The sequence below is a fragment of the Dunckerocampus dactyliophorus genome, chromosome 2 (assembly GCF_027744805.1).
Source record: "Dunckerocampus dactyliophorus isolate RoL2022-P2 chromosome 2, RoL_Ddac_1.1, whole genome shotgun sequence".
Classification (NCBI taxonomy): Eukaryota; Metazoa; Chordata; class Actinopteri; order Syngnathiformes; family Syngnathidae; genus Dunckerocampus; species Dunckerocampus dactyliophorus.
The window spans coordinates 11,990,567-12,225,153 of NC_072820.1; the positions used below are offsets into that span (position 1 = coordinate 11,990,567).

At 40.6% G+C, this 234,587-nt stretch overlaps 13 protein-coding genes and 1 long non-coding RNA gene across 20 annotated transcripts; 5 read left to right on the forward strand and 9 right to left on the reverse strand.

Annotated features, from left to right (window-relative positions):
• Positions 1-873: 873 nt before the first annotated feature.
• dnah9l (dynein, axonemal, heavy polypeptide 9 like) lies at positions 874-44,905 on the forward strand. Its single transcript, XM_054758986.1, is given in 91 exon segments — positions 874-928; positions 999-1,189; positions 1,316-1,511; positions 2,039-2,138; positions 2,213-2,424; positions 2,495-2,728; positions 3,452-3,619; positions 3,944-4,060; positions 4,133-4,289; positions 7,385-7,499; positions 7,595-7,790; positions 7,978-8,082; positions 8,161-8,352; positions 9,845-10,045; positions 10,118-10,453; positions 10,539-10,616; positions 10,686-10,741; positions 10,810-10,930; positions 10,997-11,166; positions 11,743-11,965; positions 13,121-13,249; positions 13,348-13,434; positions 15,165-15,323; positions 15,409-15,492; positions 15,560-15,718; positions 15,854-15,976; positions 16,529-16,651; positions 16,718-16,942; positions 17,029-17,247; positions 18,035-18,205; positions 18,311-18,436; positions 18,517-18,624; positions 18,695-18,826; positions 18,889-19,049; positions 19,347-19,503; positions 19,600-19,745; positions 19,826-19,942; positions 20,013-20,151; positions 20,230-20,322; positions 20,422-20,616; positions 20,913-20,990; positions 21,093-21,225; positions 22,152-22,279; positions 22,408-22,556; positions 22,638-22,788; positions 22,886-23,017; positions 23,666-23,839; positions 23,920-24,124; positions 24,427-24,592; positions 24,658-24,760; positions 25,052-25,189; positions 25,288-25,389; positions 25,464-25,625; positions 25,700-25,783; positions 26,107-26,216; positions 26,292-26,454; positions 27,804-27,927; positions 28,147-28,289; positions 28,356-28,517; positions 29,005-29,064; positions 29,137-29,310; positions 29,382-29,528; positions 29,621-29,734; positions 29,823-29,966; positions 30,088-30,270; positions 31,192-31,197; positions 31,283-31,384; positions 31,461-31,595; positions 31,679-31,852; positions 32,954-33,086; positions 33,550-33,652; positions 34,088-34,210; positions 34,281-34,485; positions 34,562-34,726; positions 35,704-35,844; positions 35,913-36,083; positions 36,161-36,283; positions 36,349-36,542; positions 36,616-36,764; positions 36,850-36,977; positions 38,189-38,326; positions 38,447-38,536; positions 38,608-38,799; positions 38,876-38,995; positions 39,073-39,132; positions 39,277-39,459; positions 39,575-39,757; positions 39,825-39,940; positions 40,402-40,514; positions 40,594-40,734; positions 40,807-44,905. Coding segments are annotated over 91 exon segments (13,116 nt in total). The 5' UTR covers positions 874-898; the 3' UTR covers positions 41,055-44,905.
• LOC129170900 (uncharacterized) lies at positions 27,777-30,632 on the reverse strand. Its single transcript, XR_008566701.1, has 3 exons — positions 30,573-30,632; positions 28,161-28,580; positions 27,777-28,068 (listed from the first exon to the last, which is right to left on the reverse strand). It is a non-coding gene; the product is annotated as an uncharacterized LOC129170900 (long non-coding RNA).
• Positions 43,081-59,891, reverse strand: LOC129170887 (mitogen-activated protein kinase kinase kinase 20-like). 2 transcript variants are annotated; one of them, XM_054758999.1, is made up of 11 exons: positions 58,256-59,891; positions 55,012-55,099; positions 53,173-53,274; positions 52,258-52,323; positions 52,170-52,198; positions 51,957-52,094; positions 48,484-48,570; positions 46,529-46,603; positions 46,334-46,440; positions 44,473-44,653; positions 43,081-44,400 (listed from the first exon to the last, which is right to left on the reverse strand). In XM_054758999.1, the coding sequence occupies exons 1-11, from the start codon at positions 58,412-58,414 to the stop codon at positions 43,510-43,512; spliced, it is 1,923 nt and encodes a 640-aa protein (XP_054614974.1). In that variant the 5' UTR covers positions 58,415-59,891; the 3' UTR covers positions 43,081-43,509. The 2 variants fall into 2 exon arrangements, with proteins under 2 accessions (XP_054614974.1, XP_054614981.1); XM_054759006.1 differs by having other exon boundaries at positions 43,084-44,397; positions 58,256-59,856.
• A 432-nt stretch (positions 59,892-60,323) lies between these two features.
• Positions 60,324-92,042, reverse strand: LOC129170895 (rap guanine nucleotide exchange factor 4-like). Its single transcript, XM_054759019.1, has 30 exons — positions 91,848-92,042; positions 88,052-88,194; positions 84,767-84,855; positions 83,451-83,597; positions 80,868-80,940; positions 79,333-79,388; positions 75,904-76,010; positions 75,703-75,824; positions 75,236-75,419; positions 74,895-74,979; positions 71,634-71,694; positions 71,477-71,553; positions 71,006-71,152; positions 70,362-70,456; positions 70,204-70,289; positions 69,983-70,061; positions 66,999-67,149; positions 66,374-66,462; positions 66,254-66,281; positions 66,099-66,174; positions 65,631-65,777; positions 65,461-65,558; positions 64,717-64,842; positions 64,417-64,595; positions 64,228-64,318; positions 64,106-64,156; positions 63,937-64,024; positions 63,694-63,758; positions 62,583-62,637; positions 60,324-62,484 (listed from the first exon to the last, which is right to left on the reverse strand). Exons 1-30 carry the CDS (start codon positions 91,910-91,912, stop codon positions 62,357-62,359), a joined length of 2,988 nt encoding a protein of 995 aa, XP_054614994.1. The 5' UTR covers positions 91,913-92,042; the 3' UTR covers positions 60,324-62,356.
• A 6,018-nt stretch (positions 92,043-98,060) lies between these two features.
• LOC129176623 (piggyBac transposable element-derived protein 4-like) lies at positions 98,061-102,067 on the reverse strand. The gene is made up of 2 exons (XM_054766856.1): positions 98,856-102,067; positions 98,061-98,768 (listed from the first exon to the last, which is right to left on the reverse strand). The coding sequence occupies exons 1-2, from the start codon at positions 100,191-100,193 to the stop codon at positions 98,385-98,387; spliced, it is 1,722 nt and encodes a 573-aa protein (XP_054622831.1). The 5' UTR covers positions 100,194-102,067; the 3' UTR covers positions 98,061-98,384.
• LOC129176621 (neurabin-2-like) lies at positions 101,488-112,599 on the forward strand. Of its 2 annotated transcripts, none has more exons than XM_054766852.1 (20): positions 101,488-101,735; positions 102,286-102,358; positions 102,483-104,083; positions 104,444-104,576; positions 104,673-104,793; positions 104,984-105,088; positions 105,653-105,749; positions 105,834-106,067; positions 107,166-107,219; positions 107,642-107,742; positions 108,935-109,063; positions 109,162-109,258; positions 109,335-109,380; positions 109,458-109,594; positions 109,680-109,900; positions 110,031-110,096; positions 110,179-110,383; positions 110,864-110,962; positions 111,122-111,310; positions 112,172-112,599. In XM_054766852.1, the coding sequence occupies exons 3-20, from the start codon at positions 102,650-102,652 to the stop codon at positions 112,310-112,312; spliced, it is 3,609 nt and encodes a 1,202-aa protein (XP_054622827.1). In that variant the 5' UTR covers positions 101,488-101,735; positions 102,286-102,358; positions 102,483-102,649; the 3' UTR covers positions 112,313-112,599. The 2 variants fall into 2 exon arrangements, with proteins under 2 accessions (XP_054622827.1, XP_054622828.1); XM_054766853.1 differs by having other exon boundaries at positions 101,490-101,735; positions 105,834-105,980.
• Positions 112,600-112,648: 49 nt separating this feature from the next.
• Positions 112,649-143,789, reverse strand: LOC129176622 (integrin alpha-6-like). 2 transcript variants are annotated; one of them, XM_054766855.1, is made up of 28 exons: positions 143,761-143,789; positions 143,599-143,689; positions 136,131-136,360; positions 126,963-127,090; positions 126,803-126,882; positions 126,468-126,729; positions 125,548-125,679; positions 125,262-125,475; positions 124,989-125,182; positions 123,228-123,325; positions 123,023-123,150; positions 122,856-122,945; positions 121,035-121,096; positions 120,780-120,949; positions 120,567-120,710; positions 119,165-119,280; positions 118,919-119,075; positions 118,753-118,830; positions 118,593-118,672; positions 117,210-117,287; positions 116,267-116,369; positions 116,027-116,197; positions 115,473-115,574; positions 115,024-115,134; positions 113,965-114,063; positions 113,752-113,877; positions 113,562-113,663; positions 113,083-113,231 (listed from the first exon to the last, which is right to left on the reverse strand). In XM_054766855.1, exons 1-27 carry the CDS (start codon positions 143,787-143,789, stop codon positions 113,595-113,597), a joined length of 3,342 nt encoding a protein of 1,113 aa, XP_054622830.1. In that variant the 3' UTR covers positions 113,083-113,231; positions 113,562-113,594. The 2 variants fall into 2 exon arrangements, with proteins under 2 accessions (XP_054622829.1, XP_054622830.1); XM_054766854.1 differs by lacking the exon at positions 113,562-113,663 and having other exon boundaries at positions 112,649-113,231.
• Positions 143,790-149,674: 5,885 nt separating this feature from the next.
• metap1d (methionyl aminopeptidase type 1D (mitochondrial)) lies at positions 149,675-154,139 on the reverse strand. The gene is made up of 10 exons (XM_054767585.1): positions 154,078-154,139; positions 152,823-152,989; positions 152,262-152,411; positions 152,032-152,180; positions 151,792-151,834; positions 151,537-151,700; positions 150,808-150,905; positions 150,693-150,740; positions 150,535-150,613; positions 149,675-150,444 (listed from the first exon to the last, which is right to left on the reverse strand). Exons 1-10 carry the CDS (start codon positions 154,115-154,117, stop codon positions 150,360-150,362), a joined length of 1,023 nt encoding a protein of 340 aa, XP_054623560.1. The 5' UTR covers positions 154,118-154,139; the 3' UTR covers positions 149,675-150,359.
• Positions 154,140-154,416: 277 nt separating this feature from the next.
• LOC129176972 (electrogenic aspartate/glutamate antiporter SLC25A12, mitochondrial-like) lies at positions 154,417-166,376 on the forward strand. Its single transcript, XM_054767597.1, has 18 exons — positions 154,417-154,522; positions 155,175-155,228; positions 156,915-157,060; positions 157,378-157,493; positions 157,828-157,967; positions 159,104-159,250; positions 159,462-159,600; positions 159,696-159,789; positions 160,061-160,145; positions 161,066-161,147; positions 161,254-161,412; positions 161,557-161,609; positions 161,700-161,780; positions 162,661-162,801; positions 162,869-163,007; positions 164,975-165,133; positions 165,211-165,301; positions 165,403-166,376. Exons 1-18 carry the CDS (start codon positions 154,511-154,513, stop codon positions 165,608-165,610), a joined length of 2,046 nt encoding a protein of 681 aa, XP_054623572.1. The 5' UTR covers positions 154,417-154,510; the 3' UTR covers positions 165,611-166,376.
• Positions 166,377-166,942: 566 nt separating this feature from the next.
• LOC129176973 (dynein, cytoplasmic 1, intermediate chain 2a-like) lies at positions 166,943-176,049 on the reverse strand. 4 transcript variants are annotated; one of them, XM_054767599.1, is made up of 17 exons: positions 175,906-176,049; positions 174,719-174,827; positions 174,521-174,647; positions 174,027-174,111; positions 173,659-173,721; positions 173,352-173,473; positions 173,192-173,281; positions 170,934-171,096; positions 170,755-170,854; positions 170,551-170,676; positions 170,173-170,319; positions 169,974-170,087; positions 169,744-169,877; positions 168,380-168,524; positions 168,175-168,315; positions 167,982-168,107; positions 166,943-167,874 (listed from the first exon to the last, which is right to left on the reverse strand). In XM_054767599.1, the coding sequence occupies exons 2-17, from the start codon at positions 174,824-174,826 to the stop codon at positions 167,773-167,775; spliced, it is 1,893 nt and encodes a 630-aa protein (XP_054623574.1). In that variant the 5' UTR covers position 174,827; positions 175,906-176,049; the 3' UTR covers positions 166,943-167,772. The 4 variants fall into 4 exon arrangements, with proteins under 4 accessions (XP_054623574.1, XP_054623573.1, XP_054623576.1 ...); XM_054767598.1 differs by having other exon boundaries at positions 174,027-174,162; XM_054767601.1 differs by lacking the exon at positions 173,659-173,721.
• Positions 176,050-177,543: 1,494 nt separating this feature from the next.
• LOC129177515 (uncharacterized) lies at positions 177,544-179,509 on the reverse strand. The gene is made up of 5 exons (XM_054768733.1): positions 179,485-179,509; positions 179,326-179,389; positions 179,190-179,234; positions 178,434-178,573; positions 177,544-178,358 (listed from the first exon to the last, which is right to left on the reverse strand). The coding sequence occupies exons 1-5, from the start codon at positions 179,494-179,496 to the stop codon at positions 177,693-177,695; spliced, it is 927 nt and encodes a 308-aa protein (XP_054624708.1). The 5' UTR covers positions 179,497-179,509; the 3' UTR covers positions 177,544-177,692.
• A 2,741-nt stretch (positions 179,510-182,250) lies between these two features.
• Positions 182,251-192,743, forward strand: pcyt1aa (phosphate cytidylyltransferase 1A, choline a). Its single transcript, XM_054767094.1, has 9 exons — positions 182,251-182,602; positions 187,258-187,368; positions 187,987-188,086; positions 188,182-188,298; positions 188,418-188,569; positions 188,642-188,720; positions 190,350-190,492; positions 190,575-190,763; positions 191,064-192,743. Exons 2-9 carry the CDS (start codon positions 187,258-187,260, stop codon positions 191,280-191,282), a joined length of 1,110 nt encoding a protein of 369 aa, XP_054623069.1. The 5' UTR covers positions 182,251-182,602; the 3' UTR covers positions 191,283-192,743.
• A 593-nt stretch (positions 192,744-193,336) lies between these two features.
• On the reverse strand, positions 193,337-208,029 carry LOC129176744 (AP-2 complex subunit mu-A). The gene is made up of 12 exons (XM_054767095.1): positions 207,880-208,029; positions 206,370-206,491; positions 200,584-200,849; positions 200,382-200,464; positions 199,802-199,807; positions 199,512-199,647; positions 197,770-197,914; positions 197,019-197,138; positions 196,805-196,940; positions 194,806-194,903; positions 194,577-194,688; positions 193,337-194,238 (listed from the first exon to the last, which is right to left on the reverse strand). The coding sequence occupies exons 2-12, from the start codon at positions 206,441-206,443 to the stop codon at positions 194,104-194,106; spliced, it is 1,311 nt and encodes a 436-aa protein (XP_054623070.1). The 5' UTR covers positions 206,444-206,491; positions 207,880-208,029; the 3' UTR covers positions 193,337-194,103.
• A 6,214-nt stretch (positions 208,030-214,243) lies between these two features.
• LOC129177737 (ras-related protein Rap-2b-like) lies at positions 214,244-217,320 on the forward strand. The gene has a single exon (XM_054769155.1). It carries the CDS (start codon positions 214,569-214,571, stop codon positions 215,115-215,117), a length of 549 nt encoding a protein of 182 aa, XP_054625130.1. The 5' UTR covers positions 214,244-214,568; the 3' UTR covers positions 215,118-217,320.
• Positions 217,321-234,587: the final 17,267 nt, after the last annotated feature.

Below are 234,587 nucleotides of genomic sequence, written 5' to 3' on the forward strand. Positions count from 1 at the left end.
TTATTGTTATTATTATTATTATTATTATTATTATTATTATTATCATTATTATTATGTCATGTGTGACCGCAGTTTCAAATTTACTATTCTTAATTTTTTACGAGTGAAACAAGTAGCCTACAGTGGTACCTCGGTTTTCGCTATTTATTCATTCCAAAAGGTCAAAACCCGAGACAATTTTTCCCATAGGAAGTAATGTAAATCCATTTAATCTGTTTCACACACCCAACAATATTAACAAAAATATAGAGAATAATTATAGTTTTACACAAAGTCAACAATGCAAAATAATTCTAAATGATAAGTGGATGGAACTTGTTGATGCGAACGTCCTGGTGAAATTGAATTCAATAGTGTTTAGCACCTTTCTTTGGGCCCATGGCGTGTTATTTAGCAGTTAGGGTGTTTTGTTTGGGAACACAATGACTATACTATACAGTACAAGGCAAACAGACGCAAACAGAGACAGTGTACAAAAAACCAAGGTAAAATTTTGCGGAAAATTTTCAACCATAACAGAATCACACAAAAACTGGTGTGACATTATGAAATCCCAAGTTTGACTTCATTTGACTGCCTTCACTAGATGTTTTCTTCAGAGGCCTAAGAATGATATCCAAATGCTGTGGCCTGCTCTCGCTTTCTAAACAACAATATAAATACAATAATGGCTTGCTGCACTCTACACAGTATCTAACCTATCCATTTTTGAAATAAGTCACTACTTATTTCTGGTGCTTTCAATGCTGTTGAAAGCATTCCTACTGTTTTTGCATCTGTGAAGATGTCGCCACCATGGAAGACCAAAATCCTGTGCGTGCTGAAGAAGGGCGTAAAGAGAATCGCTCGCCAAGGATTCCGACAGCAACTCCGGCTAGGGGAAGTGCCCAGTTACCCGATGGAGCACTTACCTATTGTCATCTCTGAGGTATCCAACTCTGGAAGCTGTTTATTGGCCACGTTCATTTTCAAACTGTGCCTGTCCACTGTGTGTGTAGGTGTTGGTGCATGTGTTGACCAACAGTTTGAATCATGAGGAGTGGCCTCAGGTGGTGTCAGATGACATTCACCGACACCTGGAGAAGCAGAGAAGCATTGTGGTCACTCTGAGAGGGCGTGCTGAGGGGCGCACCCTGCTGCCCCTCCCACTGTGTGTGGAAAGGGCACGAGCTCAAGGCATTGGGCTCAGGTCAGAATGTCATAGGTCCTTCATGGAAATGCATTATTTGACTTTATATAACTGTATTATTTGACTTGATATAACTATTCATTTAGTATATATTTTCCTGCATTGTTGTCCTTGTGTTGCCATCAGCCCCACTGGGTGGCCGCTAGATGGAGGCTTGCTATACTCCATAGAAACTCTGATTGTTCAGTGGTCGGGGCAGATATGGAACGTCCTGAAGAAAGACTCTGGAGCCTTGCTGCTCCAGGGAGACCACCCAGGCCCCATTTTGGAACTACAGTTCTGGACCTCTCAAAGGGAGAATCTTGTTGGGATTCAGTCGCAGGTATGGTCAAAGTATCAAGGGAGTAAAATGCCATAGGATCACATTAGAGTGTAACCTATTGAGATACAAGTACTGGTATACGTACTTGACCAAGGTGAATGAGATATGTCAAAAGGATATGAAGTTGTATGACATCCCCATCAGCAGTGGACTATATCAACATTGACTTACACCCCATTTGGTCCTGCAAGTCCAGTTGTGTTTAGTTGCTGGGGTCATTTAAGTAAAGAGTTTGGCTTCTCAAAACAATATGCGTTCAAAGGATCATTCATAAAAATGCCTCCTCAAAAAAATCAGACCTCACAAATTGCTCGGCGTTGTATTTGTCCGTCGCCTCTCCATTTGTGTGTATGTGATGAAGATGGTCGCATCTTCATCCGCGTCGGAGCGCCGCGGACATTTCATTTACGCGTTCCACAGCAGAATCCAACAATCCGTCTTTTTCAGACTTGTTTTCTTGTTCACTTGGTTATTTTGACAGAAATCCTTTTTTAGAGCCTAATTAAAATAGACAATGTTGTTTTCAGATCCAAAGTCCCAGAGTGAAAGAGATTATGGAGATCCTGAGGAGAGTCAAAAGCAGTTATTACTCCTCCTTCCAGGACATCTCTGTCAAAGTCAATGAGGGTAAATATGCACATTAGATGTTTGAGTAATTAAAGGGGCTTATGGAATTGCTGCTTATGTGTCTATGTCCTCAGCGGTACTGGAAGCTGAGGACATAGATCTGCATCTGCGTCCTTTGAGGAGGCTTATCAGCAACCTGGAGGAGAGAAGTTTCCCTCAGGTGGACGTTTTGCTGCCTCCTCTCTTCCACACTCTTTGTCTCATCTGGAGTCACTCCCAGTTCTACTGCACTCCTCAGCGCATGGTAGTCCTCCTGCAGGAGTTCTGCAACCTGATCCTGGAAAAGGTACTGTAAATGAGTGGAATCTATGGAGTGCAGGAGCTTAGTTCAGTGTGAATGTGTCTCTGCTTCACAGGCCTTTGCCTACTTGATCCCTGAGGAACTCTTTAAGATGGAGCTTGAGGAGGGCCAGGAGAGAGTCCAAATAACCATCTCAGTCCTGCGCACCTTCAAGCAGCTGTTTCACACTCACCGCAAGAATATTCTCAAATACTTCCAACAGAGCCAGACCATCAAGTTTTGGGACTTTCCGGCCTCGCTTGTGTTCCGGCGTTCAGACCGCATCATGGAGAGGCTGCTCATGATTGAGGTGGGATGACTTATTAACATTTTAAGAACATTAATAACATTATTTTACCTCACTGTTATTTGTCAACAATCTACTCTCTTCAATTACCATTGTTCACTTGCAACACAATCCGGGTTTAAGCCCTAAATATGCCTCACACATTTATTAAACAGATTTAAGGTATAAAATGTATATGGTACTAATCACCACTAATGAATGATAATGTACGATGATTGATAGAACGGATGTAATTGCATCTTACAACAACCATGGTGCGTTCAGGGAAGGCTGAACAAAGTGCGAAATCTTAATGCCTAATGAAAATTGGTGAAGCATAAAAACATAAACATGTAAAAAATTGTGGGCTTTTTTAACAATGGTAAATGTGTGCTATACATTATACATTGTATTATCACATATTTATAAATTATTACAGAATTAAGGGAAATGAGATGTTAAGATGTTAAGATGTTAAGATGAAATGAGCCTATTTTCTGAGAAAAATAAATAAATACAATATTTTTTTGGAACAAAAATCTGCAAATCGTTGGGGATCTGAGAATTATGCAGGGATCCATTGTATTTATTTGACAATATGTGTATTATTAACTGCATGCGTTTTACATATCACTCATGTATTTCAACTTGTTGTGGCCAATGAATATAAGTATTTGAAAACAATTCACAGAGTGGCTTTAGCTAAAAGTACAATGCCTTTATGCTTTTCTGCTTTTACATCAATAGGAGTTATTTTCTGCAGCTCTGGACTTTCTGAAGCTGGAGAAAATTGAACTTGGCGGATCCAGAGGCAAGATTCTCAGTGAAATGGTCTGCACCATGAGCGAGGAGTTCCATGACCGCTGGCGAGCGCTCAGAGAGAGCAAATATGACCCCTTGGACTCCACTAATGATGTGAGGCCTAGTGGGCTTTATTATTTTGTTATGTTTTCACAGGTATCCATCGAAATGTAATAAAAAACACACACTACACTCTCCAGAGTACTAAAAGTTGATTAGTTGCTCACCACACATTAGATCAGCAGCCGTATGTATCAATAGTCTGCATATCCGTATTCAGCTATAATACAAAAGTTGCCATGTGACTCAGACTAAGTACTGATTGAAGTGAAGTGCTCAAAAACCCAAACCAGTGACTTTGCACCAAAGCAAGCTTTTTAACCTGGTGGTAGAATGAAGATAATCATTATTTTGCATATGTCGTTGTCTTGCATGCAGGATTTTGTGCATCATCACAATCGTTTTATGGACCAGAACAGGGACTTTGACCAAAGGCTGGGAACTGTCCTCAATCTGGCCTTTCAGCACTCTAAAAACCTCAAATCTACATTCAAGGTGTGTTTGCAAGACTTTTTTACTGTCAAAAATGTGCACAATCAAGAAACGACCACATTGTGTCCCATCCAGCTATTGAAGATTTTTGGCAACTTGCTTGAGAGGCCGAGGATTCATCAGCTCTTCTCTCCTAATTATACTGTGCTACTGGACATGTTCAACCAGGAAGTAAACCACTGGCAGTTTCTACTTAATCAACACAGAGATGAGGTGAGGAGAAACATAAGTGGTTGTTTTGACCATGAACCGGACATCCATCCATTTTCTATGCTGCTTATCCCCATTAGGATCGCGGGGGTGTGTTGGAGCCTATCCCAGCTGCCAGGGTACACCCTGGACTGGTCGCCAGCCAATCACAGGGAACCAGTCACACTCACATTCATACCCATGGACAATTTAGAGTCACCAATTAATCTAACATGCATGTTTTTGGAATGTGGGAGGAAACCGGAGTACCCGGAGTAAACCCACGCACGCACGGGGAGAACATGCAAACTCCACACAGAGATGCCCAACAGAGATTTGAACCAAGGTCTTCATGTGGCCAACATGCTAACCACTCATGGCCCATGAAGCGGACAGTTTTCCATTAAATTGAACCTAAATGGAAAACTATATACCACAGGTGTTTATTAAAGGTCCCATATTATGCTAAATTGACTTTTTAATGAGCTTATAACATTAATATGCGTTCCTGAAACTTGAGAAATATGTAACCTCCTCACTTTGGCCCACTTTTGAGAGAGAGGCGCTCAAATGTTTGCTATTGAAGTTCCAAGTATTTAAGATGTCATGAAGGGAAAATTCCTTCTTCATGGACACGATACTGCCTCTGAGTTGCCCCGAGCTAGATGAGCCTGCCTTGGAGGAAAACTTTGTAAAGAATCTGGCATTTTGAAGAAAGGCATGGAAAAAACACAGCTCATTAGCATTAAAACTACGGACACACACAACAAAATGTTCCCAGAAGGGCTTCCTAAAAGCATTTTTAAACCTTCTAAATTCCAGAATCAATACTAGATTGTGGCCATTACACTCTTGTCGGACTTCTGAATTTAAAAATGTTGAAAAATCGAATGATATGGGACCATTAAAGGAAAACGGCACTTTTTAAAAATGTTGCCTATCATCCGCAAATCCTTATGTGAGACATGAACACACATCTTTCTTTTTTCTGTGCATTCTGAAGATATAAAAGAAGCTAAAAAGAGGCAGTTAATGAATGCATGTAATGGGACAACACCCATTCCACCGACAAAGCTACCTATTAAAACACCTGCAAAATCCTCCCACAAGGTTTTATGATTTTAAATACATGTAGTAACAGGTACATTCATGATAACATGTAATACTTACAGTATTTTGCCGTATTTCAGTCATTTTAAGCATTACCGGAACTTTCTTCCTGGGTGCATTTATTTCACGCAGCAACATAGAAACGAAAGCTAACTTTTCCAAACTCAAAAACTAAGACGCAGCAGCAGTAGCGGCACCTCCAATATGTAGCGTTACTTTTCGGCAGCGGCCTGAGGCATTGTGAGCGAGGCACTGTAAGTGAGTGTGTGATGAAGCTATTCACTAGCCGGCTAGTAGCTAGCCGGTGTGGTGTGGCGACATGTCATGTCACTACTCAGGAAAGTAGTTCTTTGGCATAACAACGTTAATAACAATAATAATAACAATGTAGCTGTAGTTTGGTTAATACGCAGGTCACACGATGTAAATGGAGCGTTGTTGGCGGTTTTTGGAGGTTTTTTCAGAAGGCTTGATTGGCGGAGTAGCTGTTTCCCATTACATACATTCTTAGCTGTGTCTTTTTATCTGTTTTTATACCTTTGGAATGCAGAGAAAAGAGAAAGACGTGTGTTCATGTCTCACATAGGGATTGTAGATGATGGACAAAATTCCAAAAAAAGTCCAGTTTTCCTTTAAGGCCGTGGGTTCCGACAGGTTAAATTGCGTGTCCCACCAATAACAAGCGGTGACCCAAATTACGAAAATGTGTAAACTCAAACTTCTCAAATATCTTACATTGAAAGCAGTGGTTGTCAACTGGTCTGGCTGCGGGACCCATCATCACCCTTTAATGACAAGGGTTAGGGTTATTTTTGGTTGGGGAAATTTTTGAATGTAAACTTCTCAAATATCTTATTTACTTAATAAAATATTTATCAAAATATTATTTATTTATTTACTGTACATTTTAAATGTAATTATATCCCATCCTCTTCCTGCTCCGAGGATGTAAGCTGCGCCTCAGGTAACACACACATTTGTAGAACCCTTTGCTAAGCGCTCGCGTTGTAAATTTGAGCCAGCTGCAAAAAGTCCCTTTCATGAAAAGGCATTAAAGTGCAGTTTGAATTAGAATTACGGCAAAATAACATGGAATGCCAGCACAAAACAAGGTTCATGATCGGTTCAGCAATTTTTTTTTTTTTTTTAAAAGGTGTGAGTAAAATACATGTACATGTAATATCTGGGGAGTTGAATCAGAGAATTTTCACACTGGCCTGGATGAGAAGTGAAACAAGACGTTTAAAAAAAATCAAGTGAGTCTATTTGCTGTGCTTCAACACTCAGTAGGTAAGTTTAATAATAATAACAGGACAATTTTTTCTGTTGACTACCCCTCTGCCAGGGCCAATATATCGAATTAGGCATTAAAAAGTAACATCATACAGTAATGAGCTTTCACTTTATGCCCTAGTCTCTCCAGTAGATATGTTACTACCTAACTATGTTTCGGACAGACAGCTCCTTAAGTCCACCCTCCATGTCCGTCCCGTCTCGCTCAAGCTTGACCCAGTTGCCCATAAACATGGCACACAGCTGGTGGGGGCATAGCAAGAGAATAGCACAGACTCGAGGTGTGTTCACGGACATCATCTGTGCATACATGCTTTTTTTTGGCTTTTTTTTTCGTGACCCACCAGTTGAGAATTACTGATTTAAAGGGACTGTTTGCAGCACAACATGAGCTGCAGCGGTGAGACGCTGTCTGTCTCTTTATGTCTCACTCTTCTCCAGCAGATTTCTGCAGCTGTGTGTCAGACGGATGCCATGTTAAGGCTCAAAGTTGCCTATAAACATGGTATGCACCTTGTGGCAGCGTAGCAAGAGAATGGCACAGACAAGAACGTAAGGGGCAGTCATGGACGTGGCGGTTTTTTGTTTTTCTTATTCAGGCAAAGACGCAGGACTCACCTTTGGAAAGTTGAGAATCACTACTTTAAGGCCAAACAGAATCACTTATACGTGTTGATATGACATTTTAATGATGAATGATGCAAGTGTAGTCATGTGTGTTTCTGCTCCAGTCAGGAAGTGTGAATTTGGGGAAAAATATGCCGCCGGTGGCTGGGAGGCTCAAATGGTCACAGGAACTTCAGAGTCGCATCCTGACCAACAGGAGCAACCTGTGTCAGCTAGCTCAAATGTAATGACTCGCCCACACACCTTTAGCTCGTAACAACACTGAAGGAAAAATAGTTCCACTTCTAATGTAAATGTTCATTCTCTTTCTCCTTTCAGGCCTCTGGGTGGCACTGAGGCCGACGCCGCATTCCAGAAGTGTGAGAGTCTTCTCGAAACCTTGGAGCGGCAGGACCAGGAGCTTTTCTCAGAGTGGACTGAAGGGTTGGAGGAAATCTGTCAAAAACACCTAAAGGACCCCCTGTTGACCCTTGACACCAACACAGGCCTGTTCCACATCAACTTCAGTCCAGCTGTAAGCACATATCGTATAATAACAAACATACGTCTCAATCACAGATGTACAGTAATACCCTTCCGACTAATTTTGCTATTTAGATTCTGTGGATGGAATATATTTTTAGATGGATAAGAAAATGAAAGCGTTCTAAACTTGTATTAGATAATATCAGTAAACATTAACCACATCTTGACACCCCCAGTTGACATCAGTACTCAGGGAGGTGAAGTATCTGGGAATGTTGAAAAGCCCAAATATTCCCAAAGCAGCTCTTCATCTCTACTCCAAACGGGAGAGACTCCATGTGGTGAGCTGAATACATACAGTCTATTGAATGCGATGTATTAAACGTGAAGTACTGAGAGTCTGGCATTGCTTCCTGAAGCAAACTCAGACACTGACCTTGGTGACCCAGTGGTACAACCAGCTGCAGAGCACCATCCTGGATGTGGAGCTCGGACTGGTTCAAGATGAGATGGACAAGACGAGGCGACAGCTGGAGCCGGCCCTGCAAAACCTGACCTGGGCCCAGGACAACCTGTGGGACTACATCAAGAGCACAAGAGATCTTGTCCAGGTTTTTGATGCATTACTTTTACTGTATTTTACAGATCATTTCTACTTTAACAGAACCATTTCCCATTGTCAATGTTGGCAAAGTCAGCTTTATTGTTAAAAGCAAAATGAAACCATATGAACAACAGACAGAGGTGACTTCTTCCACAGTTTGCTACACGGTGGAACCTCCAAAGTTGAACACAATTAATTCCATGACACTGGTTGACTTCCAAAAATGTTCTATTTAAAACTTAATAGGTAAAATCTCACATAGATGAATGAATTATGGCTGTCAAATGATTACAAATTTAAATCAAATTAATCACAGTTTTCAAATTAATTAGTCATTATCATTAATCACAATTTTTTGTGTATTTTATGTAAAGAAAGTAAAGACAAGACACAATTATATATATTTGTATGTAAAAGGTTTGCCCAATAACATCGGACAGCAATAATTATCGGACTGATAGTGGCAATCACATAATAATGTGATATCGGCCAACATTGGTATCACTTTTTTTCCTAAATTGAAAAAACTGATATACAGCTTTTAGCGTCAACGCTGCAAAATTGCTGAATCATGTAGTTAATACTGTGCCACTCACAAGCCTGTAAGGAAGAAGTAACTTTTTATTTAGCAAGCAGAGTAACACCACAGCTCAGAATTAACTTACCAGCTCCATGGAAATCGCGTGGGGGCTATCATTCCACAAAAAAAAGCTAATATCGGGCATCCCAGTATGTATTAAGAGCTCCAAATGACCTGGAAATTTAATTCAAGTTAAAAGATAGCACATATGTCTGAAAATGTATTTGCCTAATACTAGTCTCTTTAATAGTGGCAGAACATTTGAATCCCACTTATAATTATGGTGTTATTATGGTGTTATTATGAGTCATAATGGTTGCATTCAAAGAAACAACCACGTAACTGAAATTGAATTCAAATATTTTGAGTGTAGATGTATTTTCTGGGATTGCCGACCATACCTAGATGCCGCAAATTGTACTTCCGCAGTAAGAGTTACATTAGTGAGCGGTAAGAATATACATTTACTGTTTTTCTTTGTCTTTGTTTATTTAGCCCACACATACATGCTTAACAAAGACGTTGTTGTGACTTTGATATTGACATTTTAATATTCTTAACTGTCATACATGTATATATAATAAATGTAAAATAGAGTAATACTAATCACTATTTGAAGTCGCTTGACAGACAGTAATGGACAGGAAACAGGAAAATAATAGGAAGGAAGAGGCATACTGTCACGTAGGGGCATTTCATAGCTACTCCTGGAAGTAAAAGTTACCCGGCTGCCTAGAGGACACTCGCATTTGCAGTTACTACAAACATTACAGTTTTCCTGTTTTCAGTACGTGAGGTACGCCTGAAGTAACACACACGTGCACAATTATGAAAAACACAACAACTCAAATAAGCAACTGTGTGCTTCAGTGCAATGTAATGGCTAACTGTAATGCAGCCTCGCCTTTGCTCCTTCTAGAGCATTTGGAGTCGTGTCTGCAAGAGCAAAGCTAATGTGGAGGCCATCCAAAGCCTCATGGGGAAACTCAGCCAGCGTGCATGTATTACCAGAAAGAGTCGTGATTCTACTCTTCTGGTTTTCTCTGATATTGATGAAAGTCTTGCCAAACAGCACGCTCTCATCAGCAGCACCGGAGCGCAGATACACATGCTTCTGCAGGTACTAAAGTGCTGTTTATTGGACAAGAAGCAGACATTCCTGTAAGTGTGTCTAATTTCTTTTGTTTTCCAGGAGAACCAGTCTCTACTGGCCGTGTCCGACCTAAACAGTAGCAAGTGGCAGGCCTACTCGGATTACGTAGACGGCATGATCTTGTCAGGCTTCTTTAGTACTATCCGCCGCTCTCTGCAGTACCTGCTGGAGAACACAGATGCAGCCCAGCCTATCACTCCACTGTTTGAGGTCCAGTTGATGCTGAACGGCAGTGACATGTGTTTTGATCCCCCGCTTGACTTCAGCCACAAGGGCAACTTCTTTGACATTGTGGATAAGATGGTTGCTAACATTCTAAACATGGCGTCGTTCATCCCCAGAGTTGCAAAGCACACACATCTGGACAACTATCAGGTCGATACATACACAATGTGCATGTCTCTACACATAAAGCAGCTGTTGTAATGCTTTAACACAATCTATCTCTGTTTTCATGCAGAGCGACATAAACAAAATGAAAGATTTGTCAGAAATGTGCTGTACTTTACGCTCCAGAGCACGTGCAGCTATCAACAAGGTGAGTATTTTGTTATCTGTCCACACATGACATACTGTAAGTGACATTAACAGCTCGATGGTTTTTCAGGTCAGAGAATATCAAGGATCGTTGAACAGCTACCGCTACCTCTGGACTGATGACAGGTCAGAATGTGGCACAATTTGCTCAAGTAGATGATTTGCAAACTGTCTTTTATTGTCAACATTAACAGGTCTGAATTTATGAGGCAGTTTCTCCTATACGGCCATGTTTTAAGTACAGAGGAAGCTGAGCTGTATGCAGACTATGAACTGAAAAAGAACCCACCCACCCTGGAAAACTTTAAAGAGCAGGTGATTTCAGTGCTACAGGTCGAGTATACCCCCTTAGGCTGTCCGTAAAATAGTTCTTCCCGGCAGATCAATCTGTTTGAGTGTCTGCATGAGCAAGTGAGCAAGATGGAGGACTGGAAGGTGTTTTGTGGCTGGCTGCAGTTGGATGTCAGACCCTTCAAGCACACGCTGATGAACTTCATTAAGAGATGGAGCTGGATGTTCAAGGAGCACCTGCTCAACCATGTCAACCAGAGGTTAGACGCATGCATGCACACTAAAGCCAAAAGTTAGCATCACCATTTTTACACATTTCTTGTGTAGCAGTATAGATTTAATGTCCACTGACAATAACTGAAGACATACAGTAGTCATTTTTGTCTAAATACCTGGGAACGCATGTGAGTACCAAGATAATTTGTTCCCTAATTCCCTACAGTCAGCCAGTCACAGTCATGGACTGGCGCTGCATGAGTGGATATGTTTAAGTAAACTTAAAATCTTGTCTCGTCTTATTCTCGCACCCCCAATCATCTTGTCTGGTGAACTGAGGGTCTCGGGACACCCTTGTTTGAGGGTTCTGGTTTTTGGTAATGAGAATATGGTCACCCCAGTGTACTGACTTGTGTCAGGCAACAATGTGTGTGTGTCGACTTATTATTAAAGGATAGTAAATGTGTAATGATTTCCAAGCTGTACACTGACTACTCTAAGTTATATCTTAGTTGCATTGATATGCGAGGGATGTACTCACTTTAGTCAGATGCCATATTCTTAACATTAACATTCAACTGTATTTATCATCTCCACCCACATCCTTCTCTGTTCTGCAGTGTGAGGGAACTCTCTTCTTTTGTCCACGACACGGCTGAAGGTCTTTCTAACAAGGTGTCAGATGGTGACTACGCCGGCCTGGTGGACATTATGGGACACCTCATGGCCATGAGAGACAGACAGATCAGCAATGAACAACACTTTAAGCCTCTCAAATCTACAGCAGAGCTCCTAAAGACCTATGGGCAACAAATCCCAGAGAGTGTCAATACACAGTTAGAAGTGGGTGCACAAATACACACACTACACACACAATACTATGTACAATGGTGTGAAAAACTGCTTGCCGCCTTCCTGATTTCTTATTTTTTTGCATGTTTGTCACGCTTAAATGTTTCAGATCATCAAACAAATGTAAATATTAGTCAATGAAAGCACAAGTGAACACAAAATGATGTTTTTAAATTAAACTTTATGTTATGAAGGGAGAAAAAAAATCTGAACCTACATGGCCCTGTGTGATAAAGTGATTGCCCCCTAAACCTAATAACTGGTTGGGCCACCCAATGCAGCAACAACTGCAATCAAGCGTTTGCAAAAACTTGCAATGAGTCTCTGACAGCACTGTGGAGGAATTTTCATCTTTGCAGAATTGTTGTAATTCAGCCACATTGGAGGGTTTAAAAGTCATGCCACAGCATCTCAATAGGATTCAGGTCAGGACTTTGACTAGGCCCCTCCAAAGTCTTCATTTTGTTTGCTGCAGAACCCAAGTTGGTTACAGTTTGAGGTCATGAACAGATGGCCGGACATTGTCCAGCTCCAGACCATCACACTACCACCACCATATTTTACTGTCAGTATGATGTTCTTTTTCCGAAATACGGCATTACTTGTTCAGCAGTGGTTTTCGTCTTGGAACTCTGCCATGCAGGCCATTTTTGCCCAGTGTCTTTCTTATTTTGGAGTCATGACCACTGACCTTAACTGAGGCAAGTGAGGCCTGCAGTTCTTTAGACGTTGTTGTGGGATCTTTTGTGACCTCTTGGGTGAGTCTTCGTTGCGCTCTTGGGGTAATTTTGGTTGGCCAGCCAGTACTGGGAAGATTCACCACTGTTCCATGTTTTTGCCATTTTGGATAATGGCTCTCACTGTGGTTTGCTAGAGTCCCAAAGCTTTAGAAATGGCTTTATAACCTTTTCCAGACTGATAGATCTCAATTAATGTCTGTTAAGTTATGTTTTAACAGAGGGACAATCCATTTTTCACACAGGGCAATTTTTTTCTCTCTAAATAATACAAAAACTGCATTTTGTGTTCAGCTGTGTTGTCATTGATTAATATTGAAATTTATTTGATGATCTGAAACATAAGAAAACACATTTTCACACAGCTGTATATTTGTGCATCAGTATGTTTGCTGTTTACTGTTTACAGGAGCTGCCGGAGAAGTGGAAAAGTTTGAGGAAAATTGCTTTCACAGTCAAACATGAAGTGGCGCCGCTGCAGTCTAATGAAGTATCAGTTATCCGAAGGAAATGTGTTCGTTTTGAGGGGAGTTAGTTAGTGTTAAGTTCTCACTTTCATTTCACATTACTGACACTACTGCGTGCATAGTTTGTATTTGAGCTGCTGTCATGTCCTTTTTTTTATTGTACAAGTAGGTGAAGCAGTATGAGTTCAGAGAGCGGTTTCGGGTTGAAGTCATTTTTAGGATCAGTGTGGAGGAGCCATATAAAGAACTTGATAAGGTGAGCTGCAAAATACAAGGAATTATATAATATATACTGAATTATCACTGACTGGCCAAATCTATAAACCACAAATGTAGCACTTGCCTAGGGCTCAGTACTTTGAGAGAAATGCTTGCTCGCTTGTTTTGCAGATATCCTCAAAGGGTTTAGTAACTGGTATGCTTTGCAGCAGTTAGATGTTGTTCACTGCTACCATAATTAATAATAATTAGTATGAGTACATATTATCCCTTTATGATTTAATGCAGATTTACACCACTGAAAACATCCATACATCCATTTTCTGTACCGCTTGTCCTCACTAGGGTCTCAGATATGCTGGAGACTATCCCAGCTGTCTTTTCGGGCAAGAGGCAGGGCACACCCTGGACTGGTCGCCAGCCAATTGCAGGGCAACTGAAACAACCCACTAGAATAAACATATTGTTAAATTAATACTTTTCGAAACCAAAAATAAAACCTTATCTTTATAAAGACCGACAACCCTTGTATTGGATCAGATTATATTGCAGAAGTTGCTATAAAGTGTCTGACCGGTGAAAAAAACTATATCGTATTTTATATACTATAATTCAAAATATGTGTCAAAAAAAGGCACTGATGAAATGGCTATACTACAAAGATGGTTTGATAAAAATAGATTATCCTCGAACCTAAGTAAAACTAAAATAATGGTATTTGGTAATACCAGAAAGGACACGCATGCGTAAATTCAAATTGACGGTGTGGACATTGAAAGACTGAGCGAAAATACATTTTTGGGGATCACAATAGATGAAAAAATGAGCTGGAAATCTCACATTAAAAATACAGTATACAACATAAGGTGGCCGGAAATACCTCAATAGTGAATAAAGCTAACAAAAATCACTCCATACCCTATTCTGCTCCCTGGTATTACCATAGCTAACTTATTGTGTGGAAATAAGGGGTAAAAACTATAAAAGCAATCTTCACTCGCTAAATGTACTGCAAAAAAGATCAGTTAGGATAATACATAATGCCGCGTATAGAGAACATACAAATCTTCCATCCACCCATCTTCTATGCCGCTTATCCTCTCTAGGGTCGCGGGTATGCTGGAGCCTATCCCAGCAAGAGGCGGGGTACACCCTGGACTGGAACACACAAATCACAAATATTAAAATTTGCTGATTTAGTCCATTTTCAAACAGCTAAAATTATGCATAAATCAAACAAGAACTTGTTACTTTTCTACAAGAAAGGAGAAACATGATCTCAGCGAAAAACTAAACTTAAAACACAAAAAACCCAATGCTAAAAACCCACAACATTTCAATATGTGGAATCAAATTCTGCAATAGATTGAGTAAGGAACTCAAACAAAGCACCAAGATGAGCGAATTCAAGAAACAATACAAGCAGTTGATGCTTGCAAAATGTAAGGAAGAAGAGTTCTGTTCTTGTTCTGTTATGTTTATTTGTATTGATTATTATGTATTTATTATTATACTGATTATTATATACGAGTATTATTTATTATGATTGTCAAAAACATTGTTGCACTACCTCATCACTTTTCTATGTATTAAAGAGACCACATATGAGGTGAATAAATGTACTGCAATTGATGTGAAACGGATTGCTACTCCTTTTGGACATGTGGAACTTCGAATTGTACTATGTGATGTATTCCATTGTAACTTGTATGCATGTTCGAATAAAATGAAACCATTACCATTACCATTACCTTTACGTGTCTCCAGGCAAATGGAGTAGTAGCAGCAATGGAAGCAGAAATGAAAGCACTGCAGGATACAGCCGACCTGTTCGAGGTCAGCTTCCCAGACTACAAGCAGCTACGCCAGTGTCGTACTGACATCATACTAGTCAAAGCAGTGTGGGATATGGTCATTTTTGTCAAGGTATGATGACATACATGGACGTCATCCAAACTCAAGGCAGAGATGTGGATTTAATGTAATACTTCCATTCTGATCTTTCAAACAGAGCAGCATAGAGGACTGGACCAAGACTCCATGGAAAGAGATCAACGTTGAGCAGATGGACATGGAGCTCAGACGTTTTGCAAAGGTAGAACAATACTTTTGTACGCAAACATGATATGCTCTCATATTCTCTTCTTTGTTGTACCGTCAAGGAGATGAAGATGCTGGATAAGGACGTGCGCGTGTGGGATGTCTACACAGGACTGGAGTCAACGGTGAAGAATCTGTTGACCTCTCTGAGAGCAGTCAATGAGCTGCAAAACTCTGCTGTCAGGGAGAGACACTGGCAGCAGCTAATGAGCACCACCAAGGTATCTCTATGCATTTGCAATGTCTCATTCCACTGGATCAATTGCAGTAATGACATGTTTTAGGTTGAGCCACTATTGTGACTAAGAGAAGGCAATCAACCCCATCTCATGGTTGTCTTGGATTCCCTTTACAAGGTAACGTTTGTGATGGGAGAGGACACCACCCTCGGGAACCTTTTGGAATTACAGCTCCACCGTGTTGAGGATGAGGTCAAAAACATAGTAGACAAGGCTGTGAAAGAAATTGCCATAGAGAAGGTCGGTGATGCTGCATATCACAAATACACAGTTAAAAGTCACACAAGTGACACATCCCTCACACTTCAGCAACCATTTTATTATATATGCTCAAGAGAGACTACTATTTCATTGATACATAGAAAGTAGTGTAGAGTGTGTGTATAGCAGTTTAGATTTATTGTCCTCTAAAAATCATTCAACACACAGTCATTACTGTAAAACAGCTAACAACACGAGTGAGTAAACCTCACAGTAAACCTGTCCAAATTGTGGTCGAAGTGTCCATGTGGCCTAGTTCCCATGTTGGAATTCATGTATGCCCCAATGAACCGCAGCTCTCGTGTGCTGGCAGTACTCATACAGCCCCAGTCCATTAGGCTATCACCACCATGCTTGACTGGAAGCAAGACACACTTATCTCGCTATACTCACTTGTCTTGCCGTTAGACGATAATGGTTGCTTTATAGTATTGTCCCTAGATACTGAAGATATACTGTGATAAAAATGTTTTGTTTTTTTTTATCTTAGATTTAGCAGAAAAGAAATACAAATGTGTATTTTCTTCTCAGGTTTTGGCAGAGATAAAACAGACATGGCGTGTTCTGTCATTGTCATATGAGACTCACACCAGTACTGGAATCCCTCTACTCAAAGCAGATGAGAACCTGATAGAAACACTGGAGGACAACCAGGTAGGTCTAGATTGGTCTGGGTATTTTGATCCAATAGCCCGGCTGATAAGTTTGATTTTTCTTCAGGTGCAGTTGCAAAACATCCTCATGAGCAAGTATGTGGAATATTTCCAGCCAGAAGTGAGTGGATGGCAGAGGAAGCTGATGGTGGCTGACTTGGTCATCTCCTCATGGATGTCTGTGCAGACGACATGGGCCCACCTCAACAGCATCTTCACCAACAGCCATGACATCCGCTGCCAGCTGGCCAGTGATGCTGAGCGCTTCCAGGGAATACAGAATGACTTTCAGGTAGTTGATGCACAATTTATCACTGTCCTACATTATGCATTCATTGGTCTATTACATTCTCCTTAATTTGAATCCCGTATGCTCAGACTTTGATGAGCGAGTTGGTGCAGAACAGTAACGTCCTAGAAGTGACCAACCAGCCAGGCTTCTTAGAGAACCTGGAGACACTGCAGCAGAGGCTGTCTGTGTGTGAGAAGGCCCTGGCAGAGTACCTGGAGACAAAGAGGGTCACATTCCCCAGATTTTACTTTGTGTCTGCAACTGACCTGCTGGAGATTGTCTCCAAGGGAACACAACCTAAACAGGTAAGAGAATAGTAAATACGTGTGGCATTTGGCTTTGCAAGCATCTTTTTCCCTCCTAATTTCTACTACGTCACCTTGCATTGCTCCTGACAAGGCTCCACTCTTTTGCTATGCGTACGCTAGATACAAAGCAACTGTATGACTGACAGGAGGTCTAACTCTGTTCACCGTTGTTGTATGAAGCGAGTAGGTGCTAGAGTACCAATGCATCTGAACCCTCTTCCTGCTTGTTTGGAGGCGAAAGACGAGTAAAACAGACACGCACATGGCAATATATGGAGGCCGGCAAAATGATCCACTTCATTTTCATTTATCATGTGCTTCATTTATTTATTTATTATTGTAAGACAATTTTTTTCTGAATGACAAATCTCATCACGTTTTAATCTCGCGAGGTCTCGTTACACAAGATCTTGTGACACCATTAGGATAATTTAATATTGTGGAAAATATTCACTGCTTCATACTGATATATTAAGAGGCGTTTCTAATATTCTGGTTACATTATTTAGCCACAAAAATGTGGGGCAGCTATGGAGGAGTGGTTAGAAAATTATGCCTTTAAGAAAAGTTAGCTCCTCCCATCTGATACACTAAACCAATGTGTCACTAAAAGTGTTTGCATAATTTTCCGTGTTTTGCACTGCAGCTCCACCCACAATAATAAGCCAGTTCTCTGACAGGATGAGTGAGCATTATTATCTTGAATAAGCTGTACCTAATGTTGTGTCCAGTAAGTGTGTGTACTAAAGAAATTAACCTAAAGACCACATGTGATGTTTTTCAGGTGACCAGACACTTGCTAAAGCTGTTCGACAACATAGCAGATCTTTCCTTCAAGGAGTCATACAGAGGTGAAGAAGGGATGGAAGAGGAGGGAGAGGTAGTTGCCATAGGGATGTACAGCCGGGAGGGAGAATATGTTCCATTCTCTGAAGCGTGTGTCTGTAAAGGACAGGTATTTCATGGAATTTGTATTATTAAATCCACTTTGGATTATCTTTACAGTTTACTCCTGCCCATCCATTTCTCCTCTTAATTCCTTTTATGCCATCTCTCCCAGGCGGAGTGCTGGTTGGGTGCCTTGGAGAGCACCATGCGCTGCACCATTCAGAAGGAGATCCAGGAGGCGGTAGCTGCCTATGAGGACAAAGCACGTGACCAGTGGCTCTTTGACTACCCTGCACAGGTATTGCATAGTCAAATGTGTACAACCACTTCTTTTTACTAACACAAAAGCTAATGTTTTTTTTTTTTTCTGTCTTATAGGTTGGGTTGACCGGTAGTCAGGTGTGGTGGGCCACAGATGTGGGAATTGCATTTGCACGAGTGGAGGAAGGATTTGATACAGCTTTAAAAGAATATAACAAAAAACAGGTTGGTTGAAGATGATTAGGAAAACATACAATGCAACTCAAATATATGCATCAATTTGTTGTTTTGCCAGATCACACAGCTCAACTCACTGATCCACATGCTCCTTGGTGATTTGACACCCGGAGACAGACAGAAAATTATGACCGTCTGCACCATTGATGTCCACGCCCGAGACGTAGTGGCCAATCTCATAGCCCAAAAGGTTCAAAACCCATAAAAAACAAAATTGCTGAATGGTTTGCAAATGATCTCTTTTAAATACAGGTGACAACAGGGCAAGCTTTTGCGTGGCTCTCCCAGTTGCGCCACCGTTGGGACGATGAAACACGACACTGTTACGTTGACATTTGTGACGCCCGGTTTCGGTTTAGTTATGAATACCTGGGGAACACCAACAGGCTTGTCATCACCCCTCTCACTGACAGGTACTATGCACAGCTGTGGTCAGAAGTGTACATACACTCATCATGGGCATAAATGTCATATTGATGTTGGGCCCTTAACAATTTCATGATTCTTTTTATTGATTTCATCTTCAATGAAAACAAGAATTAGGTGCACAAGATGAATGCATTTTGAATTCTACATTAAAATTACACAAACAGCTTCAAATATATGCTCACTAAAATGTGTACCCAACATTGTGGTCAGAGCATGTGCTGATAAACGTCCCTGTAAATGAACAGGTATGTACTTTATATCTCAACCATCACTTCTATCAGGTGTTACATAACTCTGACCCAGTCCCTCCATCTGACTATGAGTGGCGCCCCCTCAGGCCCAGCCGGTACCGGTAAGACAGAGACTACCAAGGACCTGGGTCGCTCCCTGGGCATTATGGTTTATGTATTCAACTGCTCAGAACAGATGGACTACAAGGTGACTTCACATCATCAACCCAGTGTACTGTATGTAGAGTATGTTCAATTTCTGTTTATAAATAACATTGTAATTTGCCATGTTGGGCTTCTCTAGTCTATTGGGAACATTTATAAGGGTCTGGCTCAGACTGGAGTGTGGGGCTGCTTTGACGAGTTCAACAGGATCTCTGTGGAAGTGCTCTCTGTAGTCGCCGTGCAGGTGAAGACAATACAGGATGCTGTACGCAACAAAAAACACAGGTAAATATCAACATAACAATATAGTCTAGTTTACTATAAACATGATCTGTCATTTTTGCAATGTACTTTTTCATATGTAGGTTCAATTTCCTGGGAGAAGAGATAGAACTAAAGCAAACAGTGGGAATCTTCATCACGTTGAACCCAGGTTATGCCGGTAGGGCCGAGCTGCCAGAGAACCTCAAGGCTCTCTTCAGGTATGACAGTTGGGCAATAGTCTTAAGCAGGTTAAGTTGTGACAAATTTTGCAATTTTCTAACCGTTCAGGCCCTGTGCCATGGTAATCCCAGACTTTGAGCTCATCTGTGAGATCATGTTGGTAGCAGAGGGCTTCATTGATGCTCGTCTGTTGGCACGCAAGTTCATTAGCCTTTACACACTCTGTAAAGAACTGCTCTCCAAACAGGTGCATAAATGTAACCTAAGTCATGCGTAAAAAATATCCTGCCTCTAGCAATAATTCCCATGGCATTTTGTTTATCAGGATCATTATGATTGGGGTTTAAGGGCCATCAAATCAGTTCTGGTGGTGGCTGGCTCACTGAAAAGAGAGGAGCATAGCAGACCTGAAGAACAGGTATGTTCCGCCCAGGGAGTCAATCAAGCCAGAACCGCCACTGCCCCTATATTAAGTTAAACAATTAAGGTGACATCCAAACTGTCAATTTCTTCTCAGGTGCTGATGCGGGCATTAAGGGACTTCAACCTGCCTAAGATTGTGACTAGTGATATTCCCATATTTCTGGGACTTATTAGTGACCTCTTCCCTCAATTGGACGTTCCTCGGAAGAGAGACTCTCAACTGGAAAATGCTGTCCGCCAGTCAGTTAGTGAGCTGTGCCTCCAGGCGGAAGAAAACTTCATACTCAAGGTACGACTTGATGTTATTCAATTGTATACATTTATTTCATTGTATTGTATTTTTTCATTGTAATTTTTTATTTCTAATTTGTACTTTTAACTTTTTAGTTTACTTTTATTTTAATTAAATTATTTAATTGTATTGACTTATTTAATTGTAATTTTTAATTTTATAAAATTATTGAATTGTACTGATTTATTGAATTATTACTTTTTATTTGTAATGTTAACTTTTACTTAATTTTTTATTTTATTAAAAACAATTATATTACATTTTTTATTTTTTTTTTACGTGTGCATTTCTAGGTGACTCAGCTTGAGGAGCTTCTGGCTGTCAGACACTCTGTATTTGTAGTAGGTGGACCAGGAACTGGAAAGAGCCAGGTTAACTTGTCTATTTCTTTGTTTTCAAATCTACAAAATAAAGGTTACTGTTTGCATTAGCATTTTTCCACCGACTTTCATTTTTTTGTATTTTCTCATCAGATCCTGAAGACCCTCCATAGAACCTATGCAAACATGAAGATGAAGCCAGTGTGGCATGACATCAACCCAAAAGCTGTGACCACTGATGAGTTGTTTGGATATCTGCACACTGTCACCAGAGAGTGGAAGGATGGTGAGGAACATTAATAATGTTAATAATAAGTGTTAACTTAGAGAACTACCATATTGACCTGAATATAAGGCAATGCTTGTTCTCTAGAAAATAGTCTGAAAAACACTTCTGTCTAGAGACCCCATGCTTGTCAGACCTTTTCTTCCTGTCACCCACTCATACCAGTGAACCTGGAGTGATACAGTCAGACTCAGAGACGAACGCGTTTCAAAGGTTGAGCAAGTTAGCAAAGCCGAAGGTGGTGTTATGATGTTAATAATGAGATAACAGTGATCAATGAAGCAGCTCATCATCATAGTTCTCAGTCGAAAAAGGGTGGATTGCACCCTCCAGGTTGGGAATGAAGTCCTGCCCCAGGTGGAGGAGCTCAGGTATCTCAGGGTCGACAGGCAGATCGGCGCAGCATCTGCAGTAATGTGGTCGCTTTACCGGATTATCGTGGTGAAGAGCCGGAAGGCAAAGCTCTCAATAGCGGTCGATCTATGTTCCCACCCTCACCTATGGTCATGCGCTTTGGTCATTACCGAAGGAACGAGACCACGGATACAAGCGGTTGAAGTGAGTTTGCTCTGTGGGGTGGCTGGACTCACCCAATGAGAGCTCGGTCATCCGGGAGGGTCTCAGAGTAGAGCCGCTGCTCCTTCACATCGAGAGGAGCCAGTTGAGGTGGCTCAGGCATCTTTGTAATGTACCCTTACTAAAGTAAAAAAACAAAATTCTATTGGCGATTAATTGTGATTAGTCATGGGTTAACTATGGACAAAAAGCGATTAATCACGATTAAACATTGTAATCAATTGACAGTGCTAAATAATAATGATTTTAAATTTTTAAATGATTTAATAATTTGATAATTGATTGTATTGTACTTATATTTCTTGCTTTCTCAAAATAAGATGCGTAATTTTACTCTTTTTCTGCTTCAGGCGTATTTTCCACCACTATGAGAGAACTAACTTCAGTTAACCATGAGGGCCCCAAATGGATCGTTTTAGATGGGGACATTGACCCCATGTGGATTGAGTCTCTCAACACGGTTATGGACGACAATAAGGTTAGTGTCTCACGGTGAGAAGAACAATGATCTCATAACATCTAATAGTCTCCTTTTCCGAGATTATTCCTTTCACCCAGGGCGGTAAAATGAAATTTACTTTTTAAATGCCCCTTTTCTTTGTCAAGGTTTTGACTTTGGCCAGTAATGAGAGGATCAGTTTGTCCTCCTCCATGCGTCTCCTCTTTGAGATATCCCACCTAAAAGCTGCCACCCCGGCGACTGTGTCCAGAGCAGGAATACTCTACGTCAACCCCCAGGACCTTGGCTGGAGCTCGTAGGACACACACACACACACACACACACACACAAAGGAACTTAACTTTGCTCCACAGTTCAGTCTTTACTGTGTCCTCAGTTATGTGGCAAGCTGGATAGAGACCAGACAGGCTCAATCTGAACGAGCCAACCTCACCATTCTGTTTGACAAGTATGTGCCCTACTGTCTGGAACAAGTCCGCTGCAACTTGAAAACCATCACTCCGATTCCGGAAAACAGCATGGTGCAAGTAAGGAGAGCTCATTTAGTGATGTGTCTTTTAGACAGTTGGAAGCTTAAGAAACGCATTTGAGATTTGTTGTATTCTTATTGTGTTGTCCAATCAGACGCTGTGTTACTTGTTGGACTGCCTGCTGACAGATGACAATGCTCCTCCTGATTCTCCTAGAGAACTTTACGAGGTTTACTTTGTCTTTGCCTGTGTCTGGGCCTTTGGAGGAGCGCTCTTCCAGGATCATGTGCGTTCTGACTCTTGGACTATTTTGCTGCAATAATGTATACCGTAAATGTTCCCTTAACACTTCTATTCAGTTAGCCTCTACAAAACTTAACTTCTACAAAAGCAAATAAACATTGGGGTCTCTAATTAGTGCCGGGTTGAAAAATGTTGTTGTTAATGGGTGTGGCTCTAAGAAACCTCCTGATGTAGTTTTTTTTATCAACTCCACAAGATGGCAGGAGCTACAGTGGTCGGCATCAAGCAGCTTTATCTACCTCTGTGTATGCTTTAAAATGTTGGTGGTGCTACTCAGTTTTAGTTGTATGTTACACTTGCTGTACTTTTGCCTACAATGAAGTCATCAGTGGTATTGATGCTGACTGAGCAGTTTGCTCCTTACCTCTATTACAACATCGGTTCTGTTGCTGGTGTGTTGTGCAATATACTGAATTTGTTAATAAATGACCATGTGATCCCAGAGAGATACATTTTTAATTCCGCTTTCTTTAATCATTGTTAAAGTAAAAAAAATCCATTTGAGTTTTGAAATTTCAGAACCCCATCCTCTTTATGGTTTACGTAAATAAACACCCCAATAAAGAGAGCATTTACACTAGTGTCAATATTCATAACGGTGCTAATCTATTTCCCTCATTTCATGGTACAGTTACATGACTATCGTGCTGAATTCAGCCGCTGGTGGTCCAAAGAAATGAGAGCTGTGAAGTTCCCCTCCCAAGGAACCGTCTTTGACTACTTTGTAGATCCCGAGACCAGAAAATTTACCCCCTGGAGCGAGAAGATGGTTCCTTTTGAATTGGAGCCTGAGATGCCTTTGCAGGTGGGTACCAATGATAACCGTATTTCTGCACACATAATGCAATTCCTATAATACTGTAAAGTCGTACTGTATGTCGTCAGACAGTGCTGGTCCACACCCCAGAAACCATCTGCCTGACGTATTTCATGGATTTGCTGCTACACAGAGGCAAACCTATCATGTTGGTAGGCAACGCGGGAGTGGGAAAGACCATCCTGGTATCTGATAAAGTCACCAAGCTCAAAGAGGAGTACATGGTGGCCAAAGTCCCGTTCAACTACTACACCACCTCAGCAATGCTGCAGCGTAAGATTCACAGAGAATGTGTTTAGTCCGAAAATATCACATGGTTTGAGTAAAAATATGATAGCTGAGAAAATATACTTTCATAAGTGCACAACAAAAAAAAACAGTGCAATCCAAAAGCTCTGTCAGAAAACCTGCCTAAATAAAAGTAAAGATCAGTATAGTTAAAGTATTCATTAACATAATTTGCAATGTAGAATTGCGAAGAATCATCAAATTAATAACTCCTTCAAGTGTCAATCAAATCTAAACATTATTACAACTCACATACTTACAAATCTAGTGCTGTACACAACACCTAGGTGTCCTGGAGAAACCACTGGAGAAGAAAGCTGGTCGTAAATTTGGTCCTCCTACCACAAAGAAACTCATCTACTTCATCGATGACCTTAACATGCCCGAGGTGGATGTGTATGGGACGGTCCAGCCGCACACTCTCATACGGCAGCACCTGGACTACAACCACTGGTCAGGCAAACACTTTCCAAAACCCTCACCTTCTCCACTTGATCACTTAAGTGTATTCTTTGCAGGTATGACAGACAAAAGCTGACAGTAAAGGAGATCAATAACTGTCAGTACATTACCTGTATGAACCCAACAGCTGGCAGCTTCTCCATAAATCCTCGACTACAGGTATGAAGAGAATAAATAAACACTTAAAGAACTTCGGTATTTGAAGTGCAGTTGCCTCAGAAGTCCTAAGATAACATGCAAATATGTCGCTAAGGGGATCAAAGCAGTATAGAGAAGCAATCTAATTAGTAAGTGCTGTGATCTTTTGGTGATCGCATTGCAGTGTGTTTTATTTGAATTAAAAATGTATTCGCATTAGTGTGATTGCTTGCATAGTATTCACACAATCACACATGTGGACCATATGAAATCAGTTACATTTGTATGATTTTAATTCCTTTGTCTATCCAGAGACATTTCTCAGTGTTTGCAGTCCATTTCCCCAGTGCTGATGCATTAGCCACCATCTTCTCCAGCATCTTGTCAGCTCACTTCCTGCAGGGGGGATTCAGCTACGGTGTCTCTCGCTCAGTCGGAACTCTCATTCAGGTGCATTCTCACCATCAGTGACGTATCAATGTGAATGTGAATGTGAATGAACGTGTCACGCTTTGTCACAATGCAAACGTACCTATCTTCTTCTCTAGGCTGCCATTTCTTTGCACCAGAAAATCAGTCAGAACTTCCTGCCCACAGCCATACGCTTCCATTACATCTTCAACCTGCGAGATCTTGCGAACATCTTCCAGGTAATCACATAAGTGAGGCAAATCAACTGTATTTAAGGTATTAAATGTTGCACCCTATGTGACTTGGTGTACAGGGCATCTTGTTTGCCCAGCCTGAGTGTATTCGATACCCCATGGACCTTGTTCACCTGTGGCTCCATGAGAGCTCCAGGGTGTACTCTGACAAATTGATGGACGAGAAAGACGTGGAGCTCTTCAACAAAATCCTGCTGGACACTGGCAAGAGATATTTTGAGGTAACCTAACATTTTGCGGTAGTTTCCTGCTGTGCTTTGCTTAAATAATGTCTGTTTGTGCTGCATCTCTCCAGGGAATAGATGAATCCATTTTCATCCACCAGCCTCTGGTGTACTGTCACTTCGCTCAGGGTGTGGGAGAGCCTCGCTATCACCTGGTAAGTTGTATTCAGGTCAGGAGCCCATGTTGATCTGTTGCGTGCATCCATTAATTCTCTGTCAAGTACGGTACGTTTAATTGATTTGGACTTCAATTAATTTACTTTGGGGGTAATTTCAAGCTCTGTATTCCAAGGCCTTGATGGACCAAGGCGGCCGTCATATCTAATCTGGCTGAATAAGCGAGGAAGAATGCACATTCATTTAGCAAACTAATTACCTTTCTGCATGGTTTTGATAGAAATTTAATGGACTCTTCATAAGAAATTAAGATTCTTAGAGTGTCTGGAAGTTCATTACAGACAGCTTGTTCATTGGTCAGGCTTCAGACTGGGAGAAACTCCAAAAGGTGCTTGTTGATGCTCTGGAGCATTATAATGAGCTGCACGCTGTCATGGACCTGGTGCTGTTTGAAGAAGCCATCCAGCATGTGTAAGACAATCACACATACGAACCTTATATGAGCCACACAGCATTCACATTGTTGTATGTGACGCTCGTGCACAGGTGTCGAATCAGCCGCATCCTGGAAGCTCCCTATGGTAACGCCCTGCTAGTGGGGGTGGGTGGCAGTGGGAGGCAGAGTCTGTGTCGGCTGGCTGCCTTCCTCAGCATGCTGGAAGTTTTCCAGATCACATTGCGTAAAGGATACAGCTTCAATGACCTCAAAGTAAAGCACACACACCCCCTCACACACACACAGGTCCTGGGACAAAACTTTTAATGACTTAATGACTCGACTGGGGATTGAACTAAGCATCTTAGTTCACCCTTTATGTTAACATAATTATGTTAAAGTTCCCTACCTGAAAGCAGTTTGGGGAAGGCCATTCAGTTTTTCCGCATGACTGTGTGCCAGTGCACAATAACAGGCCACAGAGGCATGCTTGGATGAGTTGATGGAATCAAACCCCATCAAACACATTTGGGATTAACTAGAAGAGAGTTAATGAACCAGCAGGCCCTCCCTCATGTTCAACATCAGTGACCTCTGACCTCACACATGTTCTTCAGAGTGAATGGCCAGTAATAGACACTTTCTTGAAGAGTGGAAGCTGTTATATTTTTTTCCTGTTTGCACTTTCTGTAGACACAGGGTTACTTAAATGTGGCTTTCCATGTCAATTCACGAAAATTAACACACTTAATAACGAAAATTGTTTTGTCATAGTGAGGCATGCAAACTTAAAAAAAGTCATCAAGTTCTTTAATTAAGCAACAAGAGCATGAATGCTGCATAAAATAAACACGTTACCCACTGTATATAAGCATAGTGAAATATAGTAGGGTAGCCTCAGTACTCTAAATTGTTTGTGTATGGATGGTAAATGTACAGTGGGACCTTGGTCAGCGTCATTAATCCGTTCAAGAAGGTCTGACTCCGAATCGATCAATTCCATAATAATATAAATCCGATTAATCCATTCCAGAAAGCAACATATGTGAACACAAAGCACATTTTTATAGTTAATTATAGTTTTACATGCATAAAACAATTTGAAATGCATATAAATACCTATCAGTGATGAATGAATGGGATAAATGAGCATTTTAGGTTACTTTTACTTCTTATTGAAGACGTGATTCTTGACGTGACTGTTCCCAGCGGCACGATGTGGCAGTGAGATCAACACGGACACCACCTTTGTGTTTTGCCTTGAGTCATTTCTTGAATTCAATAGTGTTTCTCACCTCAGCAACCCAAAATGGAGCCAAAAAAGAGTCGCAAGTACCAGCAGTTTGATAAAGGTGTATTAAGTACTCACCCCTCACATAACCAGCACTTTACAGTCATTGAAAATTGAAAAAATCATATTTACAAGCCGACGGTGAAAATTTGTAACTAATTCCAGACCGCGGACATACTGAGCTAGCAAGCTTGTTGCTCCATGGAGCACGGTGCAGTTTGATGAGGTCAGGAGTCACGTGGCAATAATACCATGATGATTTTATGCCAATATTGTCCCTAATTTGATGCTTGTGTACGTCCAAACAGCATTCTTTTCTCCTTTTGTCCAGAGTGATATAGCAGCCTTGTATATAAAAGTAGGAGTTAAGAACATTGGCACAGTCTTCCTTCATACGGATGCCCAGATTCCTGATGAATGCTTCCTGGTGCTCATAAATGACATGCTTGCTTCAGGTGAGTCATTCTCATATAAATGTAGACTGCTTTGACAGTGTCAATTCAAACTTTAATATTTGATTGTGATCAACCTCTTGGAGTGGACCTCATTAGATTGCGCAGGTGTCCCTAATGGTGTGTCCAGTTAGCGTAGTAAGCCTAAGCAGCATCACAAGAAGAAATACCACAACTTTAGTGTACATTTACAAAAAACATAGGATCTTTGGTCATTTTCAGGAGATATCCCAGACCTCTTTAGTGATGAAGAAGTGGACACAATCTTGTCGTCAGTGCGTATGGAACTCCGAGGTTTAGGACTTATAGATTCCAGAGAGAACTGCTGGAGCTTCTTTATTGAGAGGATACGAAGACAGCTGAAGGTCTGAAACATTTCGTAGTAGTTATTTTGCTGCTCTGCATCTACATTTTCCACCTCTACCCTCCAGGTGGTGTTGTGTTTTTCCCCAGTGGGGTTCACACTACGGACACGTGCACGGAAGTTTCCAGCTCTGGTGAACTGCACAGCCATTGATTGGTTCCACCCGTGGCCTCAGCTCGCCTTGCAGTCTGTCAGCTCCACTTTCATAGAGAAGATACCTGGACTGGAGGTCTTCACGTTCTCACTTTTCTCGTGTTCTCCTTATGTTACGTATTTTAACAATGTCTGTTTCCTTTAGGAAATAATAGAAAATGAATGAATTCAGTCATCATAACCCATTATTACATTTACAGAGAATCTTTTTAAAACATTTCTAATATTCTTGACTGCCATACTGTTAGTATTTAGATGTAAATGTAAGGTAACGCAAATTATATAATACCTAAACATCAAAGAAGGCAGCACTTTAATTGGAAGCAGCCGATAATACTGTAGGAGAGAGGCTGTCAGTTCCGAAATTTGAAATATATAATTAATATATAAATAATTCTATAAATATATAATAATATATATAGCTATTTAACATTTTAATAATGATTTGGAGTGCATGAGAAAGTGTACAGGAAAGTCTAACTCTCTTTGACTACATGGTCATTTGTTAACAAGCACAACACAGCAGCAACAGAACCAATGTTGTTTGCATTTATCCACTGCAGCCGAATGTGAGATCGTCCATCAGTGAGTTTATCTCCTACGCGCACACCAGCGTCAATGAGGTAAGCAGTGCACCATGCGAGATCCTGACACCTTCTTTGTCATCACCGCTTGTCTTCCTTACTTCATCACAGGTGAGTGTCAAGTACCAGCAGAACGAGAAGCATTTTAACTACACCACCCCAAAGAGTTTCCTGGAGTTCATGAAGCTTTACGGCAACCTGCTGGGGAAGAAACGAACAGAGCTTAGCCAGAAGACAGAAAGGCTCGAGAACGGCCTGCAGAAGCTGCTGAGCACAGCCTCCCAGGTCAGCGGCAATGTTTTGTCATCTGTCAGCTCCTTTACATTCAATATTGCGTTCCTTCATTTTCTACCCAGGTGGAGGACCTGAAAGCCAAGCTAGCAGTGCAAGAGGTTGAGCTTCGGCAGAGGAACACGGACATCGAGGCCCTCATTGCTAAAATAGGACAGCAGACAGACAAGCTCAACCAAGAGAGAGCTGTAGCTGACACTGAGGAGCAAAAGGTAAGAGAAGTGTGCGCTATGTGGATTACTGACCACCAGTAGGTATTTGGCTGTGTGACTGGATAGGCAGGAAATCCAACATCTTTCTTCAGGTGGAGGCAATTCAAGCTGAGGTAAGCAAACAGCAGCGAGAGACAGAGAACGACCTGGCCAAGGCAGAACCAGCCCTACAGGCAGCCACTGCAGCCCTCAATACACTCAACAGGGTAACAAGCAGCACAAACCTTTATGTTTTTACTGTTGTCATTTATCTCCATTGTGCCAATAATGACAGAGTTCATGCGCCCCATGCAGTTGAATCTGACCGAGCTTAGGACCTTCCCAAACCCTCCGGTGATCGTCATCAACGTCACTGCAGCTGTTTTGGTGCTGCTCGCTCCTCAGAGCAAAATTCCCAAGGATCGCAGCTGGAAGGCTTCCAAGGTGGTCATGAGCAAGGTGACCATTTCACACTGACATCTTCACATCTATATTAAATATAAAATACATGAATAACTAAGAAGAGAATTGTATCAGATACTGTATACAGTGTACTCATGCTGGTACTCGTCACATCCAGGTGGATGACTTCCTGCAGGCCCTGGTCAACTTTGACAAGGAGCACATCCCAGAGGCCACTGTGAAGGTTGTGAGGGACGACTACCTTAGTGACCCCGAGTTCAATCCTGAGTTTGTGCGGCACAAATCCTCCGCAGCAGCTGGACTCTGTTCCTGGGTGATCAATATGATCCGATTCCATGAGGTGCACACATGCAAAATTGTGTTTACAGTAGTCCCTCGTTTATTAGTTTATTAGTTATTTATTAGTCCCTTGGTTAATTGGTTCCAGACGCGACGACGATAAGTGGATTTAGGATTACATTTTAATAAATGGAATATTTTTGTAGGTTTGGCACAGAAAACCTGTTTATGATTTTCTAAATACGGTTTTGAACATTGTTAGAGCCCTTTAGACATGAAATAACACCCATATAGTGCATTTTTTTAGTCGATATAATCAAAGAAAATACAGCAAATTAGACATAAATAAGATAACAGACTCACACGTTAGCAGTTCCTTGTTTTTTTTCTGGCCAGCGTACTTCTCGCAGTAGTTATTGTCTCATTGATGTATTGTAATGGTGGCGGGTGTAGAGAACAGGAAGTGACGTCGGCGATTCAGAGTTAAGCTTTAGCTCGTCATGGGTTAAGCCCCCAACCGTAGACCGTGTCATTATTATGATTATTATGTTATTATTATTGTGCCCGTTGTGACATAATTTAAACTTACAATAAACGATCACGACTGGCACTTGTCTCACCGACACCGACACCTAGTGGTCTATGTAGAATACTACATAAGAAATATATACTACAACCACAATTAGAATGCTTCTTCTGCCTTGTATTTGTATTTTAGTTCATTTAGTCAGGTCAGTTAGCCATTTTTATGCTTGAAAATGCTTTTTTTATGCCAAGAATAAGTACAATTTGTTTAAACAAGCTATTTTTTTTTAGGGGGCGATGTTCGAACTGTGATGTAGAAATGAGATTGTTACACATTGTTTTACATAGCCTGCGTATTCGCTTCCATTTTTCACTTTTTTGTGACAGTATGCAGCCGTGTGTATTTGTATTTGAAGTTTATTTGTCCTCTCCCCAATGTTTGCGCCACCATGGATAGATTTTTGTGAGTACAGCTCTCTTCTTTATTCAGTGTAACAGTAAACAGTGTACGTACATGCCAGAAAGCAATGAAGAGCATTTGTCCGCAGGTATTTTGTGACGTGGAGATGAAGAGAATGTGTCTGTCACAAGCCAACGCTGACTTAGCCGAGGCAGCCGAGAAGCTCCAGGCCATCAGGAATAAACTAGCTGTGAGTCTCTCTCTGAGCTTTTTCATCACGGAAACATTTTCATACTTTCAACTTTTAATTTCAAAATCATTTTTAGGAGTTGGACAGCAGCCTGGAAGCACTGACAAGCGAATACGAGAAAGCCACTTCAGAGAAACTGCATTTTCAAGACGATGTTAACCGCACCAACAAGACAATCGAACTAGCCAATCGCCTGGTCAAAGGGCTGCAGGTGGCTGCAATAACACCAGTTTGGTTAATTTTTTTTTTAAGTACAACTCCGACCGAATTTGTATTTTTCCATTTACAATTTAGAGTGAAAATGTGCGTTGGGCCCACTCAGTGGCTCAGTACCACAAACAGGAGGCCACTCTTTGTGGAGACGTCCTCCTAACTGCAGCCTTCATCTCTTATGCTGGGTCCTTTTCCAAAAAGTACCGCAAGGAGCTGCTGGACAACCTATGGATGCCCTTTCTCCTCAGCCAGAAGGTCTCAATGTTAAAAACTCCCATAATGACGACACGTCTTATTATTTTTCTTAAAGTAGTCAGAATAAGCAATCTTGCCTTCTGGGCTTCCCTTACAGTTGTAAAATATAACCTGCATTTACAGTTTATCGCACTGTAGTGAATAGAAAAGTAAAACAAAGTAGTGTTGTTCATGAGTTGGTTCAAAGTACTGGGGACACACTGAAAAGAAAAACAAATAATATAAAAAAATATAATGTAAAAAAAATAATTTTACAAGAATAAACTTATATAGTTAGGTGGAATAAATGACATAATTTTAGTGTCATATTTTTATCTAACAGTATTACAACTTTTTTCCTTGTAATCGTCTTTTTTTCATGTTTTATTTTAAAAAGTAGCCGGATTCTCTTTGTTACATCCGTCTCACTTGACGTATGTCCATTGTGCGTGTGCTAACTTTCTCTCTGTACTTTCTACTGTATTTTTACCATTTTTCTTTTACCTCATATTTGGTCTCAAATGCTGATACTATGTGGGAATGCATAAAGGTAAGTTTTGATGACTTACTGAGTGCTAATGTGCACATTTGTCTCAAGTTAATTCATGCTAGCGCACTGCCTGTTACCGTACACGTCAAACAGCGATGTAATCATCTCTCAGGAAAAACTTGGCTTGAACTTGAATTGGTGGATGGTGGGTCGGCATTCATTTTGTGTTTTTACTTTGATGTTATTCATGTCTTAGTTTTACACAATACATAATAAATACGATAAATTAGATCACTATAATGCCTATCTATCTATCCCCCCCTCTAAGTTTATTCTCATAATATTACATTTGTTTCATAAAAATACATCCTCATTCACGTAATATTACATTTTGGCCCATTTCATTCTCGTAATATTATATTTGTTTAAAAAAATACTATCTGGTTCTCGTAATATATTAGAGTTTTTTACTTGTATTATTACAACTTGGAGCCCTATGCTGTTGTTTTGTGCTTTTTGTACGTATTATTGCCTTGAATTGTGTTATGGTCCAACCTAACGTAGTTGGCAACACAAATAATCTTCCCACGACCAAACTTTTTGATTAACTTTATCGATTTCTCCTCCCACAGATATCCATTCCCATGACACCACACTTGGATCCAGTGTCCATGCTGACGGATGATGCAATGGTAGCCCTGTGGAATAATGAAGGCCTACCAGGGGACAAAATGTCCACTCAGAATGCCACCATCCTCACGAACTGTGAGTTGATCCACTGTACCTCATCACCATCGTCAATACTTAACTCATTTGGTTACCTTTGTCAAATATCGCTGCTGATGTTTTTTTTTTTTTAGTATGTACATTTGTTTATGTGTATTCAATAATAAGAAAATACTTATTGTGGAATTTTCCATACTAACATCTCACATGTGTTTTCTGTTGTGTATTGCATCTGCAAGTGTCAATCACTGTCAGCATCAAATCGATGTAAATTGCTTGTAGCCTATTCAATTATTTTGGGGACGGACTTAGGGCCATAAGACATAAGAGCAACATATCTGACGTGTTCGAGGTCTAATGGATGGGAAATTCCACAATCAGACAAAAAAACAGATATGATGTGTTTAGAATAGTAGTTCAGCAATAGTAGATGAAAAAATAAGCAATATTATTGGTAATTAAGGCTTTAGCCAGTAAATGGGTGCATTGTGTGTTGCTTCAGGTGAACGCTGGCCTCTCCTCATTGACCCTCAGCTGCAGGGCATCAAGTGGATCAAGAGTCGCTATGGTGGCAGCCTCAAGGTTGTCAGTCTTGGTCAGAGAGGGTAAGAAATCTACAATCAGCCATACCTTCATATTACAGCTCAGTAGACTGGATTCTACCACAGCAACTGACAAAATGCACCCATTTTTTTTTTTTTGATTGTTCCGGAAGTACGTGATTTGTGAAGATTTGTGCATGTACAAAAGCTTTAGTGTCACTGCAGTCAAGATATACAACAAAATTAGTGCAGATAAGAGTATAAAATATATGGAAACAGAAAAATCTGATAAAAATGTGCAAAAATTGAAAAAAAAACATGTCAACAAGCACGCCGTAGATTCAAAAATCCTTTAGTAAATGTGCAAGCAATGGCTAGTTTTTCCATTCCGGTTATGTCGACATGAGTCAACCTGTTCGAGGCGCATCGCCTTAAACGTGTTCCACTGTATTACACATTTTGTGTTTTAATTATGCCAAATCTTCCAATCCTCCTTAGCTATGTTGATGTGATCGAGCAAGCTGTAGTAGCAGGAGACACCGTCCTCATCGAAAACCTTGAGGAGACTATTGACCCGGTTATTGACCCCCTCCTCGGAAGACACACCATCAAGAAGGGAAGGTAACAAAGCACATGATTGTGACTTTGCGTCTCGTCTGCCCAAGCTGAATCTTCTCAACTTGTATTGCAGCTGTATCAAAGTGGGAGACAAGGAGTGTTTCTTCCATCCCGGCTTCAGACTCATCCTTCACACTAAACTGGCCAACCCTCACTATAAGCCGGAGATTCAAGCCCAGACCACCCTTATTAATTTTACTGTGACCAGGGACGGCTTGGAGGACCAGCTGTTGGCTCAGGTTGTCAACCAGGAGAGGCCCGACCTTGAGCACCTCAAGGTACAATAGTTCATAGATTGTAGTTCAGTTCAGATGTGTGTTAATACGGAGCATATGTATGCACATTTCTCTGCAGAGTGAACTGACTAAACAGCAGAACATGTTTAAGATTGAGCTAAAAGTTCTAGAAGACGAGCTGCTGACCAGGTTGTCTGCAGCAGAGAGTAACTTCCTGGGGGACGACGTGCTGGTGGAGAAGCTGGAGAGCACAAAGCATACTGCTGCTGAGATTGAGATGAAGGTGAGGGTGCAGACGTCATTGTAAAATCATTATTTTCTTGCTGCAGACAAAAACAAATAGCAATTACTGTATTGTCGTTGGATATACTGTATATGCAACAGACTGAAAATGAAATTAGAATCAGTATAAAATAAATACTGATAAATAATCAATTTTTTAAAATGATAAACTGATTTATATAATTTGTATAATTTATTTAATTAAGTTACATTTTTAAGAGTAATTAATGCATACACATCATGGCAAGCCGCACCCCTCTGTCATGACAACAGATGGCAGCACAGTGCAGCTCCCCACAGAGTCACACATAGTCTGACGATCTTTTATAACTTTATTCTGACTTGAATACATCGACATCAGTTTAATTCCGACACCATAGATGTATCTCCAACTCATAAACACGTCCTCATTGTCGCCATATGCAACAGGGACACTCCGAACATCATCAACGTCTTTATTACGCCCGTATGTGTGGTCTAAATCAGTGATCCCCGGTCATTTGGTACCGGACAGAAAGAAAAAATAATTGCCATTATTTATTTATTTATTTTGATGTTTTGTTTTGAAAAGTGGTGCGATTCTCTTTGTTACATCCGTCTCACTTGACGCATGTCCATTGTGCGTGTGCTGACTTTCTCTCTGTACTTTCTACTGTATTTTTACCATTTTTCTTTCACCTGATATTTGGTCTCAAATGCTGATACTATGTGGGAATGCATAAAGGTAAGTTTTGATAACTTATTGAGTGCTAATGTGCACATTTGTCTCAAGTTAATTCATGCTAGCACACTGCATTTTACCACACACGTCATGTAATAAATGTTATAATCTCCAGGCTTGAACTGGTGGATGGTGGGTCAGCATTCATTTTGTGCTTTTAATTTGATGTTATTCATGTCTTAGTTTTACACAATACATAATAAATAAGATAAATTAGATCGCTATAATGCCTATCTCTCTACCCGCGCCCTCTCCAGGTTCTGGAAGCTAAAGTCAATGAGGTGAAGATAAACGAAGCCAGAGAGCATTACCGTCCAGTCGCTGTCAGAGCTTCCCTGCTCTACTTCATCATGAACGACCTGAACAAGATCAACCCCATGTACCAGTTCAGCCTCAAGGTAGCCACACAGAAGATCTCACCAACTCCAAAGTGTACATACTAGTCCCTCCTCCTTTCCCCCCTCAGGCATTCAATGTCGTTTTCCACAAAGCAGTGGACATGGCTGAGGCCTGTGAGGACGTGAGCAGTAGAGTGAACACGCTAATAGACGCCGTTACCTACTCCACCTTCAACTGCATCAGCAGGGGGCTCTTTGAGCGAGACAAGCTCACCTTCAGTGCACAACTGGTCTTCCAGGTGTGTAGGTGTGTGTGTGTAAATGTGTTTTAGAGTGTGTGTCTGCATCAGTGACAACAAAATCTCTCTCCTTCCAGTTGTTCGTGATGAGTAAGGAGATAGATGTACGTGAGCTTGACTTCCTATTACGCTTCAACATCGACCACGCTTACGTCAGTCCTCTCGACTTTCTTTCCAACGCTGCGTGGAGCGCCATCAAGGTACATCCAAGATGCGCATCCAGTACGCTACTTACTGACATGCTAATTTCTGTCACTTTGCTTAGGTGATGAGTTTCACTGATGAGTTTCGGAGTTTGGACCGAGACATTGAAGGCTCTCCAAAGCGCTGGAAGAAGATGGTGGAGTCCGAGTGTCCAGAGAAAGAGAAGTTTCCACAGGAGTGGAAAAGCAAAAGCTCCCTGCAAAAACTCATCATGATGAGAGCGCTGAGACCCGACCGTATGACTTATGCTGTCAGGTGAGAAGCACCTCTATGGATCACGATATCAGCTGGTTTGCAGTTCAGTTCTCTTATTATTGTTGGCTTGTAGGAACTTTGTGGAGGAGAAGCTCGGAGTGAAATATACAGAAGGCCGTAAGACAGAATTTGCAAAGTCCTTCAGGGAAAGTGGTCCGGCCTCTCCCATGTTCTTCATTCTCTCACCTGGAGTGGACCCTCTTAAAGATGTGGAGAGTCTTGGTACAAGACATGTACTATGTAGTAAACTGCATATATACACATATGCTGGTGTGAAACTTGTTTATGTGATATTATTTCTTGTCAGGGAGAAAGCTGGGCTTCACCATCGACCTTGGCAAGCTTCACAACGTGTCCTTGGGTCAGGGCCAGGAGGCTGTGGCTGAGGCTGCCATGGAAACCGCTGCAAAGGAGGGTCACTGGGTTATATTGCAGGTCTACTTCTTCATTACATCACTTTGCTTGTTATAACATAAACAATCTTAGCTAAACTCATCATAACTTCACTTAACATGGCTTAATTTGGCTGAATTTTCTTAACATAATGTATTGTATCATAAATTAGCTTAATTTACTTTAGCCTAGCCTATAGCATATCTGGGTTTAGCTTCGCTTGGCTTCTTGGGGCATTCAATCGATCATAACTGCACTGTTCAGGTTGTCTTAGAAGGCATCCGAGCAGGTTTCATCAGTTTATGCTCAAAGACTAGGTGGGACACACACCAGTCAGACTAGAAAAGACATCTCTAGTAGAACTGACTGGATGAATGAGAACATTCACAGGCGTATTTGCTTGGCTTATTTCTCCTGAAGTCCACTGTCATCACCACATTCTTGAGCGGGTTCAGCTCAAGAATCAGTTCTGACCACACCAGATGATTACTTGGTCCACCTCCTGTCTGTATGCGGACTCCTCGCTGTCCCGGATGAGACCGATGACTTGAGGAGTTTCATAGAAGGATCCCCTTAGGTCCAGTCATTAGTGTAGAGGGAGAAAAGCAGTGGAGAGAGAACACACCCTTGGGGGCCTCACCTGCTGCCTCCTGTTAGTCAGGAAGCTGGTGATCCACTGACAGGTGGAGGCTGGCACAGTGATCTATCTATCTATCTATCTATCTACCTACTTACCTACCTACCTACCTACCTACCTACCTACCTATCGTAGTGTAGCACCATAATGTGATGTATCTTAGCCTAGCCTGACCGAATCTAATGAAATAGCAAAGATAAGAGTTTGTACAGGCAAACAAAATATGTTAAAATCAAACTGATAGTAGTGATTGGTGCAATTAATTCAAGTAATTAATTTGATCATATAAATGTGATAATAATAACATGTTTGTTATGGTTTCCTTCTCTTCACTTATAATGGGAGCAAAAATGAACCGTGTTGTTTTATTTTTAGAGCCGACCCTGAACCTCTGACCAATCGCAACATAGTAGGCGTGGTCGGGGGAGGAGGCAGCTGCTGAATCAGAGTTTCGGCCAATAAACTCTCTGTACTCTGTAGCAACATGACATTTATGCAGTATTTTATTGAAACCTACTAAACTTATATCCCATTGGGATACAAAGTCATTTTAAAAGCATCTGAAAATTAGCAGCATATTGAAATATCATCCATGAGTTCATCTGTATTATTGCAGAACATCCATCTGGTTGCTCGCTGGCTGGGTTCACTGGAGAAGCTTCTGGAACGCTACGGTGAGGACAGTCATCCTGACTACAGAGTGTTTATGAGTGCGGAGCCTGCGCCAACCACTCAGGAACACATTATTCCTCAGGTACCTGCAGCAAGTTTCATACTGCTAAGTAAGGCCAAGCATTACTGTCTAATACAATCTGCCTGGCACTGTCAGAGAGCTAGTCATTTAAATACAATCATTCTGTTCTTGTTCTGTCAGGGCATTCTGGAAAATGCCATCAAGATCACCAACGAGCCTCCCACAGGCATGCATGCTAACTTGCATGCAGCTCTGGATAACTTTGACCAGGTTAGTAGTATCCAATCTACTACAAATATGTGCCTGATGATGTTAGTTAGCTGTTTTTGTCTCTTGTGTAGGGTATCCTGGACCAGAGTAGCCGCGAGCAGGAGTTCAAGACCATCCTCTTCTCTCTGTGTTACTTTCACGCCTGCGTGGCCGAGAGGCGGAAGTTTGGACCCCAGGGATGGAACAGGAAGTACCCCTTCAACACAGGAGATCTGACCATATCTGTTAATGTCCTGTATAACTACCTGGAGGCTAATGCACAGGTGGGCTGAGACAATAGTAAGGGGTTGTGCGTTGCATCCTGCAATGTTTAAGTGTGATGAGTGTGTATTGATGAAGGTGCCGTGGGAAGACTTGCGATATCTGTTTGGCGAGATCATGTATGGAGGACACATCACTGATGACTGGGACAGAAGACTCTGCAGAACCTACTTGGAAGAATACATGCAGCCTAACCAGGCACTTAGCCAGTAGTCATTATTTAAATGTTTTAAAGTGTTTGATATCCAAACTTAGACGTTTATTTCTATCCACAGTTTGACCGGAAGCTTGCGTTGGCTCCGGGATTTTTTGTTCCATCCAACCTGGACTACCAGGTCAGCTGTTCAAAAAAATGTGTCCACTTTGTCAAAATGTACATCTTCCTTATAAAAATGCGTATAAATACCAGGCGTTTATTGGAAGTGGGGTGTTTATTAGAGTACAGATCACTAGATCTGGTACTTTCCTCGCCTTTCCAGGGGTACCATGACTTCATCGATGAGATGCTGCCCCATGAGAGTCCTGCGCATTATGGACTGCACCCCAACGCAGAAATCGACTTCCTGACCGTGACGTCAGATAATCTTTTCCACACTCTGCTGGAGCTGCAGTCTCCTGATGCTGTGATGGGGGAGGGCGTTTCAGGCACCCTGGAGGAGAAGGTAACACATACAGTCGATTTTTCATAGAAAACCATAGATGGTAGAGAGATGCTTTGCCACTTTCATTCATTATCAACCTTTCTGTCGGAATCCATACTACTGACCCCATCGTCAGGTGAAAACAGTGTTGGATGAGGTGCTGGAGAAGCTTCCAGAGCAGTACAACATGACGGACATCACCTCCAAGACAGCTGAACGGTCGCCTTACATCCTGGTGTGCTTCCAGGAGTGTGAGCGCATGAACATGCTGATCTCAGAGATACGTCGCTCGCTCAAGGAGCTGGACCTGGGACTCAAAGTATGCTTAAACTTTGACGGGTTATTGGATTACATTATTTGTACCATGTTGAACTTCTCCTTTCAAGGGCGAGCTTGCCATCTCCCCTGAGATGGAGAAGCTGCAGGCAGCTTTGTTTCTTGACAATGTTCCTGACTCATGGACCAAGCTGGCCTACCCGTCCACCTACAGCCTGGCTATATGGTATTTATGTATGACCACCGTGCATATGTGTATCGTGATGGGGGATTGTTTCGAAGGAATGCCATTTCTGCACTCTTCCTGTGGGTATTGCTACATGTGAACATGTGGTCATGCTACCATGCAAGAGTAATGCCACTAACAAATAAAACTAAAATAAAGTAAAACTGGAACAGGGAAGTGTTTGCTGAGGTATACTGCCATCCAGTGGCGTTTTATAGGTATTACTGGAATAAATAGGTGTCGTATGTGTCTGTCGACAGGCAGCATAAGGACACATTGTGAGCTTTGTGGTTATTTCTTGTTATCACAAATGTTATAGATTAAATTGCTCATTTTATTGGTATATAAAAACACATTTGTGGAGTTAAAACGTTAATTGGTCATTGAGCTCAAGCAGGCGTGCGAATGCATATACAGTATTTGTGTGTGTGTGTGTGTGTGTGTGTGTGTTGTGCGCATAGGTATAATGATGTGCTACAGCGTTGTAAAGAACTAGACAGCTGGACTCAAGACCTGTCGCTGCCTACCGTTGTGTGGCTGGGTGGACTCTTTAACCCGCAGTCCTTCCTCACAGGTGACATACATACTGTATGATCTCATCCCAAAAGGAACACTGGCATAAAATATTTACTTAAATATTATTCCATGTTTAGCCGTGATGCAGAGCCTGGCCCGTAAGAACGAGTGGCCCCTGGATAAAGTGAACTTGACTGTGGATGTGACCAAGAAGTTTAAGGAGGAGTTCAACCAGCCTGCTAGGGAGGGGGCTTATGTATATGGACTTTACATGGAAGGTAGTTACCAACAGACTGCTTCCTTGCATCATTTTGTGTCATATTTGGGTCATTTTCTCATCATCTTCACAGGAGCCAGATGGGATACTCAGGCCGGAGTGATCACTGAAGCTCGTTTGAAGGAGCTGACACCTGCCATGCCTGTCATCTCTGTCCGAGCGGTGCCCAACGACCGCCAGGAGACCAGGAACATCTATGAGTGTCCTCTCTACAAGACCAAGATCAGAGGGCCCACGTATGTTTGGACTCTGAGCTTGAAGACAAGAGAGCGACCCGCCAAGTGGGTCCTGGCTGGAGTGGCTCTGCTTCTCAGCGTGTGACGTGACGCAACTATTGGTATTGCATTCTTCCCCTATTAAGAAGTTAGCATTCAGTTCAATTAGACACGACCTTAGAATAGGAACCTAATTGTTTGACTTTTATGCTACATATACAATGAAACCTCTAAGTAATAATGAAAATTCTGTCCAAATCTCCAAAACTGTCACTATCATAAACCTTTTTTTAACTTTACATGCAATTTATGGCATTCTCAGATAACACGATAACATTCTTAATTTTCATACAAGTGTAAAAATAAGTTAACCTTAACATTAAAGGGCGCTGTATGCAATGGGTGCCTCTCGCTCCCTATAGGGCGCCAACATTTGAACATACTACAAGCACAGATACAGGCCCCACGTAACACACTCATGCACACTAGTTATGTTTGTTGTCACCTAATGATGTCAATCTGACAGCGTTTAGCTACTAATGTTAGCTACCATTGAATGTATAGCCTATCATAACCACATAATGACTTCTCTTGAGAATGTTGTTGTGTTATGTGTAGCGCTACAGACATGTACGTGAATACATGACAGCGATGAGTGACAACCATGAACGGCAGGTATTTTATTCAGGCTGAATGACAATTTATAACGATTTTTATGCCGTTTAATTGGGTGTAATTGTGACATTTTTGTGTACAATCTGTTCTTTTAAACCACGATTGGTGGTTATATTTACCCCAGGGGTCAATACTGGGACCAAAACTGTTCAACTTGTATATCAGTGACATCTGTAAAGTGACGAAAGACTTGAAGTTGGTATTATTTTCGGATGATACTACTGCCTTTTGTTCTGGGGAAAGTACACAAGAGCTAATTAAAAAGTCACGGATGAAATGGCCATATTAAAAAGATGGTTTAATAAAAGCAGATTATCCTTGAACTTAAGTAAAACTAAAATAATGCTATTTGGTAATAGCAGAAAGGACACATACGACCAAATACAAACAGACAGAGTGGACGTTGAAAGGGTGAACAAAAATACATTTCTGGGGATCATAATAGATGAAAATATGAGCTGGAAATCTCACATAAAAAATATACAACATAAGGTGGCAAGAAAAACTTCAATATTGAAAAAAGCAAAATTTGTTCTTGATCAAAAATCACTCCACACTTTTTACTGTTCTTTGGTATTACCATATCTAACTTATTGTGTGGAGATATGGGGTAATAACTACTGTATAAAAGTAAACTTCACTCGCTAAATGTACTGCAAAAAAGATCAGTGAGGATAATTCATAATGCCGCACATAGAGAACATACAAATCCCTTATTTTTAAAGTCACAAATATTAAAATTTGGTGGTTTAGTACATTTTCAAACCGCTAAAATAATGCATAACGCTAACAATAACCTGTTACCCAAAAATGTCATACAATACTTTTCAACAAGAGAGGAGAAATATGATCTTAAGGAAAAACTAAACTTGAAACACTTATACGTGAAAACAACGCTAAAAACCCACAGCATTTCAGTATGTGGAATTAAATTATGGAAGGGATTGAGTAAGGAACTCAAACAAAGCACCAAGATGAGCGAATTCAAAACACAATACAAGCAGCTGATATTTGCAAAATACAAGGAAGAAGAGTCTTGAGCTGGTTTGTCTCTATTCATTATTATTCATTTCTTATTACACTAATTATTATATATGATTTCTATTTGTTATGAAAAAAATCTTTACGATTACACCATCACATTGTTACATTACCTCATCACTCTTCTATGAATTAACAAATCACATGTGGAATACAGGAAGTGAATAAATGTACTGCAATAGATGTGGAACGGATGGGGGGTAGGATTAAAAAAGCTTTGCTTCATCCACTGTAACTTTTATGTATGTTCAAATGAATTGAATCCATAACCATTACCATAATATATATATTTATATATTTTGGTTGAAATGTTCCCATTTGCAATTTGAAGAAAAGAAAAAGAAAAGAAAAACCGTTGCGGCAGCTTTGCTTCCCAGATCGAGTTGACTTCCAAATTGTACAACCTCAAGAGCATTTGACTTGACATGTTCGGCTGTACAGCAGGCATAGAATCAGTTGGAGGATGCCCGGTGGGGTACGTCGTGGGCGTCTACAGCTATGCACTTAATTTGACCGCGTTCTTACCAATAAGAGCCTCCTGAGCTGCATGGTTGTTTTGTATCAGTCTTTTTATTGAAAAATGAAAATGCCAAAAATTCCCACACAACATCACAGTTTGTCTAAAATCTACGTACTAAGCCAAGAAAAACAATGTCAGTCACTTGTTACAGTGTGTTATGTAGTAGTAAATTACACAGGTGAAGTGTTTCTTCCCACTTGGCAGCACATACAGTACGCAACGGTTTAGTCTACACTGCTTTGATACAAAAAGAACATTTGAACAAAAGTGTTTTTTTGCACGTCAAGACCAACAGTGGTGCGGCCTTGGTGTCGTCACGTCTCTCCTAATCGCTGTCAGACCAGTCCAGCTCCATCATGTCCATGGCGGCGGTGGCCATGTTGATTTTGGAACCATGTCGCACGCTGCAGCTTTTCACAGAGTTCTGATTGGATGAGGCCCGCATGCTCACCTGCACCCCCGAGTGACCCACCACCCCCATCTCGCCTCTGATCTTTTGGCTGATGGCCTCGCTCAGGTCGCCTCGGACTCCCTGGACCACCATGTCGCTCCTATGACCCCTCACCCCCAGCTCGCTTCTGACCTTCATGACCCCCAGGTCCCCTATGTCGTCCATCTCCCCCATGTCATCCATGTCTAAGGACAGCATGTTCCCCAAGCCCCCTAAGCTACCATGGAGACCCTTAAACATGGCTGGAAGCCTCCCTCCTTCTAGTCCTCCCTCATCCACTTTTTCTGCCTCTTTCTCGCCTTCTGCCTCTCCAAACCCCCCCGAGTAGCCTCTGACGATGGTGGTCACCCTGCTTCTCTGCATCCCCCCTCTCTCCATGTCCTTTTCCTCCCACGTCCTCTCCTCCCTCTCCAGCCTCCCCCCTGGGAAGCTCCGGAGTGTCACCTGCACTCGTCCTCCCTCCATGCTCCCTCCTTCATCTCTCTGACCCCAACCTTTCTCCTCCAGGGTGCCCTCGTCTTCCTTGTCCTCCTCTCCGAACCTCCCCTGCAAACCTCGGAGCATGACGTGCAGCCGCCCGCTGTCCAGAGAGCCCACCCCCCTCTCCAGAACAGCACTACTCCCCCTCTCGCTGTCGCCGTTGCTGAGAGTGCGAAGTAGGCAGCTGACCCCCGCACTGCTGACCCCAGCACTGTTGGAGTCTTGAGAGTGTGAACGGAAGAAAGAAGAACCAGTGGAACTGATGGACAGCGGTGTGAAGAACTGCTGAGACAGAAAGGTGGGGGTGAACATGACAGTACGTCTTCCTAAAAAGTGATGATGACCATCGTGACTCACTGGCGACATGCTGGAGCCATCCATCAGTAAGGAGGTGGGACTGGGAGACATGCTGGACCGCTCCATCAGCCTCTCCTCCCACAGCCGTAGCCTCCTCTCACGCTCCTCCAGCTCCTTCTCCTTGGAGTAGAGCTCCCTCTCCAGCTTACGAAGGCGCTCCAGGGTGGACTCAATTTCACACCTGGAGTATTTGTACAGACCACGCAACGCCAGATGGTGAGCGGGTCATCAACAGCTCACTTACAGTAGAGCTAAAATGTTATTAATGTTATTTAGTCCAGCCTGTCTACTGTGTTTATTTCCTTGCTTTTGTCCTGCCTTATTATTAGATTTCATTGAATTTATTTATTCACTTACTTCTTCTTATTATTACATGCCTTATTATTTCAATCGACTAGATGGCGCACTGCAACTACAGCTGCTCTTTTCTTATAGTTACTAACAAGTCTATACTTCTTCTCCTTCGTGTCTAGCATGACTTAACTAAATGAGCAAGCACGCATTTAAAAATTCCAAAAGTGAAAATTTAATAGAGACAGAATGAAAGCATATTTTATGCTTTGTAAGCTCATTTAAAAAATAATAATAATAAAAGATAAGATAGTATTTTTCTTTCCAAATGTGTAGTCAGTTTAGCAATAGAGGCTTTTAACTGGACAGAAACAATAGAAGTCAATTTGACTGGTCATCGGAATCTATTGTGCAATAAAACAAAAAACTGTCATACATGTCTTACATCCATGAATGCTACCTCAACCTTACAGCAATGCTATGTATTATTATTATTATTATTAAGTAGTATTATGGACAATATTGGGACACAGAGGTAAACGGGACGGAGATATGGGGTGGATCCTCCCCATTAGCCGCAAGCACTTTGCTGGTCAGACTTTATACACAAACTTTGTGAGTTAATGTCAAAGTTTATCCCCACCAAACACATCCAAGCCTTCCTTTATGGACCTTGCTTTGTGCACAGGGAACAGAAAAAGGGCACAAATTTTTCCCACAATGTTGGAAGCCAACATGGCTTTCAAAGGTGAAGCGTTAAAATGAATGGGGAAATAAGGGGTCACAGTAGTGTATGCGTTCTCTTTTTGGCTGCAATACTATCTAACACCACAAGAGGTCACTAGAAGCGTTGGTGATAAAATCTTCATCCTCTGTTCTTCCCAGTAGCTGTCCTTCCTTTACGCCTCCTTTCCTGTCGCTCTTCGTCATCCCTTATCTGTCCACAATTACTTCTCACAGTTTTCCTCCTGCTCTCAACATTTTCTTGTTAGCACTGCTTCCCTTCCTGCTGCTTCTTCCTCCCTCTAGTGGAGCCAGAACAACAGGGGGAGCAGAGGAATCTCAAGCGTGGACACTTAGCAGAAGGCTTATTATAGACTGAAGCAGAGTTGAGGGTCAGTCCTCCTGAGCTTTTCAGCCTTTACAACCCCACAGGCTTCTACTTGTATATGAGGGTGTGTGTGTGTGTGTGGGACGATGAGCGTTGCAAGATGTAAACAGCTAGTCGTGTTTTCTTAATTCCAATAGGAAGCAGTGGCAATAATCCATACCAAGGTAAACCTGTTCTCGTCATAAAACCTTTATTAACTTTACAACATTTTATTGATGTCATTCACATCAAGATGCCATGTACAATAAAAAAACTCAATTTTAACCTTAAGGCCAACTCAGACATGAGTTGTGCTGCAGGTGCACCTCATGCATTTTAGTGCAAAGTGTAAAAAGAAGTAAACCACTGTAAAGGTGGTCATTTAAAGGCATCATTTTCCCCAAATTTTGTTCAAATTCCAAATTGTACGACTGCAGAGGTTCTGTCGTACTCCCTGCATTAGTGTGCGTGTGCATGTACCTCCACTGGTCCTTGTTATGTAGAAAGGAGTTGCACTGGTCAGGTAGCCGACTGTCGTTAGCCATGGTCTCCAAGGTTACCAGCACCTGTTTAAACTGTGGACGCTCCTGAGAACATGTGCGTTCAAAATAAATATCTCTTTTTATTAGCAATCGGATATGTTTCAATAAGTCACTGTATTGTACATGAGTTTACCTTTGGTTCAGCTTGCCAACACTTCCTCATCAGCTCTGCAAAACTTGCTGGACAGCTGGTGGGAATGGTAAGCCTCTAAACACAAACACACAACAGCAACTGATAAGCTGATCAATCAGTTGTTTTATTCAATCCGGGGCCTTTTTATGATAGCTTCTCAAGAGATAATACTACAGAAATGAAACGTGGATATAATTTAGAGTAGTCAGTGTACAGCTTGTATAGGAGTGCTGATTTATCATCCACTGAAAATGAGTGAACACGCAGCCATTACTGTCTAAAGAGCCGGCAACACAAGTGAGCACACCTCACAATAAATGTCTCACAGGAAGTGTCAATATTTAGTGTGAGCAGTCAGGGTGTCACGAGACACCCAACTCGCGAGATAAGACGAGACACGAGATTGCGTCCACGAGAACGAGACAAAACAAGATTTTGACATTAATTTGAAGAAAAGTATAATAAAAAAATATGAGTGGACAAACTAACTTTTATTAGCAAGTCACATATCCATGCAGGGGGGGGGTTTGAAATGCTTGTTGGCCCACAAATTGGCGCTAACAACATCATTCTCTACATTTTTTGAGACCAAATAAACCCTAGTATAATATATAATAATAAATTACAATATATCATAATGCAATATTTCCTTTAAGATGTCATCTTTCACTCTGTAAAGAGGCGGAACTGGCGTTTGTAACATGTATTTCCTCAAAGGCAATTTAGCCTGTCTGTTATTATTATCTTATATTATTTCTGCAATGAGCCACGTTCCACAGATGGCCCCCGGGCCACACTTTAAACACCCATGTGTGTTTCACCAGGAAGGCACGTGCAAAGGAGAAGTGTGTCTGCTTCACAATCAGAGGTGGAGATCCTGCGCGGTGGACCCTTCACCTTTGTGGACCGCTTGTATCTAATTACCCAATAAATGCACAATGCAAGAAACACTTCCTGCCTTTCACTTTTAATGCCCCCAGGGGCTTATTTAGTCATTTGGGGGCCCATGGCAAACCTAGTCAGTGGGGCCCTCCGCATCCTTTTTAGACAACAATGGCTGTGTGTTGACTCAATTTCAGTGGATAGTATATTTACAGTATTAATACTATATAAGCTGGACACTGACTATTGTAAAGTATATCCAAGTTGAACTCCTATAGTATTGTCCCTTCACAAGATATACAATAATAAAAAAATGATTGCTGGCTTTTGTGAGATACTACTCACATATTTAACATGACATGTCAACACATATAAAAGTGAGCATCCATTAAAATTAACGTCCTCTGTAACAAAAAAAAAAAAAAGAAGAAGAAGCTCTGAATGAGCCCAGACAGTTCCATAGTAGCTTGCAGTAAATGGAAACTCTTTTCTCTGGAGATTAATCTTAAAATATCGGCCACTCTGCGTGGAGAGCGAGATCAAGTGAGAGGGTCAGGAGGGGAGAGTGGTGGGGGAGCGATGGACGGACAGAGACACTGGGAAAAAGGGTGGTGGTGGGGGGGAGTTATTTAGGGAGAGAATTTGGAGATTAGCCAACAGCTACACTGGAATCATGTTCTGTGAGTTGTTTGTTGCCCTCCATCGTGTGTGTGTGTGCGTGTGTGTGCGCATGTGTTTCTAAGAGTGTCTTTACTGGTTGTAGGGACAATTCGAGTAAAACACGTCAGCAGCGTAAGCATCAACCTGCTTATCACCGGCATATGTCTTTTTTTCGCCCCGTGTTGTCAAAGTTGTGGACTCCGTGTGAGTGCCACTACTTGTGTATCCAGCAGGCCTCGACTGACATCACCACTAAAAATACACAGCCGGCTTCACGAGCTCACAGTGGAAATCATGAGAGCACTGCATTGTTGCTGCAGCCTCCTCAAACTCAGGTGGCTCTATTACACATGCTCACCGTGTATATGTGTGTGTGTGTGTGTGTGTGTGTGTGTGTGTGTGTGTGTGTGCACCTCTTGTTTCTCCACCACCAGCCATGCAACCTGCAGCCCTTCAAAGCCTTTGAAAGGTACTTCACGAGTCAGCATCTCCCAGAGCACCTGGTCACAAAGCAGACTGGGTTGGTCCTTTCACAGCAACGTCAATGCATCGTTTGCAACTGGAATGGCACTACAGATAATTACAGGCGGACACCCTCCCAAAGGAGGTACGTTTTCATCACCCATTGTCTAACAAGGTTACCCAAATCTGCTTCCTCAAAAAGAAGTGTTTGGAAGGAAGAATACAAACAATTTTGATGCAGATCAAGATAAATGTGCAAGATCCAAGATTTAGGCGCAGTTTTGGAAACACTGCAGGAACCTTTCTCATTTACCCGGGATCAAAATTTAAAAAAAAAAACAAAAAACCTTTGCCCAGGGCCTCATTTTTCCCTCAAAATGTACAATGACTCTCAGGAGTCTTTTAGTAAAAAGTAAATACAAGCTAAAAATCTGACCTCATACTGTGTGTTTATTTATATAGCATCAATGTAAAAATATACCACTCCTCAAACATCATCAGCCTGTTTTGAATAAAATGCTCTGAACTTTGAGTTGTGGTGTGTACCAGGGGGGCAGTCTAAACTTTCAAGCGCAATGATAAAAATAAAAAAAATAAAAACACTTACAAAATGAATTTGTAGATGACTACATCAAATTATTGTATTTAAATGTACAACAATTTTGGAATATGGGTCATTATTTCTATGAAAAATAATATCCAGTTAGAAATCCCACTGTTTTTGCATGTATATGTTGTTTGTTGCAAGTGGCGACCCGTCCCACTTTTTTCCACGGTCTTTGAACGCACCAAATCCATTAGTTTTGTAAGTAAAAGTTTCAAAATGTAAATAATTGTGTTATCGTTCCCATCAAAACACTGAAAAACAATTGTCTACAGCAGTTATTCTCAACTGGTGGGTCAACATTTGAGCCTTTCCTAGGTACATGATCTATTTTTCCACTTTTCCTAGGTTTCTGTTTATGTCTGCAATGAGCCGTGTTCCACAAATGGCCCCTGCGCCACACAACAGTGCGTGTTTTGCCAGAAAGGCACGGTGCAGCAAGGCGAAGGAAGATTGTGTCCAAACTCTACTTTCTTGGCTGTGTTGGGTTGCAATGGGTTGCATTGTAGAGGGTTTTTTTTTTTTTACAGCTTTCAGATGTGCATTGCACGTGGAGATCGAGCTCGCTCCCGCTTGCCTGTTCAGCGGATTCTTCACCTTTGTTGATGGCTTGTATTTAATTACCAAATAAATGCATGACGCAAGAAACACTTATATGCACGCCCTTAATGGCTAAATATAGCAACCATGTCTCTAAATTATTGACATGGATCTCTTCCTGAATTCTGGATGTTGAGGGACTGTCTGGGCTGACACGTCTCTTCGACATTGCATGGAAGTCGGGAACAGTACCTCTGGATTGGCAGACCAGGGTGGTGGTCCCCCTTTTCTAGAAGGGTGACTGGAGGGTGTGTTCCAACTACAGGGGGATCACACTCCTCAGCCTCCCTGGGAAAGTCTATTCCAGGGTGCTGGAGAGAAGGGTATGACAGTTAGTCAAACCTCAGCTGCAGCAGGTGCAATTTGGTTTTCATCCTGGTCGCGGAACACTGGACCAGCTTTACACCCTTGCAAGGGTACTGGAGGGTACATCGAAGTTTGCCCAATGGATTTGGAAAAGGCATTCAACCGTGTCCCTTGCGGTGTCCTGTGTGGGGTGCTCCAGGAGTACGGGATTGGTGTGCTACTACATGCCATTTGGTCCTTGTACAACCGGAGCAGGAGCCTGGTCGGCGCAGTGTCTGCATTAATGCGGTCGCTGTACCGGACCGTCGTGGTGAAGAGAGAGCTGAGCCGGAAGGCAAAGCTCTCAATTTACCGGTCAATCTATGTTCCCACCCTCACCTATGGTCATGAGCTTTGGGTCATGACCGAAAGAACAAGAACGCAAATACAAGCGGCTGAAATGCATTTCCTCTGTAGGGTGGCTGGACTCACCCTAAGAGACAGGGTGAGGAGCTCAGTCATCCTGGAGGGGCTCAGGGTAGAGCCGCTGCTCCTTCACAGCAAGAGGAGCCAGTCGAGGTGGCTCGGGCATCTAGTCTAGATGCCTCCCGGACGCCTCCGTGGTGAGGTGTTCTGGGCATGCGCAGCCGGGAGAAGGCCCCGGGGCAGACATAGGGCACCCTGGTGGGATTATGTCTCACAGCTGGCCGGGAACGCCTTGGTGTCCTCTCGGTGGAACTGGAAGAGGTGCCCGGAGACCGGGATGTCTGGACTTCGACCCCCTTGCGACCCGCACCCGGATAAGCGGAAGAAGATGGATGGATCTTGTATGACGTGTGTTATGAAACGGAACTGGTGATTGCCAAGGCAAGGCAAGGCAAGTTTATTTATAAAGCACAATTCATCCACAAGGTAATTCAAAGTGCTTTACAGAGAGGAAGGGTAAAATCACTTCATGTGCACATGCGTACTTGAAAGTTGCCAGTACTTGAAAGTTGGCACAGAGCCAAATGCAATGAGCGTCAATTGAAGCGCTCTGTGATTAAGGGTGCAGACAAGTCTGAACATCTACATGGCTGATTTGACAAATCTTAAGTAAAATTGATCAAATGTAGAATTACTACAGCTTCTACTTGGACACCAACAAGTAGCAAGCAGCTGCTTTAACTCAGATGTCACTCGCTGACGCTGAGGTAGGTTGGATTGCAAGGTGTGCCTAAAGCACTTAATGTGCGCTTCCAATAATGCCTTCCACACGGCCATATTCCATCTTACTGTATTATCATTCATAGTAGCGATGCCATAGTTCACAGTCTGATTGGCTTCTGGCTGCCCTGTTCTCACGATACAGCTTTTCAAGTTTACACGAGATCTCGCGACACCCCTACAAAATACTCTATAACCAAACAAACAAATGCAGATAGGCTCCTCAGAGGTCACTCAACATGTTTTATTGTGCCTAAAATAATATCTCTTTGATAAGTTTCAATGGTGCAAAAATAGCTGCATTTCCTGGGATGAAATAATGATCGAAATAATGTTTCTTAATAATCAAATAACATTAGCTAGATTAGCAAATTCAGTCAATTTAATGGCTCAATGAAAAACAATGAAAACCAGGACATTTTCATCACTTAAAAAAAAACAGGACGGCCGGAGCAGGACATGAAAACAGAACACGTCTTGGGAAAACAGGATGTTTGGTCACTCTGAAAAATACACTTTTGTAAAAAGGATTGCGTACGGGCACTAGGAGGCCATACACACTGATTTTTCTTTCTTTTTTCCTTTTAAGCAAGTAACCATTTGTTGTCTCCTTAAATTGACACTAAGTCATTAGCAAAAATGAGTGTATCCCAATTAACACCTACTTGATAAACCCTTTGTCTAAATACAAGCACTAAAAGCACCGGCAAAGGCACATGCTGGTCTCACCACGCCATAGGAGTAAGTATCACAGGTCTCAGAAACAGGCAGGCTCTGAATAACCTCCGGAGCCATCCAGGGAAAGGTGCCCACCACCGTCATGTGGGTAGTATGGGACAAGAACTTTGATGCTCCGAAGTCACAAATCTGCAATGGTGGGTAAAAAAAAACCCCATCAATGACGTGGTTCAGTAACAAAATCAGTGTGACTTTTGAACTCACCTTGAGCACTCTGTCTGCCGTCATGACCACTGTAAGAAACAACAGGTTACATGTCTGCAAGTGTAAAAGCAAATAAAAGCTGCACTACCATTGCGTGACTTGAGGTCTCTGTGGATGACTTTGATGGGAGCTTCTGCATGGAGGTAGTGCATCCCTAATGGAGGAGAATAAGCATTAATAACAGCATAAGACTTTACACACAATGGTCAATTATCTGTATATCCTGTCATTTTTTCTCTTTATTGGATAACTTTCATCCTTCTTTCATTTCATTTTTATTTTTGTCCTGTTTATATGTACATTTTATACTGCATCAGTGGAATGTCCCCAATGTGATCTTATCTTGAAGCCGGTGCTCTCATGCTATATGTTGACATCATATCTGACAATGGCTAAAACGTACAGGCACATTCTTTAACCAAAATTGTGTCAAAATTCCTAAAATGTATAACCTCAGGGGCATTCAGACTTTAGAGATTTGTAGTTTAACTATTGATTTATTGTAAATAAAAGAAAATATCTGATACATGTGAGCTTTAAATACTTAATAGTCCCACGTTAGACTGTTTAACAATTTTAAATAAGTCTGAGAGGTCCCATAATAAGGTATTAGATGTGCATTACCAAAAATATAGCTTTCATGCTGGAATTTAGGCATTTTTAAAAGTACTTTTCCTAAGAACACATGTGTCTGTGGCTTTAATGCTCATGAGCAGTATTTGTCCACCCCAGTCTGGAACAGTGTGTGTTGCTCCGTGAAGCGCGGTTGTGCACCTCCTCTCCAAAAAGTGGAGCAAACAAGTGAGGGAGATGATAGATTTTTCTCAGCTCAGTTTGGTGCTCATAAACAGGCTCAAGGGACACATATTACTCTTATAGCATCATTAAAAAGTCAATTTTTCATAATAGGGGACCTTTAATATCATGTGCTTTCTTGTTGTAAGATTACAGTATAATGAAGAATGCATGAATATTAGTCATTTTTGAAAGAATCATGTCATACCTTTAGCTATCTGTATGGCCCACGTCATGATCTGCTCCATGTCCATCTCCTCACTCTGCTCACTGGACAGGTACTCATACAGAGACCCGCCACTGGCATATTCTGCACGCACACATGCACACACACACACACACACACACAGCCCACTTACATTACTTACATAGACACAAAACCCAGCATTAACCTCCCAGCCCACCAAGATGACATAACACTTGATGCTATTTAATAGTCTTTTCTTATTACAATATGCTGCTATCAGTTTCCAAATGTCCTGCCAGGAAATGCAGCAACAAGTCAAAGAGTTACTTGTGAACACGCACAACTGCAGTGCATGTGAACATGTCTTTTCACAAAACAAAAAAAACCCCACACTTCTTTCTTTATTGTCATGTGTCAACTTAAATGTTCTCATAATTTGTAGAGCACATTAGATATGTCATTGTACAACAGGTGTCAATCTATCTATCTACATCTTCAAAATGACATCCTCGCACAACATACTACGTAAATATTCAGCGGACGCTACATCTTGTAAAGAAAATCATTGCATTTGGCATCATTTCAAAACAGTTTGGGATGAAAGACAATTTACTATCATAAAATGATCTTCAAAAAAAGATAAGCAGGTTGCTAAGCTAATCATTGTAAGCATTGTAGTACTGCCAAACAGTGTATTGGATCCATTGATTCTGCATTCGTTAAGGATCACATCTAAAGAAAAAAAAAACATCTAAAAATGAACTTATTTTTAAACTTTTCTCCATTTCATAGGTCTGAATACTGAAAATTGTATAATGAAATAAAAATGTATCATGTCGCCCATTTGGGGGTACGAAACATGAACAAAAATTTGCAGATGCGTCAGGACCAGCGAAAAATTTGGTATAACCTGGTGGAAAATGTTTGTACGGTATGGGACGGTATGAACAAAAAAGTCAGCGTAGTCCATGTTCTAAAACGCAGAGGAAGGCTGCTATTTGGCTTAGAACGGGGTGCAGATCAGGGCTCATATTCTGACAAACCCGCCGTACAAACTTTAACCAAATTAGCCCAAATTGGAATCATGGATACCATCGTGAGGCCGGAGTGTAGCGTAGCGTAGGCCAAAGGCCTCTAGTATTAGTTATAATTGTACATATTATATGAATAAATAAGTATTTTATGGCGTTTTAAAAAATGTTATTGCAGCATTCATCGTAGAAAAAGGAAAATGAAAACCAAGTGTGAGCTGACTATGAAACAATATTATAATCAAGTATATATTTTCATTCATCAAAAGGCCCATATTTGTATATTCTTTATTCATTTATTTGTCATATTTGTATTTTTTTTTTTAATTTGGCATGTTTTAATATTATTTTGTATTTAATCTTACAGTGAAACCTTGGTTAGCGTCATTAATCCTTTCCAGGAGGTCCAACTAACTGAAATGTACTCTAACCCAAAACAATTTCCTAAGCAACAATGCAAATACAATTAATCCGCTTCAGAAAGCGGAAATGCACGTGAACATGTAACGTCACTTTGCAAAACGTCACAACGAAATGTGCGCCATATTGTACGCTAACCGAAATGTACACAAACCGAGGCAAAATTTTGTGAACCAAAAAACATGCTAACAGAGGTCCCACTGTGCTCGGAGATGTATAGACGGTGATGCTTGTGCAATCCTAATGAACCACAAATATAACCTCCCACTGTATATGGTGCATTATATTTGTACAAATTCCAACTACTTTGTCGTAAAAACAGGCTCTTGGGTTTCTTACGAGGATGCTTAGCTCACTCACTCACACACACACACACACACACACACACACACGCACACACTAGTCTGACCTGTGACGATGCCATAGTTGGGAGATTCCAGCACAGCTCCATAAAACTGAATGATGTTCTTATGACTCAGGACACTGAGAATCTCAGCCTGGATGAGAAGACGAGCCAAGAGAGGAGGCGAGAGAGAGAGAGAGAGAGAGACGTTTCAACCTCTTATCCTGTGACTGCAGTGAAGAAAGCTGATCTTTGAGATAATAAAGTGTAAATCATTGTGAGCGTCCACAAGTTAGTCAAGTTACAAGTTTAATCATTAACTTGTGACATGTCTGAACTTCCTCCTTTACAACACAGTTACGTCCCGGCACCACAGTGACACACAGGATGTTAATCCAAACAGTCTCACTCCAAAGTAAAATACGGGACTGTTGCCGGGCAACATAACCATTCTGCTAAATAGCACCAAAAAAATGCAGTTAACGCCTGCACATTTGTTATTCATGTCATTTTGCAGGAGTTGCAGGGTTTTCAGCCCATCGTGTTCCACTTATTAATGTGCAATGCAGCCCATATAAACCACCACAGGATTAGCAGGATTATGCAAAAATGACTCCACTGATGAGTGTAACAGATGCAAGCTAGTGTAGCTGAGTGATAGTTGGTTAGTAAAGTTCACTCCTCGAGGCCTTAAGAGTCGCCGCGCTGGTGAGTGGTTTGATAACCTGGGCTTCTATTTTAGCCCACCAGCTAGAACGCTACACACTCAATCGGTGGGGATGTGTGGTTGCGAGGTTGAGCCCGAGCAGTGTGCAGGGCTGGATCGTGCAGGATGACCATATTTACATTTACATGAAACTGTGTATAGGTGGTACATGTGCACAGCAAGAACCCTTTATATTTTAGTGATTTCTTTTTTTGACAGTGTGAGATTTTAAAAAAACAAAAACCTCAGACTCAAAGTGTACGCTTCACAAAAACATCTGTAATACTACTACATTTTAATGGTAATATTTTTTTCAACAGTTTTAATGAGTCTTTTTGAAACTACTATCAAATACTAATTATATTTTGGGAATTTAAATCCTTTAAAGCAGTGATTCCCAACTGGTGGGTCGCAACCGGACCTGTTTTCAGGGGGTCTTTTGCAGCAGGACGTCGTCTATTAATACTCGCATAGCTGGTGACGACACTTAATTGGTTTCGTGGCATAGAAAACCTGTTTACAACCTTCTAAATATTTTTTTATATTTTTTAAATACGGTGGCCTAGTGGTTAGCATGTTGGCCACACAGTCAGGAGATCGGGAAGATCTGGGTTAAAATCTCCGTTTGTGTGGAGCTTGCATGTTCTCCCCGTGTGTGTGTGGGTTTTCTCCGGGTACTCCAGCACTCTACATTCCGACAATATGCATGTTAGGTTAATTGGAGACTCTAAATTTCCCATAGATATGAATGTGAGTGTGAATGGTTGCCCTGCAACTGGCTGGCGACCAGTCCAGAATGTACACATCTTGCCCAAAGTCAGCTGGGATAGGCTCCAGCATACTCCCCCAACCCTAGTGAGGACAAGCGGCATAGAAAATGGATGAATACATACCGTTTTGAACGTGATTAGAGCCTGCTAGAGATTAAATAACAAGACATAATAAGAGTAAATGAGCCATTTAAGACATAAATAAGACTCATGCTTGTGTGTGTTGCTATAAATGTGTTCCCCTGGGGAGGGGGTGGCAGGCAAACAGGAAGTGATGTTGAGGTTCCTGTTTTTATTAGGGATTGTTGTGCCTGTTGTGAGATCATTCAAACCTGCACTAAAAGCCTGTTGTTCCGGCAATCAAGTGTGGTGCGTCTCACCGAACATTACAGTAACATTTCTGACAACTAGTGACCAGTGTAAATACTACATATCATTCACAGCATCGTTGAATGTGTATTCTCAATGCCTTATATTTGTATTTTAGTCAATTTTGCCATTTTTCTGCTTGAAAATGCTTAATTTAGGCAATATATATACAATTTGCTTCAATATGCATAGTTTTTGCCTAATCGGCCGTATTCAACTATGACTCAGCATGATTTATTAATTCATATATTTTTGAAAAACCGTGATGGAGTGAAGCCGCAAAATTCGAACCACGAATTGCCGAGGGACAACTGTACATTCTTTTTGTTTTTTTTAATTAGATGTAATAAAAATAGATGTAATAAGTACTTTTACTTCATTTATCTTGCTTAGATTTCAGTTTTTTGCCGCACGGTGGTCTAGTGGTTAGCACGTTGGCCAGCGCAGTAACAGCTTGGAGATCGGGAAGACCCGGGTTCGATTCTCCCCTGGGCATTTCTGTGTGGAGTTTGCATGTTCTTCCCGTGTGCGCGTGGGTTTTCTCCGGGTACTCCGGCTTCCTCCCACATTCCAAAAACATGCAGGTGAGGTTAATTGGAGACTCTAAATTGTCCATAGGTATGAATGTGAGTGTGAATGGTTGTTTGTCTATATGTGCCCTGCGATTGGCTGGCGACCAGTCCAGGGTGTACCCCGCCTGTCGCCCGAAGTCAGCTGGGATAGGCTCCAGCATGCCCCCGCGACCCTAACGAGGAAGAAGCGGTATAGAAAATGGATGGATGGATGGAGATTTCAGTTTTTTGCAGTGTGCTTTTCTAATTTGCAGACATAGAGCGCAGATTTCGAACCTAAGCTGGGATATTGCACACAAAAACAAACACCAATCAACTTTAAGGCTTGCAGGAATGTGATTCAGGGATTCCTTCCATTAGTCCGCACTGATGCATGACCTGCATGCACACTCTTTTCCACATCGGCCCACCCGCCCTGCTTGTGTTTTAACACGGGTGAGAAATAAGAAAGAAGCAAGTATTGACGATAAATCACACTGTTTCCTTATGATGCCACAACAATGCCAACACCATGCCCCTTTCACCCACAGGTCAGCCAACTTCCTGACAGGGGAGGTTAACGACCTCGCTACTATTCTGATATTAATAGCATGACTGGAAATTGTGAGTGGATTACCATGCTGGGGCAACACAAATATGAAGTTGGCGTGACCCAAATGAACACACTAATGCACAATAGGAGGAACCTGAAAAGACTGCTGGGAATTTATAATGTCTTCATCCACAAAGAGTTGAGATGGGGGGGGGGGGTACAGAGAGGTATGTATAAGATAAACACAACAGGGGAGGAGGAGGTTTTTTGGAAGTTGGATTCTGGCTCAGTTTTGGACTTTTGATGATTTTACGCTTTGTAGCTGCCGCTAAATGTCTCCTTAGGAGTGAGTGTGTCCTACCTCTTTATCAATCTTCAGAAGCTTCTTCACTGCCACCTCCTTGTCCTGAGATATCCATTGGGCCCTGTAGACGCTCCCAAAGCTGCCTCCTCCGCAGTTCTCATAGAAGAGCAGGTCCTCGTGCTTTATCTGCACAAACGACGAGCCAGGGGACGACATGGCATACTGGCTCACACACACACACACACACACGCACACACACACTCCAGCGTACACACTCTCCCCCCAAAAGTGTGCACGCTCGACCCGTGCCGTGACCTTTGGACGCAGAAGATGAGGAGTAAAGATGAGAGCGTGTGTCCAGTCAGTGGGTAAGTCAGCTGGGTAGTTGTCACTGAGAAGAAACCAGAAAGTGCTGGAAAAAGAGGGGGGGGGGGGTTACTGTGTGTCGGAGGCATGGCCTAGCTGTGTAGCGCAAAGTGTTACATTGCCTACTAGTGGAGAAGCAGTACAACTACAACACACGCACACAAACTGCTGGGAGGTGAGTGAGTGTGTCTCAGTTTCGCTTTGCTGCGTGCACTCTGCAGCAGACTCAGTGTTCAAATATGGTCAGTGGCATCCAGGGCATTCCTCCTTCCTGGATAAGCGTGGCTATATAAAGCTCTCCACACTGCCTACACATACACACGTGCACACACACACACACACACACACACACTCCAAGCCCATAATGTGACAGACCTAGTAAATCAGATAGCAACAAGGGTGGATGCCACAAATAATACTCTGCCTCACAAATTGCGTATCCACACAACACAGCAAAGTGTGTGACTCACCGACGCAGGAACGGCCCACTGACATCAGCAGGCAGGAAAGCCGTTTGACATCACTGAGCAGGGACAGGTGAGATCAGCTGTGAAGACTTTTCTGTAGGATAACAGTAATCGTCGAGCACAAGCAAGAGGAGACTTAGCCGTCAATAAAGCAGACTTAAGAATATTCCGATATATTGCCGAATATTCAATAACAATAACAATAACATACAAATAATCCCCAAACTATTCATACCCTGTCAACATTTTGAGTGTAAGCTGGTGCTTTTAGTTGCTAAATGGGTATCATTTCAAGTGTCAAAAGACTTATTCATACAGTACATGATTGGTTCATTATCATTTTGCATTTTGGACAAAAGGTTCTAAATTATTCATAAACTTTAGCAGTGTTTCCCAAACTTTTCACAGTCCCGTACCTCTTCAGACGTCTGACCTGATGTACCCCCTACTCTTGCAGTTCACATGATGAGGCATTCAAGTGCACTGCGTAACTCTGGCTTTCAGCCACCAAGTCACGCTGTTTTTCATTTTTCTTCTCATACCCCTCATGACTATTTGCGTATTCTACTTTGGGAAGTTGGGAACATAGGGTCTATCTAGGGCCGGGGCCCGCAGCTGTATTTTTATTGGCCCCACATTTTAAAAACATAATTTAAAAAGAAAACTAAAATCAATTTAAAAAACACCAGCAAAAATGGAAAATTCAGCAATCATTTTAGGAAAATAAAGTCAAACTATTAGACAAAAAAAGTTGTTATCTAATGCAAAATAGTTGTAATTTTAGGAGAATAAGGTTATATATAAAAAAATCAATACAATATTTTAAAAATGAAAAAAATATTTTTAAAAAGTTATTTTTAATAAGAAGTAATATTATGAGAAACAAACAAAGCAACAATTTTTTTCTCAAATTTGGTTGCAAAAAAGTTATGTCACGACAATAAAATCTTAATATTATGGGAATAAAGTTATAATCACAAGAAAAAAATTTACAAGAAGAAAGTTGAAATAGTTGGAAAATTAAAACGCAAGAACAGTAATGATGGCAAAAAACAGCTGTAATTTTACAAGCATATAGTCAAAATAATAAAAGAAAAAAGTCCTATTTTAACGGGAAAAAAGTAGCAATGTTACAGAAATAAATTCATATTATGAGGAAAAATAATGTCATTTTAGTAGCATGCAGTTGAAATGCTAACAAAAAGTAAATGTTATTTTTTAGATGTTGTAATATGAGAAGTAAACAAAACAAAATAAATTGTAATTTTTTGCTAAATTTGGTTTGGGAAAAAGTTATAATGTGAATAAAGTCTTAATATTACTAGAAGACAATTTACAAGGATTATTTAAGAACAAAGTTGAAAGAGCAAAAGAGCGAATGTCATATTAATAATGGGCTTTTTCACTTATATCACAAAGCTGAGATGCAGTTTTTTTTCTTGAAATATATGTAACTTCTTAACAAATCTGCATGTGTTGGCAATAGGGACAACTGTATAATTATTACCTTTATTATTACTATTATTACTTTTTTTTTTTTTTTTTTACACGGCCTAGTTTTTTTTGTCAGTTTAGTGTTTACTTTTTAGTCTTGTCTATTTAACTGGCTCCAAGGTAGTGGGCGAGAGAGAAACAGGACCATGACTCTTCTGTATGTCTTGCATACATGGAAAAATTGACAATAAATTATCTTTGAATCTTATCTTGGCAAAGTCAGGATTTGCAAAGGTAGAATGCTCAAGGTGTTATAAAAACTCAAAAGAAATGAACAGGTAAAAAAAAATACCCATCTCTGGATCAAACAGACCACCTTCACATCGACCTCAGTCTCCAACACTTTCCGGGTAAGAACAGTCATTACATGATTGTGACTGTTAAATAAGCTATTTCTTTTTATTATCAACATGTACAGCACATATAGCGTCTGCTTGTGACAGAAGCAAGCCTTATGGTTCTGGATACACACCACCACATTGAAAATTCCTGAGATCAAATCAAAAATGACTGACAGTTGTCACTATCACACCCAAAATCTATCCACCCACAGTAAAAAAAACAAACAAAAAAACCCACAGACGGACAACTGCAAATTCTAAGCGTCTTTTTCAACTTGACAGAGCCAAACAAAGAACTAACCTCAGAACAAGCAACATCACCACCGAGAATCAGGGGTTAAATGAAATGTGACAAGTCCAATCACTATTGAACACCCTTAGGGCTCCAGCTAATACTTGGTTGTGGAGTTTTGAAGCATCTCACCAGACACTAATACTCACCTAATTCATATGCAAATACGCTAATTGTGTTTCATATACAGTCGTCCCTCGTCACATCGCGCTTCGAACTTCGCGGCTTCGCTTTATCACGGTTTTTCAAAATATACTGATTAATGGATCATGCTGTTTTGTGGTTGAATACGGCATATTAAAAATACACTTCGCAGTTCAAACATCGCGCCCATCATAGTTTTCCATCCATCTTCTACGCTGCTTATCCTTATCCTTCTCCTCACGAGGGTCGTGGGTATGCTGGAGCGGACTTCGGGCGAGAGGAGGGGTCGCCAGCCAATTGCAGGGCACATATAGACAAACAACCATTCACACTCACATCCATACCGTTTTTTTTTGAGTCGCCAATTAACCTAACATGCATGTTTTTGGAATTTGGGAGGAAACTGGAGTACCCGAAGAAAACCCAGGCACACACGGAGTGAACATGCAAACTCCACACAGAAATGCCCAACGGAGATTTGAACCCAGATCTTCCCAATCTCCTGACTGTGTAGCCAACAGGCAGACCACGAGGCCACCATTGCGGCCTCCATTGTGGTTTTTCAAAACATAATAATTAATAAATGACCGTTGTTTTGTGGTTAACTACGGTCTATTATTAGTGAATTTATTAGTGAATATACATCGGAATCCTATGTCGCGGAAATTTACTTATCACGGTCGGGTCTAGACCTAATTAACCGCGATAAACGAGGGATGACTGTACGATATTTTTAGCATTAATACTGAGCATGGGGGTTAAATAGTATAAAGAGCAACTCTAAAAGAGCTCATGTTGTTTAGCGAACACTTCAGGACACTCTGCTAGAAAGCCACAGTATAGAACACCAAGTCTACGAAGTTGAGTCATGCAGGATATTGATTCAAGTTCTATACATGACAATCTGAGGGCTAAGACACAGCGATAGGAAGAAGCCTTTAATGGCACAGTCCTTAGTATAGTTTTCATTGTGTGTTGCTACTTAGCGTCCATCAGCTGGTGACGCCGCGTCTGCTTTGTGTGTAGTCACAGAGAAGGCGACAGTGGTGAAATCTCATGTTCGCCGGGGCTCCAGCCTGTAGGAGAGCTGCGTCAGCGCCCTCTGGTTGTCTATCACGCAGAGCTTCCTGACGTAACCTCTGACCTCGGCCTGATTCTTGTTGGGTTGACAGATGTCAGGGTCTAGCACAGTGACACAGAATGACACATTAGCAATCAATTGCTGCACCTGCACATACTGTACAGTATCAAATAATTTTAAAAAAGATCACAAGACTTACTGAAAGGCTGGCTTCTACAGTGCCTCACTTGTCGAATTGTGTTCGCTATAATACGCTGATGAAGAAAACATAAGAAATTACTCCATTACCATTAGAGACCAGAATATAGGCTATATAGTTATAATTTTATATACAGTTGTCCATTGCCACAATGTGATTCCAAATTTGCGACTTCACTCTATCATGGTTTTTCATACATATATTAATTAATTAAACATGCTGTGTCATGGGTGAATAGAGTCTATTAGTTAAAGAAAAATGCATATTTAAGCCTAAATTAAGCATTTGCAACCATAAAGATGCATAAATGAAATAAAATACAAATGCAAGAAATTAAGAAGACACATGCAAGTTGTGAATGTAGTATTCCACATTGGTCACTAGATGTTGATAATTGTTGGTGAGACTTGATCCCCAGACTTGATCGCCGGAACAACAGGCTTTTATTGGAGGTTTAAACAACAGGCACAACAATAATAAAACAACTAAACAACTACTGTTGTGTCCGTAATTCAGTTAAACTCAACACTGAACCCCCAAAGTGTCCCAAACACTTATTGCAACACACACAAGAACAAGTTTTATTTAGCTATTAAATGACTTATTTTCTGTGATTATATCAACTATATTGGGTAATACAAATGTAAAGGTGACTGTGGGTCTTATTTCATGTCTAGAGGCTCTAACAGCGTTAAAAAAATGCATTTAGAAGATTGTAAACAGGTTTTCTATGTCGTAAGTATGACAATGTCCAATTATAAATAATTTTTGCAGAAATTAACTTATCGGTCTGCAACCAATTAATTGCGAAAAACATGGGATTACTGTATTCTTTCCCAAGAAAAAAGTATGAAAAGGTTCGGTTGTCCTGTATTTGGGTTCTGGAGAGCAAGTCTGAGAGCTTTTTTTACCGTCCCTCACACACACCAGTCAACAAAAGATGTAGCCCGGAAAAGTGCCTCAAAGGTTGGATGACTTATCAAACAACAAAAGGATTCATGATGTTAATTTTAAGATAACGGTGAACAATGAAGCAGAGTCATCAAAGAACTGCCGAGCAGCTAAGAAATACAGTACATCCTTTTTTTTATTGCATTAAATTATAACTTACCATTTTCTCAAAATTGATCATGCTATCAATGAATGTCTTGTTGCCTTCATGTGTAAAAGTCATATCTGTAATAGAATTGAAAAGTGTCAGTGCTATAAAACATACTGTACTGTATAGTGACTGATATGCTCTCAAAATCCAACTTCCAGCAAGCGGTACGTTTTGGTTCGGTAGCATTTTGTTACGTTTCCATTGTAAAATCTGTATCAACTGAACAGTGGCGTGCCACTTAAAGAGTGTTACCTTTGAGGAGGAGGGGCATAAATGGTATGATTGGTGGTTCTAGCTTGGTAACAGTAAGTCGGTAGGATCTATGATTCCTGGATGGGTCCTGGAAATAAAGATATACCATCACCATCAATGTTTAGCTGTTCATTTTAATGTGAACATTACATTCCCGTCTGCAACTCACCATCATGCTCTCAAACTCAGCGTAGAACTTCTTAAACTTGGTAGGTAGTTTCTAGCAGGAGAATATAACATTTATTATGAAATGATTATGAAAGTTCTGTCAAAGTAAGAAGTGGTGTTTACCTCCCATGTCTGACTCAGTCTGCTCACAGCAGGGTTGCTCATGCCCATGATGATGGCAAAGAATGAATTCAGGTTCTTAAACTCACGACAGCTATGAACAAACAGGTTTTTACCACTCTTATTTCTTGCACACAGGTCACAAAGTCAGACTAGTTGCAAACTAATATGGATGTGGCAGATTCTACTCACTGTGCAGCAATCTTGATGAACTTCTTGAGGAGCTGGACCCTCTTACTGAGCTGTCCACAGAGGCACACCTCGGTGACCACCCACAGCTGGACCTGGTTGAACCTTCGCAGGAACAGGTCCAAGTTGGCTGTGGTTCTTCTAAAGCTATGGCGGCCAAACGTGTGATAGAGGAGCTCGTGCTGTGTGAACAGAGTAGGGTTGTATTGTAGTACTAATAAGCAATTGTTAAATGAAGTTAGCCCCTTTAACCCCAGCCACTACAATTAAATATGACAATGTGTGTATGTGTGTGTGTGGTACCTCGTGCACACAGCTGAAGAGCTCCCAGTCAAACATAGTCATTTGATAAGCGAGGTCCTTTGAACTCATCAACTCAAAGGTAGACATAGAACCTGCAGTGGGTCCTTCCTGGTCTGGAAGAGGAGTCTGATACGTAGACCACGGAATCATCAAAAAGGTTTTTAAATAACGCAGTAATAAAAGTAATACATATTTTAATATAATAACAGTATTCCTATAATAATTATAATAATATAATAAAACTCATTATTTTTTATTTTCTTATGAATTTCTTTAAAATTTTGAAAAAATATAATTATAACTTTTTTATTGTAATTATTGATATTTGTAAGTGTAATAAGTTAATGAATCATTTCTAAAACTATATAAAAATATAATCTAAAATAATTTCTGGAAAGATTTATTGTGGACTTTCCATATCGGTAAGGCCACAAAAAGAATATACTGTATGCTACTTCCAGTATTTATATTTTCCACTCACTAGCCTCTCCAATAGTACATATGCACTGAATAAATATAACCTTTTTTTACAAACTACAACATAATAACAATTAATAATAAATGGAATATACTGTATATGAAAATACCAAGACATGTCATTATATATATGCATTTTTGAATCAATACTTTCCTCACAATGTTAATCAAAACTTTTAAAAATATTGTTCTTTATTGTTGAATATGTGTAGATGTACCTAATGTTGTGGCCGGCATAATTCACCAGCAATAACATCTGAGTCTTACCAGACTGCTGAGTTGTTCGCGTGCACAGGCAAATAATCGTCCGTTGATGCTCAGGGTAGAAAACACTGACACATCATTCGGCTTCAGGATTAGTTTTTCTGTAAAACACGTGCAGTTTTTAAGATGCAATCAAAAAACTGCTGAGACAAGTGACCAGTCTTTGCCCTTACCACCAGCAGAACTGAGGTGGACCAGCACCAGCTCATCAGTGGAGCCTAGTTTGTCGGCCACGGCGTTGACCACTTCTCTGCCTGTTGCTGCCACAGTGACTCGAATGGTGGTGTATGTGTGGTCACTGCAGTAAACCTTCAATAGGACTACGAAAAACAACACAAACATTGGCCACAACATTAAATACACATACAAATATTGTCAGTCTTAGAGGTATTAATTCAGCTAAAGAGTATTATTGTTCTTATAATTTGCAGTGGTGTAGAACTCTACTACAGAGAGCTGTTTTCCATAGTTATGCTACAGGAAAGGACATTTGTGTCAGCTCTTGTATTAGACCTGATTGTGCAGCTATAGCATTACAAAATACATTAGTATTCATTTCTTCAGAGCAACATCAACACTACGTTTTCCTGACATCTTCCAAATAGTTGCATTGTTTTGAGGCAAGCCCCACAGTGACTTACTGTCATCTTGATTCCTTATGGCTTGTTTCTTCTGCAGCCTCTCCTCCCCATTGCTGAACTGCCGTATTAAAGTCTTCTGTTGAATTTAAAAAACACAGTCAGCATTCACACACAAATATGCCACCTGTCATATAACATGTAGTGTAATGGCTCGCCTTTTTTGTAGACTTGGCTTCCTCTGAACTGCACAAAGCAACAAAACAGTTAGTTCTGAGTTGAGAAGTAAAGTATTTTGTCAGTATTTTGCATTTGGTATCAGTTTAAAATGAACATACTGCAGTTTGACAACTTTCTCCAGGTCAGGAACAAGATCTTTCAATGCTCTGAGCATCCGAGAATCATTTGATACACTTCCAAACAACTCCTGCAGAACAAAAGGACCAGAATAATCTCTACATGAATAAATAAACACATCATCTCAATGGGTTTGATTTACTGTTAATTCCGGACTATAAACCGCTACTTTTTTCACACGCTTTGAACCCTGTGGCTCAAACAATGATGCAGCTAATTTATGGCTAAAAGAACAAATGTTCCCATGATGCAGATTCAGGAAGGAGTGAATTGTACTGGTGAAGTGGACACCAATGTCACATTTTGAAGTGTTTTGAGCTGACCAGTCTTGGGAAAGTTTGGTCAAGTGTAGAATTACTTAGCTTTTGATTGGACTGCAGCTGTTGGAAAAAAAGCATCTCACTCATCTGAGCTAACGAGTGACGCTGGGAACACAGTGTTGTAGGATTGCAAGGTTTATAGTGTGTCTTTCTGTGTAAATATCCCAAGTTACAACGACAAGTGCGGCCTATATATCAAAATTTTTTCGCTTTAAAATTGGTGGGTAAGGCTTATATTCAGGTGCGCTCAGTCCGGAATTTATGATAGTAGGCTAGCTGTTGCTACCTCAAGGAAAGAAATGGCAGCAGGCTCCTCCTGTAGGAGGAAGGTGTGTGTGTTAGCCCAGCGCAGTGCCAGAATGAGAGCCCTCCTCTTACAGTTGAGTGTGTGCTCCAATCTTTCCTGTTCAGAGCCAGGCGGGGAGGCCGCATGGTAGGTGCACAAAAGGTTAAAGATAAATACAAAGGTCTTTGCACATTGGAAGTAGCAAACAAATTATGAACGCCAGAAGTGAGTAATAGCAACACTATCCCATGTACTGCAGAGAGAAGGCTTGTTACTACAGAGGGAGCACACACACAGTGAGTTTTTAATTAGCGCAGGACAGTACAAGTTGCATAATTAAAGAGACAGTCAGTCGGCCACTGTTAATTTGGCATCCAACAACGTTAATGTCTACTGACATCACACAGGATGATTAAAGGACTTGTGGAGGAAAAGGCTTCTTGAGACGTCATCTGTACTTCTGTGTAGAAGGTGTCGGACGTTTCGCTCCTCATCCGAAGAGCTTCGTCAGCGAACTAACAAGTGCTGGTAGCCTAGGCCTTAAATACAGTAAGAGTGGGCAGAATTGGTGTGCCAACACCCTCCTCCTATTGGTTCCTTACACTAAGCCTGGGAGGAGTGGGGTCTAATCCTCTGCTGCCATTAGCACCTCCGATCAAAGGGAAGTGTAGCTCCCTGAGTTGGGTATGAACGACTCTGATACTGGCTCGTTAGCATCTATTGTTCTGGCTCGGCCCTGGCTCCACCTCATTTGCAAGACTAAGAGCTGTGGGTTTTGGTCTCAGTGACCTGCTGAACACAGGGTCCAAATTAAACCTCAAACCACCATTCCGATTCAATGCGTCTGTGTAGGCTCTCAGTCGTACAGGAGTTGTCCATCGAGGAAAAGGCTTCTTGAGACGTCATCTGTACTTCTGTGTAGAAGGTGTCGGACGTTTCGCTCCTCATCCGAAGAGCTTCGTCAGCAAACTAATAAGTGCTGGTAGCTTAGGCCTTAAATACAGTAAGAGTGGGCGGAATTGGTGTGCCAACACCCTCCTCCTATTGGTTCGTTACACTAAGCCTGCATTCCTCATCTTTACAGTGGTATAATCCTATCCTGTTATTCACACCTACGATAAAAGGGAAGTGTCGCTCCCTGAATTGGGTATGAACGACTCTGATACTGGCTTGTTAGCATCTATTGTTCTGGCTCGGCCCTGCCTTCACCTCATTTGCAAGACTAAGAGCTGTGGGTTTTGGTCTCAGTAACCTGCTGAACACAGGGTCCAAATTGAACCTCAAACCACCATTCCGATTCAATGATGGGTTCTGTTGTTTGACAAAAATAGCTTCCTTTACTCCTCTTTCAAACCATCTGTTTTCTTTGGCCAAAATCTTTACCTCGCTGTCCTGAAAAGAGTGATTGGTAGCTTTCAGGTGTAGATGTACTGCTGATTGAGGACCACTAGCATTGTCCCTGCGATGTTGATAAAGCCTTTTTTGGAGCATTTGCTTAGTTTCCCCAATGTAGTGCTCTTTGCATTCCTCATCTTTACAGTGGATGGAATAGACCACATTGCTCTGTTTCTGGTTTGGAGCCTTGTCTTTAGGATGCACTAATTTTTGTCTCAGGGTATTTACTGGTATTTACAGGGTATTTTACCAGTAAATGGTATTTACTGGTATTTACAGGGTATTTTACCAGTAAATACCCTGAGACAAAAATTAGTGCATCCTAAAGACAAGGCTCCAAACCAGAAACAGAGCAATGTGGTCTATTCCATCCACTGTAAAGATGAGGAATGCAAAGAGCACTACATTGGGGAAACTAAGCAAATGCTCCAAAAAAGGCTTTATCAACATCGCAGGGACAATGCTAGTGGTCCTCAATCAGCAGTACATCTACACCTGAAAGCTACCAATCACTCTTTTCAGGACAGCGAGGTAAAGATTTTGGCCAAAGAAAACAGATGGTTTGAAAGAGGAGTAAAGGAAGCTATTTTTGTCAAACAACAGAACCCATCATTGAATCGGAATGGTGGTTTGAGGTTCAATTTGGACCCTGTGTTCAGCAGGTTACTGAGACCAAAACCCACAGCTCTTAGTCTTGCAAATGAGGTGAAGGCAGGGCCGAGCCAGAACAATAGATGCTAACAAGCCAGTATCAGAGTCGTTCATACCCAATTCAGGGAGCGACACTTCCCTTTTATCGTAGGTGTGAATAACAGGATAGGATTATACCACTGTAAAGATGAGGAATGCAGGCTTAGTGTAACGAACCAATAGGAGGAGGGTGTTGGCACACCAATTCCGCCCACTCTTACTGTATTTAAGGCCTAAGCTACCAGCACTTATTAGTTTGCTGACGAAGCTCTTCGGATGAGGAGCGAAACGTCCGACACCTTCTACACAGAAGTACAGATGACGTCTCAAGAAGCCTTTTCCTCGATGGACAACTCCTGTACGACTGAGAGCCTACACAGACGCATTGAATCGGAATGGTGGTTTGAGGTTTAATTTGGACCCTGTGTTCAGCAGGTCACTGAGACCAAAACCCACAGCTCTTAGTCTTGCAAATGAGGTGGAGCCAGGGCCGAGCCAGAACAATAGATGCTAACGAGCCAGTATCAGAGTCGTTCATACCCAACTCAGGGAGCTACACTTCCCTTTGATCGGAGGTGCTAATGGCAGCAGAGGATTAGACCCCACTCCTCCCAGGCTTAGTGTAAGGAACCAATAGGAGGAGGGTGTTGGCACACCAATTCTGCCCACTCTTACTGTATTTAAGGCCTAGGCTACCAGCACTTGTTAGTTCGCTGACGAAGCTCTTCGGATGAGGAGCGAAACGTCCGACACCTTCTACACAGAAGTACAGATGACGTCTCAAGAAGCCTTTTCCTCGATGGACAACTCCTGTACGACTGAGAGCCTACACAGACGTAAAGGACTTGTGTGTATACAGAGGTAGACAAAGGTAAGAGAGAGGAAGGCAGAAAGGATATTGTGCCATTAGTAGGGGGCACAGCTGGCTGTTGGGCATGAAGACACAGTGCATAAGGACAAAGTCGTCCACTGCTGGGTCTAAGAGAAGAAAAGCAGAATGAAAAGGGAGCCAATCAGGGAAGTGGACAGGAAAGAGATTCAGTAGGTTTATAGTTTATCTGTTTGTTTATCTGTTGATTGACTGACACATATGTCATACGGTACTTTTTTGTTTGGCAACCTGGTTCACTGTGATGTATGTCCATTCTCATGGTCTCCAAAAAGTGCTCAAGAATCTTCTCTGGAGCCCCTGAGATCACAGTGTACCTGCAAAACATGGCAGAGGAATTTTATTAGATTAAAAAAATTGTGGGAGAGAGATAAGAAGGTGATACATACTTGATGCTACCCAATGTGGAGGCTCGAGGACTCTTTTCTAAGACCAGCACAGCTTGTTCGTGCTCTTTCAAACGCACTGTGTTGGCCTCCACATCCTGTAAAGAAGAGGGTGCATGTCCAAACAAGGCATCTAAAATGTAGGACAAGCTTTCTGCCAGAAGAGGGTGACAATCATCACTTGGTAGTATCAGTGTAGCATGACACTTCCATTTATGTCAGGGTGAGGAGCTTTGCACATGAGCAGTCTAGTGCCTTACTGAAGTAACCTTGAGCAAGGAACACATCCACTAACTGCATGGTGTGCTCTTTTGTGTGTCCAGAGAATCATGCTTGTGTGTGTGTATTCCCTGGGGTGTCTTGAGCTCTCTAAATCAAAGGTCCCCTATTATGCAAAAGTGACTTTTAATAATGACGTAACAGTAATATGTGTCCCTGGAGCCTGTCTGTGACCACCAAACATGAGAAGATCATCTCCTGCACTTCATTGCTCCACTTTTGACAGAAGAGGCCCTCAGATGGTCTCTTTTGAAGTTCAACCATTTCATTTGCCTTCAGGGGGACCAATAAATGATTCCTTTGCTGTTTTATGTTGCAAGTTGTATATTTCTGTATCACATCATTCATCCACAACATAATGCACGTACCCTGAGTATCCTGTTGAAATCCTCCTTGTCTACACGAAGAAAGTGACAGTTGTCCTCTCTTAGGACAATGGAGGCAGCACGAGGTGAATCTGTAACCAGGGCCAACTTTCCAAAGTCATCACCCTCATGGAGCGTACACACCACCCCCTAACACACACACACACACACACACACATATATATAGTACATATAGACATACAGTTTTCAAATCATTTTAAAGCCTGAAAAAAAGCTGCTGGAGCACTCATAAGTGGAATGGCCTTTGCCTGTCTGTTGTGAACACGTGTATGCATATGAGCATCTCCCTGCAAGTATTTTATTATGTGTACATGTATGCAAGAATAATCGCCTTAAGCCATATAATCACATTGAGAATTCGCCCAACTCTGCTGCCGTTCTTTGAGTCACTACATGGCTACATGAATCTGTATATTGATGCAATACCAAAGCAGGTGGATGCATCCGACTCACCTTGCCATAGATAACCACATTGACTGAGCCTTTCTGGATAATGTACCATGATGTGCCCTCTTCTCCTTGGTTGAACACTGAAAAATGTGCAATACAAACACATCAGTGATGAACACAAACAGCATAAATCTAATCGTTCAACAAAGTTTAGACGTACACACAGTTCCAGCTTTAGCGTGTGATTCAAAGATGACAACGCTCGCCAGTTCCCTCTTCACCTGAAAGCAAGAATACAGTTTTTGAATGACGAGCACCCTCTAGTAATTTTTACTCTACTCTTTTCTAGCGCACTCATTCAAACTAAACATTTCAAACCAAAACTACTGCAGTCTGTTAAAGGTATTTTTTACTCTTACAGTGGAACCTCGGCTATTATACGTCCCGGTTAGTTTTTTGGTTAAGGTAAAACATTTATGCCAAAATTGCCTCAGTTTGCATAAACTATTGCGCGCGTCTTGTCGCGTTATGAATACATTGCGTGAGTCCAACTGTGTTCTTAATGTATTTTTTAATGACAAAACATCCTTGTTAGCGGCCAGTTAGCTTGCCACTACAGTCGTCACTCGCTGCATCGCAGTTCAATCATGGCTCTCTGACTCTATGGCTGTTTTTCAAAAATGAATTAATTGATAAATGAATGAATGCTGCTTCATGGTTGACTATGGCCTATTATCCAAGTTATATGGCCTATTATCCAAGTTATATAAGTATTCTGGTCACTAGGTGTCAGTAATGTTATATTGATGAGACTTCATGTCCGAAATCATATGAGTTCTCCTCCCATTTTGTGTGGAAGCTTCTTTCTTTCTCTCCGCTCCGTTTGAAAAACTTTCTTGAGTTTAGAATAAGTAAATTGGAGGGGATACCAAGTTAGCTCAATATCTTGCTATGCTTACGGTGACAGTCTCTTTTGTCCCTGCAGTGAACCCGTAGCCTGCACAATGTGACAACAAAGAATAGGAGTGTAAAGGTGACTATTTGGTGTTATTTCATGTCTGCAGAGTTCTAATAACGTTTAGAAAGTCATAAACAGGTTTTCTATGCTCTAACTACGAAATTATTCCATTTATAAATAAGGAATCCGACTTTGCAGAAGTTCACTTATCGCGGAACCAATTAACCACACTAAATGAGGGACGACTGTACATGGAAACGGGAATTGGAAGTCTGCTGCGTCAACGATGTGTGATGTTATCAGCGGTTGACTCTCAAAAATGTTAACTCAAAACACGTTTTTATTGTTTTAGAATTATAGTTTTACATGTGTAAAATTATTTTAAATGCATATAAAAGACAAATGAACGGGATAAATGAACATTGAAGGTTACTTTTACCTTCACTGAGACGTGACTGTTCCCAAAGACAATGCGGCAGCAAGATCACAGACACCACCTTCCTGTTTTGTCATACGTTATCCCATATGGAAAAGATATATCTATAAATCTTATAAGTTTGTATCTCTTTTGTTTGAAACTTTCATGTAATGCATCAGATAGTGAAACCAGGTATAAGATTCTTACTAAATTTGTACAAAATGAAACATGTATGATTTGGGTACCTATCAGAACAATATATGATAAATGATTATCTTGTATGAAAAAAATGTAAAAGTGGCCACTTTCAAGAGTAAGTCATATAGCCTTATATGATGCACAATATATGAAACACAAACTGAAGGTGACAAAGTTAAATTTTTTTTCAATTTCTTTTTCATATGGGATTTCTTGAATTCAATAGTGTCTCACCTTCTTTATCACAATGCTGGCACTTTGGCTCCACTTTGGGGTATTTAGGTGAGAAACTATTGAATTCAAGAAATAACTCATGGCAAAACAGAAAGATGGTGTCCGTGTTAATCTCGCTGTCACATTGTGTCTCTGGGAGCAGTCATGTCCTCAGTGAAGGTAAAAGTAACCTTAAATGTTCATTTATCCCTTTCATTCGTCATTTACATGCATTTGGAATTGTTTTATCCATATAAAATCCGAGGTCGGGTCACGAGGGCAGCAGCCTAGCAGGAATGCCCAGACGTCCCTCTCCACGGCTACTTCGTCCAGCTCCTCCCGGTGGATCCCAATGTGTTCCCAGGCCAGTTCAGAGAGATGGTCTCACGAACTTGTCTTGGGTCTTCACCGAGGCTTCCTACCGGTCGGGTGTGCCCCGAACACTCCCGCAGGGAGGCATCTGGAGAGTATCCTGACCAGATGCCCGAGCCACCTCATCTGGCTCCTCTTAATGTGGAGGAGCAGCGATTTCGCTCTGGTCGGTGAGGGTAGGAACGTAGATCGACTGCTAAATGGAGAGCTTTGCCTTTTGGTTCAGCTCTCTCTTCACCACAACGTACCGATGCAGAGTCCGCACCACTGCAGATGCCGCACCAATGTGCCTGTCGATCTCGTGTTCCATCCTCCCCTCACTCATGAAAAAGACCCCGAGGTACTTAAACTCCTCCACTTGGGGCAGGATCTCATCCGCGACCCGGAGATGACATTACACCCTTTTCCGGGCGAGAACCATGGACTTGGACTTGGAAATGCTGATTCTCATCCCAGCCTCTTCGCACTCAGCTGCGAACCGATCCAGTGAGAGTTGAAGATCACGGCCCACTGAAGTCAGTAGGACCACATAATCTGCAAAAAGCAGAGACCCAATCCTGCAGCCACCAAACCAGATCCCCTCAACGCCATGGCTGAGCCTAGAAATTCTGTCCAAAAAAATAATGAATTGGGTGGCAGCTACCCGATTCATTATTATCGCCTCTTGAATCTTCCCACGCCATCCGCTTCCTTCTTCGTCCTCTGTGTGGGTGACATAAGCGCGTTGGTGACCCAAGCGATTCCTCGAGGCAGAAAAAAATCCTCAATAATCTTTTGTAAACGAGGTACGCGAATTATTCGAGGAATCGTTACCCCTAATCATGATTATAATTGTAAAACTATCAAAACATGATTTTGGTTTTCTGGAACTGATTAATTTAGATTTACATTATTTCTTATGGGAAAAATGTATTCAGTTAGCGTTTTTTTCTGTTAGAGTCAGACCTTCTAGAACGGATTAATGACGCTAACTAAGGTTCCACTGTATATATTTAATAAAAATTAGGTATTATTATAATAGAATTGTATCTAACATGTGTCATACTATTGAAGATACTTCATTATGGTTCTTTGCCCCAATTTAGGCTAAATGAGCACGCATGTATTGTTCATAGCATATATTTTTACGCAGATTTCATCCATTAAATATAACGTATTTTAGCCGGTTGCTATAGACCCTGTGGTGAATAATTCCAAACACAAGCCAGAAAGAGTCTTTTACTCCAGCATGTTCCGTTTCATTTGTGAAAGCAATTCTAGCCTCTCTACAAATGTTTGTCTCTTTAAAAAACAAACTGAATAAAACAAAGGAATCGACTCACAGTGTTGGAGAGGTGAGATAAGGCCTTGATGTGAAGCAGCTCGTCATAGATGATCTCGAGGTCGTCTCCAGTCCTCTGACCAGGCCTGCACACACAGAGGTTAGTCACAATGAACTCACCATGAAGATGTCATGCCTGCTGTCACCTTGCATAATGTGGTAAAATGAGCAAATCTCCAGTGTCAGAGGCAGTTCTAAGTATTGCACAGTAACAAAGAACATGCAAAATCCCCTATTTGGAGGTTTTTAATATGTTGAGCAACATGAGAGGGCCAGAATATTAAAGGGTAAGGTAAGGTATTAACAGTCTAGTGTCATATTCATTAATTGATGGTTACTGACGATTTCCTCAGGATCATGCGCAGCAGTGCGTCGGGGCCTATCTGAGCAAGGAAAAGAATGGTCTCCGGCAGCTCCTCCTCACTCTCCCGCTTCTCCTCCTCACTAGGGAACGGCGTGTCCTCCTCTTCGTCATCGAGAAAGCGGTAGAACAGGTACTTGTCCTGGAAACCCAGCTCCTGGTCGACTGTGGAGCGGAAAAGCACACAAAAGCACTATTTTAATCACAAAAGCATGTCTTGCAACATTTACTTCAAATGCACAGGTTATTATTATACTATTTTCAACAAATTGAAATAAAACTCAGAGGCCACTTTAGTGTGTGTGATGTATGTTACCCAAAATTCCAAGTCCAATTGAGAACATGCCGTTTTGTGTCTGTAGCTTTAATGCTAATGAGCTGTTTGTCTATGGTTAATAAAGCTGTGAAGTGGTAAGCAAAATTTAAAAAGGAGAAAAATGTTGGATACCGTGATTCAGCACCTGATCTTCTAGCAATGCCTGCCACATGCCAACAGCGTGGGAGCGAGTGAGAACACATGCACTCTGCAGCACAAGCCAGTCCACTAGCTCTGTGCCTACACAGCATTGTCTGGAATACACACAAACACACAAACTCTATGAGTATAAAGAAGAAAGAGCATAACTTTTGTATTTCGTAACTCCATCACCTGTATGTCTTGAGGTGGTACTTCCGGTCTCGGATCATGTGAGGGGCTCTGGACAGGATGGCGTTGCGGAGAACCTTCCCGGCTCTCTGTAGCTTCTCTGAGGGAATCTATATACAGTATCAGAGAGGCACAGTGAATGAATGAACAACTGAAATCAAATTTGAGCAAACGACTATTCAGGAATCCCTGAATTCACTGTGATAAGAGATTTTCGTGAAGTAGGATTTGTTATTTATAAATGGAATATTTTTGTAGTTAGAGCATATAAAACGTGTTAATGACTTTCTAAATACGGTTTTTGACATTAGAGCCCTATATACATGCAATAAAAACACCCCTGCAGGGCTTCCCCTAGGATTTTTTGAAGCTGTGGTGGTGGGCTGCATGGGAGGACGGACTGTGTCTGTGTCTGCATTGTTTTTAAATGACAAGTAGCAGTTTTTTTATGACGTATTTATTTATTATTATTATTTTTTTTTTTTTTACTTTTTCAACAACCAGCAGAACACAAACAAAGAATGTTGCAAAACTGTTAATTTAATGGCCAAGATGCTGAGAGAACTTAAAGTGAGAGTCTAAAATATCGAGCCTCCTTTTGTTACCTGACCTATTTAGTCCAACAGTACTATGTGACTAGTACAAAAGTACAGCATTTTGTACTATTTGACACAAACCTAAATTGTATTTGATGTCTGTTTTAGAGTAATAAATGAACTGTTCAATAATATATTTATTTGAAAATAACATAATTAGCAAAATAACAACTTAAATATTGTGATTATAGAAATCTATCCTGTATGGATTATACATTCAGAATCCAGGGTGATAGCACAGGTGTATTCAACTTAAAACTACTTTTAAATTGCACTTTATTTACAAAACACATCTCCACTCAGTGTGCTCATGTGTCATTGAATACAGGGCTCATGTTTGAATAGAACACTTATAAAAATACTAAGAGGTGAAGCAAATATTCTTTCAACTACTCAATATCAGCTGGTGGGCTACCTGTCGGAGACCCCTGTGATAGCGTCAGTCTAAAGATGTACACACTTTGTGTTTCTGTTGAACAACTTTGACACACAACTAGTGTTTTCAAGACACGCTATAAGTATTATAATGATAACAAGAGATTGTTAAGTGACACTTTAAAAAAGTAAGTTGTGATGACGATCAATGAATCCCATGAACGTAATAGCCACTTGTAGCTAGCTAGATGCCGCCAGCCAGGCAATATGTGTAAACAAAAATGCCAGAAAGTGGAATGAGATTGAAACGTGAGGGATCAAACATGCTGGAGTAGACAGGCTTAGCATGTGACAAGTTGTCATCAATTGACTCCACATTTTACGGGCTATTGTTCATTCTCCCGATAATGAGAAACAAAGTGAAAGTCAGCACAAGACGTGTCACGTATCTGGTCATACATGTGCAAGTGCCAGCAAGGCAGACAGGCAATTCCAGTACATGCTTATCAAAATAAAGAGCAGTGAAACATTTTTATGATATTTTAAATATTTTTCAGACTAATTGTGGTCAATATGTGCACAAATAGTAAGCTATATATGTATCTATATAGCATATATATCCATTCATACCATATATTACTTAAAATTGTTTTTCAAGTGTAAAAAAAAAACGAACCTAATTTTCAAAGTGTGGCGACGTTTATTTTGTAGTGGCGCCCTGCCACGACCAATTACATGTAGCGGAAACCCTGCCACTGTAATACCCAATATAGTAGACTAAATAAGGGTAAATAAGCCATTTAAGACAAATAAGACATTACTGTCACCGAGTGACTAGTGTAGAATACTACATTTCATCAATGTCTTTGAAGGCGTCTTTTAAATGCCTTATATTTGTCTCTCAGTTCATTTAGCCATTTTTATGCTTGAAAATGCTTCATTTAGGCAAAAAATAAGTAATATGCATTATTTCACTAATAATAGGCCGTATTCAACCACATGAAACAGCATGATTTATTAATATATTCTTGAAAAACCGTCATCGAGTGAAGCTGCGAAATTCGAACCGTGATGTGGCAAGGGACGACTGTAAGTTATAATCATGCTAATTATAAATCACAAACTTAGCTGAATAAAAGTCATCCCTTCTAAATAAGGCTTTTAACATTATTAGAGCCCTGTAGACATGAAATAGCACCCCTATAGTCACCTTTACACTTGTATTACCCAATAGAAAATAAGCCATCTTGGACATAAATAAGATAAGCCAGACTCACACGTGACAGCGTAATTCCTGGTGGTAATTGTCTCATCAATGTAACTTTATACCAGTGTAGAATACGACTCTATTGCCGCTGTTTGTGGTTAAGGAGAGACTCACGATGCACTTCATTCGCTTTACTAACAAGCAGAGAACACATGCAGTGAACATTCATACAGAGGCTGCTGTCAGTCATTCTCTACAGTGCTAACCAGCTGCTGGCACTCATCTTGTCAACTCTAGCTGATGTCACACAGGTCACTTCCCAGGCCCTGCTTCTTACAGGCGCACACTACAAGTCACAGATAGTGTTTTACACTTCATATCATGTCTTTCAAATGCCTTATATTTGTATTTTTGTTCATTCAGCCATTTTTAGGCATGAAAATGCTTACATTAGGCCACTAATACATACAATTTGCCTAAATATACATTTTTTCACTAATAATAGACCATATTCAACCACAAAACAGCATTAATTAATTAATTAATTAATTAATTTTTGAAAAACGTGATAGTGAGGGCGCAGTGTTCGAACTGTGATGTAGCGAGGGGCAACTGTGCAGTATATACAGTTGTATGTACAGTTAATACAGTTTGAGTATTTCTTCAATATTGCTAAGAAGCCACACTTTTAAAATGTTCAATCACTTAAATATTGTTTTGAATTCAGAATAAACTATGGGTGTAGATGGAACTTCATCTCCTTGAAAATATTAAAAATCCTAGCTGTTCATTCATTAATGCATGGTCGGCGCAAGAAAAAAGGTGTACAGTTCACACTTGCATCTGTGACAGAGTAAGAGGGCAGACAACACGTGTACGCTCACTCTGCTGCGCTTCCAAGCAACAAAGCAGGGCATACTAATTGGGCCGATAGGATCTTTCTTTCATGCGCATGCATTATCTAGTATTAGCATAACTACAGAGGATCACAGCGGTGAGTCATTGCTTGTCTCTGCTCAGTGAACACACAGTACTGTATACACACACACAAACACACACACACACAGCTACTCTGGCATTCTCGTTCATTCACAGACATGAAAGTATGCAGCCGTGTGCAATTTGTCTATATTTTTTTCCAATATGCCACAAACAACTCTGTAACACAAGATGATTCCCCTTGAAGCAAACAATTCACTGACAGTTTATTTATGAATCAACACAGGCCTACATGGTGATATATTGGGTAGTTACCTTGTTGTGAGTTTTGCTTGCAGAGTCTGAGTTCATGTTGTCTTTGTCTGCAAGTCCTAAGGAGGAAACATAACCAGATTCGGTCGATTTGACAATTTTTTTATTTATTTTTTTTTTTACAGGAGGCAGATATTTTTCATGCTTACACATCTGATAACAATCAAGAGGAAAAAGTATGTTTAAAGCAGCGGTGTCCAAACTATGGCCCGGGGGACCTTTTGTGGCCTGCAGCTGGTTTTTTTATTGGCCCACGACACAGTTTGAAATTAAATTAAACAAAAAAAAAAAACAGCAACAATGGAAAAAAGAGCAAAAGGGTGTAATAAAAGGTGTTAATAATTGCCTTTGTCACCAAAACACAAAGTTTTGTCTTTAAATCTTTTGTCTTTTTTTAGCCTTTTTCCAAAATAAAAAAGTATCAAAATGGCCCTAACATCCTTTGTCTTTTCCATAGGCGGCTCTGGGTGGAAAAAGTTTGGACACCTCTGGTTTAAAGTAAGTACATACAAATTAACTACCGTATTGACCCAAATATAAGACCCTGACCATAAGATAGCCACTGTTTTTCATAAATAGGACAAAAAAGACAAATAAATAACTTCTAAAATCCTGTTTTCAATATCAGTGAATAAAAGGATATCATATTTCGTAGTTGCTCAACAGGTGTTTGATGACTCTGCTTCATTGATGATCATATTAAAAATACTACCGTAGCTCGTCCTTTGTTGTTTGCCAACTTGTGAGCAGGTCTCTGTGTCGTGGATGCATCTCTCAAGGAGACTGACAAGACAAAACGCTTAGACTCACTTGGGGAGTTGTTTGACGCCACCTGTCAGTTTGCATGTACAGTAATCCCTCGTTTATCGCTGTTAAATGGTTCCAGACCCGACCGTGATAAGTGAATCTCCACAACGTAGGATTCCTTCTTTACAAATGGAATATTTTGAGAGGATATAAACCTGTTAACAACCTTCTAATTACGGTTCTAACATTGGAGCCCTCTAGAAATGAAATAACATTTATACTCGTATTGCCCAATATAGTAGACATAATAACAGAAAATAAGACATATTATGTCTAATATGTCTTATGTCTACTCACACATTAGCATTGGGAGAGTTCTGGATAGCGTACTTCCTGCTGTGGCTTTGTCTCAACAATGTAATATTACTGACACAGAGAGATCAGTTTAGAATACGACATATCCTGTGTTTGAATGCTCTTCTGAATGCCTTATATTTGTATTTCATTTCATTCAGCCATTTTTATGCTTGAAAATGCTTAATTTAGGCCAAGAATACGTAAAATATGATTCAATATGCATATGAGTGAAGCCGCAAAATTCGAACCGCGAATTGGCAAGGGACGACTGTATTAATCTATCGACCCTGAATATAAAGACATACTGTATATACTGCTTGATATTACTACATTACACACATCTACTGGCAAAGTGGAACTAAAGTTGGGTCAAGTAAGGAAGTATATCTGCAACATCTACAGTGTTTCTTTTATTCCAGTTCTTGTTTACTCACTGTCATTGTTGGATCCACTCTCCATCGCTCCATAAGGGGGGGCCAACAGTCCAGCCAGGCTTTGCCGATGCTTCTACACAACCAAACACACACAAGCACGTGTCACAGTCCAATCATTTGAATGAAGGGTTTTCTCCCACGGAATTAAACTTACAAAATCACATAATCAACATTGACATCATATGTCACTTAATAATAAAGAATACAACACACATCCATTTATTACATTGGCTACCCAATAAAAAGTGGCCTGCTTTGGAAAAAGCTGTTTGCTCTGTTATACATCATTCTGTATTCAACACTGTCACACCGTTTTACTGTCAGAGAGACACACACAGACACCGCTATGTCAAAACAATGCCCTTTGTACAGCCGAGGTCATTTAGATGCACAACTACTAGTGTACAGACTGAATGCATAGATGCTTTTGCAAATTGTGTAAGTGAGCCTGGATGTGCCACTGCTCTATTCGCAAGGTCATTACCAAGCAACCCATGTATTCTGAGCACACACACTGAAAAACAAATAGAGGCAGCATCTTTCAGCTAATGTGCACACAAATAAAAACAGCCTCGAAGACATGAAACAATCCACAAGTGGTCCATGATGTATAACAATTATTTTGACATAACATAATAACAACACATCTGCAGGCGAGGATCCAAACTCACCTGAGGAAACACCCTAATTTTGCCTAATAGTAGAAGAAGTGGTACCCCTGAGAGCTGCCCTCTGCTCCTTTACGATACTCACACACGCCGCCTGATTGCATCGTGCACTACACAAGCCACTGGCCTCCTTTCTCTCTCTCTCTCTCTCGCTCTCTCTCTCTCTCTTTCTCTCTCTCCCACATCAACCCAACCAAGAAGCAAACCACTTTTCTCTCCCAGGTTACCACAGTGATCGAGTCGCTCTATTACTGAGCTACTCTAGAGGGGAAGGGGAAAGAAAAGGGGTAATGAGAGTGAGGATCGAGTGGGAGGAAGAAAGACAAAAGGCACAACATGGCCAACACAAGAGAGAGGAAGTGGCCAAAATAAATGTATAGTAATAGAAAGGGACAAAGGATTAAACTGGCTTTGCATAGCTTAATGCATTTGAGCATGCTGACGGATACTAAAAACAACACACTGTTCTCCATTTAATTCCTGTTTATTCGTCATTTTGACTTGGTGAGAATGGTGCATCAGCGCTGGTTTCTTTTATCCTGTCTTCAAACACATGACTGCCTTCATCCTCCAGCTTTCTAGTCTTGCCGCACAAACACAAAGACAAATCACAAAAGACCCTTTTGCTATGGAGTGAATAAGACTGAAACGAGCACAACCTTAGGCTCCGTTTCCTGTTTCATGTCCTAAAATAGGCAGCCGAGGAGGAGACGTAAGTGTGTGCACTTAGCTGACAAACACTATGCTCAATATGTACTGTATATACAGTATGCTCAATAACAACATAACACACGCTGCGTTAAGCAACTTTTGTCTCATCTCACAAAATGGTGACATCACGTATCGAAAGGCCCACTATAGCGATGATAAGGAAGTATGAAGATGTTTCATAACAAGAACAATATAACTACGTCATGGAAACATGGCATATAATCCAAGACTAATTCTTCAAAATTGTATTTTAGCAATTTATATTTATAAAGTCCTCAGAAAACACCAATTGTTCCAAATGTCTCTGTCCAATGAAAACATGTAGCTGCAGATTTTTGGGTTTATTTTCTTTGTACATATCTGACAAACAACAAAAACTAATTAGATTCGTGTTTCAGAGAAAAAAAAGCTTGAAAAAACAGTAATACATGTTTTTCAATGAACAGCAACAAAATATTGCCTGATGGATATGCTCACTGGTGCTCAATGGAACACTGAAAATACCGCATATTTCACCCTTGAAAAACTTGCCACATTAGAAACAGAGGATTTCACTAGTGGCAGTAACACATACTGTATCTATATGTGCATTTGTTAAGAAAATGGCATCAATGTAATTAGATGCTGCAAAATAAGAGACTAAACAGCAGAATGGCCACTCGCAGCCTCTTGAATCGTGACAGTGAATTTTGTGAGAGAGCAGTTTCTCTGCCAAGGACAAGCGACCTTGTGAATGGAGAAGCCTATGGAGGCCAAACCTCAACAAGGAAGCCCGCAGAGAGTCTTAAATAGGACTGGAAACAAGAGAGACACCAGTGATGCAGGGATAAGGCCACAGATCAATATCTTTTGATTGTTTTTTGTCATTGTCATGGTTGTTTATGTCATTTAAATGCTCGGAAAATGCATGCATTTTAATGACAAAATTCTGTCATATTATGCAAAAAGTAGGTATTTATGAAAGTGTGCAATTTGGTGCAGATCAAAATTCCGATTGTTTGGACTCGAAGTAGGTCAGCGCGCAACTGAGTACCATTCCAGAGGAGAGCTGTCACAAAGTGCACTAGGGGGCAATAAAGTCTACTGGTGGACAGGCCTCTTGTTGTTACAAAGGCAACAGCAATAAAGGCTTGTCTGAATATCTCATGTCAAGCATTTCCAAAGCATCTTAGCTTGCATCACACACTCTCTTCACTCGCCCCACCTCCCAGAGGCTCTTGAACTCCCTCTGTTCAATGCGAAGCAGTTCGCTGGTCTCTCTGCTGACGATGGTGGCGTGACGCGGTGTGTTGTCCAGGATGGACTCCCCAAAGGCTGTCCCGATCCCCAGTGTACAGATGGTGACTGCATCCTACGTACATGACAACACAGCATAGATGTATTTTAAGATTAGCACATTAAGGAATAAAAGTAGAAGATCTGTTCTGAAGTTTGTACTTTATGTGAACACTAGGCCTGTCACGATAATCAAGAAATCGAACGATTAAAAAAAAAAAGGTTGATAATTATGACGTCCTTGATAAATTGACATGTGCATGTATGCGTGTCAGCTCGTCTATCTGTGACACGCAGGCTGGACGACAAGAAAACACTGAGGCAGGTGCTCGGGCAGCAGAGCCTTCGTCCTGACAGTCAACGCTTACTGAAGCGTTGGGTCATCAAATATAAACAAAACAGTCCTAAATGGTGCGCGCCCACAAAGCAGACAATGTTGCTGGCTACATTGCAAAAACATACAAACAGGCAATCTCTGTGTCAAGCTAATGTGGCTCACACAGTAACACCGGCGTACACTATACTTGAGTACCATCTAGTGGTTCAAATGTGAATGACACCTCTCATGACCACAGTGAATGGAAAAAATAAGTCTAAAAAATGTTGAGATAATCTTGAATATTCACGATAATTTGCACAATTATCAACCAGCTAAATTTTTTATCTGTCTATTTTTTATCGAATGAACACATTTACTCAGCTGTGTTTTAAATCATTGAAGTGCCCACGGGACTTAAATTAATAAATGGTAATTGATGTAAATGCATTCACACATAAAGGACAGAAAATCAAATTTTCCTGTAAATATCTCTAATTGGAAAGTCTGAAGGTGTGCAGTCATCACTTTTATTCTGAATTCTATAGAAAGCTGTCCAAAGTGACATTTCAAATATAGACGCAGAAACTAGGCCACCAAGTGGGCTGCATTCACGCTAAATGACAATTCAAAATGACTGGGATCTTAGCCTTTTTACTGGAACAAATCCTCTTACTCTTTTCTCATATGTCACTCCTCTCCCCATACTCTCTGTACAGTACACACTTTGCCATGCTTTGCTCCTGCACGCTAAAGCATAGAAACATGAGCTCAAGCAGAAGACCAGCGTCAGCGGGCACCAAAATAATAGGTGATGGTTATAAAATTTTGCAACATTGAGCACAATCGAACACACTTGAGCTGAACAAGTAAAATGAATGGATCTATTGGTGTGTGTGGTTCAACATGGGTTGGACTAAGAGATTTACCTGGTGGTTGGCGGTTTCAGACACTTTGACATCAAGGGAGCCAGACAGAACAGCATACCAGCTCGTGCCGATGTCTCCCTGTCGAAACACTGTAACCACATTTATTTGAAAATACATTCAACCGAACCGAAAAACCACACTGATGTTATATTCTCAAATGACTGTTGTGGTTGACCTCTCCATTTTATAGGCCAAAGTAACTGACTGTTGCCTCTTGAGGAAAAAAGTCGTATTTGAAAAAATGCTTTTTCAGAGTAAAACAAGAAATGGTTTTAGAGGCTGACAATGTATCACACTGGGCATTCATATCATGAGATGCAGTTGTACCGCAAAATTCAACAAATAATGCATTAATTTTCTATGCCGCGCGTCCTCATTATAGTCACGGGGTGTGCTGGAATCTGTCCTAGCTAACTTCGGCGAGTGACAGGGTACACCCTGGAATGGTCACCGACCAATCGCAGGACAAAATACCACAATTCAGCTCAAATGAAAGGGTCCCTTGAGATGATATAATAAAATGGTTGCTCAAATGTGTGGGGTGTATAGTAATACCTCGTTTATCGCAGTTAATTGGTTCCAGACCCAACCTTGATGAGTGAATTTTCACAAAGTAGGATTCCTTATTTATAAATGGAATTTTTCATAGTTAGGGCATAGAAAACCTGTTTATAAACACTTCTATAAATGTTTTTTAGACATGAAACAGCACCCCATAGACACCTTTACACTCGCATTACCCAATCTAGTAGACATAATAAGAGAAAATAAGCCATTTAAGACATACATACGACTTGTGCTGGTGTGTGTTGCTATAAATATGTAATAATGTGTAATAATATGTAAACCTGTAATAAAAGCCTGTTGCTGTGCCGATCATGTCTGGCGCTTGGATGTCTCACCGAACATAATAGTAACATTACTGACACCTAGTGACCGGTGTAGAATACTACATATCATTCACAGTGTCTGGATGCATCTTCTAAATGCCTTATATATGCGGTTAATAGGGCTGGGCGATATATCCATCAATCCATTTTCTATGCCGCTTCTCGTCATTAGGGTCGTGGGGGCATGCTGGAGCCTACACCAGCTGACTTCGGGCTACAGGCGGGGTACACCCTGGACTGGTTGGGCGATATATCGATATCTATAAAATATCAATATTTACTTTACACGAACGATATCAAAACCAACCATATTGTTGATATCGATATAGACTGTATGTGCGCTGCCCAATTGTTGCATGCAGGAGGAGGGAGGAGGGGCGGAGCAGAAGTCCGGCAGCTGCAGCAGTGTTTGTCGCTACATCTGGTGACATTCCAACCCGCCTTGACGACATATTTTCTCAAAAGCGACTAGCGACAAATTTAGCGACTTTTTCTAGCATCGTTGGGGAGTTTTCTGGTATTTGGGGACTCAAAAGTGGAAGCACATATTGTTCTGCATTTTGCTTTCTCACTAAGTAATAGCGGGTGGTGTTGACCGGTCCGCCCCGCCCAAAGGCAGTCACAAGCTGGCAGTATACAGTCAGCTTAAAAGCCGCGATGCCACGGGGGTGGAGCTCTCCCTGTTTTACACAGCGAGATCTAAAACGCAAATGTTTCTTAATCTTCAGTAAGCCTGGATAAAAGTGGAGGGTGTTTATATTTTATTGTTCGTCAATTGCTACACTTTATTTGTAAAATGAAGTGGAATAGCTTACAATTCTTTGGGTGGATGTAAGTAATTGATAAACCAGTTACTATTACATATATTCACCAGACGAGTGTGCTACTCATGAACCACACTGAGTCATGTTAATGTGAGCCATAGAATAAACACAGCATAATCTGTTATTCGCTGTTCAATTGTGCTACTTTTAAAAGGTTCTCAATAGCCATGGTGTGATGGGAGAACTTTGAGAGGGGCTGGCTGAGATATATATTTTTTGTTTTGATGAAATTGTGAACAATTTTAAATTACTAAACCAAGAATCAAGTTTATTTGTAGTTATAAATGTAAAGGTGTCCCTTTTTTTTGTCTCTCCTACGAGGCTGTGCTTTTTTCCTACAACTTTTTGCAACACCAGATGCAAATTCGATGATGATGTGATCTAGCGACTTGTAGTGACTTCTAGGACAGCCAATGGCTACTTTTCTTACTGAAAAGTTGGCAACAACGGGCTCCAGTTGAAGCGACAGCGTCTGCGGTGGAAGAATTAGTCAGCAAGGAAAAAGCGGTAGCTCAGTAATTTGGAGGTACTTCAAATTCAAATTCAGAGCATAAAAAAAAATTTCACCACCTTAAAACTTGGCACAAACTCCAATGAGGAATGTGTGAAGTTGCACGCTGTCTGCCACGCTCCTGTTGTGTTCCTCATGAAAAGAAAAGCAAAGTGGTGTGCTATTATAAAGAGGTGCCCTGTCACATTGCTAAGATATGGTCCCCATTGCAACAGTGGAAAACAGTGGCTTTAAAAACCTACCGAAAACTATGGACTCGCGTTGTCTAGCGAGCTTCGCAGTGACAATTATTTAGCATGACAAGATCTACCACAAGTATACAAGGAAGTTAGACAGACAGTTGCTAAGCCTGATGCAGTTGACAGGTTGGTGTTCCTGGCACAAAATAAGGACATGCTTGTGTCTTCTAAAAATGTTCACCTACAAAAATACTCCTATTTTGAGTTGCTGACATTTTAAACTTTCCTCTTAAACCGGGCACTGCTTCATATTTTGCTCTTTCGTTATTAGCTGAGGATTTGAACACATTGTTATAAAAAAAAGATTATAGTTGACTTTTCTATATTTACTTCAGAATGAGAATGGCCTACATTATTTTAGAGGCTATTTTTAGTTTAAAAAATGTTTATGTGCATCTTGCATGAAGCTTTAAACTTTCTCATGTTAAGTATTTATTACAATAAAACAACTTGACACGCATATATTGATATTCAACCTACATATATCAGGATATGAGTTTTGGTCCATATCACCCAGCCCTAGTAGTTAACTTCATTTAGTCATTTTTACACTTGAAAATTGTTAATTTAGGTAACAAATTGCAAATTGGCTTCAATATACATATTTTTTACTAATATTAGGCCATATTTAACCACAAAACAGCATTTTTTATTAATTCGTGTATTTTTGAAAAACCATGATGGGGTGAAGCCACAAAATTTGACGCGCGATGTGGCGAGGCACGACTGTATTCACATTTGTGAGATACTGCATAGGTGCTGTAGTTTATCAACATGTATTGTATGGTTGCATTTACAGTATGTGTGTGTGTCATACATACACGTGATGCCTTTCTCCAGACATTCATAAAAGGCACAGGTGCAGATCTGCAGCAAGAGTGGAGGTGGAAACTTGTGGAAGGCTTTAACTTGTTTCAATCTGGTCAGAATAATATCCACATCCTCTCCTGAGCGCTCCGACGGCCTAAGCAGAAAAGACCGGTGATTAAGCATTAAAACCCGCATCAAAGGATCTGCATGCAGCCTCTAAACTTAAAGACTTACAACGCACATGCTTAGTTGCATGTCATGATGCAACCGGTTAATTGTGCAGAGTATACATTACAAACAGACGGATGCGCAACAATGCTGGCTATTTGCAGCTAAAATATGAAGCACTGGTGGCCTAGCTTTGGAAGTTTTTGCAATTGTATTCTTTTAATGTGACTTTAATGTCTTAATGCTAACAGTAGGGCGCTGCGGGCATTTCTTCTTGTCTCAGACCTCCTACAGAGTGTTGATGCAAGAGCTCATTTAGTCCTGCTTCTATTTCTAATGCTATTAAGTCTGAACACGCACACAACACACACACATCTTGAGAGAACACTGAAGTTTGGTGTGAGAGCGTCAACATTATGTTCAACAATGTGGTGCTGAAACAGCACAGAGCCAAAGCCACTGAGAGTAACACAAACACACACTGCGTCATTCATTCACTTATTTTTTTCTTACTAGTGACTCATCCATGCATCTGTGCACTGATACAGAATGCGCTGAAGGTTTCCTATCTCCTCTCCTTCCTTCCTCTTTTCATTCCCAACTCATCAAATCTCCACTCCTCTTTTACTCCAAGACAAGAAAGATGAAAACATTTTTTTCCTCAAGCTGTGCATTTTTGTCCCTCTATTAATGTCATATTCACTTTTTCCGCCATCCATTAAGTCCCACCATTAAACCCAAACTCACATGCTCTCCTCCCATCCTCCCATTATGGTGTGCTTTGTAAGCTCTCAGGCACAAACGATTCCCCAAATCCACATATGCACATGCTTTGTCTCAAAGTGGATGTTTGTTGTGCGTCCTCAAGGGAGGTACTCACAAATAAACGCAAATGCCGCCAACACGTCCTCCAGTCCCGCAACATCTGCCATGAGCTCAGGGCCATTACAGCCGGGTCTTTTTTTTTTAATGTGACTCACATTCGCATCATCGTCGTGATGCCTGAGGATTGGCCCTCAGTGCACAGAGAGCAATGCATCCTTGTAGACTGGGTTAATGCTTTAGACAGGTGGACACAAACCGCTTGACTGCTCAGGGTCAAAGGGCCCCTACCAGCATCACCCCTCACCTATCCATCAGGAGCCAAAATGTCTCATCAATAAATTATATAATTTGTCAGTTGGTATTGTCTAGTTAAAAATCCTTTTCGTCTTCGATCTCTGTGTCTGTCCATTGCGGCCGCCCCTTTTAGTGTGGGACAAACGTGACCTGAGAACTCACTGCTTCATCTCCGGCCATCTCTTCAACACCACAACCCCCTGCTAGTCATGACAGCAGAGAATGCCTGTTTAAACCACACAAATGCACACCGCATACACTTTGCCAGCGGATCTTGAATCTATTTAACATCCAAAAGTCTGAAAAAGATGAAAAAGAAGATCAGGGTCAAGTGAGAGCTTTTCTTCTCGTAACTCACACGCACCAGTGACCTGGAGAGATGTAGCTGTCAAGTGAATTGCTTTCTGTCATGTTTCGTTACAGCAAAATATATGCTACAGCACTGTACTACTTCTTTGCACATTTGTTGTGCAAGCTGGTCGGTTGGCAAAAAACTTTTGACTGTGCACTGGCTTCTCAGACACTCATAACGGTATAACCTGAGCACTGTACATTTGATTGTTATAATAATAAATGTTTAAACGATACGATAACAGTGAGATTTTTTTACGCTTTATCATACAACTGTGTATTGTTTCGTCCTTCTTTGAGCCAAGCAGGATGTCAAAGACTTGTAACACAACCATAGACTAATACACAACAGGAGTAGAGACTCACACTTTTCCCAGCAGCAACCTGTGCCACCACAAACCTGTGAATCTGTAAACAGCACTGAATATTAATGGGTAGAAACACAGTTGTAAAATATCATTATCAATAAAAGATGCCATATGACATTTTTTACAAATAATAGTGAAAGTTGATATTATTACTAAACAACAGATAATGTATTTGTTGTGTCGAACTTATAACTAAAAGTATGCTTCACCAGTGGTTCTATTTTTCTTCAGAAACGAGAAATAAAACCCCAATTTGCATTCTGGGCAGAGCTATGGGTGTTGTTGACAGGACTAACTACTACCCTCCTGAGGTTTGATGACACAAGACTAATCAGATCTTATCTCATATTTCACACAAGTGCAGTAAATGTCTTTGGACAGATATATGGGAGAAGGTCACGTCTTAAACCCTGCAGTCTTCTCACTGTCCTCTACCACCATTACTCTTCACAGGCACACATCAACAGTCAGCGCAGATGAAATGCTCCTAAATGCACACTGCCGGATTGTGATCGAATGAAGAGGTGCATGATGAGTGATGCACAATGAGATCCCGTCCAATCTAATCTCACAACACAGCCTGCACTCATGGAGGCCTATCAGTTACTGCCAGGAAGCTGGGCGCATGATTTCAACACTATGATGATCAACACGTCAGGAAATGCAGCAGTTTGACATCCTATTTGAGGACTTAATAATAAATTAAATCATCATTTTCAGTATGTTTTCCATTTTTTTCATATTTTTAAAGAGTCGAGACTCACAGATGATGGTTCAACATGCAAATTACTACAATTTAATAACAGAAGGCTTAGAAATTGGTGTTTCAGTGAAATGGCATCAAATAAAGACTACCATAGCAGTCGCCATGCAAATTTGTCATATTGGGATTACATCAGATGAATTGATTGGGTGCATTCTGCCTTTTGAAAAAATTAGGACTGTCAATCAATTAAAACATTTAATCGCAATTAACTGCATTTTGTCCACAGTTAACTCATAATTAATTGCACTTAATTGCACATACAAATAAGTTATTATCTATAATAAGTGTGTCAATGTAAATCTCTTTGTGGTAAACGATTTGACAAAACAAAAGCAGATGAGATAATGCTGAGTCAGCCACTCCCATCGGTGGTGCTGAACTGAATGGTATCCTCTACAATCTACATTGACGATGGCTGACGTTGCCAATGGTAACGCGAGGATGTGTCATCGTGAGGTGTGTACTGTTTGTGTGGGTGCAAGAGCTGTAGGGTGCATTCCTCTTCTTTATTTCATTGTTTCGGGTATACATAGCCTCCAGTGATTAGGGCACACAAGCTTTCCCAAGTGGTTTATTTTTCTTCCTCCCGATAGGAAACCTCAATTGAAAGCCAGCTTTGTGCAGCGTTATTACACGAATAGACAAAGAAAAGCACCTCCAGTTAATTTGAGGAAAACGCTAACATGCATATAATGGAGTGCTTTTAAACGTGCATTAAAAGACATACTGTACAACCATGTGCATCATCCACCCATCACAACGTGTGCAGTGCAGTGTGCTCCTAGAAGACGTACAGCGCCGCCTCAGTGTCTAAAAAAAACCGTGGAGTACAGTATACATCCGCCTTATCATCACTGAGGATATACTACATATAGACTAAATCTCACTGAAAGCTGAAAAAGGAGGCGCATTGCATTGCAGAGATCACTGGTTCTGGTCTATCACGTTGACTCGGTTCAATGAATAAGGAGGTGGAGAAGATGAGGGTGGTGGTGGGGAACCATACCATCCTCTACGCGCGGACCTTTCACTCACCTCTTGTCCAGACAGCAGATCCACTCCGAGGGAGACAGATTGGGGGACGGTTGCATCGCGACCATCTTTCCGCTGTTGTGTGTGTGGTTGTCCCTGTGGAGGCTGGCTGCAATGCTTCCCGGTTGTCGGTTAATGTATGCGCTGCTCCTGCCCCTCCCACTCCTCGACTGGCGTGGAGTCACCTCACACAGCTGCACACTGCTGCTGCCTTCCTCACCGTGGAATCATGCACATGACTTGTGTCAGTCTGGCTGGGGCGGGCAGCTGCAATTCCAGGAGGGCTCCAAAGCTGCAACAAAACCATGCCTTACAAGAATAATAGCACTGTAGAAGCTTTCCAGTGAAGTAAACACTAACCTATGAGATGCAGTACAAGGGCTGCATGAAAAAAAATCCTTTTATAAAAGATCATGCTAAGGCTGGATGACAGCCATTGAGGTGTTACAATATTTGCAATTATTGTGGTTGTTGGTTACAGTGGTTAAGTGAATTGCAAAGTACAGTTTTGTGTGCTTATTAAAACACGTTAAACATAACAGTCATAAGTGAAGCAAAGACAGCAAAGGGATCATCACTTGTGCTTATTTTCACTCGCTCACAACAGAAAAATGACTGAAAAATCATAAACCAGTCTGGGTGAAATGAAGCAATTGGTTCAGAATGTTCATTTGCTTTGGAAGATATCCCTTTGGCTAATTTATTCAACACACTGACATAGTTAACAGTGTTAGTATTACTACAATGAGAGAATTAGAGTGTAGGCACCTGCTGCAGACTGTGTGTGTGTGCATGTGTGTGTGTGCGTGTGTGTGTGTGAAGACATTCACGCTTGTCCACATGCATTTGTTAGACATGCTACCCAAACACGCATGATGTAATTCTGGAGGGTGATTGAGCAAGTTTTACTGTGTCTTTGTGTGTGTGTGTGTGTGTGTGTGTTAGTACCAGCTGTGTCAGACAAGGCAATATTCCAAGGGTTATGCTGTGTTTTTAGAGGTTTTTTTTTAGATTTTTCTGAAAAAAGTATATACAGTAATAATAATGTAGCTTGCATGCTTGTCAATTTATGTAAACTTAACAATAACAAACACAACAGCTCTGAACTCAAAGATGTAAAACTTTTTCTATGTACAGTAAATAATTATTTCACAGGTGTGCAACCAAAAAGCCACTCCAAAATGTGCAGTTCTATATCACAGCACAGTGCCACAGATGTGGTAAGTGTGAGGGGAGGGTGCAATAGGCATGCTGACTGCAGGAATGTCCACCAGAGCTGTTGCCAATGAATTGAATGTCCATTTCTCCAACACAAGTTGTAGTATAGAATTTGGTAGTACAGTACATCTAACTGGCCTCACAACACCACACTTCCACATCCTGCGTCTTCATCTCCAAGATCGTCTACGACCAGCCACCCGGACAGCTGCTCCAACAATCGGCTTGCATAACCAAATAATTTCTACAGAAACTGTCTGAGAGAAGCTCATCTGCATGCTCGTCATCCTCATCGGGGTCGTGACATAACTGCAGATCGTCGTCGTGACTGACTTTGGTGGGCAAATGTTCACATTGGATGGCATCTGGCACTTTAGAGAGGTGTTCTCCTCATGGATGAATACTGCTTTTCATTCCGATGGTAGATGGCAGACAGATACCATGACAAGATCCCAAGACCCACTGTTCCATTCATCCACGAGCATCATCTGATGTTGCAGCATAATAATGCACAGCCCCATGATGCAAGGATCTGTACACAACAAATGGAAGCTGAAAACATCCCAGTTCTTGCATGGCCAGCATACTCACCCATATTTGTGACCCACTGAGCATGTTTGGGATGCTCTGGGTCAGCGTATATGAGGCAAATGGGGGTCACACCAGGTACTCGCAGGGTTTCCCCTAGGATTTTTTGAAGCTGTGGTGGTGGGCTGCAGGGGAGGGCAGATTGCCGCCTCTGAAACCAAACCAAACCACTTCCATATTACATAGGTACCGCCCCGTTTAGCAACAATGTCTTTGTCTATAGTCTCCTCTTCTCCTCCGCCATCAGCCATGCTCATTTTCTCTCTTTTGTTGTCTCTGCTCTGCCTTTCTCCCCCACCGCTGAACAATGCACAGGGCCCAATGAAATCCATTTTATTTTTTTCCCAAATTCCGTTGCATTTTTTTCCAAATTCAATTTTTTCTGTTTTAATTTTTTATAATTGTGTTTTTTTACATTTTACAGTTATTTTTATCAGCATAGCATGTGTGCTTTAGGCGTTAGTGAATAAAATGCCCATTGATTAAATGCAAAAATCCTTTTATTATATTTATTGATGCAATACATCAATTGACAATTTTGCCCAGTAATTCAGAAATGGATGTAATGAGATGTCAGCATCTGCACACATTGCTACAAAATCTTCAACAAACTGTAATTCCCGTGCTTGTGATTAAGGAAGATGTACCGTATGTCACCGATGCAATTCCAACTGCATATGTAAGATATTTTTTATGACACTCGTATTTTGTCTACACAGACGACATGGGGCTCTTATTTTGAAGGCCGGAAGTGTGTTTTCTGTGTGTTGAGAATGTCTGTAAGACGAGCTGGGTGCAAGAATAAACATGATTCTCGTCTTTTTACACTCAGAACCGGCACGTCGTCATCGGGCATTGTAAAACGCTCCTTACATTAAAGCGGTAAAACACACGTGGTGAAAATATACTCATCCGGCCCGAGTCGCACACACACAACCGCAGCAGCATGCTAAACTAAGATAATCCCGCAATACAACAAACTTGCACATCGGATTGGCCTTTTATTGTAGCCAACCTAAGGCACACCTGTGCAATCATGCTCATGCTGTCAATTCAGCATCTCCATATGCCACACCTGTGGGGTGGGTAAATTATGAAGCACGAATGCTCACTAACACAGATTTAGACAGATTTGATACCCTTTGTTTACATAAAAAAAGTTCAGCTCATAAAAAATGTCAACAAAAATGAAAGCGTTGTGTTTATACTGTATTTTCTTTGACTATTTTTACACTATGTATAAAATTATCCATTCTATGTCAGGGTTATGATGCAGGCCTAACCCAGGCAGGCACCAGAAGACTTCAGATGAGGTGCAGCAGCTTGAGAAAAATAAAGTAAAATATCTTCAGACCTGCTAAGCTAACTACAGTTATGTAAACAAAAATGTATTGATTTTTACTTCCACATTGTCTGGGCTGAGCAAAAATAACAATAAAATTTGCTCCAGATAATCAGTTTTTTGGGGGCAGTAAGCGAGGCCACACTCAAATTGTACCCCCTGAGGAGAGGCTCACTGTGCCACACTTTGAAAACCCCTGTTATATTGATTGCATGTCACCACTTTGCTATACAGTACCTGTTATAAACACAAGCTTGCAATACACACATTTAAGCACACAGTGGCAGTATTATTGAGTCAGAATTTCCCATCCTGCTTTCCTGCAACTAAATAGCAGAATTGTGTTTTTGCTCGTTTTAAATGCTGAATTGTGTGTTCATCTTTGGGGAGTTTAGGACTACAAGTGTCATTCCCTGGACATGCAGACAAACTGAACACGGTTGAGTGAACAAATAACCATATGGGGCACAAAAGTCTGCCAAACGCAGTGACATGGCACAAGGTCACACACACACAGACACACACATGCACACAATATCGTGACTTGTCAGAGAGAGAAGAGTGCCTGGCCTTTTCCCAAAAAGATGATGGCATGATAAACACAACGATAAATTCATAATTTCATATGAATATGAGAAATAGCTCAGATAAGACAATCAAGTACAGACCAACAATCAGAACATATCACAAATAATCCCGTAATGTTTTTATTTACTGTCCTACTTGCAACATATTCCAACTGATCATTCATGTTTTGATGAGCAAAATCTCTTAATAGCAGTCATTTTTGACCCAAATTGTCTGCTCAAACACTGGAGAGGAAGCAGCACAATGATCTCAGACATACATTCGAATCAACAAAACATTGGCTTCATCAGAAGAAAATGAAAGTTTTGGAATGGTCCAACCTGAACTCAGAACCACAACCAGCAAGGGTGATCTGATCTGAAGAGGGGTGTGCACACACTTTTGCAAGACAGAGTGGGCTTATTGTCAAGATGCCCTACCAAAAAGACTGAATTCCATTTCATTAAGTGCACCAGCAAGCTACTTATGTTTACAGTATGTACACTTCTGCATCTTATTTTCCATTTGCTCCCTAACATATTTGTTTCTTTTGATGTTTGTGTTCACTTTTGATTTCCAAATCAAATGAAAATAGCTAAAGTAGTACTAAAACTGGAGACAAACATCAATTCACAAACTACAGACCGGTTTCCTCGTTGCCACAATGTTCTGAAATCATTGAAAAGCCATTCAACAACAGGTTGGATTTTACACGGACAGCCAATACGGATACAGAGCAGAACATTTCAACTTCCACGGCACTAATCAAAATAACCAAAGAAATTACCAGCGCTATAGACTGCAGAAAGCACGCAGTGACAGTATTCATCAGATGTGCCAGCTTAGTGCACTTGCATGTGACATTTTTTGGGTCTACTGTTTGACTTTTTTTGTCCCACAAGCTTGAGGATCTTTTAAGAAATGTAAAATCACTGTGTTCATGCATCCAAGCTCCGTAGGAATAGTGTGTTGCGAGAGTTCAACAATCCTTCAATGTCCAAAGACGGAAAGCCTTTTTGCCTGTGCCATCAGGAGGTCCTGACTGAGTGTCAATGTCACATTTCAGCAAGATTTTTTTCAAGGCTATGGTCTTAACCCTTGTGGTAGCAAAAAGTATAAATAACGCATCACACAAATTTTACTAAAATTGTAGAAGTGCGATAACTAAGTCATTTCTAGATATTTTTTTACTTTCAACCACTCAAAATGTTCAGTGGCATCAGAGCTATCCATACACATATAGTTTTTATTTTTTTTATTTGTATTTTTTGCCCTCTATGGACAATAAAAGCAGTACTGTGCTATAACCAAAACAAACTATGCTGCATACATATATATATAAAACATGAATTGGAAAATTTCATATCACACAATTAGAGCCTTGAAAAGGTCAATGAGTTATAACAACACAAATTATTTTATGCATGCCTATTTTTGGCAATGGCCATTTTTGTGTATAATAACTAAACATACAATTGTTCTACAATAATTGTAATTTTTTTGAGGTGCGATAACTAAGTAATTTCTGAATATTTTCTTACTTTCAACCACTCAAAATGTTCAGTGGCATCAGAGCTATCCATACATATATAGTTTCTATTTTTTTATTTGTATTTTTTGCCCTCTATGGACAATAAAAGCAGTACTGTGCTACGACCAAAACAAACTATGCTGCATACATATATATATAAAACATGAATTGGAAAATTTCATATCACACAATTAGAGCCTTGAAAAGGTCAATGAGTTATAACAACAAACATTTTTTTATGCATGCCTATTTTTGGTAATGGCCATTTTTGTGTATAATAACTCTAAACATACAATTGTTCTACAATAATTGTAAATTTTTTGAGGTGCGATAACTAAGTCATTTCTGAATATTTTCTTACTTTCAACCACTCAAAATGTTCAGTGGCATCAGAGCTATCCATACATATATAGTTTCTATTTTTTTATTTGTATTTTTTGCCCTCTATGGACAATAAAAGCAGTACTGTGCTATAACCAAAACAAACTATGCTGCATACATATATATATAAAACATGAATTGAAAAATTTCATATCACACAATTAGAGCCTTGAAAAGGTCAATAAGTTATAACAACAAACATTTTTTTATGCATGCCTATTTTTGGCAATGGCCATTTTTGTGTATAATAACTCTAAACATACAATTGTTCTACAATAATTGTAAATTTTTTTAGGTGCGATAACTAAGTCATTTCTGAATATTTTCTTACTTTCAACCACTCAAAATGTTCAGTGGCATCAGAGCTATCCATACATATATAGTTTCTATTTTTGTATTTGTATTTTTTGCCCTCTATGGACAATAAAAGCAGTACTGTGTTATAACCAAAACAAACTATGCTGCATACATATATATATATAAAACATGAATTGGAAAATTTCATATCACACAATTAGAGCCTTGAAAAGGTCAATGAGTTATAACAACAAACATTTTTTTATGCATGCCTATTTTTGGCAATGGCCATTTTTGTGTATAATAACTCTAAACATACAATTGTTCTACAATAATTGTAAATTTTTTTGAGGTGCGATAACTAAGTCATTTCTGAATATTTTTTTACTTTCAACCACTCAAAATGTTCAGTGGCATCAGAGCTATCCATACATATATAAACTTGAAAAGGAAAGTCACAACAACTATGAAGAATTTATAACAGAATTTATATACCAAATTTTAAACAAGAACAAACAACACTTTTCAGAACAAGAACAACACTTTTCAGAATAAGAACAACAATACTTTTCAAAACAAACAAGAACAACGAACACTTTTCAGAACTTTTTTTTTTTTAGCAGTTTTTGCAGATGCTCCTCATGTGTTTGCGGCAAATGGGGGTACCACACTTTTCGCATGCATTTGATGCAATGAGTTTGTCTGTGCAGAGGCCACATTGTTTTCGCTTGGGCGAAGGAGTGGCCTCTTGTTGCTGCACTGCAGCCTGCACCGCACCAGCAGCGGTCTGTGGCTTTCTCCGATGAACCTCTGGCATGATCAACGCATTGCCGACCTCCTCGAGGAACAGCCTTCTTCTGTAAAGTTTGTTGGCGTTCCAACCCGGGTTCACAGAGGTGTACAGCAAAAAGGCATTGAAGGCCGAAATGTCCAGCATGTGGTAGAAAAGGCACATTGGCCACCGTTGTGCTCGCCGGCGAGTTGAGTATGTGCCACACGCCTGCAAACACACACAAAACATCAGATGACATCAATGACAAGACAGCTTTGATCAACACTTTGTGACAAAGACAAAACTTGTGCTTACCTGGTCCAGGTGGTCCACTGCTCCCTTAGATTTATTGTAATCCAATATCATTTGGGGTTTTCTTTTGCCCCCGTCCTCCACTTTAGGCTCCTTGTGTGCTGTGCTGAGCACCAGCACATTTTTCCCTTTTTTGGGGACGTATGAAACCAAAGCCATGTCTTTGGTGAAGCAGAAAATGCTGGAGAGGGGCTGCCTTCCTGTTATTTGTGTCACTTGTGCAGGGAGCTCCGGCTTGTTCCTCCTTACAGTACCCACAAGTGAGTTTCTTTTTTTTTTCAGTTCTGCTGCAAGGGGTATTGATGTGAAAAAATTGTCCACTGTTATTGTGTGCCCTTCCAGTGCGTCAGTGAGTCCCAGCACCACACGCATTCCTACATTGGGTTCACGCGTGCCCCCTGGAGGCTTCCCGGTGTAGACCTCCAGCATCAATGCGTAGGAGGTTCGAGCGTCACAGAGGGCCCAAATTTTTATGCCATACTTTGCAGGCTTTGACGGCATATATTGTTTGAAGCTGCAGCGTCCTCTAAAGGCAATTAGCTGCTCGTCCACGCACACGTCACGTCCCGCGTTGAACATTTTCTGCAGCCGGAAATTCCATCTGCTCCACAAATCTGATATCGGCGACAGTTTGTTCGCATGGTGCCGCTGTGGTCTAAGCAGCTTATCATCAAAACGTAGCATTCGGTTGACCTCCATAAACCTCCGATGAGCCATTGCGTTGGTGAACATTGGACGCCCGGTGTTGACGCCCCACAAGCTGCTCGTCGCTTCATGCCTGGACCGGTACATTCCAGCCAGGATCAGCAGCCCGATATACGCCCGCAGCTCTTGGGGCGTGACGGGAGACCAGTTGTTGATCGTTCGGAGCCCTTGGAGGTTGGTCATTTCGACTATTTTCGCGACGATCTCCTCATCCACAAACAACGCAAACGCCGTCTCCGGGCTGCTGATCCTGGCTATTGCATACAACGTGGGGCCAGGCGTGGGAATTCGTGCAGGCACGTAATGTCCAGCCACTTCGTTGGTTGGATGCCACATCACTTTTTTATTTTTCGAGCTCCATACCGTCTGATCGGCGCTGCCCGATGGATCCTGGTCCTGCCCGACCACTTCCGCAGCATCATCCGAGGCTCCCTCCTCTTCTTCCCAATCGGAGCTGTCCTCCTCGATGTTGTCGTCAGCATTAGGCTGATAATCGGGCGAAAACTCCCCCGACGACTCATGTTCTGACGTTTCAGAACCGGAATCGTCTTCGGTGTCAGTTGCCAAAATTGCTTGAAGGGCTTCGTCTTTGGTAAAAAACTTTTTCTGCACTCTGCACTCTGCACTTTCTGCCATTTCTGCACTCTCCAGCGTCCAACTCACTCTGGTGGTTGCACTAATAGCTCAAGTACCACCACACCCCCGCTTTGACCAATCGCGGGCTAATAAATTTTAATTGAAATTCAAACACGAGGCGGACCAATCATAGTTGAGATTCAAAAACGTAACTCATTCATGTTTCGAAATCTGAGCCAATCTCTATGCAGAACATTCGTTTGAAATAAAGACGCTCACACGCATGCGTATTGCGTAGACGTACAAAATTCAAAAGATAACACTTTATTTTTTTGAAAAAGAACTCGGCCAGTTATGTCTGGAGGTCCCCACCAAGCCCTACTAACATCCCGAACGGAATTGTTGTACATCGATGCATCGTTTTGGAGCCGACTGCAAAAAGGCGAAATCATTTGCGAGCCTCTGGCGCCACCTACTGGTGAAGGGGTGTAAATGCTCCCAACACAAAAAATTGGCATGCATACGTCTGTACAATTGTAAATAAAGCAATTGATGTGGTAATCTTGGGAAATGCATTTTTGCACATTAGGTTTACAATGCATTCAAAAATATGAATTATGATGGGTGTTTATGCTGCAATAATTGTCGATTATGTTATGTTTAAGTATCAAAAGTACAATCTCATTGCTGCAATGCCTTAGAATGGTCAGCAGGTGGCATTTTAAAATTCAGGACATTTTAGACACCCCATGGAAATGTCAGCTCTGTGGTATTTTTGTATATGCTTTGTCTTTGATTTTAAAGATAAAATATTCAGAAATTTACAAAAATTGCAGAAATTGTATCATGAGGGTTAAACTTTTGAATTTAAATGTCGCTTTCAATCAATTTCAGAATCTGTTTTTTTCCTCTTTTCCTTTCTCTTTTTTCTGGTATTTCGATTCTCTTCTTACAATCTTGTTACAGTCCATTGCTGCAACTGCTTAATAATTTTTTCTGGAGCGAACATTTCAAGTCTAGGATGACATGATAGGAATTCTCATCTTAATATTATTATATTATCTGTCATTTTTTATGATTTCCTTTTGCCCTACCTATATTTATCAACACCATATTTGTAACCCACCAACACAACACTGTCAATTAACTGTGCTCTAATTCACTTTTTTTCTTCCAATACTTAAATTACTTTCTCTACCTCCCCTCCCTCGTTTGGTTCACCTCATTTTGGTGAGAACTTCTTCATTGGCCACTATTTATATCAACTAGGTCCCATTGCCACCTGGGACAATGGTCTCCAATCAGATCCAGGTCACAGCAAGTAGAACCATTCTGCTTTGTGTGTGATCAGTCCGGTCCAGTTTAGTCCATCTGGCACACAAGCTAGCTTCAGAGACACAAGTCCTGCGCCAATTTACAACACACCCACGGATAACACACACACGCATCAGCAGGTACTGCATCAGTGCTCTCATTTGCTTCTCATACTTCAATTGCAGTAACCTAAATCAAGCACACAGGTGTGTTTTCATACAAAGCCTTCCTCTGAGGATATCAGTAGCTGAAGAGAGGCACCACCATGATACTGCAACACAACTAAAGGTAAGTGTAGGATAACCTTATAGATTGATAGATAGATAGACAAAAATAATTAATGTGTATGATAACATGCCCCGGAGTTCGTACCTAACTCACCGGCAGTGTTTCACAGTTACTGGAGTCGTTTACACAGGATTAGCAAGGATTATCCATTTACAGTATTTAGAAGCATGAGTCGCCATCTGTCTGTCTTAGACGTAGCGAGGGAGACGCCGGTCGGTACCTGCTGACTCCAAGGCGAAGGCATTCCGGTAAGACGGAAAGTATGGGCTTTATTTGTGATTTTTTTAACGACAAAATGCTTTTCTGGCCTTTGAAAACGCGCGGTCCTCCAAATGAAATATGCTGCTTTCGTGTACTTTCGTAAATGTGATTGGTATCGTGGTCGTTTGTAGAAAATTTTGGACTAAGATAAAAGTATATAGTGTTTTATTCGTCATGAAAACTTAAAATACAAATCTGCCTATCATGATGTGTGGGTGGATTTTGTTTAGACTCACTGATAACAGAGTCAAATATATATTTTTCCCAATTTCCCAACAATTTCCTACAGTTCCTGAATGCAGCAAGCTGATCGTAATTACTTGTGTGTGCGAGTTGTTCGACGACACCAAAACTGCTGCTCAGTGAGTCGACATTTTTCCCTTTTTTCCCACTTTTGCTGCGATATTTACAAGCTACGACGATCTTAGTTGAGCTTCTTAAACAACCTGCTCACCTGTGTCCATTTGTGTCGTTTGAACCCTTTAGAATTCGACTTTAAGCTACGCATCATGGAGATGTTTACCTGAAGACAACTTCCTCAACCAGCTCAACTGTTCCTTGCCTTAAAGCATAAAGTTCTACAATATATATCAACTCAATACTTGAAATATATAAGCGTTTTTTTCCTCAATCCAGTGCACCTCCATCCTCTAATGATGCGTACAGACCACAAAGGCAGAAGCGCCTCTCCTCACAGGATCACATATGAGACTGACTTCCATGCCATTAAATGCTCCTTTGACAGTGGGACTGGCCTAAAGCATGGCTCCAAAGCTGCCTCTGCCCAATGTTCTACCATGCACCAGTCCACGCTACCAACCAGCCTCTCAGATCCCCTTGTGTGCGGTGGAGGGAGAACCCACAGCACCAGAGGGACAAAAATCAGAGACAACATCTTCCTTCAAATGGACAACCAACAGTCGAAACAAGATGGTGGCTCAGTGCAATGTAGTTCCGCCTCCACAGCAACCCTCCTTTCTCCACAGAATCCAAGCGTGCAGCTGCAAACTTCGCCTTTTTCCACCTCCAGACGTCTGGTGATGGGTTCTGTTCAGAGCACCGTTGCCAGCATTTGCACTCCCGAAGCCTTCTTACAAGATAAACCAGCCAGATCAGATGAGATAAGGGATATAGACAGGGTTGCTCTAGCACAAAAGTTCTCTGTGACCAGGAAGTTGTTTGAGACCAAGGTAATCACGGGCGCTGCCCATGGGGGACAGGTGTCCAAATGTAGTTTGAGCAAAGAGAAAGAGGAAAAAGAGAGCTTGGGTCAAGACAAATGCACAAAAACACCCATTGTAAATATGTCCTTGCCAACAACAACAACAACAGGCCTTAAATCTCTTATGTCAGATGTCCTCAGTGGGGCATCAACTAATTCTCCTACCAGTGCGGGCTCAAAGACTCAAGCAGAGGAAGAAGAGGCTGAAAGAGTGATTGTTGAGCCCAGCTTGACCCCTGAGGAGCCGCTCAGGGCAGAGCTTGTCCATGTGAAGTCATCGGATAGCGATGAAAGTGAGGAAAAGGAGAAAGAATGGGTTGCATATAAGAGAGACAAATTAATGGGTGTAAATGTACGTGTCGAAGACCTGGTAGATGATGTTTTTGAAGAGCCCAGTGTGGAGATGGAACTAAACGCAGGAGACTATAGAGCGATGGCTGACAAGTATAAGCAGGTGAATGAACAATGTTGTGAGATTGAAAGGGAGGAGCTGAGCCAACAAGCTGACAAGACAAGAGAGGTGTGCTATGAGATGGGTGAAGCGGAGAGAGAAAGTTCTACAAAGGAGGATGTTAAAAAGGCGGGGAAGGAAGTGTGTGTGACACCTGAGCTGCAGGAATGTGCCAATATGGAGCAAGAGGGATTCAGAGAAGAAGGCGACGATGGAAATGTTGACAGTGGCGGAGAGGTCAAATCTTCTGAACAGGAGTCTCCTTTGACATCTCAGGTGCAAGACTTGGAAAGTTCTGTACTGTCATTAGAATATGAAGAAATTCCCGGCATTCCTCAACTGCCTGATCAGGATGACGGAGATGCACAAGAGGTCTCCAAGAGAAAAGTCCACTTCTCCTCAGCACCAATCAAGGTGAGGAAATGTTTTTGAAAGTGAAGTTTTTGCAGCGTTTCTAAGCTTGTGTTCATAGAGAAAGGCCAGCCCAGAGCACTGCTTACTCCGTGCCAGCGTGGAGAAAAGACAAGATCCTACATGCTTCACTATGCCGAGGTTGTGTTAAAATAAAAGCACACTACTCTTGTGCTTTGCAAACTATTAAACTGGTTCAGTCTTGAAAATAATAAACTTTTGAGCTTCTTGCAACTATCAGTGTCACAAAATTGTCATATGGTTCTTTTTACAATTCAACACAAGCTAGTGCTACTGTTATATCGGTAAGCTACACTTTTCCATCATCAGTGTTGATGCTGTTTGCTCACTGTCATCCCCCAGGTGTACAGCACCTACTCCAATGCAGAGTATGATCGACACAATAAAGACATCGACCCAGTGTCCGCCTCGGCCGAGTACGAGCTGGAGAAGCGTGTGGACAAGATGGACATTTTTGAAGTGGAAATAGAAAAGGGTTTGTCTTTTTTTCTGCCAGAGTGAAAGCAAAAAGAAAGTGATGCATCACACATTACAAGTCATCACAGGAAGTTTCCACTCTTTCCTCTTCCAGAAGATGATGGACTGGGCATCAGCATCATCGGAATGGGTGTGGGAGCTGACCAAGGCCTGGAAAAACTAGGAATCTTTGTCAAGACTGTCACCGAAGGAGGCGCAACACATAAGGATGGAAGGTACGTTACTGAGTGTTTTTAATTGTGAACATGATTAGAAACAAGATTGTGGCAATATGATATGCTGTAGTATGATATGTAAAGAGAAGAGAAACAAGGTCATCATGCTCATTTGTGTTGGGGTCGTCCATTTCAAAGTAGCCAGTAGAAAAGACGTTACTTTCATGTAAATGATTTGCCTTTCCGTTAGGATTCAGGTTAATGACCAGATTGTGGAGGTGGATGGAGTGAGTTTGGTGGGAGTGTCGCAGCTGTTTGCATCCTCAGTGCTGAAGAATACATCAGGCTTGGTCAAGTAAGGTCTTTAAATCATCATAAAAGCTTTACTAGTTGTACAGGCAATGTACATATTTGACAGAAGTTAACTACTGTTGAATAAAACATAGTATAACTACTCACCCTTTTAAAGATATCTGCGATGCTGTGCAAAAAACGCCTAATGGCGTTTTATAAGTATTTCTAGAATTAATTCAATATCATATTTAATTCATTCTATTTATCAAATTGTATTGTGGCAGCAAGTTAAATTTTTGGTTCTATGGCCATCAACACACTCGGTGTTAATCCTTTTCAGGTCTCCCAAGATTTGCTATCTCTCGAATGACATGCATGAAGTTCTGACTTGTAAGGCGTATTGATTCCAGAAAATAAGTGGTTAAAATTGGAGAAGATTTGCAACATTTCCTGCCCTACAGCAGTGGCTCTTTGTTACCACCAAAACATAGGCTTCACAGTATTGATGTGAGCTTCTTCAGAAAGCCTGTGAATGTGTGGTCCATTCTTGAAGCAGTATGTGTGCAATAAATGCATGCCAGCGCACCAAGTGATGAACGTGATTTCTTTGTCTTCCTTCTGCAAGGTTTCTGATTGGCCGGGACAAAGAGGGGGTGGAGAGTGAGGTGGCGCGCTTGGTCAATGAAAGCATGGAGTTGGAGAAAGCCTCACAAAAGGAAAAGGTGTGTTTTCCAACATAGTACGAAGAATAAGCTTGTGCTGTAATTGAAAGCAATGTAATTCACACTCATTTGTCTGAGCAACAGCGCGCAAGGACAGGCGGGGAGTCAGAAACTGATGCTCGCATGTTTGAGTCTCTGTCCATGTCTGAGGAAGAGGGTGAAGATGAGGAGGCTGATGCATCTATACTTTCTTGTCTTGATAATGACCAGTTGTGCCTAAAATACCAACAGGTACGGAGTTCAGTGTGGAAGACCCTGTTGTATCTTTATAGCTTGAGTATTCCCAGAAGAGTGCAAGTCATCCCTCGCTATGTTGAGGTTCGAACATCACTCCCTCACTCTATTGCGGTTTTTCAAACATGAATTAATTAATTATTGCTGGTTTGTGGTTGAATATGGCCTATTAGTAAAAAAAAAAAAAAAAGCATATTTAAGCAAATTGCACATTTTTTTTTCCAAATTAAACATTTTCAAGCATTAAAATGGCTAAATGCACTAAAATACAAATACAGTATAAGCCATTAAGACCACAACTTGTGAATGTAGAATTCTACAGTGGTCACGAGGTGTCAGTAATTGTTCGTTGAGACCACCGCTGAAGCAGCAGACTTGAACAACCAGCTTTTATTGCAGGTTTAAATTATATCACAACAGGCACAATAACATAATAATCATAAAAATAACTAATATATCTGTGTGGAGTTTGCATGTTCTCCCCGTGTGTTCTCCCCGGGTACTCTGGCTTTCTCCCACGTTCCAAAAATGAGCATGTTGGGTTATTGAAACTCTAAATTGTCCATAGGCGTGAATGCGACTGCAAATGGTTGTTTGTCTATATGTGCCCTGCGATTGGCTGGTCAGTCCAGATTGTACCCTGCCTCTCGCCCGAAGACAGCTGGGATAGGCTCCAGCATACCCATGACCCTAGTGAGGACAAGCGGGATAGAAAATGGATGGATGGATGATAATAACGCGGGTTACTGTTGTGGCCATACATAGTTCACAACAAGGTAAAACTCAACTAAAGCCCTGAACCCCCGACTTCACTTCCTGTACGCTGTCAATTCTGCTCCCTCTACAAAGTAAAGTGTCTCGAATGGCTTATTTTCTCTGATTATAGCTACTATATAGGGTAATACGAATGTAAAGAGGACAATATGGGTGTTATTTCATTCATGTCTAGAAGTCTCTTATGTTAAAAAAACGTATTTAGAAGCAAGTTTCCTATGCCAAAAGTACGAAAATATAAAGAAGGAATCCTACTTTGTGGAAATTCACTTATCGCGGTCAAATCTGAAACCATTTAACCGTGATAAATGAGGGATTACTGTATTCCTGTAGATGCAGAGGTGTCCTAATACTTGGTCATTACCCCTAAGTAATTGCACATTATGTGGTCACATTGTGTCTTGATAGCTTCAGTCCAAACTGCGAAGTAGAGCAGCCCAGCTTCACCAAGCAAGAGAGAAGGTAGGTCACTCCCTCACTAAACCAATACTCATGTATTAATACGGTACCTTTCACATCTACATTTGGAACAGTCTGACCCATTTTAACGGCGAATGAGATGGGGCGACGTGGCATTATTAGGACATGGGCCTCGTTAAACCACCTCTCCATGTCTGCCTCTGTCCTCAAACTAATCACTACATTCCTGGGATGGTGAAATCCTTTTAGTCACAAAATTAGTCACCTCGCTATCATACTGTGAGATCAATGACATGTATTTGTTGTTTTCAAACTCTTGAAGTAAAAGGGTTTAGCAAGTGTACGCTTTTGGGAATGCTTAAAATAGATCTCTTTGGGTACCTGATGGAAGAGGAATGTATCCCTTTTGTGTATTGGACATACCATATGCTACAAACATGAAAGTAGTGTTTTTCTTCATGTAGTTAAAAGCATATGAGGAGCGGCAGGAGAGCTGGGAGAGCCAGAAGGCTGAGCTGCAACAAAAAGTGGAGGATGGAGAAGAGAAGGCTGACAAGCTAGAAAAGTATGATACTATATTTCTATTGATTTCTCTATAAGCACTCACTGGCCGAAACATTAGGAAAACCTGCACGATCTAATGTCTAATACAAGAGCTGAATGAACAATACTTTGCCTTTACAAAAAAAATAATAAATTATAATTAAATATAATTTATGAATAAAATGGTCCAAAAAAAAGTCTGCTGGGATAGGCTCCAGCATACCCTCACGACCCTAGTGAGGACAAGCAGCATAGAAAATGAATGAACAAAAATGCATTACATTTTTATAAAAAATAAATTTATTTTTAAAAAAAATTCCTCAGAAAACAAGCTCTTTTTTTTCCCCACAGCAACACCAAACAAATCTCATCCATGCTAAGTCAGTAATAAATGATAAGTAATACTGGTAAAGTGTACAGCATCTATTACCACTGTTTAAAAATCCCACAATTTTTACATGTTTGTCTTTATGCTTCACTGCTAATGTTTGTTATTGTCAAGCGTTAACATTTCACACTTTGTTAGGTGGTCCTTGAACACACTATACTTGCTGTGAGACACGAGTGAAACATACATGTTTCACTCAAAATCCATCTGTTCATTGATCATCTTATTTTATCATTCATTTGTGGTGAGTAACGATACATTTTATACTTCCAATGCGTTTAATAAGTCATATTGAAAAGAGACGGGTGGCTTTGGAGCGCAATGTAATCTAATAATCGATTGTTATTGCAAATGTTGATATGAAATTAGCAAATACTGTCAACAGGGTAGGGGCAGCAAGCCATGTGTCCAAAATAGAAATGTCTGTGGGCTTATTTTTTTATTATATAGAATTTTCTGTAAATGATTTTACAATGATTTTATGTTTTTATGGAATGATTTTATGAAGTGAATTTACCCTTCTTTTCTGTAAAGCACTTTGAATGACCTTGTGTATGAATGGTGCTCTAAAAATAAACTTGCCGTGCCTTGTCTTGCCATTCGCGGGAGTTACCAGCGTGGCTCTACTCTATTTTACTTCAAAGTAGCGATGGACTTGCATTACAATAGATTTATTTTTCTGATATTGTAACGCCTTTGGCTTGAAATATACATTGTCTGATCATTTTAGTGTGTGATAAACGTTGTGCAAGCATTGCACACAAGTCTAAACACTAACGTTAACACATGTATATTGTTGCTTTACCGCCGTCCCTGTGTTTATCAGGTATTGGCAAGAGGCCCAGACATTGTGCAGGGTGGTGAGCCAGCGACTGGCTGACGCCCAGAGCCAATCAGACAGCCTGGAAATCAAGTACAGCAAGGCCAAGCGATTGGTCCGAGACTACCAGAGCAGGTAATCATTTAATTCCTTCCCAATTACCCTGTTAGTAGCTCTGGATTATACACTCGTAATCGGTGTGGGATTCAACTTTTAAACAAATGTTTGTTTAGAGAGGAGGCGGCGGAGAGGAGAGAGGCAGATTTGCGCCGGGAAATTGAGGAGATAAACAAGCAGCACAGGGAGACCATTGAGAGACTTCAAGCCCAGGTGGGGGCAGCTTCACAACATCATGCCCTAATGCTAAAATGTCTTCATCCTCGCTGTTTGACTGCTTTATTCGCAGCTCGAGAGAAAAGAGCCAGAGTCTGCAGGGAAGAGTCTCACATCAGGTGGACGGCAGGCTTTAGGACATGCGATCCCTTCCACGATACATTTATTTATACAACTCATTGTAATTCTGTCTCAGATCCAGACTGGTATGTTGCAGTACCTGACACACAGCGACTGGACTGCAGTGCTCACATAGCTCGAGCTCAGCTGGCCCAGAAGTCCAAGCGTCAGCCGCCCTCACGGGACAAACTCAGGGAGAGCTTTAAGAAAGAGGTCTGAGATGTAAAGAACGTCTTGTTGACACTCACGAGCGGAATGTGTGGACTCAGCCGTGCAATCCTTGACTCTGTTGCTTAAGCAGGATGAAGGTCAAAGGTCAAAGGAGAGCCAATCGCAGTCCAAAGGGATTGTGCAAAGGAGCAGCGACATTGATCATTCCAGTGCTTCTTCTTTCTCGGTCCCCAGCCCTCCCACTGCCTCAGTCTTCACACCACCAATCTACATCACTGACACCACCAGCCCCCCACAAACAAAGTCCTCCACGTCCAGGAAGTCTAAAAGGAAAATTCCTGACTTCAGGTCCACTCGCCAACCACGACACCACATTTGGAATCTTGAAGTCTCATCAAATTTGTGACTAGTTTGTGATTCTTTATGACCCCTGAAATGTTTCTGAATGCGATTTTGTGATTTCCATGTTGTCCTGCAGTGGCCTTCGCAAGTCTCTCGGCAAGAGGAGGGCTGAGAAACAGCACAGAAGGTCCCTAAACAACAGGTGGCATTAAGTCGTTGCTCCTGCTCCATTAGACGTGATACATTCCCCTCTAGTGCCATTCACACGCCTTGTTTCTGCCCAGGGCATCTTGTGGCGACCTGGTGGAGGAGCCATCTCAAGTTTCTCCATCAGGCTCGGTCTCCTCCATGCCCTCCTGCTTGCCCTTCCTCTGGTTTGGGGAGCGAGGTAGGGAGAAAGACGAGGTGGAGGAAGGCTGCAGGAAGAAGCTGCGGTCTGTGTCCAGCAGCAGTTTGCCTTACCTGACCACCTCAGGTAGAAGAGATCAGGTATCAAAACATCTTCATACTTGACTATGCAGGCTTGAGACATAGAATGCAGTCTCCCTTTCCTTTCTGCAAAGCCTTATTTGTAGTAGTGTGATATATGCATGAGTGTACATCAGGGGTCACCAATGTTGTTCCTTGTGAGAGCTACTTTTACAAAATGAAAATGGCCAAGAGCTACTCATTTTTGTAACATTTATTTTCAGAGCTTATTTTAAACCCAAACAAAGCGAATATGCTTGTTTTACCAGAACATTAACAAAATGCTGGTGTCCACAACTCACATTTTGTATTTCAGAATGCATTTCTTTCTACTGTTCTTTCATTATTAACTGAAAACCTGAATGAAAAGCAGGCTTGCGGGTACCTCATGTGGTCGTGGGGGGCTACCTGGTGCCCGCGGGCACCCCGTTGGTGACCCCTGGTGTACATGCTACATGTGTGAAATGCGCAGGCGGAAAGTCTTGTTTCTGTTGGTTCCAGAGTGTTGGGTCTCGAATGGATAGCTTCATCATAGGGGGTCATGGCTCTAGTCACTCGCTCTCTGGACAGTCTCACACTTTCACCTTTTCATCCACGGAGGTAAGCAGCCTTTCCTTCCCTTCCTCTCGCCCCTCCACTTGCTGCCTCCGTTCACATAGGGCCTGCTTAATCCACTTGTGTTGTCTTCCTCCAACGCTAAAAACATCATCTTCAACTGCTTTCTCTCCTGGTAATGTACTGCATGTGATGTCACCATAGACACTGGATGATGACCCTGTGCCGACAAATAACAACAACCAGTGGCAAAGTCGACCAGTGTTGGAGTGGAGCAGCCAGCATGTGTGTCTGTGGTTGATGGCCGTGAACATGGAGCAATACGTGGGCGAGTTTGCAGCCAGAGGTGTGGACGGGACACAGCTGCTCGGCATGGACAGCGACAAACTCAAGGTCAGAGTTTCCCATGCAAAACACTTGAGTCGTGTCGAGGAAATGGCAACTTGAACCTCCATTTTCATATTATAAATGCAACTTTGTCTTAAGTTATTCAATTAGTTCTGATTTTCAGCATTATACAAGATTAAGGTCTCAACTTAATTGTGTGGAATTGATTGTTGATTAATGATGTTTGAAAGCAATTAAGGCAAAAAACCAGCAGGGTCTCAACTGGTTCACGGTCTACAGAACCACCAAATGCAGACTGAGCACGCTTTAAGATAGGTCCCCAACCACGGGGCTGCGGCCCTGTACTGGTCCGTGGGCAGGGCCGAACCGAACCTGGAAAACTTTGAGCAATGATTTAAAAAAACTAAAATAAAAATTAAAAAAAACTTTGTAATAATAGTTTTTAATAAGTTTCATAAATAACTACACATTTGATGTAAATGTATATACATTTTGGGAAATATGACCAAGTTTTTAAAAATTGAAAAATAATGTTAGAAATGTCGTAGTTTTTGCCGTTTTGTGTCATTGTCATTTACGTTTATTTCCACTTTGTTCGGTGATGCGTTCAAGGATCACCGAACAATCGTACCGACACGAAGTTATGAGTTTCTCCGTGGCTGCCACAAATACTTATTTTTCTCGTTCATCGTTGTCCCTAAATGTCCCTAGAAGTGTGTGAATGCATAAGGGTGAGCTCTGATGATAATAAAAATTGTGTGGTAATTTCCACCATAATAGATCAAGAATATTTTCAACAGCAATCTGCCTGTTTTCAATTGTACATTGGGCGACCTCTGGTGGATAGTCTTGTTAAAAGCAACTTCACATAAAATCCCAACCTAACTTTTTCATCTCTATTGTCAGGCCTTGGGATTGTGCCAAAGCGACCGCTCGTCTCTCAAGAAGAAGTTGAAGGAGATAAAAAAGAGAGAGGAGAAAGAAGAGAGGGGGAGGGAGAAGCGACGGAAGAAGTCGTCCAGGGAAAAAGAGGAATTCCGAGAGTGAAGGAAAGGAGAAAGTATGCTTAATGATGGAGAACAGATCTGCAGCGGAGTCACGACGCAGTGCTAGACTTCCGAGGACTGAGTCGCTGCTATAGAACTTTTTTTCGGACTTTCCACCAGCACGTTGCAGTTGTAACACGCATACAGTAAAAGTATGATTTGACTATTTGATATCCTTTCTGATGGGAGAACACCAAAGTTTCAAAGCAAATATGTCTTATCTTTTTTTTTTTATACTAAATTATCTTTTTGATTTTTACATGTTTTAATAAATAACACATTAACCTTTTACGTCTTTTAATCTTGATTTGGCATAAAAATGTTACTAACACATCAATATGACAACCTTTTCATTTATTTAAGAAAATCATTGCTCCTTGTCTCTAAAAATAAACACTGCAGTCTCTCTCAAACATGAGATTTACTAATGAAAGCCGATGCATTGCTGGTTTTTAGATTTAAAAAAAAAAGTGTTTAGCATTACATGACTCTTTGGTCTACAGAGCACGTAACAGAAAGTACCCCATAAGTGAATAAATAAGAAATTGCAAAACATTGAAAAAATATACAAAAAAAAAAACCCTTCCCACCTTTCATTCCCACACTGAAAACACTACAAAATGTACACAACGCTTTAGCAAACAGTAGTGCAGGATCATTTGCTGTACTTTTGTGTTTGTACACACTTAAAATGAAACTAGCCCCTGAAGCACAAAGGTTGATCATCTTTACAAATGGATATCTTGATATATACAGTCCTTGCAGAAAGCTTTGCATTAAGAATGTTCATTATCATGCCAGGTTGTCATCCAGGATTTCTTTTGCCAGTCAGTGTTTAGGTCTCTGTCCTTGCGTTTAATCCGAACTGCGTTGTAACTGGGAACCGTGTCTTCATATCTGGCCCTCTTGAAGAAGCCGCACTGTAGAAGTAGAAAGAGATGCAGAGATGTCAATTTCAGGAAAAAAAGAGGAAGAGGAATAGAAGGGTGAATGTGTTAAGTGGCTAAGTGCAACAAGAAATGAGGAAAAGCACCAATCAAAAGCGATGCATAAAAGCCCCATGGTGAAGATAATAGCGTATATTAAATGTCAAAGTCATTGCTTGTTAAACAGCACCTCCCCCAGGCCATGCATATACATGTCAAAGTCATGTGAGTAAAAAAAAAACAAAACATAAAAGGCTGTAACTTGAGTGAGAAAAGCCCAAAGAAATTTGCACCACTCCTTCATAGTAGGCCAGGTAAAATTACCCTGATTTTCTTTTTTTTTCTTTCTTTTTTTTTTTACGCATGTGGTGTCAGCCTCTCTTTTTCTGAGGAGTCCTGTTTGTTCTTTTTCCCAAAGACTCCACACTGAGGAGAGGGAAGTTGTTAGAACATCTGCAAAATCACCTACACATGGATAAACGGATGTCCTGTATGTGTCGTGTGTTTCCGCTACCTTCCAGAGAAGGAAAGCCAGCAGTGCCAGTAAGAGCAGCGCCAGCAGAACTGACAAGAAAATGATCCACCATGGCACTCCTCCATATTGGGCTTCACGCCTCTCAGGGAAGGCAGTCATTCTCACCTAGAAGAAGATAGAAACGTCACTAAAGCACTTGACTGGGCATATGAGGTGTTCATGTTTGTTTTGTGTGTGTGTGTGTGTGTGTACCTGTGTCTCAGCATTTTGCAGAACCGTGTTCTTTCTCGTGCTATCAACATGCAAAGCCGCATTAACGATCACCTCCACATGATGCATCTTTTTGTAATCCTGTTGAAAACATAATAAAAATGATGTGTTGAAAGTGCTCATACAGTATATCTTGTGGATGGGTGAGCTGGAGCCTATCCCAGACACATGTAGACAAACAAGTCATGCCTACAGACGTTGTAGAGTCTCCAATTGGTGCAGCTGGAGGACAACAATGCTAGCACGGGGAGAACATGCAAACTCAAGGCACAGCCGAGCCCAGATTTGAACCCAGAACTACGTGGCTGCGGGGCAGACACACCAACCACATGCGCCACTGTGCACATACTACCTCCAAAAACGTCCTTATTTAAAGTCTAATAAATTACAAGTACGGCAATGTTTTTCAAATGCAGACCATTACTGAGTACCGTACAGAGACGAATATACGTAAGACAACCCCTCTTTTATTTTTTAAGAGCAAAATTTGCATCAAAACGACTCTCGTCTTAAAAAGTCTTGAAGAGCACAATGTATACCTTACATTACCAGTTTAAACTCACTTTTTAAAAAGTATTACAAATGTGATACATTTACGGTATTAAGGTAAATGTAGTAAATGTAAATTACTCTGATGTCTTGTATTCTTCATGCCATGAGCTATACACTGCTTTTTCAAATTGACCACACACATCAGTCATATTTGCTCCAAGTATTGGATTGGTATCGCCGATATCAGCCTGAATTTTACCCAGCATTGGATCGCAAAAGAAGTCAGTGGTATAGATATAGATAGGTAGTAATAGATATACAGCCACTTAGCTGAATAGTTTAAGAGGAGTGTGTTAGGACAAATTTATGAGTTTTCTATTTTTTAAACCCATAATATCAAATCAAAGCCCTTGATGAGGACTTTCCCGATGTATGATTATTTTGTCAAAACACCCTCACATGATAACACACTAACCAAAAAATAATAATTACCACCCAAGAATCTCCACTTATTTGAATTCCTTTGTATGATCTACTTGATGTGTTTACCTCTATCAAAGTGCTGTTCCAGAGGCGTGAGTGTAAGGTGATGACCGCGTTACTGCCCAGGCCCTGCAGGGGACACTTGATCCTTACACATTTGGCCCCATCGTGACATGACTGAAACCAGAGAGCCAGCATTAAAAAAAAGCAAACCCAACTTGAAAATGCAATTGTGCATACAGTATAACATGCAGGGATGTACTCCACAATGCTGTGCAAATTGATATAATGAGCATGTATTATTACACAGTCTCTTTATTAGACGAATAGAAATACTACAACACAGGAAACAATTTTCCACTTCGCAGGAAGCTCCTCCCCGTGTCTGCCCCTCTATTTACTGTTTACTATGTCAACCTGACTGCTGTGTAAAAGGTGGAGAAATAAAACGACAAACAAAACTACTTATCTGTGACCTTAGACTGTCGGAAGTACAGTATTCATCTTTTTCTTACCAGAATTTTAGAGGTCCTTTTGTCCACCAAACGTGAAATAATTCCCTCATCGCTATCCTGGATCTTTTCTGAAGCCCTTCTCGCCCTGATGTTACTTGCTTCCTTCAATTCAAAACATTCAAAAGTAGAGTATTTAGTATTAGTGGCATTACTGGTTTAAAATAAAACAATTATCATAAATAGCAAATATGTCATTTATTAATTTATTATTATCAGGAATCCAATAAAAAAAAACAGTAATAGATATTATAATTATTTCTGTATGTTGATATTTCTTATTTATTACCATATGTATCATTACTACTGTTATTATTAATATTATTTTAAATATATAGCAAAATCCTTCAGTTTGAATACTTTCAATTTATAACAATATTAAAATACAAAATTAAAATACAAAAATAACATAACAAACCATACACCATAAAATTACAATATCTGTAATAAAATACAATGAATTCAATTAAGAAAATATTTTTTTTATATACAGTGTATACAAATTAGCTGTGGGGTGAACGTAGTGCACATGGCATTTTCTCCTCGCCGCCACTGACCTTTTTGAGAGGGTTGATCTCTGACTTAGGAGAGCACTCGATGTGATCCACGCCAGTGGAGCTGATCTTCATCAGGTAGAGCAGCCCCTTGCCTTGCTCTGTGGTTTTGGGCCAGTCAATATGCAGGGTGGCGGTGCCAAAGTCCGTCAGACGCTTTGCAAGGTTGATGATCTGAAACGAACACCAGTTCATAAACCACAGCAGATGATGGGTATGCAGCATACACTTATCTGCACTCACTCTAATCTGGTGTGCGATAGGACTTCCGATGTCACTCTCGCTCTTCATGGCATTCGGATCTTTCGCCTTTCCTGAGAAGTACACCTGAGAGGGCTGAGCTTGTCTGGGAAAAGAGGAACACGTTTTATTGACTTTTTCTATGCTCAGATACAGCACCTTCTATTTCAGCAACCATTTTATTACATCTTCTACTCACTTGTGTTGCCACCTATTAAGACAATAGTGGCTGTCTGTTGACTCATTTTCAGTGGATAGACGGTGGGTTTCGTACATTATAGCGATCTAATTTATGTTATTTATTATGTATTGTGTAAAACTAAGACATGAATAACATCAAATTAAAAACACTAAATGAATGCCGACCCACCATCCACCAGTTCAAGTTCCAGCCAAGTTTTTCCAGAGAGATTATTACATCGCTGTTTGACGTGTGTGGTAAAATGCAGTGCGCTAGCATGAATTAACTTGAGACAAATGCGCACATTAGCACTCAATAAGTCATCAAAACTTACCTTTATGCATTCCCGCATAGTATCAGCATTTGACACCAAATATGAGGTGAAAGAAAAATGGTAAAAATACAGTAGTAGTCTATCTGTGCGGCATGAGATGAAGTTAGCACACGAATAATGGACATGCGTCAAGTGAGACGGATGTAACAGAGAGAATCCGGCCACTTTTCAAAATAAAACATACAAAAAATAATAATAATATTAATGGAAATTATTTTTTCTTTTTGTGCCTATTTAAAAAGACCAACGGGGTTTGAGGATCACTGCTCTAAAGCATATCCAAGTTTCATTTTCATAGTTTTGCCCCTTGAGAAGAAATACTGTAATAAAAGTGACTGCTGAAATGCGAAGAAGTGCACTCCTTTTGGTGAGATACTGTACGTGTTGTTTTCAAGTCGTGTGCATTTCATGTGAGTGTGCACATTAGTTACCCTGATATAGACAGCTGCAGCGTGATGGCCACATTGGCTTTGGCTTTAACAGCAGCTAGTGATGGTTGCTCGCTGGTGCTGTATGATCAACACACAAAACACACACACGCACACATGCACACACTGGTCACTTTCACTTTCTAGTTGTTAATGACATTTTATCACAAAACTTTTATGCTCATTCGAGTTCAAATCAACTCAAATCAATCCATATGCTGTATAGGAATAATTACATTAATTTATTATTAGAGTAGTTCTTACTTTTATTATTTGATTCATTTCTATTTAATACGTTCTTTTTGTTTGTTTTCTTTTTATTTTTCATGGAAAAGGAAAGGGAAAACATTTTAATAACTCCTGGGTGTCGCTGTTCTAAATTATGTAGAAATAGGTTATTGGTACGGTTCTAACCTCTGTAAATTATTACCAAATTCATTGAAATTCATAGAAATTCATAGAAATATCCTAATGATATACGCATATCTAATATATCGGGAGTAAATGAACGTCTAGAAAAGCACTCAGAGAGCGCAGACCTCCGCCAAGCGGCAAGTTCCCCCTGTACTGTGATTTACACCATAAATATTAGTTTATTTATTTATTTATTTATTTTATCTACATATTTAGATTCCTTGACCATGAAAACATACCATGGAAGAGTTTGAATGACTTAAAGAATGCTAACAATGCTAACATGCCAATGTTAGCATGCTAACACCTAGCATAATAGCACTAAGTGCTTGTATATGTGCCTACCTCTGAAAATGCTAAAAATGTTAGCAGAATGATGCTAACATTACTATGCTAGCATGCTAACACCAGCATGATAGCGCTAAGTGTCTGCTTAAATTCACCCTTTTGACAAAGAACATGGCTAAAAGAAAGAAAGATGAGGAGTACGATGCAAAACCGTGCAACATCAGAAGTCGCATTAAGGGGAAATTATTTTTTCTTTCTGTGCGGCCCGGTACCAAATGACCCGGGGTTTAGGGATCACTGTAACATACTCCCCAGCCATAATATTATCTAGATACCTTTATGATACCGTTATGACAGATGTCAGACTTGAGCATCATTATATTCATCATCATATTGTGCAAGTATACCTAATGTTGTGGCCAGTAGTCCGACAACTAGAGTAATAAACATATGCGTAGTCAGATGAGTAATGCGTAGTCAGAGACGACCACAATGAACCCCACTCTACAGCCGGCAAAGTTCCGTCACATTTTCCACAAGTGCGACACAATGAGAGTGCAATCGCTCCGTTTTTACACCAATGTTGAAATCTCCATCACATGGCAGATGTGTTGGTAAAGCAACTGTAAACGTGTAGGTGTACCTAATGACGTGGCCAAACAGCATAGGGTACTGCATACTCACGTTTTAGGCTGAATATCAATCTCCAGTTCAGTTGTGTTCAGTGAGATGCCTGCTGTGCTCAGAATGATGTAGAAGGTTGTCTACGGACACGCACACACATATTCATAGTGCAAAGAAGTTGCTTGGCAAAAGAGGGAGGTGCTTCCTGCTTAACGCTCACCTCAGAGTCTCGCTTGAAGGGGTTCCCAAGTTCACAGGTAGCCTTAGAACCGTTCTTATTGGCTGTGCAAGTTACGCCCTGGAAGCAGCGTTTTGCGATCAGAACCACCAATTGACCCACTGTATGCTACAGTATGTGTGTTTGTGTGAGGGGGAAAAGAACGTACATTGGGGGGACCGCGGAACGCGGCGTAGGTGAGGGAACGCGGGAAGGAAGCGACAACTGACGCCTCGTGTGCGTCATCTCCATTCTGATTGTTCACCTTGACCTCCAAGGCGATGTCTTTCTGGTTGCTAAGCGAGATCACCGGCACACCGTCCTCCCTTTAAACAAAGACGACGACAAGTTAAGAACAAGGAAAAGCACAACTAGAAAAAAAAGGTGTGTTTTTTTGTTGTTGTTGTTGTCTTACAGTGGTAACGGAGTGAAAGTGTCGTCATCCGTTGTCCTGTGGCCATAGCGATGAGCAACCTTGAGGTTACTGCGGCAAATATTGTCACTGCCACAACCCTCCTTCACAAATTGCACCTAGAAGCACATGCACACACACATACATACAGATAGAAAGGCTATTGAGTATACACTAACCAGCTACATCAGGTACACTTTACCAGTCTAATGAGAGCTGATGGACAACATTATGGACTGTTGCTCAGTTTTGATTGGCACTGTCAAAGCTATAATTCTTTATAAATATGACTGCACCTGGGCAACCATTTTATTACATCTTCTACTCACTTGTGTTGCCACCTAACAGTGGCTGTGTGTTGACTCATTTTCAGTGGACAGACGGTGGGTTTCGATCTAATTTATCTTATTTATTATGTATTGTGTAAAACTAAGACATGAATAACATCAAATTAAAAACACAAAATGAATGCCGACCCACTATCCACCAATTCAAGTTCCAGCCAAGTTTTTCCAGAGAGATGATTACATCGCTGTTTGATGTGTGTGGTCAAAGGCAGTGCGCTAGCATGAATTAACTTGAGACAAATGTGCACATTAGCACTCAGTAAGTCATCAAAACTTACCTTTATGCATTCCCACATAGTATCAGCATTTGAGGTAAAAGAAAAATGGTAAAAATACAGTAGTAGTCTATCTGTTAAAGTTATAGATAAAGTTAGCACACGCACAATGGACATGCGTCAAGTGAGACGGATGTAACAGAGAGAATCCGGCCACTTTTCAAAATAAAACAAAAAAATGAAATAATGGAAATTATTTTTTCTTTCTGTGCGGCCCGGTACACAATGACCGGGGGTTGTGGACCAGTGTTTTATATCATAGAAAACCACAAGCACGATAATACACATTTTGTTAAATGACAGTGGCAGTCAGAACTGAGCATTACTGTCTGAAGAACTGTCTCTCGCTCATGAACTGTGTGATGAGGTCATTGAGTGAAAGGCCCATTTAATAGAGACAGTGAATAAATAGAATAAAATGTTACTGTATGTAGTACAAATAACCACTAATAATAAAATCACATATACTATTAAATTATATAAAATTTGATATACCTTTAAAATAAAATGAAATGAGAAAATGTTCTCCTCTAAATTCAATTAAATATACAAACGTTGAAAAAAAATACCCGGATTAAAAACATACTTGTTAAATCAGTTGCGTTTTTGTGCTACATTTATTTATTCATTCATTTAAAATTGCTTTATTTATTCATCGACATTCAGAGTAAAAAACTCTAAAACTACAAGAAAAACTACAACAGTCCATACCAACAGGGGTGGCACCTTCTACCACAAAGACGCCAAGAACATTTCGCTTTAAGCACGAGACGTCCGGCATACCTCAGAACGAGTTGTCATTTTGTCTTTAGCATCCAGGACAGGTGGTACTTCAGAGGAGGAGCTCTGTCTGCGTTTGCGTTTGGCATCCATGATTTCCACATCCACGTCGATGGGTACCCCTCGCAGTTTATCCCGAATATTGTCCTGTGGGATAACGCAACATTACTGTGAGGTGTTTTTTTGTTGAGTTCCTGTAAAGAGCAAGTGTGGTACCTGTACGGCGATCACACGTGTGACGCATTCTTTCTTTCCTTGGCCGTCTATGGTGAGGGTCCCTTTGGACTCAAAGGTGTTGTCAGAGGCCGACTGCCCAGTGAAGGCGGCCCTAGGGATTAGATTCTTCTTTCTTTGGTCAGCGTCAACTGCCAGGGAGTATGCAACAGCTAGAAGGGGTCACATGAGTCAGGTTTATTGCACAAAATCAGCGAACATGATAGCGGAGATATCGGTAAAGATGATCATTCTTACTCAGCCTGGGAGAGTAGGTCTTGGGATTGGCAGTGTAGGTGAAGCAAGCTTCAACATTCAGGCTAAGGGAAACAATTAGAGATTATAGTTACTTCTACCAAGAAGCTAATTTGTCAGGGTAACACAAAAACTCTTTGAGCAACTTGTAGGAAACTTTATGTAGGATTGGGGGCATGGACCAACAAATAACCTGTTACAAATTTGACAGTTTGGCGAGTGCAACATGCATGAATTTCACACCAACAGCTAAGGACTGCACCAACGTGATTTGAATTAACAGATTATCCCTAAAACTAAAATAATGCTATTTGGTAATAGCGGAAAGGATACTTACGTACAAATACAAATAGACAGCGTGGACATTGACAGAGTCAATGAAAATACGTTTTTAGGTGTTATAATAGACGACAAAATGAGTTGGAAATCCCACAGTAAAAATATACAATTTAAAGTGGCAAGAAATACCTCAATATTAAAGAAAGCAAAATTTGCACTGGACAAAAATCACTCTAGTCTCTATTGTTCTCTAGCCTTGTCATATCTAACTTATTGTGCGAAGATATGGGGTAACAGCTATAAAAGCAGAATTCACTCACTAATAGTACTACAAAAAAGATCAGTTAGGATAATCTATATTTACAGAGAACATACGAACCCTTCATTCCTAAAATCACAACTATTCAAATTTGTCGACCTGATAAACCTTCAAACAGCTAAACAATGACCTGTTACCCAACAACACAATACACTTTTTCTCATCAGGTGAAAAGAAATATGACCTTAGGGAAAAATTCAACTTAAAACACCTATACGCCCGCACAATGCTAAAAAACCTTCAGCATCTCAGATGAAATTATGGAACGGATTGAGTAAAAAACTGAAACAATGCACTAAAATGAGCCATTTTAAGAAAAAGTACAAGCAGTTGATGTTTACAAGCCATATGACAACTGTACTTCATGCAATTTGCAGCAATTTGTCCATACAGATCTACAAACCTAAACTTCATTGTAATACATTGTTATATTTCTTAATCATTTTCTAGAGTTATTCAGAGCTGGCAAATTGAACATGCTGAACGGGAAATGAACAAATGTATAAGCAACTGATGTGAAATGTATTACCAGTTGTGAAATGTATTAGCAACTGATGGGAAACAAAGAGGGGCTAGGATTGAATAAGCTCTGCTTTTTCCTACTCCTTCTGAACATGTCGAATTATGAATTGTGCTATGTGATGTATACTGAAGTGAAATGAAATGCTCAACTGTTCAAATCAAATAAAATCAAAGCATTTTAAAGCGTATGCCTGACCGCACACGCCTGACCACACATTACATCCAATTTTGTGGCGTTAGTAAAACTACTCTACATCAGGAAGTTGCTTACAGCCACAGCTGTTAATGTCAGTGTTGTTAGATTAATTCGAGACTCTGGCCGTTATTGGATTTTGTAGGCCACACACCTGGAGACACCGCGGTTAATTGAATGGTGAATTGGAGTAATTCCGGTATAATTCTTTTTTCACCCTTTGGAGGGCACTGAAATGCTTAGAAATGCAATTATTGGAATACATCATAAGAGTGTTATACTTATTTAAATATACTTATGTACTGTATCATTATTGCAAAAACATTTCAGTAAATCGCATGGCTGACCAGTGAGGCTAACTTCCATGTACATAAGTTACCACATATGGTTCCTTGCCTGATAACATTGCGAGGGTCCAACATTTTTCGCTATTTCCTAGTGAATAATTTGGGCATATGAAGGCGTTAGGCATCTATGAAGGTGTAGATATAATAAAAGTGATGGAACTTACCAGAAACTGTTCCCACAGTTCTTCTTAGTCAGGTCAATTTCCTTTGGGGTGATCTTGACTTCCTTCTTAATGGCAATGACTGTGCGGGCTCTAACAGGACACGGAGGGATGTTGAGCATCTCCAGGAAAAGGACGTGATGACAAAAAGAGTGGTTTACTGTACTAACCTGAAGACAAAGACGGCATCAGAGAGTGATCCAACAGCCAGGTCCGGGTAGGAGTTCTTATCCAGGTCCATGTTGCCAGCTAAAGAGTAGCCAAACATCCTCACTCCAAAAGGCTGGCCAGACAAAATCTAAAGCAAAAGTGTTGTTAGATAACCACATTTGTCAAACTTACAGTATGTTTGGTCTGAGAGGTTTTTTTGTGCACCTGTGCAGCTTTTTTGGATTTGAGTCCTGTGGCGGCTCCGTGGTAGATGTAGACATTTCCTGCACCTTCATCATCATACGGGGCTCCCACTGCAAAATCTATTAGAGTGAAGAACACCAGTATAAGTCACACATCTCTGCCACAGTGACTTGCACTGATTCCTGAACACAAATACAGCAACCCTTGATTACCTCACAACCTACAGTTTGCTTTTTCTTTGGCTTTTGGTGTTTTTATATTTTATAATGCCCCCACAGAGGTTTGCCAGTGATGGCAAAGAGAAAAAAATGTCCACCAAAGAACTAGAAATCTAAAAAAAACATGACACACATACTGTAACTGTAACAGATTGCTCAGTACAAAATGGCTTATTTGGTCACCAAAATAATACAGTCCCTCGTTTATTGCGCTTAATTGGTTCCACACTTGTCTGCGATAAGTGAATTTCCGCAAAGCAGGATTCAATATTAATCAACTGAATATTTTTGTAGTTACACCATAGAAAAACTGTTGACTTTATAAATATGTTTTTTACTTTTATTAGAGCCCTCTAGACATGAAATAACACCCCTATAGTCACTTTACACTGCTATTATTCTTTGTTTACATCCCATTGCTCAACACTAATGCGCAGGCTACGGGATCACTGCAGGGACATAAGAGACGGCCGCCGCTCACTGCATACAGCAAGCTACCGAGTGGTCTAATCATTTTATGCATGACTGTATCTTCTTCTCCAAGCATCTACCTTTGACAGTGAGATGATGGGCTGTGTGCGGAGTAGGGGTTTGAGGGGACCAGCGTTGGTTTGTGAGGTGCTGATGCGTGGAGAAAAGTAGGACCTGGGTGATGAGGCAATTTATTTGTTCGAAATTTAAGAAAGTGTTTCAAAGGTAGATGGACAAAGAAAGCCTAAAATGTACCACTTCCACATGGAATGGGAGGAAAATATTTTTTTCACTCTATCATGTCAGACATGAATATAATACTGTGTGTACTGTACAAGATGTGGAATGGATGGGGGGTAGGATTAAATGAGCTTTGCTTCTTCCTACTCCTTTTGGACATGTGGAACTGTGAGAGGATGATTCATGAGATGTATTCCATTGCAACCTTCATGCATGTTCAAATAAAACCAAAGCAAACCAAACCAAAACATACCGCGATTGGCTGGCAAGCAGTCCAGGTTGTACCCCGCCTCTCGCCCAAAGTCAGCTGGGATAGGCTCCAGCATAACCCGGCGACCATAATAATGATTAAGCAGTGTGGAAAATGAATGAATGAATGCCAGAAATGACATGGCTGACTCGATGCAGTGTTAAGGTAATGTGATCTAAGTTAATGTCTCATCAAAGTAACAAAGTCAACATTAATTTTCAGAACACTACATACTACAGAACACTATGACCTATCTTTCAATATTGTTTTTAATAATAATAGGCCATAGTTAACCACAAAACTGCGATCATTTATTAATTAATTGATTTTTGAAAGACAGCGATAGAACGAGGGATCAATGTTCAAGCCTCGATGTAGCGAGAGTTGACTGTATAAGAATGGCATAAAGTAACTGTGAATACATGTTTTTACTTAACATTTTACTTTTTACTTATTTTTACAATTGTATATGATAGTTAAGTATGTGACAGTAGTTCTTAAAACATTGCCCATAAAGTTAATAAAGGTTTTATGATGGCAACAGTTACACATTGCAACAGATTATGTATAGATCTTATAGGTTCTATTGTGCTGCTTCCTCACCATGGTAACCATCCTGATTAGTGTCTCCCAAATTTTCCACAGCCAGGCCAAACATAGAGTCCTCAGGCCCATCTATTCTGGTGGGGGTCACCTTGTTCCACTTTCCGGCTTTGTTGAGATAGACATAGACAGCGCCTCCGATTTCTCCATCCTTCTCGAAGTACTGAGGCGCACCGACCACTATGTCTTGCCAACTAACAGACAACAACGACAAAATTAGTAATTATGTGTTGACAATAAGTGAAGCAAAGTGCTTCTTCCAGTTTTGCTTACCCGTCGCCATTGAGATCCAACACCGCCAGGTCATAACCAAAAGAGGATGCAAGACCCTCCCCGTCCAGTGTGTACTCATGCAGTAAAATGTTGCTTGTTTCAGGGCCTTTCTTGAGCAGCACCACTGAACCGCTATGGTTGGCTCTGGGTGCTCCAGCTACCACTGTCAGCTGACCTTTCTTGGTCAGACTCATGCTGGAGTCCAGAGAGAAACCTGCGACAAGGAGGGGTTAATAGACAACTTACCTGGTGCAGAAAGAGCGTCTGTAACGAGTGAGTGGTTTACCAAGGTAACTGTTGGCAGTAGCTGGGATGAGATCAGGATCCTTTTTGTTCTCATCTCCTGCCTCAAAGGGGCCATCATCATAAATGCCCATCTCTAGGAGGGTGTCGTTATTTTGTTCCAGACGGACCACACCTGGTTGAGAAGAGGAAAGTTGGCATAATTTAAAAAAAACAGTTCCATATGAAACACTATTAAATTCGTAGTTTAATTTACTAATAAAAAACAGTAATATCACTGTGCAGCATAGGGGATGGTACAATATCACTGTGCAATGCACAATGCATGTGCAATTTCGTGCCATGTAAATGAAAGAAAATGTATTTATGGATAAAAAAAAATTGGAGATATGGTGATAATGGTTTTCATTATGCTGGTATAATGCAGCGATTCCAAACCATGTTAGCATTGCTAGCATGCTAACATAAGCATACTATCATTTTTTGCAGTGCTTCTCCGTTTCCACATTTTTTTGTGGGATGCCACCACAGAAGGGTATCAGAAGAGAAAGTGGTTATAGAATGAAAGGAAAGGGTCAAATACATACACTAATGTTAGCAGCCACAGAACCAATGTTGTAATAGAGGTAAGGAGCAAACTGCTCAGCTGGCATTAATGCTGCTGATGAGTTCATTGTAAACAACAGTACAGCAAATATAACACACATGAGTACTGCAACCAACATTATAAAGCGCATACAGAGGTAGCTAAAGCTGCTGGACGATGACCACTCATTGGTGGGTAAAAAAAAGTACTTTCGGAGGTTGCTTACAGTCACAGCTGTTAATGCCAATGCTTTTTGAGTCAGCATTAATTAGAAGACCCCGGTGGTGATTTTCTTTTGCAGACCACGCACACTATGACTGTAACATTGTGAATGTTTTCCATGCCTCAAGAAGTAATTATATATCCAGAGCAATAACCTTTCCAGTTGTACGCTCCCGGAGCTCCAAAGATGAGGTAGTGGTAGTCCTTGTCGAAAGTGGCTGAGAGGCCCTGCTGGCAGGACCCGAACCTCTCGTGACCTCGTGGCCGGTTGTCACAGAAATGCCAGTTTCCTCCGTCCTCGCTTGAGTCAGGGTCAATTTGCAAATCCTGACTCAGCACATAGCAGCGTCCGATGATGTCTCGGGATTCGATGGGGGTCCTCACATTGGTCCTGCGCTGGTATCGATGGGCACAGGTCTACGTGGGGAAACAAACACACAGCTTAGATTGTGTACTGTTACAAGAGCGGGCTACTGAAGAGGGATCTTACCACAATCTTGCCTCCTGGCCCTTGACTGTTGACTGTCACTCCCATCCACTGGTTCTCTTTGCTTTCTCTGCTAATGTCCTCTGCACATTGATTTGAGAAAAAAAAAAAAACTTGCCAAAGAGTAAAATAAAGTAAGTGCACAGGTAAGCAAATATCTCACCTTCATTGTCAAAGTTAACTCGGACACAGCCTGCAGAGGGTGTGCTCATGTCACAGCTGTAGAGTCCCCCCGTCACTTGGGATCTTTGACCACTCAAGGCTCTGGCTCTCGGAGCCCCGATCAGCAGCCTGACACAAACACAGGCAGCAATCTATTAAGGCCAAATATCATTTGCAACTCCCTCAATTTGTACATTGTTAAAGAGGCGTCCACCATCTGAATGAGAAGCATGTACGTTACATTAGAACACATTCCAGAGTGTAGCACAGCAGCTATACTCATCCAACTCAGTCAAAGACGCTTTCTATGTCCTCCACACACACACACACACACACACACACACACACACACATAAGGTTCCTTTGTGGGTTGAGGATTGGGGCCAGAGTGTCACTGAAAGCAAGGATGTCATATTTTCTTCTCCCAACTGTGCTCCACCATTTCACTCTGCTTTGTTTCATCTCCACAATGACCCCCACCATGACTTTAAGCTGTGCAGTCTTCACCAGATTTGATTAAGTGAAGCCATTTTAGATGAAGCATCGTGCATTCGCAGATAGCACAAGAGAAAGGAGCTACTGTGGACGGCATGTTTTACAGCGGTGGCCTTAAAAGTTTACACATTAGGAATATGTGCCTGGGCAGATGTCACTGACATTAACAGAACAGGGCTTCAAATGTAATGAAGCGAGTGTGTTTGGTTTTTTTTGTGCACTAGAATATGACAGCTTGCAGTATGGACAAAAGTATCAACTGGAGTATATGTAAAAATGGAAGAAAATACACTGGAAAACTTGAAACCAAACCCAATCCACACTGGGGCCAATAATTTAGAAGAAACAACCTATTCCAGGGCCAAGCAGTCGCCATTATAAAATGTTATTAACGTAATAGAAACTGTTCTATGTAACATTGAAACATTTCTTACAGACATACAAGTGTAAGAATAAGTTAACGACAACAAAATACCTTTTTTAATGATGATGAATAAAAATCAAGTTGCCTCATGCCTCTCATTTGTTTCCCAATAACAGTCTCACACGTGTAAAAAGAAGCGAACCATTCATGGAGTGAAAATGCTGAACAAAAAAAACACAAAAACTTATCCGAGCTAATCCGAGCTTTGTAATAGAATTTCAAAATTCTAATTCAGAGGTTGCAGCTGCCATTCGTCTGAAAAGACTTTCTACAAGACTTTTGGAGTGTGTATGTGGGAATTGTTGTCCATTCATCCAGAACAGGGGTGTCCAAAGTGTGGCCGGCGCCCATTTGCAGCCCACTGCTGGTTTTTCATTGGACTCCGACACATTCTAAAAATAGAATTATACAAGAAAGCTAAAAAAAACAGCAACAAAAATGAAAAAAATCAAGAGTAATTTTATGAGAATGAAGTCAAAATATTAGGACAAAAACATTGTAATTAATGAGAAAAAGTTGTATTTTTACGAGAATAATGTCATAATATTATGTGGAAAAATAACTTCATTTTAGTAGCATAAAGTTGAAAAAGTAAAGACAATAGAGGTTTGTTTTTTTTAAGTCATAATGATATGAAAAATAAACAAAATGAAATAAAAAATAATAATAATCATAAGTTTTTGGAAAATTAGGCTGGCGCAAAAGTTACAATATTATGATAATATGGTCAAAATATTACAGGAATAAATTCATAATATTACAAGAAGAAAATTTACAAAGATTATTCAAGAAGAAAGCTGAAGTATTTGGAAATTGTTTTTAAAAACCCAGCAAAAATTGGGGGGGAAAAAAAGCAAAGAAGTTCATACCCACTAATCCTACTAGGTACTTAAAAAAAAACTGAAGAAATGGAAAAAACAAATGTAATTCAACAAGAATAAAGTAAAAATATTAAAAGAAAAAAGTCTTATTGAAACTTGCAATTTTAAGAGACTAAACTCGTATTATGAGAAACAACCAAATCAAAATAAAGTTGTAATTTTTTTAAATTATGGTTGGGAAAAAGTTATTATATTATGGGAATAAAGTCATATTATTACGGGAAGAACATTTACAGAAAGTTGAAATATTCTGGAAAAAATAAAATAAAATAAAATAATATAATATAAAATAAAAAAAATAAAAATAAAAATAAAAAAACAAAAGCAAAAGCAAAAATGGCAAAAATGGCAAAAAAGAGAGCAAAGATCAAAGTTCATACTAATAATAATACCACTTGTTATTTACTAATTAATTGTTCATATTTCATACAAATACATACAAAATATAGAACTGATCAGCATATTTATTTATGAATATAAACATTTATAAATCTAGAGTCCTACGCAGAACACACAACCTCATCAAGGACAGCACACATCCACAACACTCATTATTCACACTCCTACCGTCAGGCAGACGCTACAGGAGTTTGAAGTCCAGGACCACAAGGCTGGCAAACAGCTTTTACCCACAGGCCATCAGGCTCCTCAACGAAGCACTCGCACACGCCGCACGCAACACACGCACACACTCATAGCACTTTATTTATTTATTTATTTATTTGCATTATTTACTTGTATTAATGTCTCTTCTGTTGTTGTTGCTTAATTTATTGGTATTTATGTTTATGTGTGTATGTTTCTTATGTTCTTATTCTTTCTTGTGTTTTCTTTCTTTTCTTGGGAGAATGAACAGGATAAGATTTTCATTGCATGGTATAACTGCTGTTTTACTATGCACATGACAATAAAACTCTCTTGAATCTTGAATCTTGAATATCTACATGTGTTGGTTTACAAAACATCAAAGTGCATCCTTTCATCTTTCAGTATGTGGCCCTCAGTGGAAAATGTTTGGACACCCCAGTCCAACAGGTGTGGTCAAAGGTCATTGACACTGGACTTGGCATGCCTTTCCTTAACTTGTTGTAACAGAAAAGGGTCTTCCCCAAAGTTTTCCCACAATGTTGAAAGCATATCATTGTCCAAAATGTCTCGGTAAGACAAAGAATTAAGATTCAGGAGGAATAACAAATTCATAGTGAATTAGGCGGAAACAAAAACAAACGCCACATTTATCACTCATTTTTGCATTGACCCACTGCTTATGACAGCGACACAGCTGCTAATCTTATCATTCAGCAGCAGCAGCAGCAGCAGCAGAGGAAGCCCACTACATTGGCTACACTGGTCTACAGGAAGAAGAAAGACAAACAGAGACAGTGTGTGTGTGTGTACTGATGTGCGTCTGCTTCAGTGTACTAGTTTGCAAACACACACACGCACACATACCATGGTGTACAATCACTGGGACACCAAAGCTAGAGCAACAGAGCGGCCAGCACAGTGACAATAACATAGACATCCCATTGAGAGAGAGGTGTATTTCATTTTTTATTTTCTTATTTTTTTACAAAACGGCAGCCAGGCTGCCAACTGAGGTGCAGCCTGTTGCTTGGCAACAACTGGCGGCACCCTATTGCAAAGAGAGAGAGGCCAATGCAACCATGTGCTGCCCAGCCCTTTTCCCCGCTCATGTGTGCCAGGAGCGCAGCCCACATGTGCTGAAAAACGGCGTATATTCGGAGCCCAGATGTATAAATGATTTATGTCTGCATTCTTTTACCCATCACCTCTTTTTATTTCTTTCATGTTGGATTATCTTACACAACCTGAGGCAAAAGAGCTAAACCTGACACTCATGCTTATTGTGTGTCAAATACCCTCATTGGCCAAAACATTACATACACTACACAACAATCGTAGCACAGCTGTAAGTACCAAAAGTTATAAAAGATGGAGTTCAACCTCATTTGTCTGGAGAAATGTGTCTCAAGCATCAAAAACAACTACTGGTACTCAGTGAGGATCTAAAGAGTAAATTATACAAGTATGTTATGCTTTTTTGGGGCTTTTTTTTTTGTGATACCGCCACAAAACCAGTGAGATCAGCCAAGAGGAAAAGCGTGATGATAACCATAGAACCTGAATCAAACACAATACAAGTAATTAAATATTGCTGACATACATACACTAATTTTATCAAGCAGATGCTAATGGAATATATGCTCCAATTAAAAGTGCTGTATGTCCTCATTTTTAAACCAAAAAATAAGAGAAGAACACCACTGGCTAGCATATTACCAACTGCCACAATTCAAAAATAAAGGAAAAAATTGCCACTCAGGCCGAATAAGATGAATGGCGTTCATGCCTTTCACTCACAGCTGTCTGGTATGTACGTGCACATACACACCTTTTGCAAGTGCACGTACACAAATGCAGTCTCAGAGAAACTGTCAACAATTTGGAGTTATTGTGTGGTTATGATAGGCTACACATTCAATGATGGCTAACATCCAGTAGTTAAACTTTGCCAAATCACTATTATTAGCTAACAACAAACATACAGTAACTGTGTGTGTGTGTGTGTGTGTGTGTGTGTGTGTGTTACGTGGGGTGTGGCTTGCAATGTTGGAGCAAAAAGAGGGCAGGATATAATGCTTGGAGCACATTCAAAACTTTGCACCCCCCCCCCCCATGTTGTATCTAACCAAGGCAGACAGCACCTTTAATTCAGTTAATTGCTTGAGATCCCTATTGTCAGCAGGTGTATGGTCTACAAAAGCAAATAACAACAGCTGCGGCTGTAGGCACCCTCCTGTAGTATCATGCAGCTGCTTGTTACCTCTGCATGTGCTTTAAAATGTCACAATAAACAGCAGTGTTCATTCTGGCAAAGCTGTTTGCTCCTTAACAGTAATATAACATTGGTTGTGTTGCTGCTGTGTTGTGCAATATTTTTGTTACTGAATGACCAAGTGGTCTTACTTTCACAACAATATGTTGGGGCGGTGTTGGCGGCACCAAACACAATAAAGAAGGCTCCAAAGAGCCCTTTACTCTAATTTAGAAACCGATTTAAAACAATAATTGGAGGATAAGCAACTCCAAGGTAATTTACACTCTTCATCTCCGTGTCTTTGTCATCTGACACCTCAGCATCAGACATATAGTCTCATCGTTGGTGGTTCAAATAAATACGGCTTAATTCCATGTTCTACAAGTTCTCCATTTCACCTCCAGATGTTTCTTCGTCTTCAAAAACGAATGACACATCGCTCGAATCTTTGCTATAATTACTGTAAACTTCTTCTATCTCATCCATTCTCTCATGTTTGTTTACTCTGCCTGTATGAGAGCTGCGCCTTCACCGACGTCACTTGGGAGACGGCCCTTGTCTAAGAAGCTGAGAGCCAGAATGGCGGCCGACACGCACAAAAATTTAATTTTTTACTAATTTCATGTTCGTTTTCAAAAAAACGCACAACGTAGAACATAATCACAAACAATATAGAACATGTTTAAGCAAAGTTGAAAAATCATGTCAGTGACCCTTCATCATTAATGATGTGCGATACCACGGACTTCTTTTCCGATTCGATACTGATTTTAGAGGGGCTAGACTGCTGCGGCTGGACAGCACCGTCCCAGTGGCTGATTTGCCTCGCGTCGGGCGTGACTCTGGTAGTGACAATAAAAGAAGAAGACCGGCAGCATGTGTGCTGAGGGAATTGTTGGCTATTCGGTTCCAACACTTGAAGAGGACAACTGTAGTGGTTTTAGTGCAGAAGGAGGAGGATGAAGACGGCCATGAATGGCTTTTCTGGTAGGCTGTTGCATGCATTGTTCGGCACTGTTTGGAAAAAAGCATTTATTTAACCAAAACTTTAAAAAATCTTTCGGTGTAACATCTTTCTGTGTACTAAATATCCCATGTTACAACGTGGACACCTGCGGCTTATAGACCAGTGCGACCTATATAATCTAAATTTAGTGGGTGCGGCTTACATACCGGTGCCGTATATAGTCTGGAAATTAGGGTAAATAAACATCCCAGCTATAATTACATCATTTATAGTAAATACACACCACACAAGGGAGCTACAACAATTAATCGATGATTAATCCATTATCCAGTTAACCAATAACGATTTTGGTATCAGATTAATTGTTTTATGATTTTAAAACGTAAATATCGTCTGACTTCAGCCTTTCAAATGTGAATATTTTTTAATTTCCTTAGTCATCCATGAAAACAGACCTGCAGTATTAGCTTTGTGCTTTGGGCAAAACAAGATAGTCACACACATCAGCTTTGACTTTGGAAAACAGTGATGTGATTGAGATTTTTGCCTCTTTTCTGATATGTTGCGCACCAATTATTAATTTGTTCCATCTATGGCCTAACCGATTAATCCATTAATTGAAACAACAAGCTTCAGATTAATCGACAAAGAAAATAATTGTTAGTTGCAGCCCTACTACACATTCTGTAAAAAGTCCATTAGTGAGAGCATTGCTCTGCAAACACCTTCCTGTCCCCACTCTATTATTACATATCCATCAAGCATCTGCAAAAGGTGACTAGTTTTGCTTTATTTTAGTTTTATTTTATGTTATTAAGGCGTTTGACAGCTAACAATGTTAAAATGTTCCTACAAGCAATGACTGTTTAGTTACCTTAAGCTGCAGAAGACCACAATAATAGAAACACCCCTTAGCTTTGTTTTGCCCCACTGCAAGTTAACACAACAATACGCATATTTTTAAATGACTAACTCGCTGAGAGTGTGCAAGTGTACACAGACAGCACACAGTCTCATGTTCAATCTGTCTTAATATTATTGCACGCTCTCTTACATTAAATACACAAACTTCATAACATGCATTTATAAAACCCTCACTTTTACTATGCAGGTGGCTCAGTGTGGCAATGATGACGCACACAAACTCACGCAAACACACAGACACACACATGCATGCACACAACACCGTCAGATCCTTGCCCTCACCTGCAGGTACATGCACAAATCATCGCTGTAGGGCGTGAAGAAGTAAGATTTGAGCTAATACTTGCACACGTGGCTGCTATAAGTTTGCGGGTAAAGTGTGAAGGCAGAGGGGCACAAAAGGACACAAGAATTCAGCATATGTCATTGTAAATGAAAAAAAAAACACATATTTGCGATTGTAAAGAGTCCATTCCAGCTCTTTGAGTGTTCTTCTTGCAAAACAAATGTAGCTTGCTCGTACACGCACTCACTCTCTCACATACCCATGCTTGGAATCTAACTGGAATCTAACAACAGTACTGTACATGCATTCCACATGCATGTCTCTCACCCACTTCTGCTGAACCAGACAAGACTGCATTTGCATAGCTCTAAATAATGTGGAAAATAACATCGAATATAAATAACATGACAATATTGTGTTAGAACTGGGAATTTCAACACAGTGCAATTGATGATAGTACAATATTTCTGAACAGAAACCTGCATTTGTATTTTCCTGTAATACGGGTGAATTTTTAGGTGATTATCATATACAGTACATACTAATCCTGTATTGATTGATGAAGGGCTTAATTGATTCAGTCCTTCAGCTCTAATTAGCAACCTTGTTTGTTTTATGAACAGAATCCGGCTATGGGTTATCTATAACACTACAACCTGGAGTAAGGGGACTTTGTGGTGGCGCTGGTCACGTTTAGAATATCATATGTCTTTGGATTTGGACACAAACTGACACAAGCGTCAGTAGTAGCAGTGTAAAAAAAAGGGATTAAAAAAAGAAAAAGTTAAAATGATCTGTTTTCTTAACTTCTCTAACTTGTTGAAGTTTGACTTTATTTTTAGACTTTTTCTCATACTTAAATGTGATTTAAAAAACAACAACAATATTACAAATAACAGTAATCCCTCGTTTATCTTGATTAATTGGACCCGACCCAGACCCTTCCGTGATATGTGAATTGTCGCAAAGTAGGATTCCTTATCTACAAATGGAATATTTACATATTTAGATAATAGAAAACCTGTTTACAACCTTCTAATTATGTTTTTTAACATTATCAGAGCTTCTAGACATGACATAACACCCCTATAGTCACCTTCACACTCATATTACCCAATATAGTAGACATATTAACAGAAAATAAGACATATTAGACATAAATAACACATAACATAGACTCACACGTTAGCAGTGGGAGAGTTCCTTGTTTTTTTTCTGGGTGGTGTATTTCCTGCGGTGGCTATTGTCTCATCAATATAACATTACTCACACCTAGTGACCAGTGTAGAATACTACATATCACGTCTTCGAATGTGTCTTCTGAATGCCATGTATTCGTATTTTAGTTGAACCATTTTTATGCTTGAAAATGCTTAGTTGTAATGTACAATCTGCTTAAATATGTATATTTTATATTCTTTGTCAACCACGAAACAGTGATAATTTATGAATTAATTTATTTTGAAAAAACGTGATAGAGTGAGGCTGCAAAATTCGAACCCCGGAGTGGCGAGTGATGATTGTACATGTTTTTTGCCAGTTAAAAGTTAGTTATAGTCCTCAACTGTCATGTCAAGGCCTAGTAAACAGAAAATGCACTGGAAAAATAACCCTTTAGCTTAATACTGTACGTGAAGAAAAAAAGGCATATACAGTAAGAGGAATTGGGCTCATATATTAATATAAATGCACTGTATCCTTTATAACACTGCAGCTCAATCTAACATTCCAGTCTAACTATTATTTGTTTGGTTTATTTCTATTTTGCTTTTTGCCTTTATGTTTCAAATGCTAAGTAGATGAGCTGTCCTCCTTCACCTAATACAAAAAAAGGTATATATCTGTTTTAATTCAGATGGTAGATGTGTTTGAAACAGCATACAGTTTCACATTTTGATGTTGATACTGTGTGAGCGCAGTAAGGACATTGTAGCTGTCAGATGAATGCTGCAAGTCAGATACAATGTACAACATTGCTTGTTGCAATAAGTATAAAGCTGAATGTAAAACTATGTTTATACCAGTAGTTCTAACTTGTCTTTGCTCTCACCTGGGGCATCACGTGAGCCCAAACGCTCACTAATTATTAAACTTGACTGATAAGTTAAGACTTAGTAAACATTAACACGGGCCGAAAAGTGAAGGGGGCATAATTTAAAGAGATTGACAATTTTTCTGGAAAAGTACCTCGACTGACACCTGTACCTGAGACCCAAATGGTGACGTAACATTTAGTACGACTTATTTTCTCAATGGCGACTTTCTGAACCACTTGGCATTATTCGTGTTTTCACACTTACTTATCGTCTTAGCAAGAAAAAAGAAAGAAGGAGTAAAAAGTTGCTCTTACATTCTTTTATCCACCGGCCAGAGTTGTCGGTGCATGGCCATCGAGAAGCCGAACAAACTATTTGGATCTCCGCTCTTCCGCAGGACGTCCTCTGTGTCCAGGTTGAAAGCCGACAGTCGGCTGCATCCCAACAGAAAGCAGAGCAGCCACAGTCCACCTGACATTTTCCCCTTCATGACAGCCGCACTGATCCCGAATTCCACTGGGAGATGGTGAAAGGTGAATCGTCGCTGCAGGAGGAGCACAGTGACACTGGGAGTGAATGCAGGAGGGGCTGCGCGGGGTCCATTTTTCACTTGGAGCTGCCCCTCCCATACTAAAAACTAACTACACGCACACAATACCACAGTAACGTCCCACACAGCCTCTAGAATCCAAAGTCAAGGTGAGATGAATATCCGTAGAATGTTACAAGACTTAAAGGGACTGTTTACATTTGTTTATTCTACTGTAGTATAATTGTTTCATTAATTTTGGTAGATAGGGTTCCTTTGCGTTGTGTGGTTTGATTTTGATTTAAGTTGCCAAACGTGATCCCTTGTCTGATAAAGCGGTGCTTCTCAACCTTTATGAAACCAAGGCACATACAATACTTTACATTAGACATTTCTCACTGCACACCACCGAAACAGTCTCTTAAAGTTGATTCAGCTGCAGGATTGGGGCACCACTAGTGCAGCGCTTGCTTAGGTAGTAGGCAGGTGTGAGTGCATCTGCACGTACAGTGAGGCAAAGGCTTTTGGAAAATGGCCTGGTGTCAAGAAAGGAAGCAAAAAAGACACTTCTCTCCATGAAAAACATCAGGGGCAGACTGGTATTGGCAAAAGGTACAGGGTTTTGGACTCCTGAAGACTGGGGTAAAGTCATTTTTTCTGATGAATCCCCTTTCCGATTGTTTGGGCGAGCCAAAAAAAAGCTTGCCCAGACAAGAAAAGGTGAGCGCTACCATCAGTCCTGTGTCATGCCAACAGTAAAGCATCCTGATATCATTCATGTGAGGGGTTGCTTCTCAGCCAAGGGAGTGGGCTCACTCACTATATTTCCTAAGAACACAGCCATGGATAAAGAATGGGACCGAAACATCCTCTGGAAGCAACTTCTCCCAACCATCCAAGAACAGTTTGGCTACAACCAATGCTTTTTCCAGCATGATGAAGCACCTTGCAATAAGGCAAACGTGAAAACGAACTGGCTCGGAAAACATCAACATTTTGGGTCCATGGCCAGGAAACTTCTCAGACCTTAAAGACCTTAAAAGCGGGTAGACAAGCAAAAACCTGCGAATTCTGACAAACTTTAAGCATTGATTATGCAATAATGGGCTGCCATCAGTCGGGATGTGGCCCAGAAGTGAATAAACAGCATGCAGTTGTGAATTGAAAAAGAAGGGTCAACACTATACATATTAACTCTTTACATAAACTTAATGTTACTGTCAATAAAAAGCCTTTGACATGCATGAAATGCTTGTAATTATACTTCAGTATATCTTAGTAACATCTGACAAAAATATCTGAAAACACTGAAGACGCAAACCTTGTGAAAACAAACACTTGTGTCATTCTCAAAACGTTTGGCAGTGACTGTAGAAGATGACATTACCACAACTGGACATACTACGTTTGCACTACCACTGCTTATCTGTTCCTAGCCCTGGTGAAAATAAGCAATTTAACAACAGTCTGCAACAGTCTCCCATGTCATTATTATGATTATTTATGTATTTTTTTAATTTAATAGAATGAAGCACTGCAAACTGTGATTCGGCGAGGGACGACTGTGTAGCCCTACTGGGAAACCGCTGTTTTGTGTGTCTGTCGCTTTAATGCTAATGAGCTTTGTTCACGCCTGTCTCCGCCCAAGTGTGTGTCACCAACAAGCACGATTGTGAACTTTAGCCATGTTTTAAATATACACTGTAACTCTGCACTTGTCCAACATAATAGATGCCACGTATCACATCCAACGTGACACTAAAGAGTGTCACAGGAGGACACAAACATTACCAATACGAGCACAGCTATGTGAGCTACAATGCTAACATCACAGTTACGTTACTTCAGGCTATCATGCTAGGTTAGCCTATTAGCTGAGGAAAAACAAAACGATCGAACTTACAGCTTCCATGTCTGTACCTTACTGACGGATAGATTCCAGGATTTATCTGAAGAAGCGAAGCCGGTTGATGATGATCGATTTTTCACACGATTGGTGATCATAAACAGTTTACTTTACATTTTAACATAATAAAATAACATTTAATTCCAGTCACTAATATTACGTTTTTTTCATATTACCTCCAAAAATCAAATCAAACCACAAAATCTGGAGATGAAAAGCATTTTATTGGGATTTCTGGAATGCATTTGTAGCTACAAAATAGAGTTTAAGGGCTTCTGACAGCAATTACAACTATTGCATTAGTGGTTAAACTCCCACTGAGAACAGCCAGAAGGAGTATGGGTTGTGACATTAGGAACAACCTGGGCTATTGTGTCATGTTGACACGATAGATCATATTTGTTTATCTTGAAGAATTTCCCTGTGGTGATGCAACAGAGGCATTGTTTCGTTAAATATGATTAGTACTGGCTTTTGTGTCACTGGACGCTCCTGGGTCCTACGTGTGTAGTGACACATCACGTTAGGGACCCACGCGTGAAGGCAACTCCCTCTCTAGATTGTGGTGTCGCAGGCATTTCATGAGCACCAACGCTTGTTCCTCGCAACACAACATGTCAGCAGACAACGCAGGCTTTGTGTGCACACTGAGAAAGAGGGCAGACAGAAAATGGAGAGGGAGAAAGAAGCCGCCCACATACTGTACAAAAGGCAAAAATAATGGTGGAAGAGCAGAAAACAGAGAAAGGGCAAGGCAAGAATGTGGTTCCTTTACATCTAATTATCATGGACGTGCTTTGAAACTATCAACTGTGAGGACCAGCTTTGCTCTATAAATGCTATACTAAATGTTAACGTGGTCTTTAAAGCCCATTATTTATATATGATTTGAAACTTGAGAAAACATAAAAAATAAGAGTGCATTGGACTTATGTTGTGCTGCTTTAGTTCTAGTTAAGGCAGGCAGCCATGGGAAGAGCACCACAGGTCAGAAACAGTAATCAGCCTTATCGCCTTGAAAGAACAGTGTGCAAAGTGGGTTGTGCTGTAATAACTCACTCCTGGCTTGTGTGGTACTGTGTTTTTCTTTTAAATCAGCTCTGCCTGGAACTGTGTTCTTTTTCTCTTGACCTGTACACACATCCACCTCGTTTTGACTCACACATTGGTCACACATTGGCTTAGGAGTTATTGACTTTTGAGAGGAGGATTTCCCAATAAAATACACTTTTAAAGAATAAAGAAAAGAAAGTCTTGACCTGGTCATATTCGAAATAGAAGCACACTCCTCAAGCTTTGGATGGAATGAAATGTAAGAAACCTTTTTTTCTACATTGTATGGCTACTGTATAATATGTATAATATTGTATAGCATGTATTTAATGTGTATTTTTTACTACTGCCACAAAGCTCTGCCAGTTTCTAGCTGTCCGTAAAAACCCCCACACACATTTTATCAAATAAACCAAAATCAGCATAAACGCAACCTTCTTTGTAATGGATCAGTTTTGTGAAGCTCTTAAAAAGGTCACTTAACTAAGCAATTATTAACAGCCATACACTAATGTGCAAAAGTCACCACAAATGTTGTTGCTTTCAATTCCCACAAGATTGTAGAGGCCAACGAATGACTTTGGGTGGGAATCTGGATAAAAGTGCAGATGCAGGAATTTATCATTTAGGCAGAAACCTAAGGTGAGGCTGCCGCAAGCGTGCACACAGTGATTGCATTGAGTTGGATCATGACTCCTGCCAGTTTGTCAGCATGTCGCCAATAATATAATGTTGCAGGGACATAATGTAATAATACATGATGATGTTCTGCAGCCTGTGTAATGTCTTCAATGTAAGTGTGACGTCATTATCCTTGCTAATCGGACAATAAAATACACAGAATTGTCATACGGGAGGCAGAGCAGTACTCGCTTCATCCTGCGTGCGTGAACCGAAAGGTGGTTGTCACCGCCATTCGTCTACAGAGAGGAAAATCGACTGGAGGTTTTTGGACAGTTTGAGAGCCAGAAAGCCAAATGTATTCAAGATAGTTTTATGCGCTGCTGAATGAATGAACGATGAATTAATTAATAAAATAATAATAATAAAAGACTGGATGCATGTGCTTCATATACAGTACTGATAAAGGTAAGAACACAAATTTTTTTCAGTGAATACAAAATATATACATGGTGCCAAGAAGTATTTGAAAACATTTTTTAACCAAACAAAAGTGAATTATTTTCTTCTTTTCTTGCAATCCTCTTAATGAGCAACCTGTATTAACATAAAAAAACCTCAACATGAATCAGTAAATTCCATATTTCATAAAGGTTGGTCATACAAACTCTTGGCCAGAGCATTGCTGAAACAACCAATATAATAGTGGCCGAAGATTTTTGCTCAGTTCTTTCTGTAGCTCACAAACTAGGGTCTTACTTTTCAGCGGGCGTTTTTATTACAGTATATCTTACCAGCTATTTAGACAGTAATAGACGTGTTGACTACATTTCAGTGCATAGTTAATCTATCCTACAATACAAGCTGTACACTGACTACTCTGACTACTTGTCCATTGAGAGGATATAATAGAATGGTTGCTGAAAGGCATAGTAAGCAGGCGGGTGTGGCATAATGAACACAGCAGGTGGAATGTGCATGTATGTCTTTATGGCATTGTACCAATACACAGCCTTGGGTTACTGATAAACGAGCTTACTTAGACAGTTTGTTTTACAACAGTGTTGAACCTATGATCTTTAACGACTGCGACACAATAATGCAATAACACCGCTGGTTATGTAACTCCGGATACAAGCTGCTCCATCGCCTATGTTGTATGTTCATGTCAATCTAGACATAGGAAATGGGTTGCAATGTTATTTCTGTGGCTCCGCATACAAGTTCCCTGTTTAAGGTTTAACACTACTAAAAATGACTATAAATTCTATAAATGACAAAACACAGCCATGTAATGAGTCCGCAGTCAAGTGACACCACATGGATGATGAATATATAATCAGTAGTTTCCACGGTGTCGCTTCTCATTCACTAATGACTGATTTAATTTTGTGCAAGGATGAATTCGCTCATGATTGAAACATAGGGACATATGGGCATAATAATATATGTGTACATAATGTGTGTGTTGATTGTAGTTAATAACTAGTAATAAGTGTCTAGCGATGTTGCATCACCCCTGGGGCAGTTTTGCTATTTTTTCATGCCAGGATATGATGTCATTATTTTTAATTTAATGTAAATATAGGGTCTAATAAAGAGCTTCAGGGCACAGTTGGATTTAAAGATACAGTACAATGCACGTACAATACACTTGATTCTCGAGTATATGCTGTATGTTGTAGCAACCTGTGAATATAAGACAACTGTCTATGTAAGGCTCATTTTGTACTATAAGGTACTGTACATCACTATTAAAAATTATATTATTTACTACTACAATTTGTTAAATAAGGGGGAAATGCATTTTACTTCCTCCTACTCTTTTTTGTGCATGTTAATTGTGATATTCTGTACTGTATATTGTATATCATAGTAAATAGTAGATTTGTCCATGTGTTTTGTATTGTTTCTCATTTTGTGTACTGTCTTCCAGGCTCAAATTAAACGATGAAAAGCTCAGAGCTCCTGTACCATAGAGAGAATGTACGCTACATACTGTACACTGGATACACACCAGTGCATCTGAATTGTCCATAACTTCAAGCTGACACCAACACAAAGAGGACTAGACTGCCTGCAGCCAGAGAGGACTATACATTAAGGAAGGAGTCATTGTAATTCACACACACACACCCACACACACACACACACATAAAGAAAGGCTTAAGCAGTTTACTCATCCTTCACCAAAGTCCTTGCAGAGATGGCAAGACATGCACGAACATGAAGATGCTGATACATTTTAATGGCACTTAGAGGATTCATCTGGTTACTTTTCTACTGAAGTGGATTTTTTCCAACATTATTTCCCTTTTTCTGTCCATGGGGCTGCCCTATGCTGTGCAAGACATTCATACAATCAATTATGCAATGTAATGGATGAGTGAGGATAGAGTGAGGACAGACAGTAGACACAAGTATTTACAGTAATCCCTCATTTATCGCAGTTAATTGGTTCCAGACCCGATCGTGATAAGTGAATTCCCACAAAGTGGGATTCCTTATTGATAAATGGGATATTTTCGTAGTAAAAGCATAGAAACCCTGTTTACAACCTTCTAAATACTGTTTTTAACATTATTAGAGTGTTCTAGACATGAACTAGCACCCCTATATTTACCTTTACACTCGTATTACCTAACGTAGTAGACATAATAAGAGTAAAAAGGCATTTGAGACATAGATAAAACTTGTGCATGTGTGTGTTAGTAGAAATGTGTTCCCTAGGAGAACATTACTGACATCTAGTGACTAGGTAGAATACTACATCAACGTCTTTGAATGTACATTTGTTTTTTAGTTTATATTTTTATGCTTGAAAATGCTTAATTTAGGCAACAAAAATGTGTAACATTAGCTTAAATATCCATAGGTTTTCACTAATAATGGGCCGCTTTCAGCTGTTTTTCTCAGCTCCAATTACAATAAGAAAGGTCAACGCACTGTTTTTACTTTTTGTATTTCTTATTATGTCAGTATCTTTAGGGAAGCTTAGGCTTTGTACAGAGTCATGTGACATGGCTTTCCTATTTCTTTACAGGACTGTAAATTATATTTATAATACCCCCTGTAGGTTGTGCTGAAAATGCCTTGGACAACAGGTTAACATGTAACACAGATATCCCCAAGGTTTTGCAATCATGAAACATATTACTTATTCCCAATTTGTTGTCCACACATGCCCCTGCGAAGATGTTTTGCTTGATGGCGGCCATGTTTTTCGCTCAATCTTGCTCAAATCTGACATACCTGTGCTTGTTAGGCCCTTGAATGTGTGTACCAAATTTGGTGGTGATTCGGCTAAACACCCTAAAGTTACGGTGGGTGTTTTGTAGAAAGCTTTGTGCTGACAGAGAAATTTCAAGTCCTTATGATTTATGGGGTGAAATTGGGGTTTAATAACAGCATCAGCATGTGGTTTGTCAGAAAAAATAATCGTACAAGCAACGCAGTCGGGGTGCGTATTTGCCAAATTTTCACGCTTTGGAGCCCAGCGGTTGAGGAGTGTCAACGTTATCTTACACAAACATGATGGCACAGAAAACTCTCTCATCAATCAAAGCTGTGAGCTACATTTTTAAGCTAACTATTAGATCCACTCCAAGGAAGAGTAAAGCATTCCAGGCAATAAAATAGTCAAGAGGTCAAAAAACAAGTGTTTTTTCTCTACCTCGTCAGTGCCAATGAAGAGGGAAGCCTCCTTCCAGTAGTCTGGTGACTTCAGTTTATAAAGTCCACCTCTGGTGCACACACATGCATTCCTGCAGATTAACTTTAGTTTGTGACACTAAAATATAAAATATACAGTATGTTGTTTGCTTCATGTACTTACATTTTCCTGTTCATATTAATTCTTGGCATATCCCACTGCTCGCTCAATTACATTCACATGCAGAATCTTGTTTATTTTTAGCCATGCTAGTAGCATAGCTAAAGGGATGGCACAGCTGGACACGACATCTGCCTCTTTCTGCACTCTGGAATATCTCTAAAAATGTGTGTAGGCCAAATCCTTGGTTTAGGCTGCAAATATGATGGCGGATCATATAACATCGCCAACTACTGGTCTGGCATGCATATTGCAGCTATTTCAGTTGTTCAGCATTTCTAAAGTTGACAAGTTGACAACCAGTACAGTATTTGCTTGCACAACTACTACGTTTCTATACTGTAATATGCTATACCACAGCTCTATATCAGTGCTTTAAATATGTTTTATGAAGGCTAATTAGCAATTGCAAACAATAACAGTTGCTATTAGGCTATGTACTGTATATATACTGTACAATATATCATATATAATCAGTGACGTGCAGTCAGGGGAGAAACGTGTAATGATAACATAAAATAAATATTATTCTGTTCATTGAACTGTATTATAAAAGTATTTTCTGTATGATTACAATCGTTTTTAACATTTCGTAATTCCTAATCGTTTAATTTGCACATTTCCTGATAAAATACTGGGAAGAAACCTGTAGCGTGGCTGCCGCGAGTGTCCCTTCTCAGCTTAGTGCCTACTGTCTGAGTGCACACTGAGCTGGATATCATGGCGCCTGCCACTTTCTGTTTGTCAGCATCCATCCATTTTCTATGCCGCTTGTCCTCACTAGGGTCGTGGGTGTTTGTCAGCATGTTCCCAATAATGAAATGTTGCGAAAACATTGATTATGCACCATGGCTTTCTACAGCCCGTGTAATGTATTTAATTTCAAGCGTTACATCATTATTCTTGTTAATCAGACAATAAAATACATAGAAGTGTAATACGGGAGGCACTTGCAGTATTCGTGTCATCCTGAGGGGTGGGGGCGTGCTTGAGCTGGAAGGTGCTTGTCACTGACATCCTTCCATAGAGAGGGTGAAGCTGCCGCAACGTTAACATAGCAACGTTAACATAAAAAAAAACATTAAAAAAACTTTAAAGGAGTCAGTGCCTCACCAGCCATGAACCTCACCGCATCATCAGTGATACGCACATACTGTATGTGAAGTAGCAAATATTTGAATATCTAATCAAACATGAGTGGCGTTACTGTGAAAATCAATAATTACGTGTAATTAGTTACATTTATAAGTTTTTATTTAGATTTATATGCTCGAGGCCAGGGGTGGGCAAACTTTTTGATTCGCGGGCCGGAGGGGCGGTCTATATATAGGTGGCATCGAACAGAACGACACACTTTCTCACGGTGCGATGAAACGAAAACACAACACATCCACAGCAAGTCAACGCATCACAGGAATCAACTCCTTGATAAACAACAACTAAGCGCTACACACAACGCGCAACTTAAAACTGTTATATCCAAATGCCCACAAGGCATGCTAGGTAGTCCAGCTGCAACAACAATATGAACTATGAACAATAGAACATTGCATATCAAGAGTATGTTAACTCCTCCTTGTTTACTTCTCTGACGACTTCCTCGCCATATTTTGCAATCAAGCAAAAATGCGTCGAACACGATTTAATGCTGGGAGCAAGAGTACCACAAGCTACCCAACATGCCTTGCGACGGGAATAGACGGGTGTTTTTTTGGCATGGGTATTGTTTCGTATGCCCACATGGTGCGGTAGGTTGGTTACTTTGTGTGTCATGTGTTGTGGTGTTTGGATCACTTTTTTGTCCAGGCTACAGATTGCATCTGACTATTTTGTTGACTCAAACGTGCCACAATAGCACTGCAAGTTATGTCGCCGGCAACAATTTAGATGTTAAAAAGGAATTTGGAAATGCCCGGTGGGCCGTATTAAGATGCTTGAAGGGCCTGATGTGGCCCGCGGGGCCGCAGTCTGCCCACCACTGCTCTAGGCTGTACACCCCTTAGAAAATGAGGACACAACTTGATTCTTGTGAACACGCAAAACCTAGGAGTAAGGAGTAAGATGAGGACTAAGGGGTATAATTGGGATTCATCCTAAGTCTGTTCTGTGAAGCTGACTGCATGAGTCACATTAAGCACAGTCTTCTGCATGTGTAATAAGATGGATCTGCACAGACAAATCTTAAAACTCACTATGTGTTCCAAGGTTTACGTGGAATCCTGGAATTCCTGAGGCGCTGCTCAGCCGAATCTCAGGTAAGTGTGATAAGTCACAACTTCACTCTCACTAACACACAAATGAGCACCTGGTATCTGGAAAAAACTGGAAGAAACATTGTTAACAATGTCATTCCAAATGCATCTATTAAATGACAACTTGAGTACATTGTTACTTGCGCAGAGATTTGTATTACCAACTTAGTGGGAACAGTCGGAGGAAGGCTGTTTTCTGTGCACAAAACAAAGCACGCTTGGATGAGTATGGTGTGGAAGAACTAGAGAACCCATACTAAACACTTCTGCAGCTTTGGAAAATGAAGATTGTTTTACAAAAAAGAAGTGCAGCGTGATGGGAGGCTAGGAATGAGTCCCAACATGCTGGAAAGGAATGAAGACAGAATTCATGACCACACTCTGACACCTCATGCTGCCACTCCCAGCTCCTCCTGAAATCCTACATGCTTACCTATTTTACTCCTCCCGACCCATTCCTCTGCCTGCAATTTCCTAAATTCACTGCTGGACCGACTCACTAACAAATGTGTCGTTAGTAGCTTAAAAAGATACTGTATATTGCGTCATAAAATAAAATATCATTCCCATCCTCTGGGTTGAATACAATGACAACAAACATGCAGTTTGTCTTTTATCTTTGATGTCAAGTGGCAAATAACCATGTCATGTGAATCATTTCCTGGCTGGACATGAGCAACAGACTCACCTTTGTTTGTTCAATCCTGTCTGCCCTACCCACAACACTGGCATAACACACACCCTGATGAGAGTACCTGCACGGGAAGTTACCAAACTGCACACCCTCAAGGCTGAGGTGTCTTCACTATAAGACATATGATTACACAATCATCATTAAATGAATAATTCACAAGAGAATGTGGATAGCATCAAAGTGCAATAGGATGTCAAAGGATTTCCATCATAGATTTGCACCTTATTTACGACATGGCGTGGGCAAAAATTTTGGAACAGATTTATATATGATGTAGTGGAGCTCAAAACCATTGCAAACTAGAACCACAATGCTATAATTAAATTAGGAACATTAATAGTCTTTGACATGTCTTCTTACAGGCCTGCCTGTGTGTGCTCTGGTCTCGCGTGGTGCGCAACACAATTTACAGCAGTATAAAGTCATTTTCTGCTTGTGGGATTATAGTTAGGTCGGTAAAAAAAAAAAAAAAAAAAAAAAAAAAAAAAAAAAAAAACAGTGACAATCCAAACTGAGCAGTACTATCCTTGTGCAGACTGACAATGTCCCATAGGGGTAAAGAAAGAACACAATCTTAAAATTGTAGAGTCCTGTATCACCAAACTAGTTAATAAAATGTGCACTGAATGACAATTTAACCAAGGTGTGAAAAGTCTTTGTTCCATAGGCCAGAGGACAAGAGGGTCACACTGCACTGTGGGAGACGAGTTCTTGTAAGTAATTGAAGACACGTTTATGCTGCCATCTTTTGGACAATCTTGCTCTTGCATCTTTTGCTCCAAAATGCTTCCATCTTCATGGGAGCAGCAACCCCATCAAACACCTTTGGGATGAACTAGGACAGATACACAACAGCGGCGACCTCTGACCTTGCAAATGTTCTTCTGCATGAGTGGACACGTGCATGAGTCGCTCAGATATAATACATTATCGTTATAGCTGCAAGAACGGGACTAACTCGTCATTATTTTTTGACATTTTTAATTTCTGTAAGTGTAATTGTTAGAGGTCTCAATACTTTTGACCAAGAAATATATATGTTTCACAATTTGTTTGTAATTTTTAGAATAAATGTTGTAAATTTGGGAAACTGGGATGATTTTTACAATCTAGAAATAGGGCTGGGCGATATATCGCTATTATTAACATATCGATATATATCAAAAACATATCAAAAACAAGCATATCGTTCACATCGATATAGACTGGATTTGCGCTGTAACTCATGGCTTGTCTCACTCATCTCTCTGCACTGTCTGCGAGCTCCTGCCCCGCCATCATCCGTGCTTGCAAGGAGGAGCGAGGAGGCGCAGAGCAGAAGCCTCGCTCAGTCTTCAGTAAACAAGGAGGCGACAACGGCTGAAGAAAAAACGATGTCTCGGTAATTTGGAGGTACTTCGGAAAAGTGACTGTCAAGTGCGGAAACACTCTTGTTTTTAGCTGCGGGCTGAGACGCCACAAAGCTCCTGCCACAACACAGCTCATTGTTTGCTTCTTTTTCCTGTTGCGTTCCTCATAAAAGTACAGTAAAAGTGCAAAGTGGTGTGCTATTACTAAAGCGGTGTCCTATCACATTGGTAAAGATATGCCCGTTGCAAGGGTGGAACAAAACTGATTTAAAAACCTGCTAAAAACAATGGACTCGCGATGTACAAGGAAGACAGACAAAGCCTGATGCAGTTGATAGGTTGGCGTTCCTGGCAGAAAATATTTAAAGGAATAGGGACATGTTTATGTATTTAAAAAATATTTACCTAAAAAAATAATACTGTTCAAAGTAAAGTATTTTTGAGTTGCTGCTTACATTTAAAAATTTCCTCTACAACGGGGCACTTTATTTCATATTTTGTTCTTTTGTGCGTTAGGTATCAGCTGAGGATTTGAGCATAGAAAGGTTTGTTATAAAGAAGGTTAAAGTTTTTTTTTTTAACGTTTTAATTTATTTCAAAAAGAGAATCTATTATTTTATTTTAGCTGCTATTTTTTCATAATATTTTTTTTTATTTTAAGAAAACAACTTTGCACGCATATTTGGCTAAACTTGTTTAAGCTCACTTTGTGGAAAAAATATCGGGAAAATATCGGGATATACGGTATATCGTTTATCGATATTCAACCTAAATATTGGGATATGAGTTTTGGTCCATATCTCGCAGCCCTATCTAGAAACAAAATATTTTGCTGAAGGGTTCCCCCCAGAATCACAAAATGTATTTCACTTTTAAACCAATGTAGTAGAATAACACAAACAGTACAGATGAACTTGTTGACCTACAAAGACATTTTTTGTTCAGTTCAGAGCTACAGGAGTCAATGAAAGCACTAACTGCATCCTGTCTTTAAAACATTGCCTGATTAATGCAGCAACGTGTGTAAAAGCATTGCAAAAATATTATTGCATGCCTGATGTCTAGGCTGGTCCACCAGTACTGTCCGTAGACCACTAAACAGGACACCCCTGCCAATTAAAAGCAAAGGTACAGTACCACAAAATGATTCTTAAAAAAAAAACAATCAAAAACCCATTGTTGCCTTGCAGTGAAAAACTATTCCCGAGTATCCTCAAATAGCCTATGTTTTTATAGCTGCCAAGCTTCAATTAATTGCCAGGTCCACTTAAACATTTAAATGCATCATCTCAAATAGATGACAAACTTAAAACTGCTGTATGTCACAGATCGTGTAGGCAGCTGCGCTAACTTTTCAATGTACTGCAAGCATTATATTCCCCTTTTCTGCTCTGACCACGTAAACTGCGCACTACATAACACGCAGGTACAGTAGCTATGTTTGTTGTCGGCTAATGATAGTGATTTGACAACATTTAGCTATTAACATTATCTATCATTGAATGTGTAGCCTACCATAACAACAGAATGACAAATTGTTGATCCCTTCTCTAAGAATGCTTTTGTGTGTGTGTGTGTGTATGCATTACAAAATCTACATGAAAAGCAGACAGCCGTGAGTGTCCAGTCAGCGTACCCCCGGCCAAACAACACCAATTTTTATGCAGTTTAATTCGTAATTGTGAAAAAGACATTTTTTTTTTTTTGACAATTTGTTCTTTTAAACCATTACTGGTAACATATGCTAGCTTGTGGTGGTGTTCTTATGTTTATTTGAAGAAAAAAAAAAACGCATACATACCTGTAGGTAGCTTTAGGTAGATGAGTTACACAACAATCAAAAGAACACACAAACAGAATAAATGCCTTTCTTTAAGTAATGCTTTGTACTCTCTGTAGTTGAGTAAATAAATGTCCCCAGACACTATTTCAGAAAATGGGGGTGTAGCTTTTAAAAAAATAGGAACAAATTGATTTAGACTTAATGTATGGTGCATGTTACATACAAAATAACAGTACAATAAATGAATAAAGTGGAGAGGTGTAGTTTTATTAAAAACTTGCTTATAGAGGTTTATTCACAAGAGAGTTGTGCTGTTATAAACTAACCACATAAGTCAACTGTAAAACTGCTACATTTTAAAGGCTGATTTTAAAAAGTCTGCTGCAAAGGGTGGAACAAATTAATTTGAAATGTGAAATATGATGTATTCAAGTGTGTCTTACAGGTGGGAATTGCACATTTGTCCTGATGCGTAACAATTCAAGTTTTAACAGGTAAACAGTTCACAGTTAAATCTCTTCAGGTCACTGATTATTCTCTTCTGGCAATTCGGTGAGAATTTCCACTCCATCAGCTGTGATAACCACCGTGTGTTCAAACTGAGCCGACCTGCATGAATGCAAATACACTGCCGGTTGTATTGACTGGAATTTACTTTTAATGACATAGAGCATGTTACAAAGGCAAACCAGCACCGACCTTTTGTCGTCTGCAGACACCGCTGTCCACTTATCTTTTAATATTTTAAACTCTGTAGACCCCTCCATCAGTATGGGTTCTGCCAAGGGAGCAGACATGATCAACCCAAACTCACACTTGACACCTTCACCAGAACATCAAATTGATATTGAACTCACCTATTGTGAAAGCCATGCCTTCATCCATGGTCATGTCATTGTCATTTGCTAAAAATTAAGACAAAGGGAGTGTTGAAAAATGAATACAAACATAAAGCACAAAACAAGGTCTTACCATGGTGCCAGATTTCAGGATGGCAATGAAAGTAGGAGCCGATACCGTGTCCAATGAAATAAGGACACACTTGGAATCCATTGGCTTGAGCTATTTCACTGCAGCGCAGCACAATCATATTAGTTGCATTACATCACACATAAGCACGGTGTTGTACCTGTATATTACCAGAAATGCTCCAATTATAGCTGGGCTGTTCATTTACTTGAACGTCAAAGAGAACTGGGCATTAATTGGAAAAAGCGACAATTGGAGAGAGTTTGTTCTTTTAGAAATTTTAAAACGCATCATACATACTGGCTTCATTTTTTTTTTACCTTTAATAATGATTTGGAGGGCATGAGAAAGTGGAAATTAAAACAAAACTCCATGGTCATTTGTTAAGAAAGTATATTGCACACACGAGCAAATTGCTCAGCCAGCATTGATACCGCTGATGTAAACTATAAGTGGAACAGGCATGAGTTTCACACCAAAAGCAGAGTAGCTCAACCCACATTTTATATCACATGTAAAGGTAGATAAAGCTGTTGGATGGTGAACATCATAATGTTTCCAATGCAGCAAATGCCATTTTGTGGAGTGAAAAAACTACATCAGTAGGTTGCCCCAGAGACCCCAGCAGTAATTTGCTCTTATAGACCATGCACCTGGCCACTATAAAAGACTGCACTTAATTGGAGAATTTACAGTAAATACGTGTGTGTGTGTGTGTGTGAGTGTGTGTACCTAACAGTGTTCCCAATAACACAAAGCTGTGCACCCGGCTTGCAGGCAGCGATAGCTTCATCTCGGCAGCGCCTCGCTGTTTTAACCAGTCGCCGCCCAACCTCATCCACCTGGCCGACTAAGAAGGTTTCCGATGTGTCACCATGGTAACCATCCAAATACACCTAAGTGGGAACAGGCCGAATGTAGGTTGATGCAAGTGATCGCACTGGCATCCTTGCAGATATCCGCATGTCAGTTCATCCATCAACTTACAGTGACATCAATGTTGATAATGTCGCCATCTTGAAGTGGCCGACTGCAAGGCATATTAATAAAGGATGAATGCTGTTAACAGAATTCATTCTGGACTTCAAATCTTATCTCATACACACGAACCCTCACCAGCCAATATTATAACGGTAAAACACTGTTACAAATATTGATGTACAATGCAGAAACATGCTGTGAGATGTTGCGAATTGAAGCACAGCATCACATTTTGGTGATATTTACCTGTCAGGTATGCCATGACACACCACGTTGTTCACAGACGTACAAACCGATTTTGGGAAACCCCCGTATTTGAGAGGGGAGGGGTAGGCGTTGTGCCGGATAATCTCCTGATGTACAATGAAGTCTATTTCATCCGTTGTCATACCAACCTAAAAAAACAAACATCCCACTTTGTGTTCTGCTCGTTTGTTTATAACAAACTAAGCTGGTGTGCCTGAGTCTGTGCTTACTTTCAAACTGCGTCCGGCTAGTAGCAGCACATGTCGAGCTAGCTGGCAGGCTCTGGCAAGGCCTTCGATCTGCTCTGTGTTTTTTATTTCTATGTAGTCAGGCCATTCCGGGACCAGTCCAGTGCCGACGTAATCTGGGCGCACAATGTGCTTATAAGACAGATAGGAGAGAGAACAGTGGTTCACATTGTTGTGCAGAATGCATATTAAATATGAATGACCTATGAGGAAACAGTCATGTGAATGTCAATGAATTGCTGTATTGATTTACAGTCACTCATGTTCTAAGGTCAATTCTAAAAGGAGTATAATCTGCCTGGTTATTTGCTGCTTACTATGAATTAAGTAGATAATGTCAAATCTAACCTTAAAGACATTCAAATTACAATTATCTTTGCAGTATTCAAAGCAGCAAGAAACAGGTGCCATGTAACAAAACTGAAAAAAAACACTATTGACACAGGAAGAAACCACACGCAGAGCATTTTGAATTGAAAAAATCAATTCAAAGAGTCTGGTCGCATTATTCAAAAATGAATAAGCAAATTTGTAAATCTCTACCTTTGGTACTGCATAGGCAGGCCTGACAGTAGCAGGGCGAACTACACTGTGAAAGTGGGAGTTTTTCCACTTTCTCCAGAAGAAGCGGCGATGTTGCTGACACGGTGGCGTTGGGGAGAACCTGCAGGGTTCAAGACAGCATCCTCTTCGAAGAAGACCAACGAGTACTGCAGGAAGGGACAACAAACAGCCTTTGGATGATACGAACCTCTTTATACTGATACTGAGATCTTATAGCAAAGCAACCCATAACCTGCTTGCCAATACTACAATACACAGAGATTATGGGTATAACTTAAAGGAAAAATTTTACTTAAAACGTCTTCTTGCCCACACAACATTAAATACCTTTTATTGCCATATGTGGTGTTGAGTTGTGAAACAGACCAAGTGGGGCGCTCAATCAATGTTAAAGCGTGAGTCCATGGTGCAAACACTCATTCTGTTTTTTTTTCTCTTGTTTATTTTCAGTCCTACGTGCACGTGTAAATACAAAATATGCTAACATTCTAATAAAATAATGTCGCTCATGTCAATATAATTATCATTGGATACAAATGTATGCAAATAAATGAGTGTGCAAATATGTAGTTTTCTTGGTTTATGAATATTAATATCATAGCTGCATGACTCAGAGAGAGATAGAGAGAGAGAGCGGGAGAGAGGGTCTGATTTTGTACAGTACAGTATTGTATTCTACTTAAGTAGTTGTGCTAGCAGCTTAAACTTGATTTGTGTGTAAAATAACCATATGTATTATGCATACAAGTGTAGTAAAATTGTACAAAAAGGAGTAAGAAAACAGTATTGAGTGTATTGATGTATTACGCGAAATTACTGTAATGCTGACAAAATACAAAATCACGACGAATACATTCACTTAAAATGCTATACTCGTTGCAATAACAAAGGAAACAGTTACATTTGAATTATAAGGTAGCTGCAAAGCATAAATAGTCACACGAATTACTTATGGTGTTATTGTTCCCAGCTAATAGTTTGCTTAAAGCAGCTACACATGATAGAAACTGTTTTAGTCGCCATCAAGCTCCGCACAATAACATAACCTCTGATATATGTTTTTCAATGCTTAGACAGACCCGGACACTCTCGTCTGGGCTCAGGGAGCGAAAGTAAAAGTAACAAACTAGCCAAGTTCTAGTTACAAACATCAAACATCTTACAGTCCTTGTAAGACAGTGGTTTTACACGTGTGGTTTTCGGGGTGCGTGTGCGACTGGTTTAAGTCGCCTACCTGATCTCGTTAACAGTCGGGAAGAACTGGAGAACGCCATTACTGATCACGTGGTACCGCCCACAGCAGTCACATGACACATTGCAACATCACCATTTGGCACACTGGCCAAGTATTAGCTTTCATTGCATATTTATCTTAATGAAATATCTGTAGTAAAGGTTGCAATAACAGTGATTTCGTTATTAAATAGATAAAGTGGATGGAATCAAGGTGATCATGTGAGTGCATGTCTGAAGTCATTGTCTTGGGAGAGCAACACCACGCATTAATGTTTTTTTTGATAACTTATGGATAAATACTTTCGACTTTTTTTGTGGTTCCTCACTGTTGAACTCCATTTCACCCGTGGGCGTGAACCGTGGCGATGCTGTCTACCACTCTGCCTTCCTCCTCCCTCCCTCTAGCCCACTGTACGTGACGTCAAACCAGCATGGCGGTCAAGGTGACTTCGGCATCGTTCTCTTAGTGATTTTCAACGCTTACTTTGTCTTTCCCGTTGGTGTTTTGCGCGTTTAAATGAGTGGGAACAGCCGACGCGAGTGTATGTATTTCTACACCGGCATGGCGGTCGCCAGGAAGGCCGTCGTGCTGCTCGGAGCTTGTAGCATCACTGGGGCTAGCTGACGCCCGGCGGCTGCTGGCCTTGATGAAACGACCAATAAGCTTGGGGATAGCTTCGTAATGCTACCCAGCTGTCATTATTCCATACTTTCTTTCCGACTACAGCCCACGTCTTTCCCCTTTTTACTCACTTTATTTAATTTCATGCGAGTGTTTTTTTTTTTTGACCTTGTAACGGTTCGCGTCCTTTTCGTGTGAGGAGTTTTGTGTTAGCTTGTTAGCTTGTCGTTGCTGGGGTTTGGTGTAAATGTTCGACGTGGAATCCTTTGTGGTCTATTTATGACAGCTGTCACTCTTCTTCTGTTGGATACCACTTTAGTTTTACGTGGATAAACGTACACGTAGCTGGCAGCTGCTCATCTGTCCTACAGCAATTTTAAAGGACACATGAATTTGCCATAGAAGTCAATGGAGGAGGGATGTGCAAACAACCCCTTATCCTAAACCAACTTTAACAACCTGTTCTTTTTTAGGTGCAATCTACCAAACGTGGGGATCCAAGTGAGCTGAAAACAATCTTCCAGAAGGTGAGCATTTCACACATTTCATTTTAAAAGTTGTATCTGTGTAAAGTGAGTACCCCAGTCTGATTTGGCATGCTGGGTGATCTGGGAAGGTTGTGTCACAAGGTTTAAATTACACTGTTAGACACAGTTAAACACCAAGAACCAGCTGCTGCTTTGCTTTATGTGGGAAATGAAACTCTTAATAACCTAAATTTGACACAAAATAGTCATTCATAAGTTGCGTGATTGGTAAAGCTTGTGTGTTTTATGTTTTTTTCCAACTGCCAATGTGAGGTTAAAATCTGAAAGTGGTGTTGTGAGCTTTACGAGCACAAACAAGGAAGTATGTAGCCTTGTACGCTCTGGATCACACCGCTGATCATAAGTATTACAAATCAGAGACGTTACTTCAGGATTGCACTCCTTGTAAGAACATAAACTGTACTGGGTTATCACAGTGAGTGGTTAACCTTTACCTTGCTCTCCTGTTCTCTGTATGGCCAGTGTGTAACACTTGCATGACAACGCTGCTCTTGGTGTTCGAACACACATAGGTCAAAATAGCACACAAGCTGAAGCCGTAAAAAACATTTGTCGGGTGAGTGTTGGTCAGACATGTCACGCCACATCTTCAGAATTTGTCGTCGTGCAGCAGGTGATGCTTTTGCACTCTTAATAGTTTTGATAAGAAAGCTGGCACAGTTCTATAGTGAAACATCTACCCACGGTAATAAACAGGATCAAGTTTATTGCCATTTGCATTCAAGTGAATCAGGAATGTCGTCTTGTAGGTCCACCGCTAAGTTTCACGCCGACAACTGTTGTTACGATACAGTCAGGGTTTTTTACATGCCATCTTTTACACAAATCCTGCAAAAGTAGTCATAACAGGAGCTACAGGAGTAGCGTTTTTATGCTAAACCCTTGCCCAAAAATTTGACACACTTTCTTTTCACATGGCTGCATCTTTCCAGGTATGTGTGACAGGAAGAAAATCTCTGACTGCCTTGAGGAGAAGTCATTTGGTGGCACTTGTTAGCTAGCATGTAGACATTTCACTCCCTGTTTTTCTCAGACTGTGTTTTAGTGGAAAAAATAGTTTTTCTACTCTGATCAATATGTTACATAAATGGAGAAGCGATGTTAAGATTAGTGTTGATGCTGTCAGAGCAGCAGTTTTATCAGAACTAGACATTTATGGTATGGTTTATTTGTTTCAGAGAGGCTTAACAACTTACATTAATGAATATCATGTGGTATTATTTGCACAGTTCAACATATCCAAAAGGGAGGGGGAGTATTCATGTATTAAAAGAAGAGCAATCAATACTTTGCATCTTCACTGACTGCTTGTCATGATGCATTTTACCCTTGTGCTTGTTTGTATTAATGTGACCAACAGAACATTCGTCCAGTCACCTTCAAGCGCCTGCCATTTTTCAAACAGCTTCTGTTAACTCCTCCTTACCTGGGTTTGTGAAACAAACGTGGACATTCAGAGTGTTGCAAAGGAAAACTGCGGGGATTACCGAGGCTGTTGATAACACGTCATGTAAAGTGACGCTCATGAGACAGATTAACATGGTTATGTAATAGTGCACACAACATTTAAAAGTTACGTGAATGTTTGTTTGGTGACTGGACCAGAAGGAAAGTAATCTAACAGACCTCCTATCACTTCATTATACCTGTCTGTTTCCCACTTAGTATGCCAGCGAAGTGGACAAGGATGGAGACAGGTTCATGACCCCAGCAGACTTTGTCCAGAAGTATCTCGGCCTGCAAACACAGATTCACCACAACCCCAAAACCGTACAGCTGCTGGCTGCTGTGGCCGACACGACGAAGGATGGGTGTGTGCCCGCACAGTCTTAAGCATCGCTAAGTGGTGTTTATTGAGGTTCCCCTGATAAGCACTTGCTACTACTATGTTGTATAGATAAGATAGAACACTTGGTATGCATGCAATCATACATGCAGAAATAACACACAGTCTATTTAAGTAGTTGTTATAATGTAATTAATTAATCAGCACTCCAAGATACAGGTGGATTTAATTTGTTTCCACAAGCTCTTATCTTTGCTTAAGTTTAAGTTTACTGCTGTACTGTTTGAGTGTGTGACATGTAATTAATTATGTATAATTATTTTTCTCCAACGTCTTTGGCAGGCTGATCTCATTCCAGGAGTTTCTGGCCTTTGAATCCGTGTTGTGTGCACCTGACGCTCTCTTCATTGTTGCCTTCCAGCTATTTGACAAGACTGGAACTGGAGACATTTCCTTTGGTATGTTCCATTGTTGTTTTTGTGGCCCGGCTTAAGGCTGCAGTCATGTGATTGCAGTTGATCCAAAAAGACATTAAACTGTGAGAAGCTTGCACTGGTTCACAACTCGTGTCCAGTGTGTTTGTGTTCTCTGTCATGGGAGCACCTTTACGTGTTTTCATGCAAGCCACTGCTGAAATGGAATGTCCCAATTATAAACTCCATTATTTCTCTTTTTGACTCATTGCACATGGATGGACTTAACTGTTTCCGCTTTCTTGCCAAAATCCAAACACGATGCTTTGTGCTACTGTGACTTTAGATTCATTTTTTTATGCATGTATTTATGCTTCAGAGAATGTGCGAGATATTTTCAGCCAGACCACAGTGCACCATCACATTCCCTTCAACTGGGACTGTGAGTTCATCCATCTGCATTTTGGGCGCGACCGCAAGAAACGTCTCAACTACCTCGAGTTCACCCAGTTTCTACAGGTATTGTTGCTTACACAAACACACTCATTTTTGCCACTGCTTTTATCTGGAAGGCTGGAAGACGCACCTACTTCACCCTTAAGAAGTTCTTTAAATACTAGTAACACGACTAATACTAATACTACACTGAAAATATCAGATATTTATCAATATATATCAATATCAGACCTAAGTCCGAGTCATGGATGTCAAAGTCCAAGTCGAGATGCAAGTCTTTGATGACATTGCCAAGTCGATTTCCAAAGTCATCAAAATTCTGACTGGAGTTTGACTTGAGTCGCGTGACTGGAATCCACACCTCTTCCTCAGCCTGAAATACAGTATACGTGTCAGATTATTATATAATTAGAAATAGATAATTATGTTTTGGGGGTGTTAACCCTTTAAAGGCCAGTATGTTTACATAAATCTATTGTTTTTGTATAATAAAAAAAACTTACGATTGTAGTAGCAAGGCACCCTTGCAGAAAACAGTAAAGGTGTGAAATTTTTCTGCATGCTTTTAATAGTGAAAAAATTACACGTTACATATGTTTACATATGTTTTGCCTAAATTAAGCATTTTAAGCATATAAATGGCTAAATGAATTAAAATATAAATATCAGGGATTCAGAAAACGCAAAGACAGTGACGTAGTATTCTACACTAGCCTGTAGGTATCAGTAATGGTACTGTACTGTTAGTTCATGTCTTCAACATTCTAATAATGTTAGAATTGTATTTAGGAGGTTGTAAACAGGTTTTTATGCTCTAACTATGAAAATATTCCATTATAAATAAGGAATCCTCCTTAGTGGAAATTCACTTTACTTTAGTCCAAATTGAAATCTTAACATAAAGATTGGAGTAGTTTATGTTTAGATAAATGTAACGTAAACAAAATGCATTTTAAATGGACACTTTTTGTTGTTCAGAATAAATGTGTTGATTTTTATTTGCCATTTACTAACTTACAATACCTACCTAATAATTTAAAGAACATCCTTTGGCAAATTTGACTTATTTTCATTAAATACAACCAAAATGTTTGGGGAAAAAAAGTGGCACAAAATGCACATCCCTAGGATATCTAAGGTTAAAACTTGTGTTGCCGCTATATTTTTACCCCCTTCTGTGTGGTGTCATGTTCTTGTAGGAGCTGCAGTTGGAACACGCACGGCAGGCTTTTGCCCAGAAGGACAAAGGCAAGAATGGCGTCATCTCCGCCTTGGACTTCAGTGACATTATGGCCACCATTAGGCACCACATGCTCACCCCCTTTGTGGAGGAGAACCTTGTCTCAGTGAGTTTTTTGTGTATTAAAGCGCTCTAAGGCCACAGAGCGAAACAACTTTTTATTTTTACCACATCAGTCATATAACTCCATTCTCCTCACATGTGTGTCATTAGCATAACGCAGCTCAGTATTAGCAAGACTTGTGCAGTTGCACTCTTGCTGATAATAATTGTGTATTTATTATTTAATGTATATATGCATGTCTTTCTCCTTGCAGGCAGCAGGAGGCAGCACCTCTCACTTAGTCAGCTTCTCTTACTTCAACGCCTTTAACTCCCTGCTTAACAACATGGAACTGATACGCAAGATCTACAGTACACTGGCTGGTTCATGGAATGACACACTGGTCACCAAAGGTATGCGCAGTTTGTGTTTACTTGTCTATTTGCAACCATGTGGAATCTTTCATCGGAAATCTGTTTACAATTTTATCTTATCTGGCCTCACGCAGAGGAGTTTGTTCATGCAGCCAACAAGTTTGGTCAAATCACGCCAATGGAAATTGACATCCTCTACCAGTTATCAGGACTGCACTCCCCCTCAGGGTAAACACACTTGTATATCTTTAAAAATAAACAACTGGGGTCAGTGCAACACGTCTTTTATCAGTTTAAACATGGTTATCATCTCTGATAGGCAACAGGAAGACTTTTTTTTTTCTGCAAAAAGAAAACTGTCATGCTGTTGAAAACCAATCTTTCCTCATTTACCACACCTATGTAAAGAAAACAGTTGAAGCAGCACTTTTCAGTGAATACTGTATGATCAATGTCAGACATGGCCGCTCTCAGCAGTGGGTTTTGTACTGTTTGTCAGGCGCCTGAACCTGGCTGACATTGAGAGAATAGCGCCATTAGAAGAGGGCAGTCTTCCTTATAACCTGGCTGAAACCCAAAAACAGGTAACACATTCTCTCTTTTACAATGTATACACACACACACACAGACCATATTTCCTCATATTGCAGCCGGGTCCTTTTATTTACTCAACAATGGGCATCTCTTTAGGGAACAGCATTTATTGAGGGGATGTTATTATCTGTAGTACATATTGGTGTTCTTTTATACTTATAAATGTAGGTTCTTAATTAAAATAAAATATTAGTGTCCAATACGTATAAAATATAACTGCTTTGACAGCATACTGCTTTTGTGTGAGTACCTGCCACGGACATAAACTTGAATACTAACAGTTTTGAGTGACAGACAGTTATTTTATTTGTGCCGAACGAAAATTTATAAAAAATGTTATGCAGATGAATTTGTAATAGGGAAAAATATAAACACATTTTTTGTACAATCTGTTCTTTTAAACCAGTATTGGTAACATATGCTAGCCAGAGGTGGTAAATTGGAGTCAGTTGCATACAGTCCCTTTTTCTAATCCCTAATTCTTTTCAGGTCAGTGTTGAAGGGAAATTTACAAACATTTAGTTCGCATTCTCTAGCGCAAACTTCATCTTTACAGATGCCACGTCTGCTCTGCAGGCTGTGTAAACTGCGGTCTGTCACAGCAGTGTTGTCAGTCGTAATGTATGTAATTACACACATCTAGTGACCACATGTTCTATATAAAAAATAAAAAAAAACCTGCACATGCAGTGCGGCCGCCACCGTCTTGACCAGAATATAAGATGACCCCAAATCTCTACACCCCAAATATAAGGTGACCTGTCTTTTTCTGACTTTTTTCCCATTCGGGTGAAAATGATTAATTGTTCTGTTGCATGATGCATCCAGCAATTAATTATGTTGCACTGTCTATCAGGGCAGAGGCCTATAACAATATCATCTTCTGGTCCAATTTTGCTTCCTCCATCAGACTCATGGGGACAGTTCTAGACCCATTTGGCTTCAAGTTGCAGAATCTGCATACAGGTTTACTTTGGGCTCCATTGCTGGAGGTAAGTGCAAGAAGTCTTTTCTTTTTTTTTTTTTACCCTGTAAGCCAACAATACAGCATACTATAAAGAAAGACTCTTCAGTCCGAACTTGTGCATCTTTGCGAAGCCACGGGAGCAACAGCTGTGTACCCTATCGACTTGGTGAAGACCCGAATGCAGAACCAGAGGTCCACAGGTTCTTTTGTGGGGGAGCTGATGTACAAGAACAGCTTTGACTGTGCTAAGAAGGTGCTTCGCTATGAAGGATTCTTTGGCTTCTACAGAGGTATGCTGCATGAAAGTCCACCTGCTTCCTAACTTGAACTGTTCACTTCTTGATCCCATCTGCCATAGATAAAACAAACATGTCCGTGATATAATAGACCGCATGTATTACTCCTGTTACACATTCACCTATGATGCCCCACAGGTCTGGTTCCTCAGCTCATTGGTGTGGCACCTGAGAAGGCTATCAAACTCACTGTAAGTTCCTCCCCTCCATGAACGCCCAATAACATAGCATCAGAAAAACTAGACAATCACACCGACTTTCTTTGTGCTTGTGCTTCACAGGTGAATGACTTTGTACGAGACAAGTTCACGGACAAGGACAATTCTATTCCTTTGGTCGCAGAGATTCTGGCTGGTGGCTGTGTGAGTATCAGTCGTCTCTCGCCACTTCGCAGTTTGAGTTTTGTGACTTCACTCTATCACGGTTTTTCATACATACTGTAAGTTCCGGTGTATAAGCCACCCCCTTCTAAATTTAGAGGAAAAAACAGATCTGTACATATACTGTATAAGCCGCACTGGTGTATATAAAATGGCACATTGTGGCACGCACGAGTCTGTGAGGACCCGCCACCTCTTTATGTGGTAAGAGCCAATCATGAGCTATGAACAAACACACGACGAGCTTGTCAACCTATTGGAAGTTGCAGGAGGTCATTACTCAATATTTAGTTTAGTGTTTAGACAAAGCCAAAGCCAAATATGTGTGCATATTGTCCTTATTGTTGTCCTTATTCCTTTCGAGATTTTGTGCCAGGAGCACCAACCTGTCAACTGCATCAGGCTTAGCAAATGTCTGTCTGACTTGTTTGTACATTTGTGGTAGAGCTTCTTATGCTAAATAATTGCAACTGTAAAGCTCGCTGGGGTCGGAGGGGGGACACCCCTTTAGGAATAGCACACCACTTTGCACTTTTCCTTTCATGAGAAACGCAACAGGAAAAAGAACCAAGCAGTGAGATTTGTGTTGTGGCAGCTTCAGACTTGTACTGGAGTTTGTGCCAAGTTTTAATGTGTTGAAAAAGATTGTAGGACTTCTGCATTTCAGTCACTTTTTCGAAGTACCTCCAAATTACTGAGCCACTGCTTTTTCTTTTCTGACTCGTTCCTCCACTGCAGACCTCGCTTCCTTCATGTTTATTGATGACTGAGCGTGGGGCTTCTGTTCCTCCTCTCTCCTCCTTCATGCACGGAGGAGGGTGGGGCAGGCCCTAACGGTAACTTCTTCTCCTTGTTCATAAAGGCTGGAGGTTCCCAGGTGATTTTTACCAACCCTCTAGAGATAGTGAAGATTCGCCTGCAGGTGGCAGGCGAGATTACTACGGGACCTCGAGTGAGCGCACTCAGTGTGGTGCGAGACTTGGGCTTCTTTGGTCTCTACAAGGTAACATGTCAGCCTCATATTCAGTCTTTGGTGCCTCTTAAACCCATACTTGATTGCATGTTTCTAGGGAGCAAAGGCTTGTTTCCTGAGAGACATTCCCTTCTCCGCCATCTATTTCCCCGCCTACGCCCACCTCAAGTCCGCGATGGCTGACGAGCAAGGTCGGCTCGGCCCCTTGCAGCTTCTCACTGCTGGAGCCATTGCAGGTAACATCAGGCTACAATTCAGAGAAGTCATAGATTTAATTAGTTAAACACTTGATTCATTTATTAAAACCTGTTGTCCACTATTTTGGCCACAAGTGGGCACAGAAAAGCGTATAATGTTGTGAATCATGTATAAAGCAAAGATGGTAAAATGTCTTTATCTAAAAGAGGAGACCAGACAAACAGCGTTTTAAGTGCTTTTTATCAAAACATGACATGTTGGATGCCGAATAAAAATTTAATTCGTCAAATCCTGATGTCATACAAACAATCAAGGACTAGCGAAATTAATGCGTGGCATTATGTACTGTATATTTGTCGCTCTATCCCAACATAAGCTCCTTTTTGCATTCATGGTCGTCAGTACATGTAGCTTCTTAACAAAGCCCAACGTCCGCTTTCACAAGGCTTTCAAATCATGTGTTCATGTCATGATATTTCAGCAAACGTCAAGGCAACAACTGTTCTATTTCATTTCAGGGAACCTGTAACCACGTGACTACAACCCTTGGATTACAGGTTCATTTTCATTCATAGAACTGTGTTTACATCTGTAAACTCTTGTTTACTGACACAGTTGTTATCAGTTTGAGCCTATCCATGTGCTTCTCCAATGGAAAAACTCCATACACATGAGCAGGGAGCTTAATGTCATCTACCGTCTTTTGGCTTTTGATGTAACTACAGTTTTGTACTCATCACAAGCTTTCCACCAAGATCTTGCTCACCTATGTAGTAAATACAGAGGCTTAAACAACATTTTTAAATTTGTTTGAACATATTTTTCCCTGACATACAAGCAGTACAGTATTGTTAGCAAGCAGGCCGCACAGTCAGGAGATGTGGAGGATCTGGGTTGGTAACCCTGTGCTTGTGTGGGTTTTCTCCAAGTACTCCGGCTTCCTCCCACATTCCAAAAATATGCATGTTAGGTTAATTAGCGACTAAATTGTCCATAGGTATGATTGTGAGTGTAAATGGTTGTCCATATGTGCCCTGCGATTGGCTGATGACCAGTCCAGGTTGTACCCTGCCTCTCGTCCAAAGTCAGCCAAAATTGTGCATTTTGAGCAGATAACTATGTAGCTATTCTTGCTTTGTTATTCAGGCAGCCCAAACCTTTTTTAAAAAAACATCTGGCAGTAAATATGGAACCTTGGTTAGCATCCGCCCCAGTTAGCCTATTTTTTGATTAACGTCGAAAATGTACGCCACAATTTTTACCTCGGTTTGCATACATTCTCCACGCCTCTTGTCGTGTTATTAATACACTGCGTGAGTCCAACTGTCTTCTTAATGTATTTTTTTTATCAAAACGTCCTTCCTTGTCAACCTCCATTAGCTAGCTAGCAAAATGACTACCAGAACCGGAAGTCAGCTACGTCACGTCGCCAGTCTATGATGTCATCAGCATTTGACTCTCAAAAATATTAACACAAAAGACGTTTTCATAGTTTTACAGTTACAGTTTTACATGCATAAAACAATTCTAAATGCCTGTAAATGACAAATGAAAGGGATAAGTGAACATTTAAGGTTACCTTTTTATGCCATTGAAGACGTTCCCAAAGACACGATGTGCCAGTGAGATCAACACAGACACCCTTTTGTTTTAGATTGACATAAGTTTATTATTAACGTTATTTCTTATGAGAAAAATTGGTTTGGTTAGCGTCCATTTCGGTTAGGTTCCACTGTAGGTTCAATGATATTTGTATCCGATTGGCATCAATCTGGATTTTCGGTTTTTGGTCAAAAGATGGGAGGGTTTGGTGAAACTTTAATTTAACAACATCCTGACATGAATCAGCTGTTTTTATTGAGTTCACTTCAATCCAGATGTCTCCCAAGACACATTGTGGTTGTCTATGACTGTGCATTTCTACTGAATTCTTTATGTTAACACTTAGTTGGATTCAATGTGGATGAATGACTTGGTAATCATCTCTTGTGGCTCTATTTCCCAGGTATCCCTGCAGCCTCGCTGGTGACACCCGCTGACGTGATCAAGACTCGTCTGCAAGTGGCAGCCCGGGCGGGACAGACCACCTACTCGGGCGTCATCGATTGCTTCAGGAAGATCATGCGGGAGGAAGGATTCAGAGCTCTGTGGAAGGGAGCAGGAGGTGTGTTGTTGTATTTGTGCTCAATAACAAACATTTAAAAAATGTATGTGATACAAAGAGTGTCTTTTGCCTTGTAGCTCGTATGTGCCGGTCCTCTCCACAGTTTGGCGTGACTCTAGTGACATATGAACTCTTACAGAGGTGGTTCTATGTTGACTTCGGAGGACAGTAAGTTATTATTATTTTTTTTTTAATCCAGCTAACACATTTATGGTTTTATGTAACTAGAAAATCAAACATGGCCTTGTTCATGTGCTGCCCCTGTGTAGTCGTCCTTCAGGATCCGATCCTACTCCCAAGTCCCGCATCTCGGAGCTTCCTCCCATCAACGCTGATCACGTCGGAGGCTACCGTCTGGCCGCCGCCACCTTCGCAGGAGTGGAGAACAAATTTGGCCTCCACCTGCCCAAATTTAAGTCTTCCGGCGTGATGTCCATTCACCACCCAGAGCCCGCCACTCCTGCTCAGGCCCCTTAGGAGCTCTGAGCATTTCATATCACTTCTCCATCCCAGTCATCCTCCTCCAGGAGTCGGCACGTAGATATTTACACCAACTAAAACACAAGTTTCACTGCAAGCCCCAGGTCAGTGAGGTTGGGTAGTACATTCAAGAACAAAGCTCTGCCTGCCGCCCTCTCCTGGATGAAGGTGGCGTGGTCCTCAGCCAATCGTGGATCAGGAAAGCTTGCTGCAGCTGGTCACCATGCAGACTGCAGCAGTGCTTCTATCTTCTCTTGGAGTCTTCATCATACACTCCAGAATTCATATAAAGCAGCCTTATGCACTCATATGTCATACGTAGATCACATTATGATTTTTGTTGAGGGTTTTTTGTCTGATACTCTTTGTGAGTAGACCTCAGGCACAGAAAGCGATAGCTTCATAGTCGTGTGTTTTGCGTGGAGCGTCTCTCACAGGAGGAGGAATACTGTACATATTGTAAAACTGCGCTGAGGCGTCTAAGAAAATGTTACAAAGCGCTGTAACATGCAGTATGCATCAAGTAGTACTGTACATATTGTACAACTGTGCTGAGACAGAGACGTTTTGACGGGACATCCAGTATGAATCGTGTAGTTACTGTACTGTTACAGCAAGAATCCAGCTTACTGGTGTACAGAACTTTTTGTTCATGTTTGCTTTGTAAAACAAATTGGCGAGAAATTAGGTATTATTGAATTAAAAGCATATAAATGCTGTCGTTTTATTGAAATAAATCATCCATATGGTTTTAATTTTACAATTCCAGACTTCTGAGTTTTATTCCAATGAGGAAGTGCAGCCATCTTTTCCAACATATCCACAGTACAATGTATCTATGCAAAATACAACACAGCTCTCTCTGCCAGGTCTGCAACTGTGCATTCAAGTGGTGTTTCTCATTGTCAAGGAAGGAACCGCCAACATTTCAAGAATGCTCAATGAACGAGTCCCACTTCAAGGACTGTCATGCTTTTTGAGACTTTCCAAGGATGCATGTGTGTATCCTGGTGGGTGCTAAACTATCCAAACATGCACACCATAAGAAGGAAACAATCTGTGTTGAGGAGCAGGAGTCTGGAGACCATGACTGACATTTGACTTTTCATGTGGACAAGTGTTATAATGCATCACCATAATGAAATATTTCATTATATGTCCCATTTTGACTTTGATTACTGATGTGGGAGAAGAGCTTAATGTGAGTTCAAGTAGAGATTTGTTGTCCCAAGTATTTAAAAAACAAAACCATTTCTGATTGATTTGTGTATAGTTTTCGCTCATTTTTACATTTTCTTAATTTTTTTAAACAATGAATTGCACACAAAGTGACAATGTTTCATTTTTTTAAAAAGAAAAACATTTCAAAGTACGGTCCTTGACATTGAGAAACGCAATTTTGTGTTTAAATCTTTAGCAGCCTGGAGGATCGTCATGTTGCACGGACGGAAAACCTTGGTCGGTAAAAGTACATCTGTAAAAAAGCCCTTGTAACCTCCAGATTACACCTTCCTCATCACAATTCAAGAGCACTGAATAGCTATAAGTGAAGGCTTTTACAGACAGAAAGCCTAAGGAGCCATTTTTTGAGTGAGCTACTTTTAGTACAAAGCAACAGTTTTTAATAAACATAATTTAAATAAGTGTGACCACCAGAATAAATATTAAATATTGCAGTGGTTAAAATGCAACATTCTTTATACACAGGCCAGGGTGGAACTGTGTCCAAGTTGTGCTGATGAGGACTATTTTCCTACATTTTTCCAGCCATGTGCGAAAGGGTTTTGGGAAAACTTTGAAATGTAAAAAAACCCACTAACTTATTAGTATAAAGGTGCAAGTACAAAGGTTTGCATATTGTTTGAGGCCTTTGAGTAGCAATCAGTGGAGTCCTGGTATGTTAAAGGTTCCAATTTGACAGCCAAATTGCAGATGGAAATGTCACTGTTTAGATTTTTGTTCTAGTACGAAAATGCACTAAATACAGGGAAAAACATCAACGGTGGTCTATTCTAGCACTGTATGTATCTCCAGGCCAAGTCATGATCTAGTAGGTGGGAAGGAGGAGCTGGACAGCGGAGTTCCCCCACCCATCCCAGCGGAGATTAGTGGGGATGTAGGGTACTGGGGAAGAATTCAGAAGGAGGGCCTTTGTATTATCAAACATTGGCGAGCTCCTCAGCTTCGTCTCTGTTTTCGTTGATGTCAGCTAGAGTCCTGACGAAGCGCGTCCACTCGTCCGCCTTGGGGACGCAGATTTGCTGCAAGAAGACACACAAGGTGATCTAGCAAAGCAAAGACTCCAAAAAAACATCACAGGACAAACAATTTAGCGTAGAATTTGATTATTTCATGGCTGACGTCTCACCTCCCCCACATCATACACCTGCACATGGCCCTCAGAATCTCCGGTGGCGATCTCTTTTCCAGAGTGAGCCCATCGCACACGGTTCAGCGCTGGAGCCCCCTCCACATACACACTGGCAGTGGGAACCTAAGGAAGCAACAACACTGCTTCAAGACAAGCACTAGTTTACCTCGTCAATCCAACAAGAAAGTACCTCAGTGTCATTGTTGAGGTTCCACAGGTCCAAACGTCCAGCGAGGTCCACGCAAGCAAACAGAGCAGGGTGTGTAGGAGACCACATGGCATCGTAGACGTAGTCGCAGCTATCCTCAAACGAGTAAAGCGGGCGGGTGCTCTGTGAGGGCGCCGCGGGATTGTTAATTGTATCAAGAAGTCATGTGTTGGTGTCAGTGTCTCACCTTGGTGCTCCAGAGTTTGACGGTCCAGTCGAAAGAAGAAGAGATGAAGAGATGGGAGAAGTCCACAGGTCCTGCAGCGGTATGACAGCTCAGGCCTGTCACTGGACCGTGGTGGCCCTCAAACACTTCAGTGATGCCCGCCTTACTGTAACACACACACACACACACACACACACACACACACACACACACACACACACATATCTACTGTATTTAGACTGTATCTACAGCCAATCAGAATTAAATCAGCAATATGTTAAAGACAAGGTGAAAAATCAACAACTACACAAATTGTGGGAATGGGAAGACCACAAAACAGTCAACACATCAATAAGACAAACCAAATAATGCTGGATCTACTCCACTTCTAACTGAAAATTGGTCAAATGAATCCAAAACCTCAAAGCTCGTGTCAGACTTCCTGAATCACACTGATGTGAAATAGCGCTTCGGAGCTTGTATCATTCTACAAATATCACGTGACCAATTACGGTAGAAGCATGAGGAAGTGTGTCCAAACTTTTGACTGGTAGTCTAAATGTCTAAATTGTTTTTTTCAAAACTTTTGACTTAAAACTCATTTGTTTACTCATACATAGTGCAAATCAAGAATCCATTTTAAAAAGTGAATTCATTAGAGCATTTTTTATGTATATCCATCCATCCATCCATCTTCTATGCCGCATATCCTCACTAGGGTCGCGATGGTATGCTGGAGCCTATCCCAGCTGACTTCGGGCGACAGGCAGGGTACACCCTGGACTGGTCGCCAGCCAATCGCAGGGCACATATAGACAAACAACCATTCACACTCACATTCATATCTATGGACAATTTAGAGTCGCCAATTAACCTAACATGCATCTTTTTGGAATGTGGGAGGAAACCGGAGTACCCGGAGAAAACCCACTAACCAATTGGCCACCGTGCGGCCTTTTTATGCAGGTGTTACAATTGATATTTAAGTAAACAGTGCCCTGCTGTCATTAAATATATCAAAAAGTGATATTTTATTGCAAGTTTTTCTTCATAAACTGAAACAGAACAAGTGATACTTTATTATGATATGCAAATTGGTTAGAAAATAACAACTTTTAACTGTAATTTTTCACAATCACACCTATGGACAATTAAGCAAACATGTATGCTTTGGGATGTGTAAGGAAAGCGATTGGCTGTGGAAAACTCACAAAAGCACGAGGAGAACATGTAAACTCCACACAGAGAACCACAACCACCTGGCTGTGAGGCAAACCACATGCACCACCATGCTGCCAGGTAGGGCTTTACTGTTCCACACTGTATCACGGTCAACTGAACTGAACTCGGGTGTGTAAATGTGGGTTTTGGTGATGAGAATTCACCTTCCATGGCGGCAGGCGGTATACACAGACCCGTCCTCGCTCCCCACAACAAAGTTGTTCACATCACCCAGGGGGAAGCCCATGGAGGTGACAGCCACTGCCTTGCTCTGCTTGAACACCAGCTCTAGACTGTCCTGTGAATGGGGGGGTGGGTCATCAGCAGACTCTCGCAACACGTCTTACAGTAATGCACTTGTAAAGAGGTGTTAAGTCATGTGGGTAAGGCGTACCTGCGGCTGGGACAACATGTCCAGGCTCCACGAGCACATCTTGCCGTCTGTGGAGATACTGATCAGGTTGTTGGCGTTCTGGGTGCCCACCACGTTCACACAGTAGACTGGGTGCTGCCATAACAGAGAAAACAACCATTCTCAGTGTGTGTGTGTAAGAGCAAAAATGAAGGTGCGCCGTGGTTACAATGTGCATTACAGTGTGTGCAGCTGCAGACAGTGGGGTCCTCTGGACAGGTGTGCGCTTGTTGCTGCGGTTGTCCCATAAGACAATCTGTCCCGAGTAGGTCCCGCCCACCACCAGATTGGGGTGAAACTTTGCGAAGCCGGCTGACATCACTTCCGACTGAAGAAAGACAACAAACACGGTAAAATCAGGGTTGACTGAGTATATTTTAAGTAGTTAATTGGTGCATGTTTTTGGGTTCACTGTAACAGAGCTAAAACTAATATACACTAACCTTTATTTGTTGTGACAATTTTGTACAAGCAGTTATTGTCCTTTATGGCCAAAAGGACTGACAAAAAAGTAGTGGTTGAAATGTAGATTGTCTTTTTTATGTGAACTACCTCCTACCTGGCAGTGGAAGATGTACTCTGGCGTGCCTTTCTTGTATTTCATGTTCCAGACCAGCGCCACGCCATCAGGCTCATGAGGAGAATCTTCGTTGTTGTTGTAGGAGGCCACAAGCAGTTCTGGGTACTGGTGGACCACAGCAACCTCAACTAAGAAGTCTCATTCATAAATGCACATAAATGTATTGACCTACTACAAGCCCACCTGAGGAGACCAGTCCAGACAGGTGACCACTCTGTTTTTGGTCCAGCGTTCATCAGCAAACTGTCTGTTCAGAACCAGCTTGGCACCTGCCTGCAGGTCCCTGAGCAAGAAAAGTATATTAAATCCTTCAACATTTTTTATTCAACTACCGCACTTTGTCTTTCCGGAACAGGCCTCACCCGTCCTTGTCCTCGAGATCTCGCCCGCTGTAGTCAAAGCAGACGTCCACCTGCTCGGCCAGCGCTCGCTCTACAATCCTGCTGCCTCGCTCGAAAAAAGTTAGGAAGTCCTCAGAGTGCAGGAGCTGCAGCTTCTCTTCCTCAGTCAGCTCTTTGGGAATGTCTACATGCACACACAGAGTAAAGACATACTTTCTTGGTGGAATTGTAATTTCAGTGCTTTTTCTGTATAAGACACTTTAAAATTGTCAATCCTTCACCTTCCATCTATGGGAAATTATATTTATACAAATTTAATACAGTACATATGAATACAAATGATGTATTATTTACTTATATACAATACAATACAATACGATACGATACAGATGGTATTGCAATAAAAAAAAGTCATCCGTGCAGTCCGATCTGTCATCAGTAGTTGTGACAGATATTTATTACATTTTAATTTCTTAAAATGTAAGCAAAATAACAACCTTAAGCAGCGTTTACGCTGCATTGTCCCGCAATTAGCCGTGGCAATACATTTATTTATTATTTATTTATTTATGGCACGCCTGAAAAGCGTGAAGACTAGTTTGTGCACTGTTTGCGTTCAGTTTACGCATAAATTACGCACTTTGCACGTGATTCGTGATCGAAAAAGGTGTGTGGTGTCACGAAATGGCCATGCTCCCGCACAACTTATTTACACCTTGTCAAGTACTGTTTACGTCTAGTGCACAACAATAGTACGCGCGATACGCATTGTCATCGCATGGGTATGCATTGTCACCACCACGCGTCCATGAAGCAGTTGTGGCATTATTTGGTCCCGCTGCATCCCACGTGGCCATGCAACAGCAGGCATCACCCCTAGCTTCATAATTGCTCTATTTGCAAGGAACCTGCAAGATGTTGAAGAAGCTCATGCAATAAAAAAAGCTGCAAGTAGAGAATGTGCAACTAGAAAAAAATAAAACAGTGTGAGAGAAAAACTTGCTGACTACAAGACATCGCTTTGTGCATTGTGATTAGATTTAGGGTTGGGCGATGTGGACCTCAGCATGTATCACAATATTTTGGGATGTATCATGATATGACGATATAATGAAATTCAGCTACAAAGCTACAAACCTTAACCCATATAATTAAATACACTTGACGCAAATTGTAAAGCACATGTATTGATTTATTGGTAACACACTGTGCAATACAGCACGTGCATTTACTGTTTACCAAACTAGATCAGTGCAAAGTATTCAGGAACCAAGTATACAGTTTAGTAGCAACTGCAAACTACAGCTAAATATTGTCCTATTCGACTGAGTATAAACATATTATGTCGTTGGCTACATAATATGACACTGCATCAGTCAGTTCATGCCATCTTTTACATTTCTTGTCGTAAGGAATGCTATGAGCAAAAGCGTTTTGTATTTTTGACTGGGTGAGTGCTCGCTAGCTGACTATGTCTCACGCTTCATGACAACTCTGTGATTGCGCTTGATGATAGAACAAATGTGTTGCTTTGCAAAGTTTGTATATCATGGTCTCCTGCGTGCTTTATCGAAACTTGTTTACATTATTCTGAAAATGTATGCCATTATGTGACCATATAATTTCCAGGAGATACAAAGGGTTGGGGGAGGATAAAGCACAGGGCGGGCCATTCAACCAGTCAATCTTCCCAAATGTATTCCGGGAAGCGCCGTCTACTGTGTGATCTCACACAAACATTTTAGCTACTCCAGCAAGCGCCTTGGAAAAACAGATTGATCCATTTCTTTTTTTTCCTAGTTATTCATCATTTTATCTTTTACAAAACAGAGCAGTGGTAACAGTCTTGAAAATATAAATATTTTTCCATACTTGAGTTTCCATTTTCCATACTTTCCCAGACCTGTAAATGTATAAAATCTAACTGCATACTTCATACAACTATACTTCCATTGTCCATACAACCCTGGAATAAAAACGTTCCAACTAAATTCTCAGAATGTCCAATAAAAATATTTTTATTGTATGTTCTACACTCAAATTGTATTGCAATTTCTAATAATATCTTTATTCTGCATAATATTTGTATTATTTAATTATTAGATTTATTTTGAATATAATTTTAATTATACTTTTTTGGCATTACTTGTTCGCATACGTCTGAGCTGGACAAGTCTCAGTCTGCATTGTACGCAACTGTATAATTGTGTATGTGATCATTAAAGTTAGATATGATTTGGCCTAGTTTTCTGATAGTGGTCTAAAATGTCGGTCCATACCCTCCTCCTGCTGGTGCCCCTGGTCTTCTTTGTCTTCCTGCGTGTCCTCTGTCGGTGGGGGCGCAGTTATCTCATCATCCTCATCCTCATCTGTAGAACACACAAGCAGGTTTGCCTGTCAATCGCGGTCAAGTTACACTGTCTGTCACTGTTTGCTTACCAGCTTTTCGATCTGTATGAGCTTCAGTGGGGGTCTGGGTTTCTTTCGAATACGACACCATTTCTTTAGGGACAATGTCCACTTGAGTCACTTTGGACATGGTGAGCCTCACTGTCCCACGCCTGCATAGGGGCATCACAGCGAAATAAACAACAGAAGGAAGATTGGAGCACAAAGAGAACTTGAGTTGAGCGGGATGACACCAATAATGGCTTACATACATACAGTATTACTGACACTCAAACATGTTTAAGATGAAACCAGAAAAGATCATTAAAGCTACAGGAGGAGAGAGGAGGAGCAGTACCCCATCAGCTCAGAGTCGGAGTGGAGTTGCAGAGTAGAGGGGTCAGGATCCCAGTGCAATGTCCTTAAAGGGGCCAAATCACCAGAGGGCGGAGTGAGCAAGAGACAGGAAAAAAGGACAGAGGAGACATAGGACGGGACCAACCGCACGAGAGGTCAAAGGTGAGATGGAACAGAGTTTAAGATGGAGGAGACAGTAAAAGAATAAAAAAGGCAGGGAGAGAGTGTGTTAATTGAGTAAACATCAGAGTGCCGGTGAATTAAAAGACAGGTGTGTTTACTATGTTACTCCACTCTCTCTTTTTATACAGACAGCATGCAGGTGTACCATATTTAATAACCTCCTCTCACAAATGCAAACTCACACACCTTGGTCCTGCGTTTCCGTCCCCAGAATCCTGGCTTCCTGCGTCGCTGCCCACTGATTTGTTGGAGGGAGACATGGGGGCGGGGACTAGGTAGTGAAACAGACAGGTATCCTCTGTTACTACCCTCAGGGGCTGAGCTGTGGACGTTTGATCAGCGGATGAGTGGGGTAGATGTAGCAGGAGTAGTGGGTTGAGCGAGTGGATGAGCGAGGGTGCATGCAGCGAAGGGGTGACAACACACACACACACACACGGGAGAGAAGAGAGAATGAACATAAATGACAGGCAGGCTTAGGTGTCATGCACAAAATGGTCAGATATCATGTGAAGTGAGAGGGGTGAGCAAAACTAAGCCAAACCAAAAGGTTAGAGAAAAACAGGTTTTAAAGCTGTAGTGCATCAAAGCAGTGCTTCACAAGTCTGAGTTACTGTAATAAGTGGTAGATAAAATCAAAAGCATGCTGGTGCTGTGTGTGTGAGTGCGTGTGTGTGTACCGTGTGTTATGTCCGGGGTGATGCCAACACTCTGCAGCAGAGCCTCTGCCTCCTTCCGCTTCCTCTCCAGGTCAGAGTCTTCATGGCCCACAGCAGAGCCTGCTTCCACACCACGCTTTGAGTCCCCCTGTAGACAACAAGGACAAGCTAAAGCACCAATTCAACTTCTTTTTAGTGTTATCTCTCGTGTCATCTGACATCTTTCTTCTTCTTCTCCTCTTCTTTTCTCTTCTTTTCTTCTCTAATCTGGGCGATCCGCTGTTTCTTCCTCTCCAGCTCAGCCTTCAGCTCGCTCTTGTCAGACATACTGCAGGAAGGACGACAAGAAGGGAACATCTTCTCATCAGTAACGTACATTCATAATCACTTCCCCATCTATATTATGTTGCACTAATGGCACTGTACAAACAGGAATTGTTGGGTGGGTACGACATTAGGCAGTGCAGCACAACCTTACAACAAAATTCTCCTTTTACGCAGGTCATGATGTTCAAATTTGACTGATCCAGTTAGGTTGGCATTCATTTAACAGCATGCTTCATGATTATCGTAGTTCTATTGTGTATTACTGCAGAACTGCACTGCACTTTTGTCTGAGGTTTGATTTGATATTTCATGCATGAAAGGAGAATATTCTATTTTTAAATAATTCCTTCTTCTGTGGCGAGTTCAAACTACTATTATGAAAAGCAACAGGGTGGCTTTCACTCAACAAGTCCCCTGTACAAAAATAAAATGATCTTAGCAGCTTGTCACAGAACAAACACTACATTTTCCTGAATTGTCAACACATTTTAGTTAACAAAGGCAGCATTTATGTTACATTAGGGCTTATATAATCCTTCCAAAGAAATGGCCGTAGGCAGGTCACAATGCTAATTTGAGAACAGCTGATCATTCCAATGGTAGATTTATATACTCATGACTTGAGATTGGGCATTGTTTTAAATTACATTTAGTCAAAATTAAATTAATGAAACAGAAATCTAAGATTTTGGAAAAGCATTTATAAGTAGGTCATTATCGCGACATTGTACATCTATGACGTCATTGTGACTCCTAAGAAGCGCAACATCGCTCCACCCGCTGACAACTATACCTAACAATAGTTACTGGGACAAATGTGGCATTAATTAAAATACACTAAATTTTAGTCATTTATGTATGCCACACACAGAATTTTCCATCGGCTATTGAACTTGTCATACGTGCTTTAGTCGAATTAAAGGCTTCATTGTTCGGACAAACAGCTAGCTGGCTAAGTTAGCATGCTAATCCGGCCAGGCCCTCGACTGTCAGAAGCATCGTAACAACCAACCGCACCCATTTGTTTAAAAAGCCCAGAAAGACGTGTTCGAGTACAATATATATGAGCGTATAAACACCTGACGTAAGAAGTAAAGCAGGCCCGTGACAATAAAATCCGGTTTCGTTGGCGTTTTTCCTGAAGACAAGTGATGGTGGTGATGATGATGCTGGAAGCTGGAGGACGCCGCCGCCGCCGCTTTGCCTTCAGTGCGTTGCTCCTTTCTTCATCGGTGACTGGCCTTGACAACAACAGGAGAATTACCGCCATCTAAAGGAGTAAAATATACAGCATTGCCACGTCGTATTGGCAGCAAGTGGTAAAAGATACGTGGGAACTCCCATACTGAGACTGTTGTGCATCTGTTTTGGAAATGTGAATATACCCGTAAACTGTGGCGAGATGTTTGTAGATTTATTTTAGATCGTATCTGCTGTGATTTTGAGCCCCTCCTGCAAAATGTCCTTTTTGGCTTTGTAAAGAACGATGCTCCAGCTGACAAAGAATATTTTTTAATTAATCTTATTTTAATTCTTGCAAAATTCTACATCCACAAATGTAAATTTCTGCTAATAACAAGAAAGCTATCAAGACTATAAATCTGTGCTCCACTTCAATATCCTAAATTAAATAAAATTTTCATTGCTCATGTCCCCTGGTGTATCTTACTTTATTATTTGTCACGTGGTGGCTTACAGCCGAAAGATTGGATTCCAAAATGCAGAGAACACACCAGTGGCAATTTAGTAATTTTATTACTTTTAGTCGTGGTAGAACTATACAGTCCCAAAAGCATGACCCGGGCACAGCCGCGGGGAAAAATACACACAAAGAACTCAGGAAGCTGCACAATAAGGTAGGCAGAAAAACTAAGCTGAACTAACTGAAAGGCTGAACAAATGGCGCTGCACAGACTAGGCAGGAGAAAAGCACAACGGGAAAAATACTATAAACAAAAATGTACAAACAGAAGTAGCAAAAAACTTGGTCAAAAACTAAAGCAAGAGCTAGGTACAAAAACATGGACTAGGTAAGTCGAGCAAAAAAAAAAAACAAGGTATAACAAAAATAGGACTCGAGACTAGAAGTGTAAATCATAAAACAGACAAAAGACTAAGCAAGGAGGTCTAGAACTGGAAATATTCACAAGAGCTAAACTTGGCCAGAGCGAGAGCATGGCAACTGAACGTCAGAAGACAATCTGGCAAATACGAAGCAAACAATGTGAGAGTTAAATAGTCCAGCGATGATTGAACACAGGTGTGGCAGGAAACTCCTCCCCTAGGCAGGTAGGTGTGCTGCAAAGACAAACCACAAGGTGGCGACAGAGCAGCAGCTCAAACTATGACATGCATTAATAAAGGACGTTATTATATGATACATACGAACAAGAAAACAGCAGCAAAAAATGGAAAAATTAGCAAAAAAGCTTAAATGTAACGACAAAATGTTGACATGGCGATACTAATATATAATAATATATAATAATATCATGTTCAAATTTAATTATTTTGACACATTTTTTTATTTATTCAAAATAACAGCATATTAAATCAGCGTGTGCTTACATTTGGGATCAGTTTAATAGAAGATGGAAAGAATAAAAATGTAATTTCAAAAAACCCAGTAAAATTGAAACTTGAAATCTTATGTGTTTTAAAATGATGAAACTTAGCGGAAACACAACCAGATGTAATATTTTATTTTTATTGCTGTTATACTGCATAATATTGTGTGTAACTGATAATAGCAACACAGGCATGCTGTGGGAAAGCACACATTTGCATGGTTTGAAACATTTGCACGTTTCAGTATGGATTTTACAACATGATGTAAGTTTGCAGTCTTCTTGCAGGGTTGGGGTTTTTACTGCTCCTCAGGATCTGGATTGGCATAGTGGAAGGGGTCATAAAGGTCACGTTTAAAATCATAAGGGTCAAAGTAAGGGTAGTGCGGCTCTCCCTCGGTGGTTTCTGCAGGCACACCATCTTCACCTTTCGCATCTTTCTCTTTCACCACGTTCTCTTCAACAGGTCCCTCGACCTTGACCGTGTCCTGGATGGGATGTGGGGGGTGGTCAATGAGGCAGTCGGGATCCCAGTAAGGGTCACAGTGGTACTCCATTTGTTTAACAGTGATGGGAGGTAGCGGAGGAGGAGCTGACTTTTTGGGAGCAGGAGGGGCTGGAGCCAGTTGAGGAGGAGCAGCGGATTCGACCCCTTCCTCGGTCTTGGGCCTGCAGGCCGGGTTGTGTCTGGGGTCGCACAGCACCGGGAGCGCCCCGGTGGGCATGTAGACAATCTGAGGTTTGCACAGTGGGTCTTTGGGGTGACACAGGTAGATCCGCTGAGCATGCTCCAGAGGGTCAGGTGTAGGAGCTGAGGGGGTGGGAGGCTGGGTGGCGGTAGTGGGAGCTGCAGCGGTGGTCTGCACACCCATGATATTTTGGTAGCTGGAGGCATCTGGGCCATAGGTTAGCTCCAAGTGACGCATCTGCTGATACAGCATCCTGATTCGGTCTATCTCATAGATCTGACAGAGAAACACATAAGAGACTTACGGTGCAAAGTCGTAACAATGTAATCATTCTAAACGCAACAAACGTACTCCTTCAATGTGTCCAATGCTGTTGTAGAAGCGGTAGTAGGACTGGAAGTCAGGCGTGCCTCTGTACCACTTTGGGTCGACGTTCCTCTTGGGTCGAGAATTAGTCAAGAAATGGTGCGCTTTGGCTGGCTCAATGCTGACTATACGGAAAAGAGTAAGAGAGCGGCAATATATAAGATTGGTTTTAGCATCCTTGATGTACAAAATGTATCAAAGTGGCCCCCGTGTCCTTCAATCTTTCCGTAGGCAGCCCTCGGTGGAAAAACCTATGGGATAATTTTGACTTTGTTCTGTTAGTTTTTATACCATAGCAACTATACCTATCAGCCACCATTTTTAGTATAACTGCACAATGTAATGACATTACATTACTAATATATGACACACTCCCATTTATTTACAGTATTTACCAATATGTGTTTATTATTGTGGCTGGCACAGGTAGAAGTGCACTGAGCTGCGTTTAATTTCCCTCATTTTGCTACATGATAGAGTTACAATATTAGACATGGCTCTCACGTTTGTGCAATCATACCTATGTGTATGTTTGTGTGCATTCTTAATCTAATTGTAAAGGCCACATGTTTGTTGCAGCTCACGCACTGATTGCACCTGGTAATAATGTTGCGGTAGAATTGCAAAAATTGCATGACATTTGCCAGCGATAATGCGTCCTTTAGAAAAAAAAATGCAGCACCATTCACAATAATTAATATGATACAAGAATACAAGATTTTTAAATGAAAGACAAAATACCTGCATCATTCTTTACTCTCGTTAGAGATGACGCTTCTAGCAAAGCTGGAGGAAGGTAGAGAAGTTGTACTTTTCAATTAAAATAGAGTACACATGCAAGCGAGATGAATACATCATTTTAATAGAACATACGGACCTGGCATGACCAGCAGGCAGCATAGCGCCCTGAGCAGGGACACGTGGGGACTCATCCTTGGCATCTGCAACATGTTAGTTCTCCACCGTTAATGAATTAGTACACAGTTTAGCATTTCACATTGGAAAATGTCACCCAACAAAAAGAGTGTCTGCTCACCTGTTGCTGCATCTCCCCAATCCTGCTCTCATCTCAGCGGCCTCACATCCTAACTGTTCATAAATACCACTATCAGTACCGGAGCGTCTTCATTGGCCCACTGAGCTGCAAGCGGACACAACTCCTCCCCTCGTGCATTTTCCGCCAGGACGTGGAAGTGCTCTGCAGCAAAAGAGTGCCTTCAAACTAAATGTGAGTTCTTGTAAAGCCACTGGGACGTCTTAGGTGGTGGCTGCACAGTCACTGGCTGCTGTATTGTCGTCATTTTTTTGTTAAAATTCGTTGATTCCAGTTTTGTCTTTTGGCTCAGATATTTAAAATATGTGCGGCGAGTCTTGACAAAACATGCACGGAAGGTAAAAAATGAACCCCTGTCCAAAAACAGGTGGTCAAAAAATAAAGGGGAAGCAGAGCCAACCGGTGTTTAGGTCCTGAAGAAGTATGCAGGAATTTAGTCTGCTCTGTCCCAACATCAAGTGCATCAAATTCACCCTGAGATTTGTTGCTTGGAGGCTGCCTGGCATGCACACTTGGGAAACGTAAACGTCACAAGACAGGTTTGCCAGTTAGTGTTGTTAGTGTGTGATGCTCACGCAGGTTTGTCTCATTTGAGGTCAATCTGGAAGTTGTTTTTTTCTTTTTTGGGGGGCTGTTTTCATGACTATTTTCCCTTCGTTTGTAATTTCCACTTTAAAACCAGCAGGCAAGGCTGCAATCAAGGAGCACAAGAATGGAACAACATATCTCAAGGTGTTCTGCCAGGTGGCTAATTGTGGCATTAGGATCTGGAATTGCTCTGTGCAGATGACAAAAATGGAAGGGTTAGGGCACCTTGTACTCACTGCCTTTATTTTATGGAATGCTGAGACAAAAAAACATTTTTAAGGTAAATACTTTTTATATATTTTTTTTATGAATCATAAGTTACATTCAGTTGAGCCGAAAGCCTAGTTCCATCATTGGACAGCAGCTTTCATTGCACAACGTTACTACTGTGTCCTGCATGGGTATCAATTATTGTGACATGTGCCTCTGTGATCTTCATGGGAAATGACACCCTTTCCTGGAGCTCTCTGCAGGACACACCCAGATCAAGTAATGGTTTCCATTCCACACCTATCACCGTGTGAATGCATATCTACGCATTCACACTTATAAAATTCTGCGCCATTTTTTTTGTTTAATATTCTTAATACAGTAGGCGCCCCTACAACGTAAATAATCCGTTCCGAGAACGTTTACGTTATAGGGTTTTTACGTTATACGAAGCGTAAAATACATGTAAATAGCCTAATCCGTTCCAAGATCTTCCTAAACTCACCCCTTTGGCCCTTCAAAATATTAAAAGTCCACCAAATATGGTGGGAAAATATAAGAAAACGTTAGCATAAACATAGTAGAGTAACATTCCAATATAAAATAAGGTAATAAATAAGATTACTGTAAATGAATAAAACTGAAAAACAAAAACAATCAACTAGTTTAAGGGCGACTGCGATGAGGAAGGGAGGTTGAAGGGAGAAGCCTGTCTCTCACACAAACTCACAGACGCGCTGTATAAGTCAGCCAATGAGATGAGAGCGTAGGCGGTGCCCCGATAATCAGCCAGTGAGAACGTGAAGCGCCAGAAGGCGTCACCAAGTGTACTCTGTTAGTCATGGAAAATGTTTCCCTCTCTCTGTCACGCGCCTATTCAAATCGAATTTCTGAACATGTACCGACGTGACGCTTTTCTTACGTAATAATACGATGCAACAACTTTACATAAATTCTTTACGTTCAGTGGAATTGACGTAAAAGGAGGTTTACGTTATGTGAGGTACTACTGTATTGTTATTTTTACGTTTTTTTTGTCCTCTAACTACTCCTTCATTTTTCAACCGATTCAAACCATTCAAGTATGAAATTGTTCAGCTCATTCATGAATAGTTAGCTATCTATTCAGATTTTTCATAAACATCCCAGATTTTCCACAATTCCACATTTTACAAGATTTTTTTCCCCATTGAAAATGAATCTCTCACTCCTAAGCTGCACATAGTGATGTGTCAATCGCGAACGAATCGGCTCTTAGAGCTCGATCTTCGAAATTAACAACAAGAGCCAGCTCGCGTCGTTGGGAGTCTAAAAACGTTGCAAGCTAACATTAGCATGTTAGCATTGTTAGCATGCTAACATTAACATAGAGGCATTTTAGCCATTTTCATAGAGACTTATCTTAGTGCTATCATGCTATCATTCATACGTTTTAAATTTTGGGTGGTTTCTTTCTGCTTCTCATTTCTTTTTTCCACCCTTCGTCCCTTCATTCAGCTCACGCATTTACATGCAATTTTTCCAGAAATTGTAGATCCTCTAGTTTCCCAATCATGTAGGCACTGTAACTGTAATAGTTCATCTCTCGATAGCAACATGCTATATATGACTCACATGTAGTCAAAACTACTACTACTAATGGCATTTTGTTCTTGTTATTATTAAGTTATCGTATTCTATAATTTCTATTGTTAACCTTAGTTTCATGGGGGGTGGGGCAATGAGTGGGTATGAATATTTACATATTTCTATTTTATATTTCTTAAAATATACAGAAGTAGTTTACCATCCCAATTGTTATAACAGAATGAACTAAGAATGTATTCATTATTTAAAGAAAAGGGTATTGGCGGCAGTCACTGTCCAGATAGTTACTCCAGGAGGGGGCAGCACCGCCCAGAACAAACCCGGAAATGCACTTCACATCAAATCACTTCCGTTTGGCAGCATGTTGCGTTTCTGTAGTTCCGTAGTTCTTGACCTGTCAGCGTTGTAGTACACTCTGTTACTGCTGACAAATTGTGTTACTCCTCTGGTATGTGCAGCGTTCCGACGGTAGCGCACAGCGAGCACCAGCAGGGCGTAGCACGCCTGGACTTGCTTAACGTCATAATAATCTTGTTGCTGGTATCCGCTAACTAGCTAGTTATCGTAGCAGCTGAAGTTAGCTAACAAGCCGACCAACTTGACAGCTAGCTTTGTGCTAGCAGTCGACTGTAGTTAGCAGCGTAGGCGAAAGCTAGCTTTGGACCAAGGGGCACCGAGAAGTCAGCTGCTGGAAAAGCAACACTTCGGACAAAAAGTGAGTAAACAGTAATGTTAACAAAACAAAGATAAATTAGCCGGGTTGTTAGCACGTTGTTTTGAAGAAAGTCACAGTCAACCAGTGTCACCAGTATCTTAATTCGCTGCTTTGTCACTGACTTCACCTGATTTTCACTTGGAGGACAGCCTTAAAATATATTAGACCAGGCAGATGCTAACTTTTGACAGAACCACCACTGTTTCTTTAACAGAATATGATTTACATACAATTGTGAGTACATTAAAAGTTCAGTTTTTGATTAAAGTGGAAGTTAAAAGAGGTCTTTCCTGTCGTCGTCAGCTGAATGAATATTGAGGACTTTATGGAAACGTTCTGTGTGCTTAATAATACAACAGCCTTTGTTTTTGTAATGGCCTATAGGGTGTGTGAGTGCTCAATGCCACCCGTTCAACAAAAGAGCACTGACTTAATTTTCTGATACTGTATTTCTTCATTGCAAACATGTTCTGAACCTGGAAAGTTGTGCAGTATTGATGTCAGCTTCTCTCCAAAAAAGGGGTAGGAAGAAGCAGAGCTTATTTAATCCTATACCTTCTACAAGTTACTGCTTGATTTAAGGAAGTGTCGGACTGCAGTGTTCCCTTTATTGCGGGGTATATGTTCCCAAAATAGCCTGCAATAAGTGGAATCCGTGAAGTAGCCAACTTAATTTTTTTTTTTTTACAATTATATATTTTTTAAGGCTGTAAAACCCCTCACCATACATTTTATACACTTTTCTCTTGTTTAAACACTCTCAAAAAAGTTCAAAACTTTGTTTGCATTTTAATGATCAACCTATGAAACAAGACACAAAAATGTTTAATTGACTCACGCGTATTTCACTCCTGTGATCGGGCTTTTTGGAGTGTTTTTGTATCCTGGTAAAAACATATTGCTGCATTACTCGTCCAGCTGCAGTCCTCTTCGGACCGAAGATTCATTTACAGTAGTCCGTAATGGCGTTGTACAGCCGCGTAACTTGTCCAGAAATTCAACTTTTTGTGTGATGGTTAGCGTCCTCCTCTGCCTTTTGGGCGCAGAACGTTTCGTCGAGCTTGTGGGTTTTGCCGGGCAGAAACTTGCAAACATACAAAGACTGCAAGCTAGCAAGCAAGCTAGCGATGACACAGTAGACACGGCAGGGCGGCATGAAGGAGATTGATTGACAATGGTCTATGACAGGGGTGTCCAAAGTACGGCCTGGGGGCCATTTGCGGCCCGCGGCTGTGATTTTATCGACCCGCCGCACAGTCTAAAAATGTAATTTAACAAGGAAACTTTAAAAAAAGAAACACCAACAGCAGCAGCAAAAAATGGGAAAATCAAGCAAAAGTCAAATATTAAGAGAAGAGTTGTAATCTAGCAAGGAAAAAAAGTCTGAATTTCTCAAGAATTATCATTTTTTTAGGTAATAGAATGAGTGAAAAATGTCATATTAGCAGCATGACTTTGAAATATTAAAGTTTTTTTTAAAAGTCAAAAACAATAAAGTTGCAATTTTTGGAAACTTAGGTTGGGGGAAAATTTATAACATGGGAATAAAGTCAAAATATCAGGAGAAAAGAAGTTGAAATATTTGGAAAACGATACAAAAAAAAAAACAACACCAGAAATTTTATCAGAGTAAAATCAAAATTTACAAGGAAAAAATCAATTTCTGAAAAATATTGAAAAAATATGAGAATAAAATCATTGCAGTAACAATGTTGAAATAAAGAAAAAAGACATTATTTTTTAAAAAGCTGTAAAGTTATAATTGCGAGAAGACAATTTACAAGAGGAAAGCTGAAATGAAACAGTTGGAAAATAAAAAAAAATCAGCAGAAATGGAAAAAACAGCTGTAATTTTACGGGAATAAAGTCAATCATATTTGAATGAAGAACAGAAGTGCCAATTTTACAAGAATAAACTCGTATTATTATAGAAAAAACGTCCTTTTTAGTAGCATTTCACCTATATTACAGATATATTGCAAAGGTGAAATGCAGTTTTTTCTTGAGCTACATATAGCTTCTTAGCATATCTCAATGTGTTTGTTTACAAAATATCAAAGTGGCCCTCGCTTCCTTTCATTGTTCAGTATGTGGCCCTCGCTGGAAAAAGTTTGGACACACCTGGTCAAAGACAACACGTGGTGCAGGCAGACGAGAAGAGGAAGAGAGAGACACTCCACTTCCCACAATGCAATTTTTATTAATTCTTTGAAGAAGCACAAAAAAATTCCGCAAAATAGCAAATCTACGAAAGGTAAACCGAGATAGACCGAGGGAACACTGTATTTTAATTGTACCGAACTACAGCAGTTTACAGTTAACACTAGTAATGTTGGGCAGTATCTTCCCAGAGATCAGAAATTATCTGAGAAAATAATATCAGAAAGCATGTGGTTGACAAGCTTTGTCACTCTTCTTTCCAACCATTGCAAAAGGAACCGGTATGATGACTCGTGCAGGCCTGCTGGCCCGTTTCGATCGACAGCGACAAGCTGAGCGTCTTAGTACGCCTGTCCCTGTCACTTGTAATTGTGTGCTCTTTTATAACCGGCACAGCTGCAAACTCCAGTCAAGAAGCACAGAGTGCTGAGTTCAAGAAGTCGAAGGTATCCAACTGGTTGGGTGTTTAAAAATAACAAATACACCCTTTAATAACCTGCTGTATTGTGTGTAGCATGGGTGGAATGGGGCCTTAGCAGGGAAACCTCTGTAGTAGGATGTACAGTGGATAATATATCTGTTGAAATAGTGTTAGTACAAGATTCATAAGTGTTTTGTTTTTCTTCGTCTCAATTCAGCCAGACAAGCAAGTCGATTCAGACATCCGTACGTTCATTTTTTTGCATCACTTATCCTGGAGTATCAACAGTATCTCATAAAAGTTAGTACACCTGTTGCATTACAGTATCTTCCCAAAGGACAATAACTATAGAAATGAAACTTGAATGTACATTCAAGTGGAGCGCTAATATAGCAGTACAGTCGTCCCTCGTCACTTTGAATTTTGTGGCTTCACGCTACCCTGGTTTTTCAAATATATTACTTAATAAATCATGCGGTTTTATGGTTGAATATGGCCTATTAGTCAAAATACATGCAAATTTAAGCAAATGTGTGTATCTGTTGTATTTTGCCGAAATAAAGCTTTTTTATGCATAAAAATGGCTAAATGAACTAATATAGAAATATAAGGCATTCAAAGATGTTGATGTAGTATTATATATACACTGGTCACTAGGTGTCAGTAATGTTCGGTGAGAGACACAATCACCAGACTTGATCACCGGAACAACAAGTTTTCATTGCAGGTTTGAATGATCTCACAACAGGCACAACAATCCCTCATAAAAACACGGGCTACTGTTGCATTTGTAACCCATGGCAAGCCGAAACTCAACTCTGAACCCCAGAGTTCACTTCCTGTCTGCCACTCACTCTGCTCCCCTAGGGAACACATTTATAGCAACACACACGAGTCTTATTTGTGTCTTAAATGGCTTATTTACTCTAACTGTGTCTACTACATTGCGTAATACGAGTGTAAAGGTGACTATAGTGGTGTTTTCATGTTAAATAATTTAAAAAACCCTATTTAGAAGGTTGTAAACAGGTTTTCTATGGTTTAACTACAAAAATGTTCAATTTATTAGTAAGGGATCCTATGTGGAAATTCACTTATCACTGTTGGTGTCTGGAACCAATTACCCGCCATAAATAAGGGCTTACTGCATAGCTTTATTATCCACTGAAAATGACTCCACAAACAGCCATTTCTGTCTAAATACTGTAGCTGTCAACACAAGTGCTTTTGTCTTGCTTTCAGTCAAGCATGGTGGTGGTAGCATCATGCTCGGGGGCGGCATGAGTGCTGCTAACACCGGGGAACGGCGGTGCATTCAGGGGAACATGAATTCCAATAATGTACTGGGACATTCTGAAGCAGAACATGATCGCCTTCTTTGGGAAACATTTTGGCCACAATTTGGACGCGTTCACTTGTGTTGCCAGATAATAATGGCTGTGTATTGACTTATTTTCAGAGGACAGTAAATCTATACTGCTATACACACTGTACACTGACTACTCCAAACTATAGCCAAGTTTAATGTCTATAGCATTGTCCTTCGAGAAGATATACAGTAATACAATTCTTGCTGAAGTGTGAGGGCTGTACTCAACATGCTGGAAAAACCTCAACATGCTTGAAACGGACCTAGAAAAAGACAGTTTTATCAAATGCAGCGTCTTGCTTGAAGCTGGTAGTGATCGATGAATGTGACAGTGTATGCAGACACGGGAGAGTCGGCTTTGTAACAAGGTCAGCTGAAGTCAATCAGCATCTAATATGGCCGCAGTGCCGCGGGCCATGTCACATGACTTGACATGTGACGTCAGCCGGACCTTACTCTCTTCTGGCTCTTTGGAAGTCGCGGCTGGACATGGTATCTCGGCGACTGAGAACAAGGCTGACACTGTGATGTCCCTGTGTGTGTGTGTGTGTGTGTGTGTGTGTGTGTGTGTGTGTGTGTGTGTGTGTGTGTGTGTGACCTCACTGTCGTTCACAGCTGCAGGCCGTCTGTATTGTATGACGAAATCTGCATTTCTGTTTCAGTCCGACCAGTTGTCACTGTCATTTGTCTTGACCTTTGACCTAGATGCAAAGCACCAGCGTGCCGGCGCTTGTGTCCCGAAAGAGGAAGCGGGACGTCTCCAATGTCGACAACGAGGTGGCAGAGAGGACTGGGAAAATCCCCAGATGCACTGTGGTGAGATGGCACTATCAGTATGCGCTCGTGCGTGCGTGTGTCACAGCCTGTCTGTATACTACACAACATCCATTGCGCAGTACATACAACAGTCGTGTTTCATAGTTGTGCATGATAAAAGATGAATTGATTATTAGCTGTGTCTATCCAAAGGTTTATTGTTTTTAATTTTGCAAATCAGGAAGCACTCACACTGGGCTGGACTTGGATGCTCCCCTTTCCCAGCTGGCTCACACTGACACGACTTTACAGCAGTCAAGCTTGAGCCCATTTACGTGTCCTATTACTTCAGAATACAAGATTATGTAGTACAGTATTACTGCAACTTTCCTGACTGTGCATCATTTCAGGTCTTTCTCTACTGTGCAAGTTATATTTATAAATATCGAGAGGATGGATTGCATTAACTGTATGATACGTACGCACATGTACTCATTCCCAGGCCCACCTCCAAGTGTGTACCATTTGGATCAGTACCGTCACATATGTCCAACTAATCAGACTTTAGGTGTCAGATGTGTCCACGCAGGGCACAGGCAACCTGGTGTGAGTGCGCCCTAAAAGATGTCATGTCTACTACAAAGAATAGGCTTGTTAATCAAAGCGTGGCTCCATTAGGGGTTGAAGCACCCTGCACCTTTCGCTGATGAGCTTGTGCCAGCTGATGATCAGCCGTACGAGAGAGTCAACATGGAGGAGGCCAAAGAGGGAACACATCGTGAGTCTATAACGCTTGTTATCACTGATCTCTTTTCCTTTCCATGGAAACAAAATAGGTCCTTGCTGGATAGTGTTTGTTGTTTTGTTTTTCAGCTGACAGGCCAGTGCGAGTGTATGCGGATGGCATCTTTGATGTTTTCCACTCAGGACACGCCAGGGCTCTTATGCAGGCGAAATGTCTTTTCCCAAATACACACCTCATAGTTGGAGGTAATTGAGAAACATTTTTTGATACAACTTTTGTATTGGATGATGTGGCGGTGTGGGCTGTGATTTTGCAATATGAAAGACAATTATTGATTGTGTTTATTCTTCCATCTTGTTCCAAGTGTGCAGTGATGACCTGACACACAAGTACAAGGGCTTCACAGTCATGAACGAAGACGAGCGCTACGATGCCATCCGACACTGTCGCTACGTTGACGAAGTGGTGCGGAACGCTCCCTGGACGCTAACGCCAGAGTTCCTCGCCAAACATCGCGTGAGTCAATGAAAAACCCTTAGAACCTTGTTGAACGTACACATGTTCTTCTGAACCTGCTGTGTTGACCAGATTGACTTTGTGGCCCATGATGACATCCCATACTCCTCAGCGGGCAGTGACGACGTGTACAAGCACATCAAGGAAGCAGGTAATCAAATCCTTGTGTTTTTTTTATGCTGTTACAATTGTTTTACTATTGGATTATTTTCTTGAACAACATTTGTGGTATGGTTCGTAACAGCAGGGGTGTCCAAAGTGCAGCACATTGCTGTTTTTTTATTGGCATATTGTTATAGTAAAGTTAAGCAAGACAAATTTAAAAAAAACAGCAAACATGGAAAAAAAAGCAGTAATTTTACGAGAATAAAGTCAAAATATTAGAAGAATAAAGTGATTCTATTAAGAGAAAAAAGTTGTAATCTTCAGGGGGAAAAATGTTGTACTTTTAAGTGAATAATCATCATGTGAGGGGGAAAAAAAACTTAATTTTAGAAGCATAAAGTTAGCATTTTAAGAAAATTTTTTTTTTTTAAAGTCAAACACTTTTTGGAAAATTAGGTTGTGGGAAAAAGTTAGAATACAGTCATCCCTCGTTTATCGTGGTTAATTGTTTCTGCGATAAGTGAATTTCCACAAAGATTCAGTATATTACAGCCCTGTAGACATTAAATAACACCCCTATAGTCACCTTTGTACTCGTATTACCTAATATACTGTACTAGACCTGATAAGCAGTAATAAGACATAATTGCTCATCGTTAGCTTTGGGAAAGTTACTTCTTGTTGTAGTATCTTCAACGTAATGTGGGTCGATTGCATGGCTACCATCCATCTTCACTATGATGTATGTCACTTGATTGGTATACAGGACAGCCAGTCTTGCATGAATCTGGCATAGATACACTCTTGACAATACTGGTAGCTTTGTTTACACCACATTGCGCAACACTTATGCGCAGACTATGCAATCCCTGAAGTAACACATGAGACGGCCACCACTTTAACCATATCAATATACCGAGCTAACTAAGAAGGACAAAGTAAGAAGCCAAAAACGTACCACTTCCACATGGAATGGGAGGAGAACTTTTTTCACTATGTCATGTCGGACTCTGCATCCATGGCTGACTCCATGCAGTGTTAAGGTAACTAATCTAAGGTAGTGTCTAATCAGTGCGACACTACTGACGCCTAGTGACCAGAATACTACGTATGACTTGTCTTTCAGTATTTTTGACTAGAAACAGTAATCGTTTATTCATTAATTTTTGAGAGTGATGTTTCAACCACGATGGGACGACTGGATTACTATAAGTCAAAATATTATGGGAATGAAATCCGAACTTTAGGAGAAAAAAAAATTCAGGATAATGTTCAAATATTTCCGAAAAACCCAGTAGAAATGGAAAAACGAGCAAAAAAACTGTAATATGAAGAGAAAAAGTTTATACTAATAACACACTTTGTCACCCATAACAGAAACCTGAGATGCAGGCTAGTGGCACAGGCATTCTTTCGTTTTTCAGTATGCAACCCTTGGTAGAAAAAGTTTGGACACCCCGATAGATTGTATGTTAAACAATGTAAACAACCATGCATTTCTAGTTTAATATGCTTTTCGATGGCACACAGCTTCTGTATTCAGTATTAAAACAGTCATTGTTGAGCCCAGTTGACACTGTTAGTTCATAGTGATTCTTTTTGCTCATGTCTATTATGCAGTTCTCCTCCACTTGTGCTAAGAAGCCTCCTTTTGAGCCTTTGTTGTGTTCAACAGGAATGTTTGCTCCCACCCAGCGGACTGAGGGCATCTCCACCTCTGACATCATCACACGCATCGTCCGTGATTATGACGTGTACGTCAGGCGCAACCTGCAGAGGGGCTACACGGCCAAGGAGCTCAACGTTAGCTTCATCAATGTAAGAAAACATGTCACATCAGATTTCACAGAGTGGCACAGTTGAAGCTTGACGCCTGTGTGCTCTCTCGCTCTCTTTCCAGGAGAAGAAGTACCACCTGCAGGAGCGTGTGGACAAGGTGAAGAGGAAGGTACGAGACGTGGAGGAGAAGAGCAAAGAATTTGTCCTCAAGGTGGAGGAGAAGAGCATCGACCTCATCCAGAAGTGGGAGGAGAAGTCCAGGGAGTTCATTGGCAACTTCCTGCAGATGTTTGGACCTGAGGGAGCACTGGTGAGGATGTCTTCTTGATGACCCAGCAAGAAAAACACATTAGATAGGAATGGGATGCAGCTGTCTTCTTTTTTCTTTCAGACTAAGTGTGACACCCTTAATATGTAGTATTCAACACTGGTCAGTAGGTGTCAGTAATGTTACTGTTTGGTAAGCAACACCAGACACAGAAAAATCATTCATCTCGGTTGGGTCTAGAACCAAGATCATTTGGTCCTCCTTCCTACCCGTTTTCAGTATAAATGTAGTATAGAATAGAGAATGACTACTATGTGTGTGTTTTTGTGTGTGTACCCATAGAAGCACATGCTGAAGGAGGGCAAAGGTCGCATGCTGCAGGCCATTAGCCCCCGCCAAAGCCCCAGCAGCAGCCCCGCCCGCGAGGAGCGCTCGCCCTCGCCCACCTTCCGTCTGCCCTTTTTCAACAAGACCTCCCCGCCCCCCTCGCCTCCGCCTCACCACAGCGGGACACGAGGCTACCTCGTCAGCGACGACGACGATGACGACGACGACAACTAAAGTAGCACGGCCAGCTCTGTTTTTGTTTTCTTTTGTCGTTTTTTTTTAAATTAAGCTGTCAAGTAGCTACGTTTTCCAGCGGAAAACGATCTTTTTTTGGTCAACATTTAGCACTTCACTGTCACATGACCGTCATACATCTATCTGTTTTGTGCACCCTGTAGTGTCAAAAGTTCTTTGCATCATTTCTTTGAGATTGAAAAGTATTGTAGGCTCTCGGGTTATTGGCAGGTGCACACTTTGTTTATGGAAGGTTAGTTTTAAAGGGATCGTTTGGTTTTTTTGACATGAAGTTGTATGACATCCCCTTCCCCCCGTTGCTGGGGCCATTTAAGTAAAGAGCTTGGCTTCATTAAAAAATATGCGTTCAAAAGAGTACTACATTTGTCACAAAAATGCCTCCTCAAAAAAATGCAGATGCACTACACTGCTGATGGAGATGTCACACAACTTCATGTCCAAAAAATCCGAACAATCGCTTTTAAGGAGCATGTGAACTGTTTTTTTCTTTAATGTTTTTGTAAGGGTGGCAGAGAGTTTCTTGCACAGTCAAATTTTAATGTTGCTCGTTGATACAGCTGTACAAACCGGCTTCCTGTTTCTCAACTCAAATTCATGTTTATTTTTGGAAAAAATGGGAAACTCTAAATGATGAAAGTGAGTCTGTGCATGTTACGTTGGTGTGTGCAAGGGATTTATTGCGCCATGCATGCTTGAAGCATCTTCTGTCAACATTCGTGTTAGCTGTTATGAGCATTTACATCTTTACTTTGTCTTTGTCATGTTTGTACAAAGAATGATCTTAGTTTTCCTCAGAATCAACATGAGCTTATTGTGTGCCTGTGAAGACTTCAGCAAAAGCAAAACTTGTCTGATGAGCAAAGACAATGTATTCCTATTTAGAACCACTCAACTCTCTCCCCTTTTAAAACAAATTATGCAAATTTAGCTCCACAGAATATGATCACTAAGAAGTAGAGCTTTAATTCCTCCATGAAACAATTTTGCTATCTCCTTCTAGTGTAAGTCTAGATAAGAACAAATATTTCCTGCCTCAGTTTGTGCACTAAAATAAGCTGTTGTCTAATAAGTGTTGTCTTGATAAGCTGCAGAGGAAAACTCCAATGTATGTTCATAATGTTAAGTACCCGTGCAGTGTTTTATCAGATCCAATGCTGCATTTAACATCTTTGTAAAGGCAGGTTTAGCTAATGATCAAATAAATGAACGCCGTATTTGGTGTTAATTTAATAATTTTCGGAAGTCGAAATGTGTTGTCAGCAACTGCAGTGGCCAGTTGTGTATCAGCCAGTCCCACAATACTAATGTAAATGTTTTAATTGCACGTGTTTTAATCATTTTGTCACTGTCTGGGGCCATTTTTGTGGTTGATTTGAAGCCCTACATGTAAGTTGGAAAGAGGATGATGGGTCAAAGGTATTAAATATGTTCGCCAAAGTATTATGTGCATTTCATTTTGTCCATGCAGCTTGGTTATCTTGCTTATCTTTTTTTCATGCTTCACACGATCGGTACATCAAGGATATAAACTTTAAAAGGTGTACTGTTGAGACCCCAGTGAGATAATACAGTACATTGTAATTAGAATTTTAATATAGCAAGCCTGTACAGAACGAAATGATTGTATTATTTATGTGAACGAACGTAATTTTTTTATGTAGTACGTTGATTAGTTATTAAAACTAATGTAACGAGTAGCCAATCAGAATTCCACAGTCAACTTTACAATGGACCACGTTGCCATGGATATTTAAACGTACCGTACTCACATGCCTCTACGGTGGCTGAAATAGCTGCAATATCTGCGTATTCAGTTTTTTTTGTTTTTTTTAACAGTACATTTCTTTTGCGCTTTCTTTCATTTTTGTCTAAACCATGCGTGCGTTACAGTACAGTGCTAGTGGGGTTTTGACACGCCATTCATAACACAGATGATCGTTCCCGAATATCAAAACATGCATCTGTTCTTAAAATGTTATGACAGAATTTGAATGTAATAAAATGAAGGAAATAAAATACAGGTTTTGAGCCAATTTGGATACATGGTGAGATTTTATTGGACAGAACGGTCACTAGGGCTACAAATATGAAGAAGCCGACGGTGACAAGGTAAACACCAGGGGGAGACATCACCTCTAAATGACACTGCAGGGGGACGGGAAAGGAAGGTTCTGATTTCCCAGCACACTTTTTTAGTGTTACATCTAACACTGGAAGAATGAAGTTGGTCTCCGTGCTTCAGATAAATTTAGGAAAATTCCTTTCAAAATAAAACTCGCCACTAGCAGAGCCCAATAAGTCTGTCTGGAATGTCCTCTGTTACACAAAAGCAGCAATCCCCTTGAATTGAGTTCATCAGTCAACAACAAAGACATCAGGAGAATTTGGACTACTCATACACAGGAATTATACCAAGATTCATGTGAAACCACAACAGCTACACGTCATCTTACTGGAGAGGAGAATTCCTCCAAGTTGTGCAGGACTAATGAAAGTTAAATTGATAGTGTATAGAACAAGAACACTGAATGAACAAAAAACAGAGCCACACTGCTGTCCTGCCCCCTTGGTGCACCTGCTTTACTCATTACTACGAGATATATACGATACAATGGGTCACATTTTGCATACATCTGTGCATTATGCCATATTTACTTTTCTTAAATGATGTAAAGTCAACCTCCAACACCTAGTTAAGAGAGGGGGGTGTATGATCTAAGTATAAATGGGAGGAGAGAGAAAGATGGAGGTCAGGGCAAAGAGAAACCAAGAAGAGGATGGATCAAATCGGCGTGCCACTTCAGCAGCGCGTTTCGTAGATTCCAGAGCGGCCGATGTAGCGCACCCATTTGATGACGTCATGGTCACTGTAGTTGAGCTTGGACTCAAACACCTTCAAGTAGCGCACTTTGAGGCCCGACGGAGCAAACGGGACCTGCAGAGATAGGGGAGAGGGTCAGGGTGAGTCAGGGCATGCTGCCAGAGAACCACACCACACTTGACAGGGTCTCAAATGATATATACAGTGGATCCCTGCAGTTCAGCATTTGCAACTTTGCAAATTTTTGGTGAAAAATGTATTTAAAATTTGTATTTTTTTTCCCTCCAAAAATAGAACTTTTTTTCCCCACAGAAAACACACAAGCCGTGTTTCAAAAATTGACATTTTTCTGGGCGTCTCAATTAACTGGTACATTTTCGCCATTCACCGGTGTATCCGGAACCGAACTCCTGCGAAAAGTGGGGATCTCCTGAATACACATGCATGCTAACCTCAAAGTTCATTGAGATGGGGGGCCTGGCCCACTTCTTCTTGTCGTTTGTGGGCAGCAGCTCAATCTCAGCACTGATCTGAGACTCCTTCATTCCAGCCATGCGTTTGATCCTACACACAAAAGCAACAACTTGACTTACAAGATTTACCATAGCTTATGAAGGAAGATTTACCAGTCCAAAAAAAGCATAGTGGAGTTCAGTCATTAAATGCAAGTGTGCGACTCACTTCCACACAATGGCGTTCTCACTGGCCTTGTACTTGGCTTTTCCCTTCATGCAGATCACCTGCACGCCACTGGTGTTGAGGGGTGTGGGGATACGGACCTAAATGAACATATGATGAAGAACATGTGAAAGGGAATTAAGACTTCACCGGCCTCTTATTGTGTTGTCTTATACATAAGTTGTCAGTACACACACACACTCAACATAACAATGGATACATCCGACCAATCTAATATACAGTACGTAGGAAGTGTATGAAAGTAGAAATGCATAGTGGTGGACTGCCACAATGTATACAGTAAATATACTGACAGACAATTAGCAGGATTAGATAAAATTACAAAAGCCGTGTAGAAAGGTGGAACATGGACCAAGGAAGAATACATTACATTCTGGTGAGGCTCTGGCTAAAGGGGCTCATATAGTTTGAGTGACTATGGCATCAAAACATCAGTCCACCCCGCAGAATCATAATGGCACCTCCAGCTATTGGTCATCCTGCACGGACCAGGAAGTAGCTTTATTGTACACTTTATTTACCAAACAGATCTCTGCTCAATCTTTATGCTATTTTGTGCTCATTTGTCATTACATAAAAAGGCATAAAGTCTGAATCCAACAGTTATAATAAAAAACTACTAGGACTTTAAGCAAATACGGATTCTTTGAAGCCTTTGTGAGCTACTCAAAATGAGCTGGTGAGATAGGAGACCCCTGTGATATCATCACCATCATAAGGCTGGACACACCGTGTTTATTTTCATTAAAACAACCACGCACAAATAGTGTTTTGCGGACAAGATCATTAGAATAATGACAACAAGATAGTAAAGTTGTTCAGTGACACTTGACAAAGTTAGTACATACCCAATGAATGTGACATCCATTCGTGGCTTCCCCGAGGGACAAAACGATCTCCAAACTAACCGCATTGTTTGTTATAAAAACAAAATGTCACTGTGGTAAAAAGTCACATTTGGAGACCGAAGACCAGAAGTTAAGCAGACAACTCCAGCTGGCTGCCGCCAATGCAAAGTACAGCCTGTGACAGCTAGGCAAAGCGTGTAAACAAAAGGTGCAAGAAAAGTCGAACTGAGACAGACTTGGTAAGGGAGTGTTCAAACACTCTGGCATTGATTGTGTAGCCTGTCAAGCTCAATACGAGACGCGTCATGTTACAAGGATCTGTACACAATACCTGGAAGCTGAAAACATCCTAGTCCTTGCATGCACTGTTTTCTCACCCGACATGTAACCCGTTGAGCATGTTTGAGATGCTCTGGATGGGCGTACACTCCATGTGATGCAAATGGTGGTCACACCAGATACTAACTAGTTTTCGGACCCCTCCGGACAGTTAGACTGCACATTTTTGGAGTGGAGTGGCCTTTTATTGTGCCCAACCTAAGGCACACCTGTGAAATAATCATTCTGTCTCAGCATCTTGATATGATGAACGCTCACTAACACAGATTTAGACATATGTGAACAATATTTGAGAGAGCTGGGCCTTTTGTGTTGATCTTTTGAGTTCAGCTCATGCAAAATGGAAGCAAATACAAAAGTGTTATTTTTGTTGAGTCTAAGTCCAATGTGTCCAGAGTGTACCCCTGGTGGATATAAATTCACTGTTGACATTTGACAGACTCAGCCAAGATTTGAGCCATCACTTTTCTCACTTCTCCAAAAACAAAAGATAAGATCCTGTGCAGGACATATTGATATGACAGCATCACCTCATAGCACTCACTAAACAGCCAATGATCTGATCTTAACCTCTTTATTGCTCACAGCCTCTAGGAGGCATATTAGAATGCTGACTCGAGATTTAATATGCATTTGTGGATTCCTAGTTTAGGTAGTATCTCTCTCAATCAGTATCAATCAAAACTGAGCATCATTAACTTTGTAAAGGTAGAATGATTGATGCAGCTCTAGTAAAGCAATATGCAGACATACGGTACCTAATGTTGTGGCCAGTGAGTGTATGTAATTCTCACCTCGATCTTCTGGGCCAACAGCGATGGTTTGAAGTTGGACTTGATGACCACCTTCACCTCCAATTTAGTGCGTCCAACTTCGCGGACCAGAGGGATGACGCGGAACGGCAGGATGATGTCCTTAGTGGTGCGATACCTGCAAACAAGACAGGAGAGGTCAAGTGACGCACATCCACTATGTTCATCTTATCATCACTTTGTGCTACCAGCTGACCTCATAAGCTCGTACTCTCCATCAGGGGGGATGAAGCTGATGCTGCGCTCGGAGTCAAACTTGCTGAGACGCACACACTGGTGGAAGGTGCAGTCGTCAATGGCGATGGACTGCTTCCCACTGGGAGACACGACAGCATCAATGACAATGGAGTGACTTCTCAATAGCAGCTAGCAAAACAATGATGTTCTGGTGCTACAAGATACGACCACTACACTAGATACAATGACATACACACACAGCTGGCTCCAAGACATAAAGACATGATATTTGGTTAATGATGTTATAATCAGTCCCTGTTAGGGTTGTGTGAAAGGTTAAAAGTCAAGCAGAAAGGTGAGTGGGGGTGAAAACCAAAAGAGGAAACAACCACAAGGTAGCAGAAGAGTTATTAATAAAGTGTGTTTGATTTGTAGTGAGGAAGAGGCATCAGTGCATGATGTATGTACGAGATGCATATGTGTGTGTGTGTGTGTGTGTGTGTGTGTGTGTGTGTGTGTGTGTGTTTGTGTTAGGGTGAGGACACTTGTCAGTACAGTACCTTCCTCCCCCTAAATCACTGAGGTACGGCACATAGAAAAGAAAGACAGGGACAGAGAGGAGAGATGCAACCAAAAAAGGAAAGGGGGGAAAAAAACAACAACAAAATAAATAGTACATTTTTGTCTTGTTTAGAGACAACACAAAAGACACACAAGGTGCTTCTTTCTTGTCGACTGAGGCAGAATGTGACGTCCTGTGATGCTCTCACCTCTTCCCAGCATCATCGGACGCTCCTCCCTTGCCCTGCTTGTCAATGACGATCTTGTCGTTCATGCCAAATTTGCATTCGGGCATCCCACTCAGGTAACTCTTCATCACCACTCGGCCGGACACATGGGCGCTTAGGACCTGACCTATCAGTCAGGAGGGCAAGAAAGAGTACATCAGACATTTACTTTCAGTGTGAATGTACACTGACAGGCCCAAACATTAGGTACGCCCATGCTAATGCAATCCAATACAAGAGCTATGTCAAAAATCCATCCATTGCAGACCCAAGACCAATTAAAGTGAATGGGAAATATAATAACATATAATCATGCTCGGGGACTGACTGCAGCAGCAGTTTGCGGGCGTAATTACTTCAGTTATGATTAATGTGACAGCAAATGCCGTGACGTCACTCAAAAGAGCCAATGAAATAGACTGTTTACCTGCCAAGTGAATGACAAACAGGACAGGAGAAGCGTCTTTGCTGCTTAATCTTCAAATAGAACCATGGCTTGCTCAAAAGTAACAACAGTTGATCGAGAAAACCAAACATTTAAAAGTGAAAGGACGAACCAATATATGTTCATTCTTCCAGAATCCAGAGTCAAACCGCTGCGTCTCATGTGCTCTGAAACTGTAGAGCCCAGTTGAAAAATCTACATGAGTCATAGCACATCAATTTACAGCACAACAACGTGCAAATGAGTCTTCACAAAGGATTGTATGGATATTGGAGCAAAACATAACATCTTTCGCTGACGGGAGAGTGGTGGAGGAGTGGTTCTGCTGCAGAGATCTTACTCCAAGGTAAACAATGTACTGTTGCAGCTGTTCTGTTAAAGAGACACTTATTAAATTATTGAATTTTTTTTCCCATAAAAAACAGTTCAGTTTTATTTAACTTAAAAATAAGCCTCTTGTCTTCATGCATTGTTTGTACAGTCAAACTTTTTATTATTTGTGAAATTTGGTCCTGTATCCTTTTAAATGCAATGTAGGTGCCAAAAGAAGTGTTCGTAGGTCAGTGCTTCTCAATTATTTTCTGTCATGCCCCCCCCGGGGGACAGAAATATTTCCGCAACCCCAACCCCCCACTCTCCCACCCCAATTTGAAATACTATTGACAAACTGATAATATGTATTTATTTATCTGTACTGTACAGACTGAAACCAACAAAATGCAACAAAATGGAGAGCATTTTCAAGCATATTCAAATTGGCAGGTTGTTGGCAGATCTGCACTAATATTGTCGAATAAAGTCCTCCCTGCCTCTCACGCCCCCCCCCGACAGTTCACCGTGGAAAAAAGGATTGGATTGATTATAATGCCCATTCAAACGGATTTGTCATGGGTGGGTATTGCAATGGAGGCTAGCGTTCGAACATACTATATCCCGCCTTCTTCCTGCTCAGAGGATGCAAGCCACACCCCACAAACACTCAGGAAAAGGAGACATGTGCTTCTCTGAGACTGTGTGTATGTGTGTGAGATGTGAGAGAGAGAGAGACAGCCATTTATGCCACTCTCCCTTTTTGGGCTGAATGACATCTCTTTCAGTTTAACACATAATTATGAAGAATATAGACAGACAATCTGTTCTCTGAAACCATCATTGGTAACATATGCTAGGCAGAGGTCGTGTTCTTATATTTTTTGTGTGGAAAAAAGTGTAATTTGGAGCCAAAGAGGGATATCATCTTTATGTTGATATGACATGTAACTATTAGTATTAAACAGACCTTGTGGTGACATGAGCAGGTTGACACTCTCCAGCACATCAAGGAAGAGTTCGTTGCGACGATATTTGATGCCCTCGCGACGCCAGCCGATCTGGCCCGTCACCTGGCTGGTGATCTGAGACTGCTCCTCTTTAGTCTAGAAACAACAGCAGAAGCCTCAATAGAAAGCATAAAGCAAAAACACCAAAAAAGCCAGATAGAAATGTGAGTACTGTAGATGGTTGTGCACAACAGCATGGCACGGTGCATTCATAGTATATGAGAAAAAAGGCTGAGCATGCTTTTATTACCTGGTGCTGAAGCAGGAACAGTAATCCAGTCCAGATGAGGGAAAGAACACATGGGGAAAAAATAGGAATCACACGAAAAAAATTAAAAAATGATTGCACACTTGACATTCCTATTAAAAATAGAAGAAGCACGAGGAGAGTGCGGGTCCACCAAGCGCCATAGTTTCCCCATATTGTGATTCACACCCACATAATAAGCCTACATTTTTTGGATCAGTCTTTGATATTTTGTAGAACCTGTTGGAAACTTGTCCTGTATTCCCCCGCTCCCCCATACTTATGTCTACCTCATTTAGCTATAAGAGTGGCAAAATATTACAAACAGCTTTGGTATGATGTAGTGCAGTTCTACGCCACTGTAAAATGCAACCACAATAATAAAAAAACATGTAAAATTAATACCTCTCTGAATGTGTCAATTACAACTGTGCATCGTTATCTTTGTAAAGTGTATTTTGTGTGACTGCAGAACTGTGTGGAAACGGTCAATGTGTAATAAAGGAACAAAGTAAAACCTCAGATATTTGACTAGCTGTCCAAAGGGGGAAAAAACAGTTCAAAACTTCATGAGGACACTGACCTGTCCCTTAATGCCCTGCTGCGTAATGAAGGTCTTTAGAGCTCCGGTTTCTGAGTTCTGGGGGTAGCCAAAGTCCAGAATCTCTGTGTGAACAAACACAAAATGACAAAACTACCTGCCAGTAACAGATAAGACATGTGAGAGGGAAAACAAAGTAGGACAATCGCAGTCTGCTAGAGCCTCCTCTCTTGGGACTTCTTACCATCAAGCAGCTCGTAGATGAGCACAAAGTTGTTCTTGATGTTCTCCTCACTGATCTTGCCAAAGTAGGCCGTCATGACGTCGCACATCTTGTAGAGGAACTCGAACACCATGGCAGCGTTGACATTCTGCTTGGTGACAGCCGCCAACCAGATGTTGGAGCGCTTGACGTGGAAGAAGCTGGTGCGCGCGATGTTTGTCACCGGAGAGCGCACCTGCTGCCGTGCATGGATCACGTTCACACGGAATGCATCCACCGCGTTGCGCCTGGATTTTGAAGGAAACATAATTGGAGAGGAAATTATTTGGAAGTTCCTGCAGCGAAAATAAATATCCTGTAAATGGTAGTGTTGATGTACAGAGAAATACTAGATGGAAAAAGGCGGAAATAAACATCTTCAATTTTATTTAGTTGAACCTCCTCCATTTCAATTTATACATCCTTTCTTGACAGCTGGCATAACAGTTTGCCTTAAGACAAACAATTCATATAAAAAGTATATGCACTCAAAAAACCCTAAATAAGTCAGCAATTCAATTTTAGTCAAGATCCTACAAATGAGTTTCTACTTGGAATAAAACAAATTGCAAACGTCATAGCGATATGAACAATACATAGGGTCCAATAACCATCATATCCATGCCCAAACTCCATGCTAATGCACGTCTTTTGCTTATACGCAACAATCACCAATGAAGGACTTTACATTGCTTTTGACTGACTGTCATTCGTATGTTACTCTCATGTGATGAATTTGTTTCATGGCAGTTGACTCATGCTTGAAGGGCGTTTACAGTAGATCACCGCAATTCGCAGAGGTTACGTTCACAGACCACTCACGAGTGGCAAATACATATGAGTACGGTCATTTCTATTGTATATGTCGTGTTTAAGCTGCACCCACTAAATTTAGAAGGGTAAAATTGTTTTGTACATATATAAGCCGCACATGTCCATGTCATAAAATGGCATATTGTGGCACGCAGAAGTCCGTGCAGATCAGGTAGCTTTTTGACAGGAACCAATCATGAGCTATGAGAAAGCTCACAACAAGCTTGTCAACCCATTGAAAATTGCAGGAGGTCATTACTCAATATGACAGTCTGACTCAAGGTGTCATCTTACAAAGAATGCTAAAATCATCGCACAGTGACTTAACACTCAAAAGCTAGGCAAGAAATATACAAGTGCCAATTTGAGTTTAAAATAAAGAACAGCAGCTATTTTAACTTTATCCCATAATGTCTTTCGTCCCAGCAAAACATTTAATTGGTTATTGCTGCAAGGGCGCTGCAATGATGTCAGCCTCCCTCTGGACTCCTCTGGCTCCCCTGATGGACAGAGGCAGCATTGCACCATGAGTCAGACTACATATTGTAATGTATTGCAATTGTAATGACCTCTGCGGTTTCCAATGGGTTGACAAGCTCGTCGTGAGTTCACTTATAGCTTGTGATTGGCTCCTGCCAAAGAAAGAGCTACCGCTTCATCACTGACTCACGGCACTCACTCACTGACGGCACTGTATTTAAATGATTGGTAGTAGTTCTGAAGTAAAGGAGATGTCACAAGAGTAGAACATAGCCATAAATTTGCCATACTGCTGTGTAAGTCGCAGGGTTCAAAGTTTAAGAAAAAAGCAGTGGCTTATATACCAGAAATTGAGACGCCTAAAAAAATGTCTATTTTTGACACAAATAAAGCCTGCACTATGCTGCTGCATCAAGACACTACTCTGGCTCACTCCTCCCCATCCAAATCTTCCTGCTCTCTTTAAGTTAACACTCCCACCCAATTTTGGATCAACATTTGCAATAATAGTGACTACTGTAACTATGACATTCAGCTCCCCGACTTTCTTGAATGTTCACTTGCCATGAAGGAAGCTAACGAGCTAAAAACATCAAAACACTATCCAAGTTTAAAATCTAATAAATATGCCTATCAAGTACTGGTAATCATCACTAATGAATGATAATGAAGAATAATCAACACTACAGATGGTCATCAAGCTAGCGCTACAACCATGCTTCCATCTGCTGTGATGCCACCTCCAGAGTTGACTGTAGAATCTAGTACTGCTGTAGCCACACGCAGGGCGCCACCATCTTGGACTGACGTTACGTCATTAAATTATAAACGTTTTATTAGGGGTGCCACGATCCAATATTGATATTGGATAATCGGTCCGATGTCAACAGAAAAAACAGCATGTGCTAGCGTGTTTAGCAAGGAGCTGGAGTGATGTCAGCCGCGTGGCAGTATTTTTCGTTATGTATGAAAAGGATGTTGCCGCTGAGTGCAAAACGTGGCAAGTACAAATTTCCCATGGTGGCACAGAACTGGGGAAGTTTAATGCGACCTAACTTCATTGCACATTTGAAGCAGGATTTTCTCAACACCACAGCTTCCTGAAACATCCACCGCTGTTTGACACAGTTGCAAAGAGTGATCAACTCCCACGGGATGGGAAAAGGCCACTGGACATAACAGGAAAGAGCCTGTCAGAGGTGAGTAATGTCATGTTTAAAGCTTCATTGAGCACCTCGAGCCTTGCTACATTATGCCTATTGTTGACAAAAGTATACACCAGATTAGGTCTGTCACGATGATAAATTTTGTTGAACGATAATTGTCCTAGAAATTATTACGATAAACAATATTATTGTCAACATTATTTTAAGACTTTTTTTCATTAATGTAATGATAATATATGGCCTAATAATGCAAGCACACAGTATAAAAAACTAACTTAAATTTCTCAAGAGGATTTAATATTGCAATTTGATACTCAAGAGCTTTTAAATAAAATAAATTAAACAACTTTATAAAATAAACAAACAAAAGAAAAAAAATGAAAACAAAAAGGGACTCAGTCTCTTTTAGCAAGAATTGCACTTAATAAAAAAATCACAATCAATCACAATAATCCTGATTTTGACTCAGTGACACCAATGCCATGCCAATTGTAATTCCAACATATTTTTTATGACACCCTTATTCTTTTACACAATTTGACAGGATGTGGAGCTCTTATTTTGAAGGCCGGAAGTGTATTGTCTGAGTTGAGAATGTCTGTGACGGTTAAGACGAGCTGGGAGAAAGAATAAAAACATGCCTCTTGCCTTATTTCACTGAAAAATGGCACATCTGTGGGCATCGTAAAATGGTTGCTTACATTAACAAGGCAACACGGTGTAAACACTCTCGCAGAGCCTGAGTCGCGCGCACACTCACACAGCCACACTAGCATGCTCTGCTAAACTAAGCTAACCCAGCTGGCTTCCATTCACGCTCCGTAATTTAGGTTTTTCCACCAACTTTCGCCGGTGTTTCAGGCCAACATGCTTAGTTTGGGAGTGGGGTTAGTGTTTGTGTTGACATTCCGCCATGATTGAGCGATCTGCCAGGGAAATACTTCCCCATACAAACGTTCTTTCTTGTCAGAGAGTAGGGTATCAAACACGCATGTCAATACACTAGGTCCCCAACTTACGAACATCCGACTTGCGAACATTCGGAAATACGAACACAAGCTGACTGGTCTATATTTTCATGTATTTTGCCTTTTGGAACTCCATATTTATCCTGCTACATGCTTGACCAGTAGAGGGCACTGTGACACTGCTAATGGGATCAACAGGTAGAGGAAGACGCTGGGGAGAGAGTGTAAAGGAGAAATGGAAAGCTAAATTGTAGCTGTACGATGCAACCCGGACAGAGCGTGTGATTAAAGTTTATGAAGAGTTAATAGGCCTGCTTAATTCTACACCACCCACAGAACACTACCTCTTTTAGAAGAGTCTAACGACGAGGACAATTTGTCCTTTTTTCAATAACTCCTCCTCCACCACCAACGACATATGCTTGACCACCCCTCTTCAAAGGTAAATAACATTTATCATTACGTATTATTATATCATTTTTATTATTGTTTTTTTTCATTAATTATCCTCGTTTAATATTACTACTACATCCAAACTCATATTTACGTACATATACTTATACTGTATATGTATACACGTACATGTAGTACCTATATAATTGGTAATATTACCTTTTGTTGGACTTACGAACAAATCGACTTGCAAACGGTCGTCTGGAACCAATTGTGTTTGTAAGTTAACTGATTTATTGATTATTGTGACAGGCCTACACCAGATGCATCAACAATTAAATGGTCAGTTCCTACCGTTGCTGACTATTGTTCTCTGAGTAATATCACTTGATCAAGCCTTTTCTAATATTCCACGCTACTAAACAAGTAAAAGTATGTTTGATATGTGCACAATATCGGAATCGGCCAATATTCAAGGCTATAATATTGTAACGGACGTGGAAAAAGTTGTATCGCAACACGCCTACATTTTATGCTCTGTTATTACATCTTTATAAATTAATGACTTTATGTGATTGAGACATGTTTTCTGTGAAAAAAAAACACCTATTTTGGGAGAAAAATAAAAACATTTTTAAAAATATCTTTTTTGACCAAAAATCTGCAAATTTTCAGGAATGCGAATGCTGAATCGCAAATATGCGGGGATCCACTGTATGGTAAAATTCATGGACATGCAGTTTAAGACAGAAGGAGCAACTTGAGAGTAGGGGGGGAAAGGGTCATGCTTGTCAGGTATGGGCTTCTCTTACCTATTCCTACATGGGCCATTATGGACAGATCAAGGGAAATGGTGATGAGAGAGGAAAAGAGGATGAAGAGCAGCAAAAATGCACAAGTGACATTTTCGTGCATGATGTACAGGTACACACAGACACAAGGGGTTGATCATGATGTCATCATGAGAGCAGTATTATGTCTCTTGTAATGGGTCTTTACTGCAACGGGAAAGTGTCACCAAAAAAGTAAATGAGTTGTGATAAAAACTGCAATAGTTCTGGTTGTATTGAGTAGTCAGTGCACTTTCAAAATTGCACACAGAGAGATGTGTGGGTAGAGGAAAATCAATAAAGCATATTAAAAATGCAAGAAGAACAAGACAAGAAGGTTCTATTCATCAAACCTAATACATACTTGCTGTTCTTCTGTTAAACTTGATGGTACTTGAAGTGAGTCAGCAGAAAGAAAATAGCTAGTATGTACATTAAGGGGTACAAATATATTTCTGTCTGAGTGTAAATTCTACGATAAAACATTATCAATGTCTGATTTAGGATAGTATAAACAAAGTGAACCAGCAATGAAGAGTGAAGACAGGAGACACATCACTACCCAGATAGAAACATTCTGTGCTTCTAGATTAGTGTCAGTCGAGTATCTCGCATAATTACTTTCCTTTGTGCGAGCTTTTCTTTTCCAGGAAATTCCCATTAGCAACAACGCTGTAGGAGGTTATGTTTTTTTTTTTTTTTTTTAAACCATGGAAGATTGCTGGCATTACCTACTGCCACCTACCTACTGGGCTCAGGTGTTAAGCCATGGCAGAGGTGGGTGGAGGCAGGGCCGGTAGCATACACACAGTGCAGTAGAGTGTAACATTGTAGAAATTAAATTTGCAGATTGCAATATATTGTCATATTTTTTCTCGTGTAACGTTTCGTCTCTTGAACTGAGTGTCTTGTGAGACCCTTAAAAAGCAATGCAAAGAATAGCTGTAAAAGCGGTCTTAAGGGACAAAAATATATAAATCCAGACTGATTGTTTTGTCCTCACTTCTGAGGTACTCTTTGAGTATGAAAGTGACGTCCCCTCCTATATTTGGAGCATTTGTCCACCAAGTTGCAATCAAGGAGTCCCAAAAAGCTAGAATCCAAAGTAGATCACTTACCCTATATCATCTCGGTAGACCCGCGAGATGAGGACCTCCCCCTTGTGGTTGTAGATGAACAATCCTCCAATCATTGTGGCTGTTTCTCAGACCTGACAGGCCATGATGAAACCAAACTCCGCCTGAGAGGACACACACAGGCAATGCAGCCAGGAAGGAAATGGAAGGGGGATGGAAAATGGGGTGATGAAGAAGTGAAAGCAGTGAATTAGTGACTATCAGGACAGGGACACATTTGTCCTTTACATCCGCTCTCTCACACACTCACCACTTCATTGCCACTTGACTATACCCTGCAGCTGCACATTGTGGTGACACAAATCTAGAACATGCAAATCAATACACATACTTTTGAGTTGACATTTTATCTGTGTTACATGCAGTTAAGACTGACATTCTTGCCTCAGCATATTCCTTATTTACTTCCACTGTGAGATTAACACCAGATTATCAGAGTGGAGCACCATGACACCAACCAGATAGTGGCTATGGATCGGCAATGGCTACCATTACACTAATCATTGTCGATTAAAGTGATTAAAAAAAATAATAATTCTAAAAGGCACAAGAAATTTGAAGAATTTAAGCATTTGTAAGCACTACCAATGTGCATACATAGTAGAGCTGCACAACCTAAGGGTTGCATTATTAGTCGTGATTGAAGCTTCTGGAAAGACCAAACTGAAGGACATACTTGGGATTCCTACAGCACACGGGCAATAAAAACCACGATGATTTACCTACCATCACGACATCACCATATCATCACAATGTAAACGAAAATATAATCTGCGTCGTGACCGACAAAATCCCGAGGAATAGTCATAAATCGACTTTAACGCTTCTCATGTTGGCCGAAGTCAAGATGTCTGCTTCATTTGGCCCATTTTCCTTGCGTTCATAAATGTTTTATACGTGTTCTCATTTTCACGCCGGTTGCTATATTCGGTATAGCCGATTAAAAATATGTGATAAATAGACGAGTGGAGGCCTGACCTTCTGCTAAAATCAAAGTGATGGAGGGGAACAGCCCGAGAATGAGAGGTAGTGTTAGCTAGCTAATTTATCTTACGACAGCGGCCAAGCTAGCCGTGTTGTTCAGCCACCTACCATGTAGCTCTGCTATAGTTTAAATTGATTTCCGATACCGAAAAAATAAAGCCATGAGAAAGACACCTATCTTGTCAACTTATCTATATGTTATAAATATACAAATTAAAACATGACATGTCGGCGCAAGTCTACGACCATCAACGTTCATTCGGTGATAATTATTATACGTTGTACTTTGTGAACTTTTAATTTGAAAGAGAAAAACCTCCGCAGTTCCGCTATCACACTATGTACTACTCGCTAACTTGCTGCCAGCTAGCGGGCGGCAGCTACCATTGCTAACATTAGCACGACTCGAGAATGAACCATTTACACCGAGTATCCACAAAATGCGTCCGGATACAGTAGCTAATTTCTTCCCTCTGTCATCTCCCCATTTTGACTGTGGCTAACTTACCCTCGTTCCACCAGCAGTCCCCCGCTCGGCCTCCGCTATGGCTTGTAGGAGTACGTCCCCAGTGCACACAGCCGCCAGTCGGTGTTCTTCCTGCTAGTGGTCCACTGATAAGTCAGCTGACCAGACGCTCTTACGCACAGGCGTTCTCTGCCAAGGCAGGAAAAGGCGTGGTTGCAAAGGCGACCAAACCGCACCCAGGCCTGGCTACGATAAGTTGCAAAATGCAACGGTTAATTATTATTTTTAAAATCAAGTGATAAGGAATTATGCATTTTAAGACAGATATATGACAGCACAATGGCATAGTTGCCCTTTAAATATCCGGAAGTGTCCCAATCTTGTTAGTGACCAATATTACAACCCCTGGCAAAAATGATGGCATCACCAGTCTCTGCTGATGTTCATTCGGTTGTTTAATTTTGTAGAAAAAAAAACAGATCACAGACATGACACAAAACTAAAGTCATTTCAAATGGCAACTTTCTGGCTTTAAGAAACGCTAAAAGACTTTAAGAAAAAATTGTGGTAGTCAGTAACAGTTACTTTTTTAGACCGAGCAGAAGGTAAAAAGGTAGATCATCACGCAATGTTGCAAAAAATAATGGTTGTTCACAGTCAGCTGTGTCTAAAATCTGGACCAAGTACCAACAACATGGGAAGGTTATTAAAGGCAAGCATGCTAGTAGACCAAGGAAGACGTCAAAGCGTCAAGACAGAAAACTTAAAGCAATATATCTTAAAAACAGGAAATGCATAGGAGTCAGCGTCTGTGATCGAACTGTAAGAAAGCGCCTAAAAGAAATTGGATTTACATACAGAAGAGATAAATGAAAGCCATCATTAACACCTAAAGAGAAAAAACAAGGTTGCAATGGGCTAAGGAAAGCAAAGGTGGACTGTGGATGACTGGATGAACGTCATATTCAGTAATGAATCGCAAATCAGCATTGGGCAAGGTGATGATGCTGGATCTTTTGTATGGTCCCGTTTTTTATGGTCCGTCCCACTATTTGAGAAGCACTGCCATAAAGCAAAAAAAGACACATAAGGTCAATGTCATGGCCCACAAATAGGCGGGATCTCAATTCAGTTGAAAATCTGTGGTAGAAGTTGAAGAAAATGGTCCATGAGAAGGCTCCAACCTGCAAAGCTCATATGGCAACAGCAATCCGAGAAAGATGGAGCCAGATTGATGAAGAGTACTGTTTGTGACTCATTTAAGTCCATTTAAGTCCTCAGAGACTGCAAGCTGTTATAAAAGCCAGAGGTGGTGCAACAACGTACGAGAGGTGTGTTGAAATGTTATTTTGTTTGTTTTTCATGAGTCCATAACGTTTTCCTCAGAATTGAGAGATTCAATTAATTTTTTCCCTTTGCTTGGTCTAAAAAAGTAACTGTTACTACCAATTTTTTTTCTTAATTTCATTTAGTGTTTCTTAAAGCCAGAAAGACTGGTGATTCCACATTTTTTGCCAAGGGGTGTATTTTGGTAATGGTTAAATTTTTATTTTGAACGTGCATACAGGTTACGAAGGTTACAATTCACAGTTCCACATGTCCAAAAAGGAGTAGGAAGAAGCAAAGCTTATTTAATCCTACCTCCTTTCTGTTTCACATCAATTGCTAATATATTTGTTTGTGCACTTCCTGTATTCAGCATGTACCATTTAAACAATTTAGAAATAGAAACCAAATTGAAATACCATAAGAAAATGATAATACAGTAGGAGTTAAAGGGTTATGATATATTGATAACTACGGTATGTAACATTGATAATAAATAATAATAAATATATAATAATTAGTGATGAAACGTTAATAGTTGACAGAAACATAGTTTGTTGTTGTGTGAGTACAGACGATGTAATACTTGAAGTAGTCCTAAAAAATGAGAAATAAGTAGCAAGTGCAAGAGTGATTAGACAAAGCATTGCAGCATTGTACGTATGTATTTTTCCCAAAGGTCATATTTATCCTCTCTTGTTGAGAATAATTGTATAAAGTTTTTGGGTAGCAGATTATTGTTTGCTTTATGCATAATTTTAGCTGTATGAAGGTTAACCAGATAAGCATCCATCTCTATTCTATGCCGCTTATCCTCACAGTTTACCAGATAAGCAAATTTTAACAATTGTGATTTAAGAATAAGGGGTTGGTATGTTCTCTACAAGCGGCAATAAGGATTATCCTAACTGACCTTTTTTGTAGCACAGTTAACGAGTGAAGTGTACGTTTAGAGTTATTTCCCCATATCTACACACAACAAGTTAGACATGGCAAAACCAGAGAATACAGTGTGAAGTGATTTTTGTTCCAGAACAAAGTATTGAAGTATTGCTTGCCACTTAATGTTGTATATTCTTAATGTGGGATTTCCAACTCATTTTGTCGTCTATTATAACGCCTAGAAATGTATTTTCGCTCACCCTGTCAATGTGTATGCCGTCTATTTGTATTCGAGCATAAATGTCCTTTCTGCTATTACCAAATTGTCATGGTCCTTGTTGTCGCTCTGCTGCCACCTGTTGTCCTGTCTCCGTAGCGCATGCTGAGGCGGAGCTGGGCCATCACCACACCTGCTGCCAATTACCTACCAGCATTCTTAAACTGTTGGATGGCAGCAACCCATTGCCAGATTGTCTTCGCACCTTGCTTACAACTGTGCCACCCTACCGTGTCCTTACTATTCTAGCTCGTTGTCATTTTTGCTGTAACCTTTGACTCGTTCCTGCCTGACTTACTGTATTCCGGCAGCATTCTTGTTTTTTCACTACGCTAAGGTTAGTGTTTTGTTTTTCCTGTCGGCTTTTCCGCAGTGATATTTTGTTCCTAGTTTTTTCATTCAGCTTGGCAGCCTTTTGCTTGCCGTCTCCTTTTGTTCTCCTTTTGTCCTCTGTGGAGGTGTGTGTATTAAAACAGTTCAGACCTAATTTGTCTGCCCTTCTCTGCATCGTGGGATCTGAAACATGTTCTTGCTGGCGCATGACACAAATAGCATTATTTTAATTTTACTTAAGTTTGGGGATAATCTGTTTTTATCTTTTTTCCATCTTTTTATTACAATCATTTCATCTGTGACTTTATTTATTAGCTCTTGTGTACTTTCTCCAGAACCAAATGCAGTAGTATCGTCTGCAATTCAAACCTGCAATAAAACCTGTTGTTCCAGCGATCAAGTCTGACGCTTGTATGTTTCACCTAGTGACCAGTGAATTACCACTAGCTTTAGGTCTTTCATGAATTTACAGATGTCATTTATATGTAGGGTGAACAGTGTTGGTCCCAGTATTGACCCCTGTGGTACACCGCACGATATATTTAAACTTACAGATATAGTTGTCGAAGATGTATTTTGTTGCTTTACATTTGTTGACAATATCAATCATTTCCTCTTTTGTCACATCAGTGAGGAACGTGGAGTTGGGATTCCTGTCCATACTTTCATTCCCTTCTTCCACTGACAAGGAATATGGGATCTTTTCTTTCAGACTTGGTCCAATATTTATAAAGTAGTTATTGAACCTTTCAACTGCCTCTTTCACATTATTATTTTTGTCATTTTATCCAAAAGTGTCACTAACGCGAGCAAACATACATATTATGCAGTAAATATGTTTGGGTGGTTGTTAGTTGGTAATCTTTTTGTTTTATTTTATTCTGCAGGGGCCATTTGATTCTTTTCCTTCTTTGTCCAACGCTCACCATGCTCATCTGTGCAACAAACCTTAAATTCCTGCTTGGACACTCTAAAATTCTCTGCTTTAAAATTTTAAGAGATCCTAGAGAGATTTTGTTCCATAGGATATTCTCTTTTAAAACGTTTTAGAATTGTCTCATCTGTTCCTCAAATTAACCTAAAATGGCAAAGCTACACAATAAAGTGATATTTTGTTCCGTGCGACCAAAAATGTTGCATCATATGACATATACAATATCATGATATTGCCATTTTTGATCCAACATTTCTCCTGTTTTTAAACCTTAAGCGATCTCACATTTACCTTAGCATAAACAAATGTCATCCTTTATGTTAAGATTTTGAATTTGGATTTCATTATTGCGATTAATTTATAACCTGGTAGGTTAATTTCAGCAAAGTACGATTCCTAATTTCTAAATACTTTTGTAGTTAGAGCATAGAAAATCTGCTTACGACCTTCTAAATACGTTTTTTAACATCATTACAGCCCTCTAGACACCCCTGTAGTCACCTTTACACTCCTATTACCCAATGTAGTAGACATAATAAGAGTAAATAAGCCATTTAAGACATAAATAGGACTACAGTAGCGGTCGTGTGTTGCTATAAATGTGTTGCTATGAATGTGCAGAGTGAGTGACAGGAAGTGATGTCAGGGGTTCAGACTTGAGTTTTATCTTGCTCTGGGTTATGGCCGTAACAGTAGCCTGTGTTGTATTAGGGATTTTTAGGGATTAGTGTGCATCTTGTAATGTAAAGGTTCTTACCTTTACATTCCAGTCCTATGGTAATCAATCAGACATTTATTCATTACTTGTGGAATGACATCATCTCCTTTGTCATCCCAAAAGCGGCAAATTTGTCTCTCTCACCCAAAGTCAGCTGGGAGCTCCAGCATATCCCCGCAACCCTGGTAAGGATAAGCGGTATAGAAAATGGATGGATGGCATTATGGTGGACCTGAAACCAGGCACAATGAATTTGTGAGTTGGCCTGGACCCCTTTGGACAGCTGTCCAGGCCTGACAACTTTTTCTTGAGTGAGGAGAATTATGACATGGCCCACAACAACACACACACACAGTGTCCTACTGTGTCCTGAGTGCACCCAGCAGATTCCAGTGCAGCCTCTCAGCATAGTCTCAGTGGACTGATGCATTCTCAGCATGGTGATATGTGACATGATGTCAGAGCTTCTGGTGGTCTCACTAAAATAAAAACCCCGACAAGCTAACGGAGGGACAGCTACAGCAGCCCAGACTGAAGGTGACAAAATGGGTTTTCTTGGCAATGTGGCAACACTTACAAAAGTGTACTACGTGTACTGTACTTACATGCAATAGTTTGAACTTATGATCTTGGACTCTGCAGTTGTTGAGAAATGTCTCCAAATGACTTTTGCAACTTGTGCGTCTGTGTAGGCTCTCAGTCGTACAGGAGTTGTCCATTGAGGAAAGGGCTTCTTGAGACGTCATTTGTACTTCTGTGAAGAAGGTGTCGGACGTTTCGCTCCTCATCCGAAGAGCTTCGTCAGTGAACTAATAAGTGCTGGTAGCTTAGGCCTTAAATACAGTAAGAGTGGGCGGAATTGATGTGCCAACACCCTCCTCCTATTGGTTCCTTACACTCCTCCACAGTTCCTTCCGCCTGGGCGGAGTAGTGGTATAATCCTATCCTGCTATTAACACCTCCGATATAAGGGAAGTGTCGCTCCCTGAATTGGGTATGAACGACTCCGAACTTGGATCTTGGACCTTAACTTGGACCCTGTGTTCAGCAGGTTACTGAAACCAAAACCTACAGCTCTTAGTCTTGCAAATGAGGTGAAGCCAGGGCCGAGCCAGAACAATAGATGCTAACGAGCCAGTATCGGAGTCGTTCATACCCAATTCAGGGAGCGACACTTCCCTTTTATCGGAGGTGTTAATAGCAGGATAGGATTATACCACTACTCCATACCATACTCCATACTCCATACCACTAATGTATATAAATATATACAATATATTTGAAGAACACAACAAAACACACACAGATATTTAGAAAAATAAAAAAGAAGTGAACTGAAAAATACAATGTCATCAGGCTAGCATTGAGCTGATACCGATACTACCGTGGTATGCATAATACAATATTTAGATAGATTCGACCATCACTACTGTCCCCTGGTTTGTTGAGTACCCACCGTCAAACTAATAACCTATCCATCCATCTTCTATGCCGCTTATCCTCACTAGGGCTGTGGGGATATGCTGGAGCCTATTAAACTAATAACAATTTGTTTTGACGCATTTGATTCATGTTATTGTTGGTTGGTGTTAAGTGCATGACTTAACAAATTTGTTACACTAAAAAAATCTACAAATATAGGGGCGCTAAACCAGACCTAGTGACATAAATGGCTATGTACTTGTATTAACAATACTAACACTATATAAACATATGAGTTTCATTTATAGCACAAGTTTGGATAAACTTTAAATTTGGAGACAAAGCCAAATACTTTAAATACTTCAATTTGACTGTGACATGCTCACTGACAGCAGTATAGGACAACATGTCTGGACAAGCACCATGGACGCAACTCAAAGCGGACGTGTCGTGGTTGTGTGTGTGCGTATGCGTGACGGCCCCTTTAAGAAAGCGGAAGTGAGGCTGTGGGCTGTTGACGCTGTGAGGATGTGGGCAGGAAATGCCATGCAGAGCCAGCAGAAGCGTTCACGCTTCTTACCATACTTGCACAATCGGGTCGGTGCCATCAACAATGTACCTCGGTTGACGCCACCATCCTCCAGGGAGCGGACACTCTCCCCCTGGGGTGTGACACCCGCACGCTCAGTGCTGATTCTCTAAATTTGGGCGACGACGCCGCCTTCCCGGCCTGCTTGCTTTGAAGACATCGGTGGCTGCCTGGTGGTGGTGTAAGACAAGAAGGCTTCATCTTGAGGCAAAAAAGGAGGTATTTTGTTTTTTCCTCTCTTTTCCCGGTCATGAGGGAGTATAAAGTGGTTGTTCTGGGCTCGGGTGGAGTCGGTAAATCCGCCCTGACTGTGCAATTCGTGACGGGCTCCTTCATCGAGAAGTACGACCCCACCATCGAGGACTTTTACCGGAAGGAGATCGAAGTCGACTCGTCCCCGTCGGTCCTGGAGATCCTGGACACAGCAGGGACTGAGCAGTTCGCCTCCATGCGAGATCTGTACATCAAAAATGGACAGGGCTTCATCCTGGTCTACAGTTTGGTCAACCAGCAGAGTTTCCAGGACATCAAGCCCATGAGAGACCAAATCATCCGGGTGAAGAGGTACGAGAGGGTGCCCATGATCCTGGTGGGCAACAAGGTGGACCTGGAGGCTGAAAGAGAGGTGTCATCCGGGGAAGGCAAGGCTCTGGCCCAGGACTGGACCTGCCCCTTTATGGAGACTTCAGCCAAGAATAAAGGCTCTGTGGATGAACTGTTTGCAGAGATAGTCAGACAGATGAACTACTCCACTGTTCCTGCTGGAGGTGACAAGTGTTGCTCTTGTGTCTTGCTCTAAACAATCACAATCAGTTGGGCCTTTAAAAAAAAAAAAAAAAATCTCTTTTCACACCTGTTGTCTTATGGTTTCGCACAAATTGACAACAATCTGATGTTTAATAGTCCTGGAAAAGTGTTTACATTGACAAAGTACTTGAATGTTTTCAACTTTTTTTTTTATTTGAAATATAGCTTTGTATAATATAACACTTCTCTGGAAACGTGCCTCAGTGGAATGTCTTATTGTGAAACCTAAGAGACATTGCTTTTTCCCCTCATGTACTTGTGCTCAGTGGTGGAGTCAGTGTTAATGTCTGTCATTGTTAAGATTTTTTTTTTTCTTCCAGAAACGGCGGAAGAAAAAAAACTAGGGATGGGCAGTTTGACAATGGGGAAAATGGATGGTTAATTCATGTTATTTTAAAATATTTTTGTATTTATTTTAAATGGCCTAAATGTGCATCCTGCCCTCTTAAATGACGTTATTTTACTGCAATGAATGAAACAAGCAACAAATAGCATAGCTGTTGTTATGGTGTTCTTCTTCACAGTGTAAATCAGTTGTGGTTGAATCAACAGCGCCTCTGCTGGTGACCTCCAAGTACTGCACTTCATTTTATCTATTGCATCAACATGTGACTAATCAAGTAATAGAATAATATGCCCATCCCTAGTAAGAACCTGCTCTTTTACATTTTAAAGCTTTTTTATCCTTTTCCAGTGTGTTGGAAGTGTATGAACAGTGGAACTTAGTGCACAAGGACCTTTAGTGCGCTGCTGTCGCTGCACGGGGTCATGCAATGACAGATGACCCCGTGTCAAGTGCCTTCCCTGCGACTGTGCCAAGTCAGTAAGTGACTAGCCCTCCTTCCTCTGCAGTGCATCTCCATGGCAATCAGAACTTTTTTTTTTTTTTTTTTTTTAAAGCCAAGGCTCTCTTTTTTGGTTTTGTTTTCCCCCCTCAATCAGGCCCAGTGTGGAGGTACTGCAGTGAAGAAGCCATGTTTGATGGTGTTCTGTTGTTTTTCCTTGAAGATGTGATAATAACCTTTTTATTGTGATTCTACCTTTTGGACAAATCTGTGATGAACATGTCAGTATTGAGAGATTTGTAATACAAAAGGCATTTTATGTACCAATGAACTCTGTGCTTGTTTCTCATTCTGAAGGCAATTTACACTCACAGGACACATATATATGCTATCCGTTACAGTAGCTTTCATTTGTCTTACTGATATTTTTGCCAAATTTAAATGACATCACTGGAAATCAATATTAAAAAACCTCCATAATAGAATAGGTATGACAGCAAAATCTAATACAAGAACTGTATCAAAAATCCAGTATGCCTTTATTGTATTTATGTCAGCTTAAAGTAGTGGAAATATGGACATTCAATGTAAAGGCATACATGGTTGCATGGATTAATGCTTTTAGTTGTAAATAAGGCTGGTAAAAATACATACTGTTGCACATCTATTGTATTTTATATATATATCTATATCTATATATATAGATATAGATATATAGTATTGTATCAGTAAACTGTAAAGCTAACAGTGTTGCTGTAAATGTTCTTTGTGCTTTTGTCACCCCCGAAAAAATGGAAATGCATGCTTTTCATTGCATTGTGACCTCATCCTCAAAGTAACTACAAGTATAAGAAATTGCAGCAAAAACTGGCAATGAAATATTTCTAAAGCATGTTCCACTAACAGTAAAGCCATCTTTTTGTGGTATAAAATTTGAAAGTAAAATTAATTTGACAGTATCATTTTTTTTTATTCTTAGACCAAACCTTTAATGTGAAAATATGCAATGCATATGGTCCCATAGTTAACAGGTGGATATACAGTAGAAAGTGGACACACCGCTCTTAAAAAACATGTTTTAATGCAAAAAATGGGAACATGATAAATATTTCAAAACTGTCCTAGAAATGTTACTAATAACCTGTGTAATTCAATCAAAAGATGAATATGTTAAGGGGGAAAAAGGAAAAGTACAATAGGCTGGTTGCACTATCATAATCAGTGCCCCAAATGTGTCATTGTGAGGGGCATCTCTTGTGCAAAGCCCCCTTCAGGTCACCCCAACACATTTTCGGTTGGATTTACGTCTGGTCTCTTACGCAACCGTTCTGAAGTGATGCTTTTGCTGTTTTGGATGTATGGTTGAGCTCAGTCTGCTACTGAAAGGTGAAATTGTGTTGGTATTTATTCATATTTATTTTTTTACTGACAAGATATGTTAGACCAATTTGCTTATGTTAATAATATAAGCTATACATATTAAAATAAGCAAAATAAACTATAACAAGACAATCTTACTTTCAAAACACTTGAAGCAAACCTGCATGCAGAGCAAAGCAATCGTAAATGGCAGGTCATATTTCCTCCATGGGCTGGGATGCGGAGCAAAGTGTCCGAAAATGAAACCAAATTTGCTCTGTTAGTGGGCCTGCAGCGGAGCAAAGCAGCTGCATGACATTGCACTGACATTTTGTTGGGATTCTCCCAAAATTAAAAAGAAATGGCAGTTAGGACTTTGCGTTATCTTGCCAGGCGCTAGCTTTAGCGTTTTAGAATTTTGTATATCTCATTAAGATTTAGCACTTTAGCAACCATCTGTTGAAGCAAGAGATGTTCCCATGTGATCACAATGTATCCAGGCAGGTTGCTAGCATGGTAGCTGTTAACATTGTTAGCGTTTCCGTTTCAAAGGCAAAGCCCAAAAGCCACCAAGTCGATCCCAATCGCAGTGAGAGAGGTTAGCAACAGGTAGCAGGACCATTCAAAAATTTCTATGGTTATTTTTTGTAGTTCTATTTAATCTTGCTTAGATTTCAGTATTTGCAGTGAAGCGTTGTTTAAGCACCATACTATACAATTTTCCTACATTACACAGCTTGGTATTTTAGCACCACCTTCTCCGCTTGTAACATTTATGATGAATTGAGAATCTGTTCATACAGTGAGTTGTTTCCTCAACGAAACTGTCATTTTCTGTTAGGCGTGTTGATGACATGAGAATGAATCGCAGCAGGAGCAGTTGGTTCATAAATGAATTCCATCTCGTTTGAAACAAATAACACCTCAGTAGAAGTGTTTGAGTAGTGGGCTGCTTTTTCCAGTATGTGTTTTTAGCTGAGGAGAGACGCTTCCTTCTTCCTGACGCATGTTTTCTAGGCCCGAGAGCAGAGGACAGTGAGGGCTTTTTTGTCTTCGTCCACCTCCACCGCCGCCTTCAATCAGTCTTCCACGCTGTCCGCTGGCATGTTGGCAAGACCTCCTCAAACTAACCAATGAGTGTCCTTCTGACCACAGAGACTCAAGGCCAGAGTGGCGATGGAAATGAAAAGACACGCTGTGGAGAAAGAGCTGCTTCTCTCCTACTTTACCAATGGAACTTTTGTTTAGCTAACTGTCACCAAACACTGCATGGATTCATACTGTAGGTCAGCCTTGTCCCGTAAATGTGACAACAATGGATTCTGGCATGGGAAAAATGTAAGAAAGAGCACTTCCAGCCTTTTTTTATTTTATTTTTTTTTTTTACAATTTGTGGCTCTCATGATTTAATCTGATCCATTATAGGAGCTACAAAGATTTGATTGAATCATAGGAAATAATGTAATGTGAATTGATTTGTGCTGTGGGCTGAACGGTGGCCTACACTGCAAAAACTAATTTTCAAGAAAATAAAAAACTCCCATTTTAAGCACCCATTTCTTATTTTTTTCGTAAAAAGAAATAATATCTTGTCTAACAGTTTTCACTTATATTAAGAAAGCATAGCTTGCCAATTCTTATGAAGATATGCTTTTGCTAGAAATTAGTTATTTTTTCGAATAACTAGTGAAATACCTTATTTGGATTATTCTTCAACAACAGATTAATATATATTTGTCTTAAATTATGAACAAAACTAGTTTCTAAACTTTCTAAGTTTAAGAATGAAGTCACACTCAGAAAAAAATATCCAAAGATTTGCTGACCAATGTGAAGGCTGCACAGCAAATTTCATAGAGCGTACCAATTTTTATTATATTAAATCCAGTTGTAAAGTCTGTGTAAATGTGTCACATTAATCAACTTGATTCAAGAAAATATTACTCTCTTTTTATCTAGTTTATAAATCTAAAAACTAGTGAATTTACAGGCAAATCATGCCAAAGAATTCTGATAGTGTTTATAACAATACTGTAGGTTTTCCTACATTGTGAATTTTAGATACAATCACACTTTTTTCTTTTTAAATAAAAAAGTTTCATCCGCGGCCACACGGCGGATGAGTGGTTAGCATGTTGGCCACACAGTCAGGAGATCGGGAAGACCTGGGTTCGACTCTCCGCGTGGACATCTCTGTGTGGAGTTTGCATGTTCTCACGATACGATGCGATACAAGGCTCTTCGATAACGACTATCTCACAATATGGCGATACAGCGATTATCGATATATTGGTCAGGAAATCAATCTGCGATACTACTATTAAAGAGAAAAACAGATATTTTAAAAAGCGGAAAAAAACATGTTTATTTGGCACCATCACTTTAACACTTGTCGTCTTAGCAGTGAGAATATTTTAGTGCAGCATTTCTGTAAACAAATGTGACTTCTTAAGACGCTTTTATTGCAATATTCCTGTAAACAAATGAGTGTCTTTCTAACACAGCTACTATTGTAGTGCAGCATTTCAGTAACAAACCTATAGCTTATTTTAGAAACAGTGACACCATTTCCGTGTAACACTGCTGTAAAGTGCAAATTTACTGCAAGGCATCTACATGCACATTTTGAGGGAACCAACAAAATTTGATAAACAAGCTTTTGGTGAAATTTTTTCGACTCTGTATTTCATGGCGTGGCTCCAAAGTGCGCATGATAAAGCGAAACCCATCATTCTCGACAACACTGTACGGCCGCAAAGCCTTGCAAATATACACAGATATGCCGTGAGTGATCGACTTTGACCTGGGCGAGTTGAAAGGGAGTTTTGCTTGAAGTAGGTTTAGGGTCGCGGGGGCATGCTGGAGCCTATCCCAGCTGACTTCGGGCGACAGGCGGGGTACACCCTGGACTGGTCGCCAGCCAATCGCAGGGCACATATAGACAAACAACCATTCACACTCACATTCATACCTATGGACAATTTAGAGTCGCCAATTAACCTAACATGCATGTTTTTGGAATGTGGGAGGAAACAGGAGTACCCGGAGAAAATATATCGGCACAGCCGGAGAATCGAACCCAGGTCTTCCCGATTTCCCAACTGTTACTGCGTTGGCCAAAGCTAACCACTAGACCACCGTGCGGCCCCAATATCTCAAATATTTTGCTTAAATCTAGCCTCATAAAAGCATATTTAAAAAAATAAAACAAAATAAAAGCTAATTTTATCTCAATTTAGGAGCATTAGAGCATTTGGCTTACTTCTTACCTTGTCATAAGAAGGTTTTTTCTTAAATCTAGCTGTGTAATCAAGAACAACTTGCTTATGTTAGGACTCGTTATATTCTTGAAAGTCACACGAAAAGTATTGTCGTTATAAGAATTCTAGCCAAGCAAAACTTGCTTACCCCAGTGGCAGAATTTTTTTTGCTTGAAATAAGAAAAGTTGTCTCATTATAAGACAATTTGGGCTTAATTCAAGCATGGCGGTTTTTGCAGTTTTGCGGTTAGCGTGAAAAAAGAAACAGCACAGGCTCACCCTTTGTTGCTGTAATGGCGTGTATAACATGCTAGCAACACAAGGTCAGGTAAATGCTGCTACTGTTAAGGCAAAAACAAGAATACGCTTCATAAAACAGAAACAGTAGAGTGGTCCTGGCTGATCCACCAGTATTTTTTAGCCACTGGTGGGTCACCATGGCAACAACAAATATGCTATTCATATTTTTATAAGACAGTGTATCGTACAAATGATTTTGAGGTTATTCCTTTTAAAGTCCAATTTTTACACATTGTGGCTTTAAAGGTGCTCAGTTGCTCCACTGACACATTGCAAGTACAGTCACACTTTTATGTTGTGATATGTCTTGGCAAGTGTTTTTAACAACATAAATGTAGTATTTCATTACATGTATAGATAGGATACAGTATGCCAGTGGTAGCTACGGCAGGATGTAGACGATGACCTGCCACTTCCTGTGTTGCGGTAGCTCTCTGTAACATGGCAAAACTGACTTTTAGTTCCTCTTGACCCGTGTAAATTCAATGAGCACAAAAAGTAGTGTGAGAAAAGGTCAACTAGAGTTCACGTCAATTAGATTTGAGGAAAGAAGTCACCTCCTCAGTGGTCACGGCTGCTTATCTAAAAACGCAGTGGACTTTCACTTAAAATGAAGCGTATGACTGAAGATTGAAGTGTTGCATCATATCAAAGTGTGACATAACCACCGCTCGTGCTCTTAACCATATGAAAGGTTGCGCAAGGTTACATGGTCACCTCAACTGGTTTGTTTGTGTCTAAAGACAACATAATTCACCTTCTTTTAATATTAAAACATATAAATCCTTACTATTATAAGTAGTTTACTTCGTCATCACTCCCAAAATATTAATATGATGCCTATTTTTTGAAACTTCACACTTTGAAATTTCACAGAGGTAACCCTTTGTGTCAATGCAGCAATAACTACAACTACAGGGCATATATCAGGTAATGTCACAATAAGGCATTTATTTCCCTAATATACTGTAACTTTTGTTCACTTTTGTTGCACAATATTATACTAAACCTAACACAAACGGAATGTGACCACTTTCTTTCTGTGGACTTTGCATGTTCTCCCCGTGCGTGCGTGGGTTTTCTCCGGGTACTCCGGTTTCCTCCCACATTCCAAAACATGCATGTTAGGTTAATTGATGACTCTAAATTGTTCATAGGTATGAATGTGAGTGTGAATGGTTGTTTGTCTATATGTGCCCTGCGATTGACTGGAGATCAGTCCAGGGTGTACCCTGCCTCTCATCCAAAGTCAGCTGGAATAGGCTCCAGCATACCCGCGACCCTAATGAAGATGAGTGGCATAGAAGACGGATGGATGGATGTACAATCTGCTCTCCCACCTTGTCTCTCTTCATGTGAAAATGCCTCAGTACCTTTTTAATCCACTAGAGAGCAGACAGGTTAAAAAAAAAGTCAACTGTGGGTTTTAGATGCTGTATTTAGTAACATATTATTGTATAGTATAGTCTAAAAAATAATAATACAGAAAGTGCATTCAAATAAGAATACATAAATTCATAAGAATATAACATTAAAATGTAAAAATATCACCGTTAACTATTCTGAAGAAGTGGCATGCATATTCAATTAAGATGTGTAAAATAAAAAATATGGTGATGGTGATGATTGTTTTTATTCATTTATTTTATTATGAGAAAGCATATATATCACACCATACTGTGCTGTATTTGCAAAATCCTCTATGATATGTTGTGAAATATTTAAATGCTTTATTATTATGAAAAAGTATACATATAAATAAAATAAGGTATGTTTCTATTTATCTTACTAAATATGGTACATTTTTTTCATTTATTTTTATACCATTAAAAAAAGTAAAGTTAAAGAAAATATATTTAAGTTTCAAAAGTTCATCTACACTCAATGATATCAACAGATAATGACAGTCACACTTTTTGCTATGTGATCAAGTTCGGACTTGATGGAAACTATCCTTTGTGCCAATAGATGGTAATCACATGAGGCGTGGATGTTTAGAGCGGCGTGGAAACTTTTTTTTGCCATGTAATCAAAGCCAAATGAGAATAATAGTAAATAAGAGCACTTCATGAGTTTGACTTGCTTTCAGGTAATGTTTCCACTGCAGATTATATGAATCACTTTGTCCTCAACTGCATCTTGAATCTTTTTTTCTTTTCTTTTTTTTTTTTTTAACAGCGTACAACAGATGTGTGGTAATATTTTGGACAAAAATATCCCTCTGGCTTTGCTTGGCTTTTCTCCCAGACCAGCAGGCTTGTCTCACTGGAGCCACCAGGAGCTCAGAGAGATTCTTCCTTTGTCTTCATTTGTCTGTCAACTAAGAATAAAGGTGACCTCACAGGTATGGCGCACACACGCATACTGTATAACGGTGTGTGGTTTATGCACCTCAGGTTTTGACATTCCGTATTTCTTCATACATACAAGTCGAACAACGTAAAAGCAGTGTAGTTTGGAGTTCAATCAAAATGTTCTGGTAAAATATGCCTACAGAGTCGAACAAAACTTTGGTCATCATGCGTGATGTCAGCAAATCTCACCAGAGTGGAAATTTGTGCTGATAACCACCGAGTCATCAATGTACCTTTCTGCGACATAGGAACTAGTCTGGCTGCTTAGTTGAATATAAGCAACACAATATTAACTATAGACATAAAATACATATGTAAATACGTTTTGCTAATGTAAATAGCAAGTAGTGCAACAGAAAAGGATGAGTAATTTTACTTTATTTTAGTTTTATTATACAATGGTTAACCTCTCTTTACACTTGTATGACAGTAAGAATGTTAAAATGGTACTTAAATCATTGACTGTACAGTTAATATATTACATATATATTATATATATAATATTAAGAATATAATATTAATGAGAATGTGAAGTATTTAATTAACTTACTCAACTGAAGAGAGTATCATGGCTAGCATCTTTGAGGGGTAAGGCCTTCCAAAAAATATTGAAAAACAGGTTCTATGTAGTACTCTGGTCACTAGGTGTCAGTAATGTTGCAAAACATTGATAAGACATTGCATTAGATTACCTTCAAACTGCATGGCTACAGCCGTGGCATGTCCGACATAACATCGTGAAAAGAAGTTTTCCTCCCAGTCTGTGAGGAAGTGGTACATTTTTGGCTTCTTACATGGTCCTTCGTTCCCAATCCGTTTGAAAGCCTTTCTTAAGTTTAGAATAAATAAATTGGAGGGTAAATAGTTAGCTTGGTAGCATGCTATGTTTATGTAGCATGCAGCTGTCTCGTCTGTCCCTAAACAAACAGGTTGTCTATGCTATACAAAAATATTCAATGTAGTAATATAAAATCCTTCTTTGAAATTTGCCGCGATAAATGAGGGACAACTGTATATGTGGTCCTTGGTTTATATTATTGATATTTATTAGAATTTGTTTCCACATAGTGCAGCACCCTCTAAAGTCCAGCATAAACTTCAGCTTTACAGATCCCACGTCAGCTCTGCAGGGTCCTACTGCGACACCATGGCTGAAGATGCACTAGCATGACTAAACCAGACAAACCCCAAAAAGTGTCCTGTCAACCTGAGCGACAATGATACATGTACTGTGTGTACATTTCAGGACAGCCTGCAGTAAGCGCCTCGAGAGGGTTGCATACTCCAGGATGTCCCACTTCCATCCGGGTGGGTGGCCATGAGCCAATGCTTGCACCCTAAAAATCCCAGCAGCTGTCCTCTATCAAGCTGTGCAGACAGAGGACGAAGAGGGATGGCTGGAGGAGCTTTTTCTTGTCCTTTCATCCAAGTGACCATCCAGCCTTGTGCCAATATGGTCTACAGGTATGCATGCCTTCCATATACAGCAGTGTCCTATTGACATGCGCTTTGTGTGCACATTTTTACACCATTTACAGTGGTGTGGGAAATGTGTTTGCCCCATTCCTGATTTTTATTGTTTTTGCATGTTTGTCACACTTAAATGTTTCAGATCATCTAACAAATTTATATATTAGTCAATGACAACACAACTGAACACAAAATGTAGTTTTTAAATCAAACTTTTTATTATTAAGGGAGAAAAAAAATCCCAACCTACATGTCCCTGTGTGAAAAAGTGATTGCCCCCTAAACCTAATTGCAATCAACAACTGCAATCAAGCGTTTGTGATAACTTGCAATGAGTCTCTTACAGCGCTGTGGAGGAATTTTGGCCCACTCATCTTTGCAGAATTGTTGTAATTCAGCCACAATGGAGGGATTTCAAGCATGAACCGCCTTTTTAAGGTCATGTCACAACATCTCAATAGGATTCAGGTCAGGACTTTGACTAGGCCACTCCAAAGTCTTCATTTTGTTTTTCTTCAGCCATTCAGAGGTGGACTTGCTGGTGTGTTTTGGATCATTGTCCTGCTCCATTTATCACAGCAAATCTTCCAGGTCCTGAAGTAGCAAAACAGCCCCAGGCCATCACACTACCACCACCATATTTTGCTGTTGATGTTCTTACTGTATGATGTCCTTTTTCTGAAATGCGGTGTTACTTTTACGCCAGATGTAATGGGACACACACCTTCCAAAAAGTTAAGCTTTTGTCTTGTCAGACCACAGAGTATTTTCCCAAAGGTCTTGGGGATCATCAAGATATATAATGGCCTCCAAGTGTACCCTTAACGGATCTGGATGCTCTCTACCATTCAGCCATCCGTTTTGCCTGCGGTGCGCCTTTCTCAACCCACCATTGTGATCTTTGCAAACTGATAGGCTGGCCCTCCCTCCACGCTCGGCGACTTCATCACTGTCTATAAGACTTTTCATGGGAAATCACCTCAATACCTCACCAAACTCTTGCACCTTTGCCATAACAACTATCACATGTTTGAAGATCTGAAACATTTAAGTGTGACAAACATGCAAAAAAATAAGAACTCAGGAAGGGGGCAAACACTTTTTCATACCACTGTATGTTTTCAGTGGACCACTAGAAATAGGAAAAAAACTCCCCTACCTTTACATCATATGGAAGATTCCTTCTTAGTACTAATTCCTCTTCATAATAAGAATTGATTTAAAGGCAAAACAGCTTTAGTGGCAGCTTTCAGTGCTATGGGAAGGATTTGAATAAGTAATGAGGCAGGTATGGCATCAAATGTGTTTGTCATTTTGTTTGCAGCATGCAGTTATGATCGAATAGATTATTAAATGGGATTTTCTTTATCTAGGTTTGCAATATGTTGTCTCTGAAATGCAAAAGCGGTACTTTTTGATAGGATTTGTGACTTTAATAGTACTTATGCATCCATCAACCTTTTGAATGAATATGTGTTTGTATTCAAATCTAGCAATGATTGCTGCTACATTGGCTGTAAATCCTAAATGCTCCTCAAGCCAGCAATCCCACCTTTTTAGAAATCCTACCCAAGACAAACAGATTTTGTAGGGCTCTGTGCTGCAACATTTACATAAAATACATATTTGTCAATGAACGTATTTACTGTGGGCAAATCTTTGAATTAGACAGTGATGTTAACAATACACACAGTTTGGGCACTAAGAATAAATCACATTCATGGTAAGCAGTATTTTATGTATTATTGGTTAGCTTGAGTATAACAATGCTATTAAAAAGAATACATTCAGAGACTTATATTCTGAAATTGTTGGTCTTGCTTAAAAATGCACACATTCAGTTGTATTCAGTGTTAAAAAATATTATATGGCTCTCATGGAAATACATTTTAAAATATGTGGCTTTCATGGCTCTCTTAGACAAAAAGGTTAAGCTAACCCATGCTGCTAGCTAACTATTGGTTGTATAATTTGCAAACTTATAGATAATGCCTGCATCGCAAGACTGTTTCAAGCGAAAAATGCACTAAATAGAATGCATTTATTTGGTTTAATCACATGACTGTGGATTATTTGAATTAATTAGCCAATTTAACAATTTTTTGTTGTTGTCCTGTCCAGTCATTAGGGCAGATAGTATTGTTGATCTAAATGCCCTTACGTGCTCAACAGATTTGCTCTGCCAGAGAAAAGTGCGAGATACACTTCCCGTTATACAGAATTTATTTGACTTTGATGTTTTGTTGTAATGCAAATTTGGAGCGGTCGGACCGGAGCAGGAGGGGATAGAGAAGAAGAGAAAAGAAAACAGAGAGGGGATTGCGGGGATAAGAGGGGGGCAAAAAAGAGAGCGACACGGACAACAGCAACAACAACAACTGTGACAACAATAACAAAACAACAGAAAGAAACAGGACTACATCAGCGAATGTCTGTGACGCTATAAAGACCATGACGGAAAGGACAAAATAATATCAACAACCACAATGATAATACTGCATTGCAATTTAATGCAATTTAACAATTTTAATGGTTTCAGGCCTTTATGCTACGCTAAAATAATCCATGCTGCCTCTATTCCAATACTATATTGTATGACTTGTTCACTCATGGTCTGTATAACATAGTTTCCAAAAACATTCAAAACATTCGCCAGGTTTAAACATGACTTTGGCTGCTTTGGACTGAACTCCTAATCTTTGAATTAACTAGTTCCAATTAAGCCTATGCTAAACTAACCAGCGCTGCCTGTAATGTCACAGTTTACGTCTGCATGATAACATTATCAGTGATGGGCAAATTGCTTTAAAAAAGGATTTGTTTTATAGTTACCTCCACCAAGGAGGTTATGTTTTTGCCGGTGTTTATCTGTTTGTTTGTGTTCAAAATAACTTCAAAAGTTCTAAATCTGAAATCTGAGGCCATGGTTGTCAGTCGGAAAAGGGTGGATTGCTCCCTCCGGGTTGGGAATGAGGTCCTGCCCCAGGTGGAGGAGTTCAAGTATCTCGGGGTCTTGTTCACCAGTGAGGGAAGGTTGAGTTTCCTCCGTAGGGTGGCTGGACTCACCCTAAGAGATATCCATGGTAACAGTGTACAAAAATAACATATTAGGTGGCAATCATCCATCCATCCATTTTCTATACTGCTTCATCCTCATTAGGGTCGCGGGGGCATGCTGGAGCCTATCCCAGCTGACTTCGGCAGGCGGCGTACACCCTGGATTGGTCGCCAGCCAATCACAGGGCACATATAGACAAACAACCATTCACACTCACATTCATACCTATGGACAATTTAGAGTCACCAGTTAACCTAACGTGCATGTTTTTGGAATGTGGGAGGAAACCAGAGTACCTGGAGAAAACCCACATGCACACAGGGAGAACATGCAAACTCCAAACAGAAATGCTCAAGGGGAGAATCGAACCCAGGTCTTCCCGATCTCCAGACTGTTCCTGTATTGTTTTCGGAATTCGGAATTAGCAAATGAATTAGAAACGGTCTTTGTGCTTAGGTAATGTAGCCACATACAGTAACATCATTATGTGTGTGTTTGTAAACTCATAGTTTTTATCCCCCACACCCAACTGGAACATTGTTTAAACCTGTAATGACCTCGCATTTATTTTATCAACAGGTTTACTGCAATACATCCTGTCCTTAGAGCGTTTCGTCTGAGCTGCAAACAAATTAAAGTCGCAATAAACCCAAAAGGCCCAAACTCTAAATCATTTATCTTAAAGTTGCCTGTGTGCAAGTGTTTTATCAATACTCAATAAAGTACTGTACTTTGCCTGGAGGGACAAAAAGGCTATGCAGGACACATCCTGATATCACTCAGTGTCACGTCAGGAGTCTTCACATTAGTTCAGCAGGCATGTGTAGGAGATGAGGAAGCCCAAATGCTTCATCATTATGGTGCTCATGATGGGAATAATAGGAAGACTTTCTTAGTAGTGTTAATGATGATGGTAAACAGTAAACAGCTGAAAGTGTCCCCATTGGGACTTCATGCATGACACACAATGAAGTAGTGGCCTATAGCACAACAACATCCATCCTATGTGGTGTTACATGCGTCCCAATGATCTGCTGCAGTGGGACAAGCTTATGGACTTGGAAGTGAGAGAGATAGAAAGGGAGAGGGAGAGAAGCAAAGACAGAGCAAAGCCAGGGAAGAGATAACAGACACATTCAGAGTGGGAACGCGAAGGAAAACCATTAAAGCTAGAAGTGATCCGGTGGCGAGAGAATGACAGGACTGCAGCATCGGCTTTGGAAAGGCTTTCGCTCGCTTAATCTCAACAGGAGGTTACTGCTGATAAGGAAAAAAACACCCGATAGAACTTCTAACAAATAAAACGCTTGTAGCCCTTTATCAGGCAAGGAACCATGTTTGGTAACTGAAGTGAGAGTTCTAAATTCACCCTATAAAAAAATGATTGCCAAAAAATTATTATAAAAAAATTATTATGAAAGTTTAAGTTATGATAATGACTTTTCAATATTTAAGCGCTATGTTAGTCTGATTTTTCTAATATTTAAAAGTCAGAAAATTCTTATTTTGGATTACTATCACTATTAGGGGTTAAAATGCAGAATCTCCAAGTGCAGTGGAGCCTCTGAAGAAAGTTTGTCCAAAGTCCGTCCCAGAGGACATTTGCGGCCCAGGCTTGCTGTGTAAAGGGGTTTCTTTCAATTTCCAGAAAGTGTTACTTATTCAACACAAATGTTGGCAGGTATGAAGTCAATGATGTTCGTATACTGAAAATTCAGCTAAGCTAATGGAGGCCTCCAAAACTGACGAAGGCTACTCAATCGATGTTTCAACGCCGTCGACCAAAAGAGAAACTCCACCTACGCCCACCAAAGCACAGACGCTGCCTAGCAAGGTAATGATTTCCAAAAGGAGGAAACCAACTCCATCGTTGAAGCTCTTAACAAGCTAGTGAGTGGATGGATAACTTTGGATAGATAACTTTGGTGTGCAGCTATGTGACAGCATGATAATGCTGGCTAACATCTCCAAGCTAGCTGAGATAGCTTGGATTTTTTTACATGTTTTGAGAAGTCAAACTCATTACTTCAATGGCCCCAGCAACTAAGGGGAACTACGTTCATGTCAATATGTCAAAAAATCCATGCTATCCCTTGGATAGCCACACAATCAGGAGATCGGGAAGACCTGGGTTCGAATCTCCATTTGGGCATCTCTGTGTGGAGTTTGCATGCTCTCCCCGTGCGTGCGTGGGTTTTTCTCCGGGTACTCCGCTTTCCTCCCACGTTCCAAAAACGTGCATGTTAGGTGAATTGGCGATTCTAAATTGTCCATAGGTATGAATGTGAGTGTGAATGGTTGTTTGTCTGTATGTGCTCTGCGATTGGCTGGCGACCAGTCCAGGGTGTACCCCGCCTATCGCCCAGCATGGGTTAGGCTCCAGCATACCCCTGCGACTCTAATGAGGAGAAGCGGCATAGAAATTGGATGGATGGATTATCATAACAGTGGTTTATTTGGTCTCAAAAAATGTTGACAATAATATCTCTGAGCGTCAATTTGTGGGGCAATTAACATTTCAAAACGCACCTGCATTGTTTTTTGACTTGGTTAAATTAAAAAAAAAAATTGTCCAGTCAGATTTTTTCATTGTACTTTTCATGTTCAAATCTTGTTGCGTCTCGTTCTTGTGGACCCAATCTCGTGCATCGTCTCATGAGTCAGGTGTCTCGTGACACCCCTAACAAATAAGGAATGCTACTTTACAGAAATTCAGTCTGGAACCAATTGCAGTCGTTTTCTTTACTGTTTTCTTTACTATTATTACTATTATTAGAGCCCTCTAGACATGAAATAACACCTCTATAGTCACCTTTACACTCCTGTTATTCTTTGTTTACAACACACACTCAATTGTAGTGCGCAGGCTACGGGATCACTTTAGGAACACAGGAGACGGCCCCTGCCTTAAACATAGCATGCAAGTTAGCCTCCAATTTGTTTCTTCTCAGTAACATTGAGATGTGCAAAATGATAATGATATAATGACAGTGCAATTCAAGTAAGTGGGTGTGTGATGAACAAACCGGGACATTATCTGCATTTATACATTCATACAGAAGGACAAAGCCAAAAACTTACCACTTCCACACGTAATGGGAGGAGAACTTTTTTTTCACTCTGTCATGTCATGTCGGTCATGCCATGGCTGACTCCATGCAGTGTGAAGATAATTCTAATCTAATGTCATGGCTCATCAATGTAACATTACTGATGCCTGGTGGGCAGAATACTACATACAACTTGTCTTTCAGTATTTTTTGACTAATAGTAGTCATAGTCAGCCACAATCACGAGTCAACAGTGATCATTAATTAATTAATTTTCAAAAAAACGTGACAGACTGAGGGAGCGATGTTTGAACCGTGATGTGGCGAAGGACGACCATCGTCGCAATAAATGAGGGATTACTGTACATCCAATGATAGCTAACGTTACTAGCTAAACTCAGCCAAATTGCTATCATTAGCTGATAACAAACATAATTAGTGTGCGTGCGTGTGTTATGTCGGCAAGAAGAGGCTGGATATAATGTTTGCAGTAGGTCCGAATGTTGGCGCCGTTGAGGCAGCTGGAGGACGCCACTGCAACTGCAATTAATTGTAATCAAAGTTCAAATAGAGCTTTGATTTATACTAGCAGTGGTTAACTTATTTTTACTTTTGTATAATTGTTAAAATGTTACTAAAAACATTGCAAGAACAGTTTGTGATGGGGACAGCTTGACCCTCCCATGGATTACAGTGGAACCTCGGTTAGTGTAGTGTCCACTAGGGCATTTGTTTAATTGATGAAATGCAAATATGTTCATTTTAAATAAATTAAAGGTGTTTAGGTTCACAATATGATTCAATCATGTTGTCTGAATAAAATCCTAAGAAAAATCTAAGAAAAAGAAAAAGTGGGCAGGGATACGGTGGGAGACAGATATAACTGAGAGTGTTTTGTGAGGATTGAGTTTTTGAGAAGGCATTTTTGTGACGCAAATCTTTGAACGCATATTGTTTTAAGAAGCCAAAGACTTTACCTAATTGTCCCCAGCAGCTCAGTGGAACTACATTCTTCATCACAGAAATCTGAGCAGAACTGGACTTAGGAGACCAAGTGGGGGGTAAGTCGCTGTTATTGGACTACAAAGCTGATGGGGATGTCATACACCTTCATGTAAAAAATCCAAGCTATCCCTTTAAGAAAGGGTTTAAAATGGAGTGGGTAAGAAGGACAAAGAAGCCAAAAACTTACCACTTCCACACGGAATGGGAGGAGAACTTCTTTTCACTCTATCCTGTCAGACATTTCATGGCTGGTTCAATGCAGTGTGACGTAATCTGACGTCACAATCAACTAATCTACACTGTTTCATATAACACTAAGATAACACCTTGATTTAACTTCATTTGTTTACATGGAATATAGGTGGCAAGATACAATTACGTTAAACCAACAATACATTTTTTTTAGTACAGTATAGGCCCTGGTTAACGTCACAAATTTACTTCAAATTTTTTCGGTAAGAGTACAAAATGACACACATCTTGAGTCCAAATGTGTTTTTAATGTACATTACATTTATCACAAAATGTCCTTGTTAACAGCCTATTAGCTGGCTAATACATGGAAAGAGGAACAAAAAGTCAGCACCGTCACCTATTTATGATATCACCAGTTGACTCCCTAGTTCTTGACTAGCTAACACAGTTACTCCTCAAGTCTCTGCTTTTCTTTTGATCATGGCTGCAAAATAACCCAAAATGGAGCCAAAGAAAGTTACAAGTGCCAGCATTTTGATAAAGAAGGTGAGAAACACTATTACATTCAAGAAATAACAGGAAGATGGTGGCCGTGTGGTGTCTTGCTGCCACATCGTGTCTTTGGGAACAGCCACGTCTTCAATGAAGGTAAAAGTAAGATTAAATGTTCATTTATCCCTTTCATTCATCATTTACATATATGCATTTAGAATTGTTTTATGCATGTAAAACTATAATTGTAAAACCATAAAAATGTCTTTTGTGTTAACATTTGTAGCATTCTGGAGAGAATTCATTGGATTTACATGATTTCTTATGAGAAAAATTTATTTGTTTAGCGAACGTTTGGTTTAGAGTCTGACCTTCTGGAATGAATTAATGATGCCAATCAAGGTTCCACTGTACTGTATATCTATTCCCATTATTTTCTAGTGGAACAAATCCGAGGTTGACCAGCAGCATCATTCTACAGAAGTGTTTAAAGTTGTTATTTCTTTAAGGGGAGTGTTATTTTGAAACATTGGCAGCTTTATCTAAGCTTCACTGACAGATGTTCCACACAGTGTGAGATAGAAGGTCAGGTCAACCCGGGTCTTAATCTGTCCCGAGAGTGCACCGCGTCTTCTCTCTGGAATATGCTCACTGTGTTTGTGATGTTCGTGTCTTTGTGACAAAATTGACATAAGTCGATCAGAGATTCTCAATGGAGCAATTAAAGCAGAGAGAGAGAGACGCTCAGGGTGACGGTGTCTTTGTCCCCTGGGGGATTTGAGATGAGAACGTTCTATTTGATGGTTGTGTCTGACACACTTTGAAATGGGATCGACATTGACAGGAGTTTTTAGCCTTGTGGGCGTTGGTGACATTAACAATGAAGGCTTGTTACAGGATGACAAGACAAAGCAGGGTTTGACACAGAAGATTACCTTTCCGCAGGGTTGTTTGATTTAAAAGGAGCAGTGTATCTGTTGTGTCTACTTATTGGGTAATATGGGCTCTTTGTAAGCTCTGTGGCTTTTGAAAAAGATGACCAAAAGATGACCTCTTTTCCCCAAAACGTCAGTGTTGTGCGTCGGTCAGAATGTATTCTTCTGCCTTGCGATGGCTTGAATTTCTGTTTTCTTTGTCGTTTGCTAGCTTTGCAGTCACTATTCCTGCAGCCATTGGGCAATCTACAGCAGTCACTTATGTCACTTTTTTTCCAGTTATTATTGTCGTGACCTGATATGCATCCAACGTGTTGCATCAACATCACTGCAATGGATAGCGTCAGATCATTTATGTGTTGTTTTGGCATTATTGTCAAGTTGAAGACACTGACATTGACAACACCTCTCAAATTCACCATTCACTCTCACGTTCACATCCAAATTACAAATTAGCATCTCCAATTAGCATCTCCAATTAACCATATTGTTGGAACCTGGAGAAAATGGGGGAGAAAATGAGAGATGCACAAATGGAGATACTGCTTGTGTGGCCAGCATGCTAACCATTAGGCCACCGTGCAGCCAAGTGATTTTAAGAATAAAGAATATTTTTCTAAAACCTCTCTAAAAGATACTGGTTGTCTTATAATCATATGAATACGATATTGGGGACTCAGTAATGCATTTTACACACACTGGAAACATCATTAGGTACACTCTGGCACATCTTTACCTCTGCAAAACCTTTACTGAAGCTATGATTTTGTCAACATGTTTAATAATTGAGTTCCAATTTGCGAAGGTCGTACAACTGCACTGCACCCAAGCTTATTTAGCTGAAGAGAGGGGCAAAATATTAGAAACAGTTCTGATTATGTGCACTGCAGCACAATAATATATTGTTAAATAATACCACGTCTCTAACAGTGTCAATCAACGCTGAGTATTATCATTGTCAAAACTGAATATTGGATTGTGCAGCTGTGCCTAATAAAGTGGCCAATTAATAAAGGAACCCTCCTACTTTATATGAGATGCTTATATACCTACTGTCAACATGTATGATGAACATCTCCGTCACTCTCCAACCCCCTTTCTGCAGATCCTATTAAACAGCGCTGATTTGAACTCACTTATTTATTTTTTTAACTCAAGTATTTTCCCTCATCAAACACAACTGCAAGGATATAAATAAA

Coding starts and splice junctions, on each gene's coding strand:
- LOC129176972 (XM_054767597.1), top strand. Junction 159,251..159,461: donor TGGAGGAGAACCTTGTCTCA/GTGAGTTTTTTG, acceptor TTCTCCTTGCAG/GCAGCAGGAGGCAGCACCTC. Junction 159,601..159,695: donor TGACACACTGGTCACCAAAG/GTATGCGCAGTT, acceptor GGCCTCACGCAG/AGGAGTTTGTTCATGCAGCC.
- LOC129176623 (XM_054766856.1), bottom strand. CDS start 100,193: ATGGCAGAAAGTGCAGAGTGCAGAGTGCAGAAAAAGTTTTTTACCAAA. Junction 98,769..98,855: donor CAGTGGACCACCTGGACCAG/GTAAGCACAAGT, acceptor GTGTGTTTGCAG/GCGTGTGGCACATACTCAAC.
- LOC129177737 (XM_054769155.1), top strand. CDS start 214,569: ATGAGGGAGTATAAAGTGGTTGTTCTGGGCTCGGGTGGAGTCGGTAAA.
- LOC129176744 (XM_054767095.1), bottom strand. CDS start 206,443: ATGATTGGAGGATTGTTCATCTACAACCACAAGGGGGAGGTCCTCATC. Junction 200,465..200,583: donor CATCTACGAGCTGCTTGATG/GTAAGAAGTCCC, acceptor TTGTTCACACAG/AGATTCTGGACTTTGGCTAC. Junction 196,941..197,018: donor GGAGAGTACGAGCTTATGAG/GTCAGCTGGTAG, acceptor TCTTGTTTGCAG/GTATCGCACCACTAAGGACA.
- LOC129176973 (XM_054767598.1), bottom strand. CDS start 174,826: ATGTCTGACAAGAGCGAGCTGAAGGCTGAGCTGGAGAGGAAGAAACAG. Junction 170,088..170,172: donor TGTCTGCAGCTGCACACACT/GTAATGCACATT, acceptor CTGTTATGGCAG/CACCCAGTCTACTGTGTGAA. Junction 167,875..167,981: donor AGGTGTATGATGTGGGGGAG/GTGAGACGTCAG, acceptor GTCTTCTTGCAG/CAAATCTGCGTCCCCAAGGC.
- LOC129170887 (XM_054758999.1), bottom strand. CDS start 58,414: ATGTCGTCCCCTGGCTCGTCGTTTGTGCAGATAAAGCACGAGGACCTG. Junction 53,275..55,011: donor CAACTATGGCATCGTCACAG/GTCAGACTAGTG, acceptor GTGTGCGTGCAG/AATATGCCAGTGGCGGGTCT. Junction 44,654..46,333: donor CATAACAAGGACCAGTGGAG/GTACATGCACAC, acceptor CAAATACTCCAG/GTGTGAAATTGAGTCCACCC.
- LOC129177515 (XM_054768733.1), bottom strand. Junction 179,235..179,325: donor CTGCCTGCTGGTCATGCCAG/GTCCGTATGTTC, acceptor ACCTTCCTCCAG/CTTTGCTAGAAGCGTCATCT. Junction 178,359..178,433: donor GCATTGGACACATTGAAGGA/GTACGTTTGTTG, acceptor TTTCTCTGTCAG/ATCTATGAGATAGACCGAAT.
- LOC129170895 (XM_054759019.1), bottom strand. CDS start 91,912: ATGGTCGCGATGCAACCGTCCCCCAATCTGTCTCCCTCGGAGTGGATC. Junction 70,457..71,005: donor ATTTCAACAGGATACTCAGG/GTACGTGCATTA, acceptor TCTTCTTTACAG/GATGTGGAGGCCAACACAGT. Junction 65,778..66,098: donor CATAAGGAATCAAGATGACA/GTAAGTCACTGT, acceptor TGTTTTTCGTAG/TCCTATTGAAGGTTTACTGC.
- LOC129176622 (XM_054766854.1), bottom strand. CDS start 143,789: ATGCCAAGAATTAATATGAACAGGAAAAT. Junction 126,730..126,802: donor GGCCAGGAGGCAAGATTGTG/GTAAGATCCCTC, acceptor TTCCCCACGTAG/ACCTGTGCCCATCGATACCA. Junction 123,326..124,988: donor TAATCAGGATGGTTACCATG/GTGAGGAAGCAG, acceptor TCACTCTAATAG/ATTTTGCAGTGGGAGCCCCG.
- metap1d (XM_054767585.1), bottom strand. CDS start 154,117: ATGGCGTTCTCCAGTTCTTCCCGACTGTTAACGAGATCAG. Junction 152,412..152,822: donor CTGCCTATGCAGTACCAAAG/GTAGAGATTTAC, acceptor CTGTCTTATAAG/CACATTGTGCGCCCAGATTA. Junction 150,906..151,536: donor GTTATTGGGAACACTGTTAG/GTACACACACTC, acceptor GCTGCGCTGCAG/TGAAATAGCTCAAGCCAATG.
- pcyt1aa (XM_054767094.1), top strand. CDS start 187,258: ATGCAAAGCACCAGCGTGCCGGCGCTTGTGTCCCGAAAGAGGAAGCGG. Junction 188,721..190,349: donor CAAGCACATCAAGGAAGCAG/GTAATCAAATCC, acceptor TGTGTTCAACAG/GAATGTTTGCTCCCACCCAG. Junction 190,764..191,063: donor TTGGACCTGAGGGAGCACTG/GTGAGGATGTCT, acceptor GTGTACCCATAG/AAGCACATGCTGAAGGAGGG.
- LOC129176621 (XM_054766852.1), top strand. CDS start 102,650: ATGATGCGTACAGACCACAAAGGCAGAAGCGCCTCTCCTCACAGGATC. Junction 104,794..104,983: donor GCAACACATAAGGATGGAAG/GTACGTTACTGA, acceptor CCTTTCCGTTAG/GATTCAGGTTAATGACCAGA. Junction 110,384..110,863: donor CCTCAGGTAGAAGAGATCAG/GTATCAAAACAT, acceptor TGTTGGTTCCAG/AGTGTTGGGTCTCGAATGGA.